General features: G+C 41.5%; 4 protein-coding genes and 1 long non-coding RNA gene across 8 annotated transcripts in view; 3 read left to right on the top strand and 2 right to left on the bottom strand.

Annotated features, from left to right (window-relative positions):
• The first annotated feature begins 29,306 nt into the window (after positions 1-29,306).
• On the top strand, positions 29,307-85,170 carry golga4 (golgin A4). 2 transcript variants are annotated; one of them, XM_034185384.1, is made up of 25 exons: positions 29,307-29,518; positions 35,651-35,728; positions 44,970-45,071; positions 50,649-50,717; positions 50,821-51,147; positions 51,287-51,334; positions 51,423-51,479; positions 51,752-51,850; positions 53,093-53,240; positions 53,335-53,525; positions 56,011-56,094; positions 56,437-56,584; positions 56,670-56,848; positions 59,094-59,192; positions 59,290-59,445; positions 60,383-64,167; positions 64,270-64,391; positions 69,035-69,165; positions 69,509-69,595; positions 74,114-74,134; positions 74,231-74,299; positions 74,660-74,735; positions 79,701-79,798; positions 80,507-80,593; positions 84,571-85,170. In XM_034185384.1, the coding sequence occupies exons 1-25, from the start codon at positions 29,441-29,443 to the stop codon at positions 84,583-84,585; spliced, it is 6,354 nt and encodes a 2,117-aa protein (XP_034041275.1). In that variant the 5' UTR covers positions 29,307-29,440; the 3' UTR covers positions 84,586-85,170. The 2 variants fall into 2 exon arrangements, with proteins under 2 accessions (XP_034041275.1, XP_034041276.1); XM_034185385.1 differs by lacking the exon at positions 44,970-45,071.
• A 3,817-nt stretch (positions 85,171-88,987) lies between these two features.
• On the top strand, positions 88,988-242,029 carry itga9 (integrin, alpha 9). The gene is given in 30 exon segments (XM_034184922.1): positions 88,988-89,345; positions 89,347-89,393; positions 89,611-89,738; positions 94,927-95,033; positions 100,957-101,080; positions 108,438-108,482; positions 108,485-108,504; positions 116,204-116,333; positions 116,415-116,500; positions 116,587-116,649; positions 123,529-123,666; positions 132,878-132,983; positions 137,218-137,312; positions 142,241-142,331; positions 147,424-147,469; positions 147,597-147,748; positions 152,740-152,900; positions 192,040-192,192; positions 197,209-197,285; positions 197,597-197,744; positions 214,887-214,973; positions 219,901-219,980; positions 220,183-220,266; positions 220,732-220,840; positions 222,208-222,315; positions 231,192-231,317; positions 231,439-231,558; positions 231,644-231,739; positions 238,375-238,494; positions 241,757-242,029. Coding segments are annotated over 30 exon segments (3,087 nt in total). The 5' UTR covers positions 88,988-89,204; the 3' UTR covers positions 241,856-242,029.
• Positions 165,083-185,756, bottom strand: LOC117523404. Its single transcript, XR_004564496.1, has 3 exons — positions 185,618-185,756; positions 171,008-171,013; positions 165,083-165,093 (listed from the first exon to the last, which is right to left on the bottom strand). It is a non-coding gene; the product is annotated as an uncharacterized LOC117523404 (long non-coding RNA).
• Positions 242,030-258,461: 16,432 nt separating the features above from the next.
• LOC117523556 (vinculin) lies at positions 258,462-259,958 on the top strand. The gene is made up of 5 exons (XM_034185119.1): positions 258,462-258,927; positions 259,022-259,201; positions 259,287-259,459; positions 259,543-259,660; positions 259,763-259,958. Exons 1-5 carry the CDS (start codon positions 258,796-258,798, stop codon positions 259,946-259,948), a joined length of 789 nt encoding a protein of 262 aa, XP_034041010.1. The 5' UTR covers positions 258,462-258,795; the 3' UTR covers positions 259,949-259,958.
• A 7,788-nt stretch (positions 259,959-267,746) lies between these two features.
• LOC117523160 (zinc finger CCCH domain-containing protein 6) overlaps positions 267,747-288,358 on the bottom strand; it is a 20,697-nt gene continuing 85 nt past the window's right edge. The window contains exons 1-13 of one of the 3 annotated variants that reach the window (XM_034184596.1): positions 288,020-288,358; positions 287,814-287,954; positions 275,549-275,768; positions 275,318-275,437; positions 274,991-275,231; positions 274,679-274,818; positions 273,514-273,642; positions 271,104-271,218; positions 270,715-270,824; positions 270,373-270,605; positions 269,869-270,281; positions 269,579-269,755; positions 267,747-269,477 (exon numbers count right to left, since the gene is read on the bottom strand). The exon at positions 288,020-288,358 is cut by the window's right edge and continues 85 nt beyond it. In XM_034184596.1, the coding sequence (XP_034040487.1) occupies positions 267,952-269,477; positions 269,579-269,755; positions 269,869-270,281; positions 270,373-270,605; positions 270,715-270,824; positions 271,104-271,218; positions 273,514-273,642; positions 274,679-274,818; positions 274,991-275,231; positions 275,318-275,437; positions 275,549-275,768; positions 287,814-287,899 (3,510 nt within the window). In that variant the 5' untranslated portion in view covers positions 287,900-287,954; positions 288,020-288,358 and the 3' untranslated portion in view covers positions 267,747-267,951. Of the gene's footprint in view, positions 269,478-269,578; positions 269,756-269,868; positions 270,282-270,372; positions 270,606-270,714; positions 270,825-271,103; positions 271,219-273,513; positions 273,643-274,678; positions 274,819-274,990; positions 275,232-275,317; positions 275,438-275,548; positions 275,769-287,813 lie in introns of all 3 variants that reach the window. The other 2 variants (XM_034184595.1, XM_034184594.1) reach the window with 2 other exon arrangements.

Below are 288,358 nucleotides of genomic sequence, written 5' to 3'. Positions count from 1 at the left end.
CCCAGATTTCTACACAATAAGTTAAATATGGGGAAATCAATGAATTGTACAATGTTAATAAACCATAACTATTTAATGAATATTTTACTTTATGCAAAACAGCAATGGCTTTCGCTATTTTTCCTTTTATATAATTTATGTGTGACTTCCATGTAAGATCTTCATCAATTATGACTCCTAAAAATTTCATTTCTTTTACCCTTTGTATATCCATTCCATCTATTTGCAATGACACATTATTTTTTTTTTTGCTCTGTCATTAAACAATATGAAATTTGTCTTATTAATATTTAGTGACAGTCTGTTTATATCAAACCAATGCTTAACCTTTTCCAATTCTGTTTTTATCACTTGTGCTACTTCCTGTATATCTGATCCAGAGTAAAACAGCGTTGTATCATCAGCAAATAAAATGCTACCAAGCACATTAGATACATTCACAAAATCATTGATATACAAAATAAACAGTTTGGGTCCAAGTACTGATCCTTGTGGTACTCCATAAGCAATATTACACAATTCTGATTTGATATTATTTATCTGAACAAACTGTTTTCTGTTTTCTAAGTAGCTTTTTACCCACTGATGTGCAGTACCTCTTATTCCATATTGTTGTAACTTGTGAAGCAATCTTGAGTGGTCAATAACATCAAAAGCTTTTTTCAAGTCAATAAAAATACTTACAAAGTAATCCTTATTTTCTATTGTTGTTGATATTTTCTCTATTAATTCCATAATTGCCATAGCTGTCGAATGTTTTGTTCTGAATCCATACTGAACATTATTTAAAATATGATGTTTCTCAGTGAATTTATCCAACCTTGTCACAAAAACTTTTTCCATAATTTTAGAAAACTGTGGAAGCAATGATACTGGCCTGTAATTAGAGAATTTATGTTTGTCTCCATTTTTATATAATGGGACTACCTTGGCAATTTTCATTTCATCTGGAAAAATCCCTGTTGACAGAGACAGATTACAAATATAAGTAAATGGTTCAATAACAGTTTCTATTATACTTTTTACAGTCATCATGTCTAAATCTTCATGGTCAGTTGATCTTTTGCTTACACAGTTTTTTACAATATTTCTTATTTCATCTTTATCCACATTGTCCAGGAAAATACTATTGACCGTATTTACAAGTGTATGTAATGTATCTTCTACTATTGGTTTATTTCCCACCAGACTTGATCCTACATTTGAAAAATAATCATTAAACCCATTTGCCACTTCTTTTATGTCATATATCTCTTTATTTTCTTTGACAAAGTAATTTGGAAAAGTTGCTTTCGCTCCATCACTTTCAATCACACTTTTTATAATTCCCCATGTTGCCCTCATATTATCTTTATTCTTATTTAATTGTTCACTATAATAATCTTTGTTTTGTTTCCTAATTATTGTCAATAGTTTATTTTTATATTTTTTGTATCTGTGTTCTGTTTCCTTTGTTTGCATTTTTAAAAAGCACCTGTATAAATAGTTTTTCTTTGCACAAGCATTTTTTATTCCCTTTGTCAGCCATGGTTTATTTACTCTTTCTTACTAATTTCTATTAATTTACAGTTTTTATTATATGATTTCATCAATATTTCATAAATGAGTTATATGCTACATTAACATCACTGACATAAACTTCTTCCCAATTTGATTTTAAGATCATATTTTAATGCCTCTAAGGCTTTTACTGACTTGTCTCTTTTAAAGTTTATAACAGTTTTTTTTCTTGTACCTATTTTTATATTTAAATATTGAAAAGACTGGTAAATGATCACTAACATCTGTCATCAAGATCCCATTCCTGATAATTTCATCTGTTCTATTTGTAAATATATTGTCGATTACCGTTGCACTTTGCGATGTGATTCTGGTTGGTTTTGTTATCAAGTGGAATAACCCCAAACTATACATTGAATTCACAAAATCACTTATTCTTTGGCAACTGGAGCTCTCTGTGTTAATGTTAAAGTCTCCACATATAAAAAGCGTTTTGTTTTTAATTTGATGGAATAGCTCTATTATTCTATCTGTAAATTTCACAACACAAGTGTCTGGTGCTCTGTATACACAACTGATTAAAATATTTTTAGATGTTTCATGTACAAGTTCCACTGTTACAATTTCAATGATGTCATCCACAGTTGTCATTTCTTCTACAATTGTACATATCAGATCTGCCTTTATGTACAGAGCAACACCACTGCCCCTTTTATCTCTTCTGTTCACAAAATACAGCTCATATCCCTCTATTTGAACATCAGTCATGAGATCATCATTAAGCCAAGATTCAGTGATTGCAACAATATTAAATTTATTTTTAAACTGATTTAAATAATCTTTTATTTGCGACATTTTACAATACAAGCTTCGACTGTTTATATGTAAGAGTGACAGGGATTCTTCTGCAATTTTTTCACTATTCAGCTGTTCTACTGTATAATACTCACAACCAATCGTTTTTAAGTCAAATATACTTTCATCAATATTAGTGTCTATGTCATATATTTTATCATCTGTTTCCATGTTTGATCAGATTTTTTTTTGTTGGTCCAATTACCAACAGACGTCATATTTGATTGTCTATTCAGGTCTGTATTTTGTAAGGTCCTCCATGTTTTTGATTTGTATACCGTTTGTTCCTTCTTTTACTCTAATCCACACCCTACAATTCCAGACCCATGTAGCAACAATGTGCTTCTGTTTTTTTAATAGTCTTGCTTCCCTAGCAATATCTGCATTTTTTTTGTTAGATGCTCATTTATGTAGACACTTGTTCCTTTCAAATTCTTTGCCTGTCTTAATACTTCATTTTTATATTTTCTGCTTGTAAATCGTATAACAATGTTAGACAGTTTATTTTTTCTATCTTTAGTTGGAACAGTATAGCAGTCTGATATTGTGTCTTGATGGATGTCAACACCATTTTGATATAAAAAGTTTGTAACTTGCTGTTCCAATGATTGTTGTTCTTCAGGTGGTGCATTCTCCCCACTGGTTCCACCAGAATCCACCACCCTTGCATATGTCCGATGCCTTGTTTCTAGTCCAGCTATTATAACATCATCTTTTCTAGTGAATTGTTCAAGTTCATCTACACGTTGTTCAAGTTTCTTAATGATCTTGTCCTTCTCTTTAACCAGTTTTTGGAGTTCTTTAATCTCCACCGTCAGCTTGTCTAAATTAGACATGTCTTTTAATATCTGGTTTATTGAGGTCTTTATCTCCTCTATATTTTCCTCAAGTTTCTCCGTTTTCTTGGGTGGTGCCATGTTAACTATCGTGGCTTAGTATGGCCACTGTTAATTGCAAAATCAATTTTCACCCGTAACCTCCACCACCACAGGTCCGGTCACCGCACACCAACCCTCCCCGTTGCTAACCTCGTTCACAGGCGCCCCCAGCCTCGGTCGTAGCCGCTGCTAGCCACAGATGTAGCCGCCATCAGCCAGGAATGTAGCCGTAGGCGGCCTCAGATGTTACCGCCGCCAGCCTCGGTTGCCGCCGCCGCCAGCCCCGGATGTAGCCGCTGTTAGCCTCGGATGTAGCCGACGCCTCGGGCCTGGATGAACCGCCTCCACCGATGCCTCGGGCCTGGATGAACCGCCTCCACCGATGCCTCCGCCGTTTTCATAACATTAACGTTTCATTTGACTTTCGTCCCTCCCAAATCCAACGTATTGAACGAAGGTTGACGAACTCAACGATACCTGAAAGAATCATTAACTACAGCTTTGATGAGCTGAACGAAACATCCTTGTATCGCTAAGGAATCGTTCATTTTTGGAACGGAAAAGCAACATTTTCATACAGAAACAAAAGTGTTAAGAACGTTTATGAACTACTTAAACTATTTACACGCGTTTCAACCATTTGTGGCTGGCCTGCATGTGCGTGTCTTCGGGAGTCGCCTTCATCTGACTCGAACAGTTCCCCATGGCTGATGCCGTGAACTCATCAAAGGTGCTCATCAGGACAAGTACTATCACAGTAAGACAAACAAAACTTGTGAAGACAAACAATCTCTCACCTGCAAGTACTGTGGAAATGAGGACAAGGCTGACTGGGCTTGGTTTTATACCCGCTTTCGGTCACGTCATTGTGAATGTTTCATTTTGATTTTTAAAGTGCAGAGGTCGTCGTTCGCTTTGTTTTTCTTTTGTTAGTTTCAGTTTTGTTTTGTTCCTGTCATTCAATCCTTCATTGATATCTTCACAGACGTTGTCAATGAATTTTGATCTTTCGTCCACCTTTTCTTGATGATTTTTGACTTTTTATCCTTCGTCCAGCTATCGACGTTGCTGTGTGACCGGGGCACAAGGCAGTCATTACAGAATGATAACAGAACACTAAACACATGAGTTTTAACTAAAAAAAAACTACATTCATACACTCTACAGCAGGAAAATGGTGACCAGCAGAACATGGCTGTTAAAACAGTTGGCTTAAAGTACTGATCCCAGAAGAAGCAGTCAAGCTGTAGCTGCATGGAAGAACCTTTGCGCAAATAAGTGTGACGCCTGAGCTTTGAAGAGCAACAAGGCAACTAACAGGCTTACTAGTGTGGTTCCATCCATCACACAAAGCAGTTAGGACTGTGCACGAGGCCCTTCACTGCACGCTTAAGGGACAGAGCATCCGTTTGATCCCCTAAAGTTTGCTTGTTCCCTAAACTGAGAGGCTCAGCCTCAGCATATCAAATTAAGGATTAAACATGAGCTGCTGTCATGAGCTCTGACAGAAGGACACTAAAAGCTTCTGCAAAGGGCCCACGACTGAAATGCTAAATACAGAACAGGAGGGAGGACACTGCAACCTGACTGACACAGAAACTACAGAACAATCCATTATTCTACACTTCAACATCCTTTATAACACTGTATTCCAAAATCAACAATGCAAATAACATATCTGACCACACAGTGAGTCTTCAGATCACACGACAGTCATGTGACAGACCGGCCGGACATGTTGCCTTGGAAGCCAACCCTGTATGGATTCACTACTCAGGTTTTAAAGGTGTCATATTGTTCAACATCTTTTTTACCTGTGGCCAAAATATGGCCATCAGCCATTGCGAAGACTTTGCGCCCGTCTGTCTGTGCTCAGCATAAGTCCATTGCTGTCAGGGTCTTCAAATTCACAGGGAGCATTCTTAGGACACAGACCTTGGACAGGTTCAAAGATGACTAACCTTCACCTATTCTAAGGGGTCAAAAGGTCACATTCTTTTTACACACTCTTTCATTGAGTACATACTCATACGGCATTGTAGCATTGCGTTATATATTTTTCTTTACTGTTTACAGTTTCATGTGTTGGTCATTTTATGTTAAAAGTAAGCAAGTTTGATTCTCGTGCACATAGGCATTCTGATGTGAGATGCAAAACTCATGGCAGAAGTGGCTTGTTTATTTTGTTGTTTTTACTGCTGAGACATATGTCACACCCTTACAGTGTTTATTAAAACCATTATGTCGAAGTCCCATGATTTTGTAAAATTTAAAGGACAGTGTTCATTTTTGCACACTTATATTATAACATTGTTAATATCTAAGTGCTTTGGTATTAGGTATTTGGTATTGGTATTATCATTTTAGATACATTAGACTATTATTCAATACAATTTCAATTTATTTTCATTTATATAGCACCAAATCACAACAAAGTTGCCTCAAGGCACTTCATACAAGTCAGGTCTAACCTTACCAACCCGTAGAGCAAGCACACAGGCGACAGTGGTAAGGAAAAACTCCCTCCGATGATTTGAGGAAGAAACCTTAAGCAGACCAGACTCAAAGGGGTGACCCTCTGCTTGGACCATGCTACCAAGGTGGGGCAATCATTTTTTTTTATAGCGGTATACCAGTAATAATAATTCTACCGGTAAGAAATTTTGTCTCACCGGTAAGAACATAAAACTTGAAAAAAAGAGAGGCAGGGTTGTGCAACCACGCGGCGCACCTTACTGACATCACAGAGCCACACATGTAGCAGAGCGGCATCGCAGAATGGGGCAGAAAAGACAACAAAAGAGACAAAAACAAGCATGGCTGAAGGCGGAGGAGACGTAGAGACAGCAGACGATGAGATTGTTGCTAAACAGGGAGGTACCTCCGTCATTTGGAACTATTTTGGTTTCTACAAAGCAGACGTGGAGCAAGAGACAGTAATATGTAAAGTTTGTAAAGCTGCGGTGAACGCATGTTTCATTTTTTCCATCTCAAACACAATCACAAAGTTGAGTACGAAGAGTGCATCAAGAAGCGAGAGACAGAACTAGCTAAGTCAAAACTTTCTCAGTCGAAAATACAAAATGCATTTGCTCACAGCATTCCTTACAACAAGAAAAGTAAACGATGGCAAGAACTGACTGATGCCGTGACCTATTATTTGGCCAAAGACATGGTGCCTATTTACTCTGTTGAAAAGGAAGGATTTATTCGCCTCCTCTGCAAATTTGAGCCCAGAAACATAATGCCTTCACAAAAATATTTCTCAAAAACCGCCATTCTTTATATCAAGAATGTTGCGAAAAGCTAAAAGCAACGATGACTACAGTGGACTTTTTTGCCTTGACGACAGATTTGTGGAGTAGTCGAGCAACTGAACCATACATCAGCCTCACCGTTCACTACATAACCAGTGACTGGACTTTAAAATCCTCCTGTCTCCAAACAAGTTTTTTCCACAAAGGTGAAAACATCTCAAACGAGTTAAAGGAGTTTCTTAATGAATGGGAGCTGGACAAGAAGAAACAGGTATGCGTAACCACAGACAGTGGATCTAATGTGAAAGCTGCAGCCCTGAACGAGTGGAGGAGACTGGCTTGCTTTGGACACTTGCTGCACAGTGCCATCGGTATGCGTGCTTTTTTCCTCAACTACACCTTTTACTGCTTTTAGCTTTGTTATTATGTGTGGCATGGGCGAGCAATCTTGTTGCAATACAAAACAACAAAAGAGTGTGCGGTCTGGCGTGGTGGTGATACGGTGTGCTCCCAGCAGCGCTAACGGTCCGGAGCCAGAAGCCGTTCGGACCCAAGGACCCCGCCGACAGGTATGGAATAAATATAGTTCATAAAGCCAGCACGCAATATATTATTTTTCTTTTTTTTCCGCCCACATCTGGCTTTAAAACCCCTACAACGTCCATGCAAAATTTAAATTATTACCGGACTGTTAATAGAATCCAGTTTGGTCATCCAATGTCCAGAATCCAGAAGAGCAGCAGCAGGAGGAGTTACGCAAAGCGTGGCCAGCATCTGAATTATTGAGCTGACGCACCTGTCCCCAGCAGCCACTGCGGGAGGTGCAGCCTGGTCCCGCAGTAAGAAGACGCACCGGTCTGCTCAAGACCCCAGTGGAGGCGCACTCTCAGCCTCCAGACAACGTGCGTAAAAGCGCACAAAGTGCCATGCCCAAATCAGACGCTGGTGGCCCAAACACGCCCGTGAACAGCAGCGACTATTAGCCGCAGTGGTGCTCGGAGTAAAGCAGCACTCCAAGCCACTAATAAAGAGCCACACAAAGTTCCAGAGAGGGGAAAAAAAAAAGATGAATGCATGCAGTCACTGCAGCGTGTAAAGCCACTCCAACGCTGCCTCACGGGAGAGACCAGGAAGAAAAAGGACGGAGCCACAAAACAACGCTGAATTTATATCCCTGGCTCCCAACAAACACAATCAGAACCTAGGTGCATGCAGAAGCATAATCAAACCAGGTGCGCACAACCAAGAACTTCTAGACACAGGTAGGGGAGGGCATGTACCCTCCACACTGCCACATCTACCCCCCACCTTTATATCATCGTCTCGACGATGAAAGGTCAAGACCAATGCCTAAAGATAGCAACCTGAAGATTTGAAGTTTGCTCCGGAACCCTAGCAACCCTCTCAGCAGCCTGGCTACTACTCAAAGGCTGAGGAAGCCGATGTATATTTGAATGGTGGCCAGCCGCAGAACGGGTGGTTCGGCGCAAGGCCTGAGCACTGGTTCTCGGCTGGTCAACATCAACAGACGATGGTTCAGATGACTGTACTAGAGCAGGTACTCCAATCCGATTGCGATCTGTCACACACAAGGCGGGGGTTACTAAGGGAACAGGAGAAACTACAGGCCCATGAGATTCTGAAACCAAGAGCAACACTTCACTATCAGAAGAACAAGAGTCCTCAAGTGAGGCTGCCTCTGGTACAGAGGAAGGTGGAGCTTGACTACCCTCCAAAGGTCCCAAGACAGCTTTCAGCATGTCACAATGCACATTCCGGAGCTTATGCAAGTTCTCAACAGGAACCATGGCATAAACTGCACCCTCTCCAGATGGAATACTCACCACCTGATGGACCGCAGAATTCCACAGATCCTGAATTTTATGATGCCCGTGCGCAGTATAATCCCTCACATACACCCGCTGACCTACGACAGTGGTACATACTGCACACAATGATCATGGCGCTCTTTCCTATGATTCGCAGCTGCAAGAAGCTGCTCCAGAGTGCAACCAAAAGCAACCCTAAGTTTCTCTTGGTGCTCAGCCACCCAGCCCTGCACCTCACCTGATCTAGGTTCCTCAATCCTCCCTAAGAGGAAGTCAATAGGAAGCCTTGGCTCTTGGCCAAACATCAAATAATACGGAGACTCTCCTGTACTCTGATGTGGTGTGGTGTTATAACAAAAGAGGACTTGAGGCAAGGCAGAAGCCCAATCCTGCTTCTGCGGCAATGGCAATGTCTGCAGCAAATTATGAAGAGTGTGATTAAAATGCTCACATTGCCCATTGCTGGCTGGATGATAGGGCGTAGTGCGAAATTTTTCCACACCGTACAGCGAGCAAAGTTGCTGAATCAAGGCACTCTCAAAACTACGTCCCTGATCAGAGTGCAGGCGACCTGGAATGCCAAACTTGTAGAACCACTCTGACACCAACATGTGGGCCACAGTGGAAGCCCTTTGATCACATGTTGGAACTGCCACAGTAAATTTACTGAACACATCAGTCATGATCAAAACATTTTCATACCCATTCCGTGAGTGCTTCAGCATTGTGAAATCTATGGCAAGGATCTCATTGGGCCACGAGGAAAGCAGGTGACCCATGTAGCTGTGTGATGCTGAACCAGCATCCTTTGCTACTTGGAACCGCTCGCATTCCTGGACCCAATCTCTTATATCCTTGAACATGCCTGGCCAATAGCACTGTTGACAGACCAACTCTGCAGTCCGTTCCATGCCCTGGTGACCATGTTGCTGATGAAGAACATTTAAGGTCTCATGCCTTAGAGAAGCTGGTAAAAGGAGCTGAAGAAATTCCTCCCCACCATCAGAACGGTAAGCCCACCGGAAAAAGACCCCATCTTGCTCCACAAACCTTTTACACTGGCAAAACAAGAACAAAGCACATTTCAAGAGACACCGCCTCTCTGCAGCAGAAGGTTGAATTCTCTGCCGCAAAAACACTAGAACCTCTTTTAACAGAGGATCGTTCTCCTGTAGAGACCTAAGGTCAGAAGAGGAATGGCCTGGAAGAGCTAAAACCAAAGACTGAGTGGCAGCTTCAACTGGATGTAACAGTGGACCATGCTGCAAGGCTAAAGGGGCTGCAGTACCAGGCAACTGTTGAACCAAGGCTTCAGAGCCTGAATATTGCCAGGATAAGGTGTCAGCATTTCTGTTACTTCAACCCGAATGGTATCTGATTTCAAAATCGAAGGCAGCCAGCTGAGCAGCCCATCGGTGCTCCGTAGCCCCCAGTTTTGCAGTCTGGAGATGACTCAGTGGATTATTGTCAGTGTACACTGTGCACTTGTGACCCAACAAATATTCATGGAACTTCTCCGTCATGGCCCACTTGAGCGCTAAGAATTCTAACTTCATGGATCTGTAGGTTGCCATGTTGCACTCAGTGGGCCACAACCCCCTGCTGGCATAGGCCACCGGTCTTACTCCACTATCAGTCTCTTGGGAAAGAACAGCTCCCAGCCCACTATAACTAGCATCCACTTCCAAAATAAATGGCTTAGAAAAATCTGCAAATGCTAGAATGGGCGCAGACACTAGCTTGGCCTTTAATACCTGGAACGCCTGCTCACACTGCGGAGTCTATACCGCCTCTAAAGCTTTGCCCGAACCCTTTTGGACTTTGTACCTGCCAGTTCAGCCACCAACTGGTGTAGAGGGCCCGCCAACCTGGCAAATCCCTCCATAAACTGGCAGTAGTAACTGGCAAAGAAGGGATCGAGCGCAGCTCTGAGGTATTGGTAGGACGCTCCCACTGAGACACAGGTTTGATCTTTTCAGGGTCCATCGACAACCCTTGGTCCGAGATGACATGGCCCAAGTACCCCACCTTACGCTGGAAAAATGAGCACTCTGAGCCGCGCCTTCAGGCCTTTTGTGTTAAGCCGACCAAGCACCATCTCCAGACGCTGAAGATGTTGTTCAACAGAGGAGGAGTAGACCATGATATCATCAAGGTACAGTAAAAGAGACTAACCTTGCTGGTCACCAAACATCCTCTGCATCAGCCGCTGGAAGGTGCTTGGGGCATTACACAAGCCAAAAGGCATGCGGTTAAACTCAAAAAGGCCAAAAGGGGTACAAAAGGCCGGTTTAGGACGATCTGTCTCAGTCACGGGGACCTGGTTGTAACCACTGGCTAGATCGAGTGTGGAAAACCAGACAGCACCCGACAACGCATCCAGTGTCTCCTCGACCCGAGGCAAAGGGAAAGCGTCTTTCTGCGTTTTACTGTTAAGCAGACGGTAATCTACGCAAAGGCGTAAGCCACCATCTTCCAATACAATTGGTGAAGCATACGGACTGCTGCTTTCCCGAATGACTTGAGACTCCAGCAGCTGATTTATGTGTGCCTTAACTGCCTCATATTCAGAAGGCGGGATACGACGATACCTCTGGCGAATTGGAACATCATCCACCAGGGGTATGTCATGTGATAGAAGAGTCGTACATCCCAAGTCGATTTCATGGTGGGCAAAGACTGACTCATAACATTGCAATAATGACTTCACCTTCTCCTGATCCTGAACTCCTAAGGCAGGTAGTTCCAGAGACGCTATTTTATCAGGCACAGAGGGCAAAACAACCTGAGAATTTGTAGAAGCCAACAGTGTTATGTGCAGACGCGGGTTGAGGAGCGGACCAACGTCTGACCAAACCCAGCGCTAAATAACCAGAAATCGGTTCCAAAAACAAAACAAATTTATTTTCCCTTCTGTGCAATAATTGTGTACAACATAAATGTGCGGTTTGTCTGGCGAGGTGAAGGACGGCGCGCTCTCCAGCGCCCAAAAGGATCAAAGCTCGGCGCTTCTGGACTCAGATTCACCGCCAAACACCCCCCAGGTGGACACGACAAACTGACTCTGTGAAGGATGGAAAAGGTGAGGTAAGTCAACAGAGCTACAGCAAATATACTTCAGAGGCACACACTATCAGCAACATATTCAGGTCTGAATTTAAGCTTTATGTAAATGAGCAGCTTCTCACAACAGGTGGAGGATCATCAGTCCGTACGCCACGGCAGTGAGAAGCAAACTCACAATTCTCATCAATGTTCAAATATACTGCGTAACAAAATGCCAAATTACTATTAACGATCATTCAGACAATAATCACCTCTGATGTGTGCTGACAGCATGTGTCCCTCACCCGTCCTCCTTCACAGGCACGATGTGTCAAACCCTGGCGCGGTCCTCAGCGTCTCACAAACGAACATCACAAGGTCGAGTTCCCGGCAATTCTGCTCAAATCACTCATGGCTTAAATGCAGAACGCCATCTCATTATCTGCTTCAGCTGAAAGTCTTTAAGTTTGCACGTGAGCATCATTCACAGGTGCTGCAAGTCATTAGGCCTGCACGTGAACATCCTCCACAAGTGCAGCCAATAGTGCTGATGAGGGTGAAGGATTCTTCTGCCAGCACCTTCTCCACAGAAAAAAAACAGTTTGCATACCACCTGGAGAGCAAAGAAAAGAAAACAACACAAAAATGTCCAGCCAAACCCCCCAACACACAACAGTACCCACCCATCAACGGGAAGCCTCCCGGCGACCGAACAGACCAGGCCCGAGAACAGCACCTCCCTCCGAGGTCCACGTCAGGAAGCAGACGGCGTAACGCTCCCAAGGTCCACAGCAGACAGCAGGACAGGGCACCGCGGCTGGAAGGCCGGCTGGCATCAACAAAAATCCCAAAAGAGTCCCATAAACAACCCAACATACAAGAAAAAACACAAAACCCACCCAAACCCTCCCCAGGGGACCGTCCCATCCAACCCCGGGAAGAAAAGAAAAACCCCCAAAGGCAATAACCCAACATAGCCCCAACAACACAATACAAACATAAATTCACAAAGAAAAATAACAAACAACCCCCCCAGAACGATGTGCAGAGCCCAACACCCCCCAGAAGACCTTTACCGCCAGTTCCAGGAGTAATAACCAAAACCGGGATCACACAGAGGTCCCCAGGTATACATGGAGGAACAGCACCCCCCAGAGGACCGTACCATCAACCCCAGGAGGCACCCTCCCCACAACCCAGGAACCCCAGACCCGGCCACACTTGGTTAGTCGGCCCCACAATCAATTCCCCCCCAGAGGACCGTCCCATCAACCCTGGAGGTGGATCCTGGAAGGAAACATAAAAACACAAAAATCCAACCCCCGGCAGACTCCATTAAAACACCCCGGGGGCAAATAAAACAACCGGAAAACCCTGTTACCCCCCCAGCACCCCGAAAGCCCCAGATCACTCCCAGAGCCTATCGTTAGCACAATTTTGGCGAACGGCACAAAACTACTAAGCTGGGGAAGGAAACAGGAAAAACTAACCCAGTTCCATCCCCGAAGCGCAGCGGAAAACCGGAAATACGTCCGGTGCCACAACCCGACCATACCACCAGCCCATCAGGAGGGGTGGAACTACCGAAATGGCGAACGGCACAGATCGGCCCACCGCTCCGACTGAGGTATGTTCCCGCTGCACCACATCCCGGTAACACCAATGACGAACGGTCAAAGGCTCACCGGGGCTGGAGTGGAACCGGGCCCCAACCAAACCCAAAAAACGCCCCTGACAACCCCCCCAGGTGCAGAGGTTTTCTGAGGAACGCTCAGCGTAACCAACCTGCACCACCCCACAACCCAAAAGACAAACTGTCTTAGAGCATGTGAGGTTGGGGTTAGGGAAGCAGGGAAATAAACAACAAAACAAAACGACCCAATCCTCAAACAAAAATTACCTAAATTCAAATAATGATTACCTGAGTCCAGCCGAACTCCGAACTGCCAGTCGTTCACTCCACCAGAACTGCCTCTAAGTCCCTAAACAATTCATAACCCCTTACATAAAAACAAAAACAGCCCAAATAACTAAACAACCAAAGATCTGCCCTTTTTTTTTTTTTTTGTGTCCAAAATTATGCCTGTCTAAGAACACCTGGAGATACGTCATCGTTATCTTTCTTGACGCTTATGTGACCCGGAGCAATATGGCTGTTTCAGCTTGTCCGAGCTGCATGGGCTTCAACGTCTCCCGCATAAGGCTCCGAATAACCGATAATTGGTTCGGAAGCCGACTCTCTGGGTGACAGAATTATCTACACCGGTATCGATGGTGCCGCAGCTGGAGCAGCAGGAAGCAGAACGGCTTGCGCTGCAAGCTCCGTAATGCGAGCATCTGTTTGTTTAATTTGATTTGCGAGAGGCCGTAATTGCTCCCACATCTTCTCCAAGTATTCTTGAACTCTTTCAGCAAATGGAACCGCTTCTGCCGCTGGGTCCATTTTAGAATGGCCGGGAACTACTGTTATGTGCAGATGCGGGTTGAGGAGCGGACCAGCGTTTGACCGAACCCAGCGCTAAATAACCAGAAAGCGGTTCCAAAAACAAAACAAATTTATTTTCCCTTCTGTGCAATAATTGTGTACAACATAAATGTGCGGTTTGTCTGGTGAGGTGAAGGACGGCGCGCTCTCCAGCGCCCAAAAGGATCAAAGCTCGGCGCTTCTGGACTCAGATTCACCGCCAAACACCCCCCAGGTGGACACGACAAACTGACTCTGTGAAGGATGGAAAAGGTGAGGTAAGTCAACAGAGCTACAGCAAATATACTTCAGAGGCACACACTATCAGCAACACATTCAGGTCTGAATTTAAGCTTTATGTAAATGAGCAGCTTCTCACAACAGGTGGAGGATCATCAGTCCGTACGCCACGGCAGTGAGAAGCAAACTGCACAATTCTTATCAATGTTCAAATATACTGCGTAACAAAATGGCAAATTACTATTAACGATCGTTCAGACAATAATCACCTCTGATGTGTGCTGACAGCATGTGTCCCTCACCCGTCCTCCTTCACAGGCACGATGTGTCAAACCCTGGCGCGGTCCTCAGCGTCTCACAAACGAACGTCACAAGGTCGAGTTTCCGGCAATTCTGCTCAAATCACTCATGGCTTAAATGCAGAATGCCATCTCATTATCTGCTTCAGCTGAAAGTCTTTAAGTTTGCACGTGAGCATCATTCACAGGTGCTGCAAGTCATTAGGCCTGCACGTGAACATCCTCCACAAGTGCAGCCAATAGTGCTGATGAGGGTGAAGGATTCTTCTGCCAGCACCTTCTCCACAGAAAAAAAACAGTTTGCATACCACCTGGAGAGCAAAGAAAAGAAAACAACACAAAAATGTCCAGTCAATCCCCCCAACACACAACAAACAGGGTTCTATCCTCAGTCACACCAGCTGGCAAGCTCACAATCTGCACCACACCCAGACTACCAAGTGTGGTCCGTGGGTAAAGCAGGATGGCCTTTGTCCCCACATTAACCACAGGGATATATGCAGTCCCTCGAACCACTCTCACTAGGCATGGGGAGACAAGTAAGCCCGTGGCTAACCCAGTCTCTGGTGGCTCTAACAAAACACTCTCTCCATCAAACTCCTCTGAACAAGTGCAAACCACCAACTTCATGGTACCTCCAGGCACCCGCACCACTCGTCTACCCCAGACCTTTACTGTACTAGTCATCAAATCCTCATCTGGACCCGCCTCATGGCATTTCTGTAATGCAATGATGACTGGTTTAAGGGCCTCTGAAACAGCCGGTGTATCAAAAAGAGATGAGCCAAGTGCAGTAAAAAGTGCACCATAATAATGCTTGATGACATTCATCCCCAACACCAGGAACTGAAGAAGCAGCACCAGGGGGGTCCCTAACCACTAAAATGCCACAATGCGGAATAACCTTACCACACAGCTCGACATCAAGTTCTAAATAGCCAATGTAAGGAATTGCCAGCCCATTTGCTGCTCTAAGCTGAAGCCAATTACAGGAACGGAGGCGGTCCTGACCCCATGTTGCAAAATGCTTCATGAACAAACTTTCCGTGATGGTAAAACCATAGAACCAGTGTCCACCAAACACGAGACCAAAAACACCCCCGATTGACACATCTGTATTTGGACATTGCACAATCAGTCCGCTGGCAGTATCCAACTGTGAGCCTAAGGGTTCCCTACCTGAGCTATGGCTCAAAAGCTGAGTGGGCTGTAGTTTCCCGGCGGCCAGTCTGATTGAACAGGCCTAGCGGTTCCTGAACCTGGATTATCATGCCTAGGTTGATGTCGATTAAAGACCCGAGAACGGGTGCAGTTCGTAGCATAGTGTCCTGATTGCCGAGACCTACGACAAATTAATGGAAATGAACCTGAGCTAGTCTCTAAGGGATAAGGGGCCTGCAATGATACAACAGTTTGAGTAAGTTTATTCAACTGTTCTTGCTGCTGCTTTAATATGTCCATAAGCTCTCTTAAACCAGGCTCCGGTGGCTCACCCTGCTTACTTGACTGGACACTGCCTTGCACGCCATACTGAAGGCCAAAAGCCGAGGGAACAGAATAACTACGGCCTCTAGCACCACCTAGTAGGCCCACGCACTCCCACCTCATCGCCTCAACACGAAGCTCCATCAATCTGATGTCTGGCTGCCTACGAACAAGTTGTTTCAGCTCGCGACACAAGGCGCTATCAAGAACGTGTTCAGTAAATTGGTCTCAAAGCAATACCTCGGCATTAGGGATCCCACCTGGTGCCTGCTGTCTAACCTGAGCCATCAAAGACGTGCAGAAGCATAATCAAACCAGGTGCGCACAACCAAGAACTTCCAGACACAGGTAGGGGAGGGCATGTACCCTCCACACTGCCACATCTGTCATTTGTTTTTCTCCAAACAATTACAAAACAAATTAATTACTTTTTTTTACCTTGAAAATTAAGTAAAATATAATAAAATGTATATACATTACTCACAAAAGTTGGAGATATTATGCTTTCATTCTAAATTCCTTTTTTGAACTTTGAATGCACATTAAGTTGATCTGTAAAGATTTTAGTGCATTTTAAAATTTATCTGAAATTTAGAATGAAAGCAGAATATCCCTAACTTTTTGTGAGTAGTGCATTTTTTTTTTTTTACAGTTTCACGTTGTAATGCTGTAAATGCACAGAGTAAAAACATGACTAACACCTGAAAAAGTTCTTTGTAATAGTGAGAGTTTGGATAAAAGCATACAGCAGTTTTTAATTCTACTGTAGTTGATTTAAGTTGTTTCAATTAGTACAACTTAAAAACAACAAACACAAGCCTAATAATGGAGCACAGTCTTGGTTGACAATAGTTGCTACAGCAGATTGTAGGCCTATAGGTTGAAAGAAATATTGAATGTATAAATATTTCTTTCTTTTTTTTTTTTTTTTTTTTTTTTTTTTTGCAGAGGCAAGCATGAAGGATCCCAGGATTGACAAAGCTGTTGGAACTTGTAGAAAGATTGTAGGTGCATTCTCCCATAGCTGGAAAAGACAGCATGCACTCAGAAAGGCGCAAGATGAACTCGGCCTTCCTCAGCACAAGTTAGTTACTGAATCTGTAACGCGATGGGGGTCGAGACAGAAGATGATAGAACGACTACTTGAGCAAGAGAAAGCTATTGCTAAAGTCCTTGCAGCTGAGAGGTCAAGCCGGCATCTTGTGCCTTCATGGCAGGATTTAGATGTTTTAGACTCTGTGAGTAAGGCTCTTGGGCCTCTTATGGACTTTACTGATGCCTTATCATCTGAGAAGTATGTGAGTGTGTCCTGCCTGAAGCCTACTTTGCATCTCTTCAACAGTGAGCTACTGTTGAGGAGGACACAGAACTCACACAGACAATCAAAGGTTCAATAACTGCTTACCTGACCAAAAGGTACAGTGCACCAGAGATCCAAGACTTAATTAACATGGCAACAGTCCTCGACCCACGTTTTCGCCTTCAGTATTTGAGTCAAGAAGAAATCCTGGCCTTCAAATCCAGAGCTGTCACAGAACTGGAATCCATTGCTGCTACACCATCAAATCACATCAGCTCTACTACACCTATAGCTGACCCTGACACTGAATGTTCAGAAAATGTAGGGAATGCACAGAAGCAAAGGAAAAGCCTGGGAAGCTTTTTCAAGAAAAAACTGAAAAGGACTATCTTTCTAACAGAGACAAATTGGCTGAAGAGTTAGACAGCTATTTGCAAGACCAACTGCTGGCGGAGGGTGAGGCCAATCCTCTCACATGGTGGAAAATGCATGAAGTAAATTTTCCTTCAGTCAGTCGATTAGCAAGAAAATACCTGTGTATTCCGGCTACGAGTACACCATCAGAGAGAGTGTTTAGCTCTGGTGGTAATGTAGTAACTTGCCAAAGAACACTACTAAAACTGAGCACAGTTAATATGTTGGTTTTCTTAACCAAAAATCTTTAAACCAGGCCATAATAGCTCTGGTGGTAATGTGGTAACTTGCCAAAGAATGCTACTAAAACCGAGCACAGTTAATATGTTGGTTTTCTTAACCAAAAATCTTTAAACCAAGCCATAACTTTTTGAAACTCATGCAAAGTTCATGTTCAGAAGGTTCAGCATGATTTACATATTGCTTGTTTTGCACCTTTCTAACAGTTGGAAACTGTTAAATTTAAGTTTACAGAAAGTTTAGCATTTTACATGTTGCTCATTTTGCTCTGCTTACTTTGCACTGGTCATGTTTTGCATAAATAAATGCACTTTACATTTAGATACAAGTGTATTTATTTACATGGTTCAACTTTTTTATTTTTTTATTACCAGGCTGTTTTAAATATAATTATCATTATTTTTTATCGTTATCGTGATACATTGTAAAATTTATCATGATAAAGGCTAAGGTCAATATCGCCCAACCCTACTACCAACACAATTGACAATACAAGTGTATATTTGTGGAAGACCTTATAATACACAGTGTTGTGCTGCCTTGGTGTATGCTCTGTTCTGCTCATCCCTCCCCTTCTATTTCTGCAGGTACCGAATCATGGAGCTGATCATCTGCGCCTGTCAGCAATCATCACCACCTGCATGTAAACCCTGGTTCATCCTCTCCAGATTTGCCAGAAACTCTGCTTTTGCCTTGTGCATAACCCGTCTCCTGTCAGGTCACTGGGCGGCCACCTGGTGCCGTCAGGCTGTCCTTGTCCAGCCTGTGTCTCCTGCCTCATGAGTCTCCAGCATAATTCCAAATTCCTTGTATTTACATTCCAATAATGTTGTTACTCTGTTTTTTCCATTCACTCACCTCCCTGCTTTTTTGGGTCCAATTTTGATTTTCCTCAGCTTGGCCATAACACACAGCTTCCATAATCATCACAATTTGTTATAATTCTGGAGTACAGGCTCATTAACTGGTGAAATCCATCCATCCATCCATCCAATCCATCCACTTTCAATACCCACTTGCTCCCATTAAGGATGAAAGGGGAGCTGGAGCCTATCCCAGCAGTCATAGGGTGTGAGGAGGGGTATAACCTGGACAGGATGTCAGTTTATCGCAAGGCCACATATAGACAAACAAACACATTCACACCCGCATGCGCACCTATGGTCAATTAAAATTTTCCAATCCACCTAACCTGCGTATCTGTGGATGTGGGAGGAAGCAGGAGCACCTAGAGGGAACCCACGCAAACACGGGGAGAACATGCAAACTCCACACAAAAAGGCCCCAGGTGGGAAATGAACCCATGACCATTAACTTGTGAAATGACACAGTGATTTGCATAACAGATTAGTTACCACTAGCCACTAAATTAGTAAATACACTGGTCTGCCTGTGTAAAATTCTTTGGCCAAGTTTACTACCATTACTAAATTTAATTCCTGAATCAAAGCTTCACTCTCAATCCACTCATATTAACCCTGACATTTGGCACCTACAACCCCTGGCAAAAATTATGGAATCACCGGCCTTGGAGGATGTTCATTCAGTTGTTTAATTTTGTAGAAAAAAAGCAGATCACAGACATGACACAAAACTAAAGTCATTTCAAATGGCAACTTTCTGGCTTTAAGAAACACTATAAGAAATCAAGAAAAAAAGATTGTGGCAGTTTTTTAGACCAAGCAGAGGAAAAAAATATGGAATCACTCAATTCTGAGGAAAAAATTATGGACTCACCCTGTAAATTTTCATCCCCAAAACTAACACCTGCATCATATCAGATCTGCTCGTTAGTCTGCATCTAAAAAGGAGTGATCACACCTTGGAGAGCTGTTGCACCAAGTGGACTGACATGAATCATGGCTCCAACACGAGAGATGTCAGTTGAAACAAAGGAGAGGATTATCAAACTCTTAAAAGAGGGTAAATCATCACGCAATGTTGCAAAAGATGTTGGTTGTTCACAGTCAGCTGTGTCTAAACTCTGGACCAAATACAAACAACATGGGAAGGTTGTTAAAGGCAAACATACTGGTAGACCAAGGAAGACATCAAAGCATCAAGACAGAAAACTTAAAGCAATATGTCTCAAAAATCGAAAAATGTACAACAAAACAAATGAGGAACGAATGGGAGGAAACTGGAGTCAACGTCTGTGACCGAACTGTAAGAAACCGCCTAAAGGAAATGGGATTTACATACAGAAAAGCTAAACAAAAGGCATCATTAACACCTAAACAGAAAAAAACAAGGTTACAATGGGCTAAGGAAAAGTAATCGTGGACTGTGGATGACTGGATGAAAGTAATATTCAGTGATGAATCTCAAATCCGCATTGTGCAAGGTGATGATGCTGGAACTTTTGTTTGGTGCCTTTCCAATGAGATTTATAAAGATGACTGCCTGAAGAGAACATGTAAATTTCCACAGTCATTGATGATATGAGGCTGCATGTCAGGTAAAGGCACTGGGGAGATGGCTGTCATTACATCATCAATAAATGCACAAGTTTACATTGATATTTTGGACAATTGAAAGGATGTTTGGGGATGATGAAATCATTTTTCAAGATGATAATGCATCTTGCCATAGAGCAAAACATTCCTTGCAAAAAGACACATAGGGTAAATGTCATGGCATAGGGTCAATGTCAATGAGCAGATCTGATTTGATGCAGGTGTTAATTTGGGGGATGAAAATTTACAGGGTGATTCCATAATTTTTTCCTCAGAATTGAGTGATTCCATATTTTTTTCCTCTGCTTGGTCTAAAAAAGTAACCGTTACTGACTGCCACAATCTTTTTTTCTTGATTTCTTAGAGTGTTTCTTAAAGCCAGAAAGTTGCCCTTTGAAATGACTTTAGTTTTGTGTCATGTCTGTGATCTGCTTTTTTTCTACAAAATTATTACAACTGAATGAACATCCTCCGAGGCCGGTGATTCCATAATTTTTGCCAGGGGTTGTATATTAACCCATACTGAAATGTTGTATAGTACAGTATGACCCCCTGTGGCCACTTTCTACTTTAGTTCATGTTTCAATATTTTCCTTTTCTGTTTTCTCAGAGTTTGTGCCTCAACTTGGTCTTTCTTATCATGAATCACTGCTCCAGTGTACAGCTAAGGACATTTTTACTCTATAATTATTATTGTCTCTGATTAAAGAGAATAGCTTTCTTTGTTGATGCCTTAAGCATTACTCATTCTTGGTATCCTCAACATCCTTCTGTGCTCAAAAATAAAAGAAATTTAAAAAAAACCTTCTTTGATTTACTTTGAATCTGTGTTTTATTGGCTCCCTGTGTGGAGTCACACATTGTGACCTTGTGCACAAGATGACATGCCTTCTATTCATTTGAGTTCCAACTCAATTTAAGCAACATCAAAGCAGATAAAATTATGTCAGTGTGATTAAAAAAAAGAAAGAAGCTGAAGCCTTCTTAATATGTGTCGTGCTCGGCCCTGGCTCAGAGTTTAGGTCTTGGTTCTTTATGTTATTTCCTCTGGTTTTCTGGTTTTACTTTTCATTAGTTTTTACTTTGTCATGTAAATCTCAGTTTGGTTCTGTTTATTGCTTAACTTTGTGTTACACTTTCATTCTTTGGTTTTAATTTATTCTGTAGTTGGTTATTGTATTCTTTCACTCTTGGTCCCTTAGTTACTTTAGTCTAAGTTTAGTTCTGGTTATCACATTTATTGTATTATGTTTTGATTTTTATTCATCTTCAGTGTTTCTTATCAGATTATGTTCTGTTTGTTATTTAGTGCATTTTCTGTTTATCAGTTATCTTGTTTATTTATTGCATTATTCTGTAATCACCGGTATTGTTTATTCTCTGTTTTACCAGTAGTTTGTTTTGTCATCATCATTTATTGTATTCACTTTTATGTCTCAGCCAGTATCAGTTTCATCCTAGTTTGGTTTAATATTAGGTCTCTTGTTTTTTCTCCTCTTTAGACTAGTCACAGTATTTCTTAGTGCTGTCCCTTTTGTTTAACTCACACATTACTGTTTGGAATATTATGTGTCGGACGCGGTCGGAGCACTGACCCAGCATGAAAGGACCCAGCATAAAATAAGCAGAGCACGGTTCAAAAGGTAACAGAATTTAATAAACATAACAGTGGGTGAAGTGCTAAACAACTAAAAAGTCCGCGGTCTGGTGAGGTGGAAACACGGCGCGCTCTCAACAGCGCAAACGGTCCGGAGCCACAGCAGTTCGGACCCAGGGACCCCGCCAACACCCCCCAGGTGGCCGCGACAAACCAAGTCTGTGAAGAAAGAAAACATGGAGGTGAGTCCAACTCCACACAGAGAGACACAACTCACAGGTGCACGCAATCAGCAAACACTTCCTGGCTTAAATCTATACATCAGCTTCTCACCCTGCAGGCACGGAACAACTCAGTTCAAATCTCCACTGCAGCAGAAGCTTATTAGACAATTAGCATAACGTGACAGCTCACTAACACAAGGTGTGAGGGACACCAAATCCACTGTCATTACTTCATAAAAGTCACCAAAACCAAATTACCTCAGGAAGTGTGCTGAAGAGCGTGAGACCTCACCCAATCCTCCTTCACAGACTGTGGCGTCAAACCTGGAGCGGTCTCTGCGTCCGTAATGGTGAGATTGTTCTCCTGACATCGATCTCACACGTCTGCTCACAAGGTCGAGTCTCTGGCAATCACACTCTGCATTCAAGGTTTAAATGCAGCAATCTCTGATCGAGACAAAATACACCACAGCTGTGAGTCCTGATGACCTGCACGTGAAAACAAGCCTCAGCCACTCAGTCCTGAATGCATACCACCTGGTGGGAGAAACAGAAAACAAAAACAAAGCCAGCCAAACCCCCAGGCCACAACATGGAACTTAGTTTTTCTGTCACTTACTTCTCTTGCTTTACACTGCTTTGTTTTGCCCTCCCACACTTTCTTGCCTTTCTCCCCTCTTCTTTGTTTCACATAACCACACCTCTTTCCAGAACCTTCCACACACCTGCTTCATATCACCTTGATTAGTCTGCTCCTTATTTAAGCCCTCACAGTCCCACAGCTCACTGCCAGATTGTTGATTCTGCTCACTTTCTCACCTCTCGTTCTTGTCCAGTTTGCTCTCGTGTGTTGTTTGACTTAGCTTATGTACTCCACCTCGCCGTTGCTCTGAATTCAGACTGTTTTTGACTTTGCATCTGTTTTGTCTGTTTAACTCCTCAACGCCATCTGTATGAACTTTGTTCACGACCCTGCCTGCAACATGTCTGATACCTCTGCCTGTAAGTCTGACTACCTGTGTACCGACCCTCATACCTGGTCATCAGATAAAGCCATTTATCCATCTAAACCAACCATGCCTGTGAGTCTGCATTGGTATCCTTCCGTTTCCTGTGTCAAGCCTTCTCGAGCCCTGATAACATGCTGGTGAATTAGACTTGGATTATGCACCGAACCATATACACAGGAGTCTTGAACCTACAGTGGATTTCTTACTTTTGTCTGGATGAGGCAAAGTGCCGCAGGGTAAAGGGGAAAGCTATCATCTTGCTGTTAAACACCCATCATTCATATCCACCCCCACTGTAGGCCAGGATTCCAGCTGAGTCATGAACATTAGAGTGAAATTTGTGGGGGGGATGTAGATCATAGATCCATTTACATTTTATTTGGGTTTGAAAAATATGTGCACTTGTATATGCTATAAATGGATGTGGTGTTATTTTGCACAAGGAAGGAAAATACGTCCAAACTGAGATCTTCCACAAAAACTGAACTTTCTTTAATAACTTTTCTGTCTGTTAAAGGTTTCATTACCCAGTGACATTATGATGTATAGATGAAGCACTTGCGCACGAGCCTACACACTGACTCAGCATTTAATACGAGCAGCAAGATTAGAATGCCTTGTGACTCTGCCACAAAGCAGCACCGTGCGTAAAGGATGCCTGGTTACAGCTTCAGTCTTTTCCTGGAAGGTTGTTGTTGCTGTGAAACTTACTTCTCACATACTTTTATATTAGTGTTCAGTTGGTGCAAACTCATGCAACACAAGTCACGGTGGTGCAAAAAAAGGATTGGATTCTCAATCAGGATGTGCTATAGTGTGCAATCTGTGGAAATAGTGGTGTAGTAGAATATAATAACCAATCAGGAAAGTTTTGAAGATGTGACACATCGGCATCCACAAAAGAGAATACTCGGATGTAATTTGTGCAGATAAGCAGTAATATGCGTCTTTTACTTTAATGTTATAGATGGCTTTTGTGTTGAATGTTCACGGTGCAAGGCTACTCCTGCTCATTCTTCATGTCATGTGGAGTTGTGTCAGGAAGGGCATCTGGTGTAAAACGTGTGCTAAATCAACATGCATATTAATTTCTGCTTGAATGCAGATTTGGCTGCACAGTCACTTTAATGTCAGGTTAAAATTAAAGACTAAAATACAATGCAGATTGTTTTCTGTTTTGGAGTAGAGAGATTTAATCGACTGGAGCAGGCAGTGCAGCTGTGTGTGTGTGTGGTATGGTGTGTTCATAGACTCACTGCTAATTTCACAGACATTAGTACATGGTACCACTGTGAACTCGCCCACAAGTTCCCGTATCATGTCACGCATAATTGGCAGGAACCTGGTGTATAATTGTGAATAACGCACAACTTTAGAGTGCTACTGTGGACAATGGGGCCAGATTACATAATTTTTGGAATCAGGATGGCAGTCCATGCTGACAATTGCCAATGGAAGTAAAGTGTCATATCAAGTGGGGGTGTAAAGTAATAGATATAACTCGATCAACATACAGGCCCCTGAATCAATTTAAATGTACTCTGGACTGATCGTTGATCAATGGCTTGATTTTTAATGTCATGAATTGGTTGAGTGAAGCTTGTTTCACAGTGTCTTACACATCTTTACACTATCACAAAAGTTGCAAGGTTCTCACAAGACTTGTCAGGATAACATTCAACTTTGTGAGTTAAAAACAAAAATCAACATGTCTAATAGTAGCAGACAGTAAGTAAGTTGCTTCAGCTTCTCCCTCGTTTCACTTGGGTCGCCACAGTACGAGGGTAGGCTGAAAAGTTCTAAGGCTGACTATGATGCAGTTGTCGAATTGAACAAATTCAGGGTTATTTTTCTACATAGTCTCCCTGTAACTCCACACACTTCTTCCAGCAGTGCTTGAGTGCTTCGATTCCCTTGGCATAGAAGCTTTCATCTTGAGAGTTAAACTAGTCCTCAACGGCAGCCATCACCTCATCATTGCTCCGATAGTGCTTCCCAGCCAAATTTTTTTTCAAGTTTGGGAGCAGATGAAAGTCCGAGGGTGCCATGTCAGGGGAGTATGGTGAGTGATCTACCAGTTCGAATCCACACTCGTGGATAGTGGCCATGGCCACTGTTGACTTGTGAGCTGGGGCATTGTCTTGATGGAACAGCACCCCTTTCGTCAGCTTTCCTGGTAACTGTCTCGCGTAACTGTCTCAGTAGGTTAGAATAGTACTGTCCATTTATGGTTTGTCCCTTTTCAAGATAGTCCACGAACACAATGCCCTTGGCATCCCAGAAAACTGAAACCATGACCTTCCCCGAAGACGAAACAACCTTGGCCTTCTTTGGAGGTGGTGACCTTGGGTGTTTCCACTGCATTGATTGTTTTTTTTTGTCTTTGGTTCAAAATGGTGAACCCAACACTCATCCTGGGTAAGAAAACATTCCATGTAATTGACTGGATCTTCTTCAAATTGCGCCAAGTTTGCCTTCGACATGACTAGCCTGGTGCGTTTCTGATCAGGCGTCAGAAGATGTTGCACCCACCGAGCTGACACCTTTGACATTCCAAGTTCTTCATGCAGAATGTGTTCAATTCTCTCACGGGATATTCCCACAGCATCTGCTAGCTGATTAATTGTCGATCGTCTGTCGTCCATCACCATTTCATGAACAAGGTCAATGTTTTTCTGGGTTGTGGCTGTTGCAGGCCGCCCAGACCTTGGGTTGTCTTCAAGGCTCTCTCTGCCCCTCTTAAATTCAGCTGCCCACTTCTGCACTGTAGATATGGAGGGAGCTTCATCCCCTAATGTAGCAACCATATCCGCATGAATGTCCTTGGGCTTTAACCCCTTCTTATGCAGGTACTTAATCACACCGCGATGCCAGATTTTGTCCATTTTTGCCATTTCCCTCTACCACGAATTTTCAAACTTGGCTATGAACCACAAACTACCTCACAACCTGGAAGAAAATAACACAGTTAGTCATCAGAAAAGTTGAACTTAATGCATGCCAAGTTTTATTGAAATGGCATTTCTCCTTCTTGGTGAGCCTTAGAACTTTTCAGCCTACCCTCGTAGATCCACCTTGGTTCTGTTGTGCCGATGTCGCAGAGCGAACAGTGCCCCCTAAAAACTGGTCCACCCTGCCTCCACTGCGCATGCGTCATTTCGGACCACAGCAGCACATCTGAGACGGAGTCTCTTCACCCAAAGCGATCAAATGGATTAATGAGATTATTAACCATCAGATGACAAGGTAAAATCTCTTAAATCATTCTAAAGTCAGTTTTAAGCAGAAACAAGGCCATTTTAAGCAGAAATAAGGTGATATTCCGTGATGCTTTGCAATGACAGGCGCCCAATGAACACAACAGCTAGCAGCCCATGTAATTGCGTCGCTCTGATCGCTTCCTCCATCTTTTATGAGAAAATGCTGAATTTATGTGGAAATGATTGTTGTAGAAAAGCTTCAGATATCTGTCACTGAGATAGATGATGACTGGAGTGTTTTATGCAGAAATGAAGTGCTAATCCATGAACCGCGGCTGATGATGCATGTGCAGTGAAGGCAGGGCGAACCAATTTTTAGGGTGGACCATTCAGTCTGCGACACTAGATACCCTTCCTGACACAAAGCCACATTACATGGAGGATGGGCAGGGGTGGTCTTGAACAAGGAACCTTCTGCACTGGAACAAGCTCACTTAACTGCTTGGTCACCACTGCCCGCTACTGGCAGGCAGTTGTGCCTCTTTGAACTTTAAGTTCGGTTGACAATCTGTTAATACTGTCATTCCAGTTCAGAGCAAGAAGGTTATGCTATGCTAACAAAACCTTTCTCTTGTCTTTTGTGTATGGCCACTACAGGTTGCTGTTTACTAACTAAAACATAACTATAAAAAGGTGTAAAAAGGTGCTTGCACAAATGACCAATGGGGTCGGTTTTTTTGGGTGAGGGCAGTCTCCACCAAACACAGGCTTTACAAATGAAAGAAAGCAAAACAAGCAATATTTAACTTTATTCATATCTGCTCCTAAGTTCAATTATGCATATGATGGTAAGACTGTGCCTTGCAACAAAGCAAGACATATCCAGCAGATGACAGATAAGCTGTATGTATGTTCAACCACACATGTGGCAGAGTTTAGCAGGTGGCAGACAAGTCTACAGGACATTAAATAAGCAAAACAAAGTTTCTTTGTGGATTTTTCTACCGCATTAAACTTCACCAAATTAAAATAAGTTTATTGTCTTTATACATCCTTTAAATCTGGAGATATACTAGACAAAAGGATTGTTTTTTTGAGTTGTTGTATTCATAAACTGAAGAAGATGGATTCATTAATTTACTGTATTTATCTACTCTGTTGATTCACTCACTGAATTTTACAGGGTACATGCCTAGACTTTTCCAAAGCCTAGGACTAGACGTGTCTACCACCTGCTGAACATTGCCACCTACTGGACATGTCTGCTCTTGTTGCAGGGAATAGGCTTATCATTGCGTGCACAGTGGAGGTTAGCAGCAGGTGTGACTGAAGTTGCATGTAAATTTGAAATGACCTTGTTTGTCCGTTTTGTTTACTTCCAAAGCCTAGTCAGGCGGCCACCAAGGCAACGGTGGTTTGTCTGCAGTCCAATTCAAAAAGCTCTCTCGTTTTCAAAACTGCACAGAGGAGAAAAGCTGCCGCATCAGAGGTCATCCTCACAAAGGCTTCTGGCCACTTCAGCAGTATCACCCTGCACTAAATATCTTGCACTAATTGACAGCGGCTGATTTATCACACAGGCCAAATTACTACAAAGTCATTGTTGCAACTTCTGGGAGTTTGTCCAAAGCTATCGCTGCAACCTTTCCCTATGCTGACGTAGTTTTAGAAATACTGTCACAGAACAAGGAGAGAAATAACTGCCACTATTATAAGGATTTGAGCAAAGTTTTCTGACACATATAATTTCTATTAAATTGATGGATAGACTATAGACTGCATAGGACAGACAGACACATGTAGCATATTAAATTAATTTAAGTCATCCTTGAATACACTTTGAAGGAGTACACATCATGCAATCTCGACCATAAAACTTTCGAAGCATTTACACGACACCAGACTCACTTTAGACATAGTCATGGCTGTTTAGTACACACATCATTCATATGATGTTATATTAAGGCATCATTACTAAATATGTGAGTCTCTCTAACGGTGTGAATGAGTAGGCACGTGTTGAAGCCCCATCCACTCAAGAAGACTAATGAACTTTTTAGGACATACAATAGAAATGGTCTTTTTAATTTTTAACAGCAGATGTACATTAAATTACACCTGCTGTGTCATCTTCAATCAAAGTGACACAGCTGTATCCATCTACAGCATTTTTATCTTTAATCATTTAACAATTATGACACTTAGAACAAAATAAATTTTCATATTACTAGTTTATGTACATATCTTGGTATCAACACAGGCCAATTCAGTCACTACTTTACAATTCACACACTCAGATGCCAACATCAGCAAGGCACTTTGGAATAAGGCTGTAACATAACAAAATGTGGAAAAAGTGCAGCGCAGTGAATACTTTCCGGTCTCACTACGCTGTTCGTCGAAAAATGCATGGATGTAAAAAAAAAAAAAAAAAATGCAAATATGTCATCTTGAAGGCAGCATATGTTGCTGTGTACTTTTCTGCATTAATGCTGCCATCACAGAAGTGTAAACTTTCTTTGACACAACCCAAGACCATGACAGATCCTGGCTTTTGGACTTGTTACTGATAACAGTCTGGCTGGTCCTTTTATGGAGCAAGCAGCTGAATGAATAAGGAGATGGCCTGCCAATATGTTAACCTGAGTTCAAATCCCACCCATGCTGCCTGTTTGTGTCCTTGGACAAGATGCTTAATTTGCATGGTCTTATCCTCACTCTCACCTACCACCTGCACTGGGTCAAGGGGGCGTCCGAGGACTGAACTGACCTCACAGAGTGCTCTACATAATAAAAGGTCAAGACACAACCACAAAAGAAAAAAAGACGGGGGGGGGGGGGGGGGGTGCTGAAACACGCAGAAATAAATAAATAATTTGATTACGAAATTTCCATCTTGTTGGCATGAGAACTGACAGCCAGCAGGTGGCGCCATACGCAGTTTAATGGCCTGGAGTGTCCCTTTAACGCTGACGCTTCGTTTGGCCTCCACGTTGGCCGCGCATGCGCAGAGAGCACCGGCACTTGTTCCAAGCGAACAAGGAAGTCTCAGCCTCAGGACTGGTATGTCAGACTGAAGGAGAAAATACATCTCTGCCGGACTGTAGGTATCTACGCTGGAGCTCTCCGCTACAGCTGCGCGACAAGATGTTTAAAAAGCTGAAACAGAAGATCAACGAGGAGCAGTCACCGCAGAGGAATGCGCAGTCACCCCAACAGGCCCAGGTTGGTTTGCTGTGCTGCTAAGTGGCTAAGCTAACATTTGTTTACACTGCCTGTGGTGCGCGTCAAAGACGCAAACTGCACCTTGAAATGAATTCGGCTTTAGGAAAGGCTTTTCTCAGCTCTCATGTTCTTAAGTTGCTTTGCTTTTAGGCTTTGTCTTGCATACGTCAGCTAGAATCGAAGACTTGACTGCTGACTGATACTTGATGCTAGTGTGGTGCGTTCAGGAACACCAGGAAATGCAAATGTTTCTGTAATCTGGAAAGCTCATACTATTTACATGTTTCAAATAAAAATCACGTTATTTCAAATGGAAACGTCTAATTTAAGTCAGCCACCAGGACTTTGCTGTGGCCGAAGCGCTAACTTGAAGTCTTGTTGTGTAAGGTCATGTGTTATAGATGTTTATTTTACCATGATATTCTCCACCTGTCACACTCTGTTTGATGTTTTGTCATTTCCCAAAATGAAAAGTGCCGTTCACTAAAGCACATTCTTGCAAAATAGTTGGAAGAGTAGTTACGATTTCGCATCAATCCTTTCACTCCAAATAGTTTGTTTCCTTGAGTATTTGAGCGGGGGGGGCACTGAACAAAAGTGATTGATATTTGTAGTTTCCCTTACTGACAGTTACCTATGGTTCTATCATTTCTCAAAAGTTGATGCAATATGTATCATTGTACCTTGGATACCCATACGTATTAGGCTGTCAATACATTTATGTACTTTATATTGCTTATATAAATTTTATTTAAATGCATGCATGAATTTTCATGTGTGGTGCTTTGTGTGTAACCCAGCTTTTTAATACTTCAGTTATACTTATTCTTGTGCATTCTAATAGTCTTTTCTTTTGTAGATTTCCACCTTTTCCTTTGAATTATCTGAAACTAACTTCACAACTTACGTTTGTTTGATAAGATGAGTAACTCCAAGACCCTTATCATTTTCATGTTCATAACTTCCCTAATTTTAACTGACCTGATTAAAGCTAGGACCTCAAACAGACACAGTTATGCCTCATCTTAAGGTGCCTTGACACTTGCACAAATTTGATCCCCACACTGGCACGCAGTCTGGTATGCCATTGAGTAGACTCATTGTAAACTGGGTGTGAGATGTGCGTGGCTTTCATGCAAGTGCGCAAAGAAAATTTTGAAATGTTCAAAACTTCTGACACGCATTAGTTTTGTGAACTAGACATGAACATTCCGTAACTTGTTTAAAAACACTGTGTGTCACTGTGAGTCAGTGCGTTTCATTGCTGCAGAAAATCTGAACGAGATGTTACATCCGTAATTAACATAATTTTACAGATACATTATCAAACACTTATGAAGGAATGACAATGAAACTGTTTTACCAATCTATTACAATATAAATATTACAAATAATTACCTTTGAGACTATTCCAAATTTGTTTTCCACCGCACAATGCCCACAAGAAAAACTGCAGCAGCAGATAATTTCTCTGTGATTCTGAGAACAATGAGAGACAGTTTTATCAGCCAAATTCTGAGAGCAAATATGCATCATTTGGGAAGAAGCGGGTCAATTTAAAGTTTCCAGTTCACCTAACATGCATGTCTTTGGAAGAGGAAGGAAGCTGGTGCACCTGGAGGGAACCCATGTGAAGATTGTGAGAACATACAAACTCCACATAGAAAGGGTGCACTGCAGAAACTTGTAAAATATGATGGGAGAGGAAGGAGTGAAAACGTAAAAGTGATAAATCATAGCCTTTGTGGTCTGTTATTTAGCAGGTGCGCATCAGGCTATGGGGATGGTTTGCAGCCCCACAGAGGGCTGTGATCTAAAGCTGTTTGGTTCGTCTCACCCAGGGATATGTGTGAAACTTAACAAAATGCTGCTTGCTGCCTTCATTGTAATATGGTGTTAATAATCACCTGCCTTGAATTACAGCCTGCCTCTTTTAGGTCCCTTGTATTAGCACAGGTTGAAAAAATAAATGCCCAGTCTTTTAATCACGGAAATACGGTGGCCGCTGCTTTCCTGGAAATGGAAGACCACAGTGGATACAGCCAGTTCCACATTGGTAATTGGCACAAGTTTAGCGCCAGATGCCCTTCCTGGTGCAACACCAGTTTCACCTGGAGAAACACACACAGCCGCTGGTGTTCTGAAGAGGTCTCCCATCCAGGTACTAATCAGATGCTGCACTGCTTAGTTTCTGAGATCTAACAGGATCAGGCTTACACAGAGCAGACCAGCTGCTATTGCACACTTTCTGTAAATCCTAGAAACTTCATTTCACTTCTCAAATATCACTGTCTTTGTCTGCTATATGATATACAGTGGTCCCTCACTATAACGCGGTTCACCTTTCCCGGCCTCGCAGTTTCGCAGATTTTTTAGTCCAATTTTGCATGTTTTTTTTTTTTTAACAGCGCATTGTGTTCTGCGTCCTCATCAAGCAGGCCGGTCACGGCACCGCAAAGGGAGAGTACGCGCATTGTGTTCCACGTGTCTGTTTATAAGAATCTTCTCGCCCAGAAGAAAAAAGAGCACCAACAACTACCCATAACTCTGTTCTTCACTCGGAAAAAGACACCTGCACCGAGGTGTCACTAAGTGGAAAAAGGCGCGACAGCGTCGCGGCGCCAGGACGAAGAGGCGCGATCAGAGGAACTGTGAAATACTGGTCAGTCACTATTAATAATTTCTTATGTGTCCAACCTCGTAGGTTGATCGTTAAAATTAAATTCGTTAGTTCTAAAAGCCATCATAATTATTTATAGGAAAACTTCTATTTTTATTTTTCAAATAAAATGTTTGGGCCTGAAAACAGGTTGGTCTTATTTTTCTACTAAGGTTTGAACTTTGAGAGTGTTTACCCACGAGAGAAAAGTGAGAAAATGTTAATGCCTGTTTGAGAAAAGTGTGTAGTGAGGGGTTTTACAGCCTTAAAATGTCTAATAATTGTAAAAAAATAACGCTGACTACTTTGCGGATTTCGATAAATGAGGGACCACTGTATTTCACTGAAATTGCTGATCCAAACAACCAATGATTTATAAAGGAAACTCATGGAAATCATCAGGGGTGCCCAAACCTTTACATATAAGTGTGTGTGTGTTAGGGATACACAGATCCACAATTTTTCACTTCAGAGTTGATCCTGATACCTGAATTTGGATATCTGCTGATACCGATGCTATTCCGATACCAGAGCTCTGTTTGCTTTAATATTATTATCATTATTGTTGATTTTTTATGTTAGGCATTTCTTAAAACAAGACCTGACAGTTCAACTACAATTTGCCAGAAAGTGTATCTAAGATGCAACCCTAGATTTGATGTTTTGGTGAAAGAATTAAGTACTTTTATTTTTATAGACTTTTATAGACTTAAAGAGAAAAGACAGTACTCTGGCTCTCTGTCTCTCCTCCTCAGTTTTTAATTTCAGTGGCGTGACATTTGTTTACATTGTCAAAGCAAGTGTTAGGAGTAAAAATTAAGTCCTCTCTCTCATTCTCTCTCGCTCTTTCACTCACTGTTTTCCTGCTGAGCAAACTTGGAACCTTTTGGAAACGCGATGCCTTTCAACTGTAATATAAACCGTAAATTTTTAAATGTGTCATCAGCGACGCTCACGCAGCAAACTCTGGATTAATGCTGAAGGATTTTGATGGAGGTTTTTTCCCCTTTCAGTGGACATAATCTCTGTTTGGCTGTCCTCCTCAGCTGCCCTCTGAGCTGGCTTTTTATAGCATTTCACAGCCTTGGGATGTTGAAACAACTGGCTTTTCAACACACACTTTCAGCAACAATTAAGTTCATTTTATGGAAAATCCGTGCTCAACAAACAGATAATTTGAACCCGAGAGCTGGTTGGAAATTTGCTGCTACTCGTGGCTTATGCCGCGTTCACACCGGGCGTGACCAGACACCACAAATTTGCGGGGGTCACGTGGCGACGGACGCGCCACCATTGCCCGGTGTGTCGCTCTGCTTTCGCTGCAAAAATTTGCCCCAGTGCATCATCAAATAGGAGGAGCTTCCATTCCGATCGCCGGCTCCGGTTGTTAGTCAAGTTAACATGACAAACTTTGATCACACGGAGCGAGTTGTTGTACAAAGCTCCCAATTCGGGGAGTATCATCATTTGCTGCAGAAGCTGCGTCTGGATGATGGCCGCTTTCAGCGGTCCTTCTGCCTCTGCAGGACCCAGTTTGAGGACCTCCTGTCCCGTTCACGCGCACACATGTAAACAATTAAAAAAAAAAAAAAAAAAAAAACTCTGCTGCTTGCTGCGGGGCTGCTGCTCACTCTTCCCCCCAAAACTCTGTCATAATTGTGTTTAGAAACCAGTCACCATTTGTTTTATTATACATCTGTCTAGTTAATAAGTAAAATAATCTCCACGGACGATTTGCGCGTGCGCACGTAAAAAAAAAGAAAAAAAACAAAAACTCCGCTCCCGCTGCTGTGGGCCTACTGCTTGCTCCAAAAACTCTGTCATAATTGTGAAACAAAAGACAAAAGAGACATAAGTCCTGCTCACAGGCTGGCTACCAGAGACAGGACATGTTCACATCTTCAGTCAAACTCCAGACATCTCCATGTCACTACATATTCATTCCCTGATTGGTCATCGTGGCGCGACAAGACGAAAAAGTTCAGATTTTTCAACTCGGGGAGGAGGGCGACGTGACGCGATGCAATATCGTGCCACAAATGCGTCAATCGCTTCACTCGCGTCGCTTCATTTGTGTCCATCACGTCGCGCTGCGTGACTTGGCGCCAAAACGCGTCTTTACATAGGGATTACATGGCAACCTGTCACTGCTGTTGCTCGCGTCGCACCCGGTGTGAACGCGGCATTAGAATACTGCAAAAGAGAGCTCTCTCAAACTGCTCGGCTTCAGAAACCTCCCCTCCTCACTGTCGGTAGCAAACAAAGCAGAGAGCGTGCAGCAGCAGTTGAGAGGTTTCACAGTGGCTCCTCTCCGGTATCGGAAAATGTTGAAGGTTGTATCAGTCTTTTCCGATACTTAAATTGCGTTTGTAGCGGAAGCCGATACAGATATTGGATCGGATTGGTCACATCCTTAATAAATATATATATTTCCATATCTCTAAAATAACTATTCATCTGCCACAGCCAGGTCAAACATGGGTGTCCCCTTAGCCTTGTCCAGCTACTTAGGTTGTCAGCACTCAGTGACCTGAGTGTTGGATTGTGCACAGAGAAATGGGCCACAAGACCAAATGTCAAAGCTGACGCTCCCTCACAATGCAAGTGATATTCCTCAATCAGTAACTTAAGTCCATTCCTGTTACTGCCAGGGTCTTCAAATTCACAGGGAGCATTCTTGGGACACAAACCTTGGGCGAGTTCAAAGATGGCTAACCTTGACCTAAGGGGTCAAGAGGCCACATTTTTTCTGCACACTCTTTCTTTGATTACATGCTCATATGGCTGAGGGTACTTTAGCATTGTGTTCTATTTTTATATCCTTTAAATGTTGGGATTTTTTTTTATAAAAAAAAAAAACGTTTTATGATCGTATTTGACTGCAAGGTTGAAAGTTACTGATTGAATTTATGGTTATGAGTTCCTGGTAAATTAATCAAAACATAATCGATTACTCAAATGCATCAATAGACAAATAAAAAAAAAAATGTTCGCTAAATCAATTATAAAGTAGTTGCAGCCCTGATATATAATGCTGCAACATGCAAATATAATGAAAACATAACATATTTACGTTAACCACTGAACATTAAATATACAAAAAAAAAGTTGTTCTAGTAATGACCTTTAGAACTTGTGAATTTTTTTTGGGTTGAACCATCATGGATTTGCAAGAACATGTTATTCATTATTTCCCTTTTTTTGGAAAGCATACATCAGAATGTACAGCTGCAAAGTAATCCATTTTTGTTATTTGGGAAGGTCTGTTTTTCTCTGTAATATGATGCCTTTAATAAAATTGACAGAATACTCTAAAACTTTAAACATTTTTATAAATATTTTACATTTGGTCTTTTAATGACATACCAATAAAATATTTAAAACCACATTTACAAAACAGTGAGGTGCTTAACACTTTGGTGTCATACTGTTTTGTGTGCGTGTATTTGACAAGTGTCATGTATATTTAACAGCTGGGTTCTGGAGAACGACACAGCAGCCATACACCCCCATTTCACAGTGATGGCACGTCTTCTCAAAGTGACAGGGAGGTAAGAACATTGTCAACTCATGATAGCTGTAAGACACGCTTATGATCTGTAGGTACTTACTAGACTGCAGTCATATCATGTTTTCTCTCCACCTGTGTTGTAATTTTTAGTGTTATGTCTCTCATAATAATCTTATGACTGCTGCCTCTTTTATTGTTGTGCCGTTTCATAAATGTTTGATCAAAAAGCGTTCCAAACTGCTGAATCTTTGACAACCTTTGCTTTACTCATACTCACTGTCAATTTTAAATTTAGAATAATGTTTGGTTTGGTTGGTTCCAAAGTGTGGTTTTTGTTCTGTTGATTATTCTTAAGGTCTCATAGATGATGGGTGGTGAAAATATCCAGCCAAATTGGCAAAAATTGTGTTAACACAAAGCCTTCACTCGGCATTATGATTTCAGCACACTGATGTGTTTCTATTGTGATAATTTCTTTCATTTAGCTGTGTAAGTTATCTGCTGCCGTTTTACAAAGATAAATTGCAGTCTGGGTCTTCATGCTTTTTGATTGTTACCTTGGAGAACATCTTATCTACCAATATATTACAGGGTTTTTTTTATCGTTAAAGCTTTATATGTATTGAATCGTGGTGTGTAACATGTGAATAGCAATACAATAGCTTTGTCTTATTATAGCCATCCAAAACCAGATTCCCAAATGAGAAGCTTGAAGAAGGGCATGTTTTTAATGGAGAGCAGACCACATTTCAGCGTGTGAATGAATTATTCAGGTGTCCTCCTTTCACTGTTTTGTTATTCTCCATTGAACTGTTGCAGTGCCCCACCGTCTCAGTGAGCTCTGTGGAAATAGGCAAGTTTTCAAGGCAAGACTTTCTGTCAGACTTTTTAAGAGAGACATTGGTAATGTATAAATGTCCAAAGCTAGAGAGTTTGGTTAGGCTGTGTCCAGTTGTCAAGAGATATTTTACAGATTTTATTTTGTTTAAAAGAAAGAAAATAAGAAAAAAGAGTAACTTCTCTGTCATCACTAGGGGTTGGGTATCGAAAATGTTTAAGAATCGGTAAGAAATGGTTCGATCGACATCAATAGCAGTTTTCCTTAACGATTCCCTTATTGGTACTTCAGTTGACATTACGCCACAATGACCTTTATTTTTGAGGGTTTTTTTTTATTATCGGGAAATCATTTTTCTACGTTGATTGCAGACCCACTGCAGATCAGGTCTGCTTGAAGCTTAAACCAACGAAGCAGTGCTTCGATTCGCTGCTTCGTTGGTTCTCTGCTTCGCTTTTTTTCCATATGTAGCAGGTCCGCAATTTCTTCATTAACCCCTCTCAAAGCCATTTAAATTGTCAATCGTAAGTCACCAATTGTGCCGATTAAAGTGGAACTCTTGTCTTGTTGCGAGTGTTACGTGCCACAGTCTAGGGCACTGGCAATGCAGCTGACAGACACAAAAAAAAAAAGAAAAGAAGGCGCGAGTGGAAGGTGCTCCAAAAAAGGTATAACACTTTATTATGAATGAAATATAACAAAAGAAAATAAAATACGACAAAAGATTAAAAACAGGCTGCAGCAAAAGAAACCCAGAGGCTCCGAGACATGTGGCACGCTGGACTTTTATACTCCCAGGTGGGCATCAGCTGGCAGGTGCTGCTGATCAGCTGGGCAGATCTGAGACGTGGAGGCAAGGCAAAACCAACATACGTAACACCTCCCCCCATAAAAGCCGAGCCTACACTCTCCAAAGTAAAAGTTACCATAACACCCGGTCTTAAGGCCTCAACCATGCCAAAAGGATATAGATGCCCACCACCTCTCACAACAAAGTGGTGATGGTGGTCTTCAGTCTCGTGATAGAGCATCAGCTACGATGTTATCCTTCCCCTTCTTGTGTACGATGCGCAGGTTGTAGCTCTGAGCCAGGAGGGCCCACCGCATCAGCCGTTGGTTCTGATTGTACATCTGGGCTACAAAAACAAGAGGGTTGTGGTCTGTTGACACAGAAACCGGAACATTAGTAGAACCAACATACACATTAAAATGCTGAGACTGCATTAACTTTCCGAAAATCCGTACAAAAGCGTGGGGTCCCATCAGACTTTGGAGCAAGGAGGCAGGGGGAACTCCAAGGGCAACGACTGGGCTTTGCAAGGCCATTGTCCAAAAGATATTGGACCTCCTTCTTTATGGCCTCACGTTTCATCAGAGGGCAACAATATGCATGCTGTTTGATAGGAGCAGTGGAACCAACATCTATGTCATGCTCAAGTACAGTAGTGTGAGAAGGAATGTTACCAAATAAAGAAGGGTAAGACTGTAACAGAGCCAAGATATCACAAAACTGATCCTCACTGAAATATGACTGATTGACACCTATATTGGACATAAACTCAGAGTTGGACAGCCGACCACATTGCTGGGCCACACTAGGCTCTTCCAAGTCTCCCTCAAATGGCACATCTGAGAGCATAGGAGAAAGACAAGGCACAGCCAATAAGGACGGCGCTGGTTTTTCATCCCGCACAAAAATAGGCTTTAACATGTTTACATGACATAGGCGGGTTTTTCTCCTCCTCTCAGGAGTAAGAACGAGATAATTCCTATCTGATACCCTTCTGTCAATGACATAAGGACTTGCAAAATGAACTGACAGAGCAGGACCAGATGTAGGAAGCAGCACCAACACTTTATCACTGGGCTGGAAATGTTGAACCACAGCCTTTTTATCAAAACGCTCCTTCATGTCGTCTTGGGAAGAAGAAAGAGCTTCTTTAGCTAGTTTAGCGGCCCGCTGTAACCGTTCCTTAGTCCTAAAGACAAATTCTGACACATCCCCCTTTGGTATTTTCCCAGACAAAAATTTTTCCTTGAGCGTTTTCAAGGGGCCACGAAGGTTATGACCGAACACAAGCTCGGCTGGACTAAAACTAGTGGATTCTTGAGTGGCATCCCTAATAGCAAACCACATAAAGGGAAGGCTCTCATCCCAATCTTTGCCAGTCTCAAAACAAAACTTGCTCAACATAGACTTGAGAGTTTGGTGCCATCTTTCTAATGCACCTTGTGACTCTGGATGATAAGCACTGGACACGGAGTGAGTTACACCAAATGATTGTAAGGTCTCCCCAAATGCTCGAGTCAAAAAGTTTGTTCCTTGGTCAGTCTGAACAATCTTTGGGAGACCAAATGTAGTAAAAAATTTAATAAGTGCTTTTATGATAGAGGAAGCAGTGATTCTTCATAGAGGAACAGCTTCAGGAAAACGAGTGGTAACACACATCATAGTCAACAGAAATTGGTTACAAGATCCACAACTACATGCTCAAAAGGCTCACCAACAGCAGGCACAGGGCGAAGTGGTGCCGGCGGTACCACCTGGTTTGGTTTTCCCACAATCTGTCAGGTGCTACAGGATTTACAAAAAACGAGCCACATCAGTTTTCAGACCGGGCCAAAAGAAATGCTGTAGAACACGATTATAAGTTTTAGTCACACCAAGATGACCAGACCACCAATGTTCATGGGCTAGAGATAGCACATGAGGTCGATAACATTTAGGGACCACAATCTGGAACACCACACACCAACCATTGGAATCATCACTGGTCTCTGACCAAGGAACCCACTTGCGCATCAACACTCCCTGGTCCAGGAAATAGTGGTTGTTATCCGTTGGGCTCTCTAAAACAGAAAAACATTTCATTAAAGTACACTCAACAAAAATATAAACGCAACACTTTTGGTTTTGCTCCCATTTTGTATGAGATGAACTCAAAGATCTAAAACTTTTTCCACATACACAATATCACCATTTCCCTCAAATATTGTTCACAAACCAGTCTAAATCTGTGATAGTGAGCACTTCTCCTTTGCTGAGATAATCAATCCCACCTCACAGGTGTGCCATATCAAGATGCTGATTAGACACCATGATTAGTGCACAGGTGTGCCTTAGACTGCCCACAACAAAAGGCCACTCTGAAAGGTGCAGTTTTGTTTTATTGGGGGGGGATACCAGTTGGTATCTGGTGTGACCATTTGCCTCATGCAGTGCAACACATCTCCTTCGCATAGAGTTGATCAGGTTGTCAATTGTGGCCTGTGGAATGTTGGTCCACTCCTCTTCAATGGCTGTGCGAAGTTGCTGGATATTGGCAGGAACTGGTACACGCTGTCGTATACGCCGGTCCAGAGCATCCCAAACATGCTCAATGGGTGACATGTCCGGTGAGTATGCCGGCCATGCAAGAATTGGGACATTTCAGCTTCCAAGAATTGTGTACAGATCCTTGCAACATGGGGCCGTGCATTATCCTGCTGCAACATGAGGTGATGTTCTTGGATGTATGGCACAACAATGGGCCTCAGGATCTCGTCACGGTATCTCTGTGCATTCAAAATGCCATCAATAAAATGCACCTGTGTTCTTCGTCCATAACAGACGCCTGCCCATACCATAACCCCACCGCCACCATGGGCCACTGGATCCACAACATTGACATCAGAAAACCGCTCACCCACACGACGCCACACACACTGTCTGCCATCTGCCCTGAACAGTGTGAACCGGGATTCATCCGTGACGAGAACACCTCTCCAACATGCCAAACGCCAGCGAATGTGAGCATTTGCCCACTCAAGTCGGTTACGACGACGAACTGGAGTCAGGTCGAGACCCCGATGAGGACGATGAGCATGCAGATGAGCTTCCCTGAGATGGTTTCTGACAGTTTGTGCAGAAATTCTTTGGTTATGCAAACCGATTGTTTCAGCAGCTGTCTGAGTGGCTGGTCTCAGACGATCTTGGAGGTGAACATGCTGGATGTGGAGGTCCTGGGCTGGTGTGGTTACACGTGGTCTGCGGTTGTGAGGCTGTTTGGATGTACTGCCAAATTCTCTGAAACGCCTTTGGAGACTGCTTATGGTAGAGAAATGAACATTCAATACACGAGCAACAGTTCTGGTTGACATTCCTGCTGTCAGCATGCCAATTGCATGCTCCCTCAAATCTTGCGACATCTGTGGCATTGTGCTGTGTGATAAAACTGCACCTTTCAGAGTGGCCTTTTATTGCGGGCAGTCTAAGGCACACCTGTGCACTAATCATGGTGTCTAATCAGCATCTTGATATGGCACACCTGTGAGGTGGGATGGATTATCTCAGCAAAGGAGAAGTGCTCACTATCACAGATTTAGACTGGTTTGTGAACAATATTTGAGGGAAGTGGTGATATTGTGTATGTGGAAAAAGTTTTAGATCTTTGAGTTCATCTCATACAAAATGGGAGCAAAACCAAAAGTGTTGCACTTATTTTTGTTGAGTGTAGAATCAACTTTTTGAGCTTCAATAAGAGCTTCCCGTGTTAGTGGAGGAGACATAAGCGAGCCTGTCCAGAACTCCCCGATGTCCACATTACTCTTCGTGTCCTTCTCATCTCGGCCAGAAGATGGCACACCATCCCCATACAAAACAGGGGCGAGCACAGAGTCACCTAAATCAGCATCACCTTCCGGTGTTCTCTTTGCCTGGGCTCGTGTCAAGACACATGCTGGAAACACACCAGGGTGATTTGTGGCCAACTCATCGTTTTCAGATCCTGGAATAGGCTGGCTGACAGCTTCAGGAACCGGGTAGACTTTTCCACCTGCATTGTCATTTCCCATGATAAAATCTACTCCCTCAATGAGAAATTGGTCACGAACAGCCACCGAAAATACGCCACTAACCAACTTAGACTCAAGACGGACATTATGCAGTGGAGCCGGGACGTAAGTTAAACCAATGCCCTTAACAACAATGCTTGAGTGACAGTCAGTATTTGAGCCGAGAGGCAACACCCCAGAAAGGATAAAAGACTGAGACCCACCGTGTCCCGCAAGACCTTAACAGGGCGATTCGCCTCTCCTGGTACCGAAACAAACGCCTCAAAAATAAAAGGCTTAAAACACTCATCAGGAGTAACAATTGGCGTGCAAATAGACCGAATTACAGCCGGAAGCACAGTTTCAGTTAAACCCACACCTTTAGGTTTTGGCACAAATTGTTGCTTCCGTTTTAGGACATCACAATCAGCCACAAGGTGACCAATTTTATGGCAATAAAAACACTGCCTTTGCTTTTCAGGCCTGGCACTGACCGAAAAATTAGTCTGCGGTGGCTTGTCAACTGGTTTAGAAACAGAATCGCGTGTAAAAGTTGCCTTGTGCGTAAGCACAAACTCATTTGCCAAAACCGCAGCCTGCTGGAGTGTAGTTACTTTCTGTTCACTGAGATAAACAATAATTCGCTCAGGCAGAGAGTTCTTAAAGTCTTCAATCAAAGCAACTCACACAATAACACATAAGTGGACACCTTACTGGCGGAACACCACCTGTCAAATAACAAGCTCTTTTCACGGGCAAAATCCACAAAACTTTGGGTGGTAGAAGATTTCCTTAGCCCCCTAAAACGCTGTCGGTACGCCTCTGGGACCAACTCGTATGCGTGAAGAATAGCGCCCTTCAGTTTATCATAATTTAGGCTATCTGACACAGACAATGACGCACACGCCTCTAACGCTTTACCGCTCAGTTTACATTGCAGTAAAATATCCCACACATCCCGCGGCCAGTGTAATGTGATCGCAATGCGCTCAAAAGCCCCAAAATACGACTCCACTTCACTGTCGCAGAAAACTGGAACGAACTGAATGTTTTTAGTGACATCAAACGCATCACGCGGATTGACCGTGGGAGGTTCCATAACCAAACCCCGAACCTGCAGCTCCAGCTGCCGCATTTTAAAAACTGACTCTGCTTCCAACTTTCTCAACTCCACTTCTCTAGTGGTGGCAGCCTCTACCGCAATGTGCTTTAACTCCAGTTCACGTCTGAGCTGAAACTCTCATTCTTTTTCCTCTTTCATTTTTAAGACGCGCCATGCGCACATCCACCCGCACATCACGAGCAGAAGTGTCCGCACCAACTCTCCCAGGAGAAAGGCTAAACTTGTCCTTCACCTCAGACACACCCGCGCCTGAGCTCACCTGCGGCAGCGGTGCGCTCTCTTGACCGAGATGCACCGGGGACGCCACTGCTCCCCCCGCAGTCACTTCAACACCCACGGGTTCATCACCCTCCGACAAAACAAAAACGCCTCTGCTCACCAACACAGGCAGCACAGCTTCCCTCACCTCACTCACACGCAAACCAGAGGAGACGGGAACGTCATATGGCTGGGCGATTTCAAGAAAATCACACTTTCTACAGGAGTTAAACACAGAAATTGACGGTTGTGCCACAAACTCCTCCAAGTTAAACGTAGCCATCACTCATCAAACCGTCTCCAAACAAGCCACAGCTAATCACCACACAGCTGATCCCACTCACAGCTGATTACGCACACAGCCGACTCACAAAACGCTGCGCACAAAGCCACGGAGTCATCCAATCACGCCAATTACGCGCACCCGCGCTCCACTCACACAGGGCCACAAAAGACAAAAACAGCACACTATAACCACTCAGCATCCCACACAATTATAAAAGAATCCCCAAAAAAAAGAGAAAAAAAAAAAACCTAGTCTATCTTCTGGAGCTTGCCGGGCTCGAGGCCACTGTGAAGCCCCCCCAGTGAATACACACCGCCCAGGATTCGCCCCGAAAATAACAAACTAAAACAAAAAACGGGCGCCCGATGGAATGGTGAACAAAAATCCACCAAGCTGGACACCCCCCTAATCTAAACTGGGATTCACAAAAAAAAAAAGCCACAAAAGCACAAAAACGCGCGCACACACACACACACAGACAAAAAAAAATGCCGTACAAACCAGCCCCCGATCCGATCCAACCTGACGGCAATGTCAGACGAGCCCCCAAATCTGTTATGTGCCACAGTCTAGGGCACTGGCAACGCAGCTGACAGACACAAAAAAAAAAAAGAAAAGAAGGCGCGAGTGGAAGGTGCTCCAAAAAAGGTATAACAGTTTATTATGAATGAAATATAACAAAAGAAAATAAAATACGACAAAAGATTAAAAACAGGCTGCAGCAAAAGAAACCCAGACGCTCCGAGACATGTGGCACATTGGACTTTTATACTCCTAGGTGGGCATCAGCTGGCAGGTGCTGCTGATCAGCTGGGCGGATCTGAGACGTGGAGGAAAGGCAAAACCAACATACGTAACAGCGAGCAAGAAACGGGAATTGTCCTTCCATTCCTGTTTTGTGGGTTTAAGTGCACAGCTCCAAACTCTAAAGTTGGATAGCGTTCGCTCAGAATTAATAACTTCAAAGTAAATCGCCAGCTTAAATCAAAATCTCACCTCCTTCTAAGCGTTGTAATACAGACAACAAATTGCAACCAATCAAGCAGTTTTGTTTTTCTCCCAAAATGAGTTCTTTATAAAATACATCCTGACGTGCAGTGTAACCGGCTGCAAGAGCTCAGCTCAGAGGCTGTGGAGTTACATTTGTGCCATTAATATCTGAAAGGAAATGCTTTTGACAAAAACTACAGATTTTGTTTATTTCTATTTCTGTCCAGAGATCAAGGATCCATCATGCACATATTTTATTTATGTGACCAATTTCATATTTATTTACTTTAAGACTCCTTGAAATGTTGTTGACAGAGAAAACCTGTAAAGCCTAGTTTTTTTTACACAGAAAATTCACAGGAGGTGTTGATAAGGGAATCGATAAAGAATCTGATCGATAAGCAGGATTGATAATGACATCGATATCAATAAAATCTTATCGATACCCATCCCTAATCATCACTCACTTTCAATGAGTTTACTAAATTTAAACACTTCGAACCCTAATCTTGAATAGTGACGTACCTGGTCATCACTCTCATGTGCCCTGATGGAAGCATAGTCCCTGTCTTGTTCTTCGGTATCCATGTGACCTCAGTTTAGAAGCTTATGACATGACGTCTCTTTTTTCCAACTCACAAATGAACACTTTGACATCTCTGGAAGTATGAATCCCTGTAAGCCAAAACCCATCCCTTTTTGATAGCACATAACTCATGACTACATACAGAGTTGTCAAACTGTTATTCATAACGTTACTGTTGTTTCACTTTTCCTACTTTTCATCTTTTTTTGTTCTCTCTTCACACATTCTGTCTCACCATCTCCATCTCTGTCGGCCAGCCACTTCTCAACAGCCTGACGAGACGCTCCCTTCAGCACTATTTCACACTCATGGTGTTTGTTTTCTCATTGCTCTCTGTGTTCCTCTCCTTTCCCCACCTTTCATCCTGTTATTGCACTGACGGGGTCAGATGCTGGCCGGGATGATAGCAGAGCCCGCTTTTCTCTCTGAGTATACTATCTTTGCTCTGGACCATTCAAAACGACCCAAATCAGCCCAGGTAGCCAGTGTGGTGAGTTTGGCCTCACTTCCAGCCTCCTCCTTTTTATCTTCCTGCTCCTCCTCCTGCTCCCTTCTTCCTCTCGTCTACTTTGGGAAATCGGTAGAGGACTGACGCCCATGTAGGGACTGCTTGTTCCCTGCTGTTTCCCGTTTTGGTTGACGTTAGCAACAAGAAGGCATCTCATAGCTAGGTGGCCCTGCATCTAATGAAGTGATGGTGAATATTTTTGAATAGATGCTTGTGTCCTTTCTGCTATGTTCTGGTTTGTTTGTGCTACCTTTTAGTTGTTACAGTTTGTTGCCAAATTAAATATCACTCCCTTTTGTCTATAGGTATCCTTTAGCTTCTAGTTGCTTGCCTTAGAGACTCATACCAAATGTCCCTTTGTGTTGCCTTATTGCCTTAGGCATTTTTCCACTTCAAATTAATTTGGAAAATGTTGTCTTCCATTTTACAAGATATTGGCAAACTTTATCACTAATAAAAATGTTGCACTACTTGTAGGTCTTCCGATTAACGAAATGGACATACACATGTAAATGCCATTTTGAAGCTCAAACAAATGACACCTGAAACACTTCACATCTGAAATTCTAATTTGTCATATATAATGTGAACGTTTCATTTGTCCAAAAATTCCTCCTCATACAACAGTGGGTGGACATCAGTCACTTTAGTTGCTAAACATTTATTAGGTGTAACGACTAATTTTTAAAGGCATGTTTGAAATGAGTGGTCCTGTAATGAGTTTTATATCTATGTTACATTTTATCAATATATACTAACTTAAAAACCTCCACCACAGTTAACAAACTGACCTGGAAACTTTACCCAATATAACATCTGGATTTTGTCATTAGCTGGCAACATTGGTCCTTATTATGATCGGTCCTATTATTCTCATAGTTCTGTGGTCCTCCTACCTCATATCCAAATGTCATCAACACAATCTTCTATGCTTGGTAGAAGCTCATCAAATATCATTTATCTTGCTTAGTCTACTGTTCGTACTGAAAGTGTCAGATTGCTCACTTAGAAATCACTCTGGTGTATAAATATAACTTTTTGTTTCCTATCAAAGCATCTTCAACTCATACAATACTACACAATAATTGTGTTAACATTTTGTTTTAGAGGTCAGAAATGTCTGTGTCAGCAGTTTCTGGCACTTCACCAAAGCTGTTCTCCCGGTATCTTGTTTTGTAAGTTCAGTGTGTGTGTGTTAAATAAAAAACACTTGGGATAAATAATTTTCAGTTGTAATTGTTATGCAGCGCTTAGGGCCTGTAGTATGTAATTAAAAAATGGCTAATTTTATTTTTCCCTTCATATTTTAGCATTAACTTATACATTGAGAAGCAAACTTGTTTCAGATAATGTCCAACAATGATGTTCAGAATTATGGTAAATAATAGTATTTTATCTTGTTGCTTTAAAAAGTTGCAAAAGAAGTTACAAAAAAGGTAGCCAAAACTGTCGGCACTGGAATGTTTACAAGGCTTAGGGTGTTACAGTCCTGACATTTTTAAAATGTCACATCTGAATGTATGCTTTTTTTTTTTTCTTCTTTGATTCTCTTCATTCATACTACATCTCACCACTACTCCTGAAAGAAGACAGAAAGCATAGGTTGTACAAGAATAATAATCATGATTGTAAAGTGTGTTACACAATTTTGGCACTTTTTTGTTATAACTTTATAGCATTGAGATAATACACTGTTATTTACCATAATTCTGGACCCCATTATTGGAATTGAATTGCCATAACACAGAATTGGAGGTCTTCAATTCTTTCTTTGTTTAATTTATGTCAACCTCAAGATTTCAAAGTTTTAACTTACAACAAAAATATAAACGCAACACTTTTGGTTTTGCTCCCATTTTGTATGAGATGAACTCAAAGATCTAAAACTTTTTCCACATACACAATATCACCATTTCCCTCAAATAATGTTCACAAACCAGTCTAAATCTGTGATAGTGAGCACTTCTCCTTTGCTGAGATAATCCATCCCACCTCACAGGTGTGCCATATCAAGATGCTGATTAGACACCATGATTAGTGCACAGGTGTGCCTTAGACTGCCCACAATAAAAGGCCACTCTGAAAGGTGCAGTTTTATCACACAGCACAATGCCACAGATGTCGCAAGATTTGAGGGAGCATGCAATTGGCATGCTGACAGCAGGAATGTCAACCAGAGCTGTTGCTCGTGTATTGAATGTTCATTTCTCTACCATAAGCCATCTCCAAAGGTGTTTCAGAGAATTTGGCAGTACATCCAACCAGCCTCACAACCGCAGACCACGTGTAACCACACCAGCCCAGGACCTCCACATCCAGCATGTTCACCTCCAAGATCGTCTGAGACCAGCCACTCGGACAGCTGCTGAAACAATCGGTTTGCATAACCAAAGAATTTCTGCACAAACTGTCAGAAACCGTCTCAGGGAAGCTCATCTGCATGCTCGTCATCCTCATCGGGGTGTCGACCTGACTCCAGTTCGTCGTCGTAACCGACTTGAGTGGGCAAATGCTCACACTCGCTGGTGTTTGGCACGTTGGAGAGGTGTTCTCTTCACGGATGAATCCCGGTTCACACTGTCCAGGGCAGATGGCAGACAGCGTGTGTGGCATCGTGTGGGTGAGCGGTTTTCTGATGTCAATGTTGTGGATCGAGTGGCCCATGGTGGCAGTGGGGTTATGGTATGGGCAGGCGTCTGTTATGGACGAAGAACACAGGTGCATTTTATTGATGGCATTTTGAATACACAGAGATACCGTGACGAGATCCTGAGGCCTATTGTTGTACCATACATCCAAGAACATCACCTCATGTTGCAGCAGGATAATGCACGGCCCCATGTTGCAAGGATCTGTACACAATTCTTGGAAGCTGAAAATGTCCCAGTTCTTGCATGGCCGGCATACTCACCGGACATGTCACCCATTGAGCATGTTTGGGATGCTCTGGACCGGCATATACGACAGCGTGTACCAGTTCCTGCCAATATCCAGCAACTTCGCACACCCATTGAAGAGGAGTGGACCAACATTCCACAGGCCACAATTGACAACCTGATCAACTCTATGCGAAGGAGATGTGTTGCACTGCATGGGTCAAATGGTGGTCACACCAGATACTGACTGGTGTCCCCCCCAATAAAACAAAACTGCACCTTTCAGAGTGGGCTTTTATTGTGGACAGTCTAAGGCACACCTGTGCACTAATCATGGTGTCTAATCAGCATCTTGGTATGGCACACCTGTGAGGTGGGATGGATTATCTCAGCAAAGGAGAAGTGCTCACTATCACAGATTTAGACTGGTTTGTGAACAGTATTTGAGGGAAATGGTGATATTGTGTATGTGGAAAAAGTTTTAGATCTTTGAGTTCATCTCATACAAAATGGGAGCAAAACCAAAAGTGTTGCGTTTATATTTTTGTTGAGTGTATTTAGCAATAAAAACAGGATAAATTGCTTGTAGTTCATCACTATCTACAAGAATGGCCAAATAAATAATTTAGAGTAAAACACAAGACTAGTACGCCACACTGCCATGTTCCAACAATTCTTTGTGTATATCTTAATCAGTGTTAACATGTATTTTGGGACACTGTTTTACCTCTTTCTTGGCCAAAAGCCTACATCCACCAAATTTCATTGAAATGCATTTGTCTTTTTGACATCCTGTTAATAAACAAACACCGTGATTCTATAAACCTATTCAGATGTAAAGATGTCAAAAAGAATTCAAATGTTTCTCTGATATCGGCACACGACATGGATTTTAAAATTGGCTCTTAATTCATGTCTGTTATCAAACATGTGATCCTTGCTTGCATATGGCAAGTCTTTACATGCCTCAACTATAGACTGTGTATATATACTGGACAAAGTCTGCATGATGCCACCCAGAGATTTTCTATAGAGACCCGGAACAGCCAATTTGAAGCCCATGTCTGGGCGTCGCCATGTTGGCAGCAGCAGCATCGCTGATTTTGGCACATTTATGTCACAATGAACTCATTAATGCATAAAGTGGCAGCTCAGTGTGTGTTGAAAGAAGCCTGGACACGCCCCTCCCTTTGAGTCCAAACCAGCTAAGCTAACAGGCTAACCTCAGTTCAGGTGTTTATTAAATCATATTTTTGTGCACTGCGTGGCTGTTCTTCTAACAGTTTTGTTTTGCTGTGGAGATTAAAAGTTATGAGCCACTTGTTTTTCTCAGTAATTATGCATTAAGGGAACCCAATGGATCAGGTTACTGATAGCTGCTATAAACGTGCTCATGCCATTAGCATAAACCATTAAATTTCATTTCGCGCAAATATTGCTGTAAGGACGTCTTAGATGATCTGTTAATGATGTTTCACCACCAAATAAGCCATAGTATTCCAGGTGTTTGCAATAAAATGCCCAAACCAACAGATGCAGCCCTCCACTACAGCTAGCAGCCGCATCGAGTGAACACAGTGTTAATGACAGTGAGAGTTGTGTCTGTGCCCCAATTATATGTAACTTCTTAAAATGCCTTAAACTAAAAAGTTAGAAAAAAAAAAATCCCCCCGTACTGTTGTCATGGAGGGGGAAACTACCTATAGACCAAAACTATTTTTTATACCACACTGTCAACATGTTTATTTCTGCTCTAAAGCTGGAGATTTTAACATGGAGTTAAGTGGGAACCTGCTCACTTTTGGAGCCAACCTCAAACGGCTAGTCAAGGAAATGCACATTTTTCTTCTCCCGGTTGGGCTTCACCTGGACACATCGAAGCTTACTGCTTGGCCTCAATGTATTAGACTTTGAAATGAAACAAAATTAAAACGAGATTCTGTTTGAGCTCTTCAACCAAGTGTGAATGGACCGAAATATGGCATTTTCCCATTGCAAGAAATATATTATGTTTAGTAATGAAAAAACGCAACATTCTCTGGAAAGATAATATTACACTTGCCCTTCCTATATAGGAGGCTTCAACTTTCCCAGTAAGAGTTACTCTTGAAGAGACTGTGGAAATTGCAAAAGTCACTGCTAAACTATTGGATATGATTTGTACAAAAAAACAGAAAATAAATGGGGTTTTTTTTGTACAGTCATACAGAGGAAGGAGTAGCTTGGAAGTGGATAAGGAAGGAAAAAGATTTGCTTGCTCTGACTTTTGCTTCTAACAAGTCAACTAAACCACTAAGCTGCTGAAAGCTTGCTAACTTTAAGTATTACTGTGTGCTCATGTCATACAGCTAGGCACAACACAAGCAAGCATCTTTAACTGATATTCTTTCTCTCTTGTTTGAAATGTCTGTCTGTTCTGACCTCCTATATGTAAAATAGACTGTAGTTTTTGCCCTGTTTTTAATTTACTGTGTGTTAGAGATGCCTTCTTCTATGTATTTAACCCCTCTGTTCTTTCCAAGTTGCATGAGGGTACCCATTGCCCCTGCATTGCTCCCAGCAATACTAATATTGCTCTCTCCAGAGTAATCAGGGAGTGCCACACTGGGTGTGGATGACTAACTGGCCTAAACAAAGATCCATGGAATAATCCTTTCACTCATAATGTATTATTTTCCTACAGAGTGCATCTAAAGGGCCGGGGAGGTCTCCCAGAAGTAGCATCAATGGGGATGGCAGTTGTACTCCTCCAGTAAGTTACCTACATAGCCTTCAGTCAAAGTTTATAATGCCGTTTCTCATTACATGACATATTTAAAGTTTGTTCTTCACGGAATCTGTCAAACTGCCAACAGAGAGAGGAACCCCAGTCATTTGCCCAGAAACTACAACTAAAAGTTCCCTCAGTGGAGTCCTTAATCCGTGGTGGTACCAGCCGGGCAGAAAACCTGTTTCGTTCTCCCTCTAAAGAGAACCTGTTCCGAAGTTCATCACGTGACTCACTGACACATTTGGGAGAAAATGAGCCTTTGGGTTCCTCCACATATGATCCTCCATCTGATATTGAGAGCGAGGCCGAAGACACACCAGGAAATACAGAATCTCTTTCCAAAGATCAGTTGTTGCACCGCTTGCACAAGGTGGAGACTAGCTTGGGGAAATACAGAGGAAAGTACTCAGAGGTAACTTGCATTTAAGAGTTCATACCACATAGCTGCACTGTTAAGAAATTATAGTTACTACAGTGTGTCATCAATTATATTTATTCCTTTCAGTGTTAACCCCTAACCTGTTACTTGCCTCCATTTCACTACTGTGTAGCTGGTTACAGCATACCGGACAGTACAAAGGGATAAAGAAAAAACACAGGTAATTAACTGCCAATTTTTCTATTTTATAGTTCTCACAGTATTCTGTTTATATGTCTTGAACAAAATTGATTTGTTTTCATCCCCAGGTTATCCTTAGTCAGAGTCAAGATAAAGCTCTTCGAAGAATAGGGGAGCTGCGAGAGGTATGGTGATACTGCCAATCAGTGTTGGCAGTATCAACACTGATACTGTGTTGATACTGCCAGTATCAGTGTTGTTGTGCATCAAAACATTTTTGGCATTTGATTTCTTTTTACATAAATTTAAAGCGTGCAAGCGACAGTCCCAGTAACAAGAGAAAATATTTTGCATGGCAATTCCACCTTTTATGTTTGAGCTAGCACTGACATAGTGGTATTATAATTAAAGTTTATGTTAAGATGTGTTGAAGTTGAACTTCCAAAATGATGTCTAGGAGTTACAAATGGACCAGCAGGCTAAGAAACACCTACAGGAGGAGTTTGATGCTACTCTGGAGGAGAAAGACCAAATGATCACTGTTCTCAAGACACAGGTAAGAGCTTAACCATAAGAATGGGAATAGCTCTGATGCATCACATTTTATATATATATATATATATACACACACACAGTGGCTTGCAAACGTATTCAGCCCCTTGGTATTTCACGCATTTCAATTTTGTTTATGGCGTTTCAGATACAAAAAGTAAATCAGGCTTCTCAATAAAAAAAATTCTAAAATTATCTTCCTTAGACTCAAACTGAAAACAAATCTCTACAACTTGATATAAATTAATTAGTTTGTATTTCTTCATAACTGATGTAAATAAAGTCCAAGACATATTCAGTGAAATGTTCATGTATCCATCCCCTGACTTGTCTGAAGAAAACTGACAATAAAACTGATTATTTACAGGTATTATACCAAAGAGGCCCATTACTTATGCAACCCATCATCTTGGCTTTTATATTTTTAATTAATTTATGTCAAGTTGTAGAGATTTACTTTCAGTTTGAGTATAGGGAAGATAATTTTTGAAGTTTTTATATTGAGAAGCCTGATTTACTTGTTGTATTTGAAATGTCATAAATAAATGTGTGAAATACCAAGGGGCTGAATACTTTTGATATATAGATATATATATATAGATATATACACACACACAGTGCATCCGGAAAAAAATCACTTTTTCTACATTTTGTTATGTTACAACTTTATTCTAAAATGGATGAAATTCATTTTTTTCCTAAAAATTCTACACACAATACCCCATAATGACCAGGGATGCTGGTAAAGCGTTAGTTAGTAATGCCTTAGTCTAATCTTTTTTTTTTCTTTTTTTCAGTAACGAGTAATCTAATGCGTTAATACAGAGTCACCAAAAAAAAAAAAAAAAAAAAAATGAACCCATGAAAATTCTAATAATTCTTAAACTTCAGGCTGTCTATTCTCATTCCCCAAAGTTTCAGTTTTCTTGGTCGTTTTGCATAAAAGTCATGTTCTTTCAAAATTATGCTCCAAATGGTATGATTTGTTGGTGATATAGGCCTCCAGGCAATATGTCTTTTCCTTGGTTGACCAAGACATGTTGGGGAAGACTATTGTTCCAATCATCTTCCCCAACATGCCTTGGGAAAGAGGAGGGCACTGTGAGCTCAATGATGTAGACGAGCTTGAGCGAGGCTGATCACAGAACAAGGTCTGGTTGTGAGTGGGTAGATTTTCTCTCTCTCTCTTTCTCTGTCTCTCTCTCTTGCTCTCTGTCTCTGTGTGATTTTGTTTAATTATTTCCAGGTTGCCCTTATGAAGACACGACTTAAGGGTGTGTCTGATGGTGTGCTACCAAATGAAGGTGGGGTCGTTCAGTCAGAAGACACTGTGGACTCTACCTCAGCTCCACAAAGTCCCTCTAAAGAGCAACAACAGTCAGACATCCCTGAGGGTGAGCATTTACTGTACTTTCATCTTTCAGTAGATTCAGTTTTTAAGCCATATCTATCTTCATTTTGAACCAGTGCATTGTGTTTTCTGTACAGAAGAGGGCAGCAGTGATCCATCAAAAGTTATTGCAGCTCTTGAGGACAGAGTGAAGAGGCAGGGAAACATACTGCAGAAGTGCAAAGATGTGCTACATACACACAAGGAACGGAATGCCCAACTGTGTAATGAGAAGGAAACTCTGCAGGAGCAGCTTCAGGAAAGACTGCAAGAGTTAGAGAAGATAAAGGTGACTTGTTTGTTTGTCCTCAGCAATAGTGATGATGGAGTGTGACATCTAATTCAGGGGTTTCCAAACTTTATCCTCATGCCCACCTGCCCTCCATGATTTCCATTTCTCTCTGCTCTTGTCACACCTGTCTGAGCTGTTAATCCTCTGATCATATGTGATCCAATTGGTAATTGTCTGAACATACGTAATCTAAGTTGTCCATGGCTAGAAGAGAGAAATGGGAAATATCCTGGACTAGAGGGTAGGAAGACCACGTTTGGGAACCACTGATGTTTATAGCATAACCAGAATATGGTCATTTTATTCAAACGTATGACCTACTTATGAGTAACTTTTTATAATTTTAGGTGACATGCTTGTACGTAAAACACCCTTATCACTAAGGTGTAGCCTCAATCAATGAGATTGTGTGAACACAAGCATTTGTTTGCTGTCTGCCTGTTGCATGCTATGGAAAAGTACATGCTAGCTGTAAATTAAATTTAGTCGACAGTTAGCCTTAATGAAGAATTGTGATTTTGAGCCTCATTTGGTCCAGTGTAATTTTTATTTAATATTATGAAACAGTAGCAATCAGAGACTTCTGGTGTCTGCCAATCTGGATCCAGATCACTTCCACAATCCAGTGGAGTCTTCCATGCCCTAATATCAATCTGTGCTTCAGATTTGGTGAGAATCCGTGAAGTAGTTTTGACGTAATCCTTCAAAGCCTATAAAATGAAATTTGATCCAGTTATTAAACTGTTATATTAAATATTACAACTTTAATGAAATTTTTCAATGGAAATTCTGGAGAAACCACTTATGAGTAATTGTGACAAAAGATGATGCAGAAGATGGAGTGAGATGGAGACATCTCACTCTTTTTATGGCAGCCAGAAGAAGAATAACTATAATTTGAAGAAGACTGTTTTCAAATGGAACAGGGCAAAGGTACTTTGATGTGTTTAGAGGAACTGATATTCTTCAGTAAAATGTTCACCGTAGTCTTTCATTATCTTGGTGACATGGTTTGGTGCTCTGGTTTTCAGTCTGAAGTTCCAAATTGTCTGGCTAAGCTCTGGGACCAGTGTGTTCCTGTCATGTCAGCTTGACATGGCTGAACATGTCAAGCTGACATGACAAGTTTCCTTGAATTTCTAAACATTGCACTGGCTTGTTTAGCATGCACTTAGCTCCGCTGGTGTTTTATATCATCTAATAACCAATGTTTGTTGATACAGAATGTTCTGATATTGGACAGTTTGTTTGTTGACAGACTTGCTTTTATTTGTTGGTATTTTTGTGTTGAATCACTGTGGGAACGGGATGTTTCCTTAGTTGGGAAAGCAGAGGTTAATGTGCATTTAGCCCTTTTTAAAGTAGTGTGAAAACATCCTGGCACTGTTGTGGTTTGCTCTACCCATCCCCTGCAGCAGGCAGACATCTCATGAAATGGATCGACATCCTCATTTTTTTTTTTTTTTTTTTTTTTTTTAAATCTGCTAGATGGTAGTTTATATTTTAGCATCTCCTGTGTTTGTGTTTTTGTAGAAAAATTGTATTTGTTGAATTTCACCTCTGCTACCACACACTGGCAGTGGGAAACATTCAGCATACAAGCCTTGTTTCACACCTGATCAACCATCTGGAAAACTGAGCCCACCCAGAATTATCTTCACAGTAGCTACTGGTTAACCACTTGTGGTAACAGAGGCATAGATACTCGAGGCCACTGCTGCCAAACTGTTCTGTAATTGTGGTCATCCTGTTTGTTTAGCGGTTGGTTTGGTTACACTCTGGGTGTTAAGGCACCTCCTGGGTGGTGCAGCAGAAATCTCATGTTTGAATTTGTCTCTTATAAAGCATTTGTAATCCACCCAGTGTGATCTCAAGTCATTTCTGGGAGCATGCACTGATGTCGTGTGTCACCGCATCCAACATACCAACTGCACTGGGTGCTGGATGGCTACCACCCAGGCTGATGAGTAGTCCATCACCAGCTCTCAAAAGTAACCATCCATCTGCCACAGTCACGTGATGCATGGATGTCCACTTGACCTTCTCCAGCCAGTGGGGTCGTCAACACTGAGACACCTATGTGCGAGATTACGCACAGAGAAACACACCACATGGCCAGAATGTCATAGCTGATGTTACCTCACAGTATGAGTGGTACTCTCCATAAGTAATTGCTTGCTTGGCACGTTCCATTGCTGCCCAAGGATCCACCAAAGAGATCTAGTACCAAGGGAATCCAGTTGTCACCTGACGTTACTGGTTAGCGTCCAGGTCTCACAGCCGTACAGTAAGACAGGAAGCACTGGGACATTTTAATTATTTTTTTTTCCATCCTCTCTGTTTCACTGTGCCCTCAGGCAATGGAAAATGCAAAAATCTGATTTCGCCCAATGAAAATTTGGTTACTGTGTTCAATATTTAACAGATGTGATTTCTACCCCTTCATTCGTACGTAATTCAGGTAAATGTTTTCTGTTTATAGGAACTGCACACCACAGAAAAGGCAAAGCTGATCACTCAGCTACGTGATGCCAAGGACCACATTGAGCAGCTGGAGCAAGACAAGGTGAGAGATATTTTTTCAGCTTTTGCAACATCTTGATTTAAGGTCTTTGAAATTCCGTTGTATATGAAAACCAGACGCGTTTTCAATCTGCAGCAGAGTATAGAGGTCAGCAACCTTGAAGTCTCATGTTGTTTCTCTTAAACTTTGACCTCAGCTCTATATGGACATCCCTTTGAGGAATGCTGAAATTGTGAACAAGTCAAATGATTATAGGCACAGTCCTCAGCTTAGTGTGTTCATTAGAAAATTTGTATTTGTCATATTAACGTACATTTATTTTTTTTTTATGAACGCTGACTTTGACCCTACAGGTAAGTTTTTATCTTAATCTCTGCTTTTTAGGGAATGGTCATTGCAGAAACAAAGCGGCAAATGCATGAGACACTAGAAATCAAAGAGGAGGAGGTTGCACAACTGCGCTCCATGCTCCAGCAAGCTACTGCACAGAAAGAAGAGTTACAAGATCAGAAAGAAAAAGCAGAGAAATCAGGTAAGCAAAATAAGCTTCTTGAAATCCACTGTAGAAACACATTTTTGTATGCTTTTTTTTTTAAAAAATGTGTTTTTCTTTGTAGCATTTGAAGAACTTGAGCGGGCATTGGGTGTCGCCCAGAGGGCAGAGGAGGCCCGCAAACAGCTGCAGGCTCAGCTGGAGGACCGAGTGAAAGAAGTTGAAAGGGCTGGGGAGGAAGAGAGGAAGAGTTTGCAACAGGAACTGACACGAGTCAAACAGGAGGTTGTTAGCATCATGAAGGTCAGGAAGTGCCTCCTACACCACAACACTCATTGCATTTATTTCCTTTGTAAAGCAAGTCAGTTCATTACATTTTTTCATGCTGGTCTTTGCTTTCAAACACACACAGAATACTGTTTTAGGTGTTTTAACTGTGCATATAAAATCTGAAAAATAATGAAAAGCTGTTGCACCTTTGTCCCTTTCTAATGCTGCATTTACACATAGGCAGGACGCGTTACGAATGTCATTCTTGGTACATTCATGACGTTCTTAACTAGGGATGGGTATTGATAAGATTTTATCTATCGATTCCGCTTATCGATCTGATTCCTTATCGATATCGCTTGTGAATTTTCTGTGTACTAAAAGTAGGCTTTACAGGTTTCTATGTCACTTTGGTCACTGGATCTTTAAACTCTGGACATAATAAACTCTACATGGTGGATCCTTGATCTCTGGACATAAATAGAAATAAAGAAATCTGTAGTTATTGTCAAAAACATTTACTTTCAGACATTATTGGCCTGAATGTCTTTCCGTACGTCTGAGTTGAGCTCTTGCAGCTGTGCTGCATGTCAGAGTGTAATTCATAAAGAATGAAGGACGTCTCATTTTGGGAGGGGAAAAAAATGTTAGTCGATTGTAGTTTGTCTGTATTACAGCTTTTGGAAAGAGGTGTCATTTTATTTAAAGCGGCAATTCGCTTTAAAGTTATTGATTCTGACCGGACTCTGTCTTGGCAGAGAGCCGCGCAGCGGTTGGAGCTGTGCCAATGGAACGGAGGACGATTCTCGTTTCTTGACTGCAACAAGACAAGAGCCCGTTAGTGACTTTAATCCACACAAAGATGACTCACGATTGACATATTTTAATGGCTTTGAGAGGGGTTATGAAGTGGATTTGCTGCTTCTGAAGAGCAGCAAATCAAAGAACCAATGTGCCAGCGGATCAAAGCACTGCTTCATTGGTTCACGCTTCAAAGTTGAGTCGCATTGCAGAAGCGGTTGATTATAGAGCCGCTGTTGGGTCTGCAATTAACATAGAGGAATGATCATTTTCCCGACAAACACCCTCAAAAACATCTGCTCTGAAGGACCAATAAGGGAATCGTTAAGCATAAAGGCTGTTGATATCAGTGGATCGAATCATTTCTTAACGATACCTGAAAAGAACCGGTTCTCGATACCCAACCCTATTCTTAATGGAACTTAGCGCACCACCTTCACATTGTTGAGTTTGCAACTGAGCGTGTTGGTACGTCTTGATCAGTGGTGATCCTTAATGGAGCATGACAGCGTTCATAGTGGTTCCTGAGATGGTTCTTGGAGCCCAAACTGTCACGCGGTGTTATGAATTGACATGGAAACTGTCAAGTTTTGACACGAATTGTAACGTGGTGTCACATTTCACTGCGCGCCACTTCGAATCACTGTTTTCTCTCATGTACGCACAAATTCATTCCGCATTTAGTTTCATTGATGCACTATGCTGGAGAGGCGCAGTGACGCCAAGTCAGCTAAGTCTTGTTCCACACTTCTGCTGAATGTCCTCAGCGTGCTCCTGCAGGTGTTCCACCTGCTGTTGTGCCTGATGACCGGGAGAACGAGTCTGAACCAGAGGAGTGAGAGGAGACCCACGTGCAGCCAGACATCCCTGCACCTTCTCCAATCATGCAATCACAAAGTTCTTCTTCTGCTATGGATTCATCTGGGTGTTGAGGGGTGATGTGAACGGTTCAGCAGCTGGCGGTAGCATGAATATGGGGGGTGAGTGGAGACAATTCGCCAAATTTACAACATTCCTGACAGAATAGCGATGGAACGTAGTGATGTACTGTTACACTCAGCAGCGCAGGACAATATTCTTGACCGTGCATAATGGTTCGTAATAATTCCTGAGCAACACGTGCCATTAATTATAATGCGTGGTAACAGGTCGCGACAGTTCCTGAGGACACCTGACACCTCTGCCCCGAATCATCACATTCATGATCAGTGGCTAAGAATGTATACTTCGTGGCATTCGTGGCTTGTCATCGTTATGTGTAAACGCAGCATTATGTTAGGGTTAATAAGTAAATGTTCAGAATCACAAATGGACTTTAAGCAAAGGGTTGTCTTTAAAACTGTAGTAAATAATTAACTGACAAAGGTAACATTGCCGGATTAAATTATTTCAGAACTATTATGGCAAACGGCGAGAGAAAATGTTTTTTGTATATTGTTATATGATAATGATGCACATGTACTGTTTACCAATACAGAAATCTTCTGAAGAGACTGTGGCTAATATGGAGAGACTTCACAGTGATGCCTTGGCTGCTAAGGAAGATGAGATCAATGAACGAATCAACAAAGCTGTGGTAGGTGTCAGCAGTTTGATTTTTATATTTAAATTTACAAGCAGAAGAAAAAAAATTTGAATCTCATTTTGATTAATAGCTCTGCTTGTGTGTTTAGGAGCAATGCAAAGAGAAGTTTGCCCAGTTAGCCAAGGAGCGAGAACAGCAGGCTTCTCTGGCTCTGGAGGATGCAGAGTTACAGAAGACGGCTCTGAAAACAGAGGCTGACAACAAGATTAAAGAAATACAGTTGGAGCTGGAAGCTGCCAAAACTGTGAGAATTGTTGTTGGTTTTTTTTTTGTTTTTTTTAAAGATTATATTGGTTATAAATATAGTTTCACAGTGACACATTGAACCTGGGGAACAGTAATCATCTACTTTATATACTGTAGCAGCTTAATTTAAATGCTTTAATTGTATCTCACATTGGTAATTCTATATCCAGGCCCTGAGAACCCACAACACTGTGTATTTTCCACGTCTCCATATTAAAGACAAACCTGGTAGTGTTTTCTACCACCCAGCTGTTGATTGGTGGAGGATATGTGATCTAGCTATTCGGCCGCAGGGCAAAATTGTAAATTCTTTGTTATATTGAGTACTTATGAGCAGGATTAACAGCCTCCTCATCTACTGGGGTACTCACAAAGCAGTAAAATTTGTTGGTTTTATTTTACATAGGCAGAATTTTAGAGATAGTCTTTTATGTCAGGATTCAGATAAACATGCTGTTTTGCTGATATTTTTATAGATTACAGATAGTTTATCTAATACAGTAGTGAATAGCGGATACTGGCATCAGTGCTAGATATTAAGTATCCATTTTCTGAGAAAAAGTAATGCTCATCTCTTGTGCAGACGTGAGCTAGTGTTATCACTTAAGAGCAACTGTAGATTACTTGTGTACTTAATATGTTGAAATAAAACATTAATTTATTAAATGCACTGAATAAACAAGTAAAGTTAATTTTATGAATACATAGGCTATGAGTGAGATTTAGATATTATGTTGTTTGATTAACAGCAGTTTGGTATTCACAAATAATACACACATACCTTCTCTTTGTTCCATTAATGCTTTTAATAAATGCATTTGTTGCAAAATTGCTAAAACACAATTACAGAAAACTTTACTGTAATTATTCACATTTTACCATTCATGATAGTGAGTTTTGCAACACAGTCTAAGTGTAAATGTGCTTGATTGCAGAGAATACTGGAGCTAGACAGCTCACTGGAGAAGAGTTCCCATGATGGCTCAACTTTGTCTGGTCAATTGGAGGAATTAAGGGACAAACACAAAGAGCAGATATCGGCATTATTAACAAGGCACCAGAAGCAACTGGAAGAGCAAAGACGCTCCCTAACCCAACAGCACGATACTGTTGTTGAAGAGCTCAACGAAAAACATAGAGTAGATGTGGCGCTTCAGTTCCAATCACACATTGAAGATGTAAACCAGAAAACATTACAGAAAGTGGATGAAAACCAAAAGGAACTGGAAGTTCTCTCTTCTGAACTGTCTGAGGTGATGAAAACAAAGCAGTTATTGGAGCAACAGTTAATGGGACTTCAAGATGCTCATAATTCAGCTCAGCAAGAACAAGAGAAGAAATTTCAAGATCAGGTGGCCAAACACAGTGCAGAGATTGCAAGTATTCGTCGGGAGCACGAGGAGTCTCTTGGAGGCATGGAGAAAACCCTGAAGGAGGAACTGAACACTTTGAAAATTGTTCTAAGAGAAAAAGAAAGAGAACTTGAAGAACACATCCTTATAGAAAAAACACTGACGGACGACTCGCGCTCAACTATACAAGAATTGAATACTAAGATAAAAGATTTAGAAGAACTGCGTCAGTGTTTATCACAATCCAAAATGGAAAATGAAAGTCTGAGAAAGTCTGTTGCGGAGTTAAGCAAGGTCAGCGAGGAGCTCGTCCAGTGTAAGAATGAACTGGCAGATTTGAAGCATCAGCTGGAAATGACCCAAAATGATTGTAAACAAAAAGAGGAGTCTCTACAAGAACGTGAATACCAGCTACAGCAGACCAAGAACCAACTCTCAGAACAAGAGAGGTCACATAATGCAGAACTGAATATGAAGCAGGAAGAGCAGACACGTCTTCAGAAGCAGCTAGATGATGAAAAAGCTGGTAATGAGAAGAAGAAAAACACTATGACACAGTTGGAAGCAAAGTTAAAAGCACAGGAAACAAAGATGGAAAAATTCAAACATAAGACCAAAGAAATACAAGAAAATTTTAAGAAAAAGCTGCAGCAAAATGAGGACTCCATGAAGAAAGAGCTTGCAAAGAAGGAGACAGAACTTCAGCAAAAAGATGAACAATTTCAAGAGAAAATTCTAGAAATGGCCAAAGAAAGTTCCCAAGGCCTCAGCAGTGCAATGTCCCAGCTGCAGGACAACCACAAAGATGAACTGGAAAAACTACGTGCCACTCATAAGCACAAGGTCGAGGAGCTGGAGCGTCATTGGCAGGAGAAGATAGGGCAGCAGGAGGAAGATCTAATGGAGAAACACTCGCACCTACTACAGGAAAAGCTACAAGAACTGGAGGAAGCTTCTCAGCAACTTACTAACAACAGGAAGGAGAATGATCAAGTACTGTCTGAAATAAAAGTACTGAAGGAGGAGCTGTCAATTCGAGAAACCACTGTGCAGAAACTGCAAGAAGAGCTTAATGGTGCAGCGGTGAAGCTAGAAAGCTTGTCTCAGGGTGAAGCAATGCTCAAAGAGCAAATGGAGTCTGTGGAGAAGAACCTCAGCCAGGCTCTGAATGAAAGAAACTCTTTGCAAGATGAGCTGAATAAAGCAGAGGAAGAGAACAAAGAGAAGTTAAAGACTTTGTCAGATAAGTTAGAAAAAACAGAGATGCAGCTCAAAGGCCTAGAAGGTTCTAGATGCAAGGAAAAACAAGACTTGCAGAAGAAGTTTGAGGACACTGCCCTTCAGCATCAAGCAAAGGAAACAGAGCTTCAGAAGCATTTCAATATGATTAGCAACCAAATGGAACTGCTGTGTAAAGAGGTTCAGGCCAAGGTGGAGTGCGGTTCTAACGAACTCTGTCAAAAGGTTGAATGTCGTGTGGGAGAGCTGAAAGATCGGCTAGTATCTAGTCAAAAGAATGTAGGGAATCTTCGAAATGTTATCCTTCGTAAAATAGATAGAATTTGCACTTTAGAAGAGAATCTCCACCATCAGATGGAGGAGAATAAAAATCTATGCAATTCATTGGACCAGATAAATACTCAGGTAAACATTCATATGGAGCATATCAAAGCCTTAACAATTGATAAGGAAACTTTAACAAGGGATGTTGAAAATCTTTCTCAGTCTGTCACTGAAAAAGTTCAGAAAATTGAGGAGCTTAGTGAAGAAATGAGAAACTTATCAAGCATGAAAGCAAATGAGTCGCACATCAATAACTTGGAAAATATCATCAGTGACTTGAAAAATCAGATAGCAGGTAGCGTAAAAGAGAAGGACGAAGCCATAAATCGGTTGAACGAGCTGTGCAAAGAAGAGAAGAGACAAGCTGTTGTTCAAATGGAGGAGGCCATTGAGAGATTAGAGCAGGAGAGAAAGGCCGCTGTCGAGCAGGCAAATGAACTCAGGAACACGCTGTCTGAGTTTGAGAGTAAGGCAGAGTCCAAGTTCACCCAAAAGGACAACACTATTGCGAATTTGCAAACCAGGATTGTAGACATGGAGAGAGAAATCTCTGAAAAGAACGAAGCCCTACAGAGGCTGACAGCAAGTGTGGACAATCATTCCATCAGCAAGTCTGAGATGGACCAGGTGTTGAGCGAGAAAGATCAGAAGGTCTGCGAACTTGCCTCGAAACTTGAGAGCTGCAACAGTCGACTGGTGGAGCTCCAGGACCAGCTAGCCTTAAAGACTTCAGAGTGTCAGCAACTAACAGCTGATCTCAAACAGCAGTATGGCATCTGGGAGAAGGAAAAGAGGGAGTTCATAGAACAGCTGCAACAAACACAGATGCAGTGCACGCAGAATGGTAATTTGGAACAGGAGATGAGGGAAAAACTAGACTCCCTTGAAAAAGACAACCAGAAGTGGAAGCACGAGCTTGAGAGTCAAAGGGAAGAATTTGAAAGGATAAAAGATGACATCAGGAGCAAAGAGGAGAGTCTGAAAGAAACAGAAGAGAAGTTAAGTACAGAGTACACACGGAAAGTATCAGAACTGAAAAAGAAAGCAGAGCAGAAGATTGGTCAGATTAAAAAGCAACTTACATCTCAGATGGAGGAAAAAGAGCAGACAATCAAGGCTCTTGAGACCAGCTTGGAGGAATTGAGGAGAACTGAATCTACCACCAAATGCCATATAGATGAGCTAGAAGAGAAAAGCAAAACCCTTGAGAAGGCTATGGTTAGCCTTAAAGGAGAGCATGAGAAACAGCTTGAACAGCTTCAGACTCATGAAAGGCTCCAGAGGGAGCCGTCGTTAGAAGAGTTGAAATGCGTGTATGAAGAGAAGCTGTCATCATCTGAAAGAGCGGCCGAGCAGCAGAACAGAACATCTGAGCTTGAATCGGTGCTCCAGGAAACTGAGGCAAAGCTAAAAGAAACAGAAGAGCAAAATAAAAACCTTCTTACAGAAATCAGTCACTTGAAAGAAGAAATGCGTGAGAAGAATGCACAGCTTGATCAACAGCCGCCTAATAAACAGGTCCAGAATCCGTTAGAAGCTGACAGTGGGGTGAAAGAGGAATGTAGCAGTGTAGAAGTGACCAAAAGTACTTTGGAATTTGAGAGGGAAAACCATTCACAAAGCAAAGATGTGGATACTGTGGACTCTCTCAAGAACAAGCTAATGCAGATGAAGCATGAAAAAGAAAAATTCCAGAAAGATTTCACCAGGTTACAGAAAGATATCCGATCATTGAGGAAGGAGCACGAACAGGATCTAGAATACATGAAGAAGGAGCTGATTGAGGAGAATGCCAAAAACCTAAAGTGAGTTTCATTTAATATAACGGAGAATTAAGATGTAATTGACATCTGTTAATAAAGTGTTTGTTTTTTTGATTATATCCCCTCTACCATCTGTTCCCGTAGACTGGAATTGGAAGATATGGAAGGGAAGCACAATTCTGCTTTAAAGCAATTGATGAGAGAGTTCAACACACAAATGGCTTTGAAAGAGAAGGAGCTTGATACAGCAGTGAAGGAGACTATTGGTGAGGCTGGAGCACATAATCATGCTTTCACTAAAATAAACTGACTTAAGCTGCAGGGGTTTTTGTAATGCAAGGGTAATGATTGGCTGAATATATTTTCTTGGCAAAATAAGGTTGCAACTGTGTCATTCTGTTTTAAGCTATGCAGTAGTGTTCAGAATACTAGTAGTGCTACGTGACTAAAAAGATTAATCCAGGTTTTGAGTATATTTCTTATTGTTACATGGGAAACAAGGTACCAGTAGATTCTCACAAATCCAACAAGACCAAGCATTCATGATATGCACACTCTTAAGGCTATGAAATTGAGCTATTAGTAAAAAAAAGTAGAAAAGGGGGTGTTCACAATAATAGTAGCATCTGCTGTTGACGCTACAAACTCAAAACTATTATGTTCAAACTGCTTTTTTAGCAATCCTGTGAATCACTAAACTAGTATTTAGTTGTATAACCACAGTTTTTCATGATTTCTTCACATCTGCGAGGCATTCATTTTGTTGGTTTGGAACCAAGATTTTGCTTGTTTAGTAGTGTGCTTGGGGTCATTGTCTTGTTGAAACACCCATTGGAAGGGCATGTCCTCTTCAGCATAAGGCAACATGACCTCTTCAAGTATTTTGACATATCCAAACTGATCCATGATACCTGGTATGCGATATATAGGCCCAACACCATAGTAGGAGAATCATGCCCATATCATGATGCTTGCTCCACCATGCTTCACTGTCTTCACTGTGAACTGTGGCTTGAATTCAGAGTTTGGGGGTCATCTCACAAACTGTCTGCGGCCCTTGGACCCAAAAAGAACAATTTTACTCTCATCAGTCCACAAAATATTCCTCCCTTTCTCTTTAGGCCAGTTGATGTGTTCTTTGGCAAATTGTAACCTCTTCTGCACGTCTTGTATTTAACAGAGGGACTTTGCGGGGGATTCTTGCAAATAAATTAGCTTCACACAGGCGTCTTCTAACTGTCACAGCACTTACAGGTAACTCCAGACTGTCTTTGATCATCCTGGAGCTGATCAATGGGTGAGCCTTTGCCATTCTGGTTAGTCTTCTATCCATTTTGATGGTTGTTTTCCATTTTCTTCCACGCGTCTCCGTTTTTTTATCCATTTTAAAGCATTGGAGATCATTGTAGATGAACAGCCTATACTTTTTTGTACCTGCGTATAAGTTTTCCCCTCTCCAATCAACTTTTTAATCAAACTGCGCTGTTCTTCTGAACAATGTCTTGAACGTCCCATTTTCCTTAGGCTTTCAAAGAGAAAATCATGTTCAACAGGTGCTGGCTTTATCCTTAAATAGGGGACACCTGATTCACACCTGTTTGTTCCACAAAACTGACGAACTCACTGACTGAATGACACACTACTATTATTAAATGTTATTATTAAATAAATATTATTATTAAATACTAGTTTAGTGATTCACAGGATTGCTAAAAAAGCAGTTTGAACATAATAGTTTTGAGTTTGTAGCGTCAACAGCAGATGCTACTATTATTGTGAACACCCCCTTTTCTACTTTTTTTTTACTAATAGCCCAATTTCATAGCCTTAAGAGAGTGCATATCATGAATGCTTGGTCTTGTTGGATTTGTGAGAATCTACTGAATCTACTGGTACCTTGTTTCCCATGTAACAATAAGAAATATACTCAAAACCTGGATTAATCTTTTTACTCACATAGCACTACTATTATTCTGAACACTACTGTATATGACATAACTGAAATGGAACGTCATCCTAAATGATGGACACATACATTTGAAGATTCACAACAAGCAAAGATAAGTAATATACAGTGTGTCATACGCTGTTACCACATCAGTTGAATGGTGCCAGATTTACACCAATTTTAGGTGGTCCCTTGCCTTTCGTGGGGCGGGGTCGGTGGTACAGTACACCTTTTGGCTTTCATACATTTTAATTTCCGTAAGCCAGTTCATGGGGAGACAAGTAATTTAGGCTTTTCTATACCAAAATTTCTAAAATGATCCTCTTTAAACTCAAATTGAAAACAATTCTGTACAAATCATTATAAATTAAATGTAAACAGCCAAAATGTTAGGTTCCATAAGTAATGGCGCCCTTTAGTATAATACAGATAAATCATCACTTTTCAGTTTAATTTCTTCACATAAGTCAGGGATGGCGAGATGAACATTTCCAAGTTCCTGAATAGGTCTTTGACTCCATTTATGTCAATCATTAAGAAATACAAACAGTATTGTACTGTATGGTAACTCTGTCTGGAGTTGGGGATTCTCAAATACTGGTTGACTGTGCAAGGAGATGCATGAGGGAAGTCATCAAGACACAAATGACAACTCTGGAAATATGGGCTTCTGTGGTTGTGATTGGAGGAACTGCAGAGTTCAAGTTTGGTCTGTTGCAGCAGCAGTCACAGCTTCGACATGGAGTGGAACAGAGGACCTTTATACAAGGAAACGGATAAAGTCTAGGCTTGAGTCTCCCACGTGCATTCTGGCAAACTGTAGATAAACTTTGCCAGTGTTCTTAAAAAAAAAAAAAAAAATCTTCCACACGAGTCCAATATGATGTTGCATAACTGTTTTTTATTTATTTATTTTTCACAACTACATAAAGAAATCCATGTGTTAAAGGGTGGCGTGATGGTCACGTAGTTAGTGCTCTTGCTTCCAAAGCAGAAGGTTCCAGTTAAAGACCACCTGTGCCCATTCCAAATGTAATGGGGGGGGGGGGGGGGGTTGTGTCAGGAAGGACCTCAAGCCTAAAACTTGTCAAATCAACATGCAGAACCACATCACATCTGCTGTGATGACGCTCAAATGTGAAAAAGGAGAAGCCAAAGGAACTTACTAAAAGCCTAAGAGTGTGAATATTATTTATAGGCGTTGTAATCGTACAAACTGCTGCTGAGCTATCTGAGGGATGGAGAGTAGTCCCAAACATTTTATTTATGATTTACAAATCCAACAGACTTTTGTAGTTGTTGTTTTGTTTAGTTTAGTATAGTATTTATTTATTTATATTTAAATCAGTGACAAGTTTGATGAGTTTGTATTATAACCCATTATATCTAATATTGGTAGTGGATAACAAGTTGGAGTAGCAATATGTCAACCAACCTGTCTGTGTAGTTGGACAAGACTTTTAGTTCACGAGATGTAATCTGCTTCGGACTGGTACCGTGTCCACCCAGAGCTATAGCAGAGCTGGAGCCGAGTCCAAAAACACTGTAGCAAACTGAGTGAAATGGCTGACAGTATTTTGTACCGGTGCCTGTAATAATATATCCACTCCTTATGGAGCCCAGACTCCAAAAGATTCGTATGACCTATAAATAAATAATCCAAGATTTGTAATGTTTTTTTTTCTATTGTAAGAACGACAATTTGAGCTAATTAAATTTAAATATGATGCACACTTCATATTTCATTATTTTATTTCATGTTATTTGTTATATATTAGTCATAAATGATGTTTAAAAACAAATTGATATTGAATGGATGTAGCATTTGCAGCTGTGATCAAAAATCTACACACAGTATCTTTAATCTGAGCCTCAGAGGTGATCAGACACTACAACACCATGAGACAGTATAAATGTAAACTGTTTTTTCATTAAATGTTTGTCATTGATGTCAGAGGAATTTACTCTGCAGCACATTTTATTTATTTATTTTTTGCATAATCTGCCGACACATAATGTAATTTAGTGCCATTGTCTTCTTAATTGTGCAGTTATTAAATAAACATTTTGGATTTTAGGTTCCTGGTTTGTAAGAAAAATTAAAGTTAACTTTCTGGACGCTGGTGTCCATTCTAGTGGCCTTTAAAGATTTATGCTCAAACACACGGTAGGATGACACCTTCTGCAGACAGATATATTTTATGTGTTGCGTCCAGCCTTGATGACTTCGCATCAGGAAGGTGTTAGCCTGAACTCTACTGAATGCAACACAGTCTGATGAAATTAACAATAGTATCACTGCTTTAGTAGTGTTATCTGAGGAAAAATACATTCTGTGTGCAGGCATTTGTTAATGGGATGCAGTCCTCGTCAGTATTATTTAACCTTTAATCATAATAAGTCCCTTCGGCTGCTCCCTTGTTTGCACTCGGGGTCACCACAGCAAATCCAAGTTGGATCTGCATGTTGAATTGGCACAGGTTTTACGCCGGATGCCCTTCCTGACACAACTCCACATTACATGGAGAAATGTGGCAGGGGTGGGATTTGAACCCGGAGCCTTCTGAACTGAAACCAAGAGCATTTACCACTTGGCCACCACCCCTGCTGGACTACCACAGCAAATTTGAGCTGGATCTGCATGTTGATTTGGCACACGCTTTATGCCAGATGCTCTTCCTAACGCCTAACCCCACCCTTCCCGAATTAGGGTGGGGTTTGAACCAGGAATGGAAACCGTGCGCACTAGCTACTTGTCACCGCCCCTACCATTTAAGCTGGAGTAATAATAATTGACTTTTTAATTCTTATTAATATTTATTTTTACTATTTGTTAACAATGAAACTTTCATTAGAAACTGTATAATCTCATTCTGTGTGAGCTGTGAGTGAATTTAAGTGTTGACTCTGTTGTTTCATGTGCTAATGCTGACTTTTTGTCCCCCTATTTCTTTGATCCAGCAAAGGCCCAGTGTATAGAAGCAGAGCTCATGAGCAGCCATCGTGAGGAAGTCAAACAGCTTCGGAATGTGGTTTCTCAGAAGGAGGATGATTTGCACAGAACTGTTCAGAAATATGAGCAGATTTTGCAGGTATTCTGAAAGGATGACTCATTAACCTGCAACATTTTTGACAATAGTTTTCATGCATTGCAACTGTTTTATTGCAGGTTTTTTGGAGAAAAAGGTTGATGCCACCGTCATTTGGAAGGTGTTACAGTGCTAGTTGGCAACCATGTGCATAACTGACACATGTTGCACATCTTATGATACCCTGATGAACTATTTAAAAATTCACTCATCTTCATCTGCTTACTCCAATTAGGGGTCACGGGGGCTGGTCTCAGTTCTTGTAATTAATTACAGATGGAGTCACACTTGAGATGCGATGCTAAAATGACATATAGGAAAAATATTTGTCTGTTATTGTCCACAGAGTCGAGAAGACGAGATGGGAAACGCAGTGCGGCAAGTTCAGAAAGAAATTGAAGACCTACGAGAAAAGAGCTATGGAACGTCGGAGGTACAAGTGTTTCTAACCTACTATGTTATTAAACATTGTGAGTTTTCTGCATCAGCTGGTTAAATTTTTGTAAAGATTTTTATGTTTATACCCAGTTGGTTTAGAAATGCACAATTGTGGTTATTACATATGTAGCACACTGAAGGCTTAGATTGTATTTATGTAGTGTCAAATAATTTATTGTTTCATAAGAGCTGCATGAAATCCATTAAAAAAAAAAAAAAAGTACTGTGTGTGGGATGGGGTGGGGCGGGACCCTCCTGGGTAAAGGCTGGGTTATAATTGCTACATTTTGATAGACAACCTGATCCAGTTGGATTTTTGTCCATACTACAAGAGGCCCTTCAAGATATCTTATGCGCAAGTTCAAATCCACTTTAACAGCCCTGAAAATTCACGTTTCCTTTCATTTGTGTTTCTGTATAATTGAAGCATTTCATCAAGGAGCTCAAGGACCATTTTCTGACATACATTGCTGTGATCACTCTCTTGCTTCAGTTATGTGGCTGTGCTCCAAAACATTCCATATGCCATGAAGCTCATTGAATCACAGTGGAATATCCTCCTTGGAAAATGGAGATTCTACAGCAGCAGCCAGTCTCGATTCCTGTTCTCAATTATTATTATTACAAGAGGCGATCATGGGCCTTAGCAGTAGTACTCTTATGCTATCTAGGCTTATTGAAAAGTGTACAAATGTACCCCTGGGAGGTGTTAAGGTGTTGAGGTGCCGTGAAACCCCTGCAGGGATTCATGTGCTTTTACACACACGTCCTCAAATACAGATCATTACTCTGCTGTCCTTGCAGCATTTTTCCCTGGTGAGGTAATAACTTTATGGGAACCTGTATGGATTTATGTTCTGAGACATTTTTTCACTTTTGGCCCTGACAAACTATTCTACATATACACGTAAGTGTGTGTTTCGATAAGCTGCAGACAAACACACATTAGAGTTTCACGTCCTGTTTTCTGATGGCTTCCAAGATAAATGTTCAGTTAAGTCACTGCTTAATTCAATTAAATATATTTATATTGCACCAAATCACAACAAAATTGATTCAAGGCGCTTCACATGGGTAAGGTAACCTTACCAACCCCCCATGAGCAAGCACATAGGCAACAGTGCTAAGGAAAAACTCCATCTGGTGTTTTTGAAGAAGAAACCTCAGGCAGACCAGACTCAGAGGGGTGACCAATCTAACAGAAAGTTACAAACAGTTACAAAAAAGTATGTAGTGGTATAAAGTCCAACTCAGAGACAAGCCCACAGAGTCAGGTGTTGATTAGGAAAGGATGTTGCAAATGTCATCAGCAGGGTAATTGGCTATTCTTGACCAGTTTTTCAGTATTCAGCATCAGTCTGGCCGGTCCTGTATCCACGCCTCCAGCAGTGGCACTTCTGGTTGTCGTCGTGATTCTGTGTTTCTCCGGTTATCGCTGTCATCTGCATGGTGCAGCTCATACCCCATCCATTAATTCATTCATTCAGCATGCGATTCTCATATTCCGTCTCAGCAGAAATACCTCAAACAGAGAGGAAAAGAGCAGAGTCAATTAGGCAGAACTAATAGCACCTAAGAGAGGTTAATTATGTGGTTGCTGACAGCTAGCCCTATGCTTCAACTAACAGACCCAGAATTTAGATATAATGAAACTGACACATTATGCACTGTTAATAACATAATTTAAAATAGGAAGAAAAATGGTTAGACACTACGTACGTATGTTAGCCATACAAAAGGGAAAACAGATGAGTCTTTAGTCTGGACTTGAATGGCTCCAGAGAATCCAATGATTTTATCTCAGCTGGCAGATCACTCCACAGTAGAAGCACACAATAAGGAATGGCCTGCTGACTTCTTTTCAACCTGAGGAACGCAGAATCCTGCATCCTGAAAATGCAGAACATGGGCTGGTACGTAAAGGTAAATTAGGTCAGCTAGGTAGGAAGGTGCTAGGCTGTGAACAATTTTGTAAATTGCTAATAAAACCATAAAATCTGAGACAAGCCAGTGAAGAGAGGCCAAAATCAGGTTAATGTGGTCAAACATTCTGCTTCTAGTCAAAGTTCTAGCAGCGGAATTTTGAACCAGTTGGGGACCTCTAATGTTGGACTGCAGTCAGCCAGAGAATAGGGCATTGTAATAGTCCAGTCCAGAAGAGACAAAGGCATGAATCAGAGTTTCTGCATCAGCCATAGACAGGACGGGACAAGTCCTTGCAATATTACGAAGATGAAAGAAAGCAGTCCAAGTGATTTCTCTAATGTATAGGTCAAAGGACAGTGTGGGATCAAAAATCACACCAAGGTACCTCACTTTATCATTTTGATGTATAACGTACAAGTCTAGGTTTAGTGTTATCTGTTCAAATTGATCTCTATATCTTGCAGGACCATCTTTTCAGTCTTGTCCAAATTTAAAAGCAATAAGTTACTCAGCATCCAGCTTTTCACTGAAGCTAAGCAATCCTCTAAAGTCTTAATGTGCATGGGATTACCTGCATGTATCGGCGTGTACAACTATCATCAGCGTAACAGTAAAAGATAATCCCATAGTGTTGCAGTATATGCCCAAGATCTGAAGTGACATCATTGCACAGGACACAGTGAGAGTGACTAGTTGGGTAGGATGTCAGCCAAAGTGATTCTCAAGCCTTTCCAGTAGTATACGATGATCCACCGTATCAAATGCAGTGTTGAGATCTAACAATAGCACAATTGTAGTGGTGTCCGAATCCATTGCAAGCACAAGGTCATTTACCAATTTTGTAAGAGCTGTCTCAGTGGAATATGGCACTCTAAATGCAGACTGCAGTGGCACAAAAAGGTTGCTCTCAGTACGGTAGTCGACAAGCTGGTGTGAAACTGCTTTTTTTTTTTAAGGATTTTAGAGCAAAAGGATAGGTTTGATATCTGTGTTTGTTGTTGTTTGTTTTTGTTTTTTTGTTGTGTTTTTTTTTTTTTTTTGTGTTTTTTTTTTTTGTTTGTTTGTTTTTTCTTTTCAGTAAACCAGGGTCAAAGTATTGGTTTAACCAAGTCTGCAGGTTTAAAACATTTAGGAACAGAACCTGAGGTTAATTACAGGTAAATAATTTCCAACACAATATGCCTGAGTGTAGGCCACGAGTTTAGTTGGCATCGGGTGAGATAGACATGAGGAAGTTACAAGTTTCATCTGAATAGTATCAAATTTGGCAAATCTCAACATCCCATCAGAGATGGCACCCACATCAGTAGCAGGATGCAGTGTTGGGACTGCATGCTGGGATATATTTATAGTCTAAGAAATCCTGAGCAGTAAATGGAGGCTGTCTTTGGATCTATGACTTCTATGTCTTTGAAACCACAGTGACAAACAAGAACTTTGAATTGTGCTTGTTTTTGTAAGTAAATATTAGGCCTGTTTCAGATCCTACAGTTCATGCTTGCAGTCCAGAATAGCATCACATCATGCAACATGGGAGACTTATAGTAAATTTAAAGGTACAGTGGAACACTTATTTGTTTAATATAGGAGTTTAAATTGCATGTACAGTCAGGCCCATAAGTATGGACCTGACTGTATGGTTATGGACCTGACTGTATGGACTGGACTGACGGTATTCATAATTTTGCTCCTGTACACCAACACACTGTAGTTAAAAAATAAAGATGTGCTTGGAGTGTAGACTTTGAACTTTAGTTTAAGAGGTTTTACAAAGATTTGTCTTCACCCCTGTTTGTTTGTGAAGAGCCTGTAACCCACAATTTTTCATATATCATTATGAAGTTTTTACAGAGGATTCATATCCTGATAGGCAAGAACTGATTCAAGGTCAAAGTCAGGAAAAACCTTGGAAAATTGGAAAAGTCCCTAACCGTTAACATTGAACCAATTTTCAAAAATTCATAACTCTGTCAAAAAAGATTGAATTTCTTTCATATTTGAGAGCGTTATGTAGGATGGTATCCTTTACTGACTGACATAGTTTGATCCGGACCTATTAAAAATGATCTGTTTATATTTGTTTTTAAACTGGGTGATGTTTGGACATTGTTTTCGTTTCCCTTTCAAACCATTCCAAAGTTTAACTCCACTGCTTGATATGGTAAATCTTTTCATTATGGCATCATATTCAAGAAGACTTTAGGCTGTAATTGCTGCCAAAGGTGCAACAACAAAGTATTGAGCTAAGGGTGTGAATACTTATGTACACGTGATTTCTTAGTTTGTTGTTTTTTGTTTTGTTTTTTAAATTGCACAAATTAAAAAAAAAAATATGTTGTCATTATGGGGTGTTGTGAATAGAATTTTGAGGGGGGAAAAATGAATTTACTCCATTTTGGAAAAAGGCTGTAACATGACAAAATGTGTGCGAAAAGTGAAGCACTCTGAATACTTTGCAGATGCACTGAAGCTAAAATTCCATAATTTTAATCACTTCAAGACCTTTGGCATTGAGTTACATTTTCTTTTTATACCTCTTCTACGTAAATGTGTATTCTGTTTTAATGTTCCATTTTTTTCTTCCTAGCTGTGTGCAGATGAGTTAAAGGTATGTTTGTTGGTTTATTACATGTCTCATATTTATTAATGATTAGCTGTCATTTTCCACATTGATGATCTTCCTTGACTTCCTCTCTCTGCTTAGGCTCAGCTCGCAGAGAAGACAACTTTGCTCAGTGCGGCTCGGCTGAAGGAGCAGGAGTTTGTTGAGCGAGTGAGTAATGGGTTTTGTGTGCGCTCTGGGCAGGGATGAGTGGGCAGCAGATTTCTTACCCGGTGTTCCCAGGATTCTGTGGCCCCCAGCAAATCAGCTCCTGCTCTCCTGCTGCAGCGACTTAATTACACCGCACATCTGTTTACATTTGGTTGAAGCATACAAGCAATCACAGTAACGCCCCCCCACAGTTTTTCTCATGCACATCATGATGTTCACAAACATCCCCAGTAGCTGACTAGCAAATGCTGTACTGCCCCACACAACAGTTGGGCTAGTATGTAGACAAAATTCATGACAACAAAATAACTTTGTTTAAAAATGGCTAAAGGTGCTCTTACATGTGTTTTTCTGATATAGATTCACTCGCTTGAGGACAAGCTTAAATGTTTCCACCGAACCACTGTTGTAACTCATCTTGGGAACACATTCAAAGGTAATGTTAACACCAGGAATCAGTTAGTTCTGCATTTTGAAGCCATTTGATTTTTAGCTCAGCACAGCAAAGTTGGTGTGCATAATGTGCAAGTAGAAGTAATGGGACATATAGTGTCTGTGCGTTAACTCACATCATTGTTAAAGGGATTGCTTACACGGCATACAGTTGCACACTACTTTTGGATTACGGTTTTTGTGATATTTAAAAGTAAGTGAGGCGACCCACTGCGCTAAAGGCTTTTGAGGTCTGTTCTGACAGGTCATCAATCTGCTTCGTCTGGTTGCACCTGCATTGGTGTAAAACACATTGATTCAGCAATACACTACAGATAATGCAGTGTAGTGGTTAGGCTTGCTTTAGATAGGTGTGTAGTCTCTGCTTCGTGAGATCACCAAGGTCAGTGCAAACAGGTTTTTTTTTTTTTTTTTGGTCTACATTAAAATATTCTGTACAATTTCTGGGTACTGAATGCATATCTGTGTGTACTCTTACTAGTATAGAATGAAAGGAAATGCAAAATTCACACATTTTTAACAACAAAAAAGAGAACAAAAATCTGTTTTAAAACTATTTTAAGATTAACTGCACTGAAGAGTAGATGTGTAACAGTATAACATGGCGAATATGGAATTGTGTTTTTTTTTTTTTTATACTGTTACTTCTCAAATCAACTATAGTTGCATCAATGTTTTATAGAAGTGTGAATATTTGGGAACTGAGAATGTGCAATATTATAAATTATGGTTTAGAATAATTTATATAATTTTTCCTGTTAAACGTTTACTAATTTTTAAATTATTCATAATTAGTATGAATGAATGAATAATATGAATGAATACAAATAATGATTTGAGTTCAGTGGCATGAATATTTTATGAGGTGAAAGCTGGAACAAACCATTCAATGAGGCGAAGCAGAGTTGAATGGTTTGTTCCAGCTTTCACCTCATAAAATATTCATACCATTGAAAGAATGTAAAAACATTCATTATTTGTTTTATATAATGGCTAAAATAGATCCTTGTCATTTTATATTATATTAATTTACAAACAGAAAAGAGACTTGCATTTTGGTACCTCCTCAGTTCAGCGAAAAAAATGTCAGAAATTAATCCAGCTTTGGTAGGTCACTGCTACTTGAGATCAGCAAGCCACACGAACTTTAAATAGGAGTCCAAAAATAATTCTGAAGTGATGAAGTCTGCCATGCCATGTATCAAATCATCGTCCATCAGCAAAACAGTCACTCTGTGGCGCGTGCACAGAGTGCAATGGTACCAAACGTATGTAACCAAATTTGCACTCTAAATGGAACTGAATTGCACTCTAAATGCAATGCAGTGCAACATAAATGGGACGAATAATCCATGTCACGTGACATACAAAGCACCAATCAAATGAGGATCCACTCAGCCATTATATAATGTGTCATTATACATATCAAATAGTAACGGGTGTATCATGATTTGTTGCACCCCTACTGAAGGGCATCATTGCTGTCAGTGCAGACAAAAAAAATGTATGTTTCCCAGTTGTGTTTAAACATTTTGAGCATGTTTTGACTTAAGCTTCCTTCCACAAGGTTTTTCTGAATTTTATCCCATTTTTATTGTAAATTACTGTTGCACTTTTTTGCATTGTGCATTTTTTTTGTACTGTTTACATCAGGCACCCACTCAAGTGCCATATCACATTGTTCCTGCTTAAGAGCTTATGCATAAAAACCTTAGGGTTCGACATATAGTGGAGAGTCTCAGAGGAAACCTAAGTGTGTGTGTGTGTGTGTGTGTGTGTGTGTGTGTGTGTGTGTGTGTGTGTGTGTGTGTGTGTGTGTGTGTGTGTGTGTGTGTGTGTGTGTGTGTGTGTGTGTGTGTGTGAGATGATATGCATAGAGATGTGGGAGATTGACTGAATTCTACACGACTCTTAAATCTTCCTTGCTGGGGTCATAAAGAGAATCTGCTCTGAGGGGCGGCGGGGGGGGTTGAAGGCTGGTGAAAGTCATCTTCCTTTAATGGGTTTTGCAGAGTTGTGGTCTTCACGTTTCCCAACACAAGACCCTGAGGCACTTCAGCTAAATAAAACTTTGAGAAAGCATTTGTACTGCTTGTTTTGTTTTATTCAGATACAAAGTATTTGTTCTTAGTGTTTAATAATTTGGTGTTTCTTTTGTTTTGGGTTTTTTATGACTTGTGCACTCTGTCTCCACAAATTGAAATTGTAAAGAGTTAATTGAGTATTTGCTCTTTTAATGACACAATTGTATGACTAGTGCAGTTGTTTGGTTTTAAAAATCACATCACTTGGATTTAGTCAGGAGACCTCAGTTGACGTTTTGTAAATAATAACTCACTATCTGGACAGCCCAACTTTAGCTAATCATTGTCATGGTAAGACCTAAATCATGAAGACAAAAAAAGAACAAATAAGTAATAGGTGACTGACAAGCAAGGGGATACACATAACCCTTTTTCAATAATTTAAATGTTCTGTTTAGTTAAATCTGTTATTAATAAATGGAAATCTATAAATATGCTGAAAAAACGCTGTCCTCAAGAGGGGAGAATTAATACAGTAAAATCATGAAGGAAAGCCTGATGTGGTCTGTGTAAAACCTGCAGCTGGAAGCATAATGCAAATCATCACACTGTGTTTTAAGAGTCCAAATCACAAATCGATGTAGGATTTGTGATTTGTCGACGAGTAGTTTACTCATGATTCCTGCAAATTCTGACAGATGAGCAATTTCACAAAGAAGAATGGGGGGAAATTTATGTTGTCTACATGTGCAAAGTTTTTAGACACATAATTGTCACAAAGATGCAGATGATAATAACTTCAAGCGAGTGAATGCATACGCAATCAACTTTCTCCTGTTTTCATTTTTGTTCTGCTCAGTGGTAAGACTTGTACAAAAGATCAGGGCACATTTCCTGTTCAAACTACCCTATTTGCCCATCAGAGGGCCCAGGGCCAAACATCAGCCCACCCTCTTTTTTGAAGAAGAAGAAAGTTGGTTACCCGCCCATGGGAAATTAAATAAAATGACATGGAACACATTTAATGAATGAGAAAAGGACAAAAATTGGAAACAATCAAGTGAATTATTTGATTTTTTTTTTTTTTTTTTTTTTATTTGTGAAATTTAACATTTTCTTAAAATTGGCATTCCAATATACATTTCGCATGGAGAGAGCCCTGGGCCATCTGATGGTAGAACGGGGTACTTCTCTGTGTTCTTGGACATGATGTTTCGTCTGTGTTGACTTAGTCCACCCGGCTGTACCAGCCTTGGCTAATGATGTAGCCTGAGATGGACTGGCATCTTGTCCATCTCACCTGCTTCACGCTCTGGTATCCTGTGATAAGAACCAGGCCTCGTGGGCCTGTATAGAATGTGTATGCTAATAATGACAATAATTTACATCACTTTGTAAAGACCTCTCCTCAGTTTGACGTTTAAGTGATAGTTTGTGACATAATAAAATTATTACAGCTCTTAAAAAAAATTAAAACAACTTTAAGAGAGTGTACACTTTTTGTACTTGCTGCAGGAAGTTGTTGCCCCTCGTGAAGCTTTATTTAAAGCAGCTAGATCTTTGGTTTCAGTTAAGGGAACTGTTCAGACTGATGAAGTTTATCTGGGATCGTAGCCTCCACTGGAGCAACACGGGGTCAAGACTAAAGAGGCTGGGAGATTTATTGGTGACCTCTTAACGTCACATCAGTAATCAAAGCCGTGTTTGCACTCACGTGTATATACGAGCTGTTCCTGCCGTTTTGGAGAGTTATTTGGTGTCATCCAAGTGATCATTCCAGACAGGCAGAGACCAGCTGGATGTTCAGTGGTCTGTAGGAAATATGATGTGGATATTTCATTGGTACAGTCAGTAGGTTAAGTGTTACCAGCCCTGTCTGTGTTCTAACACTTCCCCATTCATACTTTTCACACAGTTAATGGTTCTACAGCTTTAGGCAGCACATTAAATGTTCATTCTTAGACTCTTGCAGTATTAAAGTCGCCATGCTAAGATTTGCAGTTTTGTTTTTTCTGGTTGTTAAATTGAACTCACACCTATGTGGAAAATGTTTGTGTTTGGTTTAAGGGGAGAGGGAGGGGAGATTCATTAAGAGGTCTTCACAGTTTACTGAATGCCTGTAAATGTTTTATTTTTAAGTAAAACAAACTTGAAAGTTTTTAACCCTGTATTGTGTTACAGATACGAGTACATATGATTTCTATGATGCAGCAGGGGAATAGTCTCAGTACGAACTGAGGATGTCTAAGATTAAATTGCAAATTGGGTTGGGGGACTTGTATAATGTAAGATTGAATTTGTAAATCTATGAGAAAAATGTGCATATATTTATAAAAACAATCTTGAATATTCTAAGATTACTAAGTGGGAAATTTCCAAGAAAAACCACTTCAAAAGTAGTTTTGTTTTGGTCAAGGAACCACATCTCCTCAAAGTTGGATCAGGCTCATCACACCACAGACAGTGCCCAAAAACGGGAAATGGCACAAGCTAGTGAGGACATACAGCTGTGTGGCGCTGCTGTGTCAAGTAACTTAATCTGTGGTGACATAAATGAGATTTGTACGTTGTAATGATGCACGACAAGCCGTCAGATCTGTGGAGTTCTGTGGTTGGTCCAACCTTTAAAAAAAAAAAAAAAAATTCTCCCCACACACCCCTATGTGACTGTTTGCTGTTTTTATATTTGAATCAGAGGAATTGAGTCTCTAAGTTTGCTGGTCAGGATATTATCTGGCTGTGTATTTTTTATGATTTATTTCTTCAGTTATTTTGTCTACAATGGCCCTAATGCATCATCTTAGATACCAGTGTGTCAAAAACAATGTCATCATTAAAGCCTGGGTCAGTTACTCTATGCAGAAATTGTGAGAGACTTGTTCTCAGAGGTTGTGTTTTGTCCCCCCCCCCCCCCCCCCCCCCAGATCCTGGTTACAGCAGCTTTGACACGCTCTCAGAGCCCACAGAGATGGAATACCTGAGGAAGGTGTTGTTTGAATACATGATGGGACGTGAAACAAAAGTATGCCTTTTTTTCTTTCTTCCATTGTTCTTCACATTAACAGCTAATGCAATATGTCCAGTTATATTTTTTCTTTTTTCCTTATTTATTTATATATTTTTTTAATTCCTTTTTGTTAAGTTGAGCTCACTGACTCCCATCTGCAACACAAAAGCATTGAGGAAGTGTTCTAAAAGTCATGTCGTGTCCAGTCTCGTAGGATAGGATTAATAGAGAGCTGTGTAATTAACAGTGGTCCTAAAGCCAGCAGGTTGCTTCCAGCTCCTCCATAAATGGTCTTTAACATGGCAGACCTCGGCGTGTGGAGGATGTCCCTCGGGCTGCCTGCTAGCACGTTCATGACCAAGAGTTGCAATTTAAAGCCATGCTAGTCTTAGTTATTGCTGGGAGGTTAGGTTTCCTCAACTGCAGCTCTGTTTCTGATTATCTCTGTGTTTACTGGGAAGTGTGTGCATCCTGGCAGATGGGCCTGGACTTGATTATGTAGATAAATTGTCTTTGTGTTTCTTGGGCTTTAATTGTTTTAGAACAATTTGATTTGATTGCGTGATGGTGTGTCAGTAGTTTGGGCTTTACAGTGTATGTAGTGTTTCTGTGAAAGGAGTATTGAAAAACTGACGCAAAAAAAAATCACACATTCATTGTGAACTTGTCTTCTTTCGTAAACACTAATTATTTTCTCTTTTCTCTCGCATTTCTGAACCAAAGACGATGGCAAAGGTGATTACCTCCATGCTTAAGTTTCCTCCAGAACAAGCACAAAAGGTTTTGGATAAAGAAGACTCAAAAACAATTGTAAGCATCTTTTTAACTTCAGAACTTTAATGTTTTTTTGTTTTTTTCCCAGTGCCCCTATAGTCACATGTAGTGAAACTTGTATGATGGCAGTTCTTAATTGTCAATGATTAGGTTTCAAAATTCCCATTGTTCATCCATTGTTTTGTCTATGATAGGTGTAATAATAAAATTTAGTTTTCTAACAAAGAAGCTGTATTGTAGTTAAGATTCTTTTTTTTTTTTTAATCTTTTTCATTTGGTGTTTTGTCATTACCCATAATACTTGGCCATACTTTGCATGATGCACATTTTTTGGAATAGATCTGTATTGGCACTTTTTTCTGAGTGTTTTTTTTTTTTTTTCTCAAGTATTCAGGGAAGGAGGAAAAACAAAACACTGAACAAAAGTTAATCACGTCTAAAATTTGCCGGGCTAACGGCTCTCAAAGCTTTGGTGATCTTGGGATGGTCACATACCTTAAAGATCAGTGATCGTATCTGCGAAGCAACTCAAAGCCCTCTCAAAGAGCTAGTAACTTATGGCCCAGTCACACGGCTCACGACAATTCCTGAACGAAGAGAAAAAGTAACAAAGTCACAATTCGTTGAGAAAAGGTGGACAAAGAACTTCATCACCAAATAGTCTGCGAAGCAAGCGCGCAAAAGGGACGAAGGAGGAAATTAACAAAACCAAAGCTAACGATCTTGACGCTTTAAATGAAACGTGCCTGAAGCCACAGCTGGAGCAGTGCTTGTCTGCATCTCTGAGTTCCAGGACTCGGCGCTGGGACGGAGCTCATAGCGCCTGAGTCCTAGAGAAACTGCAATCAGAAGCTGTGGAGATCTATGCACATGTCGGTGGACCACCTGCTCTGGTTCCTCGTCCAGAACAAAAGAGGGATCATCTCCTTCATCGTCAGAATCCACACTGTCGACACGCTGCGCGCTCCGTCTGGCTCTAATTTAAAAAAAAAAAAAAAAAACCTCTGGTGTGCCGTGGTCACTGCCTTATTACGTTACTAAGCTTTTATTTATATATATATATGTATATATATATATATATATACACACACACACACACAAAAAAAACAGAAAACTAGGGAATAAATATAAGTGTAAAGATGATTGAATATATCAGAGCAGTAAATTGATCAATCCGTGTGAACGCTGCGCATTGGCTCACATGTGCGGTTATTTCCTCCAGCTGCAGCTAATCCATAATGTGAATTCTGCCTTCCAGAACAGAACTTTATATGATCATTTGAATTATCTACCTGTTGCGACATGCACATAAGGGCTGGATTGTCATTCCTACAATCATATTGTTATATTTAATAAAAATAATAAGCGCATGCAGGAGCTGCTGCTCTCGCTACCGTTGCGTTCAAGTTTTGTCGGAAAATACACAACTTTTTTGTTGTTTCAATTCATCAGTTGCTTGTGGCAAAATAATTGTATCCACACAAAAGATTAATTTTTCCCTATATATGCAGGGGTGTTGGCCAAGTGGTTAATGCGCTTGGTTTCAGTGCAGAAGGTTCCGGGTTCAAATCCCACCCCTGCCACATTTCTACATGTAATGTGGAATTGCATCAGGAAGGGCATCCGGCGTAAAACTTATGCCAATTCAACATGCACATCCACCTTGGATTTGCTGTGGTGACCCCGAGTGCAAACAAGGGAGGAGCCGAAGGGACTTATTATAAGGTGCCTGAGCCCATTGAACCTGACTCCCACCCAGATAAAAAAAATCCAAGCAAAGAGGCTGATTTGCCCTGTAATTTCCGACGGTGATGAATGCAGCAGCAGCCTCAGCGCTCACAAACTGGCTTCTGCACTGAACAAAGTCAAACTAAACAAAAACGTTACAAAAACTAAAATGACTAAAAACCTTCAAGAACGACAGCAAAACGAAACACGGACGAATTGAGGTTTTCGTTGCCCTTCGTTCATATTTTTCAACAGTTTAAAAATCCTGACAAAGCACCAGCTGCAGGAACGAAGCTGTGCGGAGGTTAATCGATGCCAACGAAAGTCCAGATTTCTTTTTTCGTCAGGGTTTCCTTGCCCTTCGTTAAGTGCCGTGTGACTGGGCCATTAAGGCCCCCTGATACTTGCACGACTTTGATCTGCGCACTTGCACACACTCTGCTGTGCACGAGAGTAAACTTGTCTCAAACCCGTTGTAAACTGTGTGCAGCTTCATGCAAGTGCGCAAAGAAAATTTTTAAAATTCAAAATCTCCATCAGGCATTAATTACGTGAACATTACACCAGCAATTCAAAAACACGTTGTGCGAGTGATTGCATCAGCGCACCGCATCACAGCGCAGCTCATCTGAACGATTATAATGAGAAATCTATCATAAACATACTTTTACAGCTGCTCACAAGAAGGAATGAACATGCAACTGTTTTACCAAGCCATTACAATATTAACATGACAATTAACTTTTTTAGAGGGTTCCAAATACATTCTCCACCTTGTTCAGCGCATGTGCGCATGAGAGCGACAGAGGAAAAGCAGCAGCTGCAAGAGTCCTTTGTGATTCCGGAAGCGATTAGAGCTGTTTTCAACAGCTAACATGGAGAGAAAATGAATAATTCATTATGAAACAATTATTTTACATACGCAGCGTCCAGTGCACAATGCATGGCAGCCAGAAGAACAAAGCACATCATCCAGCTGGGAACACAGCGGGTGGGATCATCATGATGATGTGCATGCAAGTGCGCGGATCAAAATCGTGCAAGTGTCATGGGGCCTTTATCTTAAAATTTCCTGGCAAGGAATCTTAGCCAAAGAGTGAGCCAGGAGGTGTCTGAGCAAGGAGGTGACAGAAACTCCTATGTTTGTGAGGAGACGGGGTTGACCCCATTGCTAGGTATGACGCAGTCCTCTAAGAACTGTGATTGGTTGTCACGTAAACGGGAGGAGAAATAAAAAACAAATGTCTCCACCCTCCTAGTTATGAATGGACAGTAAAATCAACTGGTCAAGTAAACTGAACTGCATTAAGATGTGTAATCGTGAGGATAACTTTGTCATGATGATGGCACTCAGCAAAATTAAATGAACTTACACAGCTCGAAAATGTTTGACCATGCCGAATATCTATATATTAAAAGCGTGCGTTTGAGTTTATTTAGCACATTCATTGTGAGTACATAATATAATTGTAAATGTGTTAAAAAAAAAAAAAATACATCTACATATGACACAAGAAAGTGAAAACACTTATTACCATTGTGGTCCATTTAAAAATCAAATAACAAAATAGATGTATTAATAAAAGAAAATAATAATACCGATAAGAATAATGGTATGTGTGTATATGATAACAAGAACCTAAACAATTTATAAATACATTAAGACAGTTAATTAACATAAAATAATTGTGTAGATCAATCAATCAATCAATCAACTTTTTTCTTATATAGCGCCAAATCACAACAAACAGTTGCCCCAAGGCGCTCCTTCAAGCGGGTAGCATGTTACTGACTCAATGTCATCCTACATACGAAGAATATCTCTGCTTCCTCCATCTTTTCGGCCCTCTTTTCTCCTTAAGACACTCTTAGGTTTCTTAAAAGTCCTTCTGCCTCTGCTTACGAGTTTGGCACCTTCGGAGCTCTCTTAAGGCCTAAGGTGCTTTGCAGACAGCTTTCATCTTACTCAGGGAAAATTCTAAGAAATGTCTAAGAATTCGATGAATTCTAAGATTTTTCTTAGAATAACGTCACTAGCAGCTATTTTTAACCTTAGGCCTCTTCGTGGATACAGACCCAGAAATATTAGCATTGAAAGTGGGAAAACCACTGAGAGAAACACAAAGTGGAATTTCCCGCTTCTGCGCCATTGTGTAATAATACATTGTAAGATGGGTAAAGATAAAACACTGAATATTAAAATGCTCCCAGTGTGTAAAAGATGTTATAAACCAGTAACTTACTGTTTGCCAGTGCATTAATTCCTTTAATCTCTCCATCCACAGCCTTGGTTGCGATGAGCGACTAAATAGTTCAGCTACTTCTGAATGAAAATACATTGCTGCTGATGAGGAAACTGCTTGGTCATCTCGAGCACCTCTCTGTATTTGTGTGTGTGTGTGTGTGTGTGTGTGAATGAATACAACTTTGGGAATTAGGAGAAAAAACACTATGACATAAACACAAATCTTCCATGGATCCTGTTTTCCTTTGAAATTGTTTGGCAATTTATACATTAAGTTTTAGGTGAATATAAATGGTTTTGTTTGTATTTAGATTTAAATCTCTAAATTGGCTTGTGCAATAAATACTATTATCCCATTGCTGCTGAAGCTCAGTTGATTATTCTGTTTGTATGTTGTACTGTTAAGACTGTAAATGACCTGGTAACTGTGCATTTGCACCATATTTCAGATACTGGCATCTAGGATCTTGTTGATCACGGCTTTTCTATGCTTTATATCTTGTGGGCACAGGTACTCTGAAACTACACACTTGTTAATTGTGCTATCTGAATTAAAACTCCACTGTATTATAGGGCCCTATATGACATGCTATAATGTATGTTTTCAGACTAACAAATTAAATCTTATTTACAGAACTGATTTTGTGTCTCCTTTGTCTTTGTCGTGATATACTGTAATAAATCCCACAGCCTTGAGTTTGACATCTTGTTGAGTTGTAGAAACGGCTGGAATACAGACATCAGTGATTCTTGTGAAAGTGCTGTTAGACGGAACATTATCAAGTATAACCTTTGTTTATTTACACACTCACCGACTTTTTTAGGTATCCTTTTGTCATCAGACTGACCTTGTGCTGTGGTAGACTGTAAATGAGACCGTTTTTGATGTTTTAACGGGACGAACATGATTACTTGAATAATACAGCACCATTTTAGCATTTGGAACAACGTTATATTAAAGCAGGAAGCACTGGATGCAGTTTCTGTCTATCATATAGGTCCTTCCTGCTGATAGAAAAGTGTGTCTGCACTAAAAGAATTTCTCTCTTACAGTCTGTTTTTGACTGTTGGATCTGGCCACTTCCACCACTTGACAGAATAAACCTGGCAACCACTCAGGGAGAAAACTGGTCCATCCCTACCAGACATCTTGTTGGACTTTTTTATTTATTTTTTTAAACAAGCTATGCTGGCTGATGACTGCAGCCAAAAAAAAAAGGATTGTGATCATCCAGGATGCAATCACATTGTGGAATGGCACTTATTTGAATTGAAGTGTAATGAATATTTAAAAAAGGTGAAGTCATAAAAATAATAAACTCTGTGTTGGTTAAAAATACTTGTTGAAGCATTTTCAGCAATGACAATTACTGTCCCTACAGACAACAGTCCTAGTACACAAAGATCCTCCAAAGAGACCTCGTACCAAAGACATCCAGTCATTGGTTTAGGTCAGTAGTTGGTGTGCAAAGACCTGGACCTTTGTTCTCTTGCAGTGGTATGTGCCAAGCCAAATATGTACCCCTGTCCCTTGACCTCATGACCCATAAGTTCTTCGTAGGTGTTTCTCAACCTCAAAGGCCAAGAAGGAGTGTCTCTGATAAGTGCTGAGGACAAATAAACATCTGTTTTGACCTGGCAGCTATGGCAAGTGGAAAATTTTTGCTCTGTGTTGTGTGGTGCTTTCACTCTGGAATTTTGTTGTCTTTTCAATGTAAACAAACACATGGTGAATATTGTCAATGTCAATGCAGTAGGGATTGGCGCTGGTAATCTGCCAGTCTCATGATTGATCCCTAATATATATTGCTGATGATGATTATCAGCACCGATATTCGGCCACGCCTTCATATGTACAGTTGTTTAAAATAGTAGCAGTGCTTTAAAAAAAATAAAGTGCAAAATCCTTAAAATGGCTTTTATTTCTGTACACACAAATGCATTGAGAACACTGCACATTCTATTCAAAATCAAAACGAAAAATGCATCAAATTTATACTTTTACATAAAGTAAAGAAAAAGGACTAATAGGCTGTTCAATAAAATGTTTTCTTTCTGTGACCCTTATTACACCCTTACAGGTGGCCCTTATTTAAGAATGAAGGCAGTAAATGTCCATGTTGGTTGTGTATTTCTGTCTCTGAAAATCTGACTAAAATCAGTCATTCCAGACATTGTTCAGAAGAACAGGTACTTTGATTAAAAAAAAAAAAGTTGAGGGAAAACATTAAGAAGTGCAGAAAATGATAAGCGCTGTTTATTTGTTACAGTACTCACAAGTAACTTTAGACCTTCTTTGATAATCTTGAAGCTGATAATTGGCCGAGTCTGCCATTCTGGTTGTTCTTTGATCCATTTGAATGGCAGTTTTTCCATTTTCTTCCACATCTTTCTGGTTTTGGTTGCAGTTTTAAAGCATTTGAGATCATTTTAGCAGAGCAGCCTGTCATTTTCTGCACTTTTTTATATGAAAAATGCAGACTATTTATTTATTTATTTGAACAGCCTAATGTTCCTTTTTCTTTACTTTCTGTAAAGTAACAAATTTGATACATTTTTCTTCATGGTCTGATATGGAATAGAATGTGCTGTGTTTCCACTGCATTTTTGTGTAATGAATTAATATTTATTACAAGGATTTTGCACTTTAATTGCTTTTTTTAAACACACTTCTATTATGGTGCATCCAGAAAGTATTCACAGCGCTTCACCTTTTCCACATTTTATGTTACAACCTAATTCCAAAATGGAGTAAATTAATTTATTTCCCCTCAAAATTCTACTCACAGGACCCATAATGACAACATGAAAAATGTTTCTTTGAAAGTTTTGCAAATTTATTAAAAAATACATAACTAAGCATTGTGAATACTTTCTGGATGCAATGTATGCAGTTGACACAGAATTCTGAGCATACAAAGTTAAATTAAGACACGGAGCAGGCAGAATTCTTCACATTTGGCTTCTCCCTTGTTTCATGCGAGATCACACAGTAGAACCGAGGTGGATGTGCATGAATTTTCCAATATTTCATTATTCAGTTTTGGTGTGCCTTAGGTTCCTGTTTTTAGCAGGCAGCAGGGGCACCTTTTGTGGTCTTCTGTTGTCACAGCCCATCTGCTTCAGTGTTCAATGTGTTGTGTGTTCAGAGATGCTCTTCTGCATACATTGGTTGTAAAAATGGTTATATGACGTATTGGTGCCTTTCTATCAGTTTGAGCCATTCTGACCTCTGCCATCAACAAGGTATTTTCACCTACAAAACCACCACTTGTTGGACGTTTAGTATTCTTATTTGGTCTGTTCTCTGTAGACCATAGAGATGGTTGTACATGAAAATACTAACAGATCCAACAACCACATTACATCAAATCACTGAAACTGCCTTTCTTACATTCTGATGCTTCGTTTTAACTTCAGAAGGTTCTCTTGACCACATGTCTACGTGCCTGAAGGTATTGAGTTTCTGCCACGTGATTGATTAGATATTGGTTGTAACAGGAGTGTATTTCTAAAATTTCAGTCTAAAGCAAGGGCTGGCAAATTTTCTCTAAAATTTCAAACGTGTCTTAGACTGGCATAGTTCTCAACCTTCGTTTGGCCTCCTCAGTACAAGGCAAGTCTGAGAGTACGTGTCGGTGCCACGTGTCCACCACAAAACCATCTTGTGTCCTGTTCGGGATGGCAACCACCCAAGCAGACAACTGGTGAAAGTAACCATCTACTGTACGTGGTGCAGCCTGGTGAAGCACCGGGGTCCAATTGGCCTTCTCCTGTCGCTGGGGTCCTCAACACTGAGTGCTGGATCAGGCACAGACACGATCCATATCACCAAGATGTGGTGTGGTGCCTGTCGATACAATACACGGTCACATATATTTGGGAGTAATGAGCAGTTAATTTTTTCCTCAAGACATGAAGCTGTAAAATCATGAAGTTACCTAAATTTATGTGAGTATATATACAGTCTGAAATCCTGCAGATGTTACTGTCCAAATTCTGTCTGGTGAGCAGCTGCCTGCCTTTGTGATAATGTGAGCTCCAGAATGAAGGCAGTCAAGTAAAGATTTTTAGTATGAAAATCTTAAACAGGGTAATTGTCATCAGGAAACGACAGATGGCGGCACTGCGCCCTGTTTCCCCCACTTGGTGGACTGGGCCCCCCAAGCCCACGGGTGAAACGTGACGCTTCACTCCTCTGAACCATTCACGTTTCTCCGTAACCGTATTATCAGCGTCAGAAAAGCTAAATTCAAAATTAACATCCTGGATTCATCTTTCAAAATAAAACTCACTGGAGTTCATCAGTTACAAGCAGCATTTCGACCAACAGAGTGCTTTTATTGTTTTTGTAAAATCTCTCATTTCCGGTCTCAGCTCAGCTACCTGTCGTTTACTTGGCGTATCTGGCCGCATTTATCTCCACTACAGCGACCCCGTGAGCGTCAACTTTTCATATTGACGCAGAATGGAGAGAAGCTGACGCACCGTTATTTTACCGGACCGTTAACTTTCTTCCTCAAGCCTTCACTCATGCATCACGACCCGCAACTTTTTTGCCCGACCCTAAAGATTAGTTTGGCGACAGTTTAGCAACAATTTGACCACTGAAGAGCTCACAGATCCCCTCTTTTTAGACCCCATTTGGACTCTTTTACCGCGTCATTACGCACGATGCGCAAAGGGATGGCTCCTCTCCGGAGACAGACAGCTGGAGTACAAAATGTTTTTTATGTGTATCTCTCCATTTCATTGGCTTATTCCTACAATGTAGATTTGGAGCACCCCTTGGTGTTCAGAGGACCTAATTCTAGTTTTTTTTGGGTATTCGGTGGTGGAGCATTATCATGACACCACACGCTGGTGAGTTTTACATCGCAGTGTCTGTTTATGATTGCCAGAAAGTCAATGGATGTGAGTTCTTTAACATCCCCAAAGAGTCAAACTGTAGGCTGTTTTCTCATAAATAAAGTGCATTATTGCCGCAGAGGCACACTTCCTTTGATTGAAATCTTGCTTGCAGCGGCAAGAGATGTTTGGTGGGAGAGACAACCTCCTCATGGCTCCTTTATGTCTGCAGGGTGCTTGTGGGAGCTCCGAGGGCAAACTCTACCTACAGTAGCGCTGTGCGCTCTCCTGGAGCTGTGTACAAATGTCGAATCCACAGCAATCCTGAACGACGCTGCACAGAGATGGACCTGGGAAGAGGTCAGTCCCAGTCGGCAGCATCAGACCTCATGCACCCAGATTTTTTCACTTTCTACAGACCAGAAACACAAACATTGGGTTGATCGTGAAGTATCTTCCCACTCAGCTTCTGCACAGACTCACAGTTTATAATTATGCAGCTTTAATGCTCTTTTCACCAAAGTCCAAAGTGACAGTTGTTCCTGATCATGCTTTATACATGCATGCAAAACTAAAGTTTCTAAGCGCACACATCACTGAATATTTTGATACATGTGATTTTTCTGCTAATATTTTCCAAGCATGTGAGCCTTATTACTGAGTTGTGGAACTCTTGTTCCCCCCCAAAGCTCTGCTCTTGTAGTCAAGAAAGCAGGATGCAGTCATGGCTTTAATATCAACCCTGTGTAGTCAGTGTGTCACCAAAAAAAAAAAAAGAAAATTGTGTGCGAGCCAGAGAAGCTGGACTCAGATGGGCCTCAGGAAACTAGTAACACATTGTCACAGACACACTTAACAGCTATTGTAGTGTACATGCCATCATGCTGATTCACTTGTCTTGTATGGGGGAAAAGATGATAAATTTGGTGTGAGCACATCTTACAGAAACAAACTTTCGTTGGACTATTTTCACTCATCAGAAGAAAAAGGCCAAATTAATCCACTGCCTTATATTTGTGTTGACTTACAGTTCATCCAGAAAGTATTCACAGTGCTGCACTTTTTCCACATTTTGTTATGTTACAGTCTTATTCCAAAAAGGAGTAAATTCATTTTTTCCCTCAAACTTTTACTCACAACACCCCATAATGATGACAAGAAAAAGAGTTGGGTTTTTTGCCACTTTATTAAAAATAATAATAATAATAAAAAAACTAAGAAATCACATATACGTAAGTATTCACACCCTTTGCTCAATATTTTGTTGATGCACCTTTGGCAGAAATTACAGCCTCAAATCTTCTTGAATATGATGCCACAAGCTTGGTGCACCTAACTTTGGGCAGTTTTGCCCAGTCCTCTTTACAGCACCTCTCAAGCTCCATCAGGTTGGATGGGGAGCATCGGTGTACAGTCATTTTCAGATCTCTCCAGAGATGTTCAATCAGATTCAGGTCTGGGCTCTGGCTGGGTCACTCGAGGACATTCACAGAGTTGTCCTGAAGGCACTCCTTTGATATCTTGGCTGTGTGCTTAGGGTCATTGTCCTGCTGAAAGATGAACTGTCGCCCCAGTCAGAGGTCAAGAGCGCTCTGGAGCAGGTTTTCATCCAGGATGTCTCTGTACATTGCTGCATTCATCTTTCCCTCAATCCTGACTAGTCTCCTAGTTCTTGCCGCTGAAAACCGTCTACACAGCATGACGCTGCCACCACCATGCTTCACTGTAGGTATGGTGCCTGTTTCTTCCAAACATGATGCCTGGCATTCACGCCAAAGAGTCCAATCTTTGTCTCATCAGAGCAGAGAATTTTGTTTCTCATAATCTGAGAGTCCTTCAGGCGCCTTTTGGCAAACTCCAGGTGGGCTGCTATGTGCCTTTTACTAAGGAGTAGCTTCTGTCTGGCCACTCTATCATACAACAATTTTATTTCACATTGTCATTATGGGGTATTGTGTGTAGAAGTTTGAAGGGAAAAAATGAATTTCATCCATTTTGGAATAAAGCTGTAACATAAAAAAAAATGTGAAAAAAGTGAAGCGCTGTGAATACTTTCCAAATGCACGCTATTTCCTATTAATTTTGCTTTATTTGATAACATGCACTGGGCCACCTCAAAAATATGACACCAAGGATTGTCTTACAATTTTTCAATAAGTCAACAACACCATAAAATGTAGCTTTGAATAAAAGTGATGTTGAATTAACTTGTCTTCGTTTAGTTCATTTTAAGTACCGTATTTTCTAGAGTATAAGACATGGATTTTGTTTTATTAGTTCGGGAGGTCCTGTAACTTATACTCCAGTGTGACTTATATGAGCTGATATACAAGTCAAGAGTTACAGTATATACCTAAAATGCCCTGTGTACCACGTCTTTCCCCTATTGACTGCCGGGATAGGCTCCAGCTCCCCCGTGACTCTTAATTGGAATAAGCGGGTATAGAAAACAAAAGAATGAATAGCCTAAAAATAATAACTAATTACACTGGGCTTTCCCATGAATCAAAGCAAAACAAATTTTAAACAAAATGCACTCCAGTAATTAAAGAACAAATAATAATAAAAGTATACCACAACAATGCACAAAAATCCCAAATTAAAGAGCAGATAATATAGAAAAAAGGTGCGACTTATATGTTTTTTTCCTCTTCAGAGGCAGATTTCTCAATCTTTGTTTTGTTTATTTGGACTTAGTTATTAAATAAACTGTTAAAACCAGTTTCCTATCAGCGCAAATCATTCAAGTTTATTTGGTGCAACGTTTATGCCAGTTGTCCTTCCTAATGCAACTTTAGATGTTGTGTACAGGACAATTGTGGGATTTGAACTCCGGACCTTCTTGCTATGAGGCAGGAGTCCCACCTCATGTACCTTTGCACCACATCAGCACTAATAAATGCTTGAGACCACTGTCACGTTATCATGACAACATGTGTTGCTTCAATGAGTTTTATATTCTGCCACATTTTTATACTTGTATGATATTTCAGAAGTTTTGTGTGATAATATTGACACAAATCTGATATCACGGGGTGAGATTGTTGTTGACAACATTAATAATCACAGGGTTCCCATGATACACTTCAATAACAGTCACAAAAATGTGCTGATGGATGTGTTTTAGTCTACGTGTCTGCCTGCAAAGTAGAGTTGACATACACTACCAGTCAAAAGTTTGGACACACATGCCCATTCAGTTGAATGGGAAAGTTTGTTTTGTAGTTCAGATGTTGTTAACTAGTAATATTCTGTCTTCACAACAACTTCAGTAATCTTTTGTCACACTAGCATAGAATAAAATTCCAAAAATAATCATCAAGTAAAATGCAATGATACAATATGATTAGGTTTAGATTAGATTGGGAAATTGAGGTTCCAGCAGTATTGTATAGCAGCACACAGGGTAAGAAGCACACAGAGTATAAAAAGGAAAGTAAAAACGAAAAACAGTTTGCAAATCTAAATATAAATGCACAATATAAATACCAGACATACTGATCAATATGATGCAAATTTTTGAAGTTGCAACTGTGCCACTTTTAAAACAGTGTACGAGGTCTGTTAGAAAAGTATTGGACCTTTTTATTTTTTGCAAAAACCTGATGGATTTGAATCACATGTGCTTGCATGAGCAAACTTTGAACCTTCATGTGCATGCGTGAACTTTTTCACGCCTGTCGATTGCATCATTTTCTGGTAAGCAGCCTTTGTGTGAGGACATGTGCAGTGCGCTCGGCAGATTTTCATTTCAAGGAAAAAGACGGAACAACTGGAGCAGCGCTACTGCATCAAATTTTGCCAGAAACTGGGCGACAGCCAGGTGGAAACTATTCGGAAGATTCAGACGGCTTTCGGTGACGATCCTATGGGCATCACACAGATTAAGGAGCGGTACAACCGCTTTAAAGACATCCGTACAGTGGTGGAGAGCGAGCTGCGCTCTGGTCGGCCATCAACATGATGAAATGACCAGATCATTTCCAAAGTGAACGCTGTGGTGATGCAGGACCGTCGTGTGACTATCCGAGAAATTGCGGAAGAGGTGGACATCAGCACTTTTTCGTTACGTTCCACTGTGACAGAAGATTTGGCCATGAAAAGAGTGACTGTGAAATCCATGCTGCTGCTGATGGCGGAGCAAAAGCACCTCCATGTTGAAGTCTCACAGGACATGCTGTGACATGCCCAGCTCTTCCACAATTTCTCGGATAGTCACACGACTGAAAAGTCACCGAAAGCTGTCTGAATCATCTGAATGGTTTCCACCTGGCTGTCGCCCAGTTTCTGGCAAAATTTGATGCGGCGCTGCTCCAGTCGTTCCATCTTTTTCTTGAAATGAAAATCTGCCGAGAGCACTACACACACCACCTCACACAAAGGCTGCTTACCAGAAAATGATGCAATTGGCAGGCGTGAAAAAGTTCACGCATGCGCACGAAGGTTCAAGGTTTGCTCATGCAAGCACACATGATTCAAATCCATCAGGTTTTTGCAAAAAATAAAAGGTCTGATACTTTTCTAACAGACCTCGTACATTTATAAACCGGTTACGAAATCCCTTTACAAAGACAAAATTTATAGTTGTTGCTGCCTTATTTTATTGATTGTACTGCTTATGTAATGTAGTTTTGCAGAAACACTTATTGCCCTCCTTTAACCTTTGATTTATTTGCACTCTTGTTATATGCAGAGTTGGTATCTCAGTGGGAAACGACTTGGGCTCCCGACATGTAGACCGGGGTTTGATTCCTGGTTACGCTGCCTCTCTGTGTCCTTGGATAAGGCATTTTATCTACTTTGTTTCAGTCCACCCAGCTGTAAGTGGGTACCACCCTTGGCTGTGAAAGCAACCTATATCCCGTTTTATCTGCTTTATACTGTAGAATCCGGGGATAAGCACTGGCACCAATGTGCCTCCGTTCTTTTGTTGGACCTACTTTGTAGTTACACCGATTGGTGCATTTACTTATTCTTGGATTCCATAGTGCTTAGCAGATAAGAGTCTGGGACACTCCCTTGACAGAATGCAAGTCTGTCATAGGTTACTTCCCCAGCCAGTGCCAGTCCCCACTTACATCGGGGTTGACTTGGATGATGCAGATGAAGTGTCTTATCCAGGCACATGCACACAGACAGGTTGTGTGATTAGGAATCATCCCATGTCTACACAATGGTACCCCAACTCCTATCCATCTGCTTTACAAAACCTCTGGCACCAATGAGTCTCAGGGTCTATAGGATGGATTTCTTCTTCTACTTAGATAAATATACCTAATTTGCCTCATTCAATCATTTTTTGAATTAAAGGACCTCCAGAATTGAATGAACAGCTTCAGTAAATTAGTTTGAGAAATACACTGGTAAGTGCCGCAAAGCGTACATGAGCAAAAAGCTTCACATATGGTGTGCCAAACCCTCAACAACACATTTGGCAAAGATAAAGATTTAATAGGAGCCAGAAGCTGTCAAATGTGAAGTTAGTAGCTGCGAAACATCCTCTGGCCTGTTGACTCAATGTCTGAAAACAGATCTCTTTGTTTTTCAGGAAACAAGCTGAGAGAGTCATGTGGGAAGACGTGCCAAGGAGACAGAGCTGATGAGTGGATGGGGGTCAGCCTGGCCCGACAGGACAGAGCTGACGGCAAAATACTGGTGAGATCGGGGACAGTATGCTGCGGCAAATTGTTTTACACAAACCATGTACACCCGTAAAGATACATTTGTTTATACCGCCATCATTGCTACAAATGAACTGCACTGTTAGACCACAACGGGGCCCAAAATCAGGAGCCGCCATTAACAACCGCCAGAAATACAACTTTTACACTTCAAGCGATAATCTCCTGCTTTGAATGACATGATGAAGACTGAATGGTTTTTGCAACTATTAAGCTGGAGCCACAACGAAAGCAAGAGAGATTTGGAAGCCGCAGTGTGGTTATATAATTCTGGGAATTTTACCTTCTGTTGGTGCTCAAAATCAGCAGAAGAGTTGGTTAAAAGTAGAAGGTTGTAGGTTCTTATCAAGAAGCAGCAGGCCAGTGTGTTTAGACTGCAGCCACTGCGCCGTGGAGCTGTGTAAGGACAGTAAATGTTGACATTTACTGTGAGTAGCGATGGACTCTGTCTCGTCTGTAACAATACTGAAAAGTGTGTCAGCCTCTAAATCTGACTGCTGGGTTATTTTTATAGTTTGTCTCAACCACAGTTGGTCTGTAACCACTCATGGCAGGTGTCAATCTGCTAAATTACCTGTTTTCTGACTGATCTCCTCCTCTGGGATACACAGTAATCACAAGAATGCATTTTCTAAAGAAGTCCACGTTGGCTTTGTTAAAGCCAGATTACTTTCAAAGGTTTGGTGCTTTTCTTGTTTGGTTGGAATGTGTTGGCACGGTTTGAAGACCAGGAGCCTTTGGCTTTACTCGTCATTCACTCAAACACTTTGAAGACTTCTTGGAGTTGTCAGTCTCAGAGAATCTGAGCACAGAGTGTACTGAGACTCCAGACGGGATTATGATAAAAAAAAAAAAAGAGGTTGTGACTTCCAAAGCCACGTGTTTGTGTGTGTGTGTGTGTGTGTGCGCAAACATGCTTGTGTCTTTTAATCTCTCCTGAACAGATGTACGTTTCCACTGGTGCGTACAGCTAACGTAAAAGTTAGGATCATAATAACGCTGAACCCTGACAACATTTAGCTGACGCTGCTGCTAATAGCCTAACACATTTATTATATAAATTTAGCTTTGGCTTGTTTTTTTTTTTAAACATACCTAAAGAGCTGAAATTTAATATGTAACAAACATTGGCTTCCCAAAACAATTTAGCATGCCACGACCAGATGATCAAGATCTATCCGGAAAGTAATCACACCACTTCACTTTTTCCACATTTTGTTATATTACAGAATTATTCCAAAATGGATGAAATTATTTTTTCCCCCTCAAAATCCTAGACACAGTACCCCATAATGACAATGTAAAAAACAAGTCAATTTTTTTTAATTTTGCAAATATATTTAAAAAAAAAACTAAGAAATCACATGTATATAAGTATTCACATCCTTTGCCATGAAGCTCAAACTTGAGCTCAGGTGCATCATGTTTCCACTGATCATCCTTGAAAGCCACTCCTTAGTAACAGGCACATGGCAGCCCGCCTGGAGTTTGCCAAAAGGCACCTGAAGGACTCACAGATCATGAGAAACAAAATTCTCTGGTCTGAGACAAAGATTGGACTCTTTGTTGTGAATGCCAGGCGTCATGTTTGGAGGAAACCAGGCACCATCCCTACAGTGAAGCATGGAGGTGGCAGCATCATGTTGTGGGGAGGTTTATCAGCAGCAGAAACTGGGAGAATAGTCAGGATTGAGGCAAAGATGAATGCAGCAATGTACAGAGACATCCTGGATGAAAATCTGCTCCAGAGCGCTGTTGATCTCAGACTGGGGCAATGGTTCATAGCAGAACAATGACCCTAAGCACACAACCAAGATATCAAGGAGTGGCTTCAGGACAACTCTGTGAATGTCCTTGAGTGGCCCAGCCAGAGCCCAGACCTGAATCTGATTGAACATCTCTGGAGAGATCTGAAAATGGCTGTACACTGACGCTCCCCATCCAACCTGATGGAGCTTAAGAGGTGCTGCAAAGAGGAATGGGCAAAACTGCCTAAAGATAGGTGCTTGTACCAGACATACAGTTATGCTCAAAAGTTTACCTACCCTGGCAGAAGTTTTGCTTTTTTTGGCCATTTTTCAGAGAATACGAATGACAACACAAAAACGTATGTTTCACTCATGGTTTGTGGTTGGGTGAAGCCATTTATTGTCAAACAACTGTGTTTCCTCTTTTCAAATCAAAATGACAAGAGAACTACCCAAATGACCCTGATCAAAAGTTTACATACCCCTGTTCTTAATACTGTGTATTGCCCCTTTAACACCACTGACAGCTTGGAGTCTTTTGTGGTAGTTTTGGACGAGGCTCTCTGATGGTAAAGCTGCCTGAATATGTTTCGGACTTTATTTACATCAGTTACAAAGAAATACAAACAGTATGGCACTTTATGGTAAATCTGCATGGAGTAGAAAGTTCTCAAAAACTGAGTAACTGTGCAAGAAGGAGAAGAGTGAGGAAAGCCACCAAGACACCCAGACAACACAGAAGAAGTTACAGGCTTATGTGGCTGTGATTGGAGAAATTGTGCACAGTGCAAGCTTTTCATTTTGCATCACTTCTCTTAGCTTCACAGTGGAGTAGAGCAGAGAAGGATTTTCTTTCACCAAAACAGATCAAATCCAGGCTTGCATCTCAGATGTACCTTCTGGCTAAACTTTGAGGTCTTCTTTTTAAGAAAATCCTCCTCTATACCACTTCATCATGAAGATGGATAACTAGTGATACAAACTAATCACCAGGCCTCTTGTTCTTGCTTTGGCCACCAACAGGGTGGCAGCCATTGTGAGATACTAAAAACAACAGTTGTGTCACAATGTCATATGAGCATTGTAATTAATATCACCACAAGACAGAGGCAGATGTGACCAGAAACTTGATATTTGTATTCTGGACAAATGAATGTACCGTCAACCTGGCACAACCACATGGGCATTATTTCCATTTCATTACTGCTCGTGGCATGTCATTAGTGTCGTCATTTTAGATAGTCTTAATGGATTAGTGCATAACCTCTAACAGGAAGAAATGCATGATTTTAGAGTTTACAAATGTTTTTGACCATTCATTCATTCATTTTTTCTCTATACCCGCTTGTTCCAATTTGGGGTCACAGGGGGGCTGAAGCCCATCCCAGCGACCATTAGGAGAGAGGTGGAGTACACCCTGGTACATCACAGGACCACATATGGACAGACAAACACATTCACACACACACCTATGGTCAATTTAGAGTCACCAATTAATCTATGTCTTTGGAAATGAGAGGAAGACGGAGCACCTGGAGGGAACCTACACAAATTCCACACAGAAAGAACCAGGTGGGAAGTGATCCCAGAACCTTCTTGCTATGAAGCAACAGCGCTAACCACGAGGCCACTGTGCCACCCTTTATGACGGTTATTTTTTTAAAAAGTTAGTTGGCATAAAGTTAGAGGAACTAAATTTAGCTAAAGCTAACTGATCCATTAATGGTTTCCGGCGTTATCTGAAAAGCTAATCCAATAATGAAAATGTTAGCTTTGCTAATTAGCTCCTCGCTGATTAGCTGAACTGCATCCACCACTGCACGTTCCTGAGCAGCGGGCGTGAAACAGCTGGTCAACAGATGTGAACAAATGTTTTATTTGTTTGTGACCAATGTTCTGCACACGAACACAACAAGAGCACAAAGTCCATATTTGGTTTTCTTCAGATAAAAGGCTGCTTTGGTGATTTAGCACTTTCTCAGTCAGCTGTGTAGATTCTCTTTTAGTGTTTGTGTTAGCTAATTTAATGAATTAATTTATGTATGTATTGATTGACTTATTGATTGATTTTTGAAGGCACTCTGCTTCTGCTGAATGGGAGAGTCTTTGCACATATTCCTCCTACTGTTATTCAAGCCGTCCTTTGAAGCGCAAATGTTTCCCAACATAGTAGCTCGCTCGCTTACAGGCGGTCGGGTGTCTGACACTCCGTGCGTCACCACAATCTGCTGATCGGTTGTCAGAGAGCTAAACAGTACATGGAAAAATTAGATGTGCTTCGCCTGCATCCAGATCTGTCCCAAAGGATACTGGAGCCTCAGCGGGTACCAAATTACAACCACATTTATACAATTATGTGGCCTGATTTGTGTAAAATTTGAAATCTACTCTCCGTGTTCTTGATTTTTTTTTTATTTTTTTAACCATTTTGTGGAATTGGTTTTGCTTCAAGAAAGTGTCAGAATATAAGTATAATGTCGTCACCTTTCGAAATGTGCTGTTTTATTTCAGAAAAAAGAGTTATTTCATTATTTGTGGATCCTCAACACATTTTTAGCAACCTAGTGTACATGAAGGTCCATAATTATTTGAACAGTAACACAAGTTTTCTAATTTTGCCTCTGTACACCACCACAATGGAATTAAAATTTAAAAGGGGAGGTGATGGTCTAGTGGTAGGTGTTGGGCTTGAGTCCAGAAGATCATGGGTTCAAATCCCCGCCTGACTGGAAAATCACTAAGGGCCCTTGGGCAAGGCCTATAATTCCCTTTATTGCTCCCAGTGTGTTGTGAGCGCCTTGTATGGCAGCAGCCTGACATTGGGGTGAATGTGAGGCATTATTGTAAAGCGCTTTGAGCATCTGATGCAGATGGAAAAGCGCTATATAAATGTGGACCATTTACCATAAAATAAAGCAGTTAATATGTGCTTGTAGTGTAGATATCCAGTTTTAATTTAATGGGTTTCATAAAACATATTTGCATACATTGCTCCTCAGTTTTAATAGGCCGTACGTATTTGGACAAACTAAATATGATTGTTATTTTTAATACAGATCATGGCTTTCATAGAAAGTTTTCTTTTTCGACAAGTCAGGGGATGGATACATGAACATTTCCAAGTCAGTGAATATGTCTTGGATTTCATTTACATCAATCATTTAAGAACTATGTACAAACAGTATGGTATTGTTCACAAATTTGTCTGGAGAAAGCAGTTCTCAGAAACGTAGTCACTGTGCAAGAAGGAGACTAGTGAGGGAATCCACTGAGACACCCATGACAACTCTGAAGGAGTTACAGGGATCAGTGGCTGTGATTGGAAAAAAGCCTACACAGTCCAACAGGATACAGCTTGATTAGGCCTTTACTGGGGAGATGATAGTTGGAAACTCATTAAGGATTAATCACTCGATTCCCAAGTTGCTCTCGAAGTGCAGATGAGTGCATTCCACAGCAGCATTCTGACATCGATGGGTGAAAGTGAGGCACCGTAAAGCGCTCTATCAGTATCTGCTTTGGAAGGGAAAAGTACTAACGAAATGCACTCCGTTTAACACACAGTTCTAGATTTGATCTGTTTTCTTGCAACAAGGTCTTTTCTGCTCAGCTCCAACATGAAGCTGTATTACTGGTGATGCAACATACAAAATGTGCACTGCGCACAGTTTCTCCAACCACGTCCACCGACGTGTAATCAGTGTTGTTGTGGGTGTCTTTGTGGCTTCCCTCTCTGTTCCTTTTGCACGGTCACTGAGTTTTTGAGAACTGCCTCCTCCAGAGTATTTCTTAATGATTAATGCACATGAAGTCCAACACATATTCAGTGGACTAAGAACTTTGTTAAACTGAGTGACGCTGATGTGTCTTTAGTCTTATGACCGTCTTCTTCCTGCTCATTAAATGCTGTTTGATAAACACAGATCTTAAGCTGAGGCTCAGTTATTTTCACACCACAGACCACGGCTGTTACAGTTAGAGTCGGATTGCCCCTCTCACTGACGATCATCCGCCACAGAGACACGGCGACTCCGCTTTGATGAAAAAGCGACGTAAACAGCGTGGTAGATGTGTCTGTTGTATCTGATGTGTTTTTGCTCAGAGTAAAAATGTGTTTGACTTTGGATTCTGTGTCGACTTCTCCTGCAGGCGTGTGCTCATCGTTGGAAAAATGTCTACTACGACTCAGAGCACATCCTTCCTCACGGGTACTGCTCCATCATTCCTTCAGGCCTTCAGGGCAGGACCCGACCCCTCATCCCTTGTTATGAAGGTAGAGTATCGGCCCTGTGGTGACCAAACAGTGACGCTTGGCCTGGATGTTCCTTCTGTGCGTGTTAATGTTTACTAGTGTGTGCACTCTCACCTGTGGGTGGAGGTTCTTGTGATACATGGTCTCTGCTGCTGGTACTGTCAGGTTTGGTTTCTCTCCTTCACTTGGGTTCTGACTGGTATTCTGACATTGGACAGCCTTGTATGTTCATTTTTTTCTCAGTCCAGCAAAACCACTTTGTTGCTTGTGAGCCTGTACTGGTTTGATGGGCACACGTGGTGTACTGACAGTTGTTCCATCTGTGCACAGCTGGAGCGCATGTGAGAGTGTTGTTTTGGGTCCTGTGTGTCTGTCTGTGAGTGAACAAAATGACTCAAAGCATGTTGATCCAATTGGACCAAATTTGGTGGAATAATTGCGGGTCAGCCAAGAGACTAATATGAAATCATACATCACCTTTCTATTGGCCATATGACCTTTGACCTTGAGGGATCAAACTAATGGGCCCTATCTTCCCGCTGGTACAACACAAGTGTTATTGCTAGTGTCTCAGGTTTTGCATCCAGCGCCTATGTTTACTTGTGCTCATGTGAGCATGTTAATCGAAAAGTGAGATGTGGTCATGCACTGAGCTGGCACATTCATCTCATCTGAGACCAGAATACATTCTTGCCACAGAGCAGGTAAATCCTGTTCTAAAGTACTGCGAGGTGGAGTTGTGTTGTTTAACCAATGCAAGAGTTAGAAACCCTCACATGGTGGGTCCAGTAAGCATCCACACTGTGCACACAAGTATGCACAATCGCTCATAGTGCAACAAAATCACAAATATTGTCATCAAAATAAAAGTAATAACTAATAGAAAAAACAAAGAATTAATAACTCTGGTTTCCACAATATTTTAATGTCACTTTTTTCCCCTCCCCACAGCTGGAGCTGTGTTGAGACCGAGTGGATAAATGGGAAGGATTAAGTTTTTGAACGGGTTCCGAACTTTAAATAAATGCGTTTTGAAAGGAAGCTAAAAATACATTGCTAATAATGCAGTACAATGCTTATATGTGTAACAACCTGTGCTACAATGAAAAAAAAAAACACATTACAAATAGTCTTCACACAGCGCAACCATAACACAAAGAAAGCAACTCACACACTTCCTCCATTGGCACCACAGCTGAAAAGTAAACAGTTTTTACCTTACTGGTAACAGTGCTGTAAGTGACCCATCTTGGTGTGGGCTGTCGTTTTCTCTCTCTCTCTTTCCTAAGCCTTCCATGAATTCCATTTATGCATGCTGGTCAGTGAGTAAGCTTCACAAATGGCAGTGGAGGCAAGTGGTCTTGTTCCATCTTGTTCCAATGATATAGCAGAAAGTACACTTCCAGGTTATTATTTATTTATTGCTACTCTTGCTTGTGGTGTGCAAACTTTGTGTATGCAAATATCTTTCCTTGTCAGAAAGTCTGCTACTTGGTTCTGCTTGCTACCACGCTGCTGTAAACCTGGCACACTCTGGTTTATACATTGTGACATGTTGGGGTTGAACAATGCAGTAGCTCAGTGATATGATACATATCGCAATACATCTGTCACGGTTTGATATATATCACAATACCTAATTACATCGCTGCTCACACTAATTATCTAGAACTTAATCAGTGGTAAATGTTTAACTTTAAAGACAATTGATTCTGAAGTATAAACTGTAATCCTTGATGTTATTTGTTTCATATTTGTAAATTTTATAAAATCATTTATGTGTCTTCTGCATAACTTTATTAATTCTTCCGTGCAGTAGTTGACTTTTCATGGTACTATGATGCTCATTTAAAAAAAGATACAGTTTGATACTGGCCCAATGATAGCTTTATCATGATAATCACAATACACAATGTATCATTCCACCCCTAGTGACAGGTGACACTCTGATTGGTTGATTTCATGGACATCTTACAACAAGCCCCTGAATCATGGGAATACTTAGGCCATCTCCTTTGTGCACAGTGCTCTGGTCAGTATGGAGATTTAGCACCATCTGTGTGATAATGTGAAGGTGGACATGCTCCAAAAGCATATGTACCACATGTTTTGTGCCATGTGGACAACACTGTCAAGACGGGGTCCAATGTCATAACTGTCCAACTTGAAGAGCTTGGAGCAAATATAGTGGTAAACATGGTGGAATGTTTGTTTATTAATCAAGAATAAATTGGTTCAGTTTTGGATAGAACTGATCAAATGTCAAGATGAAAAACAAAACAAAAGAAAACAAGATGCACATTTATTGCAAAATGGACAAGGAAAATGTGTGTACATTTGGCTTATTTATGTCCACACTAAATCATTTCCATTTGCACTCCAGGTTGTTAAAAGTTGCACGCAGCTTTTCTTGTTGTGATGCCCAAATTCCACCCTTTAAAATACCTAAAACGTACTTTCTCTTCAAAAAAAAAAAAAAAAAAAAAACCACAACAGCACTCATTAAAGTGTTTGTCTCTGCCAACATCCTAAGCACCTCATCTTGCAATGTTAAAAAGAAAGTTGTTTTTTTTTAAAGAATTAGAAATTTAAAGAATTTCATTCTTTAAATGCCTCAAAAAATCTATTCGGTATCTGAGGTGGAACTCAAATGAAAGGAAAACATGTTTATTTGTGGTGGTGGTGGATATATGTGCCCATTTTCAGACATTAATGCCCAAGTGATTGTCTGTGCTCCCATAATCCTCTGCTGTCTGTTGTCTTTCATGGCACACAGGTGTTGAAGAAAACAGGAGTAGTAAAGCGTATCTTTAAAGCTACAACCCCTGGCAAAAATTATGGAATCACCGGCCTCAGAGGATGTTCATTCAGTTGTTTAATTTTGTAGAAAAAAAGCAGATCACAGACATGACACAAAACTAAAGTCATTTCAAATGGCAACTTTCTGGCTTTAAGAAACACTGTAAGAAATCAAGAAAAAAAGATTGTGGCAGTCAGTAACGGTTACTTTTTTAGACCAAGCAGAGGAAAAAAAATATGGAATCACTCAATTCTGAGGAAAAAATTATGGAATCACCCTGTACATTTTCATCCCCCAAATTAACACCTGCATCAAATCAGATCTGCTCATTGACATTGACCCTATGTGTCTTTTTGCAAGGAATGTTTTTGCAGTTTTTGCTCTATGGCAAGATGCATTATCATCTTGAAAAATGATTTCATCATCCCCAAACATCCATCCAAAATATCAACATAAACTTGTGCATTTATTGATGATGTAATGACAGCCATCTCCCCAGTGCCTTTACCTGACATGCAGCCCCATATCATCAATGACTGTGGAAATTTACATGTTCTCTTCAGGCAGTCATCTTTATAAATCTCATTGGAAAGGCACCAAACAAAAGTTCCAGCATCATCACCTTGCCCAATGCAGATTCGAGATTCATCACTGAATATGACTTTCATCCAGTCATCCACAGTCCACGATTGCTTTTCCTTAGCCCATTGTAACCTTGTTTTTTTCTGTTTAGGTGTTAATGATGCCTTTTGTTTAGCTTTTCTGTATATAAATCCCATTTCCTTTAGGCGGTTTCTTACAGTTCGGTCACAGACGTTGACTCCAGTTTCCTCCCATTCGTTTCTCATTTGTTTTGTTGTACATTTTTCGATTTTTGAGACATATTGCTTTAAGTTTTCTGTCTTGATGCTTTGATGTCTTCCTTGGTCTACCAGTATGTTTGCTTTTAACAACCTTCCCATGTTGTTTGTATTTGGTCCAGAGTTTAGACACAGCTGACTGTGAACAACCAACATCTTTTGCAACATTGCGTGATGATTTACTCTCTTTTAAGAGTTTGATAATCCTCTCCTTTGTTTCAATTGACATCTCTCGTGTTGGAGCCATGATTCATGTCAGTCCACTTGGTGCAACAGCTCTCCAAGGTGTGTTGACTCCTTTTTAGATGCAGACTAACGAGCAGATCTGATATGATGCAGGTGTTAGTTTTGGGGATGAAAATTTACAGGGTGATTCCATAATTTCTTCCTCAGAATTGAGTGATTCCATATTTTTTTCCTCTGTTTGGTCTAAAAAAGTAACCGTTACTGACTGCCACAATCTTTTTTTCTTGATTTCTTATAGTGTTTCTTAAAGCCAGAAAGTTGCCATTTGAAATTACTTTAGTTTTGTGTCATGTCTGTGATCTGCTTTTTTTCTACAAAATTAAACAACTGAATGAACATCCTCCAAGGCCAGTGATTCCATAATTCTTGCCAGGGGTTGTAGTATCACATCTAGTAAAGCTTTCTGTAACACATTAATGCTGAACCTTACTGCAAAATAATGCTTTAGCATGATCGTTATCAGGTTAAATTCCAAATTCTGTATTTTCATAAATCCATATGTTGATGCACTAATTCATTTTCTTAGCGCTTCTTTCTCAGCTCAAAAGAACAGCCGTGATTAATGTTCTACAAACTTAACACTTAAAACACTCAGCCGAGTACATTGATAGGCTATTGTCCAATGGTTGGTCTGTGAGCATTCCCAGCTGTATCTACTATTAGAAAAATGATTTGTCTGGAACTGTGAAAAAAATAAAAAATAAAAGATAAAGCTTTCAAAATTTCCTCCCATTTGTTTACTGAAAAAACACTCTGGGACATCGTAGAGAAGCTTGAATCTTCAACTAGTTTGGGTTGCTTGATGCGAGGACGTTTCGCTTCAAATCGCAGAAGTTTCCTCAGCTAAAATTCTTGCTGTGGTAGTCTGACTTCTGTCTTGACTCTTGTAGAGAAAAAGAGTCGAAACAGAAGTTAGACTACCAGAGCAAGAATTTTAGCTGAGGAAGCTTCTGCGATTTGAAGCGAAATGTCCTCGCATCAAGCAACTCAGTCCAGTCGAAGATTCAAGCTTCTCTACTATGGAAACCACCTGGACTACTGAGAGCCTACACAGAAACACTCTGGAAGATCCTGAGAATTCACAGGATCCCCATCAAGTTGCTGGTCATCATAGCCAGTGTGGAACGGGGCACAATCTCTGAATTTTTGTCAATGAATACTGGTGTTCATCAGGGATGTGTTCTAGCTCCCACAATGTTCTATGTATGCATGGACTCTGTGTTTGGTGGAATTGTGCAAACCAGCAGCTTTGGTCCTTTTGTTGGTGACTTGAGTTTGCAGACGATGCTGTGAGCTTTATGGAATCAATGGATACCCTGATTGCAGTCCTGGATCAAGCCTAAGATCTACACTCAACAAAAATATAAACGCAACACTTTTGGTTTTGCTCCCATTTTGTATGAGATTAACTCAAAGATCTAAAACTTTTTCCACATACACAATATCACCATTTCCCTCAGATATTGTTCACAATCCAGTCTAAATCTGTGATAGTGAGCACTTCTCCTTTGCTGAGATAATCCATCCCACCTCACAGGTGTGCCATATCAAGATGCTGATAGACACCATGATTAGTGCACAGGTGTGCCTTAGACTGCCCACATAAAAGGCCACTCTGAAAGGTGCAGTTTATCACACAGCACAATGCCCACAGATGTCGCAAGATTTGAGGGAGCGTGCAATTGGCATGCTGACAGCAGGAATGTCAACCAGAGCTGTTGCTCGTGTATTGAATGTTCATTTCTCTACCATAAGCCGTCTCCAAAGGCGTTTCAGAGAATTTGGCAGTACATCCAACCAGCCTCACAACCGCAGACCACGTGTAACCCCACCAGCCCAGGACTTCCACATCCAGCATGTTCACCTCCAAGATCGTCTGACACCAGCCACTCGGACAGCTGCTGAAACAATCGGTTTGCATAACCAAAGAATTTCTGCAACAAACTGTCAGAAACCGTCTCAGGGAAGCTCATCTGCATGCTCGTCGTCCTCATCGGGGTCTCGACCTGACTCCAGTTCGTCGTCGTAACCGACTTGAGTGGGCAAATGCTCACATTCGCTGGCGTTTGGCATGTTGGAGAGGTGTTCTCTTCATGGATGAATCCCGGTTCACACTGCCCAGGGCAGATGGCAGACAGCGTGTGTGGCATCGTGTGGGTGAGCGGTTTTCTGATGTCAATGTTGTGGATCGAGTGGCCCATGGTGGCGGTGGGGTTATGGTATGGGCAGGCGTCTGTTATGGACGAAGAACATGTGCATTTTATTGATGGCATTTTGAATGCACAGAGATACCGTGACAAGATCCTGAGGCCCATTGTTGTGCCATACATCCAAGAACATCACCTCATGTTGCAGCAGGATAATGCACGGCCCCATGTTGCAAGGATGTGTACACAGATCTTGGAAGCTGAAAATGTCCCAGTTCTTGCATGGCCGGCATACTCACTGGACATGTCACCCATTGAGCATGTTTGGGATGCTCTGGACCGGCGTATACGACAGCGTGTACCAGTTCCTGCCATATCCAGCAACTTCACACAGCCATTGAAGAGGAGTGGACCAACATTCCACAGGCACAATTGACAACCTGATCAACTCTATGCGAAGGAGATGTGTTGCACTGCATGAGGCAAATGGTGGTCACACCAGATACTGACTGGTGTCCCCCCAATAAACAAAACTGCACCTTTCAGAGTGGCCTTTTATTGTGGACAGTCTAAGGCACACCTGTGCACTAATCATGGTGTCTAATCAGCATCTTGATATGGCACACCTGTGAGGTGGGATGGATTATCTCAGCAAAGGAGAAGTGCTCACTATCACAGATTTAAAATGGTTTGTGAACAATATTTGAGGGAAATGGTGATATTGTGTATGTGGAAAAAGTTTTAGATCTTTGAGTTCATCTCATACAAAATGGGAGCAAAACCAAAAGTGTTGCTTTTATATTTTTGTTGAGTGTAGGTTTTGAATGACGTAGATCTTTGAACTCAGCCATCAGACATGTATCTCCTTAGTTGATGTAATTTTGATGTTTACTTTGATGAAAAAAATGTAACTTGCAAATGTGCTTTTCCTATGTTTTGATGTATTAATAAGAGCTATGTATTTATATTTTACCCCTTATTTGCAGCCTCACGCCCGGATCTCCCATCCTCACACACTCCTTTTTGACGACAGTGTAGGAGGAACCAGGCAGATGTGCACGGGTCCTTGTTTACTGTGCATGCATGGTGCATTGGTCCATGCTCCATATTTTTGTAAACTGAGAGCATCATGCACCCTCGCATATGGCTGAAAGGTCTTCTTGAATGCAATGTTGCACCTCTTTACTAAGCATGTTTTCAGCCCCCAGATTCCCCCTGGATGGGACTGGGACTTTGACTAACTCCATATGGAATGCAGCAAAGCCTCCAGTAAATGCTGGCTCAGGCACACAGTGAAATAATTTGTGGTTTGTTTTTTCTTGCAGACTATAAGCAGAAGTATGGTGAAGAACACGGCTCTTGCCAAGCAGGATAGCAGGAGTCTTTACGGAGGTCAGTACACATGTGTGTTCTTCATTTTGATCTATTTGATGCCATGTGTCTATTAATCTGTCCTTATTTTTGGACACACAGCTGATTTTCTTCTATTTTTTTTTTAAATGTCAAATGTCTTGCTAAAGTCACATTACTTTAATGTATCCTCAGTATTTTATGAACACAGCATCCTGTAATGCCTAATAATGTCAGCAGGTGTTATAAGATGACAGGCGTGACCTCAAGTGACCTCTGTTGTGGTTCCACTCGATAGCATTTGAAGAAAACACGTTGCCTTCCTTCTGTAACATAGATACACATAGTGAGGCATGTAAGGCAGGTTTGCAGTCGACTTGGTGGGTTTGGTTTGGGGTATGACATCACACTAACATCATAAATGTAAGGCTGGTGAAGAGGTGGAATAGTTTTAAAGATAAATATATGTGAGAATTGCATGAGAGGAGGACATGTGCACACAAGGGGCAAAAAAAGTTAAATAAATGCATATTTGACCAGTTTTATTTAATATAAATTAGCAAAATAATAAGTTCCTTATGTTGTGTGTGAGCGGCGTCTTCAGTATGGCTGCTTTTTAGTTCTCAAATTACACTCATGTTCACCCAAGGACATACACACGTACACACGTGTGACACAGCATACTGTGAAGTAATGTTCTGTAAAGTCAGTGTTCTGCTCCTGTTGAGGTTTTAGGGGTCTGATGTTTACCTTTGGTAAATATCATTTAAACTTTGAGCTGCGCCAGTGGCTCAAAAATCTGTTGTGAAAACAGATTATTTGCACAACAGTCAAATATCCTTCTACTTTTAAGAGTGTTAATGACATGATTTGTGAATCTATCTGTGTTTCAGTCATGTCATTTTCATCTTTTTTGAGAATTTGTTTTAATTCCTGAGCTGGCAAAAGTGCAAGGCTTGGGCAGCAAAAATGCTGATAAGTGGTTGAGTGAGTGAGTCTATCCCAGCCTGGTTGTGCGGACAATATCTCAAAAACAATAAATTCAATCATTTTGTAACTTACCATATTAACAGAGCATGTTCTGAGGACAAACTCTACTGCATTTCTTGAAGTTTGATGCATCAGAACATTCGAAAGAGTAAGTTTGGTTTGCCTATCCTATAAATGTGTCTGACACCTGCAAGATGGTTCTTGGAGGAACCCGCCTTCACGGGAGCATCATATGACAAGTTACGGATGTTCATGGGATGCTGGATAAATTGTTGAAAATTCTGAACAGCTGTTGTTGAACTCACATGTAGTTTGCTGCCTCCTGAACAGGAGCCAGGTCGTTAGCTCTCACCAGCTAACAGCTAGCAACCGCGGGGAGATGATGCAAATAAAGCTGAAATATAGGTCTGAACGAGAAACTAAAGCAGAATTAACATGAGATAGAACATGTGCTTGGGATAGTGCCATAGGACTTTTTGTCAGGACTGCGACGACTAACTCAAAACACTGCTTTGGAATATTTTGAAACCTATTTCAAATATTGATTCAGAGTCCATATTGAAAGGAAGCAGCATCTGCTGATTAGGGCTTCAAGGACATCACCATCTGATTCAAAACAAATGCTTTCAAACATTCCATTTGATTTCCCACCTTCAGTGTTGACTACACAAACTACAAAAACTACAGTCAGAACTAAGTCTGTCAGTCAATATATAGCATAATAAAGAAATTCAAGTGAAAAATATCTGTGTATTTGATTCAGTCTCTCAGCTATGAACTGTGGCTGTGTCAGTTCCAATCATAAGTCATATTTATTTATTGTATATGTTATTACCCTTAATATTTAAATATAAGTTATATATATGATGTCTTATCTTTCTTATGTCTTATTATTTATTATTATATATACTTTTTTCTTGAGCCGCTTGGGTGGGTAGGGAGAGTTCCCATGGGATATAAAAGCTTTTCAACCTACCATCCCTGCTTCTCAAGACCAGGCACCTAAGTGGCTCGACTCTACTCTTTTCTACTCTTGTATTTTACTCTTCCTTTTTAGATATACCTTAGTATACTACCATAGTTCCACCTTAGAATTGGAATATAATATATAAGATATACCTTACTTAATTTTCATAAATCTTGGAGACATTCAAACTGGGGTTGCAACCAAGAATTTCTTTCAATTTTTAATTAATTTGATCTGCATATTGAATTGGCACAGGTTTTATGCCGGATGCCCTTCCTGACGCAAATCCTCATTACATGGAGAAATGTGGCAGGGGTGGGATTCGAACTGGGAACCTTCTGCACTAGAACCAAGTGCACGAAGCACTTGGCTACCACCCCTGCTTATCAGTGGTGGCTACAGCTAACCAAAAAGTTAGCTTTGATAACAATTAATCCGCTAACTGAAAAGTAAATTTTTATAAAGCTAAACCAATAAACCACCTAAAAAAAATTGGTAAATTCAGCTAAAAGCTAAACCGATAACTTTTAGTTTTGACGCTAGTACACTGACAGCTAATGATATTTCTGAATAAATTCAAAGGCAATCACAAACAACAGTGAGCCAGCGCTTCTGTCTAAGATCAGCCTTCTCTCAGCAAAAGAGACCTGGTGACCAGAGAGGAGGAAAAAGGGGAGAGAAAATAAAGATCTTTTATGTTCACAGCCAGTAGCCTACACTCTTGCAGCCGTGCCACAGAAATCATGCACAGCAAGGCAGTTTTGTTATACATAAAGGACATAAAAACCTGATCGTCTCACTATAAGTTTTTACTTCAATATTCACTGATTAATGGATTCAAAGTTCACTTGGTTTGTTTTAGTCAAACTTCTTTCACAGTGATGTTTCTGTATTGCTAGTTAGCATGCTAACATATCTATAAATGTCTTGTAAATCACTTAGAGGTGTTATCTGTATACAAAACAGTGTTTTTAGATTAAGAAGTGTTTATTTCTCACAATGTTTACAAAATATATGAGAAAAATGCCAAGCATATTAGATTTACACATAAATAAGCTGTTTCATAGAGTTTTCCGCGATATTGGATTATTTGGTTTGAGTGAGCAGCCAGCTGATGTCACACTGACTTGCCGTGTCTCACCACTTAGCATTTGCATAAAACAGACCTCTTGTCTATTTTGGCCCCATGTAGTTGGCAGCATAGCAACCGTTGTCCCCTGTTGCTGCAAACCCAAAGTACAAAACAAGGGAGCAGCCAAAGGGACTTTATAAATTAATATAATATAAAATGCCAGAAAAAAAATCTGTTATTAGTTTCTAGAAGCCAAAGTGATACAGTTTGCCCAAACCCACCAAAATGTTCAAATTGCATTGTTATAAACTACAAAAAAGAATGAATCTTCACATGATTTCAGTTGTATCCAGTCAGAAATGGTGACTTAAGTGACAAAATAGTCGGCGATACAGTTGAATCATTTTTTTGAGTCTTTATGATTCAGCAAAGTTGGAGCTCAGGCTGAAGACCAGTAGTTAAGAGGCTGATTTGTTTTAATGTGATACAAACAACCTTTGAAAAGCTTCTGCACAGCTGTAGCCTTACATTTTAGAGAACTGAATGGAGCATGTGTACAACATAGTGTCATATGCACATGCTGAGGTGAGCACAAACTGATTATTAGGGTTATATGATTTTTTTTCCATATAAATTGATATAAAAATGCATATAAAAAAAGAGTTTCTGGATAGCACATCATGGTTTTGTTGGCTGATCCACCACTCACACCACACTGTGAGTTTACAAAGGTGGTGAAACAGCTGAGGACAAATAAAGCATAGAGAATTTATGGTACCATTACTGAACTATTTCACATAGGTGCTAATGCTTTGTGCACAATCATTGTTTCCATTTGTGGGACAGGTATCAAACTAATACACTGGCAGAAAGGACTTGTTTCCCTCTGGAAAGGAAGGTGTCATAGCCTGGTTCACAACAACTACAGGGGTATTACACTGCTCTCTGTGCCAGGCAGGTTACTCCAAGAGTCATTCTGAATAGGATTCAGTACTTCTTACTTGCTGCTCGGCAACTGGTACAATCTGCTTTCACATCCAAGAAGTCAGTTCTGGTATTTGTCAGGTACACATGCCTCTTGCTGTGTTCTGTGCTTGCATGGACTCTGTGTTGGTTAGGGTGTGGAGAGGAGTGGCTTAGGTGCTTTTCTTGAAAGGAAAGCTTTACTGACCTTGATAATGCAGATGATGCTGCAATCTTTGTTATGGATACCCTGGTTGCAGCACTCGAGTAAAGACTTGGAGTGCCTGGGTTTGCCATTGTCCTGGATCAAGACTCAGATCCAAGCTTTTAGTGACTTCCTAGACTCAGCCATCAGAAGTGTGTCTTTTTATGTAGTGAAAGTGTTGAATCTGTTGAGAGATTCACCTATCTCTGTAGTGACATTCATATCACAAGGAAGGCTTTTGAGGTAGCGAGATGCCCAGGAAGAACTTATGGAGTCATGAGATTGCTGGACAGAGGTGTTTGACAATGTCAATATCTTTGCAGGAGAATGAAATTCCAAGTCTTCCTGATGCTTCTTGTGTTAATACTGTATGGTTGTGAGACTTGGACCTTTACCTAAGGCGCAGAAGATCCTTGGGTACAATTAAGCCCCGTTTCCACCGAGTGGTCCAGGTCGGTACAGCACGCTATTTTGTGAGTTTCTACATCCAGGTTTAGGAACGGGTACCAAAATAGCCGACCCGTACTGTACTACTTTTTTGGCACCCTTTGTCACACGAACAGTTCAGACTATTTCAAATATTAAAACCATTCAACACGGAGTAAATATAAAGTCTTAATCTTACCAGTTACATCGTTTCAGTGGGCTTCATCATCACAGCCTGATAAAAACCTATCCATATAAAGCCTCCTTATTTTGGGGAAACAACTCCTGGAAATACTTAAGTTCCTTGTCGTAGCTGAAGAAATGTAACGTTTTTAAAGAAGTCCCTCTGTGTTTGTCTGCTCCGGTGCATTTCTCAGCCTGAACCAAAGGACACTGGCACTTTGTTCCACAACAAGAAAATTAGCTTATTTTAAAAGTTGAAAGAGTCACAGTGCCTCATTTGTTCACGTCAGCGTTTACCACAGGCATCAGTCGACTCTTCAGCATTCTGCACATGATGAAAAGAAATCCCATGATCCACCAAGACTAAAATTCAATTCAATTCAATAAAAAAATAAAAAATTAAAATTACACTGTGTGAACTCCGTGTGGAGGGGTGAGGCCATGCAACAGCATACACGCTCTCGATGATGTGCTACATTCCCTAACAACCAAACAAAAGCTACTGCTGGTGGTGGAAATGCAAGACAAATCAGACCTAACTGTTCCAACCCGTACCATACCGTGCCGCACTGACCTGAACCGTTCGGTGGAAATGAGGCTTTAGAAGGACTTTGTTATAAATGAATGGCTACTTAGGCATGGCAGCATCAACATTATGGATGTGTGATGTGCTTCTCTGAGCATCATACACCATGTACAGTAGTGTTCAGAATAATAGTAGTGCTATGTGACTAAAAAGATTAATCCAGGTTTTGAGTATATTTGTTATTGTTACATGGGAAACAAGGTACCAGTAGATTCAGTAGATTCTCACAAATCCAACAAGACCAGGCATTCATGATATGCACACTCTTAAGGCTATGAAATTGGGCTATTAGTAAAAAAAGTAGAAAAGGGGGGTGTTCAAATAATAGTAGTGTGGCATTTAGTCAGTGAGTTGGTCAATTTTGTGGAACAAACAGGTGTGAATCATGTGTCCCCTATGTAAGGATGAAGCCAGCACCTGTTGAACAAGCTTTTCTCTTTGAAAGCCTGAGGAAAATGGGACATTCAAGACATTGTTCAGAAGAACAGCATAGTTTGATTAAAAAGTTGATTGGAGAAGGGAAAACTTATATGCAGGTGCAAAAAATTATAGGCTGTTAATCTACAAGGATCTCCAATGCTTTAAAATGGACAAAAAAACAGACGCGTGGAAGAAAACGGAAAACAACCATCAAAATGGATAGAAGAATAACCAGAATGACAAAGGCTCACCCATTGATCAGCTCCAGGATGATCAAAGACAGTCTGGAGTTCCCTGTAAGTGCTGTGACAGTTAGAAAACGCCTGTGTGAAGCTAATTTATTTGCAAGAATCCCCCTGCAAAATCCCTCTGTTAAATAAAAGACATGTGCAGAAGAGGTTACAGTTTACCAAAGAACACATCAACTGGCCTAATGAGAAATGGAGGAATATTTTGTGGACTGATGAGAGTAAAATAGTTCTTTTTTGGGTCCAAGGGCCGCAGACAGTTTGTGAGACGAACCCCAAACTCTGAATTCAAGCCACAGTTCACAGTGAAGACAGTGAAGCATGGTGGTGCAAACATCATGATATGGGCATGATTCTCCTACTATGGTGTTGGGCCTATATATCGCATACCAGGTATCATGGATCAGTTTGGATATGTCAAAATACTTGAAGAGGTCATGTTGCCTTATGCTGAAGAGGACATGCCCTTGAAATGGGTGTTTCAACAAGACAATGACCCCAAGCACCAAGTAAACGAGCAAAATCTTGGTTCCAAACCAACAAAATTAATGCCTCGCAGATGTGAAGAAATCATGAAAAACTGTGGTTATACAACTAAATACTAGTTTAGTGATTCACAGGATTGCTAAAAAAGCAGTTTGAACATAAATAGTTTTGAGTTTGTAGCGTCAACAGCAGATGCTACTATTATTGTGAACACCCCCTTTTCTACTTTTTTTTACTAATAGCCCAATTTCATAGCCTAAGAGTGTGCATATCATGAATGCTTGGTCTTGTTGGATTTGTGAGAATCTACTGAATCTACTGGTACCTTGTTTCCCATGTAACAATAAGAAATATACTCAAAACCTGGATTTATCTTTTTAGTCACATAGCACTACTATTATTCTGAACACTACTGTATGAGCCTCGGTGACGAGGATCCCATCACCCAATAAAGACTCATGTCTTTACCCGGTGAGCATCACCTTTATCACATCACTGTGATGGAGGTGATTGATATGCACTTTCTGCATGGTTGCCAACCAGGACCTAGGGTGGTGATGCAAGGCACTAATGCATGCTCGTAGACCTGACCTTATCCCATTATGCGAAGGTGGGTCCAGTGAAAAGTTGGGTTCCACAGCACAGTAGCACGAGTAGTTATTTTAAAACACTGTGCTGATGTTAAAGCATTCTAGCAAATCCTTTGTGAAAGAATGTAAGGAATTTAAAAGCATGATGTCCATCTGTTAAACGTTATCCTTGTCTGAACTATGATCCACACACCTGGTGGTTCACAGATGTTTCACACCACGGCAGAGCGCGCGCGGATCAGTCAGATCGTCACTGTGTTTAGTTTTTATCAGTGGTGACTCGCACTCTTTGAGACGGGCTGATTTTCATGGCTCGTAGTTGACGCTCACGGAGACACTTTTGAAACAGGATGTCTTTGTTCTTAAAGCAAAAAACAAGAAGCTGTGTAAAACGCATTTTACAGTTATTGCCGTTTTAAATTCCTCATCACAACAAAGGAGTCAGCTTCAGCTCGCATGATGTCTGGCTGTGTGGTCACCAGCAGATAGCTCCAAACAACCTGCGGTTGTTGGTTAACCAGACGTTTACCCAGCAGGACATTTTCTTTTCTTCAGTTTGCTGTATTCACAGGTAGTATTTTAAACCCCGGTGCTGCTCGTTTCAGGAGCTGGTGGTGATGGGGGCACCAGGGTCATACTACTGGACGGGAACACTCAAAGTGTACAACCTGACTTCTGACACCTTCTACAGTCCAAACAAAGAAGAAGTAGACTCCCACAGATACAGTTACCTTGGTGAGAGATCGCTGTGAGGCTTTTTCTTTACATGTCACCAACATAACGGTACTCTAACTGATGTGCGTCTGTGTCTTTCAGGCTACGCTGTGACTGCCGGACATTTCTCCTCTCCTAATCTAATAGACATTGCTGCAGGGGCGCCGCAGCACAGCGGCACTGGAAAAGTAGGAACCTCTGGGGTTTTTTCTGAAAATTGACAGCTGTTGTGTCGCTGGCTACACTGATTGTTTTTTTCTTTCTTTCTGCATAGGTTTACATTTTTAAACTTGATGGCACGTCCATGGTGAAGAGTTTTCAAGCCTCAGGGAAAATGGTATGGTTCATATGTGAGCAAATATTGTTCCAAAGGTCTTTTATATAACGGCTGAGTGGATCCTTGTCATTTGATTGGTGCTTTGTATGTCACGTGACATGGATTATTTGTCGCATTTGTGTTGCGTTGCATTTAGTGTGTAATTTGGTTCCATTTACCGTGCAAATGTGGTTCCATATGTTTTGTACCATTGGACGCTGCGACCCCCGCCCACTAGTGGGGGCGGCGATTAGCTAAATATGGTGGAGTTTGTTTTGCTGACGGACGACGATTTGAAGGAGCTAATTGACGCTGCTAATTCTGTAACACACAAAAAATAAACAAATGCACTGTGCTCTAAGCCCTCTGGAGGCATGAAGATCTGTTAGGATGAAGTTAGGATAAAGAGCTGGACTAATTTCTGACGTGATTTTTCACTGGACTGAAGTCTTTTTTTGGGGGGTGGATACATGAAGTCAGTGCACAGCATCACAGACTACATCGTCAGAATTATTTTTCAACTATCTAACTGTTTTTCCAAGTTGACTGGGCACAATTTTGGACTTCTATTTAAAGTTCTTGTTGGACTGTTGATGTCAAAGCACCAGTGACAAACACCAAAATGTAAGTCCCTTTTCTGTTGTTTATGACTTAATAAAATATCAAATGACAAGGATCTATTTTAGCCGTTATATAAAACAAATAATGAATGTTTTTACATTCTTTCAATGGAACAAATACGTGGTCTGTTAGAAAAGTATCAGACCTTTTTATTTTTTTCAAAAACCATATGGATTTGAATCACGTGTGATTGCATCAGCCAAGCTGCGCATGCGTGAGTTTTTTCACGCCTGTCGGTTGCGTCATTCGCCTGTGAGCAGGCTTTGTGTGAGCAGTGGTCCACCCCTCTCGTCGGATTTTTATTGCGAATAAATGTCTGAATGATTTGGAGCTTTGCTGCATCAAATTTTTCCAGAAACTGTGAGAGACCTCCAGGTGGACACCATTCGAAAAATTCAGATGGCTTTGAGGGACGATTTTATGGTGATTACACAGAATAAGGAGTGCTCCAGCCGGTTTAAAGACCGCCCACAGCTGCTGAGAGCGCGCCGCGCTCCGAGCGCTGGTCAACAGGCTGAATCAACCAGATCATTTCCAACGTGAAGGCTTTGTTGATCCGGGACGTCGTCTGACTTACACAAAAATGGCAGAAGACGTGGACATCAGTACTTTTTCGGCACATTCCACTGTTACAGGAGTTTTTTTTCATGGAAAGACAAGCGGAGGATTGCACCACTGTGTCGCTCACTGCGCAGCACAAAACCACCTCAGTGTTGGTCTCACAGGACAGCTTTGAGATGGCTTTCAGACGGCTGTCGGAGGGTTTTCAGTCGTGTGACTAACCGAGAAATTGTGGATGAGCTGGACATGCCAGAACATGTCCTGTGAGGCTTCATCACGGCGTTGCTTTGCGCCATGCGGCACTGCCGCGACATGCGGAATTCCTCTGTTCCTCTTTTGATGACAAAAACTCCTGTAACAGTGGAATGTGCTGTTCATTTCCAAACTGGACGCTGTGTTTTATCCGGGACGTCCTCTGACTAGCACAGGAATTGCGGAAGACGTGGACATCAGCACTTTTTCGGCACATTGAGACAGACGTGCGGAGGAATTCCGCGCATCACGGTGGAGCCGCATGGCGCAAAGCAACGCCGTGATGAAGCCTCACAGGACATGTTCTGGCATGTCCAGCTCATGCACAATTTCTCGGTTAGTCACACGACTGAAAACCCACCGACAGCCGTCTGAAAGCCATCTCAAAGCCGTCCTGTGAAACCAACACGGTGATGTTTTTGTGCCGTGCCATGAGCGGCACGGTGGCGCAATCCTCCGTTTTTCTTTCCATGAAAAAACTCCTGTAACAGTGGAATGTGCCGAAAAAGTACTGATGTCCACGTCTCCTGCCATTTTTGTGTAAGTCAGACGACGTCCCGGATCAACAAAGCCTTCACGTTGGAAATGATCTGGTTGATTCAGCCTGTTGACCAGCGCTCGGAGCGCGGCGCGCTCTCAGCAGCTGTGGGCGGTCTTTAAACTGACTGGAGCACTCCTTAATCTGTGTAATCCCCATAAAATCATCCCTCAAAGCCATTTGAATTTTCCGAATGGTGTCCACCTGGAGGTCTCTCACAGTTTCTGGAAAAAATTGATGCAGCAAAGCTCCAAATCGTTCAGACATTTATTCGTAATAAAAATCCGACGAGAGGGGTGGACCACTGCTCACACAAAGCCTGCTCACAGGTGAATGACGCAACCGACAGGCGTGAAAAAACTCACGCATGTGCACAATGGTTCAAGCTTGGCTGATGCAATCACACGTGATTCAAATCCATATGGTTTTTGAAAAAAATGAAAAGGTCGGATACTTTTCTAACAGACCTTGTATTTAATTGGTGAAACTGGAATGTACCATTCAGCTCAACTTCGACTTGTTGAATGGTACATTCCAGCTTTCATCTGATAAAATATTTGTACCACTGAATTCATAAACATTCATTATTTGTATAACATACCACATTTCCTATAAAGACCAAACAGTATTGTGCTATCAGATCAAATAAGTGTATAATTTTCTTCAGGATTAATAAAGTTCTTTCTTATTCTTGTTCTTATTTCCTAGAGTCATCAGTTATATACAGTACCAGTGGCAGTTCTAGCTTCAGGTGGTGGTGTTGGTGGTGTTGGTGGCAGTGGGGTGGGGTGGGGTGTTAAAAAATCTATAGCCTTTTTCCTGCATTCTAAGGGAACCTGAGGAGCTGAATGCTGACTCTCACATCTTTTTTTTTAATGGAGTGGCTACTGCCACAGTACTGTGTCAATAGGACCTCCATTTGTCTACTGACACAGAGCCAGTCATATTCCACATTACATCATAGCATAGACTGTAACCAATCCCAATCCGATTACTCCACTGCCACAGTACTGTATCAATAAGTAGCGTGTGCCACAGTGTGTTAAATCCGAAAATGGAACCTCTTCTCTGTTCTCAACCTATTCGACCTATTCTCAAACTTTAAATGGGTAAGAAGTCAATAACAGACAGAACGGGCAGAATGATTTATGTAACTCATTGGCACAAAAGAAATGGCGGCATCTCATTGGTGCTGTGTCAATAGACAAAAGGTTACGTTCATGACAAAGTACTGTGTCAGTAGCCGTTGCCTTTTTTAATGCACAATTTTCTTTTAAACAGTGGAAATCTTCAAATAGTTCTTGCAGCAGCTTTCATCAATCAGCCTTTGTTTACGCAAGACCTTTCCCATATTTTAGCACACTACTGGTCAGCACCCCTGAGTAATGGCAAAAACGCTTACGCAGCTCTCACACCTGGCTGTGTTTGAAGCCAAGGTTTCCTAAGTGGTGACTTGGCATGGGATGTAAAAGGTTCAGGGAGGCTCGGTAAACTTCTCAGAGTGACTCAGAGGAAGTTGAGAAAGGTAAATTTAACTTGTACAAGTTTTGAACATGTTCAAATTTTTCGGGACTCAGTCAAATTGCTGGTAGCCTAGTCTCGACCTGTGTTCAGGTTGATGTCGATTCACAACTGAGCATCTAATTTTCACATGGGAGCAGTTGCCACAGCTATTCTGATTTGAGTACAAGTTCTGCAGGAGTATACACCAAGTTTGCCCAGAGTTACACCGAGTTGCCTGTTCCATTTTGAGTGTAGGTTGGGCTGAGATGATTAGATGAAAGAGTTGTCCTGACTTGTGTCAGCTTGTGACAAATGGTGTGCATCCTTTGTCAGACTCAGTGTCCAATGCACCCTAGTGTTATTAACAGTTAGGGAAATCTCCCGAGATGTGCCGAGTTGTAACTCAGCTTGTTATGGTGCCAAATGATGCCAAACCTGGCTGGCTGTGAAAGATTCTTTGAGCACACTGGTGTTTTGTGTTTTTTTTTTTTTTGTTTTTTTGTCATCCAGTAGTTATTAAGTTAATCATATGTTGTTATATCAAGCATGGGTCATATTAAATTATTAACATTGAAATTTTTAAATTTGTTCTATTTATTTCTTATCACTGTGGCTGTGTTTGGTGTTTTAAGCATTTGTGTATTTTGTCTTTGTACTTAATTGGAATTTGTTAAGCATTTTGATTGTGATTCCTGAAAGTACTATATAAAGAAAATGTATGGTGATGATGATGATGTCAGTAAAAGACCAAATTAGAAATTTCCAAACGTTAATACATTTTTTGGGGGGCTTTTTATTAAATAAAAACACAAAGCATGCAAAATGCCTATTAAAATAATAAAAAAAAAAAACTATCATTTGTGAGTTTACAGCCTAATGCATGATCCCGCAGTGACAACAAATATACTCAACAAAAATATAAACGCAACACTTTTGGTTTTGCTCCCATTTTGTATGAGATGAACTCAAAGATCTAAAACTTTTTCCACATACACAATATCACCATTTCCCTCAAATATTGTTCACAAACCAGTCGAAATCTGTGATAGTGAGCACTTCTCCTTTGCTGAGATAATCCATCCCACCTCACAGGTGTGCCATATCAAGATGCTGATTAGACACCATGATTAGTGCACAGGTGTGCCTTAGACTGCCCACAATAAAAGGCCACTCTGAAAGGTGCAGTTTTGTTTTATTGGGGGGGGGGGATGCCAGTCAGTATCTGGTGTGACCACCATTTGCCTCATGCAGTGCAACACATCTCCTTCGCATCATCTGTGAAGAGAACACCTCTCCAACGTGCCAAACGCCAGCGAATGTGAGCATTTGCCCACTCAAGTCGGTTACGATGACGAACTGGAGTCAGGTCGACACCCCGATGAGGACGACGAGCATGCAGATGAGCTTCCCTGAGACGGTTTCTGACAGTTTGTGCAGAAATTCTTTGGTTATGCAAACCGATTGTTTCAGCAGCTGTCCGAGTGGCTGGTCTCAGACGATCTTGGAGGTGAACATGCTGGATGTGGAGGTCCTGGGCTGGTGTGGTTACACGTGGTCTGCGGTTGTGAGGCTGGTTGGATGTACTGCCAAATTCTCTGAAACGACTTTGGAGACGGCTTATGGTAGAGACATGAACATTCAATACACGAGCAACAGCTCTGGTTGACATTCCTGCTGTCAGCATGCCAACTGCACACTCCCTAAAATCTTGCGACATCTGTGGCATTGTGCTGTGTGATAAAACTGCGCCTTTCAGAGTGGCCTTTTATTGTGGGCAGTCTAAGGCACACCTGTGCACTAATCATGGTGTCTAATCAGCATCTTGGTATGGTACACCTGTGAGATGGGATGGATTATCTCAGCAAAGGAGAAGTGCTCACTATCACAGATTTAGACTGGTTTGTGAACAATATTTGAGAGAAATGGTGATATTGTGTATGTGGAAAAAGTTTTAGATCTTTGAGTTCATCTCATACAAAATGGGAGCAAAACCAAAAGTGTTGCATTTATATTTTTGTTGATTGTAGAAGAAAGCAATTTCTGAATTAAAAATTGGTCAGTATGATATTCTTATAAAACCACAAAAAAGAATTATTGGTTTAATGTAAAGTCATATAATGTAGGGAACGAAGAGTGTTTAGTATTTTTAGGCTTAGCACTATATAACCTTTTTATCATTTTGTCATCCTCTGTGTGTTGTTTTTTTAGTTGTTGCACATTACTGTATGTGATAATTAAAATAGTTGTCTTGGCACAAACATTTTCTTAAACCTGATATGTTGTATGGTAACTGGTAGGCAGGTAGCAAACACTTGCTTTTAGGCCATGGGCCACCATGGTACCCCCCCCCCCCCCAAAAAAAAAAAACACCCTATAAATTTGGTATCACTGGAAAGCTTAGGATGTCCAGATTACAGTAAAAATACAGGGCTTCACTATGGCATATGAACATTTTTATTGACCTACCCTAGCCAAATGAACATCACGTGTTATTTTTTAAAATATTTTTATTTTCCTTAATAATTTAATATTTTTTATGGCGTGATATTTTTTTGGCACCGCATAAAGTGTCTCAAATTGTCATCTTTTAACCAAATAGGACATATAAGATACCAGATGAAAGCTGCACAGTAAATTTTGCAGAGTAAAATATACTCTGCCAGGATAACATTTGGTCCCAGTCCAAATAGAGTTAAATATGCTCTATCACAGTGTGAAATAAATTCTATCACAGGGTAAAATCAATCAAATCTATCATGCTGTGAATGACTCTTATTGGAGTTGGAAAACGTGATTTGACAAGAAGGTAGAGCTGATTTTACTCTGTAATAGAGTGTATTTAACTCTATTTGGACTGGGACCAAATGTTATCCTGGCAGAGTATATTTTACTCTACAAAATTTACTGTGTGCCTTTATATAAATTCAACTGCATTTTGAATTACGTGAGCAGCTTTTGTGTTGAGATCATACAAACCCCCATGTTGAAGGTTGTAATTTCTCTTGACCTACTTCATGTGTGGATTCTTTTGACAGTTTTGTATTCTGTAATAGTGTGGTTAATGACAGTGTAGTAATCCAATGCTGTGATATGTCATAGTGAGGTCCAGTATTTTTACTGTTATCAGTTATTTGTGTAATCTAGACATCCTAAGCTTTCTAATGATATCAAATTTATAGGGTTGTGTGTGGAGGAGGGGTGGGGGGTGCATGTGAGACTATGCTGGCCCATGGCCTATATTCAGAATTAATTAAAAATTAAGTTTGCTTTAAGACATAAGATGTGTAAATATTGTTGTAGTAGCTAGAAAAGCTTCAGGTTGGGACTGATATGTAATATATTGCTGTCTTGAGGTTATCAGTGGAAAAGGGACCTCTTTGTTGATGTGATCTGACCCAATGCTCTGTGGCTCGGCTTGGTTCCAGATGGGCTCTTACTTTGGCTCCTCATTGTGTGCAGTTGATCTGAACCAGGACGGCCTGTCAGACCTGCTGGTGGGAGCACCAATGCACAGCCAGCTTCGAGATGAGGGCCAGGTGTCTGTGTACATCAGCAAGGGCAATGTAAGTGGGAATATAGTATTATAAAATACAGATTTATTGTGCTTCTGCACCACTATTCCTCTCTAGATTACAGTTATTTTATCATAGCCAAGCACTCAAATGTATTTTGAAACCTTGTTATACTGTTTTAGAGATACAATAAAGCATCGGTAACATTATTTAACTTCTTAAGGTTGATGCTTATGTTTGTATTCTTTATAACATTATGGACATAAGTTTGCATATACCTTGATTAAAAATTTTCAAACTTAATCTTCTACTACTGCACAGATTCTAATTTATCAAACAATATACATGTTAAATCAGAATTTCAGCTTTTTTCCTTACAACTTACTTATAAATAATACTTTCAGATCTATTTATTTCTGGGGTTTTTTCTATTAGATTTTCAGTAGGCACAAATTGATGGAATTACTTGTAAAAGCTTCTGAATGACTAACTGTAATGAGTAGGTGTTAATTCGGAAGTCTTTGGCTGATCTATATATATATATATATATATATATATATATATATATATATGGGTGATTCTTAGACTACGGGCACTTATTATGTCCTTTGATCATATTGTATGAAAAACAGAAAAAAGTGGAAATTTCACACTTTCACACTTATCTTTACAATGAAAGTGTGTTAAGAAATTTGTTCTAGTAGTCTATGATGACTTTGTCACCTTTTTTCAGCATCATTATATGCAAATATTGCCGTTTTGTGCTTGTCCCACACCCAGACTTTTGATCTTCAATGATAAAAATGAATGGTAAAGAAACGTTTTTTCTAATGTTTTAAAATATCTCTGAATAAAATATCAGTAAATAATCAAAACATAATTGGGGTATTCAATGTCATACAACTGTTGTGATTTCTTTAAACAAAATGAAGTTGTCCCACACTATTGCCGTAATTTCCACCACAACACTGTAATGTCCCTTTAAACAGTTTGTATGAAAGACTGTTTGGGTAGTTTCTATGGAGATAAACAGTGACATCAGAGCACATGTATATAGCGCCAAATCACAACAAACAGTTCCCCCAAGGCACTTTATATTGTAAGGCAACGGTGTGGTCGAAATTACATTTACAAGGCCAATAGTGTGCCCGTAGTTAAAGAATCACCCATATATATATATATATATATATATATATATATATATATATATATATATATATATATATATATATATATCCTAAAATAATCTAAAGAATTAAGACAAGGCTTTGGATCTCCACACGTCAGGCTTATTCTTAGCAACATCTTAAACTCAGATAAAACTGAAGTTATTGTACTTGGCCCCACAAATCTTAGAAACATGGTGTCTAACCAGATCCTTACTCTGGATGGCATTACCCTGACCTCTAGTAATACTGTGAGAAATCTTGGAGTCATTTTTGATCAGGATATGTCATTCAATGCGCATATTAAACAAATATGTAGGACTGCTTTTTTGCATTTGCGCAATATCTCTAAAATTAGAAAGGTCTTGTCTCAGAGTGATGCTGAAAAACTAATTCATGCATTTATTTCCTCTAGGCTGGACTATTGTAATTCATTATAATCAGGTTGTCCTAAAAGTTCCCTGAAAAGCCTTCAGTTAATTCAAAATGCTGCAGCTAGAGTACTGACAGGGACTACAACCCCTGGCAAAAGTTATGGAATCACCGGCCTCGGAAGATGTTCATTCAGTTGTTTAATTTTGTAGAAAAAAAGCAGATCACAGACATGACACAAAACTAAAGTCATTTCAAATGGCAACTTTCTGGCTTTAAGAAACACTATAAGAAATCAAGAAAAAAATATTATGGCAGTCAGTAACGGTTAGTTTTTTAGACCAAGCAGAGGAAAAAAATATGGAATCATTCAATTCTGAGGAAAAAATTATCGAATCACCCTGTAAATTTTCATCCCCAAAACTAACACCTGCATCAAATCAGATCTGCTCATTGACATTGACCCTATGCCATGACATTGACCCTATGTGTCTTTTTGCAAGGAATGTTTTCGCAGTTTTTGCTCTATGGCAAGATGCATTATCATCTTGAAAAATGATTTCATCATCCCCAAACATCCTTTCAATTGTCCAAAATATCAATGTAAACTTGTGCATTTATTGATGATGTAATGACAGCCATCTCCCCAGTGCCTTTACCTGACATGCAGCCCCATATCATCAATGACTGTGGAAATTTACATGTTCTCTTCAGGCAGTCATCTTTATAAATCTCATTGGAACGGCACCAAACAAAAGTTCCAGCATCATCACCTTGCCCAGTGCAGATTCGAGATTCATCACTGAATATGACTTTCATCCAGTCATCCACAGTCCACGATTGCTTTTCCTTAGCCCATTGTAACCTTGTTTTTTTTCTGTTTAGGTGTTAATGACGGCTTTCGTTTAGCTTTTCTGTATGTAAATCCCATTTCCTTTAGGCGGTTTCTTACAGTTCGGGCACAGACGTTGACTCCGGTTTCCTCCCATTCATTCCTCATTTGTTTTGTTGTGCATTTTTCGATTTTTTGAGACATATTGCTTTAAGTTTTCTGTCTTGACGCTTTGATGTCTTCCTTGGTCTACCAGTATGTTTGCCTTTAACAACCTTCTCATGTTGTTTGTATTTGGTCCAGAGTTTAGACACAGCTGACTGTGAACAACCAACATCTTTTGCAACATTGCATGATGATTTACTCTCTTTTAAGAGTTTGATAATCCTCTCCTTTGTTTCAATTGACATCTCTCGTGTTGGAGCCATGATTCATGTCAGTCCACTTGGTGCAACAGCTCTCCAAGGTGTGATCACTCCTTTTTAGATGCAGACTAATGAGCAGATTTGATTTGATGCAGGTGTTAGTTTTGGGGATGAAAATTTACAGGGTGATTCCATAATTTTTTCCTCAGAATTGAGTGATTCCATATATTTTTCCTCTGCTTGGTCTAAAAAAGTAACCGTTACTGACTGCCACAATCTTTTTTTTCTTGATTTCTTATAGTGTTTCTTAAATCCAGAAAGTTGCCATTTGAAATTACTTTAGTTTTGTGTCATGTCTGTGATCTGCTTTTTTTCTACAAAATTAAACAACTGAATGAACATCCTCCGAGGCCGGTGATTCCATAATTTTTGTCAGGGGTTGTAGAAGGAGAGAGCATATCTCACCCATATTGGCCTCTCTTCATTGGCTTCCTGTTAATTCTAGAATAGAATTTAAAATTATTCTTCTTACTTATAAGGTTTTGAATAATCAGGTCCCATCTTATCTTAGGGACCTCATAGTACCATATCATCCCAATAGAGCGCTTCGCTCTCAGACTGCAGGCTTACTTGTAGTTCCTAGGGTTTGTAAGAGTAGAATGGGAGGCAGAGCCTTCAGCTTTCAGGCTTCTCTCCTGTGGAACCAGCTCCCAATTCGGATCAGGGAGACAGACACCCTCTCTACTTTTAAGATTAGGCTTAAAACTTTCCTTTTTGCTAAAGCTTATAGTTAGGGCTGGATCAGGTGACCCTGAACCATCCCTTAGTTATGCTGCTATAGACTTAGACTGCTGGGGGGGTTCCCATGATGCACTGAGTGTTTCTTTCTTGCTTATTGTATGGCTTTGCCTTGCAATATGAAGCGCCTTGGGGCAACTGTTTGTTGTGATTTGGCGCTATATAAATAAAATTGATTTGATTTGATCTTGAAAAGCTTCATGGTGCCACAAGCAACTGTACAGTCGGTTATGCAAAAATGTAAGAAGCTTGGAGTCATACAGACTTCATATCATTGAGGATGGAGGCCAAGGTTAATACTCAGAAATCAACAAACCTTTGTTCTAAAGATCCACCAGAATCTCATGGTCACAACTAAGGAATTGAAGAAACTGAAGACATCAGCTAGAAGTGTGCCTTTTTAAGAGCACCCTCACCCGGCCACCATGTAAAAGGCTGTTGACTAAGGAAGAAGCCATTAATTCAGAATGGACTTGGCAACCAAATGTAAAATTTTTCTTACTTTTTCATGTCTGTTTTAAGATAGTGGATTTGTCCAGTTTACAACTAATTGCTTCAATTTCTGGAATCTCCCATATTCTTTAAACAGGTATTCATCTTTGTGTGTGTACAATAAACCAATGACCCACTGAAACTTTGACAGTGAATTCAAAGTGAAAAAGAAACAAACCAGAATTCTATCTTGTAACTATTATTTTAAAGAGCTTGACATGAAAATAGAGTCGACTAAATTAAACTAACTGACTTGAAGGCATCAGAGTCAGAGCTGCGTCAGTCACAGTCAGTCAGAGCTGCAAAAAGTTTGTACCTGAGTTTTCAGAGGTGGTGTTTGTAGTTGCCATCTGCCACGCCGGTGTTTGCCAACCCGGACAGTGGGAATACCACCTCAACCGGCAACTTAGCCCAGCGACTGGACAGCAACAACGTCCGAGGCCCAACGTGGTGAATTCACTGAGGCCGCGCGCTGCGTCACGAGTGCCGCTTCCCCGAGGCCTCGTGCAGCAACCGCGGATCCATCAGCGCGGAAACACCGAGGCCGCGCGGCACCAGCGCAGTGCAGATCCATCCCGGTGACAAACAACGCAGGCTGTTAACATCGGCGATCGACAAGCTGCTCATAAGCCGACCATGGGGCCTAAGAAGGTTCTGACAGCGGAGGAAGGTGACGATATTAAAAAATCTCTGGACTTTTATCAGAGGAGATTTCTGTTGTGAAGCAGCAACAGAAATCAATCATGGATCTGGTGGAGGAGGTGAAGGCATTACGGCTCCAGAATGCCGAGAAAGACCGGCATCTGGTGTAGCTGGAAAATAGAGTGGCTGAATTGGAGCAGTACACCAGAATTAACGACGTCATCATCACAGGTCTTCACATCAAACCACGGTCCTACGCACGGGCGGTAACAGATGAGAGCGGAGGGGAGCCCAGTGAACAGGAGGTCAGCTCTGTGGAAAAACAGGTTGCTGATTTCCTCCTATCTAAAGGTATAGAAATGGATTTAAATAACATTGAAGCGTGCCACCCTCTGCCCCGGAGAAATGACGGTGATAAACGAACCGTCATCATGAGATTCATCAACAGAAAACACAAAACAGCACTGTTAAAACAAGGAAGAAAACTGAAAGGGACAAACGTATTCATCAATGAACATCTCACCAAACGGAATGCCGACATCGCCAGGAAAGCACGCTTCTTGAAGAAACAGGGAAAAATCCAGCACACATGGACTTCAAACTGTAAAATATTCATCAAACTGAACGGATCACCAGAACAAGCAAAAGTCATGGCAATAAGGAACATCGAGGAGCTGGACAAATATGAACAATAGTGTTTCTTAAAGCGAGGATCTGGACAAATATGACCAATAAGGTATGAGGACACAAACACATCACAACACCATGACACAGACCAGAGGAACCTATTCATCTACTACCTATTCATCTACATCTGGAGACAAGAAGGATATAACTCAAAGGATTGCTGATCATGGAAAAGTAGAACTGAGAACATTTAAATACACAGACCACAATGTACTGGACTTGGAGCACGATATAGACCCGGACAATAATTTCTTCTCAAATATCAATGACAGTTGTTGCTATTATACAGATGAACAGTTTAATCGGATCATTAAAACGGATAACAAATTATCAATAATCCATTTCAACAGCAGAAGTCTATATGCAAACTTTAACAACATTAAAGAATATTTAAGTCAGTTTAAAAAAAATATTTAACATAATTGCTATATCAGAAACATGGATCAATGAAGATAAAGGAATGGATTTTGAACTGGATGGATATGAATTTAATTGTGTAAACAGAAAAAAATAAGAGTGGAGGAGGAGTGGCTGTGTATGTGGATAAGAACATGGATTATAAAATAGTAGACAATATGACAACTGTGATTGATAACTTATTAGAATGTATAACTATTGAAATATGTGAAGAAAAAAGCAAAAATGTATTAGTCAGCTGTATATATAGAGCACCAGGATCTTGTATTGAAACATTCACTGACTGTATGGGAAAAATGTTCTCAAAAAATAATCAAAAAACTGTGTTCATTTGTGGTGACTTAAATATTGATCTGCTCAATCCAAATAAGCATAAATAACAGATGAATTTATCAGTATAATGTACAGTATGAGTTTATATCCAAAAATCACCAGGCCAAGCAGAATTACATCCCATAGTGCCACCTTAATTGATAATATATTCAGCAATGATATTGAGAATAACACTGTGAGTGGATTATTAATCAATGACATTAGTGATCATCTACCAGTTTTCATCGGTTATAATAGAAACCATCGGCGGAATCAGCCAGAGGAGAAAATAAATACAGGCGAGTGCGGACAGAGGAAAACATGAACACACTAAAGAAGGATTTACAGGAGCAAAACTGGGAAAAGGTATACAGTGAAAGTGATGTTGATAGTGCATATGAAACTTTTTTACAAATATTTACATCATTATATGATAAAAATTGTCCAATTAAACAAGACTACAGAAAACAAAAAATCCAAGCTCGACCATGGATGACGAAAGGGTTACGAAATGCATGTAATAAGAAAAATACACTGTATAGAATTCATAAAACTAAAGACTAAAGAGGCAGAAAATAGATATAAGAAATACAAAAATAGATTAACTAATATTATACGGGTATGTAGGAAGGAATATTATAGTAACATATTATATAATAACAAAAACAATATTAAAGGAATATGGGATATATTAAATAGCATTATCAAAAATGGTAATAAAAAACAGAGTTACCCTCAGTATTTCATTGATAATAATGTCAAGAAGGAAAATAAGGATGAGGTAGTCAACGGTTTTAATAATTTTTTTGTAAATATTGGACCAAGCTTGGCAGAAAAAATTCCCGATTCCCAACCTGAGGATTGGGATAATAATCTCATAGAAAGAAATCCCTGTTCAATGTTCCTCACAGCAGTGGATGGAAATGAAATTATAGACATTGTGAATAATTGTAAATATAAAACATCTACCGATTTAAATGAAATTGATATGGTGGTGGTAAAACAGGTCATTGAATGGATTGTAGAACCATTAACATATATCTGTAACTTATCATTTCAAACCGGTAAATTTCCCAATCAAATGAAAATAGCTAAGGTTGTGCCGCTGTATAAGACTGGGGATAGACACCACTTCACAAATTATAGACCTGTTTCTTTGCTTCCACAATTTTCCAAATTATTAGAAAAGTTATTCAATAATAGATTAGACAAATTCATAAATAAACATAAATTACTTACTGATAGTCATATGGATTCAGAGCACATAGTTCAACATCACTTGCATTAATAGAATCAGTTGAGGAGATTACAAACGCCATAGACCACAAATTACATTCAGTTGGAATATTTATAGACCTTAAAAAGGCTTTTGATACAATTAATCATGACATATTAATCAATAAACTTGAACAGTATGGGATTAGGGGGTTGGTGTTGCACTGGGTGAGAAGCTACTTAAGTAACAGAAAACAGTTTGTGAAGTTGGGGGAATATACATCATCATGCTTGGACAATGCTTGTGGCGTCCCACAGGGGTCAGTATTGGGTCCAAAACTGTTTCTAATTTATATAAATGATATTGTCAATGTTTCCAAAATATTAAAATTAGTATTATTTGCAGATGACACAAGCATTTTTTGTTCAGGGGGGGATTTGCAGGAGTTACTGAGGAGGATCAGTATAGAAATGGGAAAATTGAAAATATGGTTTGACAGAAATAAATTATCATTAAACTTATGTAAAACAAAATACATGTTATTTGGCTATTGTAATACAGACATACAGGTTCAGTTACAAGTCGAGGGGGTAGATATTGAAAGGGTACATGAAAATAAGTTTCTGGGGGTGATAATAGATGATAAGATAAACTGGAAGACTCATATAAAACATATACAAAGTAAACTGTCAAGAAGCATTTCAGTTCTAAACAAAGCGAAACATATTCTGGACCACAACTCACTCTGCATTCTTTACTGCTCACTGGTTTTACCATATTTACAGTACTGTGCAGAGGTATGGGGTAATACTTATAAAGGTACAACACAATCACTATCAGTAATGCAGAAAAGAGCTATAAGAATTATTCATAATACTGGCTATAGAGATCATACAAATCCACTATTTTTACAATCCAAATTCTTAAAATTCACAGACTTGGTTCATTTTCAAACAGTACAAATTGTGTATAAAGCAATAAACAATTTACTTCCAGCAAATATTAAAACATATTTTTAACAGATCAGGGGATTACAGTCTGAGGGGGAAATTTAATTTAAAGCATCAGTGGGCACGAACAACATTAAAAGGTTTCTGTATTTCTGTCTGTGGGGTGAGGATGTGGAACAGATTGGGAGTGGGGCTCAAGCAATGTCCAAGCATGAACCAGTTCAAACAGCGGTACAAAAATATGGTTTTTTCTGGGTATAGGGAGGAGGAAGGGTAATGAGGGTTAGGGTGTTTTTGTTTTTTGCTTCGGCTTGTAAATATATAGTATTTTGTATGTAAGTAGGTATGTGTAGGTGTATATTTATGTTTGTGTATATATATATGTGTATATATGTATATGTGTATGTATGTTGATGTGTATATGTATGTGTATGTGTATATATATGTATATATATATATATTGATATCGGTTTAGGTGTGTAGGAATTTATGTGTATATGTGGCAAAGGGTATTACTGGTTGTGGGGAAGAAGGGGTAGGGATAAATAAGCTGATGCTTCACCCTACCCCTTTTCGGACATGTTGGGTACACAGTAGGAACTTTTTTGTTGTTGTCTTTACTGATCTATCTTGTAATTGTTGTTGTATCAAATGTTCGAAATAAACAGTTTTCATTCATTCATTCATTCTAACTGACTTAACAAAACACACTGTTTCAGAAAATAGAATATGTGCAGTTTGGAAAAAATTGAGATGAACTGAAATTTGTAGCCAAAGTGAATGGAAACTTACTTCTGCCACTGTGTCTGTGTGACATTCTGCAGTATTTGGGACTGTATATATGTGGTTATTTTTAATCTTGAAACCCAACTAATTACTACATACTGTAAGTCAAAAAGTAAAAGAAAAACAGCTGCTGTAATTTTTAATGCAGCATTACAGACCCTTGTTATTTACTTATGTCAGCTTGTACACTTATACTGTATCTTTATGATATATTCAATTTTTTTTAGGGGGTGATGGAGGAGGAAGGCATTTTGAATGGTAACAATGCTTACAATGCACACTTTGGAGAATGCATTGCCTCAATTGGAGACATAGACGACGATGGTTATCAAGGTCAGTATAAAATAAACAATTATTGTGTCCATTTGGGTTGATGGTACGGCTGGATTTTCTCACAGGTATTACTTTTTGAACGGTGTTATAATGTGTGTTATAATGTGAGCACAAAGAAAATCTACAGCAGTGGGTGTACACATTTTGACCTGTTATTCACCCATTGTCCAAGACTGTGCTATGCCGCGTTTGCAAAGAACGCCTCTTTGGAATGGCTTTGCAGACTTCCCTCATTGCTTTCATAATATTGTGTGTTTATCCATCTATTGGGCAACATATAATTCTACCCGAAATTGTTGCAAATGAGCCGCTACAAGGTCATTTTATGCTGTCCATCAGCCAAAAACACTAGAAGCCAGTCACCTGTTCTACTACTACTACCTCTTCGTTGTACTCTTCACAAATTCTCAAATGAGCCATCATTTGTTCTAAATTGTCACATATTTACTGAGCTTGCATCAACTATCATTTCTCACAATGTTCTTCTTGATTACCAACCATCAACAAGAATCCTCCTCGGGTGTCCGTTTTATCAGATATTAGAATCCAGGTGAAGGATGCAGACAAAGCTTTCTTGCAGGTGTTCAGGAGAAGAGTTGGACAACAGGCAGGCCACACCAGGATTAAAAGTAGACAGGCAAACCAGCAACAAACCAACAAAGACAGAGTGAAAAGCAGGGACTGATATGTTGTGTGTCAATAGGGATAACCAGACAACTGTGTGAATGCTGAGTGACACAAGATGTGCCAACAGACCCAGAAATCCAAGAGTGAAGTGATACATCCACCCACACATATACAGTACATGGTGAACAGGAAATAAAGCTTAACTAGGTAGTTGCTGCATGGGTACTTTCAAGAGGTGGATGGACTGATTGTCTGCCTTTTGTTAACAAAATTTGGTGAAAAGTTTGATTGTGTCTTTTAACATATAGAGTCCTGCTTATGCTACCTATCTGTGTCCTTGGACAAGACTCTTAATCTACGCTGTCTCAGTCCACCCAGCTGTGAATATTTACCGTCCTTGGTCAGGGAAGTAACCTGCATCAGACTGGTGTCCCGTCCAGGGGGAGTTGTAAACTCTCATCTGCTTGACGCTATTGAATCTGGAGATAAGCACTCGCACCAATTGGCCTCAAAGCTTATAGAAGGGCCTATGGAGGACTTACTTCTTCATCTTCTTCTTCTCTGAACATATACCATACAAGGAAATCTCAGAAGATATTTTATAATGTAACTTCGACTGAGGTATGTGCTCTGACAGGGAAGGAGTTATTATTTTGAAAGCAAAATTACAGCTGTGAAAGAATATATTTGACAGGGACTGTTTTGAAAGAAAAACCTCCATATGAATCAGCAAGCACGCAAAGCAAGCTTGCTTTGCTTATTAGTTATGAAAGTGCTATTTTTGGGCCTGTTAACTGTGTAAACATTTAGCCACTGATCAGAGGTCAGAATAGGGCACATGTTTTACCATTTTTAAGTCTGTAACCCTGCCCAAGCTAAACCAAATCGTCTGAGATTGTCCTGCAGCCAGCATTTTTGTCATCTGGCGTGTACAGTAACAGAGTTACACAGTAAGCAACAGCTTCTCACATCAGCCCACAAAGCAAATGTTGGCTGGTTGAGTTGTACAGTAGGTGCAACAAAACCCAGTTATTTTCACTGACATTTTGTTCCTATTACCCTGTGGTGAGGAGGATCTTCAGAAAAGATTGCCCTGTCGTGCACTTGTCTGTGCAAAGTCATCCACATGCAAAGCAAATTATCCACACAGCGGTACAGCTACGTTGTCTGTTTTCCTGGCGCTGGCTTGGCTCTGACATCTCAACTTGGCGTCCGTCATTGCACTTGAGGCTAGAAGCTTCTTTCAACTTTGTATGACATATGGCAGCCTGGCACAGTCGCTGTAAAAAAATCAATAACAACTTGGAATTATAGCTCATCTCGTAAATCGTCATGAGTGTCACAGTAGTGAACTACGCTTGTAAACTGACAATCTGTAATTTATCAGTTAAGGCTAAGAAATGAAATGAAGTTTCTAGTATTTACAGAAAGTGTGCAATGATTAAACAAAATTGGATAGGTGCATAAATATGGGCGACCTTGTCATTTTATTGATTTGAATACATTTAGCACTAATTATTGAAACAAAAAATTGGTTTGGTAAGCTCATTGACCCTTGACCTTCTTACACAGGTGAATCCAATCATGACAAAGGGTATTGAAGGTGGCCATATGCAATTGTTTCTCCTCTTTGCATCTCTTCTAATGAGTGGCAACATGGGACCCTCTAAACAACACTCAAATGACCTGAAAACAAAGATTGTTCATCATCATGATTTAGGGGAAGGATACAAAAAGCTGTCTCAGAGATTTCAGCTGTCAGTTTCCACTGTGAGGAACATAGTGAGGAAATGGAAGACCGCAAGCACAGTACTAGTTAAGGCCCAAAGTGGCAGTCTAAGAAAAATCTCAGATAAACTGAAGTGAAGGATGGTGAGAACAGACATAGTCATCCCACAGACCTGATCCAAAGACATACAACATGATCTTGCTGCAGATAGTGTCTCTGTGCATCGTTCGACTATACAGCGCACTTTGCACAAAGAGATGCTGGATGAGAGAGTAATGCAAAGGAAGCAGGAGGTGTCAGAAAAGTTACCACTGGGATATCTCTGCTTGTGGCGTACACGCTTGTGCTCGTGATATGCTAAAGCACATTTGGACAAGCCAGTTTCATTTTGAAATAAGGTGCTGTGAACTGATGAAACTAAAATTGAGTTATTTGGACATAACAAGGGGCTGTATGCATGGCAGAAAAAGAACACAACATTCCAAGAAAAACACCTGCTACCTACAGTAAAATTTGGAGGTGGTTCCATCATCCTGTGTGGCTGTGTGGCCAGTGCAGATACTGGGAATCTTGTTCAAGTCGAGGGTCACATGGATTCCAGTCAATATCAGCAGATTCTTGAGAACAATGTTCATGAATCATTGACAAAGTTGAAGTTGCACCAGGGCTGGATCTTTCAACAAGACAATGACCCTAAACACTGCTCAAAATATACTATATGATATATTTAACTGAAATTGCTGATCCAAACAACCAATGAATTATAAAGGAAAATCAAGGAAATCATCAGGGATGCCCAAACATTTGCATACAACTGTATTTATGTGTGATGTGGTCAATTCTTTCTGCTTCAAGTCAAAATTCTGGCAGCAGCATTTTTAACCAATTGGAGACCCCTAATACTGACCTGCGATAAACCAGAGAATCGAGAGTGTCGAATCATGAGTCTAAGTTAAGTGTTAGTTGATCAAACTGATGTTGACCAAGGACCATCATTTCAGTCTCCTCTGAATTTAAAAGTAATAAATTGCTGGACATCCAGCTTTTCACTGAAGCAAGGCAATCCTCTACATTCTTGATGTGTATGAGATTACCAGCAGCTATCGGCATGTACAACTGAGTATCATCAGCATAGTACAGCGGGGACATCAAGAAGGCATTTTCGTCCACACAACTGCTGCTCACTGGATATGTTCTCTTTTTTGGACCATTCTCTGTAAACCCTAGAGATGGTTGTGTGTGAAAATCCCAGTAGATCAGCAGTTTGTGAAATACTCAGACCAGCCCGCCTGGCACCAACAAACATGCCACGTTCAAAGTCACTTAAATCCCCTTTCTTCCCCATTCTGATGCTCGGTTTGAACTTCAGTAAGTCGCCTTCACCACATCTAGATGCGGAAATGCATTGAGCTGCTGCCATGTGATTGGCTGATTAGATTTTTGTGTCAACTAGGAATTGAACAGGTGTATCTAATCAAGTGGCCAGTGAATATGTGTGAGTGTGTGTGTGTGTGTGGGGGGGGGGGCAAAGAAATATTTTGCCTATAAAAACAAAGTGATTGCTGATTTCTTTCTAGAAGTAGGATCAGGATACATTGCTTCAGTTGTTTTGCCAGCAATTTATAGCCTTGTTTCCACTCTGTCAGAGGTTGTGTGAGTTTTTATGGACAATAACAACGCTTAGTTTTCTATTAAGAGGCTTATGATAATGGTCTGTTTCCCATGAACTGGCCAGCTGAAAGTAAACACAGGGTTAATGAATGAGTTTGCAACAACATTCACACAGTCATTCATGTATTTGTTCATTTTTGCACAGCATTTTCACTGAAAAACAACCCCCCCCCCCGCCCACCGCTTTTCCCCATTTGTTTTTGCCAGATGTAGCTATAGGAGCACCAAAAGAGGAGGACTATGGAGGAGCTGTTTATATCTACCATGGCGATGCTAGCGGGATCATCAGCAAATACTCCATGGTGAGACTTCTTCATCACAAACACGTCAATATCACGAGGCATTTTGTTTACACTTTTTCATAAAGTGTTATCACAATGTGATCTTTTATTCCCCTCATTTCATAACTGAACAGTTACCCAGTGTCCTCACTAGAGCATGTTGACATTTGACTGAAGGGGCTGCATTAACAGCCTATTTGTTCAGCTCACAGAGGTCTCAGAAGGATATTAAATTTTGAGATTGTCACAAAAAAAAAAAAAAAAAGAAACTAAAAAAGGCCATGGACTTTACGGTGGTTCCCATGTGGACAGTGCAAGTTCTTACAAAACAGAAGGTTACAAGTTCAATACCAACCGTGCCCACCATCTATGTAATGTGTGGAGTTGCGTTAGGAAGGGTGTCCGGTGTAAAACATGTGCCAAATCTACATGTAGATTCATATCCAATCTGCTGTGGTTACCCCGACCAAAAAGGGAGAAGCCAAAAGATTTTACACACACACATACATATATACGAGGTCTCTTAGATAATAAACCGACCCTTTTATTTTTTTTTTTAACTATACGGATTTGAATGACATGCGATTACACCAATCATGCTTGAACCCTCGTGCGCATGCGTGAGTTTTTTCACGCGTGTCGGTGACGTCATTTCCCTGTGGGCAGGCCTTGAGTGAGATGTGGTCCCGCCCTCTCGGCTGAATTCCTTTGTTTCACACGCGGCTCGAGACGGCGCGCGTTGCTTTATCAAAATTTTTTCTGGACCTGTGAGGAATATCCGAGTGGACACTATTCGAGAAATTAAGCTGGTTTTCTGTGAAAAGTTTAACGGCTGATGAGAGATTATGGGGTGTTTCTGTCGGTGTAAGGACTTCCCATGGAGCGGGACGTCCTGCAGCGCTTCCAGGCGCTGTCGTCGGCCTGTTTCGAGCTGAAAACATCCTAATTTAAGGCTTAATTCACCCAGGACATCGTGAGAGAACAGAGGAGATTCAGAAGAGGCCGGCATGAGGAATTTATGCGGACATTCCACTGTTTAAGGACATATTTTTAATGAAAGACGTACGCGCAAATTCGCCGAGTCGTTTCCGTGACGACTCGGCCAATCTGTGTGCGCCGCGACAGGAAAAACACCTCCGTGTTGAAAACCATTTGTAGAATTCAGGCGGCTTTTAATGGCTTTCAACAAGTGAGTAACTGAGAAATTGTTTAACAGCTTGGGCATGTTCCAACTTGCCCGTTAAGATTTCCAACGGAGGTGTTTAAGATCCGCGACCCCCCGCGGTCGGGTCCAGCCCGACATGCGACTCTGCCCGCACGTTCTTTCATTACAAAATGACCGTTAACAATGGAATGTCCGAATAAACTCCTCATGCCGACTTCTTCTGAAAGTTCGCTGTTCTCTGACGACTTACTGCGTCAACAGAGCCTGAAATGTGGAAGTTTTCAACTTGAAACGGTGAGACGCTGCCGCCTCGAAGCGCAGATCGCCGTCAGGCGCCGTGGACCGTCCTTAAAGCGACACTACCAGACCAAAATCTCTCATCAGCCGTTAAAATTTTTACCGAAAACCAGCTGAATTTATTGAATGGTGTCCACTCAGTTGTGCCTTACAGTTTTGAAAAATTTTTTATCAAACAAAGCAACAGTCTCTGAGCCATTCCTAAACAATGAAAAAAATCGACGAGCGGGTGGGCCACTCCTCACTCAAAGACTGCCCACAGGCGAATGACGTAACCGACAGGCGTGAAAAAACTCTCGCATGCCCACGAGGGTTCAAGCATGTCTGATGTAATCACACGTGATTCAAATCCATATGGTTTTTGAAAAAAATAATAAGGTCGGATACTTTTCTAATAGACCTCGTATATATGTATATATATCAGACCTGTCACAAATGGCCTGTTTCTTTAAATGGAAACAATCTGCTTTAGCCACACCCCATTTTCTCCACACGTATTAGTAGTGTGATGAATCAGAGTTGATCCATAGTCCATAACTATGAACATATATGATCATACATACCCTTTTATTGTGGTGAGTTGCAAAATGGTAACATTTTTGGAGTTACTATGTTGACAACCTGGAAGGGATGAAGTCATTTATTCATCTGTTGCCTGAATTCCTGCAGTTTATTGGAGGGGTAAAGAAACTAAAATAAACTAGTATGTATTCACATATAAGAAGACACAAAAAGACTATTCAATAGTCCAAACAGTTGTTTAATTTACAGTTGATTAATCACTGCAGCTTTAATTAGCTCATGAGTGGGAAGCCAGTATTGGTCTAATTGGTACCAATTAAAGGGACTAAACAACACTTGAAATCCAGCCTCAGTGTACCATGGCCTGTGCAAAAGTAATGGTGGCCATCCAAGGATGGCAACTATAGCCAGTTGAGGATTAGACTCCTGTGTCCATATAGCATGTTTTACTGGTGGAAAATCACTAAGAGAGCACCCACAAAAGCTTCAACCCAGTGGTTTCTGCATTTTCAGTGGAGGGGAAAAACAGCCTGTGTCCAGGATTTGTTTCTATGACAACAATAAACAACTAACAACTAGCTTATAATGTACGGTGATTAAAAGTACTCACCCTCAGCAACAGCCAAGCATGTGTCCAATCGACCACAGATGGGTGTTTTGTACCTATTCTGCAGGGCTGTGCAAAATTTAGAAATAAATTGAGAATGGCTCTTGAATTTCAATTCAGTTCTGTAATTCAAGTTAGATTGTGCACTGAGGTAGCAAACAGGATGTAGAATTACAGTTATAAACGCAACACTTTTGGTTTTGCTCCCATTTTGTATGAGATTAACTCAACAATCTAAAACTTTTTCCACATACACAATATCACCATTTCCCTCAAATACTGTGCACAAACCAGTCTAAATCTGTGATATTGAGCACTTCTCCTTTGCTGAGATAATCCATCCCACCTCACAGGTGTGCCATATCAAGATGCTGATTAGACACCATGATTAGTGCACAGGTGTGCCTTAGACTGCCCACAATAAAAGGCCACTCTGAAAGGTGCAGTTTTGTTTTACTGGGGGGGATACCAGTCAGTATCTGGTGTGACCACCATTTGCCTCATGCAGTGCAACACATCTCCTTCGCATCATCCGTGAAGAGAACACCTCTCCAACGTGCCAAACGGCAGCAAATGTGAGCATTTGCCCACTCAAATCGGTTACAACGATGAACTGGAGTCAGGTCGAGACCCCGATGAGGACGACGAGCATGCAGATGAGCTTCCCTGAGACAGTTTCTGACAGTTTGTGCAGAAATTCTTTGGTTATGCAAACCGATTGTTCCAGTAGCTGTCCGAGTGGATGGTCTCAGATGATCTTGGAGGTGAACATGCTGGATGTGGAGGTCCTGGGCTGGTGTAGTTACACGTGGTCTGCGGTTGTGAGGCTGGTTGGATGTACTGCCAAATTCTCTGAAACGCCTTTGGAGACGGCTTATGGTAGAGAAATGAACATTCAATACACGAGCAACAGTTCTGGTTGACATTCCTGCTGTCAGCATGCCAATTGCACGCTCCCTCAAATCTTGCGACATCTGTGGCATTGTGCTGTGTGATAAAACTGCACCTTTCAGAGTGGCCTTTTATTGTGGGCAGTCTAAGGCACACCTGTGCACTAATCATGGTGTCTAATCAGCATCTTGATATGGCACACCTGTGAGGTGGGATGGATTATCTCAACAAAGGAGAAGTGCTCACTATCACAGATTCAGACTGGTTTGTGAACAATATTTGAGAGAAATGGTAATATTGTATATGTGGAAAAAGTTTTAGATCTTTGAGTTCATTTCATACAAAATGGGAGCAAAACCAAAAGTGTTGCGTTTATATTTTTGTTGAGTATATATAGATTCAGAGTTGGGCAGCACGGTGGCTTAGTGGTTAGCACTGTTGCTTCACAGAAAGAAGGCCATGGGATCGATCCTACCTGGGGCCTTTCTGGGTGGAGTTTGCAGTGGGGGACAAGAGCCAAGTTTGACAGAGACTGTGATTGGAGTCTCTACAAGTAGAGTCTTGAATCTGAGAATCTACTGGCAGAAAAAAAACAGTAGTTGTCCGGGGATAGCGTGTAGCATTGTCACTACCAACATTGGCATCAATATTACCGATATTTGGATTGATCCGCCCACCACTTGCAGCCATATATCTCTGTTTCGTCGAGAGCAGTTGAAAAAAGATACTGATTCACAGAAAAACAACAACAACATGCTAATTATGCAAATGTGTTTTTGAGGGCTTGTTTATGTCCATTCATGGAAAAAGATGGGAGTAAAAAGCAGACGTGTGGGTGCACATAATGTATGTGCACTTCCATGGCCTTTGACACTGGTGAAGAACCACGTGCACACACACAGAGTTATAATAACAAAATGAATGTATGTGCATGTTTTTGTCTTTGTGTGTGCACACGGTTTAGTCATGATTTCATACAGGATTTATAAATGAAGTCCCAGCAACCTATTCCAGCAGCTTGTTGATTATGTGTATAATATAACCCTTTAAAACACACTGGTTTCTTAAAAACAAAAAAAAAACAAAAAAAAAAACAAGATATGCACTGTGTTATTTAGTAGTTAAAGTGCAGACTTTGGCATGTCATAAATTATTACATGCATTATTCAGAGAGAAATTTCGTTTTTCATTTTTCTTTGTTTGTAACTTCTTCTGTCAAACTTGGCTCTGGTGCACTGCAGGCCTCCTTTGTTTAACGTCATGTATACACTTCATAGTACCTGAAGGCATCAAATGTGTTAACCACATGGTACATCCTAGGAACATCACCACCTCATCTTATGTGGACTTTTCTTCTTTTTTTTCCATGTGCTTCACTTATCAATATCAAAAGCATGTCAGTCCATAAAGGCTGAGATCAATCACAGAACCAAAAACCTTTTTCTAATTTGGTATTCTGTGTTGCAGAGACTGTCAGGGCGAAGCATAAATCCTGGCCTGCAGATGTTCGGCCAGTCAATCTCCGGCAATGTGGACATGGATGGCAATGGATACGCAGGTAAGGTCACTCTGGACAGAATGAAATAAAAGATGAGAGCGCTAAAGAATTTGTTGCTATGCGCTTTAGCGAAGCAGCACGAGCAGGGTATTGTTTCCACTGCCGTGTGTGTGTTTGTGCGTATCTGTGCACATGATATTGCTGCGGTATTGTATCACTTCCTGTTCCGGAGCACAGCGGTGTTTTTCTGTATCTGTTAGCTGTTTAATCTGCGCAGTTAGATTGATCTAGTTACCTAGATAACAATTTGTTTCACAGTGTAATCTTCACGTGCTTTAACTAAAGCACTCCCTCTGCTGAATCACCTCTAAATTATTTACACATTATTCACTTTGTGTGTTTTTAGGAATCCACTAGCTTAGCGCAGCTACTAGCTCTTAGCTGGTTTAGCATGGCGGCTTCTCCTGTCTCTCCCACACTTTTCTGCTCTGGGTGTGAAATGTTTAGTTATTCCTCGGCCTCCTTTAGCAGTAATGGTACTTGTAATAAGTGTAGCTTATTCGTAGCTTTGGAGGCCAGGCTGTGCAAATTGGAGACTCGGCTCCGCACCGTGGAAAATTCTACAGCTAGCCAGGCCCCTGTAGTCGGTGCGGACCAAGGTAGCTTAGCCACCGTTAGTTTCCCTCTGGCAGATCCCGAGCAGCCGGGAAAGCAGGCCGACTGGGTGACTGTGAGGAGGAAGCGTAGTCCTAAACAGAAGCCCTGTGTACACCGCCAACCCGTTCACATCTCTAACCATTTTTCCCCACTCGGCGACACACCCGCCGAGGATCAAACTCTGGTTATTGGCGACTCTGTTTTGAGAAACGTGAAGTTAGCGAGAGCAGGCGACATTGAAGGAAATTTGAAACTGCTGGCTAAGGCTAAGCGTAAATTTGGTAAGATTGTAATTCACGTCGGCAGTAATGACACCCGGTTACGCCAATTGGAGGTCACTAAAATTAACATTGAATCGGTGTGTAACTTTGCAAAAACAATGTCGGACTCTGTAGTTTTCTCTGGGCCCCTCCCCAATCGGACCGGGAGTGACATGTTTAGCCGCATGTTCTCCTTGAATTGCTGGCTGTCTGAGTGGCGTCCAAAAAATGAGGTGGGCTTCATAGATAATTGGCAAAGCTTCTGGGGAAAACCTGGTCTTGTTAGGAGAGACGGCATCCATCCCACTTTGGATGGAGCAGCTCTCATTTCTAGAAATCTGGCCAATTTTCTTAAATCCTCCAAACCGTGACTATCCAGGGTTGGGACCAGGAAGCAGAGTTGTAGTCTTACACACCTCTCTGCAGCTTCTCTCCCCCTACCATCCCCTCATTACCCCATCCCCGTAGAGACGGTGCCTGCTCCCAGACCACCAATAACCAGTAAAAATCTATTTAAGCATAAAAATTCAAAAAGAAAAAATAATATAGCACCTTCAACTGCACCACAGACTAAAACAGTTAAATGTGGTCTATTAAACATTAGGTCTCTCTCTTCTAAGTCCCTGTTAGTAAATGATATAATAATTGATCAACATATTGATTTATTCTGCCTTACAGAAACCTGGTTACAGCAGGATGAATATGTTAGTTTAAATGAGTCAACACCCCCGAGTCACACTAACTGCCAGAATGCTCGTAGCACGGGCCGAGGCGGAGGATTAGCAGCAATCTTCCATTCCAGCTTATTAATTAATCAAAAACCCAGACAGAGCTTTAATTCATTTGAAAGCTTGTCTCTTAGTCTTGTCCATCCAAATTGGAAGTCCCAAAAAACAGTTTTATTTGTTATTATCTATCGTCCACCTGGTTGTTACTGTGAGTTTCTCTGTGAATTTTCAGACCTTTTGTCTGACTTAGTGCTTAGCTCAGATAAGATAATTATAGTGGGCGATTTTAACATCCACACAGATGCTGAGAATGACAGCCTCAACACTGCATTTAATCTATTATTAGACTCAATTGTCTTTGCTCAAAATGTAAATGAGTCCACCCACCACTTTAATCATATCTTAGATCTTGTTCTGACTTATGGTATGGAAATTGAAGACTTAATAGTATTCCCTGAAAACTCCCTTCTGTCTGATCATTTCTTAATAACATTTACATTTACTCTGATGGACTACCCAGCAGTGGGGAATACGTTTCATTACACTAGAAGTCTTTCAGAAAGCGCTGGAACTAGGTTTAAGGGTATGATTCCTTCTTTATGTTCTCTAATGCCATATACCAACACAGGGCAGAGTAGCTACCTAAACTCTGTAAGTGAGATAGAGTATCTCGTCAATAGTTTTACATCCTCATTGAAGACAACTTTGGATGCTGTAGCTCCTCTGAAAAAGAGAGCTTTAAATCAGAAGTGCCTGACTCCGTGGTATAACTCAAACTCGTAGCTTAAAGCAGATAACCCGTAAGTTGGAGAGGAAATGGCGTTTCGCTAATTTAGAAGATCTTCACTTAGCCTGGAAAAAGAGTCTGTTGCTCTATAAAAAAAGCCCTCCGTAAAGCTAGGACATCTTACTACTCATCACTAATTGAAGAAAATAGGAACAACCCCAGGTTTCTTTTCAGCACTGTAGCCAGGCTGACAAAGAGTCAGAGCTCTATTGAGCCGAGTATTCCTTTAACTAGTAATGACTTCATGACTTTCTTTGCTAATAAAATTTTAACTATTAGAAAAAAAATTACTCATAACCATCCCAAAGACGTATCGTTATCTTTGGCTGCTTTCAGTGATGCCGGTATTTGGTTAGACTCTTTCTCTCAGATTGTTCCGTCTGAGTTATTTTCATTAGTTACTTCATCCAAACCATCAACATGTTTATTAGACCCCATTCCTACCAGGCTGCTCAAGGAAGCCCTACCATTATTTAATGCTTCGATCTTAAATATGATCAATCTATCTTTATTAGTTGGCTATGTACCACAGGCTTTTAAGGCGGCAGTAATTAAACCATTACTTAAAAAGCCATCACTTGACCCAGCTATCTTAGCTAATTATAGACCAATCTCCAACCTTCCTTTTCTCTCAAAAATTCTTGAAAGGGTAGTTGTAAAACAGCTAACTGATCATCTGCAGAGGAATGGTCTATTTGAAGAGTTTCAGTCAGGTTTTAGAATTCATCATAGTACAGAAACAGCATTAGTGAAGGTTACAAATGATCTTCTTATGGCCTCAGACAGTGGACTCATCTCTGTGCTTGTTCTGTTAGACCTCAGTGCTGCTTTTGATACTGTTGACCATAAAATTTTATTACAGAGATTAGAGCATGCCATAGGTATTAAAGGCACTGCGCTGCGGTGGTTTGAATCATATTTATCTAATAGATTACAATTTGATCATGTAAATGGGGAATCTTCTTCACAGACTAAGGTTAATTATGGAGTTCCACAAGGTTCTGTGCTAGGACCAATTTTATTCACTTTATACATGCTTCCCTTAGGCAGTATTATTAGACGGCATTGCTTAAATTTTCATTGTTACGCAGATGATACCCAGCTTTATCTATCCATGAAGCCAGAGGACACACACCAAATAGCTAAACTGCAGGATTGTCTTACAGGCATAAAGACATGGATGACCTCTAATTTCCTGCTTTTAAACTCAGATAAAACTGAAGTTATTGTACTTGCCCCCACAAATCTTAGAAACATGGTGTCTAACCAGATCCTTACTCTGGATGGCATTACCCTGACCTGTAGTAATACTGTGAGAAATCTTGGAGTCATTTTTGATCAGGATATGTCATTCAAAGCGCATATTAAACAAATATGTAGGACTGCTTTTTTGCATTTACGCAATATCTCTAAAATTAGAAAGGTCTTGTCTCAGAGTGATGCTGAAAAACTAATTCATGCATTTATTTCCTCTAGGCTGGACTATTGTAATTCATTATTATCAGGTTGTCCTAAAAGTTCCCTGAAAAGCCTTCAGTTAATTCAGAATGCTGCAGCTAGAGTACTAACGGGGACTAGAAGGAGAGAGCATATCTCACCCATATTGGCATCTCTTCATTGGCTTCCTGTTAATTCTAGAATAGAATTTAAAATTCTTCTTCTTACTTATAAGGTTTTGAATAATCAGGTCCCATCTTATCTTAGGGACCTCATAGTACCATATCACCCCAATAGAGCGCTTCGCTCTCAGACTGCAGGCTTACTTGTAGTTCCTAGGGTTTGTAAGAGTAGAATGGGAGGCAGAGCCTTCAGCTTTCAGGCTCCTCTCCTCTGGAACCAGCTCCCGATTCAGATCAGGGAGACAGACACCCTCTCTACTTTTAAGATTAGGCTTAAAACTTTCCTTTTTGCTAAAGCTTATAGTTAGGGCTGGATCAGGTGACCCTAAACCATCCCTTAGTTATGCTGCTATAGACTTAGACTGCTGGGGGTTCCCATGATGCACTGAGTGTTTCTTTCTCTTTTTGCTCTGTATGCACCACTCTGCATTTAATCATTAGTGATCGATCTCTGTTCCCCTCCACAGCATGTCTTTTTCCTGGTTCTCTCCCTCAGCCCCAACCAGTCCCAGCAGAAGACTGCCCCTCCCTGAGCCTGGTTCTGCTGGAGGTTTCTTCCTGTTAAAAAGGAGTTTTTCCTTCCCACTGTCGCCAAGTGCTTGCTCACAGGGGGTCATTTTGACCGTTGGGGTTTTTACGTAATTATTGTATGGCCTTGCCTTACAATATAAAGCGCCTTGGGGCAACTGTTTGTTGTGATTTGGCGCTATATAATGATTGATGATAACTCAAAACTGACAGGATGGATTTCCTTCAAACTTTGTAGGAATATTACTTGGATAGATATCTTGAGGTTATTACATTTTGGACTAGTTTGGTCAAAGATTATGGAAAACATGATCTAAAAAATCCCACTTTTTTCTGTGTGTGTGCATGTAGCGTGCATAGAGTGCGCACCAGCCCTCTGATGCCTTTCATTTGCACTGTTGTTCTTCAGCAGCAGCTGTGCTAAAGGCTCGTGACACAGTCATCTTGTTTACTACATTCCACAGCTGACATTCAGACTCAGCGTGCATAATAATTTAGGACCTCTGTGTATTGTTTTGCATTATCAGGTGTGAAGAGTGACACACGAGATACATTTTAGGTTTTTTTTTGCAGATATCACTGTTGGAGCATTCATGGCAGACAGCGTTGTGCTGCTGAGGTGAGTGAGTGTGCACGGGTTATTCTGCGTAAGGTTGCCACGTTTGTGTAATTGTACTCCGGAGTCGATCTAACATCCACTCTCTCTCTCCCACATGGCGTTCCCGTGTTGGCTGATGTGGTCAAAGGTCCCGGCCTGTCATTTCTGTGGATGTCTCCATCTTCCTGCCCGTCTCCATCAACATCTCGGTGCCGCAGTGCCACGAGGGCCACAACCTCAACTGCTTCAACATCACCGTCTGCGTGCGCTTCCGCGGGAGACAGCTGCCGGGACAGATAGGTGAGGACAATTCCTGACACGTCAACCGCACAAAGGCTCTCCATCCTCTTTACGTCAGCCTCTAATAGTAACCAGACGGAACTGCAACATGCTAACTTGTTTCTGGCGCAGGCTGCGCTTTTCTCACTCAGTTAAAGTCCAAAAAAGCACTAAAAAAGTAACAAAACTCACACAAGCTTTTGAAAAGATACAAGTTTGTGGATTCTAAACAGACGTCTTATTACATTTGTACAGTTTTTGGAGTCTGGATGTGTCAGCAGGAAGGAAAGCCGAATTTTAAAAGCTGGAAATCGCAGCGGTTAAACTCCTATTTTGTTCGTTTGGGTTGTGACTGGGAAATTCTTGTTCCGTGACTTTTCATGTTTGATCACTTTTGAGTGGTTTTCATTGTTTTTTTGGCACTCGAACCATTGTTTGCCTTTGACTCTCACTGGCCAATGGTAGCGAGCGTTGGCATTTGGGGCGAGGTGCCCGTAGAGTGGCGAGGTCCAGCCCTTTTTTTCCCCGTTTTTGGGTGTGGATACTCTCAGCACCCCAGGGGAGCACGAGTACTGCTTTTATGTAATCAGCACATCCTGGCCAGCAGGAATAAAGCCTCTCTGTTTGGCCGTCTGGCGAACGCTGTGGAAAGTGCAGCAGCACCACATGTCTGGTGACTCCCATAATGAAACCCTGCTTTCGCCTCCTCTGCAGTGAGCTCATGGCGTTCCCGCTGTCGGACGTAGCAAACAGTAAGCTTGAGTTTGACTGGGGCGCGTTTGTCACCCCTCCCACTGTTTTTAGCAGTGTGACACCCTCTTGAAGCAATTACTCCACACTGAGGCTGATTCATTCGGCCGAATGGATCTGAGACGCTCAAAGGACCAAATATGGTTTTTCTGGGAAATTCTGCTAATGTTTGACTTTATGCTTGTGATTTTTGAAATGCAAATAAACTTGAAGTGTCTCTGTAGCTCCAAATCAACAAAGCCAGAGGAGCATTATTATTTCATGTACTTTATTATAGTTTTGCTTCACTTGATGGAAAATTCTGTTCTTTTGTTTGGTAATCCTTTTTTTCCGGCCATGTGAAGCTGTTATATGCTTCAAATGTAATTTTGTGTGTGTTTTAGTTCGAATTTTTTTTTTTTTTTTTTTTACTTCTCAGCTTTCATATGGATGGTTTGTTTGCTGTTTTATCTGAAAAGGATTAAAAAGTGGTTGAAATTTGATTACTGACCTTTGCTTCAGGCCCAGTTAGGTTTCAATCCAGAACCTTCTTGCTGTGAAACCATAGAAACCAGTCCACTTATATTCTTCCTTTGTTTCACATTTACGAGGTCTGTCCATAAAGTAACGGTCCTTTTTATTTTTTTCAAAAACTATATGGCTTTCATTCATATGTTTTTACGTCAGACATGCTTGAACCCTCGTGCGCATGCGTGAGTTTTTCCACGCCTGTCGGTGACGTCATTCGCCTGTGAGCACGCCTTGGGAAGGAGTTGTCCCGCCCCCTCGTCGGATTTTCATTGTCTGGAAATGGCGGAATGAAAAGGACTTTTATTTCCATCAGAATTTTTTCAGAAGCTGTTAGAGACTGGCACCTGGAAACCGTTCGAAAAATTTATCTGGCTTTCGGTGAAAATTTTACGGGCTTCACAGAGAATAAGGTCTGTTACTACAACTTTAAGGACCCCTTTAAGGACGCTCGGCGCACTGCGCTCCGAGCTGCGACGACGAGGCACAAACCACCGGATCATTTTGAAGCTGATGGCTCTGTGGATACGAGACCGTCGTGTGCTCTTTCTCTGGTTATCACAAGAGCTGGACATCAGCCATTTTCCGGCAGATTTCGCTTTTAACAAGAGATTTTGTCATGGAAAGCCGCACGGAGGCTTCGCGCGTAACGACCGATTCGCTTTGGAAGCGAGACAAAGGAACACCTCCGTTTCGGCGTGTTAGAGGACAAGTTGGGACATGTCCAGCTCTCCACAATTTCTCTTATACTCACTCGACTGGTAAGCACTGAAAGCCGAGATAGTCATGTCCAAACTTGTCCTCTGACACGCCGAAACGGAGGTGTTCCTTTGTCTCGCTTCCAAAGCGAATCGGTCGTGACGCGCGAAGCCTCCGCGTGGCTTTCCATGACAAAATCTCTTGTTAAAAGCGAAATCTGCCGGAAAATGGCTGATGTCCAGCTCTTGTGATAACCAGAGAAAGAGCACACGACGGTCTTGTATCCACAGAGCCATCCGTTTAGAAATGATCCGGTGGTTTGTGCCTTGTCGTTGCAGCTCGGAGCGCGGCGCGCCGAGCGTCCTTAAAGGGGTCCTTAAACATGTAGTAATAGTCCTTATTCTCTGTGAAGCCCATAAAATTTTCACCGAAAGCCAGATAAATTTTTCGAATGGTTTCCAGGTGCCAGTCTCTAACAGCTTCTGAAGAAATTCTGATGGAAAAAAGTCCTTTTCATTCCGCCATTTCCAGACAATGAAAATCTGACGAGGGGGCGGGACCACTCCTTCCCAAGGCGTGCTCACAGGTGAATGACGTCACCGACAGGCGTGGAAAAACTCGCGCATGCGCACGAGGGTTCAAGCATGTCTGACGTAAAAAGATATGAATGAAATCCATATACGAGGTCTGTGATATAAAAAGCAGTCCTTTTTATTTTTTTTCAAAAAATAAATGGATTTGATTCATATGTTTTTACGTCAGACAAGCTTGAACCCTCGTGCGCATGCGTGAGTTTTGTCATGCCTGTCGGTGACGTCATTCGCCTGTGGGCAGGCTTTGAGTGAGGTGTGGACTCCCCCTCCCGTCGGAATCTCTTTGTCTGAGATGCTGCAGGGAGACAGCGAACGTTGCTTTATCAAATTTTTTCAGGACCGGTGAGGGATATCCGTGTGGACACTATTCGAGAAATTCAGCTGGTTTTCGGTGTAAAGTTTAACGGCTGATGAGAGATTGTGGAGTTTCTTTCGCTTTAAGCACAGCCCACAAAGCGGATCAGCGCAGCGCGGTCGGAGGTGGCGTCCGTCTGGCTGTTTCGAGCTGAAAACATCCTAATTTAAAGCTCTGTTCACCCAGGACATCGTCAGAGAACAGAGAAGTTTCAGAAGAAGCCGGCATCAGGAGTTTACCCGGACATTCTACTGTTAAAGGAGATTTTGTAATGAAAGAACGTGCGGACGAATTTGCCGAGTCGGTTCCGTGACGATGTGGCAAATCCGTCTGCGCCGCGACATGAAAAACACCTCCGTGTTGAAAACCATTTGTAAAATTCAGGCGGCTTTTGATGGCTTTCAACAAGTGAGTAACTGAGAAATTGTTTAACAGCTTGGGCATGTTCCAACTTGTCCGTTAAGGTTTCCAATGGAGGTGTTATTCCTGTCACGACCCCCCGCGGTCAGGTCCAGCCCGACATGCGACTCTGCCCGCACGTTCTTTCATTACAAAATCTCCTTTAACAGTGGAATGTCTGGATAAACTCCTGATCCCGAATTCTTCTGAAAGTTCTCTGTTATCTCACGACGTCTTGGGTCCACAGAGCCTGAAATTAGGAAGTTTTCAGCTTGAAACAGCGAGATGATGCTGCCTCGGCGCGCAGATCGCGCCGTGGGCCATCCTTACGGCGACAGTAAAACTCCAAAATCTCTCATCAGCCGTTAAAATTTTCACCGAAAACCAGCTGAATTTATCGAATGGTGTCCACTCAGTTGTGCCTTACAGGTTTTGAAAAAAAGTTTATCAAACAAAGCAGCAGTCTCTGAGCCATTCCTAAACAATGAAAAAATCGACGAGAAGGTGGGCCACTCCTCACTCAAAGACTGCCCACAGGCGAATGACGTAACCGACAGGCGTGAAAAAACTCTCGCATGCCCACGAGGGTTCAAGCATGTCTGATGTAATCACACGTGATTCAAATCCATATAGTTTTTGAAAAAAATAATAAGGTCCGTTACTTTTCTCACAGACCTCGTAGTTTTTGAAAAAAATAAAAAGGACCGTTACTTTATGGACAAACCTCGTATCTTTCACATCGGTATCTAATTTGCAGCAGTGCCTCCTACTGGCTAAAATTATATATACGATCAGAATACCTGAACCTTAATCTTTAGTGGCGGGAGGAGTTCACTCATGTCTCTGTCTAAATGTATTTGTATGAATGTTAGCAACATATCTTAAAGCTGCAGTGTGTTGGATTTAGCGCCATCTAGTGGCGAGGTTGCAGATTGCATTATGCAGTCACTGGCCGCATTTTTGCTTCTTTGGTTATGGGAATTCGTGATCCCTTGCCTTCTCTTGTGATACATGATGATGTACCAGGGGGCGAGTGAGAAGTTTTGAGCCTTTTCCATCTTTTGCTTTCTGAGAAACCAGCGTTTCTCAAAATTGCAAAACTTCACGCATTCTCGAAACCCTCCTTCTGATGGCGTGAGGGTCCATTGTTTTAAAAGGGTCACAGTATGCATTCATCTACCATCAACCGAATATAGGTCATTGTGTGTCCTTACAAAATGCATATTAAAGTTTGTATCAAAAACACCCCATTGTCCATAGTTGTATCTGGGGAACATTGTTACTACCACTAAGGGGTTCTGTAAAGTTGGACATTTTAACATAAGGGTCTACGGGAATTGACTCGCTTTTGCAACCTGTCTCAAGTAGCCTTTCAAAGAATTGCAGGTTTTGGCACTTCCAGGTTGCTGCTTGGACTGAGAGTGTGTCTGGGATCTATCACACCTCCTGCTCACTATGCGCTGGAATTGGTCCTGACCTCCTGAGACCTTAAACAGGATACCTGCATATCAATGATAGATTCTTTAAGGAGGAAACGTCTTGGTGTAAGCATCTGCCCTTGAGTGTTTCAGTACAATAGATGGCGTAGTTATTTCCCCCATCTTTTGATAGCCATTATCAACAAACCAATTCCTGCATATTTCAACTTGTTCATGAGATAATCTTTGTGAAAACAACTGTTGTACTGAAGTGTATCTGTGTGTGCTCAGAGTTGCTGTATAACCTGACAGCTGATGTTGATAAGAGACAGAAGAGCCAGCCGTCCCGCATCTATTTCGCTCAGAGCGGCGCTCAGATCAGCCTCCTGAGCCAACAGTTAAACCTGGATATCAACAGGGAGGAGTGCCAGCGCTACACTGCTTACGTTAAGGTAGGTTTTAATCCTCAGCTGTGTCCCCCATGCACTGCCTACGTCCTCAACTGTTCTTCTGCAGCATTCCCATGACCTCGAGCGCTCTCACTCTGATGTGTCAATCTGTGATACGAGTTATTTACTCATGCAGTTGCTTATTCCTGTTTATTTATGAGATTTTCTGAGTGGAGTGTCAAAGTGTGAGGCCATGCTGTTCCACTGAGAGGCCAAGTAGCCACTGGATATTTTGAGGGGAGATATGTTTGACCCGACATAAAGCAGTGGACAGCATAGTGCAAGCATCATTACTAGTTTCCAATGATGGTCGTTTACCTAGCGTCCACATTCTTTTAAACTGTATGTATAGTTGTGCTCATGTATGTGCCCACATTGGTTTTGCATTGAGTGGTGCTGAGGTGCAGTGCTGGTGGATTGTTATCCTGCTGCAACAGAAAGCCATAGACCACTAAAACCCTGCTCCAAAGACAAGCTCATGGCGTGTTTCTATTCAGCGTAACCACAACAAAACTGGACTGAAAAATAATTAAATAAAAATAAATGCTAATGGGGGAAAAAATTACCTTACTGCTTCACTGCTTCACCTCAGGGAGCTTTGGTGGCCACTTTGGTGCATTTCTATTCAAAGTAACCACAACAAAACTGGATTGAAAAATAATGAAATAAAAATAAATGCTAATGGGGGAAAAAAAAAATTACTTTACTGCTTCACTGCTTCACCTCAGGGAGCTTTGGTGGCCACTTTGGTGCATTTCTATTCAGGGTAACCACAACAAAACTGGATTGAAAAATAGTGAAATAAAAATAAATGCTAATGGGGGAAAAAATTTACTTTACTGCTTCACTGCTTCACCTCAGGGAGCTTTGGTGGCCACTTTGGTGCATTTCTATTCAAAGTAACCACAACAAAACTGGATTGAAAAATAATGAAATAAAAATAAATGCTAATGGGGGAAAAAAAATTTACTTTACTGCTTCACTGCTTCACCTCAGGGAGCTTTGGTGGCCACTTTGGTGCATTTCTATTCAGGGTAACCACAACAAAACTGGATTGAAAAATAGTGAAATAAAAATAAATGCTAATGGGGGAAAAAATTACCTTACTGCTTCACTGCTTCACCTCAGGGAGCTTTGGTGGCCACTTTGGTGCATTTCTATTCAAAGTAACCACAACAAAACTGGATTGAAAAATAATGAAATAAAAATAAATGCTAATGGGGGAAAAAAAAAATTACTTTACTGCTTCACTGCTTCACCTCAGGGAGCTTTGGTGGCCACTTTGGTGCATTTCTATTCAGGGTAACCACAACAAAACTGGATTGAAAAATAGTGAAATAAAAATAAATGCTAATGGGGGAAAAAATTTACTTTACTGCTTCACTGCTTCACCTCAGGGAGCTTTGGTGGCCACTTTGGTGCATTTCTATTCAAAGTAACCACAACAAAACTGGATTGAAAAATAATGAAATAAAAATAAATGCTAATGGGGGAAAAAAAATTTACTTTACTGCTTCACTGCTTCACCTCGGGGAGCTCTGGTGGCCACTTTGGTGCATTTCTATTCAGCGTAACCACAACAAAACTGGATTGAAAAATAGTGAAATAAAAATAAATGCTAATGGGGGAAAAAATTTACTTTACTGCTTCACTGCTTCACCTCAGGGAGCTTTGGTGGCCACTTTGGTGCGTTTCTATTCAGCGTAACCACATCAAAACTGGATTGAAAAATAGTGAAATAAAAATAAATGCTAATGGGGGAAAAAAATTTGCCTTAGTGCGTCATTGCTTCACCTCAGGGAGCTTTGGTGGCCACTCTCTGCTTACGCGCTGGGGTACATTGTGTGCAGATGTGCCATCTGAATAGGAAAGCACCAGATTCCACTGTACACCCAAAAACAAACTGACTATTTAAGTGACTAATTACAACTCCTTTGTGTCCCACGCTCTGCTCTGCATTGAGATACGCATCATGTACATAGCAGAGTGGAGGTGGACACACCCCTTCAATTGCACATGTGCCATGGATTGTCAAAATAGGGCCCTTAGTGGTCATCGTTGTGGACAAAGGCTCTACAGTCATGCCAGGGAAACTATTTGTGTCACTCTACTGGATGAGGTTAAAGGTAACATCAGGCGCTTGACGGTTTGTGAAGCTGTGCTGCACTTGGAGTGTGTGTCAGTGGCCTCGTGTGTGTGCGTGTGTTTGGAAAAAAAGACAGGAAACAGGAAACAGACTGTTCTTTGTCATCACATAGTCTCTCTGTTGTGTGCCCGTCAGTGATTTAGTGGTGAAGCCATAGAGAGGGTCGGCATCCTGAGGGCACCGTCCCTGTTTCACCTTCTCTGTAAGGAGGCCCACTTTAGGTCCGTAAAACTGCTGTGGTGCACTCGGGGCGCTTTCTCCGTGGGAGGCTGAGCAGCAGACCATCTGTCGTTACCACGCCTGCCTCTCTTCCTTCCACCGTTTAGACTATAATGAGGAAATATCACAGAGCAGCTGCAGCAATAAGATCCTGCATCCATCACAGTTTAGACATCAAGCGTCAGTCAGTGACGTGTGGGTTGTGTGCGATTTCTGTAAATGTGGGGACAGATTTTGCAACAGCTCAATCCATGAGTAACACCATTTCAGATGTCATTTTGAACTCACATTACAAGAAAAAAGAATAGAATTCATGCAAGTCAGTGCTCACCTTGAAGTAAACGTGACGTTTCAAGTCTTTTTTGGGTCTGTGGGTGGGCAACTATATTCTCGCTCAGTCTGGACTATAGCCATGAAATAAACCTACTTCACTTTAATAATACTTTAAAAGCTTTCCATCCCATCAGGATGTGTGTTACTTTAGAGACACATTGTGTTAATGCTGATTCAGTTGCTGATGCTGATGGGTGAAACTCTGCTTGCACAGTGTTGGTGCCAAGTAAAGCTTGTAGTTTGCTAATATATCACATTTTTCAGCCACAATCACAGTTTCATCATGCACATAACATTACATTTTGTTTTTGGTCATAACTATGTATTTCGTTTGAATGTGGTGTGAAATAAAGTATCAAGGCAACTGAACTGAAAAACATTAATTTGAGTAACAGTAAAGTGCGCAAGTATTTTGATAATTAAGTATTTTTTCAAGCACAAATGGCATGTATATCTTGTAACAGCTGCTCAAAAATGAGGTTTTGCTTTTTTGTCCATCTTTAATTGAATATATAGAATATATTTTGTCTTTGGATCGTTGGTTTGAATTTTATAATGGCATTTTTTTAATTTCTTAATAGGTGGCTCTAATGGGTGGCTCAATGGACTGTGCCCCCACCAAAAATGAATAAACATTAACCAACCTCTGTATCTCACATTTTCTCCTCCAGTGTCCCTCATTTCCACAGCACACGTTATATTATCTGTGAACTAACAGGGGTCGCATTTCACACATGCATTATTTATTTATTTATTTATTTTTTTACAGAGCTTGTTATTCAGCTTACATCGGTATGATGTTGGGTTTAACAGTTGCCGAGCATTCTGATAGAGGAATCAAAACCCTGTGAAAATTAATGACTACAGTCCATTCAGGGAGAGTGAGGGAGAATAGCACCACCTTCAGATGGGAAGACTCCATCCTGAGTCTGTCACTTGGTAGCTGTGCAATTTGTTATTATTGTCTGTAAGTTTTCTTTAAAAAAAAATCCACATTTATAATATGATTGTGTCAGAAGGTTGATTTTTATTGTGGGTTATAAATACAAGTTGTATTATTCAGTCGTTTCCCAGACTGTAAAGACATCTGGGGATAGATAGATAGATCGATGGATGGATGGATGGATGGATGGATGGATGGATGGATGGATGGATGGATGGATGGATGGATGGATGGATGGATGGATGGATGGATGGACCTATAGATGGATGGATGGATGTAGATAGATAGATGGATAGATAGATGGATGGATGGACCTATAGATGGATGGATGGATGGACCTATAGATGGATAGACAGATGTAGATAGATAGATGGATAGATAGATGGATGGATGGATGGACCTATTGATAGATAGATAGATAGATAGATAGATAGATAGATAGATAGATAGATAGATAGATAGATAGATAGATAGATAGATAGATAGATAGATAGATAGATAGATAGATAGATAGATAGATAGATGATGGATGGACTTATAGATGGATAGATAGATGGATGGATGTATGGACCTATAGATGGATGGACCTATAGATAGATAGATAGGTGGATAGATAGATAGATAGGTGGATAGATAGATAGATAGGTGGATAGATGGACCTATTGATTGATGAATGGATAGATAGATGGATGGATGGATGGATGGACCTATAGATAGATAGACAGACATAGATAGATGGATAGAGAGATGGATGGATGGACCTATTGATAGATAGATAGATGGATGATGGATGGACTTATAGATGTATAAATAGATGGATGGATGGATGGACCTATAGATAGATAGATGGATAGATGGATAGATGGATAGATGGATAGATAGATAGATATATAGATGGATGGATGGATGGACCTATAGATGGATACACATAGATAGATATATAGATAGATATATAGATAGATATATAGATAGATGGGTAGATGGACCTATTGATTGATGGATGGATAGATAGATGGATGGATGGATGAACCTATAGATGGATGGATGGACCTATTGATTGATGGAAGGATAGGTAGATGAATGGACCTATAGATAGATGGATGGATAGATTGATGGATGGATCTATAGATAAATAGATAGATAGATGGGTCAATAGTTTAACAAATAGAAATAACAAATGCTGTCATATTGTCAGTCAACAGAGTAAAACGGCGTCTACTGGATAGTTAGCAGATGCTGGATAGATGATGGATTAGGAGCAGGTGTGGTTGTCAGTGAGAGAAAGAGACAGACTGCTTCTGTATAGAAATCTACTAAATCAGAGATGTAAAACTTTACTTTCTGGTTGCTTAAACAGCGGTTACGGGCACACTGCCACCCAACCCTGCTAAAAGGATTTTGTATGAACTGAACGGTAACTGAAGCAGACACTTCTTCCTTCTGTCTGTTTCTCTAAGCGTGTTCAGATTTGACTTTACATGTAGCTTAAAATGAACTTGTTTGAGCCTAGGTCTGGTTGTATATTGTACTATGTGGAGGGGGAAATAACAGATATATATCGAAAGCAGCCGAAATGTAAATATTGTAACATTTACTGTCTGCCCACCACTAAATTCCTGGAGTATACTACTGTATCACCAAGTTCCTGTAAGAAAAAAAAAAATCTAATTGACTAAACATTGACATAATAGATTGATCGATTATGACTATAATACCCTGTATAGGTCATTATTCATTCAATATTTTTGACCACCATAATCCATCTCCACCAAGCTACTGCACAGCCACACAGGACGTGTGATGTCCAGACAACAACTAACCGCAGTCTGGCTTCTCTTTACAGACTAAATAGGACACAGGAAAAGTAAAGGGGAGAAGATTAAAGCTTGTGCTGGGACTCTTTTTGTTTATCACTGAGCATTACGGGTTAGTCTTGAGCTTTGCAGAACAGCTGAGGAGTCACTGTAATCAGAGGTGATCTGGCTCCAGACGTAGAGAGGGAGAGCAGTCGTATCGTTTGTCTTCTTCGTGTGGATGCCCGTCCACTTGCTCCCCACCAGAGGTATGCTAATGGAAACCAGCTGGTTGCTCCCCTGGAGCCTCAGGAGGGATCCGGCAGCGCCTCAAGCACACACAGTGCAAACACGGGAGGGAGGCTGTAGTGACACAGCGGAGTGCCGAGCTGCTGGTGTGTCGACTGGAGCTCCACGCTGGCGCTGACAGTGGAAAACTCCCACGTCAGGTGTGATTGCACAAGTCCTGATGTATGAGGGCCGGTGGAAACTGCCCATGAACTATTCTGGGCTCTTACTCCTACACTGATCATCTATCGAACCCATTTGTTGGCTGTATGAATTAAAAACCTTAAAATGTTAACAAGAAAACATAAGTGCACATGGCTAAAGTTTGATTTCTTCGACGTAATGTAAACAGACAAGGACAGAATCAGTTTTCAGCACCTGACCGACTCAATAAATCGTGTGCTTTTGCGAACATGCATCAGAAATGATCGTAGACTGTACATATGCAATGTATCTATATGTGTGTGTGTGTGTGTGTGTGTGTGTGTGTGTGTGTGTGTGTGTGTGTGTGTGTGTGTGTGTGTGTGTGTGTACTGGACAAACTCACTTCTGTGACGTCACACATATGGTTTGTAAAGAGCAGTTTTCAAGCTCAAAGCTTGACAGTGACTGACTCCAATTTCAATTCAATTTATTTCATTTATATAGCACCAAATCACAGCAACGCTGCCTCAAGGTGCTTCACACATGTAAGGTCTAAACTTACCAACCCCTCGAGCAAGCATACAGTGGTAAAGAAAAACTCACTCTGATGATTTCAGGAAGAAACCTCAAGCAGACCAGACTCAAAGAGGCGACCCGCCACTTGGGCCATGCTAGCGACACACTTAACAATACAAAAATACAGCTCCACTGCCCATAAATAGGTAAAGAGGTGGAGCATGGGCAAGACCTGCATAACCTGGGTGGGACAAATTATGTCTTTGGGTGTTTTATTAACACAAATTATTGCAAACTGGGTGGTGTTTTTCATAACCAGTAGTTTGGGTGCGGGTATTAAAACTTGTTTATATATATATATATATATATATATATATATATATAAGTATTATTAGTAGTGTTATTATTATTGCTGATCCTTGCACACGCTGTTTGATGCACATTTTCTTCTACTCGCACCCATCTTGTGTGTTTTTTTAAAACTGACGTAACATGTGAATTTCTCCACTGTGAGATCAATCAAGTCTTATCTTATCTTAAAACCTATGACCAGCATATAGCCTCAATAACCATGGCAACAGTGAAACCATCATCACCAAGCTATCAGTACCTGCTAATTAGTGCTAACTGTGCTAACAGAATTTAAATAATGGTAAAAGGAAAATAAAAAGTAATAACTGTTATAATGAAACAAACAAACAAAAAAGGGAAATTAAATAGTATATGATCAAATTGATAAAGAAGCTGGATAACTATTGATAAAAATCTTATGGAGGAGGGAAAGGAGATAAATAAGTTCTGAAGTTCTTGTCACTCCTTTTCAAATCTGTAAACAAAGACAAAAGTGTTGGACAATTTTCGTGTCATAGTGACTTGTTTTTAAAGTAATAACTGCGTTCATTTTGATGCAGTTGTGGTAAAAACACAGTCTTCATCCTCATGTCTCATTGGTTTTACCCCACACACAACCTCTTTACCCATTTATGGGTTGGCCAGGAGTTAGGCAGAGTCAGACTTTTCTCAAAATGGCCACATTGATAACCGCCACATTTGAGCTACAAACCAGCTGTTCAGAAAACCTGTGGGTGATGTCACAGAGTGTAAACATGTTTATTTCTACAGTAACATTGGACTTCTTTGGGAAGTAACTCGCTTTTGAAGCCTGCTTGCAGTGGCCATTCAGTGAACAGCAGATTTTGTTACTTCCATGTTGGCTTCATTTTTCAGCACCGGAGGTCAGTTCTTGGAAATTATATGGGTGACGAAAAGTACAGAAGTTAATCTATCAATCCTGACATTTTTAGTGTGATGAATTTCGTCTGAAAATATGAAAGTGTTTCTTGTAGATGGTCTTAAACATATTTTCATTGGCTCAGGCGAGTGCCATACCAGACCTCCAGATGGCCTTTGTTTGGTTATTTTTAGAAAAATAAACTCCACGCAGCACTATACTTCAGTTGTATGTAGTGTTCTGCAGTGAGGAGCTGCTGAATAATGAGGACTCAGATGTCCAGAGGTGATGTGCGTGAGACAGTAATGAGTCATTTAACAAAAATAAAACATCTGCTTTGTGTAGAAATTCTTCACTCACTCTTCTGTGAAGTGTTTCCATGCGATCGGCACATTATTTGATTCTTTGAGGTGCAGGAGAAGTTGTAATAGAAATAGCTTGAAGGTTTAGAGGATTATTCATGTGCTACTCGGGTCCCGTCAGAGGGATTTCATTACACTGCCCTGAAAGACAGAAACTCAGGTAGCTGAATTTTGGTTTGTTTGTTTTTTTTCTCTTTACACACATATGCCAATGCCTTATAGTATTTCTAGAGTGCTGGCTGATAGGGATGATGAGGATCCCAGGGCAGCAGCTGGACTAACACAAGAATAGGAAAACAATAACTCATTGTCAAAATATGGCATACACTTAATACTTACACCATAGGTACTTCATGGGGATCAGATTAGCTGATTTCATTTTCATGTTATAGGGTACATATATTTGGATATTATGTGATCATCATAATTCATAATTTAAAAGGCTCTACAAAATAAATTAATTACTTCTTATGGTGTGATGATTTAGGTTTATCGATTTTATTTTGTTTTTGGTGCACTGCTGTTTGTATGTTTGTGTTTTGAAATTTTAGTTCAGTGATTAATTTATATTTTGTATTAGTTATCATGGGTATATGTATATTTTTATATACATATTTATACTTTTGCTTCTACCTACACCCTTTCGGGCACATGGGCACGTTATTGAATTGTTTTCTTTGTTGGTTTATTTTGTTATTTTTGGTCTGTGTGTGCTGAATAAATAAATAAATTCATTCATTCAATCAATTTCATTCATTCACATTCATTCAGTCATTCATTCATTCAGTAACCAATAATAGTGAACACTTGAAACCATGGTCGTTGGAGTAAGATTTAGTTTGGGGGTGCTGTGGGGGTCCCACTTATCTAACAGGAACAGATCCAAAAAAGGTACAAGATTTAAACGGTAAAAAATTATTATATTTCATTTAAATCCCCTACTCTATGACAGAGCATGGACATCGGGCATATACTTTCTGGGTGCAATGCATTCAGAAAGTATTCACAACGCTGCACTTTTTCCACATTTTGTTATGTTACAGCCTTATTCTAAAATGGATGAAATTCATTGTTTTTCCCAAATTCTACACACAATATCCCATAATGACAATGTGAATACTTTCTGGGTACACTGCATTCTGATGGTGATGAACTGATTTTAGACACACTGTTTCATTTATTGTTATAGACATAATGAGTTGTTATGAAATAATAGCTTTAACAAATGCTAGATTTTTTCAGCACTGTAGATTCCTTCATTTCTTTTCTCTTTACAGAAGATCCTATTCAAAGATTCTCATTCAAATTCATGATTTACATATAAAATTCATACAAAATAAGTACTATTATAAAGATGGTATTTCTTTCATTTTTTATTTTTTATTTATTTATTTTTTTGGTGTTTCTGGCTTAAAAACTAAAGTTACACTTTTTTTTTTTTTAATAGTTTTGTTGTTGTTGTTGTTCTCTGCTGAAACTCCATTGATCGCTATAACAACAACCAACCCCATACCTTGTAACAACTAATTCTGTGATGGGGTTCGTTGTCACATTGTGTCAGAGCGTTTTTGATAGTTAATTACTTCTTGTTACAATGAGTTGTAAAAATAAAAGTGATGCTCATTTCAAGCCACAACTTTAAGCTCCCATTTAATGTTGGAATGACTGTTGAAAGATATTTTGATGATGAGCAATTTATGCAAGAGTCAAAAGTATGATGATTAACCCTTGTGTCCCCTATTCCTTCTAATCACCAAACCACTTTGTGTACTCAAAATAAATTGCCTATCATAAGATTTTTTTTTTAAAGAAATTATATGAATAGTTTAAAATTTGAACTTGCTGTAACTACCAGTAAATTTTCTCACAGGACTAAGCATTTATCTTTTATTAAGCTTAATCTTAAAGCTTTGGCTGAAGCACCTGGACAGTGGGTAAATAGTATATTTGCACATTTACTTCTGACAGATAGGTCTATGTGTTGACACAAATGTGATGACAAATACATTAGCTTGTGTGCTGGCTGGCAAACCCTACATTTTTGCCAAAATTTTGTTATATTCATTGGACAACACTGTTTGCAGATGTTTAAAAAAAAAAACTAACAGGTGTAATGTTAACACTGCATACAATGTGTCTAAACGTACGTTAATCATGGTGTCAAACAAGATTTGGCTTCACCTCTTTTACTGCTCCCTTGGGTTTGATTTATTACTCATTCTAGTAAACATGCCGTTCAAAGTATACCTTTGTAGATGTTCTGCACTCCTTCAAAACCGTTTCTGTGTTCACCTCTTGTGGCATGTTTACATCTTCAACAATTTGTCCAACATCCAAAGTTTTATTCCAGCAATCCCATTACAGCGCCGTGCGTGTGTGCCTTGAAGCCGTGCCAGTGGACAGTTCCATTTGTGGTCATGATGAGGATTGTGTAGCTCTGCAGAGCCATTGCGGTCTCCATGGAGGAGTTAAAATGGGCAGCTGAAGGCCTGACGGCAACAGTTGTCTGTTTAATTTAGCTTTTGAAGTGCGCTGCTAGTGGCGCCCACCTCACTTTTCTCCAGCCTCTATCCCATTCAGTCTGTGTGCCTTATCTCTTGCACTACCCGGGTATTTCAAGGTAAATCATCCTGATTCTGCTCACATGATGCTGCAACGGTGTAAAAGTGAACAAACGTCTGTCGCAGCTTAGAGCAGTTTCATATTTATACAAGAACAACATGTCAGAAAGAGCAATACATCGTACGTGGTCGGTTTTCTTATTATAAGATTTTCAGATGAGGCAGGTTGATTCATTGTTTGTATGATTAGCTCTGTTGTCTTTGCCAGTTAAAATGTAGTCATCCTATGTGTATGTTAGGTTTATTAATATGTCCTTTTAAACAAATTGTTTAATCAAGAAATCAAGAAAACTATCCATCTTTAACTAGCTGCAGCTTTGCATATAGTATAGGTAGTATAGTAGTAGTATATATAGTATAGGTTTGCTTCCATGACTTCTATCCCCTCAGTTTTACAAACAAACTGTATCATTTTTTAATTGTCAAGCTTGAAGAAAGTCATGGAATTGATTCCCAACTGGGGCCATTTTGTGTGGAGTTTGCATGTTCTTCCCATGTTCACGTAGGTTCCCTCCGGGTGCACCGGCTTTCTTCCAAATCGAAAGACAAGCAGGTTAGGTAGGTTGGAATCTTTAAATTGACTGTAGGTGTGCGTGTGGGTGTGAATGTGTTTGTCTGTCCATATGTGGCCCTGTGACAGATTGGCACCCTGTCCAGGGTGTACCCCATTTCATGCCCTGTGACTGCTGGGATAGGCTCCAACTCCCTGGGACCCTGAATTGGACTAAGCAGGTATAGAAACTGACTGAATAGCTTGAGCTTTTCACAGTCTAAGACTTTGGGGCATTTTTCAGGGTATGGACAAAGGGGACATTACTTGAGGCCAGCCATTTTGGATTTTTGGGAGGCCTATACCAAGACCATTATTAGGGAGTAAAAAACATTATGATATACGTATCTGCTGACATACACAATAAAAAATTGCAATTATGTCATTATTAAACCCTTTTGACAAAGAAAAGTAGTAGATGCTTCTTGTTTTACACTTCAGACATGACCTTTATAAAACCAACAACCAATGTACATCATGCTGCGTTCATGCAGACTGGCTGACGTTGTGTGCATGGATTGGAGTCGATGACTGCTCCAGGTATGAACTACATTAAATTCTATTGGCAAACTGATAATTTATACATTGACTATGTGGGGGTGAGAGTGATCTATTAGCATTTTGTTAATTCAGTCCCATGAAGTAACAAAAAAGTAGCATTAACGCTGTCATAAAACCAGCAGAAACCCTTTTGTGCATAATGTGGAGCCTACAACCACTGCGAGCTTGAACTTCGATTGAAATTCTATCATAAAACTGATCATTTATATGTTAAATACACAGGGTGTGGGGAGCAGGGTCCCCTCTGTAAATGGGAAGCCCTACCATTTTGCCAATCTTTTAAGACGTACCAACGAAAGTATTGTGATATCTGATAAAATCAATATTTCATTCAAGGGATCATGTCATCTGCACTAACAAAGCCAATCAAATGTTTTCTGTCGTACAACAGGTGATTGAGTTTGTTTATTTAATGCCAAATCCCCAAAAGTCTCCCCAAGGCCCCACATACAAGCAAGGTTTACACTTTTATATCTGTATGTAATTTATCTTCCACCTGCTGACTGCTTCATCACTGCACCTGCCCGCTGATTCTCACCTTGATATCCATATCCACTAACAAATGAAATTAGCATGATGCTGGCAAATACAAAACAAAATGTCCAATAAAATGGGAAAGTAAAATCAGAGTTAGAGAATACAAACATCGTGGTTGGAAATGATCGCAAAACTTTTCATAGCTACTACAAATTAGTGATGCCAAACTCACAATATTATTCTTATTGTAACAACATTTAAATCTCTGCAACACATGTTTTGAAACATTGTCGGCCGCTGGTGGCCAAAAAGTGGTTGGTGTGCTTGCATCCAAAATAGAAAGTATTACTTCAAAACTACCTGTGCCTATTCATGTGGAGTTCTGTCAGAAAGGGAATAATGCTGTTGTGTCTGATTATTTGTGGATGTTAATCCTGGATTTTACGGTCGCAAATTGAGTAAAATGGATATTTACGACCTTAATCTAGCATTAACATCCTCAAATCATCAGACGTAAGGGGGTATTCCCATTCTAATCCAATTCCGTCGTTTACACGTTTTATTTTTCTGTAAGTAATTTGATCGGCGAAGCTTACCGTAGCAACCGCATTGTTGTCACTCTGCCAGTTTCTCCCGCTCTCTTCTTCTTCTTCTTTGTGTTTAATGGCGATTGGCAACCTCTCGCTCTCAGCTGACAGCGCCATTATTGACATCTGCGTAGCAACACGCACCGTCAGGGCGCAGAGTAATATCATCAAAGTCTACTCTCTCTCTGTAAGAGCAGCGTTGCACTGTGTCACACAACACGGAGCAGCGCACCCTTGTATTGTGGTTTGTCAGCCCTCTACCTCAGGAGATTTTGTTTTAAGTTGTGTTGAGTGATTTTTTTTTTAAACAAAAATGCTGATTGTGATAATAAAGTATTTTGTTGTCACGTACAATGTTTGACGAAATTCTATCCTAGGTTTTTTGGATCCTTTGGATCTATGAAGCTTAAATGTGAAAAGGTATCGGTATCGATATTGGCAATACTGGGCCTGTATTTACTTGGTATCGGATCAATACCAAAATTCCTGGTATCGCCCACCTCTAGTAATTGGATTAGAATGATCATTCGTATTCTTTTAAAACGAATAAAAGTACGCAAATTTCTACATCAAATTCAAGTGGCTTTTATTTTGCTGTACATCCAACTTCTGTACCAAGTTTTGTGGAACTTGATATGTAAATTTCAGTGTAATCCTGAGTGCAAACACAACCAATTTAAGAGTGAAAACATGAGGTCTTTGGTGGAAGAAAAGTTATTTTCAGACTTGCTCTTCGGCCCGAGGCTGCTTTTTGCAGGCAAGCATGAAAGCATGGACAAGTCGGAGTTACGGTAGCTGTACCTTAAATCACCCCCCCCACCGCCCATAAGTCGCAAGAACCTCAGAGTGTGTCTGCTGCCACACTGCCTGCTTTGTTTGCTATTTTACAGTTCGACAGAAACGTGCAGTTCCCCTGACGCTGTTCCCCTGGTTTCATTTACTTCAAGCCAACAGAGCTGATACACTGAAAGATTATCATGTCCATCTGTCTTCTATTACACATGGCAGCAAGTCAAGCACATATTTACAAGGATCATGTGAAAATAATAAATTAAGTGGAAAATATTGCAGATCCTGTCATATAAATATCTTCACATGAATACGTTTGCCAATATTAAGTCTTAATAGTATTTGGTAGATCCTAAAGATAAAGTGTTGAGGCTAATTTTAGCACAGGGTAGCATTTTGGTCAGGATTTCCCTACATGGTTTTGTCAGTGAGAACTCAGATTTTGGAGCCAGTTCCAGCAAGAAATCAGCTCATATTGACTTACGGAGTTGTGCTGATGATTGTTAATGAAACACGCGGCACTCCGGCGTTGTAGGAATCCTCAGTGGAGGTATTTCATCTAAGTCCTCTCTTCACATCAAGACTCGCCAAATGTCGGGTTGATTTGATGATTTGTTGACTTTGGCGGTTGAGCACGCTGGGCAAAATGTTTCCGCAATCTTTTGGCCATGTTATGGCCGCGCAGTGTCACCACAAGGCTACGTAATGGGTGGCCAAGTCTGACCACAATGAAAGAGTTTCTCTTGCCATGTTTCCCACTTCCGCTGAAGAGGAAATGTGTGTGTGTGTGTGTGTGTGTGTTTATGTGCACACTGTGTGTGTGGGTTTGTTTTCATCACATGACGGGGAGCAAGATGTGACGGCACACTCCCCCAAAAGATCACCTCATATTTAGTTTGAAGGGAATATGATGATTTTAGGATTTAGACAACTGTGCACACAAAGCAACGACGTGTGCTCGTGTGTGTTTTGACAGTTTGTGGCACAAAACCTCACTCACATCGTGAAGTCAGTCATAATTAGTTATATCACACTAATTGCACTGTTGCTCTGTTATTACGAAGGTTGACAAAGCAGTAATTTCAGAGTACTACACGTATCCGTGCAGGATGAAGTAGACGTGGGAGTGGAGTAGTGATTGTGCTACTTTTTCGATGACTGGGAACATTTATAGTAAAGTTCCTTCATGAAATTACATTACTCAGGAAATAAATACACCACTTCTGCTTCCTTGGGGTCTAACATGTAATTATTGTCAAAGAACCCCCCCCCCCCCCTACACACACACACGCACACATACATATCCCCATCAAACTGCATGGTTGTTGATGTGAATAAAAATGTGAAAAAGTCCCATTTTATAACTGCTAATCATAAGAAGATGAGATGACTTCCAAAATTTGGAATGGGCTGTATTTTCTGGAGTATAAGTTACTTTTATTTTTATTTTTTAATACTTTGGATGATCCTGCAACCAGTTTTTGTCAGATGCAGTTTGTTACTCCCTTAGATGTTTCTGAATATTTGTCCTATAGACAAAGCACAATGTGATAAAAACAAACAAACAAACAAACATCTGGACTGGCTGTTTTCTTTTTCCAGGATCTACAAGTGAGTAAATGGGCATTTTGTGTGTGTGTGTGTGTGTGTGTGTGTGTGTGTGTGTGTGTGTGTGTGTGTGTGTGTGTGTGTGTGTGTGTGTGTGTGTGTGTGTGTGTGTGTGTGTGTGTGTGTTATTTTACACTTTTCCTCCAGTAACAGACATTGATGGGTATTTCTGGATAGAATGATGGTGAGTGATTTTATTTTATATTTACTAATAATTATAGGACATTTTCTTCATATATTACACTACTTTTGGGAGCCAAATGCTTTGTGTTTGGAATGGATATTGCCGCAGGAACAGGCCCACTGACGGCATGAGGACTGCTGGATGACCGCTGTCTGTGGCATAACCGCCTGCGTGGACTTCTCATCAAATACATATTCTTTCGTTATTACATCATGTTGTTTTATTTCCTGTTTTCTCTTTCTTCAGCTTTGTAAAACTTTGTACAAACCTTGTAAACGTTAGAATGGCCTAAGCAGTGGGTCAACCCTCTGAGTCTGGTCTGCTTGAGGTTTCTTCCTCAAATCATCAGAGGGAGTTTTTCCTTACCACTGTGGCCTGTGTGCTTGCTCTAGGGGTTGGTAAGGTTAGATCTTACTTGTGTGAAGCACCTTGAGGCAGCTTGGTTGTGATTTGGCGCTATATAAATTAAATAAATTGAATTGAAATGGAAATTGGTGAACCCATTTCTAGCACCAAAACAGTTTGTCCACATGAATAAAGGTGTATTTTCAATAAAGATTTGAAGAATTTTCTAAAAGTGCATTTTATTTTTTAGATTCAGAGAATATTTGTACATGTAGTGCTCTTGACAAATATGTGATGTATATTCTGCAAGGTGAGATTGCTATGAACATTTTGCTATACAACACATGGGCTTGGTACTCAAAAAAATACTTTAAAATGGGAATTACTTTAAGTATGGTCAAATCTAAAAAATACCCCGAGAGGTACATTTGACAAATGTGTGCTTGTGTGCTACAGCTTTTTATGGTTTTGACAGCGACTCCAGCTATAACTCTGATGTAAAAGTGTGTGTGTGTGTGTGTGTGTGTGTGTGTGTGTGTGTGTGTGTGTGTGTGTGTGTGTGTGTGTGTGTGTGTGTGTGTGTGTGTGTGTGTGTGTGTGTGTGTGTATGTGTATGTGTATGTGGTGATGAAATGAGCGACAGGAAGCATCTGCAGTCTTCCTGTGTCAGCAGAGTGGAACAGCCTCAAACACACACACACACACACACACCCTGCACACGACATAAAATTGAATTTTGAGCTGGACTTCTGAACCCTATCAAAAAGTCTGGATATTATGCAGCGAGCATACATTTAGTTATTGAACTTTATTTAAGGAATACTCTGAAACTGTTTCTGTAGTTATTTTCATACAAATGCAGATAAAGAACTTTGTTTCTTCAGCAAGAACATTTATCTGACTGATAAGGGAGGTTAAAGGAAACGGTTTGACACACAGCACAAATGAGTTCTGAAATTCTGAAGCTATCAGTTAGACAACTTTAATGAGTAGCATATGTAGTAAACCAAAACAGGGCATGCTATAGTATTCAATATGTAGTAATAGTGGCTTTACAGATTCTAGGGACCAATTCAGAAAATTTTGAACATGATCAAAAAAATTCATGATGTGGTAAACTGTGAGCCACAATATGAAAAATTAGATATACGAGGTCTGTCCATAAAGTAACGGTCCTTTTTATTTTTTTCAAAAACTATATGGCTTTCATTCATATGTTTTTACGTCAGACATGCTTGAACCCTCGTGCGCATGCGTGAGTTTTTCCATGCCTGTCGGTGACGTCATTCGCCTGTGAGCACACCTTGGGAAGGAGTGGTCCCTCCCCCTCGTCGGATTTTCATTGTCTGGAAATGGCGGAATGAAAAGGACTTTTTTCCATCAGACTTTTTTCAGAAGCTGTTAGAGACTGGCACCTGGAATCCATTCGAAAAATTTATCTGGCTTTCGGTGAAAATTTTATGGGCTTCACAGAGGATAAGGACTGTTACTACAGCTTTAAGGACCCCTTTAAGGACGGTCGGCGCGCCGCGCTCCGAGCTGCGATGACGAGGCACAAACCACCGGATCATTTCTAAACGGATGGCTCTGTGGATATGAGACCGTCGTGTGCTCTTTCTCTGGTTATCACAAGAGCTGGACATCAGGCATTTTCCGGCAGATTTCACTTTTAACAAGAGATTTTGTCATGGAAAGCCGCGCGGAGGCTTCGCGCGTCACGACCGATTCGCTGATGAAGTGAGACAAAGGAACACCTCCGTTTCGGAGTGTTAGAGGACAAGTTTTGACATGTCCAGCTCTCCACAATTTCACTGATACTTACTGGACTGGTAAGCATTGAAAGCCGAGATAGTCATGTCCAAACTTGTCCTCTCACACGCCGAAACGGAGGTGTTCCTTTATCTCGCTTCCAAAGCAAATCGGTCGTGACACGCGAAGCCTCCGTGCGGCTTTCCATGACAAAATCTCTTGTTAAAGTGAAATCTGCCGGAAAATGGCTGATGTCCTGCTCTTGTTATAACCAGAGAAAGAACACACGACGGTCAAGCATGTCTGACGTAAAAACATATGAATGAAATCCATATAGTTTTTGAAAAAAATAAAAAGGTACGTTACTTTATGGACAGACCTCGTAATCTGTGCATATAGGGGGTAATTTTCATCTTTTACTTTAATATTACAGACAGTTTTGTTTTTATTTGGTTGCCGCATCTGGAAATAAATTGTTTCTGCTTGAATGTGGATTTGGCTGTGCAGTCACTTTGAAGGCAGACTAAAATCAAAGGCTAAAATGAAAATACATAGTAGATTGTTTTCTACTTTGGAGCAGAAGAATTTCATTGACTGTAACAGACAGCCGAGCGCGGTGCAGTATTCAGTGTGTGTGCATGTGTGTGTTTTTCTGTTGACTTACTGTTTGCTGGCTTTTGTAATTCTCTTCTGCAAATATTACATAGATCCCTAATCCCATTAAAGCATGCTGCACTCTTCAGCAGAAGACAGTTTTTCAGATGTTAACAAATACATTGGAACTTTGTAGTAACATCTTGTTAAAATCAGAGACATTAGTGCAGAGACTGCACACAGTACCATTGTGACTGTTCCTAGTAGGGCCCATGTCATGGGGCTGCATTCATTGTCGCTTCTAATCAGCGCTAACTAGGTATACAGTTGTGCTTAAGACTATGACCGACAACTTTAGACTGCTGTTGTTGACAGTTGGGACCAATTTCCTCATTACTAGAATGGAAACGTTAACTGGGGCTGAAATTTTCACAGTGGCTCCATTTTCTGCAGAGATCAGTCAGATATAAGTCTGAATTGTGATTCTGTTCTTCTTGAAAAATTGCACAAACTGCAATCCAGCTAACACACACACATGTATATATATATGTATATATATATATATGTATATATATATATATATATATATATATATATATATATATATATATATATATATATATATATATATATATCTTACGAGGGTCAGTTGAGAGGTTTTGAGCCTGACCCGGAAAAAGTAGGACATGGTTCTCCACCTTTTCCATTCTGAGAAACCAACATTTGTCAACATCCAGCATCCAGTCAGTCAAAACTTTACACATTCTCAAGAAATGTTGGTTTCTCGGAATGCAAAAAAATTGAGACCCACACCCTACTTTTTCTGGATCAAGCTCAAAACATCTCAATCGCTCCTTATAGACAAACGCACACCTACAGTCAATTTAGAGTCACTAATTCACTTAACCTGCATGTCTTTGTACGTGGAAGGAAGTCAGAGCACTCGAAGGGAAGCCATGCAAACACACGGAGAACACGCAAACCCCATACAGAACGACCCAGGTGGGAAGCCATCCAATGATCTTCTTGCTTTGAGGCAACAGTGCTAACCACTAATCCATCGTACTACCCAAGTTGAAGCAATGGTATAAAAATACTAAATAAATAAAATAACACAGAAGCAAACATGAATGTGACAGTTTGAGGGTTTTTGCGAGGATGAGCGCGGATGTTTATTTACAGTAGGGAGACACACTGCTCCAACCACATGTAAATCCTGTTTGTTGTTGGTGGAATGTAGTGAAATATAACACACCAATAACTTTGGTATGCTTGAGTATTAAACTGTAACTATTCTATCTGCCACTTTCCATCAGGAGCACTTGGCACCTTTGGCTGCTCCTTTTATAAATCCCAGCTGTGGTTTTAACTGTCCCGAGGTCAAATGTTGAATACCTTCTTCATGATGCATGTGAGCCGAAAAAGAGTTTCCTGTAATTTGTATTTATATGAACATTGTTAATTCAACAGTCTGTGGCTAAAATGGTAAATGACACGTATTTCCTCATTTGTACCGTTGGGAGCTTCACTGGGGACTGAAACAGAAGAGGCTTCTATCAGTTCTTCACAGTAACAGTGAATGAAGATTCTTAATTTGTGCTGTGCTGGGCGGGTATTTTTGTTAATTCGTGACAGCACAGATGTTGTATGTTTCCTGTCGGCTCATGATGCTCCTCCTGTTTTAGTCAGGAAGAAATGTGTAATGCATGTTTGCTCTCAGGAGACATTACAACAGCCTTGCACGTCTAGCAGCACTCTGTCTGACTAAAAGTTCGGATTTATTTAATTTATGTCTTAAAGGAGTCAGCAGCCCAACGTTTTGCTCAGTAATGGTGCACAATGTTTTGTCTCGGAGGAAAGTGTGTTGGTTTTTGGACAGTATTCTTACTTTAGCCAGTGAGGGAACATTTTCAACTCTGCTTGTTTGTTTGCTGGATGGATTACTTAAAAGCTACTAAAGTGTTTGTCATGAAACTTGGAGAAGGAGTGGGGCATTAGCCAAAAACATAAGTGCTCTATAGGCCCTCAGGCCCATTTGTGCCTGTGCTTATTCCCAGATTCCAAAGAGTGAAGCGGTTGAGATTCTGACTTCCTGCTGACATGATGCAAGTCTAACACACATTACTTCCTGAGCCAATTCTTGTACCCATTTACAGTTGGATTTGACTGCAGTAAGGCAGATGAAGAGTATTTTCCATGTAGCATGGGGTCTATATATTGGTAGACAAAGTTCTTATCCCTCTGAGCTAAATGTGCTACCAGTTCGGTTTTGGACCATATTTGGGTAAAGGGATGATTCTTGGATTTTTTTTTAAACTGTCTTCTGAAGGAGTGAATTAGATGAAGTGGTAGAAAGTGTGCCAGAGCATAAAAGAGTGGTGATTGGAGCAGACTTCGGTGGGCATGTTCATGAAGGGAACAGAGGTGATGAGGAAGTAATGTATCAAGGAGAGGAATGTGGAAGGGAAGATGGTGATAGTTTTTGCAAAAAGAATGGAAATGGCTGTAGTGAATAAATACTTATTTTAAGAAGAAGCAGCCACACAGAGTGAAGTATAAATGTGGATGAAGATGCATTCTATGTAGGAAATACAACCTAATAGACTGTCAGACTGTGAGGTGGTGGCAGGGGAGAGTGTAGCTAGATAACATCAGATGATAGTTTGTAGGATGAGTTTGGAGGTGACGAAGAGGAAGAGAGTTAGTGCTGAACCAAGGATCAGATGGAGAAAGGTGAAGGAGGAAGACTGTTGTGTGAAATGCAGAAAGAAGGTGAGACAGGTACTGGATGGAGGAGATGTGATTTTAGACAGCTTGAAAATAACTATAAATGTAGTGAGGGAGATGGCTATAAGAAGGTACTGGATGTGACATCTGAACAGAGAAAGGAAGGTACTTGGTGGTGGAATGAAGATGGTCAAGAAAGTAAAAGGAGAAAGCAGTTGGTGAAAAAGAAGTGAAAGTTAAAGAGATAATGAAAGTAGACAGGACTACAAGGATATGTGATGAGATGTACATGAATATGAACACTAATGGAGGAAAAAAGGAGTTGTAGCAATTGGCCAAACAGAGGGACCAAGCTGGAAAAGATGTGAAGAGCTTAGAGTGATAAAGGATGAAGATGAAAATGTGCTGACAGTTTAGGATAGTGTGTTGAGAAGGTGGAGGGAGTATTCTGAGGAGCTGTTGAATGAAGAAAAAGAGTGTGTGTGTGAGAGAGAGAGAGAGAGAGAGAGAGAGAGAGAGAGAGAGAGAGAGAGAGAGAGAGAGAGAGAGAGAGAGAGAGAGAGAGAGAGAGAGAGAGAGAGAGAGAGAGAGAAGGCTGTATGATGTGAAGAAAGCATATCAGGAAGTTCACTAGATTGTAAGGATGAAGTGACAATAGCTATGAAGAAGATGAAAAGTGGAAAGGCAGTTGATCCAGATTACATACCCGTGGAGGCATGGTAATATTTTTGGAAGAGACAGCAGTGGAGTTTTTAAACAGATTTTTTCATAAAATACTGAAAATTGAGAGAATGCCTGAGGACTGGAGAAGAAGTGTACTGGTTATGATTTTTAAAAACAAGGGTGGTGTGTAGAGCTGCAGTAACTACAGAGGCAAAGATGATCAACCACACCATGAATTTTGGGAACGATGGAAGCTAAGTTTTGTAGAGGGGTGAAGCTCTGTGAACAGCAGTATGGTTTCATGCATTAAAAGTGCACTACAGATGCAATGTTTGCACTTAGAGTGCTGATGGTGAATTTTAGAGAAGCCCAGAAGGAGTGTCAAAAGAAAAGATGTGGCATTGTATGAGGAAGCTTGAAGGACTGTGTGATGGTGGTGCAGGATACATACAGTACAAGGACAGTGTGACAGAGGTGAGATGCGCAATAGGAGTGACAGAGGCTTTCACTGGAGTTAGAGCATACACCAAGACAACAGACAAGATACCCAAAGAAAATCAAGCTCTAAGCCTCATAACATGTTCATTGCCAAGAGTGATATCTGTTACCACTGGCATGAGATGCCACGGCAACTGTCACTCCCTCAGTGCATCAACCATTGGAACAACCAGACCAAAAGTAAGTGTACCAACCTACCAATATTTGGCCACTTCCAGGCCTACAGACCACTACAAATACAGAGTTTTCCAACAGCAGTGGAAGGTGGTCCTCCTTGCTCCTTGCTGATGAGGTGCCACCTATGTGAGGCACCTCAGGTGTGTGCATGGGCACCACTGCACAGCTACGATGCTGCACCAGTCTCCACCCTCCAGAAATGAGACATTTAGTGGTCTCCAGTGGTATCTTGCTTTCAAGGGTTGAGGATACAAACGGCCTTCCTGCTTCCATTTCACAACACATGGCATCTTTTGCAGCAAAGCAGCTGCAGAGCTGCAGAAACAGGGGAAGTAGGATATCTTCCTTCCCAGGATTAAGATTTGTGAGGTGTTATATGGTGGTTGTGCCAGTTCCATCACCAGTGCCCAAGAATGGAATTATTGACAGACTGGAGGTACCAACTACAGTTTGGATACAGTTCAAAGTCATGACCAGGACAGGACAGAAGTGACACAATAAGAATGTGGACAGTACTGATACAATATGTGAAATGACAGAAACTATGGTATCTTGTTTTATAATCATTAAATAATTGAGTTTTCTAATGAAAAATGCATTGACATCTCTGAATTTGAATTTTTGCACATTTTCTATGTTTATTGTTTAGTTATTTTTAAATTATGTGTTCAATATTTTGGGGATTTTGGACTAATATCTGGACCAAATAAACCATGTGAAGATATTATCTTTGGCTCCTTGATTCTATGACATTTTATTTGGTAAGACTAATTGATTAATAAATAAAATAACAATAAATTGAAGATTTAGTGTAGGACAGCGGTTTTCAAACTGTGAGGTCTGCCCCCTGGGGGGCGTCTGAGTTCTTCAGGGGGGAGGGGTGCAAAAAAATAACTGTTAACACTGTTAACCAACAAAAGAAGAAGGGGAAAAAAGGAAAAAGAAAACATTATTAGCTAACATGCCAGGAGCAAAATGGATACATTTTTAGTGCGTAAATCCACCAGTGAGAAGACAGAGTTTGGGGCAACCAAAAAATAAGAAAGTGGAGGACGAGCTTTGTTTGCTCCTGTCCACAGTGCATCAGCCACCTGTGCATGTTAAAGGCCCAGACTCATTGCTCGCATTAAACAAGAGGTGAGACTAGATGAGAGACTAAATATATATAAAGATTTAGTTAATATTATTTATGTTAAAATGTGTTAGTTATATCAAAGACATTTAAAAACACACGTTTAAATGTTAAAAAATAATGTTTAAAATATGACAAAAGGTAAAAATTAGGGCTGCAGCTATCGAATATTTTAGTAATCAAGTATTCTATGGATTATTCTGGCGATTAATCGAGTTATCAGATAAAAAGTACTTCTGCATTTTTAAACAATATCAATAGTCCAGGGCTCTCCCTAAGCAATGGCACAATGTCACTGTGCAAACATTTTGACATTTTGCTGATATGTCGATGGGATGCTTTCTGTTCTGTTCTGTTTCTGAACATGCAACCCTCGCAGTCACTGTTTTGTTTTGTTTTTTAGTTACCATGTTTATGACAGCCCAGTCTCAAGTTTTTTTTTGTTTTTTTTTTTGTTTTTTTTTTTGTGTGCTCCCATGACGAAATGAGTCAAATTTTCGTGACAGGGTTTTTTTTTTTTTTTTAACTCACTATTCCTGAACCTACTCCTGCCCCCGACTCTAACCTTAACCATAACCTAATCCTACTCCGTCCCTCCACCCTAACCATAACCACCCGACCCCTCCCTTCACTTTTAATTTCATGCTAATTCACGGAATGAATTAGAATGAATTCGTGCTGCTGTGATGAAAATGAGGCGCTTTTCGTCACAAACCAATAGATTAATGTATATTTCGTGCTGCTGAATCACGACTTGCTCTCAGACCAGGTTGATTTGTGAAGCGTTGTGTGTTGCCCAAAACAAAACAAAAATTGAAATGCAAAACACTCAGTTTGAGCCTGAGCAAACCAGAAGAAAGAGTGGACTTCTGCTGACAGCCCCTCACACTGGGGAGAGAGAGAGAGAGACAGCAGCCGGCTTCGACTGCGGGTACCCTACCGTCTGGTCACTCACCACGTTGAACGGACCGTGTATTTTTTAAAGATAGACAAACACACTGCTTCGCTTTAAATGTGCAGTAAGACTAAAGGCTTAAAAGGCTTTATTTTACTCTGTGCCGCATTAAGTGGTACTTTTAAGGGCTAAATTATTAGCTGTTACACGGCCTGAGCGCATGCATTCCGCTCAGAGTGGCGCTCTCATTGGACCAACATCTCTGCTATTATGGCATTGTGGGATAGCTCGTGCCCACAGATTGAGCTCGCCGGACTACTTTCGTCACCCTGCTCAGCGAGCCGCTCTCTTTGGAGCGACAACGCTCAGAATGTGTCTCTTCCCAGATAGATCTCTTTCAGTGCAGCTTCTTGTTCTGACTTTAACACAAAGTTAACACCCAAGTCTTTCATCGCCAACTGTAAATGGTCATCAGAACATTCCAATCGTATCTTTCTGACCTCTTCCACATCAAACTCCATTGTGTCAATATTTACAATGCTCATAAACTTTAAGTTTCTTAAATATTTATTACAGCCACTCTTAAAACTTCAGGTATTTTCATAATTTTATTACTAGTAAGTTTTAGAATTGATTTAGATGAGATATACTCATTATTTCACAGGAATACGAGGTCTGTTAGAAAAGTATTGGACCTTTTTATTTTTTGCAAAAACCTGACGGATTTGAATCACGTGTGCTTGCATGAGCAAACCTTGAACCTTCGTGCACATGCCTGAACTTTTTCACACCTGTCGATTGCATCAGTTGCTGGCAGGCAGCATTTGTGCGAGGTCGTGTGTAGTGCTCTCGGCGGATTTTCATTGCAAGGAAAATGACGGACTGACTGGAGCCAGCCAGGTGGGAACCATTCGGAAGATTCAGACGGCTTTCAGTGGCTTTTCAGTCGTGTGACTATCCGAGAAATTGTGGAAGAGGTGGGCATCATTTTTCGGAGTCCAGCATGTCCTGTCAGGCTTCAACACGATGGTGCTTTTGCTCCGCCATCAGCTTCGGCACGAATTTCACCACCACTCTTTTCATGGCCAAATCTTCTGTCACAGTGGAATGTGCCGAAAAAGTGCTGATGTCCACCTCTTCCGCAATTTCTCGGATAGTCACACGACAGTCCCGCATCACCACAGCGTTCACTTTGGAAATGATCTGGTCATTTCAGCATGTTGATGGCCGACCGGAGCGTGGCTCACTCTCCACCATTGTGCGGACGTCTTTAAACCGGTTGTACCACTCCTTAATCTGTGTGATGCTCATAGGATCGTCACCGAAAGCCGTCTGAATCTTCCGAATGGTTTCCACCTGGCTGTCGCCCAGTTTCTGGCAAAATTTGATGCAGTGCTGCTCCAGTCGTTCCGCCATTTTCCTTGCATTGAAAATCCGCGGAGCGCACAACACACGTCCCACACAAAGGCTGCTTACCAGCAAATGACGCAATCGACAGGCGTGAAAAAGTTCACGCATGCACACGAAGGTTCAAGGTTGGCTAATGCAAGCACGCTTGATTCAAATCCATCAAGTTTTTGCAAAAAATAAAAAGGTCGGATACTTTTCTAACAGACCTCGTATATCACAGTTATCTGGGAACTACTTTTTATGCAGGAATTCATCAAGCATGTCGGCCGCGAGCGCGTAGTAACACAGAATACCCAGAAACTGTGGAAAGTTGTTCGGCCAAAATGAGAACGTCCACTTTTAGCTTGCCATAAGATAAGCTAGTGGCGCTCGTGAGAGTGTGGAGCGCATGCTCTAGTCTTCTTCTGTTTTTTTCTGGCGACATTGCAGCGCCTCACACAGGCCTGGCATATGTACTGTTATGTGTTGACGCGGGTTGAGGAGCGGACCTGCGTCTGACAGAACCCAGCGCTAAAAATAACCAGAAAGCGGTTCCAAAACAAAACAATTTATTTCTTACCCTCTTTGGTGCATAACAATGTGTACAAACTAAACAGCGTCTTTCTGGTGGAGTGACTGTTGGCACGCTCTCCAGCGCCCATAAGGATCTAAGCCCGGCGCTCCTGGACCCACTACCACCGCCAAACACTCCCCAGGTGGACACGACAAACTGACTCTCTGTGAAGCAAAGAAGAGGTGAGGTAAGTCAGCAGTTACAACAATATCTTTCAAAAGACACAGGCTATCAGCAACACATTCAGGTCTATATCTTCTTTAACTTTATGCAAATGAGCAGCTTCTCACAACAGGTGGAGGATCACTTATCCGCACGCCACAGCAGTGAGAAGCAAGCTGCACAATTCTCATCTCAATTCAAGTATACTGTGTAACAAAACACCAAGCTACTATGAACAATTAGTCAAACACTTAATCACCTTTAATGTGTGCTGACAGCATGTGTCCTCACCCTTCCCTGCTTCACGGGCTCAATGTGTCAAACCCAGGCGCGGTCCTCAGCGTCTCACAAATGAACATCACAAGGTCAAGTTCCCGGCAGTTCTGCTTGAATCACACATGACTTAAATGCAGAACGCCATCCAATTATCTGCTTCAGCTGAAAGTCTTTAAGGTTGCATGTGAGTACCAGTCACAGGTGCTACACATGATGTTGATGAGGGTGAGGACTCTTCAGCCAGCACCTTCTTCCACAGACAAATCAGTTTCCATGCCACCTGAAGAGCAAAGAAAAGAAAAGAACACCAAAATATCCAGCCACACCCCCCAACGCACAACAGTACCCCCCCATCAACGGGAAGCCTCCCGGCGACTGAACAGACCAGGCCCGAGAACAGCACCTCCCTCCGGGGTCCACGTCAGAAAGCAGACAGCACCACGCTCCCAAGGTCCACCACAGACAGCAGGACAGGCACCGCAGCTGGAAGGCCGGCTGGCATCAACAAAAGCCCCAAAACATTCCCCAGTACAATTCAACACACAGGAAAAAAAACATAAAACCCTCCCAAAACCTCCCCAGGGGACCGTCCCATCAAACCCCGGGAAGAAAAGAAAAACTCCCAAACGCAAAAACCCAACACAGCCCCACAAACACAATACAAACATAAATGCATAAAAGAAAAATAACAAACAACCCCCCCCAGAATGACCTGCAGAGCTCAACCCCCCCCCCAGAAGGCCTTCATCACCAGTTCCAGGAAGAACAGCCAGAACCATAATCCCACAAAGGTCCCCAGGTGTCTATGGAGCAAACGGCGCCCCCCAGAGGACCGTACCATCAACCCCAGGAGGTACCCTCCCCACAACCCCGGAACCCCAGACCCGGTCACACTTGGCTAGTTGGCCCCAAGCCAATTCCCCCCCAGAGGACCGTCCCATCAACCCTGGAGGTGGAACCCGGAAGGAAACAGAACAAAATCAAAAATCAACCCCCGGAGGACTACCAAAAACAACCCCGGGGGGATATAAAACGACCGTAAACCCTGTTACCCTCCCCGGCACCCCGAAAGACCCCGGGTCCCTCCCAGAGCCCCTCGGTGGCTCAACTTTGGCGAACGGCTCAAAACATTAAGCCGGAGAAGGGAACAGGAAAAAACTAACCCAGCTCCAACCCCAAGGCGCAGCGGAGAACCGGAAATACGTCCGGTGCCCCAACTCGACCATACCCCAGCCTCTCGGGAGGGGTGGAACTACCGAAATGGCGAACGGCAACAGATCAGCCCACCTCTCCGACTGAGGTAAGTCTCCGCTGCACCACACCCCGGCAACACCAATGACGAATGGTACAAAGGCTCACCGAGGCTGGAGTGGAACCGGGCCCTAACCAAACCAAGAAAAACGCCTCTAACATCCCCCCCCCCCAGGTGCAGAGGTCTTCTGAGAATGCTCAGCGTGACCAACCTGCACCACCCCACAACCCACAAGACAAACGGTCTTGGGCAAGTGAGGTTGGGGTTAGGGATGTAGAGAAATAAAAAACAACAAAATAAAATGACCCAACAACCCAAACAGAAAATACCTAAAAACACATAAAAATTAACAATGACGTGAGCCCAGGCGGACCTCTAACCGCCTAACAGTCACTCCACCAGATACGCCTCTGACTCCCCATACAATTATAACCCCTATTTAAAGAAAACAAAACATTTACCCATGCTAGATCTTTTTTATGTGTGTTATTTTGCCTGTCCCAGAACACTTGGAGATACGTCACCACTATTTCTCCTGACGCTTACATGTCAGGGCAATACAGTAATCTCTGCTCATCCGAGCTGCATGGGCTCGTCAACAGGAGGAGCCAGAGGTCCCGTCGGAGGAGCTTCAGTGGGGCGAAGAAGAGGCGGCCCAAATCTGTGTCGGGGAAAGCCCCGAGACGAAAAAACCCGCTCTGATGGGCGTCCTCTCCCGCGTCCACGCTCCCTCATCTGATCATCCAGACGAACCACCAACGATATCAGCACATCTAAATCGCTTGGCTCGTCACGGACTGCCGGCTCGTCCCCCAATGACTCATTCAACCCATCTACAAACACTCCTCGCAAAGCTGCGGCGCTCCAACCTGACTGAGCAGAAACCAGAGAACATCGCATCACCGCACAAGGCTCCGGACGACAAACAATCGGTTCGGACGCCGAATCTCTGGGTGACAGAGTTATCTGCACTAGTATCGATGGTGCCGCAGCTGGAGCAGCAGGAAGCAGAACGGCTTGCGCTGCAAGCTCCGTAACACGGGCGTCTGTTTGTTTAATTTGGTTTGCGAGATGCTGTAATTGCTCCCATATTTTCTCCAAGTGTTCTTGAACTTTTTCGGCAAAAGGAACCGCCTCTGCCGCTGGGTCCATTATGGAATGGCCGGGAACAACTGTTATGTGTTGACGCGGGTTGAGGAGCGGACCTGCGTCTGACAGAACCCAGCGCTAAAAATAACCAGAAAGCAGTTCCAAAACAAAACAATTTATTTTTTACCCTCTTTGGTACATAACAATGTGTACAAACTAAACAGCGTCTTTCTGGTGGAGTGACTGTTGGCACGCTCTCCAGCGCCCGTAAGGATCTAAGCCCGGCGGTCCTGGACCCACTACCACCGCCAAACACTCCCCAGGTGGACACGACAAACTGACTCTCTGTGAAGCAAAGAAGAGGTGAGGTAAGTCAGCAGTTACAACAATATCTTTCAAAAGACACACGCTATCAGCAACACATTCAGGTCTATATCTTCTTTAACTTTATGCAAATGAGCAGCTTCTCACAACAGGTGGAGGATCACTTATCCGCACGCCACAGCAGTGAGAAGCAAGCTGCACAATTCTCATGTCAATTCAAGTATACTGTGTAACAAAACACCAAGCTACTATCAACAATTAGTCAAACACTTAATCACCTTTAATGTGTGCTGACAGCATGTGTCCTCACCCTTCCCTGCTTCACAGGCTCAATGTGTCAAACCCAGGCGCGGTCCTCAGCGTCTCACAAACGAACATCACAAGGTCGAGTTCCCGGCAGTTCTGCTTGAATCACACATGACTTAAATGCAGAACGCCATCCAATTATCTGCTTCAGCTGAAAGTCTTTAAGGTTGCATGTGAGCACCAGTCACAGGTGCTACACATGATGTTGATGAGGGTGAAGGATTCTTCAGCCAGCACCTTCTTCCACAGACAAATCAGTTTCCATGCCACCTGAAGAGCAAAGAAAAGAAAAGAACACCAAAATATCCAGCCACACCCCCCAACACACAACATGTACTACAATGTTAAACGAAGCTTCGAGGCACAGGATTTGCCTCGAGCATTTTTTGTGATCATTTTGTAATTATTTGAGTTATATGAGTAATCGTTTCAGCCCTAGTAAAAATAGAAGAATAAAAAGTTTTTTTGTTTGAAATGTTTGAAAAGGGTGTAAAATGTTCCTTACAAACATGTAAATTTATTTAAAATGTGTTTAACATGTAAAAGAATAAAAAGAAACACACAAAGATGTTGAAATTGGGTGTCAGTGGGGGGGGGGGGGGGGTGCAGCTATTCATTTGTTCTCTGAGAGTTGGCTCACTCTCCCACACTTTGAAAACCCCTGGTATAGGACAAAGTAGAGAATGGTTGCTTAGGTCTGCTTGCACGCTCCCTTGTGGAGGGGGAGCGATCACGCTTAAAGGTGCAAAGGTTGATGATGGAGAACCCACGTTCAGGGCCACTGCACTGTTTACTGAAAGTAGTATTTTCACCTGATTAGTAAGAGTGTACAACCTTACTCAAACATACGCATTTGTTTTCTAAACTGTGAACCCCAGTGACCCCCGTTTTGGAACACTTTATCATTTCTTTTAGGAAAGAATGTGTCTAAGACAGTTAGGAGTTGTGTAGTTGGGCAGCGTGATTTATCAGGTTGGTTCTTGAATCTGGATAGATATCCGAAAGGATCTGCATCTTATTATTAAAGCCAGACAGACTGAACTATTTTCCAGTGGTTGGAGTAAACATCAACGGAAACCGTTTTCAAAGGCACACTGCATACATTTGGTATGACTGGTAGTCTGGCTCCATTATATGAGTAAGAATGAGTCCTTTTGAATAAGATTAAAGTCTATTGATTGGTTGACTTTCTGCTATAAATGACCCACAAGGCTGTAAAAAGTATTGTGCTTCATTGTTTCAGGACATTTTACTTAAACAAATCCCTTGAACATATTAGAAACACGAAGGCAAGACACAACATTATTAAAACATGACTTGAAATACCAATATTTTGAATTAAACCTTACAAAATTGCTTTGAGATTTGGTATGATACTTTGAGCTCCTGGCAGAAAATCCAGCTCAGGATAGATGAAAGCAAAATAGTTTATATAGTGGTACAAAGAGTGGATGTGGTAATACATGTGTGATCCAGAAGTGCTCTAAAGATGATCAGGTGGTTGCAGTACAATGTATTCAGATGGGCTAGTTAATACCAGAAAATTTTTGTTAGGAAAATCTATATCATATTCACAAACAGAAGGTTAAGCTACATTTTCGAGCTAAAATAATTGGAGGATTCTGCTTCGTAACCTTACATGAGCAGTTCCTAATTCAGATCCTCAGAGACCCATAACCTGCACTTTAGTTCTATTCAGGTGTGCTCAGCAAATCAAGAGCCAACAGACCCCTCAACAAACTAATCAGCTTTTGGCAGAGCACGGAGAGATGGAAAATGTCCAAGTTGGGGTCAGTGAGGACCAGAATTGAGAACCATTTCATCTACACAATTTGTCATTTTACATTTCTCAACATTTGCAAAGCTGTTCCACAAGTCTTTGACTGGATCCGCTGGGGAAAGCAGCAGTTATAGTTTGGCGTGACCTATAGTCCATCTGGCAAAGAGTTATACATAAATACTTCATTCAGTCAACAGCTGAGATACGTCAGTCGCTTAAGTGCACGTCTGTCATATGCTGGAGACATTATGATGCATATTTTCAATTTAAAGTCGTCTCCTTGTGACCTGATCTATACACTGCTTGGCAAAAATGTTTTTTCCTTTAAAATAAATGTCCCAGATATTTACCCCATGGATCAAATTTCAACAATCCCCCAAATAACCCAAAGAGCCGCAGTCTAAAAAAAAGGAGGTGAATATGTTTCCTTCACCATAAAGTTATCTCATGACGAGACTGAATCCATGTGCTTTTTGAGGGAATTTGACACAGAGGTTAGCTCGAGTGAGCTGCCGGAGTCTTCTTGCCAAGCATGAGGTGTTTAAACTGAAGATCAGAGCCTTTTTAGCTTGATGTCATCATCCCGAAACCCACTATGGGGGAGCTGCTTTGTGAGCATGAAGTTACAGCTTGGTGCGCTGCCATCGTGTTGATCAGAGCAACATGTGAGAATCAGATCACTACTAAACTCACTTGTAGCTCAGCAACAGCTTAGTTTACCAAATAAAGTGAAGACAATGTCCTGCAAAAGACATCAAGACGATCGATAAAGCCCAAGCCACTGTAGGCCTTGGGCCAGACACATGAAAGTGGGTGTGGCACTAACACCTACAGCTGCAAAACGTACCAGCCATAATTTACTAGGTATATTGCCCCAGTTAATATTTTTGCTTGATTGTTATCCCAGGGTAGTATCTATAGCAAGGTAGGAGGTCATTCATTTCCTGCCACTTATCTGGGTCAGGCTCACAGTGGCAGTAGACTAAGCAGCTCATCCCCCATTTCCCTATCCTCAGCCAAGTCCTGTAACTCGTCCTGGAGGATCCTGAGGTGCTTCCATGCCAGCTAGGAAATATAATTCCTCCAGCATCTTCTGGGTGTTCCCTGGGCCCTCCTCCCAGTTGGACATGCCTGGAAGACCTCCCCTAGGGGGATGACAGGGGGAATCCTCACCAGATGCCCGAACTACCTCATACACCTCCTTTCAGTGTGAAGAAGCATTGGCTCTACAGTATTCTGATCCCTCCCAGGTAGTTGAGCTTCTCACCCTGTCCAGGAGTGTAAGTCCAGATACCCAACAGAGGAATCTAATTTCCTCGCTTGTATCCACAACCATATTCTTTCTGTCATTACCCAAAGTTTATGACCATAGGTCAAATGTTAAGTTCATGACCACAGGTGAGGATAGGAGCATAAATTGACTGGTGATTTGAGACAGTTAATGGAGTCTTAAAAAGGTATAGTTTGCACCATCTGTTGTACTGAGTTATCACATTACAGGATAACATATATCATACAATGCAATGGCCTTTGACCTTCTTTGACCATTACTTTGTAGACCAAGCATTCTATACGGTCAAACCATTTATTCATCTGATTTGCTCAACCAATAATTTGCATCACTTTTTCCAAAATTAGAGCATCTTTAACGTATGAGCCCTGTATAAACCTTTGACACCATTTTTGCTGTTTTTATCACATATCTCCATAACATTCACTCATGCATAATTTAAACTGCACCTTTTTGTAATCCCTATAATCAAGCAAATAATATGGTATACTTTGCAATATGATTGCAGCATTTTTAAGTTTTGAGTCCTGTCTAATCCTTCAATGACTCCTACCTGCCTACAGTTTCCACCCTGGGATGGCTGTCGTACTTTTTTCAAGTCCTTTTAGATAGATGACCAAAATGTCATATCAAACCTTTTGCCACCCTGGATGATAGTGACCAAGCTATCGGACTCAAGGACGTCTGGTAAGATAACATAAAGACTGATGGACAAAAAGAGTTGGTGTCCAGTTGGGACCTCGGCCTGATTACAAATTGTGCCAAATTATCAGGCCCTGATTGCAAACATTAACATATTATTGTGGACAGATTTTTTTTTTCCAGAAGGAGCAGATGCTGCAGATAAAGATTTGATTCACACTTTCTGTGAGCTATCTGTGAGAAAATTCCTAAAGGGGGAAAAAGTTTGTGTCAACACTGTAAGTCTTGTAACATGAAGAATTTTAGTCCTGTATGTTCAAATTTATGATTTCCAAAGTGTGGTGGGAAGTACTGGAAAAAGTGTTGCTTCCTGCTGGGTTCACTGGCAACTCTTCAGTATGGCTGGAACCATTAAGTATTCTCTCTAAAGCATAATGAGAGGGTTTAGTGTGTTTTCAGCCATCATCCACCAGTTTCTCATGTTTGATGAAGGAATTTTATTTAATTTTTCATCAGCAGTGCTCTCCATTTTACAGCATCACACAAAACATCTGTCATCTCAAACTCAAACTTTCACTTTAATGGGTTTTTAAATGTTCATCTGAACCCTTATCGCAGAAATGTTCTACTCTGAGATCAGAGACCCACCCGGCTGCTTCTGTGGTTAAAACAGGATTAGCACAGTGGGAGCTTTTTGAAAACAGAGTGACCTGTCAAAAGCTGGTTTTTGTGAACTTGACCGGTAGGTATGGAACAGTTGTTGAGCTTCTTTCCACAAAATTATACGTAACAGGCAGTTAACACTCACTGCTGTGCCTCTCAGCTGGAGCTCAGACCTCTTCTGTTCCATAAATATTGGAATTAATAGTAAGCTCAAGAGTGGGCCAAGTGTTGGGACTTGGGTGGGGCAAATGGCAGCATTAACAAAGGGATAATGTGCACACAAGTGTTAGCAATGGCCCCTATAGTTCTTTGACTGTGAGATGGCTGTTCATTGGTCATGTGTTTCCAGCTCAAAGCATTCCAGTATTTGCACTGCGGTAGGGAGCTTGCATGTTTGTACCAATACCGGTACGATACCTGGAATTCAGTACTAGCATTCCAGTATTTGCACTGGGGTTGGGTACCTTCCATGTTTGTACCAATACCAGTATGATACCTTGAATTCAGTACTAGCATTCCAGTATTTGCACTGCGGTTGGGGACCTTGCATGTTTGTACCAATATAATAGCTGGAATTCAGTACTAGCATTCCAGTATTTGCACTGGGGTTGGGTACCTTGCATGTTTGTACCAATACCGGTACGATACCTGGAATTCAGTACTAGCATTCCAGTATTTGCACTGGGGTTGGGTACCTTCCATGTTTGTACCAATACCGGTACGATACCTTGAATTCAGTAGTAGCATTCCAGTATTTGCCCTGCGGTTGGGGACCTTGCATGTTTGTACCAATATAATAGCTGGAATTCAGTACTAGCATTCCAGTATTTGCACTGGGGTTGGGGACCTTGCATGTTTGTACGAATATAATACCTGGAATTCAGTACTAGCATTCCAGTATTTGCACTGGGGTTGGGTACCTTGCATGTTTGTACCAATACCGGTACGATACCTGGAATTCAGTACTAGCATTCCAGTATTTGCACTGGGGTTGGGTACCTTCCATGTTTGTACCAATACCGGTACGATACCTTGAATTCAGTAGTAGCATTCCAGTATTTGCCCTGCTATTGGGGACCTTGCATGTTTGTACCAGTATAATAGCTGGAATTCAGTACTAGCATTCCAGTATTTGCACTGGGGTTGGGTACCTTCCATGTTTGTACCAATTCTGGTACAATACCTGGAATTCAGTACCAGTATTTGCACTGGGGTTAGGTACATTCCATGTTTGTTCCAATACTGGTACAGTACCTGGAATTTAGTACCAGTACCCAATGGTACTTGTTTCAGTACTTGCAATGAAATAATAACTTTATAATAATAAATTTTGTCTTTTATGATACAATAAAATTACGTGATCTAGACACAATAAATAAAGAAAAAATTATAGCAGTTAACTACAGTAAGTATTAGTTGATTTGGAGTTGGTCTATATATCTAGTCCAGTGGTTCTCAAACCCATCCTCAAGGACCACCTAACCTAAGATAGAAAATGTGTAAGTTAGGTAGTACTTGAGGATCAGATTGAGAACCACTGATCTAGTCAGTAATGGCTAGAACATTATTTACCCGAGGAGCCAAAAAAAGAATATTGTGCAACAAATTGTTTGACCAGTTCATTGGATGACAGTGAGCTACTGTGGCAACATCTAAAAACAGTGAAGCTTTTAGCGAAGTTTGGAGTCACAGCTTTGAAAACAAACAACACTTAAATGAGACACCATTTAATCTTAATCTTAATTTTATCCTAACTCAAAATCCTTTGTGAACTTTTTTCTTTGGCCAGCTTTCATTTTTATTACCAATGATAATGTTATGTCGCGGCTGCCAGTACTTTGTAGCATCTCACTGCTAGCGAGTTGACACAGTCAGGCTTGGCTAATTCTTGTCTCAAACATTGTACTGATGTTGACCTGCAAGTCTGATTCCGATGCAGTGACAGTTATTTTGCCATGCTTGGAATTTAACAGCAGTTCTGGAAATACTGCATCCTCAGTGCTGATGGCACTACAGACAGAGTACAAAAACGAATGGGTCTCGCTGTGTTTCTTCCTCTAAACCCGGTACTGAAATTTAGCACAGACTAATTTAGTGTGGATCGCTACTTCGTAGTACTGTCGTAATTTGGTCTCCACCCAACCATAATCTGCCCAGTACTAAATCAAGTCAAGCCAAGTCTGGGAGCATGCACTGGTGCTGCACTTCACTACATCTACTACAGCACAGACGTGTCCTGGATCCTGAATGGCAGCTATGCAGGCAGACAACCAATCCATCCCCACCTTTCAAAAGTAACCTATCTGCGACAGCCAGGTAAAATGTGGGTGTCACCCATGGCCTTCTTCAGCCACTGGTAGTGTAAACACTGACGTACCTGTGTGCTGGATCTCGCACAGAAATACGCGCCACATGGCCAAAATGTTGTAACTGGAGCACCCTCACAATGCAGTGTTTTCCTTAGCTAAATTTCCCTCAGTAACAACTCGTTTGACACAGAGTCATTACAGCGATACCCAAGGATCCTCCGAAAAGACCTGGTATCAAAGACATCCAGTCTTTACAAGAACTTGCATCTATACAGCAAGACACTTAGGAGCAGGACCCAGAGACATGAATGTCACTGCCGAGATAAGTGAATGCCTTTTAGTTCAACGCTTTCACTTCATACAGATACACTTTTGATGGCCAAGTTCAGGAAGTCATTGAATGTCTGGATCTTACTGTAGTCTTAATCCTGGAGAACTGCAAACCCAGATACTTTGATTCCTCACTCAGGTTCTCAACTGCTGCAGTTAGAGTATCCATTGATTCAGCAAAGATCACAGCATCATCCGCAAAGTTAAGGTTAGGAATCCTTTCCTCGCCAAAAAAGGCACCTAAACTGCTATTTTCCACAACCCAACCCTCATTTCAGCATTGAGCAGTGGAGGAGCACAATAATAAATGGTCTGTTTGAAAAGATGTGGCATTCCGTTCTTTTCCCACTGGTTTAACTGGCTTAAAAGTCACTTTTAATGCGTGAGGTTCTGCAGAAACACCACAGTGCCAGGCCTTTCATGTCGCCCGTTTCTCGTGTGGCTCATGAAAATGTGAGATGAGCGGTGGGAGTGCAACGCTCAGACCCCGGGGTCAGTTCCCATGGGGTCAGTCCATTCAAAGGCCAGTGGACAGGAGCCATTTGAAACATTTTGCTTTAATGACTACTGAGACTGAGGGCCAGTCATTTGCTTGGTATACCACCACTTGTCCCTTTCGTGACTACAGCACTGTTAGAGTTAACTGCCGGCTGAACAGACATATTGTTAGAACAACATGACCTCTGTAAGACCGGTGAGGCATGTGCTGCAGTCCATGGATGTGAGCTGGATCTTTTGTGACCTCTGTTGTGTGTAGCATTCAGACCTTATATTGGGAAGGGACCACTTAATGTTTCAACATCAGAGATCGAAACAAAATATTTCTTGCAGCTTAATTTCAGAGTTTTGGGTTATTTTTGCTGTGCTGGCTGTACTGTTTCCCAGAAGAGCCCCAAATCTTGTGTGATCTTGCAGAAGAAAAAGGTTGTTTTTCTGCTATAAGTCTCACAGCTGCTAAATGGTGTTGGTTCTGCACTGTGATGTCGAATATGTTCAAAGCCCATACTGAGGCTACGCTTGCCTGAGTGCAGGGGAAGGACGGGTGGACAATGGAAAATGTTCTGATAATGAACAAAAGACAGAAAGTGCAAAAGAAAGAGTGGCTGACCTGACCACGGGAAACCGCAGGGATGTGCAGGTGTTTACATTGTGGGTTTGGTTCAGTGTTGGCAGAGATCATTTGGGCAAACAGCCACAGATTGCAACTTTGTACTTTCGCTTTGATGTCCAAACCAGACACATCAAGACATCTACAATCAGTAAACTATAAATGAAGAGAACTTAGGTGGTTCTGAGGTAGGGCTTGATGGGGCCAAAGCCTCCCAATGAAAATTTCAGTTGTCATACCCGTACCGTTTTTTGTTTCAGTCTCAGTTTCTCACCATCATCACCATTCTCTCACTTCTCTCACTGATTTGATCCTTTACATCCTTGAAATTATTTATGGATTCCACAGAAAACAACTGATTAAGCTCATTCCTCTCATGTAATGCGAGATGTATTTTTTATGTTGTGTTTGCTTTGGTATGCTAGCACGATGATAAATGGATTGTTTCCTTGTTGAACCCATCTCATCAGGAACTAAACCCAGGTGAAACTGAGACACAGGAAGATGACAGTATGGCATTTAGAATGTATGAAGGAGGATAGCCACTGCTAAAGTAGAGGAGCCTCGATTATGATTGTCTCATTTGTTGTTGGCAGTGGAATTGGAACTGTTCTGTCTGTAGGTTTTCCCAACTTGTTTTAAATTTCATTTGTGTCCTATTAGAAGGGTTTTAAACTTTTGGCTTCTCTCGTTATCACTTTGGGTTGATATGTTGATTTGGCACAAGATTTATGCCAGATACCGTTACTGATACAGCTCCGTATTACATGAAGAATGGGCACAGGTGGGCTTGAACCAGGCACCCTCTGCTTTGGAAAGAAGCACACTAACTGCTAGGGATTAACTTACTATTGAATATTAGCGATGGGTTTAACTTTTAATCATTTACTGTTATTTGTTAGTTCTGTCTATTGTATATTATAATTGTGAATTATCATGTAAACAACCCCCCATACACACGTGCCTAACCCCACCCATTCAAACACCTCTGGAGCCACCTTTGGAAGAGATACAAAGCAGTATGAGATGCCTACGTCCTTCAGCACCATTATCTAATGGAGATATGGGTTTTGATCACATTCAGCTGTTTTTATTCTGTCAGCATTTTTGTGGTTTTTAGACTGAGTAGTAAGCAAAACAAAGTCCCCGGGGCATGGCCGGGAAGGTTGAAAAGAAACCCTGACCTTTTTTCCTCATTTCACAGAGGGCTTTTACTGATGGCCCTGTTTTTAAGTGACTATTTTAATGTGTATCCGAACATTACAATTGTATTGACAGGAAGCTTGAAGTAAGAGGCTCTTTGTAAGAAGCCAAATAGATTCAACCCAGACTGTGTAATGCGCCAGTAGTCAGTCTGTAGCAGTCATTGTGCCAGGCGGAAAAAAATGTTAAATTCCTATAATTACAGAGGCCAATGTGTGACACTGATGACACCAGGGTTAATTGTGTAAATGTTTTATTTCTGGGTTTGAAATGAATTCTTTTCAGTGTCCTTATTGTTTGTGTTTACGACAGAAGGATGTGAAGGACGTGTTTGCGGCCATTACATTCGAGGTGGCCTACAGCCTGGGGAAGCACGTGCTAAGTGGACACCACGATCGAGACCTGCCTGCGCTCTCGCCAGTGCTGCGATGGAGGAAAGGAAACAAAATTGCAGTGAGGAATGAGGTAAATTCCTCGAATAATCTTCTACAAGTAATTTTGTCATACAAAGTTTTTTATTTCCATAAGTCTGATTAAAAAAAGGTCCTGAATATTTATCTTCTGAAGCACCCTCTGAAAAGTTCTGCTTCAAATGAACCAGTACTCAAGTCTCACCTGCACTCGCTATGAATGGCCTGTTCAATTTGTGATGCAGTGAAACTCAGATTTCATGAACTGTCCCCTGCAGGAGAAGATTGTGAAAAAGGTACAAGAGCAAAGAAAGGCATCAAAGAGGCGATGTATACCCTAATGCAAATCTGTAATAATATGATATGCATCATTCGCAACCGACAGGCAGGTATAAAGTTTGCATTAATGTTATCTTGTTTTTTCCTGGGTGGTTCTTATAGCAACTGATCCAATCCCAAGCAAGGACTACTGTATATTAAAAAAAATGTATTTCCTAAAATTATACATTTTGGGTTTCAAATGAAATTTATGTAGCTTTTTACCCCTCGAAATCCTCAAAAAGCTTCTGCTTCTGAGCCCCCCACGAGGGCGTTGCCCCTCGACCCCACCAAGGGCCCTGCGGCCCACTGGACCCCCAACTCAAGGATTTGAACCCCCCCTTTCACATTCCTATATACGGCCCTGAAACCCCATCAGATTCATCGATGATCCAAATAATCATTTGTTGCAGCCCTAATATAAACAGACAAAATAAAGTGATTTTGGAGAGACCAGCCACTGACGTCACTGGCTGTCATGCCCGCCGCTCAAAAACAAAACCTAATGGATTTAAACAGAATGTGATATTTTAACCTCTTAAAATAGGTCAAGGTTAGCCAAGGTTTGTTTCCCAATAATGTTCCCTGTAAATTTGAAGACTCTGGCAGTAATAAGACTGGACTTATGCTGAGCACAGACAGACGGACGGACAGACAGACAGGCGGCCGCAAAGCTTTCACAATACCCGATGGCCATATTTGATGGCCTCAGATAATGAGTTGAAGTTGAAGCAAAACGTCTTCAAGGAACTAGACAAGTCCAGCTGACCTGACTCAACCTGATTGGATACTATTACCTGGATGACTGAAAATCTCCACAGACGTGGAGTGGAGTGGATCTTTAACTTTCAATAACTTTTCATAAAATATTCTTGAAGGCTGTCTGACTGCTAGCAGTGTCTGTCTGAAAATGAGTAAAGTTCTTACCACTGAGTACAACAAATAACCAAATAAATAAATACAATATTCTGGACCTAAAATTAACCAGATAATAATGTTGTAAGAAAAAAAAATGAAGATGAGCCATTCCTGTGTTTACATTCATCCTAACTGATGAGATGAGAAAAAGATGAGTCACTTTCTCCAACAAAATGTTCATGTCTAACTTCATTCGTAGTCATTAGAAACTTTATAGGACGCCACTTTGATTAAGAAGCACAGCAGTTCAGAAGTACTTCAGTTTATTTTCTTTTCATCTTGCAGTTGGGAGTTAGAGAATGACTGTGATATTACACCAGCTGGTCAGTTTCACGACTTAAAGGGGAACTCTAGTATTTTCTCTGACTCTATTTTTATTTGTTTGAGGTTCATGTTTTCACTTGTGACAGAAATGATTTAAACTGGTGAAGTACTGATTTAGAATGCATCCACCATCAGAGGAGCTCTGTCTTACAGAACCAGCCTGTCCTAAGCAGTGGTGGGCACAGCTAACCGAAAAGTTAGTTTTGATAATCATAAAAACTCTAACTGAAAAGTTAACTTTTATAATGGTAAACTGATAAACCACTACAAAAATTGGCAGAAGTTACTGGTAACTGCTTTAGTATTGACTCGGTCGCGGCCACATCGGATTATACTGTCAGCTACTGATAAGCCAGTTTTGAGTTTAAGTGCCGCAGGGATTGACGATCACAATCACGAAATAAATGCACAAAAAAAAAATACAAAATAAAACCTCAAACACTGTCATCATCTTTATCAAAAGCAGTAAATCGCAGTATTAGAAGTCACAGTTTATCTCTATATTATATACGAGGTCTGTCCAAAAAGTATCGGACCTTTTTATTTTTTGCAAAAACTATATGGATTTGAATCACGTGTGATTGCATCAGCCAAGCTTGAACCTTCGTGCGCATGCGTGAGTTTTTTTTACGCCTGTCGGTTGCGTCATTCGCCTGTGAGCAGGCTTTGTGTGAGCAGTGGTCCACCCCTCTCGTCGGATTTTTATTGCAAATAAATGTCTGAATGATTTGGAGCTTTGCTGCATCAATTTTTTTCCAGAAACTGTGAGAGACCTCCAGGTGGACACCGTTCAGAAAATTAATGTGGCTTTCAGGGACGATTTTGTGGCGATTACACAGAATAAGGAGTGTTACTGCCGCTTTAAGGACGACCCACAACTTCTGAGAGAACCAGAACATGTCCTGTGAGGCTTCATCACGGCGTTGCTTTGCGCCATGCGGCTCCACCGCGACTCGCGGAATTCCTCCGCACGTCTGTCTCAATGTGACGAAAAAGTGCTGATGTCCACGTCTTCCGCAATTCCTGTGCTAGTCAGAGGACGTCCCGGATAAAACACAGCGTCCAGTTTGGAAATGAACGGCACATTCCACTGTTACAGGAGTTTTTGTCATGGAAAGAGGAGCGGAGGAATTCCGCGCATCGCGGTGGAGCCGCATGGCGCAAAGCAACGCTGTGATGAAGCCTCACAGGACATGTTCTGGCATGTCCAGGCAGGCTCATCCACAATTTCTCGGTTAGTCACACAACTGAAAACCCACCGATAGCCGTCTGAAAGCCATCTGAAAGCCATCCTGTGAGGCCAACACGAAGGTGGTTTTGTCCCGCGCCATGAACGGCACGATGGCGCATCCGTCTGCTTTTCTTTCCATGAAAAAAACTCCTTTAACAGTGGAATGTGCCGAAAAAGTGCTGATGTCCACGCCTTTTTCCTTTTTTGTGGAAGTCAGACAACGTCCCAGATCAACAAAGCCTTCACGTTGGAAATGATCTGGTTGTTTCAGCGGGGTTTGAGCCTATCGATCGGCGCTGGGAGCGCGGCGCGCTCTCAGCAGTTGTGGGCCATCCTTAAAGCGGCAGTAACACTCCTTAATCTGTGTAATCCCCACAAAATCATCCCTGAAAGCCATATTAATTTTCCGAACGGTGTCCACCTGGAGGTCTCTCACAGTTTCTGGAAAAAAATTGATGCAGCAAAGCTCCAAATCATTCAGACATTTATTCGCAATAAAAATCCGACGAGAGGGGTGGACCACTGCTCACTCAAAGCCTCATCACAGGCGAATGACGCAACCGACAGGCATGAAAAAACACACACATGCGCATGAAGGTTCAAGCTTGGCTGATGCAATCACACGTGATTCAAATCCATATGGTTTTTGCAAAAAATAAAAAGGTCCGATACTTTTTGGACAGACCTCGTATTTATAGCAGAAGAAGAAGAAGAGGATCATATTTAACATGGGTAGCCAATGAAAGCGCAAAGCTTGTTTCCAGAAGGACCCACAGCACGTGTCAATCACTCCTCCCCAGCACTGTTGTTGAGAGTGCCAGTTGGGAGTGTGGCTGCAATCGGGAAGCAAACCCGGATCGCTGGCGTCCCAGTCCAATGTGCAAACCATTATGCCACCACCTCCCTAAACTGTTAACGGAGGTACAGCTCACCCATATTGCGTTCACAAACACAAAACAAATGCATGAAACTAAATTTAGTGGAAGCTAACTGGTCCACTGATGGCTTTCAAAGTTAGCTGAAAAGCTAATCCACTAATGAAAATGTTAGCTCTGCTAATTAGCGGTTAGGGGAACTGTGCCCACCAGTGGTCATAAGCAATCAACTTGTAATGACCCTGTGATCAGCAGCGCCCCCAGATGTCTAGGGGGCTAAGGGAAACAGCTAACTGTGTACTCTTTTTTTTTTTGTAGGGATCTATAGATCCCTATAGATCCCCACTAGACCATCACATCCATGCATGGGAGGTGATGGTCTAGTGGTTAAGGTGTTGGGCTTGAGTCCAGAAGATCATGGGTTCAAATCCCCACCTGACTGGAAAATCACTAAGGGCCCTTGGGCAAGGCCTTTAATCCCCTATTGCTCCCTGTGTGTAGTGAGCGCCTTGTATGGCAGCACCCTGACATCAGGGTGAATGTGAGGCATAATTGTAAAGTGCTTTGAGCGTCTGATGCAGATGGAAAAGCGCTATATAAATGCAGTCCATTTACCATTTATCTCTTCATGCTATCAGACATATTTTTGCCTGTTCTGTGGTGACAAGAAGTGGTTTACTGTGAGCATTTTTGGCTTACCCCATTCAATCACATTATGTAACTGGTTAGCTAAATGATGGTTAGCTCATGATGATGCTTGCCTTCTAAATTAATACTACCCCGATTCAAATCGTATTTGTCCTGAGTGAAAAATAGAACCTCAAAAAAATATGGGAGTTGTCCTTTAATTGAGCTTTCTTATGATAATGAAAGTCGTGTCTGGCCTTTAACCACAGTCATGATGAAGGTAATTGCTCCTCTCATGTTAGAGTGACTCAGTGTTACTGTAGTTCCCACCTTGGTATTGGCTGTTAGCTTTTCTTGAGTTGAATCCAAAAGACTTTTTGATTTATTTTCTTTGCAGCCAACTCTAACCTGCTCTGCATGCATTTCCCGGCTGTCTGCACTCCTCCAAAAACCAAAAGGATTAACATCCTTCAGCACTTCCAGAGTCATTCATCTGTAATTCTTCTACATTACACGCGACGTCTCTGCTCATCTTAAGTTTCTTTCATGTTTTAGCCTCAAAACAAACACTGCTCTCTGACTGATTAAAAGGGGGATCAGACATCGTAAAGAATCTGGCCTTCCTGGATTTAAAAAAAAAAAAACGGGACGGTATGCTGGCAGCTGTTCCAACAACAACACAACACTGCCCCCTAGTCTGAGTAATGAGTCAGCGTGCGCCGACTTTGGACAGCATGAAGCCATTTGAACTGTCTGTGTGCGATTTCTCCTTTCACAGACGTGGTTTGAGAAGAACTGCTTGTCGGACGACTGCGCTGCAGATCTGCGGCTCCATGGGAAAGTCTTGCTTTCTGGGTAAAACCTCTTACTTGACACATCAGTTGAGTTTTAGGTCTTTGTCTCTGCCATTGCTTACAGCTCTGAGGGGGCAGACGTCATACAAATGACGCCATGTGGGTGTGGAGGAGAGGAGCCATGACATATGCTTGGAGGAAGTCCACATGTTATTCCATACTTAGGGAGTTCACTCCCTTTTTGTATGTACTTAGCCTAGTTTACATTTGATAAGCAGTAGTCATCGTTCACAGGTAGAATTTGAAATTAACAAGACGTCGTGCTGATTTGATGAATTTGTTGACATGTAATTTCCTTTCTTTTTCGCTCAGTTTGTACAGTAAGCCACACTTAGCCCTTGGAGGGGTGAAGAACATTTCATTGAATCTGACCATCTCTAATGCCGGAGATGATGCTTACGACACAAACATCTACTTCAACTTCTCCAGAGAAGCATTCTACATCAACTTCTGGCAGAAGGTCTGTATCTCTCGTGGCTGTTTATTTCATTCGGCGCATATGTGTATTTGTGACAGCACTTTTATTATTGCTTCACAGCACAAGAATTACAAACAAACCTTTTAAATGATGCAATGCTTTACATAAACTAGATACCGACACTATAGTGCAAAGTCCGCTGCTGTTGGACACTCTGTCAGTGGGGAAGTTGCATATTTTAAGTCCATAATATGACTTTCTATCCATCTCTCATAGTAACTATGGCCTTATCTGGCACTGTTTATCCATCGTAAACAATCAAACATTGAGCAACCTTGATTGTGACCTTGAAAGTCAGTCAATGTCAAATCCAATGATATAGCTTGAAATTCCATATATAACTTTATACCCAACTCAAATCACAGCTATGTGCCTATCTGGCAATGTTTAGCCACTATAAACAATCAAAGGTTGAGCAACCTTGATTGTGACCTTCAAGGCAAGTGAAGGACAAATGCAATGGTGTATTTTGAAAGCCCATATATGACTTCCTATTCAAGTATGGTAGTAACTGTGGCAGTATCTTCTATCATTTAACCACCATAGCAATCAAGCTTGAAGTGACCTTCAGGGCCATTCAAGGTGAAATGTAATGTTATATTTTTAAGGGCCACTTACTGATTCATGTCCAATAGTAACCGCAGATCTATTGCCTCTGAGTCATGAGCCTGACACAAAATGTTCCTCTGTCTCTTTGCATTGGGCATTTGTTTTATTTTACCTTGCACTGTGACTTTGACCTTTAACCCCTAATTCTGAAACATTAATGGTTTCATCCTTGGGTGGGACTTAACTAATGTGCAAAATTTGGTTAAAATTTCCTAATTAGTTTTTGAGATATTTTGTTAAAGGACACAGACACAAAGTCTCAGGTGTCAAGCAGTCTTAAAAATATCAGCTGAACATTGTTATACATCTCCTGGGATTTACGTTGTTTTAAAAGATTAGTTTCTTTTAAAAGACTAATGAAATGTCAGGAAAGCAGTCTAAACAATGAAGTGTACAAAAGCCAGGCCTGAGAACAGCCGTGCTTGAGCTGTGTAAGTGGCTGAAGGTGAGGAAGAGGAGGATCATCAACAGCTGTCCCGCCTCAGACCGCGACTCTGCTGGCCGACCTGTCACACGCCTGTCCAACTACTGAATGACAGCTCCAACATTTCAATAAGAGCACAGCACACACATCACATCGCGAGAAGTGTGTATGTATGAGAACAAATTGAAACATTTATCTGTTATTCCCATAAATGAATGCACACTGATTAGACTCACAATTTTCCTTCAAAACACATCCAGTTCAACCAAAGAAAAACTGCCCAATTCATAAATTTCCAGGAATCCAGGTAAAAATCTGAGCACAATATGAAACCAGATATAAAAACACAGCCTCTGTGCAGCAGCATCACACTCTGTTTGCTCCATTTTTACACCCGTACATGGAGGTATTGTTTTCAGTCTTGTGTCTGTACATCTGACCAAGGGTGCAGTTTAGAAGTAGAAACTGGAGGGAGACAAAGTGTGAGGCCCACAGGGCCGAAGCCCATAGGCCGGGGGTCTGGGGGCCGCTTTAGGCCCCCAGAAGCCAACGGTTTCTAGATAAGCTCAGATGCATTCTGCGCATCCAGAACAGTAATTTTAATGTTTTCAGAAGACCATAAAGTGGACACCATTTGACTTTTACAATTTGAAACTGTGGATATAAGTACTTTATTCTAAGAATAGCCAGCATTGATTTTATTAACATCTGATGTGCAGGGGTGGTGGCCAAGTGGTTAATGCACTTGGTTCCAGTGCAGAAGGTTTCGAGTTCAAATCCCACCTCTGCCACATTTCTCCATGTAATGTGGCGTTGCGTCAGGAAGGGCATCCGGCGTAAAATTTGTGCCAATTCAACATGCAGATCCACCTTGGATTTGCTGTGGCGATCCCGAGTGCAAACAAGGGAGCAGCCGAAGGGACTTACCTTACCTGGTGTAAATAAGGTATCACCACATGTGTAGAACTCAAAAAGAATGATAGGTTGAGTTTTCATTAAAAAAAACAACTGCAATGTGGTTAAATGTATTCATAAATATGAAAGAACAGGCTCATACTGTATTTTTTTTTCTCAAGATTTGTTTTTGCATAAGTTTTAAAAAACAACAGATCATAAGTTTAGGATAAATTACTTATCATGATTTAATTTTCGAAGTGGCACTAATGACAACACTCATACTGAACATAATTTCGCTGCATAGACTGATTTTGGAGATCAAGCAATAATTGCAGATGGGCTTTCTGAGGTCCCAGATAGATTTTCTGATTTCCTTTTCTAACTTTCACAATTTAGTAAATTAGCATATGGTCCATTGATACTTATGTGTAGACACTAGTCCCGAGAGGCAACTATTTTGGTTCAAATCTGGGCAAATGCAGTCCCAGAAAATTCCGAATGTGACAAACAAGAAACAGTGTTGTAAACAAGTCAATGCTGCTAAAAATACAACTTGCAGAAACAAAGATACTATTCTGACATGGTTTGCACATAAGACTGACATGGTTTGCACAAGGACTGGCATAGCATGTTTCAAGTACACACATATATGTCAGAAGGTGGGGGGGACATACCATATTCTGTCCCCCCTGGTTGAAAAGGTGGGGGGGGCATGTCCCCCCATCCCCCACAAATTGCGCCCATGCATCTGTCTGTGTGGTAACAAAATTTCTCCAAGGCAGATGTTTGCACAGTAAGGATCTAGCAGACTTTGGCCCGATCCCACTGTTCTTCAACCTTCTCCTCACAGTTCATGACCTGCAGCAACAAAATGATTTCAGCATGCTGTCACTGTGAAAGAAATCTCTACCCACCGTCGTCTCACGTCAAACCTGTCAGATTTTCCTCTGATCATTCTGGTTGTGGATGAATTTCACAGAAGATCGTTAGGAGCATCTAGCTGTACTTTTACCTCCTCACAAAGAGGCCAGAAGGTCCACTAACAGCTAAGAGAGATGCCACATCACAGAGACAGAAGGTTGCCCAGGTTCAGTCATTTTTTAAATACTGTGGGGGGACGGCAATCCGCCCGCAGAGGCTTTTCTTTTCATATCAGCTCTGATTTTATCCTCCTTACAGGGTTGATAGCGCTGATGGATAAAACGTGCCAAAATGTAACATGATTTAAACCCCCAACTTCATCTCCAATGAAGATGAAATTGAATTTAATTCAAAAACTTTCTTCTGGGCACATATTAGAAAAACACGGTTTCATTTTCACCATATTTAATAAACTCAGCTGACTTAACGTGTCGGGTTCCCAGCAGCCGCAGCGCCTCATTTTTCTCATATAAGCCAAGGTGGCCTCTTCCTCGACGGGAACAGGAAGAGAACAGTACGAAGAAATGACAGAGAGGTTTCCTGACCGATGAATGTGGTTTGCAGAACCTTTCTAATTTTCTGCTGGGGAAGGCCATGGTGATGTGTGACCCATTTTTTGTAAAGTGAAGGTCTAAGTCTAACCCTCCCCAGAGGCTTTTTCCTCTCCAGCAAGCAGAGCGTGAACTTATACTCTCCTTGTTTTGAAGAGTGGGGCCTGTTGTTCTTGTAACAGCAGCTGTCAGAATGCAGTAGAGGTGAAGCGTTTTCAGTAGCTATGCCTTCGATCTCGTGGGGTGCGAGGATTGTGGCACCAGCTTCTGTATTTTCCATTTTCTTGCAAAAAGTCTGTGATATTCTGTTGTCATTTGTATAAGTAGATGGCACTGTTGCAGACATTATTTTGTCAAGTTGTATGCATGTTTTTGGGTTAAAAAAAAAAAAATCATAGGATTGTTTTTATCCCACACTTCAGCATCTTGTGAAGTGATGGATGGGGAATGTTGTATGAATGTTGTGTAGCAGATAACATATTTCAGGGAAATCTTTCAAATGGTGATACAACCAGCAAATTAAAAAAAAAAAAAAAACTTGTTTGACATTACTCTTGAAATGCCCACAGGTCACTCAAATTTTCAAACAAGCAGCCATTTTCCAAGATGGTTGCCACTGCTAGGTATGGAATTCTTCTTTTGGTGATAAAACTGCCCAATATTGCTGATCCTTGCATCAAATCATACCTTTTTTTAAATATGTAGAATCCAAATTGGAACTCCATACACCATTCCTCCACTTCAGCATGGCGAGTGATATGTAGACCTGGGTTTGATTCACGGTCAGCCTAGCTGTTTGTGTCCTTGGACAAAACACTTAATCTGTGTCATCACAGTCCAACCAAATGTAAATGGGTACCAGCCTTGGCTGGAGAAGTGACCTGTGATGGACTGGTGTCCCATTCATGGAGAGTTGTAGACTCCCATCTACTTCATTCCTTGATGTACAGAGCCTAGTCCTACAGGCCTCAAAAACCTACTGTTGGACATCCGGACTGGTCCACGTGGTGCAATTCTGTGCAGTTCAATATGTCAGAATGCCTGCCATTTTTCATCATTTTCCCCATCTTAAAAATTTGAGTGGCACATGGGCCTTTTTGAAAATGTTTGCCCTATGACAGACTGGTGTCCTGTCCAGGGTGTACCCCTCCTCACACCCTATGACTGCTGGGATATTCTCCAGCTCCCCGTGACCCTTAATTGGAGGAAGTGAGTATAGAAAATGGATGGATGAATTGTGTAAGGAGTTTATATTTTTATTTTAACAAATTTGGTGATGGTTCAACCATTTGAAAAATTATTTCAATGACCTGCTGCAGTCCTCTGAGCTTTTATAGTCCTACATCCCCACTGGCAACAGCTGGTCAAGGCCTGTACCAGAAAATATAATAGAAAATCAATCTGGAAACAGTTTACATTCTGAACAACTCATTATCTCTGCCAGGATCATGTATCTGTATATTTGTACGCTGGGTTTTCTGTGTGCTGAAAATTTTCATTGTTTCTTGTCATTTGATTTAAAAATTGAGCTCCATCTGTTACTTTATTGTAATTAAAGCTCCTCACCTGATTGCAGGAGGGAATTCAAACAATCAGCTACTTTCGATATGCAGCTCAGACAACTCACTGTTGAGAGTTCAGGGGGCACTTCCAGTGACCTTGACCTTTAACCTTATTACCATGAAAAATCAGTATGTTTTTTCTTTGAATTAGGCTACATAACAAACATACCAAATTTTCCAGCAGTTTGTTACATATTGTTGTGAAAGTGTAGGAACACGGACCCACAACAGGGGGCGCAATGAACGGACAATGGAGGAAGGTGAATAACAAGGTTTACTATTGTGAAACGAGCACAATAAATACAACAATCACAATTTGGGGTCGAATCCGCTGGTGTCGTGTGGGCAGGCTCGAAGGTAGGAGACGTCCGTCTCAGTCGAACCGAAACCACCCAGATCTCCTCTGCCACCGAACCCTGGAAATACTGGAACCGCCAAGTCCTGAATTCCCAGGTGGCCACTGCCTCCGCTCGTCGGATCCGGTACTGCTGGCGGGAGAGAGCAACAACACAGGCGTGGATGCGACAGCACCCAGCAACGGAGAGGGGAGAAGCCGCCTCCACCTCCAGTTACAGTATGACAGGCAGGTGAGTACTTATCTAAGCAATTCAGCTGTCCTGAAAAGGTTTAACAAATCTGTTAGCTATTTAGTCAGAATATAAATGCAGAGAACGTTACCTTCGTCTAAAGGCGATATCTCGGCACTGAGGTGGAGACGCCGTCCTCCTGATATACCTCTGTGCTGAGTGGAACAGCTGTGTCCGGTGATGGGTGACAGCTGTCACCCAGGCTGCTCCCATAAGGCGGCAGCGCCCTCTGGTGCCTGGAGCCCGCACTCCAGGCAGGGCGCCCTCTGATGGTGGTGGGCCAGCAGTACCTCCTCTTCAGCGGCCCACACAACAGGACCCCCCCCTCAACGGGCGCCTCCTGGCGCACGGCCGGGCTTGTCCGGATGGCGACGGTAGAAGTCGGCCAGGAGGGCCGGGTCCAGGATGAAGCCCTTCTTCACCCAGGAGCGTTCCTCGGGACCGTACCCCTCCCAGTCCACCAGGTATTGAAAACCCCGGCCCATCCGACGGACATCAAGGAGCCGGCGTACAGTCCAAGCCGGTTCCCCGTCGATGATCCGGGCAGGAGGCGGCGCCGGACCCGGGGTGCAGAGGGGTGAGGTGTGAAGGGGCTTGATCCGGGAAACATGAAAAACTGGATGGATCCGCAGTGAGGCCGGAAGCTGGAGCCTCACTGCGGCGGGGTTGATGACCTTGAGGATCTTGTAAGGTCCGATGTACCGTTCCTGAAGTTTCGGCGAGTCTACCTGCAGAGGAATGTCCTTGGTAGACAACCAGACCTCCTGCCCAGGACGATACTTGGGGGCCGGGGCCCGCCGCCGGTCTGCATGTGTCTTCGCCCTCATCCGGGCCTTCAACAAGGCAGAGCGGGCGGCACGCCACACCCGACGGCACTTCCGTAGGTGGGCCTGGACCGAGGGCACACCGACCTCTCCCTCAACCACCGGAAACAAGGGGGGCTGATACCCCAAGCACACCTCAAACGGGGAGAGGCCGGTGGCAGATGACACTTGGCTGTTATGGGCGTACTCGATCCAGGCCAGGTGGGTACTCCAGGCCGTCGGGTGCGCGGCTGTCACACAGCGAAGTGTCTGCTCCAGTTCCTGATTCGCCCGCTCTGCCTGCCCGTTGGTCTGGGGGTGGTACCCAGACGAGAGGCTGACCGTGGCCCCCAGTTCCCGGCAGAAGCTCCTCCAGACGTGCGAGGTGAACTGGGGACCGCGATCGGAGACGATGTCTGATGGTATGCCATGCAGACGGACGACGTGGTGGACCAGGAGGTCCGCTGTCTCCTGGGCCGTTGGGAGCTTCGGGAGGGCCACGAAGTGGGCCGCCTTGGAGAAACGGTCCACTATCGTGAAGACGACGGTGTGTCCCTGGGATGGCGGGAGACCCGTGACAAAGTCCAGGCCGATGTGGGACCAGGGGCGATGAGGCACGGGCAGTGGCTGTAGCTGCCCTGAGGTCTTTCTATGGTCGGCCTTGCCCCTGGCGCAGGTGGTACAGGCCTGGACGTAGTCCCGGACGTCGGCCTCCAGGGATGCCCACCAGAAGCGTTGCCGGACGACTGTCACGGTCCTTCGCACCCCAGGGTGACAGGAGAGTTTAGAACCGTGACAGAAGTCCAGGACTGCAGCCCTAGCCTCTGGTGGGACGTATAGTCTGTCCTTTGGTCCGTTTCCGGGGTCCGGGTCACGGGTCAGGGCCTCCCGGACGGTCTTCTCTACGTCCCAGGTTAGGGCGGCCACGATAGCGGACTCCGGGATGATGGGATCCGGGGGATCCGACGGTTCCGTTTTGACTTCGTCTTCGTGCACCCGGGCCAATGCATCCGATCTTTGATTCTTGGTCCCGGGACGGTAGGTGATCCAGAAGTCAAAACGGCCAAAGAACAGTGACCAGCGGGCTTGCCTGGGGTTCAGCCGCTTGGCGGTCCTGATGTACTCCAGGTTCCGATGGTCAGTGAAAACCGTGAATGGCACGGCTGTTCCCTCCAACAGATGTCTCCACTCTCGAGGGCCTCTTTCACAGCAAGGAGTTCCCGATTGCCGACGTCATAGTTCCGTTCAGCGGGGGTCAACCTGCGTGAAAAATAGGCACACGGGTGAAGGACCTTATCGGTCTTCCCGCTCTGGGAGAGCACCGCTCCTATCCCTGAGTCCGAGGCATCCACTTCAACCACTAACTGTGCGCTAGGATCGGGCTCACCAGAACTGGTGCAGACAGAGAGCGCCGTTTCAACTCCTTGAACACGGCTTCGCACCGATCCGACCAGGTGAAGGGGACTTTTGGGGAGGTCAGGGCTGTCAGGGGGCTAACTACCTGACTGTAGCCCTTATAAACCTCCTGTAGAAATTAGCAAAGCCGAGGAACTGTTGCAGCCTCCTACGGCTTGTTGGTTTGGGCCAGTCTCTCACCGCCGCAACCTTGCCGGATCAGGGGCGACGGAGTTGGAGGAGATGATGAACCCCAGGAAGGACAAAGAAGTGCGGTGGAATTCACACTTCTTGCCCTTCACAAACCAGGCGGTTCTCCAACAACCGCTGCAGGACCTGACGGACATGCCGGACATGTGGTCTCAGGATCCGGGGAAAAGATGAGTATATCGTCTAGATATACGAAGACGAACCGGTGCAGGAAGTCCCGCAAGACATCGTTTACCGAACGCTTGGAAAGTCGCGGGTAGCATTAGTGGACCGAACGGCATGACCAGGTCTCAAAATGACCTAAGGGGGGTGTTGAATGCCGGTCTTCCATTCGTCTCCCTTCCGGACCCGACCAAATGATACGCATTCCTAAGATCCAGCTTGGTGAAAATTTTGGCTCCATGCAAGGGGGTGAACACCGAATCCAACAAGGGCAACGGTTATCGGTTGCGAACCGTGATTTCGTTCAACCCCCTGTAATCAATGCATGGACGAAGGCCCGCCGTCTTTTTACCCACAAAAAAGAAACCAGCACCCATCGGAGAGGTGGAATCCGGATCAACCCGGAGCTAATGAGTCCCGGATGTAGGTCTCCCTTGATTCACGCTCCGGCCGTGAGAGGTTGTACAGCCTACTGGACGGGTACTCACAGCCTGGAACCAAATCAATGGCACAATCATAAGGACGGTGGGGAGGAAGCGTGAGATGGTGAGAGCCAGATCCTTGCTGAACACGTCAGCGAGGTCATGGTACTCCGCCTGGCACCGCCTGTCAGATTGGGCGGGACTCGGACCTCCCTCCTTAGTTGGGAGCCGGGAGGAACCGAGGAACCTAGACACTCCCGATGGCAGTTTTCGCTCCACTGAACCACTACCTACCCGGACGCCAATCGATCCGGGGATTGTGCTTCAGCATCCAGGGAAACCCAAACCACACGGGATGTGGCCTGAGTCACAAAGAACTCGATCACCTCCCGTGGTTACCTGACACCACCAAGTTACTGGAGGTGTCTTATGCGGTGATTGGTGGGAGTAGGGAGCCATCTAGCGCCCGAACCTGCACAGGCGAGGTAAGAGCCACCAGAGGGAGGCCCTATCTCCCTGGCCATCTACTGTCAAGCAGATTCCCCTCAGAGCCCGTGTCCACCAGTGCTGGGGCCGTCAGGTTGAATCCTCAAACAGGATCGTGACTGGGAGTCGTGTAGCAATGTGGGTGTGTCCCACTGTGAATGTTTTGGCCCACCCCTGGCCCAGTCCTAGGGGCGGGCGTTTGCGTTTGGCCGCTCGGGGCAGTCTCTCACATGGTGCTTTATGGAACCACAAACAAGACACGCTCCGTGGGTCCATCTCCTCTGTGCATCTGGTGCCCTAAATGTTGCCCTACTCGTGTCCCTAGCTTCGTCAGTAGGGGGAGCTGTGACCCCACGGAGCGCAGGGGCTGTGGAGCGTGGGGAAGGCGGAGCTCGATCGGCACCGGAAGGGAGAGGGACGACGCGTGCCTGGCCACGCCCTTCGCCTCGTTCCCGACGGCGTTCTTCTAACCGGTTGTCGAGTCGTATGACCAGATCGATGAGCCCGTCTAAGTCCCGCGGTTCGTCCTTCGCCACCAGGTGCTCTTTTAGGACCAATGACAGTCCGTTTACAAAGGCGGCGCGGAGGGCAGTGCTATTCCAGCCGGATCTCGCCGCCGCGATGCGGAAGGCGACTGCATAGGCAGCTGCGCTCCGACGCCCCTGTCTCATTGACAGTAGCGCGGTTGAAGCGGACTCTCCTCTGTTGGGATGGTCGAACACCGTTCTGAGCTCCCGTACAAACCCAACGTATGTATGAAGGAGCCGTGAGTTCTGCTCCCAGAGCGCGGTAGCCCAAGCGCGTGCCTCCCCGCGAAGCAGGTTTATTACATAAGCTACTTTGCTAGCATCAGTCGCGTACATCACGGGACGCTGTGCGAAGACGAGCGAACACTGCATCAGAAAATCCGCGCACGTCTCCACACAGCCTCCGTACGGTTCTGGAGGGCTTATGTATGCTTCTGGGGACGGAGGAAGGGACCGTTGAACGACCAGTGGAACGTCACTTTCACGCGCAGGGTCCTCGGGAGGGAGAGCCGCAGCGGCGCCCGAAGGGCGCGCCTCCACTTGTGCGGCGAGAGCCTCCACCCTGCGGTTTAGGAGAACGTGCTGCTCGGTCATTAAATCGATCCGAGAGGTGAAAGCGGTGAGGATCCGCTGCAACTCACCGATTACCCCTCCCGAAGCCGCCGACGCGCCTTGGTCTTCCATTGGCCGTTCAACAGCCGGTTGACGCCCCTCGGGGTCCATGAGCACAATGAATACAACAATCACAATTTGGGGTCGAATCCGCTGGTGTCGTGTGGGCAGGCTCGAAGGTAGGAGACGTCCGTCTCAGTCGAACCGAAACCACCCAGATCTCCTCTGCCACCGAACCCTGGAAATACTGGAACTGCCAAGTCCCGAATTCCCAGGTGGCCACTGCCTCCGCTCGTCGGATCCGGTACTGCTGGCAGGAGAGAGCAACAACACAGGCGTGGATGCGACAGCACCCAGCAACGGAGAGGGGAGAAGCCGCCTCCACCTCCAGTTACAGTATGACAGGCAGGTGAGTACTTATCTAAGCAATTCAGCTGTCCTGAAAAGGTTTAACAAGTCTGTTAGCTATTTAGTCAGAATATAAATGCAGAGAACGTTACCTTCGTCTAAAGGCGATATCTCGGCACTGAGGTGGAGACGCCGTCCTCCTGATATACCTCTGTGCTGAGTGGAACAGCTGTGTCCGGTGATGGGTGACAGCTGTCACCCAGGCTGCTCCCATAAGGCGGCAGCGCCCTCTGGTGCCTGGAGCCCGCACTCCAGGCAGGGCGCCCTCTGATGGTGGTGGGCCAGCAGTACCTCCTCTTCAGCGGCCCACACAACACATATAGTAGAAATGATCACTCTCAAAAGCAATTAGTAGTCAAAGCAAAACATGCGAACATACACTTCTAGTGACCTTGACCTTTGCCCTTATTATCCCCAAAACAATACGTTTCTTCTTGGAATTTGACTCCGTAATGTTTATACAATTTTTTTTTCTCAAAAAATTGGTTATGCACAGTTCACATTATCACACTCAAAAGCAATTAGTAGTGAAACAAAGACACATGCACTCTTCTACTAACCTTGACATGTGATCTTATGACCCAAAAATACAGAGGCATCTGTTAGCTGTTTAATCTGCGCAGTTAGATTGATCTAGTTATCTAGATTACGATTTGTTTCCCAGTGTAATCTTTACGTGCCTTAACTAAAGCACTCCTTCTGCTGAATCACCTCTAAATTATTTACACATTATTCACTTTGCGTGTTTTTAGGAATCCGCTAGCTTAGCGTAGCTACTAGCTCTTAGCCGATTTAGCATGGCGGCTTCTCCTGTCTCTCCCGCACTTTTCTGCTCTGGGTGTGAAATGTTTAGTTATTCCTCGGCCTCCTTTAGCAGTAACGGTAGTTGTAATAAGTGTAGCTTATTCGTAGCTTTGGAGGCCAGGCTGGGCGAATTGGAGACTCGGCTCCGCACCGTGGAAAATTCTACAGCTAGCCAGGCCCCTGTAGTCGGTGTGGACCAAGGTAGCTTAGCCGCCGTTAGTTACCCCCTGGCAGATCCCGAGCAGCCGGGAAAGCAGGCTGACTGGGTGACTGTGAGGAGGAAGCGTAGTTCTAAACAGAAGCCCTGTGTACACCGCCAACCCGTTCACATCTCTAACCGTTTTTCCCCACTCGACGACACACCCGCCGAGGATCAAACTCTGGTTATTGGCGACTCTGTTTTGGGAAATGTGAAGTTAGCGACACCAGCAACCATAGTCAGTTGTCTTCCGGGGGCCAGAGCAGGCGACATTGAAGGAAATTTGAAACTGCTGGCTAAGGCTAAGCGTAAATTTGGTAAGATTGTAATTCACGTCGGCAGTAATGACACCCGGTTACGCCAATCGGAGGTCACTAAAATTAACATTAAATCGGTGTGTAACTTTGCAAAAACAATGTCGGACTCTGTAGTTTTCTCTGGGCCCCTCCCCAATCGGACCGGGAGTGACATGTTTAGCCGCATGTTCTCCTTGAATTGCTGGCTGTCTGAGTGGTGTCCAAAAAATGAGGTGGGCTTCATAGATAATTGGCAAAGCTTCTGGGGAAAACCTGGTCTTGTTAGGAGAGACGGCATCCATCCCACTTTGGATGGAGCAGCTCTCATTTCTAGAAATCTGGCCAATTTTCTTAAATCCTCCAAACCGTGACTATCCACGGTTGGGACCAGGAAGCAGAGTTGTAGTCTTACACACCTCTCTGCAGCTTCTCTCCCCCTGCCATCCCCTCATTACCCCATCCCCGTAGAGACGGTGCCTGCTCCCAGACTACCAATAACCAGCAAAAATCTATTTAAGCATAAAAATTCAAAAATAAAAAATAATATAGCACCTTCAACTGCACCACAGACTAAAACAGTTAAATGTGGTCTATTAAACATTAGGTCTCTCTCTTCTAAGTCCCTGTTGGTAAATGATATAATAATTGATCAACATATTGATTTATTTTGCCTTACAGAAACCTGGTTACAGCAGGATGAATATGTTAGTTTAAATGAGTCAACACCCCCGAGTCACACTAACTGTCAGAATGCTCGTAGCACGGGCCGGGGCGGAGGATTAGCAGCAATCTTCCATTCCAGCTTATTAATTAATCAAAAACCCAGACAGAGCTTTAATTCATTTGAAAGCTTGACTCTTAGTCTTGTCCATCCAAATTGGAAGTCCCAAAAACCAGTTTTATTTGTTATTATCTATCGTCCACCTGGTCGTTACTGTGAGTTTCTCTGTGAATTTTCAGACCTTTTGTCTGACTTAGTGCTTAGCTCAGATAAGATAATTATAGTGGGCGATTTTAACATCCACACAGATGCTGAGAATGACAGCCTCAACACTGCATTTAATCTATTATTAGACTCTATTGGCTTTGCTCAAAAAGTAAATGAGTCCACCCACCACTTTAATCATATCTTAGATCTTGTTCTGACTTATGGTATGGAAATAGAAGACTTAACAGTATTCCCTGAAAACTCCCTTCTGTCTGATCATTTCTTAATAACATTTACATTTACTCTGATGGACTACCCAGCAGTGGGGAATAAGTTTTCATTACACTAGAAGTCTTTCAGAAAGCGCTGTAACTAGGTTTAAGGATATGATTCCTTCTTTATGTTCTCTAATGCCATATACCAACACAGTGCAGAGTAGCTACCTAAACTCTGTAAGTGAGATAGAGTATCTCGTCAATAGTTTTACATCCTCATTGAAGACAACTTTGGATGCTGTAGCTCCTCTAAAAAAGAGAGCTTTAAATCAGAAGTGCCTGACTCCGTGGTATAACTCACAAACTCGTAGCTTAAAGCAGATAACCCGTAAGTTGGAGAGGAAATGGCGTCTCACTAACTTAGAAGATCTTCACTTAGCCTGGAAAAAGAGTCTGTTGCTCTATAAAAAAGCCCTCCGTAAAGCTAGGACATCTTTCTACTCATCACTAATTGAAGAAAATAAGAACAACCCCAGGTTTCTTTTCAGCACTGTAGCCAGGCTGACAAAGAGTCAGAGCTCTATTGAGCTGAGTATTCCATTAACTTAACTAGTAATGACTTCATGACTTTCTTTGCTAATAAAATTTTAACTAATTAGAGAAAAATTACTCATAACCATCCCAAAGACGTATCGTTATCTTGGCTGCTTTCAGTGATGCCGGTATTTGGTTAGACTCTTTCTCTCCGATTGTTCTGTCTGAGTTATTTTCATTAGTTACTTCATCCAAACCCTCAACATGTTTATTAGACCCCATTCCTACCAGGCTGCTCAAGGAAGCCCTACCATTATTTAATGCTTCGATCTTAAATATGATCAATCTATCTTTGTTAGTTGGCTATGTACCACAGGCTTTTAAGGTGGCAGTAATTAAACCATTACTTAAAAAGCCATCACTTGACCCAGCTATCTTAGCTAATTATAGGCCAATCTCCAACCTTCCTTTTCTCTCAAAAATTCTTGAAAGGGTAGTTGTAAAACAGCTAACTGATCATCTGCAGAGGAATGGTCTATTTGAAGAGTTTCAGTCAGGTTTTAGAATTCATCATAGTACAGAAACAGCATTAGTGAAGGTTACAAATGATCTTCTTATGGCCTCGGACAGTGGACTCATCTCTGTGCTTGTTCTGTTAGACCTCAGTGCTGCTTTTGATACTGTTGACCATAAAATTTTATTACAGAGATTAGAGCATGCCATAGGTTTAAAGGCACTGCGCTGCGGTGGTTTGAATCATATTGTCTAATAGATTACAATTTGTTCATGTAAATGGGGAATCTTCTTCACAGACTAAAGTTAATTATGGAGTTCCACAAGGTTCTGTGCTAGGACCAATTTTATTCACTTTATACATGCTTCCCTTAGGCAGTATTATTAGACGGTATTGCTTAAATTTCATTGTTACGCAGATGATACCAGCTTTATCTATCCATGAAGCCAGAGGACACACACCAATTAGCTAAACTGCAGGATTGTCTTACAGACATAAAGACATGGATGACCTCTAATTTCCTGCTTTTAAACTCAGATAAAACTGAAGTTATTGTACTTGGCCCACAAATCTTAGAAACATGGTGTCTAACCAGATCCTTACTGTGGATGGCATTACCCTGACCTCTAGTAATACTGTGAGAAATCTTGGAGTCATTTTTGATCAGGATATGTCATTCAAAGCGCATATTAAACAATATGTAGGACTGCTTTTTTGCATTTACGCAATATCTCTAAAATCAGAAAGGTCTGTCTCAGAGTGATGCTGAAAAACTAATTCATGCATTTATTTCCTCTAGGCTGGACTATTGTAATTCATTATTATCAGGTTGTCCTAAAAGTTCCCTAAAAAGCCTTCAGTTAATTCAAAATGCTGCAGCTAGAGTACTGACAGGGACTAGAAGGAGAGAGCATATCTCACCCATATTGGCCTCTCTTCATTGGCTTCCTGTTAATTCTAGAATAGAATTTAAAATTCTTCTTCTTACTTATAAGGTTTTGAATAATCAGGTCCCATCTTATCTTAGGGACCTCGTAGTACCATATCACCCCAATAGAGCGCTTCGCTCTCAGACTGCAGGCTTACTTGTAGTTCCTAGGGTTGTAAGAGTAGAATGGGAGGCAGAGCCTTCAGCTTTCAGGCTCCTCTCCTGTGGAACCAGCTCCCAATTCAGATCAGGGAGACAGACACCCTCTCTACTTTTAAGATTAGGCTTAAAACTTTCCTTTTTGCTAAAGCTTATAGTTAGGGCTGGATCAGGTTGACCCTGAACCATCCCTTAGTTATGCTGCCATAGACGTAGACTGCTGGGGGGTTCCCATGATGCACTGTTTCTTTCCTTTTTTGCTCTGTATGCACCACTCTGCATTTAATCATTAGTGATCGATCTCTGCTCCCCTCCACAGCATGTCTTTTTCCTGGTTCTCTCCCTCAGCCCCAACCAGTCCCAGCAGAAGACTGCCCCTCCCTGAGCCTGGTTCTGCTGGAGGTTTCTTCCTGTTAAAAGGGAGTTTTTCCTTCCCACTGTAGCCAAGTGCTTGCTCACAGGGGGTCGTTTTGACCGTTGGGGTTTTACATAATTATTGTATGGCCTTGCCTTACAATATAAAGCGCCTTGGGGCAACTGTTTGTTGTGATTTGGCGCTATATAAAAAAATTGATTGATTGATTGATTGATTGATTGATTCTAACAAAGTTGAAACGAATCCTGAAAGTCTGACTGCTGATTTTCAGGCAAATGTGCAGAAAGCTGATGCACGAATGAACACATAGCAAATGCACTGATAGTACCGCTTGGCTTGAGTAACGTCAAACGTACAGATCCTAACTTACACAGACAGACTTTCTCGGTATGCTAACAATGTGATTATTGTATATTGTATAATTCAGAATAAACCGTTGCAGTGATGTTTAATGGCTCGGACATGTGTGAAAAGTCCCCGGCATGTTTTTTTATCCCGACGGAGAAACACCAGAGAAAGTGAGTGTGAAAATGAAGCGCTGAACAAACTGACTTCGGTCACTGTCGCCCCTCATCGAGGCATAACATGCTATATGTCAGGACACTCTGCTCTCTCTCAAAAGCTGCCAGGTGGGTGATGGGTTAACAGGCTCACTTCCCCAATCCCGCCTGTCCCTCAGGGACAAGCGGGTGTTTGTTCAGGAATACAGGAAATATAGGAAATTCCATCACTGTGTGTTGTGCTGGGGCCCCGGCATCCCCCCCACAGGGATCACAGCAGTGTCCACGCAAAGGGCAGCGGTGCTTATTTAGGCTGACTTAATGAAGACGGAGGGCACAGCCCCACCCTGAGCTGAAGCGCAGAATCTGCTGAATAAGTGGCTCACGAGTGTGGAGGATCCTGCGGATGGATTTAAATATGTCAGCAGACTCATCCTGCACAGTTCATTCCGTGATGACATCTTCTAGGCGTGATGCTAAAATTGGACAGCAGCCCGCATGTGCACACCATCTGTGTGACTACCTTAAACCCCTGCAGGATGATCCAGAAGCTCACTTTTATCATTGATATAAAGCCATAAATTATCCCCTTCACACTCCCAGCGCACGAGCTGTGCAGACAGCCTCTACATGAACTCTCGCTAAAAGAATTTTTACTCCTCGATGGGTCAAGGCCCAAATGTTTACACAGTGCAGCCGGTGAAGCTCCACATTGTTTAGACAAGCTTCCAAACACGCAGCCTGGAGGTTGTCCAATTACCCACCCGCTAAGATGTGCATGTGTGCCATCACTGCCATTAGCGTTCTTCTTTAAACCTAATTTCCATTGCAGTTATATACATGAGAATCCTTTAAATATATATGCAGAATCCAGTGAGTAACAATAAACTTTAATGTGTGGATGTTGGAGGTTAATTGGTACAGTGGTGTGGTTTCTCTTTTTCCATGTGTGTGAGTGGGATTTTTTTTTTTTTTTTTTGCTGTTGTTGTTGTCAGCTTGTCAGAAATAACTGTTCCCTGTCACATTCTGCAGTCGTCTGCCGTCTCCAGTCTATCTGTTTGTGTCAGTCTGTTCATCTATCTTTATTTCTGCAGGAAGAAAAGGGCATTTCCTGTGCACTTGTTGATTTGGACTTCCTCAAATGCAGCGTGGGATTTCCTTTCATGAGAGCTCAGACTAAGGTAGACTCCCTCTGTAACCCTTTCCTGTGTACAACTAAGTGCAGAAGGTCCAAGACATTTCTTGAATGTGTGAAGTTTTGACTCACTGCTTGGGTGCAATGTTGAGAAATGATAAATAGACTGCATTTATATAGCACTTTTCCATCTGCATCAGATGCTCAAACACTTTACAATAATGCCGCACATTCACCCCGATATCAGGGTGCTGCCATACAAGGCACTCACTAAACACCGGAAGCAACTAGGGGATTAAAGACCTTGCTCAAGGGCCCTTAGTGATTTTCCGGTCAGATTTGAACCAAGGATCCTCTGGTCTCAAGCCCAATGCTTAACCACTAGACCGTCACCTCTCCCTGAGAAATGTTGGTTTCTCAGAATGCAAAAATGGAGAGCCCATTGTATACCCTTGTATTTTTAATGCTCAAATGATCAATAATGCAACTGGAAGTACGGCTGACTGTAAATCTCGGCAAAATAAGTCACTCCTTGTACTGTAGTTGCTATATTGTTTTTTATCCATTCTTATATTTGACTCATCTCCAGTCTGTGAGCTCACCTCCGCATGAGACGGACACACAACAGGCTGGTGACACGTGTGACTTTTTGATTGTGAAAATTAGAGGGCACTGCGGAAATGGTAATGCAGTTATTGTGTGACAGATGCTCGAACAAAACCTGTAAGCATTTCAGTTGTTTTATTTTAAATCAATATTTAGTGATGGAGTGTTGGTTATCAATGGCCAAAATGAATTGGCAAATTATGGCCAAATTACGAGCTCTCAGCCATTCAGAGCCCAGCTGTTGGTCACATGGCATCCTAATTGCTTCACAATTGACAAAACCTATTTAAATCAAGACCCTCTTTTTAGTGGGTGGAGTTAATAACTCTTCTTCTGCTACATACTTTCTTTTTATTGACACTTGGCAACCTGTTGCGCATTACAGCCACAAACTAGACAGAAGTATGTACTGCTACATTCTCTTCCATCTTCCCACTCATTTAACTAACATTACTGAGACCTAGCGGTCTGAAGTAAAATATAATCATTACATCCCCGTTTGAAGTGCAAACATTTACAATGCTGCACTAAGTGGAATTGAGTAGAGCCATATCAAAACTCAGTTGTCTTTTAATTAAGAAGGAGATCAGGGTACAAGTAGTTTTTTATTTATTTATTTATTTTTTGTTAATACATTATAGAGCTTTTCAATTGTAAACCATATTGTATGTTTTACATTGTTCCTGTGGTATGCTCTATGCATTCCTAGAAAATAGACTCAGATTGGGATCGAGGGCAAAATGAAAAGTTGATCAGGACATCCCTGTAGAGTCATGTTCTCACCTCAAGTTAATCATACCAGGGTCCACTATAACTAGATTGTGTTCCACCTTTTCACGTGGACCATGGGTCAAATGTGTGTAGGCACCTCTTCCAACAAATCGCACTACACAGTAAATATACTCTGTCGGGACAACATTTGGTCCCAGTCTAAATAGAGTACAATACACTCTATTATAGAGTGAAATTAGCTGTACCGTCTTGTCAAATCAAGTGTTTCTACTCCAGTAACAGTTGATTTTACACTGTGATAGAGTTGATTTAGCACTGTGATAGAGTATATTTAACTCTATTTGGACTGGGACCAAATTTGATCCCAGCAGAGTAAATTTTACTCTGCAAAATTTACTATGTACCTGAATAAACTGTGTCATGGTCGGATTTGGACCATGACAGGGTGCAGGCAACCTGGCAGTTCTCTATAATATATATATATATATATATATATATATATATATATATATATATATATATATATGAGGTCTGTTAGAAAAGTATCCAACCTTTTTATTTTTTGCAAAAACCTGATGGATTTGAATCACGTGTGCTTGCATGAGCCAACCTTGAACCTTCGTGCGCATGCGTGAATTTTTTCATGCCTGTCGATTGCGTCATTTGCTGGTAAGCAGCCTTTGTGTGAGGATGGGTGTAGCTCCTGTTGGATTTTTTTTTTCTAATATTTATTTCATTCATTTAAAAGAAAAAAACAGAAAAGCAGAAATAACAAAACATTACAAACCGCTGAATGAAAAGGAGCAGATTGGAAGAACAAGTCTTATATTTTCTGCCCCTTTTTTACAATACAATCTTGCAATATCAAGCATCATTAATCAACATAATTTTAACAGATTACATTTCTATGACTTTGTCACATGCCACCGACTTATTTCATAATCTTAACCATTATGTAGAAGATTACATCCCTAACAGATTACATTTTAAACTTCAAACATTCTAAACATTATTAACAGATTACATTTTTGGCTTTGTCACAGCCCACTGACTTATCACTTTTAAAGCTCTTTTCTGCAAAATAAATAAAGGTTGTGTATAAGTTGTACATGTTGATCCCCAGATTTCTACACAATAAGTTAAATATGGGACAATCAATGAATTATACAATGTTAATAAACCATAACTATTTAATGAATATTTTACTTTATGCAAAACAGCAATGGCTTTCGCTATTTTTCCTTTTATGTAATTTATATGTGACTTCCATGTAAAATCTTCATCAATCATGACTCCTAAAAATTTTGTTTCTTTTACCCTTTGAATGTCCATTCCATCTATTTTTAATGACACATCATTTTTTTTTTTACTCTGTCATTAAACAATATGAAATTTGTTTTATTAAGATTTAGTGACAATTTGTTTATATCAAACCAATATTTAACTTTTTTCAACTCTGTATTTATCACTTGTGCTGCTTTCTGTATATCTGATCCAGAGTAAAATAATGTTGTATCATCAGCAAATAAAATGCTACCAAGTACATTAGATATAATCATAAAATCATTGATATACAAAAAAAACAGTTTGGGTCCAAGTACCGACCTTTGTGGTACTCCACAAATAATGTTACACAATTCTGATTTAGTATTATTTATCTGAACAAACTGTTTTCTATTTTCTAAGTAGCTTTTTACTCACTGATGTGCAATCCCTCTTATTCCATATTGTTGTAACTTGTGAAGCAATCTTGAATGGTCGATAACATCAAAAGCTTTTTTCAAGTCAATAAAAACACTTACAAAATAATCCTTATTATCTATTGCTGTTGATATTTTCTCTGTTAATTCCGTAATTGCCATAGCTGTCGAATGTTTTGTTCTGAATCCATACTGAGCATTATTTAAAATATGATGTTTCTCAATGAATTTATCCAACCTTGTCATAAAAACATTTTCCATAATTTTAGAAAACTGTGGAAGCAATGACACTGGCCTGTAATTTGAAACGTTATGTTTGTCTCCATTTTTATATAATGGGACTACCTCTTCCACAATTTCTCGGATAGTCACACGACTGAAAAGCCACCGAAAGTCGTTTGAATCTTCCGAATGGGGGAAGAGGTGGGCATCATTTTTCGGAGTCCAGCATGTCCTGTGAGACTTCAACAAGGAGTTGCTTTCGCTCCGCCGTCAGCAGCTTTGCGCCGAAGCCATCGGCACGAATTTCGCCGCCACTCTTTTCATGGCCAAATCTTCTGTCACAGTGGAATGTGCCGAAAAAGTGCTGATGTCCACCTCTTCCGCAATTTCTCGGATAGTCACACGACGGTCCCGCATCACCACAGCATTCACTTTGGAAATGATGTGGTCATTTCAGCATGTTGATGGCCGACCGGAGCATGGCGCGCTCTCCACCATTGTGTGGACGTCTTTAAACCGGTTGTACCGCTCCTTAATCTGTGTGATGCCCATAGGATCGTCACCGAAAGCCATCTGAATCTTCCGAATGGTTTCCACCTGGCTGTCGCCCAGTTTCTGGCAAAATTTGATGCAGTAGCGCTGCTCCAGTCGTTCCGCCATTTTCCTTGCAATGAAACACCCATCCTCACACAAAGGCTGCTTACCAGCAAATGACGCAATCGACAGGCGTGAAAAAAATTCATGCATGCGCACAAAGGTTCAAGGATTGGCTCTTGCAAGCGCACGTGATTCAAATCCATCAGGTTTTTGCAAAAAATAAAAAGGTTGGATACTTTTCTAACAGACTTCGTATATATATATATATACACATATATAAAACGGCTGAGTGGATCCTTGTCATTTGATTGGTGGGTTGTATGTCACGTGACATGGATTATTCATACCAGTGGTGTTTCATTTACTGTGCAATAGTTCTTTTTAGCATGCAATTTTGGAACTGTATGAAATGTGCTATTGCATGCCCTAACCACCATGCACGCTCACACTACAGGGGACAGCATTTAGCTAAACATGGCGGAGGTTGTTTTTGCTTGCAGACAATGATATGAAGGAGCTAATTGATGCTACTAATTCTTCTAACACACACACTCACACAAAATGAAAACTGTCACCCTGAGAGTGACCGGTATCTTGCCAAAAGGTGAACAAAAGAGACTACCACGAGGAATGATGCAAAGTCAGTGGAAGTACATGGAGTGCACAGTGCACAGCATCACAGACTACATCGTCACAATTATTTTTGAACTATCTAACTGTTTTTCCAAGTTGACTAAGAACAAAGATCATGTTGGATTGTTGACATCAAAACACCAGTGGAACACCAAATTTTCTGTTGTTTATAAATTAATGAAATATCAAATGACAAGGATCTATTTTAGTTGTTATATAAAACAAATAATGAATGTTTTTACATTCTTTCAATGGAACGAATATTTAATCCGGTGAAAGCTGGAACGTTCCATTCAACTCGGCATCTCATTGAATGGTATGTTCCATCTTTCACCTCATGAAATTTGCACAATTGAACTCATAAACATTCATTATTTGTATAATATACATACATGTATATGCTGTCTGTCTGTCCAGATCATCAAAAAGCTTTTGTTAAATAGAATTAATGATACAATACTTTAACCTATTTTTTCTCTTCAGTATCATTTTGCAGTGATTTTTGACACCAGTAACTTGTCTGGAGAAAATGACACACTGCAGTTCCTTGTTCAAGCCAAAAGGTATTTCAACCCCAACATTTTAGTGTAAGCTGTAACAATTTGTCGAATTAAGCAATTCTGTCAACGGACCTTAATTCAAATTCAAATTGACTTTCATGATTGTTTCCAAAAGCATATGTGCCTTTTCTTTGATTGCTTGCAGGATTGAATCCTATATGCACAACCATGACTGAATTACCTTGTTGTTCCTTGTTTATTATAGTGCCAATCCTGAACACAAACTCGCAGACAACAGTTTGGACCTGTCCATCCCTCTAGTTCACGAGACTGACACAACGATTACTGGGTAAGATGGAAAGCAAGGCGTAGATCACAGTGTTCCTGCTACTTATAAAGATCTAGAACTGGATTTGTCCAAGAGCTTATGTGCCTCAGAGACCAGATGTTAGATCTGTGGTGGACAGGGGGACACATTGTCAGTATGGAGCAGATCAAACAGAAATGCCTTATCTCTGAACATGTTATCAGAGGCCTTCAGAGAGAAGGGAGAGAGATGTAAAACAGCCCAAGTCCATCAGAACACTGACATCTGATAAGGCTTTAATGTGAAGGGAGGCTGTGGAGCAAATCTGGACAGATCTGACTCATGTCACAACTACTCGGGAAAGCTCTTCTGACTGACTAATAACAAGAGTTAAGACAAAGCATTTATCAACCTGTTTAATGCATAGCCTTGTAAAAAGGTTGCTGAAATCTTAACCCACTGTGTGGATCTGATAACTCTCATGATTACTGTGGTTACTGTCCTCAGTGTGGTGACTCCCACCTCTTTTGTGTATGGAAACTCCATTGACGCCTCACGTTTTGTCAAGCTGGAAGACATGGAGTGCAACTTTCAGCCTCTCAACCTCACTTTCCAGGTATGAGTAGAAACCGCAGCCTTGTTGCAACCATCGTTTTTTCCATGTGAAACACATATGTACACCAGTCAAAACACAGGTTGGGTGTGGGTGCATGCAGTGGTGCCACAAATCACTGCATGCACCAGTCTACAGAACCACCTTCCTGCATGGCAACCACCCAGGGAGACAAATGCTCTATCCCATCTCTAGAAAGTGAACATCTGTCAACTTTCTCCAGTTACTCAGATCTACAATACTGAAGCGCTGACGAAAAACACACTAAAGGTCATAGCCAACATAACTTCAAAATGCAAGGGCAGTGATATAAAAGCACCAAAATGATGAAAATGTTCCCTTGGAGCATAATATTTCTCATTTTTTCTCATATTCTCCCAGACCACCTGCCCCTCTTTTTGCATTACCACACACTGTGGCTTCACAGATTCACACTCTGCAAATCAGAAGAAGATAATATGAAAAATAAATTTTTTTTTAAAACAAATCCAAAACTACAGGGATTCTTACATTTAGTTTGACTTCTATTTCATTGCACACACAGTGTGAGCCCAAGATATTTCATGTTTTGTGAGGTCAATTTCATTTCATTTGTTAAAATACATCCATTCTTGCTATTAATGCCCCCGAACCCCAAAAACAGTTGAGGTTGGGTGCAATTTAGGGGCCAGTAATGAGATTAAAAAAATAGTAATGTAAGTTTCAAACATGTGTGGTCAACAGGTAATTATAATCATGATGTGATACAAATGCAGTATCCTCAAAAGACTCTTTGAGGAGCAAAGATGGGCAGAGGATCTCCAATTTGTTAAGAAACGTGAAAATTATTGAAATGTTCCTCAAACAATGTTCCTCAAGGAAAGATTGAAAGGGCGTTGCATATTTCTCCCTCTACATTGCATAATATCATTAAATAATTCAAGGGTACTGGAGGAATTTTGGTGGGTAAAGAACAAGGTCACAAGCCCTGACCTTAACACCCATGATCACCAATCTAGAATTGGGTCCTATATATCAGCTATTGATTGTCATCAATAGGTGATATAACCATGAGGTCAAGAATTTACTTTGGGAAACCTTTGTCAATACAGAATCACATTCACAAATCTCACTTAAAACTTTACTCTGCAAAAAAGAAGCCTCATGTTAACCTTGCTATTTGCACTAATTTCTGTAGGTTCGGAGGCATCTGGGTTCACTGGGTTTTTGTTTTTAATTTTCCTTATGATCCAAACTTTTTCTGATTTGAGATTGCACTAATTTGATTCCTCTGCCTTGCCCTATGCTTATTGAAGGCACTAAAATTGTATGATATTCTCTCTGCATTTATTCTTTCTGTATTTTTGTCCATATGTGTGATGCTGTTCCAGGCAATAAACAATGGGCCCAGCAGGCTCCCTGGCTCCACTATCGACATCAGAATACCCAACCGCCTGGCTGGCAGCGGAGCTGATATGTTCCACGTTATTGACACACAGGTGCACACCAACAGCACTCTTATCCACATAGTTTATCCTTATTTATTAGTTTGTTCAGCTGCAGGCAGACATATTTCCCTAATTTATTTAGCCTACACCTGCTTGTCTTTATGCTGGTATTCACCTTTTTTGTACAGAAAGTGAAAACGGTGGGCTTTTTTGCCCTTTGAGGTTTGCTTAATGTGAGGCACCACTGGGTCAGCATAAACCTAACCAAAAGTGTTGATGTAGCTATGGAGCCTTGCGACCATTTGGTTTCACAACAGTTCACATTTAGATAAATATTTGGTTTAAATATTGCCTTAAACCTTTCATATAGCTCGTTCGTGGGGTAGCTCAACTTGTTAATCGTATTTACTGTGAACAGGCACACAGAGGGAACTGTATCCCACCCTCTTGGAGCCCATCTGGAATCACTTTCAGGGGATCAGACAGCTTGCATGGAAGAGGAATTGGGACACCTGCAGAGCTGGCTACTGCGCTGTACCATCCCCAGCCTGGAACCATATATAATACAGTGTATCCACAAAGTATTCACAGTGCTGCACTTTTCCACATTTTGTTATGTTACAGTCTTATTCCAAAATGGATGAAATTCATTTTTTTCCTTAAAGTTCTACACACAATACCCCATAATGACAATGTGAAAAAAGTTTTGTTTTTTGTTTTTTTAGATTTTTGCAAATTTATTAAAAAAAAAAACTAAAAGTCACATGTACGTAAGTATTCACAGCCTTTGTCATGAAGCTTAAAATTGAACTCAGGTACATCCTATTTCCACTGATCATCTTTGAGATGTTTCTGCAGCTTAACTGGAGTCCACCAGTAAATTCAGTTGATTGGACATGATTTGGAAAGACACACACCTGTCTACATATAAGGTCTCACAGTTGGCAGTGCACAAACCAAGCATGAAGTCAATGGAATTGCTTGTACACCTCCAAGACAGGATTGTCTTGAGACACAAAACTGGGGAAGGGTACAGAAACACTTCTGCTGCTTTGAAGGTCCCAATGAGCACAGTGGCCGCCATCAGCCATAAATGGAAGAATTTCAGATCCACCAGGACTCTTCCTAGAGCTGGCCACCCGTCTAAACTGACTGATTGGCGAAGAAGGTCCTTAGTCAGGGAGGTGACCAAGAACCTGATGCTCACTCTGTCAGAGCTCCAGCATTCCTCTGTGGAGAGAGGAGAACCTTCCAGAAGGGCAACCATCTCTGCAGCAATCTACCAATCAGGCGTGTATGGTAGAGTGGCCAAACGGAAGCCACTCCTTAGTAAAAGGCACATGACAGCCCGCTTGCAGTTTGCCAAAAGGCACCTGAAGGACTCTCAGACCATGAGAAACAAAGTTCTCTGGTCTGATGAGACAAAGATTGATGTCTGGCATGAATGCCAGGTGACATGTTTCGAGGAAACCAGGCACCATCCATACAGTGAAGCATGGTGGTGGCAGCATCATGCTGTGGGGATGTTTTTCAGCAGCAGGAACTGGGAGAACTCGTCAGGATTGAGGGAAAGATGAATCCAGCAATGTACAGAGACATCCTGGATGAAAACCTGCACCATAGCACTCTTGACCTCAGACTGGGGCAACAGTTCGTCTTTCAGCAGGACAATGACCCTAAGCACACAACCAAGATATGAAAGGAGTGGCTGTAGGACAACTCTGTGAATGTCATTGAGTGGCCCAGACAGAGCCCAGAGCTGAATCCTATTGAACATCTCTGGAGAGATCTGAACCTGATGGAGCTTCACAGGTGCTGCAAAGACAAATGGGCAAAATAGTCCGAAGATAGGTGCGCCAAGCTTATGGCATCATATTCAAGGCTGTAATAGTTGACAAAGGTGCATCAACAAAGTATTGAACAAAGGGTAGTTTTTATTTTTAATAAATTTGCAAAAAAAAAAAAAAAAACTTTTTCATGTTGTCATTATGGGGTGTTGTGAGTAGAAGTTTGAGGTAAAAAAAAATATTTTGGAATAAGGCTGTAATACAATATAATGTGGAAAAAGTGAAGTGCTGTGAATACTTTCTGGCTGCACCGTAAATGCTGTTAACACTGCGTCTAGCCTGTGGCACATTAGACAGTTGCACACTTGTATTTTAACAGCATATATTCTTACATTTTATACAGACCTTTATTTGTTCATACATGATATATGACTTTTGGTCCATATGTTTTAGTTTTTATGCATGAAATCCTTCAGTCTTTCTTATTTACTGTAAAAATTCTCTTCTCATGGGAGATTTTAGTAGGTTGAAGTAGTTAAACTAGTGTGTGAAAGTTCAGCACAACAAAAGCAGAGGACGTGAAAAAGCATAAAAGCTCTGTGTTAGCAGACACGCTGGGTGGCAGCGGAACAAACGGTGAGGACAGCAACAGGATATTCCCACCTCCACAGCTTCAGGTCGGACTGAGGGAGGGGGAGCGTGCCCTGGGGGCTGGGATATAAACCCTCCATCTCTAAATCACTCCATATGGGAAATGTGTCTGGGAGGAGCACCAGCTTTTGCCGGAGGAATACTTCCACTCACTGCAGGATACACATAAATAGTACTAGTGTTCATCCAGTATGGGTGTTAAAATGTTTGCCTGTGATGCTGTCTTCCCTGACAAGGTGGGAGAAGGCCACAAATGTAGGACTGCCCAAGGACAAATCTCAGAGTCAGTCTTTTCAGAGTTAAGTTTAACTATTAGTTGTTGTTTTTTTTTTTTTACACTCTTAGTGTTAAGCCTTGCAAAGTGTAAGAATTGTTTCTTACAAGTGGTCACAATAGTGTTGATTCATATCCCTTTTTATTTATGAATTATTACATTTTATGTAGCTCTCTAAAGGTCTCATTTTTACCTGAGGCCATCTAATATGGCCATCGGGTATTGCAAAGGCTTTGTGTCCGTCCGTCCATCTGTGCTCAGCATGAGTCCAGTCCTATTACTGCCACAGTCTTCAAATTCACAGGGAACATTCTTGAGACACAGACCTTGAATAAGTTCAAAGATGGCTAACCTTGACCTATTTTAAGAGGTTAAAAAGTCACATTCTGTACCTAATTTTATGGTATGATCTCACGGACGTTAGCATGGTGACGTCACTTCATGGTGTTGCTAGCTGCTAACTTCACTTAGTTTTTGGGTACAAATGACACCTATCTCATATATTATGCAAAAGCTAGTGAGAAATAAACACTTTTAAAACTGAAAACACTGTTTTTGGAACCTAATAACACCTCTCAACTGATTTACAAGACAGTTCGCAGATGTTAGGGTGCACGCTAACTTTCGCTAACTTTCTGTGGAGTTAACCCTCTGGAGTCCGAGGGCATTTTTTGAACAGTTCACTCGCCCGGCATAAATGTTTAATTATTGCTATAAACAGCTCTCCCTGCATCCCACAATCATGTTTTATGTCTCTTTTTTCAGGACAACCTGTACTTTAAAAATATATATGCTATAGTTGTGTTTTATAAGTGTAATAAAGGTTTACAATCAGAAATAAGAAAGGAAAAAGTAAAGTGGACAATAATTTTCCACACACATTTATTCAAAACACATAGCAAACTATAAAAAACTGTTTTGACACTTTATAAAGGTAATTTGGGCTCTTGTGTGAAAGACTGTACAACAAAAAGGTTCAAACAATAAACACAAATGTATATTTTGAACAATATATACAAAATGGTCTACGCATTTTGTTTGTCTTCATCTCAAAGCAATTTCTGTCTGCTATTACACAAAAGTCACATCACAAACTTCTACTATGAAGTTGACTGTGTGTTTGTTCTCTCCTGCTCTGAAAGCAACATTCACACTTCAGGCTCATTCAGTTTGAGGAGTGGCCCCTCCCCCTTTGCTCCATTGATATGGTAAACAGTGCTTTACGCCGGAGTGAGAGAGCTTGCCACAGGCTTATCCAGTAACATTCACAGGAAAACTCGTCGAGCAATCCTGATACTCACATGCTGTTTAAGCACATGAGATTGTATGAGAGGCTCTCCATCTGCTTCATCTGCTCACTTTCACTTTCGCTGTGCATAATGAGTGAGTGTGTTCTTTGGACCATGTTTAAAAAGTTCCTCAACTTCAAAGCACGTCCTGCTGCTGCACTCAGCCCATTCAGATGGAACCAGACAGCAGAAAGATCGCAGACAGACATCAACGTCTGTAGCAACAGGCTGATAACAGCGATCCCTCGTGATCACTGATAAAATAATTGTACGCCTCCAAAAACTTGAAGTCCTTCATGGTCGTTGTCTCCAAGATTTAATTTCTCACAATATCGCTTTCGCTCTTCAGGATCAAGAGCTGACACGTCATCTGAAGTCATCTTCCCGTGCATTTTCTCATTGCATCTGCTTGGAGTCTGGAGTTTTCTGCCTACCATCTGTGTGCGCATGTGCAGCAAAGTAAATAACAACACCGATCCCTTTTATGGATCCTCTTGTTCCACAGCGGTCCGCTTTACGCAGCAAGTTGAAACACTCATCTGCTCATAACATCTTAGTCTGTGCAATGAAATTATCCTATGATTCACAGAAAAATAAAATAATGTGAAAAAACTCAGTTTTGCCTCCATGTCAAGTGGAGAAGCCGCAGACAGCATGTGTGCGTGCTCGTCAATATAAGTGTTCCACCTGCCAATCAAAAGGATTCTGCCAACGAGAATGAACCATTCTCACACATACTGTATAAAAAATGTGCATCACCGACTCGAACCACTCGGTGGAAACGGGGCTGTCAGTAGCCTGTAAAAATCCATAAATGAATGGAACTATTAAAATAATGGTCCCGGCGCTGATATCACTTCCTCCTTCTTCTCCAGTGTCGGGCCCAGCCAGGACGTTCCTGGTTTTTAGTGGCGCGCAGTTCAAAATCTGAATATTTATCTCTTCCATAGCTGCACACCAGGAAAGGAAACATTTTAAACTTTACTGTTTAATTTTAGTCTTAAATACTAAAAAAAACATTACATATCGTGTCACCTACACTTTAAATTTGTCTCATTAATACCTACAAATGCACAGAGGACAAATATTCCTTGATTTGCACCACGTCTGCTCTTGTCCAAAGCTCATTTAGTTGCAAGGCCTCCTGCAGATGTTGTTAAAATGCAAATATTGTTATTGGTTGATTGATTAATAGAGGGGCTTTATTGAACATGTACAAATTGTATGTAGAACAATTGGATCTTAGAAATTAATTAAACAACTGCAAATGATAAAGAACACAATGCTCATACACCTGAGGGTATTTTAGCATTATAATTATTAAATCTTTCCGGTAGTTGTGTGGGAAAAGAGATAACAAGTGTTTGAAGGTTGTGGGTTCAAACCCAAAATGATTCTCTTCTATGTATTGTTTCCATAGTCAGTGAACAAACATTTGTAGTTTTAAATTGTAAATGTGCTAATATTGTTGTGTGGGCCACCAGAAGAGGAGGTACTGCTGGCCCACCACCAGAGGGCGCCCTGCTTGAAGTGCGGGCTTCAGGCACGAGAGGGCGCTGCCGCCACGGACACAGCCGGGAGTGACAGCTGTCACTCATTAATTCCTGACAGCTGTCACTCATTCTTCATCATCTCACTCCATAAAACCCAGACGTCATCTCCACCTCATCGCCGAGATATCGTACTTCTATGGAGGTAATATTCTCTGCCAGCATTCAGTGATTACCAGTGCTATTGTGTTGCAGCTGTCAACCAGAGGACCGGCGTGAGTCACGACTGTGTCGTCCCTCGTCTCGTCAGATAAGTGGTTAAACAGACGCTGCACGAGTGTGTGTTAGAGGTGGAGGTGGCATTCCCACCGTTGTTGTTACTGGGTGTACACACACCCACACTTGACTGTCTTTGTTCTTCGCCAGCAGTACCAGATCCGACAGTCGGGGACGGTGATCACCTGGGAATTCGGGACTTGGCGGCTCCAGTATTCACCAGGTTCGGTGGCGGCGGAAATCGTGTGGTTCCGGCTCTTCTCAGGACAGACGTCTTCTATCCTCGAGCCTGCCCACACGTCACCTTTGTGGATTGACTGTTATTAGATTTTGAGATTGTCTGTGTATTCGTTGTGCACCTTCACATTAAATTGTTACTTTTTGGCTCATCTATTGACCGTTCATTTGCGCCCCCTGTTGTGGGTCCGTGTCACTACACTTTCACAACAAATATGTTCTCTGTAGTGTTGAAAATTGCATTGTTGGGAGCATAAAAATGGATCTGGTAATTTAACGCTAGACTGCATAGAGCTATATAAACATTGAAAAAGTGTTAAAAGCAACTCTGCCAAAGGTTTATTTAACACTGGCATTCTTCCTGTGTACATATTAAGACTTTGACATCCTATGTAGAGTAACTGCTGCCTCTGTCTCCTTTGCAGTGTTGTCTTTTGTTACTGATTACTCCTTACTAGTGTTACAGCCACTGCGATGTTTAAAGGGGATAGAGAATCAAAATCATCTTTTTCATGTTTTTGGTGTTAGTTCAGAGTCTCCCCGCTGTGTGGAAAACACTCGAAGTGCCAGCAAGTTTCAGAACCTCTTTTTCAAGTAATTCTCCTTTTTTGAATTGCCGCCAGAAAACAGGCCAATCCGTTTTTGAGAGAAAAGTTACGTCACTTTTTCACCAATAGCCCCCCCCCCCCACACACACACACCCTTTCACACACGCCCCTTCGAAATTAATTATTCATAAGGTTGTGCCCACCCGTGTTCCTACCACTGGAAGAGGAGCAATGTCGAGCTATAGGTGTGTCTTCCCAGGCTGTCATAGCAGACTACAATCTTTACATATTCTTCCCACGGAAAGTAATGTACGCGATCAATGGCTTTTATTCATTTTTAACCGCATCCCCAGGACATACAACTGCCGACTATTTCTTTGCTCTGCGCATTTCACGGAGGACTGTTTCACAAACTGCACAATTTCGAGCTGGCTTCAGTCTGCATTTAATACTCAGTAGAGGGTCAGTTCCGACTTTGCGACAAAATCAACCCCAGCAATCAGTACAGCCTGTAAGTGTCACATTTTCTTTTGTTTTAAATTTGTTTTTAAATTTATTTCGGATCTTTTTTTTTTTAATCATTATTATATTGTGACTGGACTTTATGTCACAGTCAGCCTCTGGCTGACATCATGTTGGTGGGCGAGGAACAAGATTTATCACTCAACAGCAATGTTGAAACGTGATCTGTTAAATAAGTTAGTGAAGATTACTGTCGTCTCGTTTTCGCTACAACGCGCTCAACTTTTGTTCAGAATCAGCTTCTTATCACTGGTAACGACGCGGATTTCCTCTCACTCAAACCCGCAGCTTCACAGCGCTTTAAACCGTCGTCCACAGAGTTCAATAGCGACACAAGTGCAGCAAAACGAGACGAGTCATTGGATAAATGCTGGGCTTTGTCCCGCCCATCGGAGGCTCTGCGTGTCTGGGGGTCTATGGGGCAGTGGGCTGGCCTCGGCTGGCCCGGACGCCCAGCTTCTGCATGATGATTGGCTGATCTGTCTGAGGCTGAATCCATTTTTGATTGACAGTGACATGAGCGAATCAGCGATCATTTTCATTCTGTTCTGAGTTGAACCGGAGACTTCCCTAATCCTCTTAGCGGCATTTTCAGTGAGAGCAAGGGCAGCCAATCAAACAACGGCAACCGATCAGCGCCAAAACCTACGTGCATTTCATAATGAGGTTGCCAAATAAGCTCCGAAACGACACCATTAAAAGCAAACGAGGCATTCTAAACCCAGCATAGTAACATAGCTGTTTCATAGAGCCTTTTAGGAAGGTTCTGAGCCATTACAGACTCAATTTTTTTGGGGCTACATATCACATCAAAGAACAAGGATTAATGCCCCATCCAACCTCTCTCTATCACCTTTAACTTATTGTCTAACCAACCAGCAGATATAATTTTGCTAAAACCTTGTTCCAACTGAGTTCAGCTTTTTGTCCATTGTCCTTTTGTGTTTCTCTAAAATGACATGGATCCCGGGGTTGAGGGAGAGTTCTTCATGCCAAATATTTGTTATTCATGCCAGTTGCAACCTATAAAATTGCAAAATGCTTTCATATCTTGTTCTCCAAAATAAACAAACAGTGCACACCATCACTCACACAGGGTCAGTTTAGAGTCACCAATATACATCTAAGTGGGCATGCAAACTCCACACAGAAAGGACCAGGTGGGAAGAGATCCCAGGACATTCTTACTGTGAGGCGACTGCTAACCACTACACCACTGTACTACCATTCTTATTATTATTATTGATATTATTATTATTGTTGTGAATAATATGAATAGTTTCCATTTACTTTCACCCATGTCAGTAACACTTGTAAATCAGTGACATACAGTAGTGTTCAGAATAATAGTAGTACTATGTGACTAAAACGACTAATCCAGGTTTTGAGTATATTTCTTATTGTTACATGGGAAACAAGGTATCAGTAGATTCAGTAGATTCTCACAAATCCAACAAGACCAAGCATTCATGATATGCACACTCTTAAGGCTATGAAATACTGTAAGTCTTCTCTAGAAAGCCAACAGAGCACTTCAGGTTTTAGTGCAACTAAAAAAAATGAAGTCAAATTCTGAGCCAGACTAGAAATGATAGCTTCCCAATGTACACTTTATTTCTTGCCTTCTAGCAACAAGCTTGTCACATAACTCACTGCAAAGGAAGTTCTTTTTCATCTAAATGAGGTTCACTGAAAATCCTTGGTGATGGATTAGATAACATGCCACGATTGTCTAGATTGCAGACTTGCTAGTCTTGCTCATTTTTGTGCTGTCAAATCCAAACTCTGGAACATTTTTTCCTCACGTATATTAGACACATGTCCTGCTGTGTTCCACTTCTGTGCTGCTTCAGGTATCAGACGGTCGAGGAAACTGCACCCCTCACAGGAACCTGGCACCGTGCACCATCCCCCAGGACAGAGAGAGCATCTTCCACTCCATCTTTGCCTTTTTTTCCAAATCAGGCCGCAGAGTTTTGGTACGTGCGCTGTTTTCATTTTACACATTTGACATCTATAGTGACTGCTGTCTTTTTCTGACTCTGACTCTCTTTCCCTCATCCTGTCTTTCTTTCTTTCTTACTGTGTTGCCTGTAACAGGACTGCGACCGACCAGGTCGAGCATGCATGACAATCTCCTGCAGTCTTGGCCCGCAGTTGAAAGAGGAGGCTTTGAGTATTGATATCAAACTTTTACTCAACACTGAAATTTTAAAAAGGGTAAGAAACAGCTCACAACATTGGTTCCAAATATGAACCCAAGTTAACAACGATCCATCCTATCTCAAAAACTGTTGGCCAACAGGACAGCTCCTCTGTAATCCAGTTTGTGACACGAGGCAGCGTGCAAGTAAATGAACGAGCAGTTGAGGTGCCAAAAGGCCTTCCAGAGGATATTTCTGTGAGTACAGCATCTGCATGTTATTTATGATCCAAGTGCTCTGATCATCTACTTTAAGGACATTGTGTAGGGGCATAGACCAAAGAAGAACCATTTAGATTTGGGTGTGGATCCAAATAAAGAGTGTAATCCTGCCTTTGATCTTTACTGCTGGTCTTTGATATTAGTTCCTTTAATTCTGATTACAGGGTCAAAGGAATCAGCAGTCAGCATCCAAGTATAGAGATCAGAATCAAATGTAGGAAAAACAATCAAGGATGAGTGATCAGGATGGAACATGTTAGCTTTGGACAGAAATACTGAATGTGTGGTCAGGATCAAAGTTGAGTTGTCAGTGACAGAGTTCAGCCATCAGGATCAAATGTCCACAATCAGAAGTTTGGTTTGTGTCTTAATATAAATTTGTCCCCATTAATTTACATGAAGGTTTTTGGTCAACCTGAACTCTATGAAGTGCCCTATGAGCTGAAAGTCTTTGGCCATCTTTGAAGATACAGTATACATAGTTTTAGATCATGTCTGGAAGCACACACTGGTGCTGTCTCCAGATCCACCACACTAGGCCATGAATGGCAACCAACTGAGCAGGCAATCAGTCTTTCTCCACCTCCTAACATAGCCATCTGTCTGTCACAGCCAGGTAGTCTTCTCCAGCCACTGAGGTACTCAACAGTGAGAAACTTGTGTCCTGGATCATGGACAGAGAAACACACCACATGGTCAAAATATTGTAACTGATGTTCCCTCACAGTGCAAGTAATACTCCTAATCTATGATCCCCTAAGTAACAATGTCATTCCAGTGACACCTAAGAATCCTGCAAAGAAACATGGTACCAAAGGCATCCAGTTGTCACTTTAGGTCACTGGTTAGCCTCCAAGTCTTACAACCATACAGTAAGACAGCAGTCCCAGAAGCCTAAATACTTGGACCTTCATTCTTCTGCATTCTTCATTCTTCTGCAAAGATATCAGCATTGACAAACGAGTCTAGGAAGTCATCAGAAGCCTGGATCTTAGTCTTGATCTAGTATATATTGTAGTACTACTGTGGCTTTCTCAAAGATAATTTGACCAGGCAGATGCCTTATGTGGCTTGAACACAGGCACAATGTGGATTAACTGTTAAAAATATAAAAAAATACTGTGTGTCAGTGAAGAGGTATTTTTTAATCTTCAGATGTAGATTTCTTCATGCTGCAGTCAGACACAGTCCACTGCTCTACCGTGAAGCTTTTAACAGGATCTGAACTGCAGGGAGCCGCTGCCTGTTTAGGGGCGTCCTCAGCTGTGCTCAAGGACACCCCCCTTCACCCCCCAACTGCTGGTTGCTGAGTGATTAAATGGAGCACCAGATCAGTTTTGATGATTAAATTGAGCAGCCAGCATCCCTGCAGTGGGATCTCATGTGATTATAGAGCTGAGGCCTGCTGTACTGTCTGCTGACCCTGAGGTCCAGACGTGCTTGGAAAATTCAGACTGGCTAGGAATATGTCCATCCCGAGGCAGTCTGTCAGCACTTAAGGAGTGAGGTCATTCCAACAAGTATCTCCCCTCCTGGGTTTTAGTAAACACAGTTACCTTTTCCCTCAGGAACTCGGCCGGTTCGAGTATACACCGTAAAGCATAATTTGCCAGTCCCCGGCTGCCTTGCTCACAGCAGGCCTACTGGTCATCAGTTGAATGACAAGCTCTGTTTTTATGACCCTCGATGTGTAAGCAATGTGTAGGATTCTGACTTAGATGTTCAAGTTCCAAGTTCAACACACGCAGAGCTAAACTGAACCCTAACTGATTGCACAAGTTGAGCAATAAGACAAAGAGCAATGACCAGTAGAACTTTCATCTCTTGTCCACGCAGGATCCTTGGCATGTGTAACAACAGTGAAATTCCAGGGCTCGGATTCGGGAGTGTTAATGTGGGAAAGTGTTCCGGGGGGGGGGATTAATCTTTACTTGTCCACTTGGTTTTGTCTTGGTTCACAGTTGGCGTCTCATGCCACATTTGTGTTTTAAATCCCACGTGGTGCTGCCCAGAGAATCTGTCAAATTCTTTACATTCTCACGCAGGCCCCCTGGTGTTTGTAGTAAAATATTATGCAGGATTATTTGAGGTAATTGTGTGCCATTGAGGGGAATCAACACTATTTGTCTCAGTTAAAGATCACATGTAAATACGTACCCATCTGTTCTCCATTTAAGGCCATCGTCTGCTGACGCTGAGACGCGCTGCAGTATTTCAGTGGAGTAAAACTGCTCTTAATACAGTTCACGTTTGTTTAAGCGATAAGAGTAACTGAGCTGGAAATGAGTCATACAGCGACACAACTTCAAAAGCCATTTTCCCAAATGAATCCGAAATGATTGTTTTACTGTGACCCAAAATGTCAATGCTGTGAAATAATCCAAATAACTGTGTGATTTACATAACTACATTGAACAGTGTATTTGTAATCGGATACTTTGTCCCTCTGCTGGTTGAACTGCACAGTTTGTATCAGGCTTGTCAGTGACAGATTACCCGACAGGTCAGTGTTCACTTATATCATGAGAAACAGTATAAATAGCTGTTATTTATTGTGGAATTTCTCCTTTTTTTGAGTTGCCAGTCCTCCCAGTGTAAACAAGGTCCTCCCAGATTTAGCCTCTTTTCGGTGCTTGAGGAGACCGTTTGGGAGACACGGGACTCTGAGTTCAAAAAGGGAGTGGGTGATATACTGTTTGCAACTGCTCTGATCTAACAGATAGTTGTTGGTGTTAAAGGAGAACTCTGGAATTTTTCAACCTGACCTCTATTTTTAGATGTCACACTTTCTGTCAGGGGAAACACAGTGATCATCGATCTAGTATTGAATTAAAAGACGAATCCCTGTTTAGGCTGCTAGCAAAACGTAAAGTCCCTTCGGCTTCTCCTTTGTTTCAGTGGGGGTCATCATAGCAGATCTGAGGTATTTCTGCATGTTAATTTGGCACAAGTTTTACTCTGGATGCCTGTCCTTCCTCACACAACTTTACATTGCATAGAGAATGGGCAGGAGTGGCCTTGAACCAGGAACCTTCCGTGTTAGAAACAAGAACACTTTTACATGTAACTTAGCCAGCACCCCTGCCTCGCAACAACTTGTTTAGACTGCCAGAAAAAAATCCAATTTATATGGGTTTCTGATTTGAGTCTGCTTCTATGTTGCAAGTCTGAACAGTGAAAAGTTGCATGAAATTTGTTTTTTCCATATCTATTTCGAGTCTCATTTAAAGGTGGTTTGAAATGCAATTCAAATTGCATTTTTGCAAGTTTGTTTAGGGCTGAATGCTCAAATTGTTATGTCTGTAAGTTTTCATGCCGTATAAAATTTTTCCCACTGTGAGCTTTACGTGGTGATAGCTGTCGTGAGAGCTTTAGTAACACCCCCCCCCCCCCCCAAACTGCTCACAGTCATACAAAGAAAAGAAAAGAAAAAAAAGTGCGCTGACACACACACACACAAAAGCCCAAACTAATGTAAAACTGCATAAAAAATGCCACAGAAGACATAGGGTGTGGAAAAAAGTCATACCAAAGACAAATGATGTAGACTGTGCTCGTGTACTCGCCAAACATGCACTTTACACACAGTAGTTGTACACGTGTATTCACTGGGCAGTATTTTAGAGTTGCACCTCAATCTTTCTACATCATTAATGCCTTTTTCCCACACTGTGTCTTCTGTGACCATGTTTAGGACCTGAGTAAGGGTACAGTCGTTTTTTTATGTTTGTGTGCTCATGCAGCCATCACCTGACAGCAACACAAATGTATAAACACTTATAAACTCACATAGGACTGAGATCATTTTTTGTAATCCAGATAAGTCAGAGCACCCTGTGGTTTTAAATGCAGTGTGTGAACTGCAGAGTAACACCGACAGCAGTTACATGATTGCATTACTATAGCAACCGATGTGGTGAAGAGGCAAATGTGGGTTGTCACACCAGTGACCATATCTTTAAAATCTTTGCTATATTTAATATGAATAGTCAATCAGTGAGATCAGATTTGAATCAGATATGAAACAATTCCAGTTTGAATTGGCAGTCTGAACAAAACATAACACTGTCAATGGCCAAACAGCTTCACGGTATAAGCCTGTGGGGCAATCGAAAACAGTGAAAATGTCATTAAAAATGTCTGCTAGCATGAAGAGGATCCCTGTGTAAGTACATGCCTGCATCTGTACTTCAGTAAATGCAAAGAAACTTTTAAAATGATCTGAGCCTACATCTCCATTTGGCAAATGGCGAAGGCGGCTAATAGAGGGTATTCACGTAAAACCATACCCGGTGCACGTCACCATACTGGCAGAATCAAGCCCAATGTTTTATGTGTGATAAGGATGCGTGCCTGTGTCATTAATCGTAATCAGTGACAATGGTCAACTACTGTTACGTTTTATGGATGTTCGAACAGGTCCGATAAAAAGAGGGATATGAAATATCTTAAGTGTGTTCTGAACACATAGGGTGTTTATTTTTATTTATCTGGGGGGGGGGGGCAGTACATATTGGAGTGCAAATCGGTCCTCATTGTTCTGTCTGAACCAGGTGCTGTTACTCTCTCGTTTCCATCCTAAAGCCAGCTAACAGGAAGAAAATGAATGTTTGGATGCTGTGAAGCAGACCTGTTGGCTACCCTGCATTATTAACAAATTATTTTCAATGTGAAACTTTCAGTGTTTCTTTGCTGACGTGACTGAACATGACCCAAACTGGAGTATCATAAATATTTGCCCAACCGATCAGGTCCCACTGGGCCCGGGTCAGGTTTCCACGCCTTAGTACACATATGCATTGCCGTGATCATTTTTGTCATTAATGAAGAAAAGAAAAACATAAAAACCTTAACTGAGCCTGGGAAGGGTCAGGTGTGGAAAAAATACAAATCAGACACACGGCGGAACAAGAAGCACGTAGTGACAAGTTCAGACTTCATCTGAACACCATTTTCATTGTTAAAGTCTGAAAAATGAACAGAACATGACGAAAGTTTGTGCCGCAAACGCAAATCTCTACTTTTATCTTCATCCTTCACTCAGCTGAGCTCCAGTGGAAGCAGACGAGGCTGTTTCATAAATAAATAATCTGAACTGTTTATGTGCTGAGGATCACTGATGTCATTTATAGCTGATCACTTGAAATCATCACAACTGTCTTTCATTGTGGCGCAGTGAGGGAGCACAATCTGTCTCTGCCGGTTTGTTCCTGCCGGTCCGTCCCTGCCAGTGTTCTGATGGACACCTGTTTAGTATGAAATGTTGGGACACTGGCGATCATCCACTGCTGATTTGCTGATATTAAACTGCAGAAATCACAGCACACGTTTCTGTCATTTTGGGGGCGCTCCAGTGAAATGGCCGGCAGGTCTGTATGATGTGAGGAGAAATTATCTTTTTTTTCTTCCCTCCCTCTTCCTTTCTCTCTGGTAGTCAGCTCTCCTCTGCCTGCAGAAAACAGAGCTCTACTATTCATGGCTGTCTGTCTGCTACAAAACATGTAACAGACAGGCACTAAAATCTTTGATTTCAGACTTTACAAATGTTTTTAATTGTTAAGCTTTATGCCCGCAAAAAAATGTTAGTGGTCTAAAAGTTATCGGAACTAAATTTATCGGAAGCTAATTGGCCCGCTGATGGTTTTCAAAGTTATCTGGAAAGCTAATCCGCTAATGAAAACATTAGCTTCGATAATTAGCAGTTAGCGGATTAACAGAACTGTGCCCACCACTGGTTGCATGTGATCTGTTGGAAGACCCCAGTGCTGCTAGATGACTCTCTGTATCAGTGTAGGCACCTTTCAATACAACATCTAAACTTTGAAGTCTGTTTCCTGTCCAATTCTTTTTAAGATCACTCACCACATAAAACAACCTAACATGACCAAGGTGTCCACTCCCAATTGACAAGGGTCCTTTTTCCCAATTGACAATTTTCCCTCAGAGCGCTTTCTCTCTGCAGATGTTCATGCATCTCCATGTAACGCAGGGGTTCTTTGGGTGACTTACCACTGGATATATTCAAAGAAATTCATGATACAAATATGTTAGAATTACTGCAAACTTGTTCAAACTATCATTTAAGTTAACAGAGTCCTTGCAGGTGTATCACCTCGATGGAAGAACCTCCGGATCAAAGTTGAAAAAGGCTGTCAGTGAATACCCTCTATAAGTCCATAAGCGTCAATAAGAGGCACATTCTTCTGCTTCCACTGTACAGCTGTTTAGCCTGTGACTACATTGTTTATCTGGCAAAATACAAAATAATGCTGATACCGATGTATTTCCAAAAAGCTTATATTGGCCAATATTATCAGCCAACCGATATATTGATCATGTCTCGTGAATACAGTGATCAGGAACTTGATTGTTGACAATATTTTAATGAAACTGCAGCAGTTAAAAAAGTGAACTTATGTTTAAATGTGCACATAATAACAATGGTTCCCAGCATGTGAGATACAAAGCAATTATCTATTTTTAAGTAAAGTTTCATTAAAACCATTTGTTCACTTTCCAGTATGTGAAGAACTAGTGCATTTCTGTATACTCTCACAGGTCCCTGTATGCATATTCGACTGTGACTGACTGATTGTGTTGTTGTGTTTCAGCTGGTGTTTGAGGCGCTCCACAGTCAGGAGCCGCGAGGTTACATCGTGGGCTGGATCATCGCCATCAGTCTGCTGGTGGGAATCCTCATCTTTTTGCTGTTAGCTGTTCTACTGTGGAAGGTAAATCAACACACTAGCACATGTTGTTAGCACTGCAGTCGTGTCAACACGTTCTGCGTTCGTTTTCCATCTCACAGCCTCATTCCTGCACTGATGGTACGAGTGGTTCAAAGGCAGGCTTGCAAAGTAGATTTCAACACATTATCCAGTTTTAAAGCAACAGCTGGAGGTTAAAAAGGGATGGAGGGCTGCTGCTGGTCTTCAATAGCCTCACAAAGGAAAAAAAATTGCAGACTGTATGATAATTCACACCATATCATTCACATAACAGCAGAAACTGAACGAGAAGTGTCGCTTACACTCCCGTTCAGAGGCCCTGTGAGTACAAAACTCCTTTTCTTTTTCACTCCTGCATTTCCCACTGGGAATACCACAACTAAAGCTTGGAATGTTGGTCCTGGGACCCCCCCCCCCCCCCCCCCCCCCCACACACACACACACTTCTCCCTGCCAAAATAAACAGTACTTACAAGAGCTGCACATGTCCTGTATTGTTTTTTTCAGGAAATGCCTGAAGACTTTCAGAGTTTTTTGTCAATAAACTGCATTGAGAGAGGCCTCATCCCAGTCTGGGAGCTTTGTCACAGTTTTAGTTGGCACACAAAGATTCTGCTCCTCTCTCCAGCTTTCATCTTCACGACTCTTAAAACTCAGCGAAATTTTCTGGAGAACATGACACATTTCATTTTAGTATTATATGTGCCACACAGGATATGTTGACATCCACATCACTTTGTACAAGAACAGTTTTCACCAAACATGTCGCAACAATCAACTGAGAAACATTTTGCAAGAGGTCGTGGAGTCATGAGGTTGCACGCCCTCTCCTGAGAATCCTCGGGTACCAGTGAAACAACTCAGATGAAGTGTATTAATGTGACATCCCATCACCATTTTTGGCCCAAATTTGCATCCCAAATACATAAATGACAAAATCTGTCTATTTATTAAGATAGCAAGCAAATTTGTATTTCCTACTATTATACGACCACTTACATGATCATTGCAGAGTACTGCTGAATACATCTAAGTACTGCGCATGCACACAATGCTACTCCTGCGTTATTCCTTCAAGCTCCATTAAGCTAACATGCATGTGTTTACATCTCAAAACTGTCTTCCGCTGAAGAGTGCGTCATGTTTTCTATGGGGTTTATGTTGTAGAGGAGAATCGGAAGCATATAACTGTTCAGAGAACGGTAGATTCTGATTACTGCATATTGTACCTGGATGTCCATCATCAAAAAATATTAAAAATGTTACCCTCGTTCAGCACAAATTACATCTGACTATTCACTGTGGTGGATAACGATGTATCCCAACCTCACAAATTGTTTAAACATGTTCAAAAATTCACTTACACCCGATGTCAGGCTACATTATTTTTTTGTGTGCCAAACATAGACAGTTAGGCAACACAATTCAGCAATGGGAGATCATGCTTACTTGCTTCCTGAGGGAATGTCAGTTACGAAATTTGGTCACATGGCGTGCTTCCCTGTGAATAATCAATCAGTTTTGGGGAATCAGTTTTGGGGACCCCAGTAACGGGAACAGGCCAAAAGGGTACCTACGTATCACCTGGCTGTGACAGGTGGTGGGTTTGGACCAGGTCTCAGCCTGGGTGGTTGCTAATCAGGACCCAAGGCAGTTCTGTACTGTGGCAGAGACATGTGGTACTCACACGTGCTCCCAAACCTGACCTGATGTCCTTCCTCCAACACAACCTGTAGAAAACACTCATCATCTTCATCATGTGACGCTGTTCAAGTGCAGTTACGTTAGTCTTTGTCTACCTGTGAGGCAGAGTCACGTGTTTACTCATTAAGACGGTTAAATTGTCTCTGTCAGTTACATTTGAAGCCAGATGCAAATTCAGAATAATTTTTATTTAATGTTTTTGTCATGCTGCCTCCCTTTAAAGTCCATGTCATTTGTACTTAAAACAGCATCTTTAATGTTAATCTGGTGCATCAAAGGTTAACCATCATTTAGCCACTTTATCCTCATTATATGCCTTTTCATTGTTTAACTGTTAACGGGGTCACATGCCTTGACTTTTGCTAAAGCCTTTATTTGTTCATTTTGATATTTGAGGAACTAATCGCATTTCCTCCAACTGACAGCACTTCTTTCTCAGAAAACTTAAACTGTTTCTAACAGAGGTCTGCTGCGTTACACAAAGCTTTAATCAGATTATTTTCTCACTTTTGCAATAACTGTGTGCAGCAACAATATCACGACTGAGGAAGTGAAACAGAAGTGTGAACATTTCCTCAAAAATTCAAGCCACTGAACTTGGTGAATGTAGAACGTGAGTTACGTCTCAGGTGGTTTGAAAACTGTCATCCCATGTATAAGTAATGCAAAAACAATTTAGCAAAAGCAGGATAACATTAGGCCCTCTCATTACATACATAATATATCAGTGGGAGTCTCTAGGCAACGGGTGTGGGCATTTTTTTGTTTTCATTTATTTATCTACTGTGCCCCCAACATCTACCTGAAAGTACCTCACTTAGAACGATTTATTATTTAAATTTATAGATATAAATAAGTACATTAAGCACACGTAGACCCACCATCAACTCTGTCCTTTTACATAATTTGTATAATCCAGAGTTTGAGTCAGAGCTCCATGCGGAGCTCCGCTCGGAGAAGAAAGTGAGTTTTTGTAATTTGAAAGCAGTCATGTGACTTTTTTCAGTCACTGCAACTGCTTTTTAAAAATCTGTTTATATTTTTCATGACTGATTTTTTTTTTTTCCCCAGTTGTAGAAAGTCCAGTAAAAGGTATTAATTATTTAATGTTGTCATTTTTCCTCCTGTTGAGCTGCATGTGTGAAAAATCATCTCATGCTGCCTGTCTGCAGGGTTTAATCTGTTAAGAGGTTAACAGATTAAATGGGCAGGTGACCATGTCACCGACAGTATATCAAAATCTGCACCTGGTGGTGATAAACGTAGGATGCTAAATGGCAAACATTTATTTATTTATCCTATTTATTGGTGGAGTTGTGGTGGTGCTATGTAAATGAGGCTACAGCCCTATCAAGCCACACCATAGGCCCCCTCCCAATGCCTGTAAGAAACACAAACATAAATAAGGTCAACATTTATATATTGTAGAATGGGCCCTGTGATAGACTGGCATTCTGTCCAGGGTATACCTTGCCTCACGCCCTATGACCCCCCCCTGCAGTCCACTCTGACTGCATGTCCAACTAACTAACCTCTTAACTGTGTCATTACTCTTTGACAGATGGGTTTCTTCCGTCGGCACTACAGAGAGATCATCGAGGCCGAAAAGAACAGAAAGGACAGTGATGAAAGCTGGGACTGGATGGAAAAGAACCACTGAGAGTGACCACGGGGTCCCAGTGGAGCCAGTGAGATTAGAAATTGGGTCAGACAGGATCCAATAGCACGGGGTCTCTCAACCCAGCCGCCCCACTGGCACCAGGCCCTTCAGTCTTCCATATGTGGAAGAGAAGAATATTCTCCATATTTTTTTGGAGATCTGATATTTTCTGTGGGTTGGGATGGGGTTGGGGCAGGTTGCAGAGTGGGGGAGGGGCGGGGGGGGTGTCAAGGAAACAGACTTCTGAGGTGACATTTTTACTTGCCAAAGGACACTCCCTGTGGAATTCAGCTAACGCCCAGCCAGCGGAGTGGAACTCATATTTGTATGGGGAGGTGGAAATGGCACCATTACTAGTGGACAACAAAACCCTCAGGTCTGTGCTAAATAGCAAATTTATTTTTATACATACATTTTAAGCCATATTGTATAAAAGTGGGTTTTAATAGCCATTATAAACATGCTGTATCTGCAGTATGTTTTTTCTAAAAGCACTGATGTTTGATAAGAATGAATGCCTTGGCTCCACACTTTTACCTTTATGCCAAAGATATGTTTTGTATAATATGTGATCAGAGCCATTTGTGTATTTAGTTCTTCTGAGGGGGTGAAAGATTGTATCTCTTCTGTGTTATTTCCTGAATATCTGTTCAACACATCTGGCCCTCCCTCTGAGGTAACACGATGGAGCATAGTATTCGTTCTGCATCCACACACAAGGATTATGACCCTCTCTTGTCACGTGGTCCAGCAGTGATGGTTTAGTCCCACTGATGGCTGAGGATGAGCACAGCATGAGGTCATTCGGACCAGCCTCTGCACGGCGTCATCAACACCTCTCTGTTAACGCTCCTTTTGCAATGTTTCCTTTATTTGATGTGAGTAAAATTTAAGTGCCTGTCACACCACGACGGATCAAGGAAACTTTTGAGAAACTGATATGGATTTTGGAGATCCATTTGTGTTAAACTCACTTTACACAGGGGCGGGGTCTTCCCAGTGGTCCCTGTGTGGTCAAAAAATTGTGTTGAAGGCGCTCAGCTGCTGCCAGGACCTCACATGGTCCACTTGGTATTCGCCATGATTGCAATGGTTGCTGTAAAGTATGAAGCTGCACCTGATTTCTGAAGGAGAGTCGCCAAGCCCGGAAGACACACAAATAGCACACAGGCCACACAAGAACACCTCACAGACCACCCCATGACTGCCTGACGGGTGTGCAAAGATTGCCCACTGAGGCATGACCAGAGTGACATGAGTTTAGACGTGAACTCAGGAAAAAAAGAGCAATATCATTTCAATATCATAGCCAACGGGCGCAATGATTGGGACTGTGTGCCGTGATTTTTATGAATAAAGTTTATTTTATAAAACACTTATAAAGTTCAAAATGAGTTCCTTGTAGCTGATGTCCGCCGAGTTTGTTGGAAAGTTTTGGGCATGTTCAAATCTGAGAGATCAGATGACGAGATTTGTCTTCTACTTTTCCTGCGGCTGATGGGTCATTCTGTGCTTCTGAAAGCTCTGGTGTCAATTCAGCAGAAGTGGGCATACGAGGGCTGTCAAAGTATAGGTCCTTTTTATTTTTTTTCAAAAACTATATGGATTTCATTGATGTTTTTACGTCAGACATGCTTGAACCCTCGTGCGCATGCGTGAGTTTTTCCACGCCTGTCGGTGACGTCATTCGCCTGTGAGCACTCCTTGTGGGAGGAGTCGTCCAGCCCCTCGTCGGAATTCATTTGTCTGAGAAGTTTCTGAGAGACTGGCGCTTTGTTTGATCAAAATTTTTTCTAAACCTGTGAGGCACATCGAAGTGGACACAGTTCGAAAAATTAAGCTGGTTTTCGGTGAAAATTTTAACGGCTGATGAGAGATTTTGAGGTGATACTGTCGCTTTAAGGACTTCCCACGCAGTGGGACATCGCGCAGCCATAGAAAGTCCAGTGAAAGGTGATAATTATTCAGTGATATAATTTTTCTGCAGATTTAGCTGATGCTGCCCGTGAATGATAGCGAAACACATGCACGCACCCACCCAAGATAAATCCAAACTGATGAGCATTAAAAATTAACCATTTAATATTTAGCTTATTTTATCTGCTCCCCCCCACTTTCTGAGTGCGCACACATAGTAAGGAAATATGACATCAAACCGTTCAAAATGCAGCATATATGTCAAAAAAAAGTGGCAGATCTCTGGAAATGTGATGTCATCTGTTGCACACAAACTCCACGTGAGACAACAACACCACACCAGGGCCGCTAAAGCAATTACACAGAAATATGTTTTTGTGTCACCTCTGTGGATCTGGTGCATTTTAACAGACTCACAACTGCCACTGTCCTGTGTAAAGGGGGCCTTAGTTTTTGTCCGGCAAAATTCCTTTTCCCATACACTAATTGCCTTCCTTGTCAACTGATGTTTACTGAGTCCATCAAAAAGGTTTGTGCATGTTCAAAACTTTGAGCGGACATCAGCAGGAGAGCTTTCCTGGTAGCTGCAGTTTTGTCCTGTACTTGTTTTTGACTATTAGAATACTCATGTGTTCATATCCTGTGGCTATCCAATGCTTCAGATTGGGCTTCTGATTGGCCAAAGCTCTGACTTGAGTTGTGAACTCAGCACAAGGGGAGGGAGAACAGTTCCCGGTGCAGCAACACAGCTCAGAGTTAAGTGCATTTTTATCTGGATATCATAGCAGCAGATTCTCTTGCCGAGAAGGCGCTGCAGAGGAAGAAGGTTGTTTGATGTCTTTGCTGCTGCAACTGCACAGAACACCCGCACCTTGAGAAGATGCTGTCAGTGCACGAATGTAGTGAGGAAGTATGACATCATGATCCCTGAGCAAGCTGAATTCTAACCACTTTTGCTTTCAGATCTCTGTGAATCCCACTCAAATCCAGCTTCCCCCAGAGCACATTAATGTCTTGAAATCAGGAAGACTGTTCTGCTGAATGCAACTCTTTATGTTTCCAGTGGAAATGAGACTTCATCCATCAGAGCCCCAAATCCACCAGAGACTGACGGATTACACGATTTTGCCACTGGACAAATTATTTCAAGCCATTACTAATCAGTTTAGTCCATCCGTCATAGTGTGACAACAACTTTAGGGGATTCTGTAAATCAACATTCACAGTACTGTGCAAAACTCATAGGTGTATATAATAATTTTTTTTTTTACTTCTCCTTTTTTGTTTGTGTTCAACACAGTTGATCTGGTTATTGATCCACATGCTGATTTGGCATACATGCCAAATCAGATGAGCTTCTTGACGCATCTCCAGATGTGCATGGAGAATGGGACACAGGTGTGCTTGAACTGGAGTGCTTGAGGCAAGCAAGCTAAATGCACAATACTAAAGACCCAACAAAATAAATATCTTGCCTGCCTTAGTATTTTATTTTTGAATCAGACTTCTTTTGAAAGAACAATCCCAAAATTTTGCAAGAACATCATATTGATTATTCCTTTGTTGTCTTTGTGGAATCATGCATTAATTGGACTATAAACCTACAAAATAATCAGGGTTTATACAGTTGAAAAGCTGTTATTTTTCATAACAGGCAAAAATTTCTGTAACATTTGTTTTTTTTTTTTTGTTTGTTTTTTCCAGAATTTCACTGCTTTTGCATAGCACTGTACATTTCAGGCTTGGCGATGTTCTATAAGAATTCCATTTGTTGTGGTTTGGCTTTTAATCCAGTTGTGTTTAATTGATGGAAGCACATTTAGCAACACATTCTGATTTTAATCATCAAACTTAACAACTGCTGTAATTAGAAAATACTTTAAAAGTGCTAATTATCTGGAGCTGCTTTTGCAAGAAAATTTTTGCTCAGTTATGTTGCTGACAATGACCAGTCTGTCCAACTTCCATTCCATGAGCAATGATTCACTACAGGTAATGATCTGATGATGATGTATTTCCAAAGTTTTCCAGACACCACCTAAGAAGAACATGTTTAATTTTACAACAGTGTCATTAGTCATTGACATACGAGATTAGTCTCTGTGGCTAGATAAAAGTCACGATGGGAGTCTACTCACAGCCATTTTCAGGGGGGGGGGCGATGGCATGAGCCCTAAAAATAGGTGGGAACACTAAGTCACAATATAGGAACGAGTTCTTTGGTGCTCAGGAGAAAAGTTCATTTTAAGTCAACATGCAGGAATGTCAGTTCTCTGAAGATCCCCGACCCCTCACTGAGCTCCAGCAGAGTGTACCTGTTCCTGCTGAGCTTAATCGTGAAAGAAACTTTGCAGTGTCCTGGGAAGGAAATTCAATATCAAACCTCAGAAATAGGAAAGCATCATCACAGTATTATACAATTGAAGAGTTTCATCACAAAATGACATGGAGGAAACAAAATATAGGCTCCAAGACCTTGTGTTCCCTGTAAATGTTTAGAAAGCATTTTGCAAAGCACATTATGCAGTTCCTGACTAAATTGATTGCATTTGCATGACTGTTTAGTCATCTCAAAGTAGACAACAGCCGATTTAAATGTGCATTGTCAAAGATCACAAACTATATTTGAATGTGTTTACCATGAAGATGAAGGTTCTCAGTCAGCCAGGTGTGTGTGTGTGTGTGTGTATATATATATATATATATATATATATATATATATATATATATATATATATATATATATATATATATATGTCAAAGGTTTGGACACACTTTCTCATTCACTTATTTTTTAACTGAACACGTTACTTGGATGAGTGGCAAAGTGTCTTCGAAGACTAACAAGAAGTCCAGTTGCTGAAGACTAAACTTTCTAGGTTTACCTTCAATATAAAACTTAAGTGTTCAGACACTTCATGATTCACTGTGGTTGATTGGCTGTCTGTTATGCTGTACAAATAATTTGTTAACCATATACTTTTTTCACCAATTATTCCACTGGCGTGATGACATATATATATATACATGGTACACTTTCACATCTTCCTTCTGCACATGTTAAGTCCATGTTAAACTCATATGCAGAAATACCAACACTTGATGTTTTTGGTCAAATTTTACTGTGATGGTCCTATTTTGTTTTGTTTTTTTTGTTTTTGTTTTGCCACCTTTAACCACACCGTCACTGAGGATTTTGTTCTGACGATACTACTGTCACTGAATATAATTTCCATTATAGTGTGCTGTCTGTTTGATGTGTAAAATCATGTTGGAGCTGTATATTTATCTGTTGATAAATTTTAGTGTGACATTTCAGGTTGTTGGAGATTTTAATTATTTATTTTTATTTATTTATTTTTGCCCAAGTAACTACATTGTGGATGCTGGTTTACTTATTGGTAAGGTATGCAGTGCTCTCTGCTGGCTGCTTTGCACTTGAGTCTACAGAGACAGGAAAAACAGAACTCCATATCCAAAAATATTCTGCAGAACTCAGAACATAGATTGTGTCGGACTTAACTCAAAGTCAGGTCTGAGGTACCATAAAAATTGGGGACTGCACACACAAAGTGCTGGAATTCCTACAGCCTTCACCCTATTTGCATGCAATTGCCCTCAAAATAATGTTTATATATATATATATATATATATATATATCAAATTCATTGTATTCTTACAGGATGGGATCAGCAGCTAAAACATCACAAATATTCTCAACAGCCAAATACTGATTTTAATTCATACAGCCCTAACTATGTATTTTCTGCTTACAGTACCGTATCCCTGCATGGAATACTAGATGGGCAATCATTCATTAGAGTACATACCTTCATGAAGGCCCAAACCATCCTATTTGGCTATGTTTTATTTTTAAAAACGTTCTATCAATATTTTCTAGCTTCACCAAATTCCTCCTGATCTGCCACAGAGTTTAATACACCTGTTCTAGACCAGGCTAGTCACTAAATTTTATAAACCATGTTTGAGCATGATTAATCACGATAACAGACAACTGTGAAAAAACAAGGTCTTTTTCCGGCGTAACTACAAACTGAGGCTTTACTAGCTCTATACAGGTGAAGTTCTGTGTGGCTGGTCAGCTGACACCAGTTGCAATCAAACACTGAAGCACCAGCTTTTCTGCAGAGAACAATTAATTATTAATAGACGCATTCAGGTCCTGCACTTAGTGCAGAACGAGTACTTATGAAGGCAGATCCTCACTTTAACTGCCTAAAGATGTCCTCACTATTGGATTATGGGCTGATAAAGACTTTAGCGGTGGAGCAGGTGGTCGCACCTATCGCGGCTCATTTATGCCACTTGGTGCTACTGTGTGATGACACAGAGGACCCACAACAGTTCAGCTGGCTGGAGGATGCGGCACAGGCGGTGGCTGAAGCTACTCAGAACATGGCTGCAGTGGCCTCGAGGTACGGTCTTTGTGCATTGGTAGGTGGGTACAGTATATACTGCTCCTATCCTTTGAGAAGATATATTCATACATTTATCCTGTGCACTGTTACCACATGCGTGAGTGATGCACAAGTCTTTAAAAAAATTTTACAAAACAATTTATTTGAGATAATGTGTTAATTTTGTGGAAAGAGCAAGCGCATATTGCACATTTTACCTTTGGAGGGTTTGGAAACTTGAGTACTTTGAAGACCATATCTTAATTTTTCACGAGGAGGAAAAAATATACATCATTTGTATCAGTCTATAAGTCACATTTATTTTTGAAATGTGGTGGTATTGCTTCATGCAACAAGGAGCAAAATGAATTTGACTCGCATATTAGCTATTTACAATGCATACATATACTTATATATATATAAAATGCATGTTAGTGAGCAGACGCGAACAAGCTAATTAATGTTACTGTATGAGGCAAAAAGAACTCAAGAGTAACCTGCTTCTTGTTGCCACTGAACAGACAATGACACAAAAGTAGAGCTAAATGCATGCATGTTTGCCTCACTAAACGTAAATGTTGTTGTCCATTCGGCTGCTCCTGTTTTGTTTGGGGTCGCCACAGAGGATATAGCCAGATCCTCATTGGTAATTGGCACAAGTTTTACACTGGATGCCCTTCCTGACACAACTCCAGTGTTACCTGGAGAACACACACAGCCGCTGGTGTTCCAAAGAGATCTCCCATCCAAGTACTAACCAGATGCCGCACTGTTTAGCTTCTGAGATCTGACGGGATCAGGCTGACACAGAGAAGACCAGCTGCCCTCACTAAACATAAAGAAAGTTCTTAATTCTACATTAAAAAAAAAAAAAAAATATATATATATATATATATATATATATATAGTTAGCCTTACCTTAGCCTAGCCATTCTTACTGCAGGTTTTGGCTGTCTCACAAGTGGAATGCCAGGTAGTATAAAAGTTATTCCCTATGTTTATACAACAGCACAATTTTTCAGGTTGAGTGCATGATTTATTAATTTCACTCATGCTCAGCATGTGCTCCTCATTCTAATTTTCTTCTCCGTTTTCTTCTTTTATAGCAGCTGTCATCCAGCTTAATGGTGTATTACTGCCACCTTGTGCTCCAAAGCGTGGAACAGACAGGAGGTCATTCAGATCAGAATACCGGAACAGCTTGTCACACATGTAGATGGCGCTATCTTGTGACCATAGATGACAATGCAGCATTTTTAACATATACGAGGTCTGTTAGAAAAGTATCCGACCTTATTATTTTTTTCAAAAACCATATGGATTTGAATCACGTGTGATTACATCAGACATGCTTGAACCCTCGTGGGCATGCAAGAGTTTTTTCACGCCTGTCGGTTACGTCATTCACCTGTGGGCAGTCTTTGAGTGAGGAGTGGCCTACCCTCTCGTCGATTTTTTCATTGTTTAGGAATGGCTCAGAGACTGCTACTTTGTTTGATACAAATTTTTTCAAAAACTGTAAGGCACAACTGAGTGGACACCATTCGATAAATTCAGCTGGTTTTCGGTAAAACTTTTAATGGCTGATGAGAGATTTTAGTCTGTAAGTGTCGCTTTAAGGACGGCCCACGGCGCCTGATGGCGATCTGCGCTCCGAGGCAGTGTTGTCTCACTGTTTCAAGCTGAAAACTTCCACATTTCAGGCTCTGTTCACCCAGGTCATCGTCAGAGAACAGAGAAGTTTCAGAAGTCGGCATGAGGAATTTATGCGGACATTCCACTGTTAAAGGAGATTTTGTAATGAAAGAACGTGCGGGCAGATTCGCATGTCGGGCCGGACCTGACCGCGGGGGGTCGCGACAGCAAAAACACCTCCGTTGGAAACCTTAACGGACAAGTTGGAACATGTCCAGCTGTTAAACAATTTCTCCGATACTCACTTGTTGAAAGCCATCAAAAGCCGCCTGAATTTTACAAATGGTTTTCAACACGGAAGTGTTTTTCCTGTTGCGGCGCAGACGGATTTGCGGCGTTGTCACGGAACCAACTCGGCAAATTTGCCCGCACGTTCTTTCATTACAAAATCTCCTTTAACAGTGGAATGTCCGCATAAACTCCTCATGCCGACTTCTTCTGATACTTCTCTGTTCTCTGACGACGTCCTGGGTGAACAGAGCCTTAAATTAGGAAGTTTTCAGGTCGAAACAGCCAGACGGACGCCACCTCTGACCGCGCCGCGCCGATCCGCTTTGTGAGCTGTCCTTAAAGCGAAAGAAACTCCACAACCTCTCATCAGCCATTAAACTTTTCACCGAAAACCAGCAGAATTTCTCGAATAGTGTCCACTCGGATATCCCTCACAGGCCCTGAAAAATTTTGATAAAGCAACGCGCGCCGTCTCCAGCAGCGTCTCAGACAAAGGATTTCAGCCGAGAGGGCTGGACCAGTGCTCACTCAAAGCCTGCCCACAGGCGAATGACGTCACCGACATGCATGAAAAAACTCACGCATGCGCACGAGGGTTCAAGCATGTCTGGTGTAATCGCATGTGATTCGGATCCATATAGTTTTTTTTTTTATAAAACTGTCGGTTTCTTTTCTAGTAGACCTCGTAGGTTACTTTGAAATATAAGTGGCCGGTGTCACAGACTAAATGGTCCACCCCTAAAAATCGGTCCATTCTGCCTCCACTGTGCATACGTCATTTTGGAGCTCAGCAGCTCCTCTGAGATGGAGTCTCTTCACCCAAAGCGATCAAATGAATTAATGGGATTATTAATCATCAGATGTCAAGGTAAACCTCGTAAATCATTCAAAAGTCAGTTTTAAGCAGAAACAAGGCTGTTTGAAGCAGAAATGAGGCTATACTCGGTGATGCTTTGAAATGACTGACGCACAGTTAGCGCATCAGCTAGCAGCCCATGTAGCTTTGGCGCTCTGATCGATTCCTCCATCTTTTATGATGAAATAATGCTGAATTTATGTGGAAATGATTGTTGTACAAAAGCTTCAGATATCTGGCCCTGAGATAGATGATGACTGGAGCTCCCCAAGAAGCTGAAAGGTTTTAGCCATGCTAATGCTCCCCTGAAGCATTTACTCAAAAAAAGTCTGAAGAACCTAAATGACATGGTGAGATGCTGAAGAGCTTCGCTCGTTCATGTCCACAGCATATTGCATATTAAATGGTGTGGTAGGGGTAATATGAAGAGCAATGAGTATAAATATACCATTGAAGAAGTATCCATAATATTAATGTTGTGATGTTGTGATTTTTTTAAAAACTTGTTCAACAATTTAACACATCCAATTATGACATAAAATGCCACAGATGGGACCACAACTACACATGTACATTGGCTTACAGTCTTACACCTGGAACAATGCAACGCACAGTGCAACACAACAGACAGTTCATGCCCACCTCTCCATTTGTAATGCTGACTTTCATGTTGAACTAGAGGCTATTTGCATTTAAGAGCAGGAGAGGAAATTTAGAGAATTAAGCCAATGCTTCCAGGATCAGAGCTAAGGAATTGATGAATGAAATGGAGGCATCAGATAGAAATGTGACATTATCCACCTTAAAAAGAGCACTCTATCAACATGGGTTGAAGGACTATTAACCAAAGATGATGTAGGAGCTCTCAGCTGATCAATTCCTGATGTTCCACTTAAGAAATCAATGGTTTGGTCACTGCTGCCTCACAGTCAGTAAATGTGCTTCAGATTGAGACCCTTTTTTAAACGGTGGAGTTACAAAGAGGGGCTGGATGAGCAACAAACCAGTTTAGAGTTTCAATGCATCATAGGCAGCACCCAAGGTCAAGAGCACACGTGGCATGGCATACATGAAAATGGCATCAAAAAGTGTTCAACCCTGTGATCTACAGAAAATCAGTTCCAATTATATCTTCCACAACCGAATAAAATGAATGGTAAGTGGAACCAAACTGCACAAAAAAAATCATGTAAATCATACAATGAATGTTTTTCCCCCTATAAAATGGAATGAATAATCAATGCCATGTAACATACAATCCACCAATGAAATGACAAGGATCTACTTAGGTCGTATACTGTACATAAAACACCTTAATGCTGTATGCATGTTTGTGCAATATTAATATCTGGACTCTTTTCTTCTAGGCACGTAAATGAGGCGGAAGATGAGCTGTTGCAGACGGAGATGTCGTCCCTGTTGGAGTCAGTCACTGTGTCTGGAAAACACGTGCTGCTGGCTGCTCAGAAACTCAACATCCAGCCCGGTTTGGCTGAGCACAAAGAGGAGCTCATCACCGCCACCCAAAATGTTTTGCTGGGAGTGGTCAAAGTACAGTATGATTTTTCATATTTATGGGAAAAAAACTGGCTACAAGTGTTTTACATCTCCAGAGCAGAATGGCTGCTCCAAACGGAGAACGATTTAAAGCCCAGCTCCAAATGGTTTCATCTTCCACATCTGAGTCAGAATTCTGATTTAAAAAAAATGTTTTTCCTTAAATGGAATACCACGAAAACTTTATACCTGATTTATCTCAACTATCCCAGATAACAACAAATGTTTGGCCTAAATCTGCAGTTCTCTTTTTGGGCCTTAAGCACTGACTCACTGCATTTAGCCACAGGTCCACCTTAGATGGTCCACATCAGCACATATACGAGCCCGGCTCATTACACTTGGACCATGTCTGGCCACAGAACACTTGCCAGTTCTGTAACTGAGTCATAAGGGCCAAAAGTGATCCAGATGAGGCCCAGATGTATGTGTTCTGTGGGATCTATCATCATCTTTGAGCCAATGTCATACTGTTCCAGAAATAACTTCTTAAATCATCCTTTATTTTATACAGGAACTGACTTTTTTTCCTCATGACTGCTGAAACCTCGTGTATATTATCATACTAGTTAAAAGCTTCAGTAATGTGAATAATTCATGATCGAGGACTACAGTTTTCATTTCTAAATGAGGGAAAGGACAAGAATCTATGTTTTACTGTTCTGTACGGTTATTGTTCCAAGTTAGACATCCCCAAGGCCACAAATTCTGACTGCACATATAAAAATTCTCCTTCTGGAAGCAATATTTATTCCTGAAACAGCTCAGTATTCCCTTCTGTAATATATATATATATATATAACAGATGTTTATATCTGGACTCTTGATGCAGAGTCCGAGCAGAGACAAACATCCCCTGTGCTGAACAGTGGTGTCTTTCTATTTTAACAGGCAGGCATGTAAACAAATTGTTGTTATAGACCTGTAAATAGGGTTGTGTTATTTTACATAACTTTGCCATCTTTGGGGAATATTTGTCCATAAACTTTATGTAATTCTATTTGTAAGACATGATTCTTATTAGCTTCCTGAAAGGATCATGGCCGTGCGTAACTGGCTGAATTACCCAGAAAAGTATTTATTATTTTTAAAATTGTATATATCATTGTAGGTATTACATTTTTGTTCTTACCTGCACCAAAGTTATTTTTTTAATAAGTGTTTGCTTATTATCATGAAAACTCCAAAAAGTATAGATTTATTTATTTATTTATTTTTTTTTTTACTTCTCACATTGGGTTGCCACAGCTGATCTCCATGCTGATTTGGCACAACTTTTATGCCAGATGTCCTTCCTGAGACAACTCCACATTACATGCAGAACAGGGCGGGGCCTTGAACCAGGAAGCTTTTTCTCTTTAAACAAGTGCACCATTTGCTTGGCCACCATACTGCCCGATAACTCAAAAAGGCAATGAATGAATTTTAATGAAATATGGTGGGCAGATAGATAATGTTAAGACGTGATTCAGTTTTGTAGGTGATCCAAATATATATTCTGAAACTGAGAGCCAGAAGACTGTTTGGCACATAGCAACATTTAACTCAAAAAGTTGGATGTTGATGAAATTTAGTCAGCAGATGGATAATGTCCTATAAAATGAGGGATTTTATTTTGATTTTGATCCAGAAACACTTTATTCAAAATGTGGCATTGGTGGGGATATGCACTCTCTGAATGCCTTAAAATTATTAAAATGTATTATTTGAAATTTATACCTATTGGACATATGTAGATCTGCCAAAACACTGTAATCACTGGCAGACTGTTTAACAAGCATGGGGTAAAAAATATAAAAAGGCACTTATTGCACAACAAGAACCCACCAGCATGCAAAACTCCATGGTGTATCACATATGATGAAATACTCTCCATCCTTTATTAATATTGGATCATTTTGAGGTTCCCTTTATTACTTTAGTATGAGTCACCATATGGCAACAGTGATTTCCTGCACCCTTTAATTCTCCAATAAATTAAAGGGATGCCACACAAAACAACCACAAAACAAACTGTGACAATGACAATGACTTCAACAGTGAAACATGCTGATGAAGACAGTAATAACAAGGACAACAAGAGAGAAAAGAGAGCTCACCCACAGGTCATATCATCACAATTTATTGCATGACTGGGCTCCATTGGGCACTCAGTTGTTTCATTGCCATGTGAAAGGGGGCACTGGGAACGTGGTGGTGGTGGTGGGGGGTTGAAACTCTTCTGACTGCCAGTAACTGCAATAATCAACATCATCGGTATGAATGATCAGTACATACATGAATAATAATAGAAGGTGCAATCTACTTTATAGTTTTAGAGAATAAAACTGTTTCTGAGTGGTTTCTTTTCAAATGACCAAAAAAAAAAAAAAAAAAACCTGTTCAATAATGATGACAAAAGTGTCTCATTTTTAAGACTGGCTCACTTTCTTGATGTATCCACTCATCATACATCCACTCATGTATGTCTCATTGCTAGGGACATCCTAGTGTAAGTTCAGTTCATCACTCTATCATGCTAAATTGACTACATTTATATAGCACTTTTCCATCTGCATCAGATGCTCAAAGTGCTTTACAATGATGCCTCGCATTCACCCATTCATACAGACACACTCACACACTGATGTCAGGGTGCTGCCATGCAAAGCACTCACTACACACACCGGGAGCAACTTGGGGATTAAGGGCCCTTACTGATTTTCCGGGCAGGCTGGGGTTTGAACCGGGGATCCTCTGGTCTCAAGCCCAACGTTAACAACTAGACTATCACCTTCCCTATTTTCATCATATTCCATAAAAGGCTGCTGCCGTTTGATACAAAAGTGAACAAACCAGGGCTTCAGTGATTTGGGTGAGTGAGCGCACTGATGAATCTGACAGCGAATGGTTCCTCTGATTTAGTGTATCATTGAAATCAGAATGTAAATAAACAGGAAAGCAGCCAAAATTGTCTTTGTCAGAGAACAGTCTGATTTTGTTGTTGTTGTTGTTCATTGTTTTATTTTGCAATTATTCTTTTGAAAAATGTCTGTTTGTGAACAATACATCACTGCTGTCAAGATTGTGTAGTATGGTGACCTTATCTATCTGTGTCCCCAGGTCCTGTTAGCAGAAGACAATGCTACTGTCAGGAAAATATTACTCGCTGCAGACCAAGTCTTGCAGTGCCTCTCAGACTTGGGATCTTCTGCAGATATCAAGACTCTCCTTAAATCATTCCAGGCATTTTCTAAAGCCCTCCTCCTCTTCAACAGCCTGACAGTGGACAGAGCCAATTCATTACAGGATCCCAGGCAAACAAAACAACTTCTGGATTCGCTGGAGACCCTGCGGAGGTGTATCTCTATGCTGCACACGGCAATGTGCACAACCATCAAACATCCTGCGAGTGAGGAGGCACAAGCAGCCAAGAGATACATTTTGGACAAGGTGCAGAGCACTGTGAGCGACATTACTGCTACCCTCAAGAGTCAATGCTACAGAGCTTCACCAGGTCCTTGCGGGTATTACATTGGACGGCGGAACCATCTCTTGCAGGCACTCGCAAGTTCCTCTACTTTCTCAATCAGAGACAGTGGCTTTGACAGCACAGTGAGAGATGTTGTGTTCTACTGTATGGCCGTGGCAAACTCTTCTCGCAGGGAGTTTCAACAAAGAGTGGTGCATCACTGTCGGCACATCCTAGAGTTCTGGTCAGACATAAAAAAGACACTAAAAATCTCAGAGGATCCAGATAATTCCAAGCAGCACCTAGAGAACATCTGTATTTTGTTAGCACAGGAGATACAAATACTTGACAAACCCTTGATGATCTCTGTTCTTTATCAAGTACTGGACACATTTCTTGCAGCCTCATCTACATTTGAACAACTTTTCAGCGTAACAACAAAAGTCCTGGATGCAGATTCCTCCACACAGACTGACCTCAACTTTGTTCAACCACTACTTGAGGATTTCATATCTGATATTGATAGAATAATCCAAGTTGCTCATTTTATTTCAGCCTTGGCTGTTGATGCAAAAATCCTGGAAAATGTGGAGAACTCTCGGGTGTGTCTCACAAGACTCAGCGCTCGAGTTGCACCTCTTTCACTGGAGCTGGGAGATCATCCGATGCCAGCTATTCAGAGGCTTCATGAGGTTTGTCAGAAATGGCAGGAGGAGAATAATCAGGTACTGGATGTTTTCAGTGATGCAGTAGATGTCAGGGAGTTCACCAGTGTGGCTATTAATGAGATGGTCAATGAACGCTATGGATGTGACGCTGCATACAGAGAACAGAGCGTAGAGCTGTTTAACCAACATGGGGCGAGGTTTATTTGTCACATGACTCTGGCGTCTCACTCAGTGAAGAGGCATGTGGACAGGAGTGATAACCCCATCTACAGGAATGGCCTCCTGGTCCTACTGAAGAAGGTTCAGTCATCTCAGGTCAAAGTAATTGGGTCCGTCAGAGACATGCTTTCAGGTTCTAGTCTAAATGTGGAAGCATATTCTTCATTTTCCAACAGTGTTTCCAATGCCATTCAGCATTTTAAAGTACTTCGGGAAGGACTGGATGGCCAACAGCATCCTGATCTCCTTAGCCCGTTACGAGAAGAAACACGTCAGCCAGCGAGCCCACCATCTCTTCCACTGCTTCAACACGCTGATGACCTAAACCTGGATCATGTGGATACAGGCATGAATTCTCCTCTTCTTGAGGTCATGGAGAGAGATTCCCAAATTGAACATGAAGAAGCACATTCAGAAGGGGAAACTAGAGAAGCAGAACTGACTCATAAATATGTCAGTGATAATTTAATGCTACCAGCTGTCTCAGATGAACCCAAACTGAGCCAAAAGCCTTTAGAATTTGACCTTTTACCCCTCTTATACAGTGTTTTAACTGTGACTAAAGGGAAGGATGTGACCGTCCTCAACCGTACTTGCACTCGTGTTCTTGAAGTGTCAAACTGCTACTGTCAAGCTGCAAAAGAAGCTACAGTCATCGTTGATGCTGTTGATTGTCAGACGCTGGATGACTTTCGGGCAGAGTTGGTGTCGTTGACTCCACTGCTTGTCCACACAGCTCAAGAGACAGCAATGAGCTCAGGGATGAGCTCCGAGAGCATCTACAAGCACAGCGCAATGTTTTCTGATCTTATTACCAATATCCGGAAAGTCCTCATGCCAGCGGCTGGAAACTGGTATCATGCTGTTTATTCTTTCCTGCAAGGAAATCCACTGTTAATGGTGGCTGATCCTACACAGCAGCTTTATGAAGTAATGACTTCATGTGCAGATGTGGTTCAGCTTTTGACGTTGTCTGATGTAGTTTCACAAAGTGACAGCCAAGAAGGAGTCGCTGCATTGCACAGCAAGCTGAACAAAGCCCAGAATAATACGAGGTATCTATTGGAGTTTGTCACCTCACCAGAGGGGCAGGTTGATCAGCTGGAGGGGGCGTGTATTCTGTGGAGTCTGTCCATTCAGATTTTGTTAAATTCTGTAGATAAGATTTTATGCACATCATCAGCGGTAAGCCAAGTGAGCCCACAAAAACAGCTATCAGCCCTGTCTGAAAACTCCCTGCGAATGCAAGAGGCGGCGAGGTTAACAAGTCTAATCTGCAAAAGTGCTTACAAGGCGAAGCAATTAATAGAATACCAAGATGAACTAAAAACACTGACGGACTCCTACCTTCAGGCTGCAGAAGACAACAGTGTTGCACTGTCTCTATGGCAACTTGCAAAATCGGAATTGCTTCGGAGAAAACTTTTAATTAAAATGAGAGTTCTGTCAGGTCATTTAAGCAAGGCAAATAAGGATTACGAGGCTGTGCTTAAAAACGTCATCAGTGTTGCCGTTTTTGCTGCTGAAAATGTCAGAAAGGACCATACAGAGGATGTAGAGCAAAAATTCGAAAATGCATCAGAAGCACTTTTTGAAAATGTAAAATCTGCTACCAAACTTGTTGAGAACTGTTTGAACTACATGCAAGACCCACGTGCCCGTTCCAGTCTGAGGTCTATCAATGACCACCTGGCATTTCAGATCTCAGACATAATCAGCAGGGCTAAGCTAGTGGTAGAGACTCGCTACATTTGTGACACCCTCAGTCTGGATGTGCAGATACACAGTTGGTCAGCAAAGGCTCACTATGTGATGGAAGAGATCCGTAAGCAAGACGGAATTCACCAACAAACTAAGGAGCGTATCAGAGCTGGCTTACAGGAAGAACCAAGAAGACATGAAGGATGATTTACACCCAGTCAAATTAAATGCTAGAAACTGTGAAGATTCCTTCTGACAAGGCAGTGACAATGTGGCAGAAAAACAAAATGGCACATGTAGATGATGTAGGCATGAACATGCTGTCTATGGACAAGCTCGGATCCGGTCTGGAAAAAGATGTAGGTATCTCAGAGCTGAGAGGATTCTGCAGTTCTGTGAATCCTTATGTTATTTTTTGCTCTTACAATAAATTACATTCTTGCTTTTCTACAGGATGGTGTCAGATCTAGAATATACAAAGACACAACTTCACTCACTTATACCTCGCTTTTCCTAAAACAAGAAAGTGACAGCTGGGATCCCAAGGATAACAAAATTGTCCAGGAGACCAGGAGCATGGCTGACAAGATTTACTACATGACTCAGTATTTGAAGAAGAAAGGTCCATTACTGGTAATGGCCACCAAATACAGACTGGCCGTATCAACAGTGCCTTGGATGATCTTGAAGTTTAACAACAATCACTTGTCTTTTCCAGAATAAAGAATCATTCGTTAACACAGCCAAAGAGGTGCTCTCACACTGCCAGTCTGTAACTCAGTTTATCCGAGTTATTGCCGACCACTGTCTGGACAAGCCGTGTGCGGCTGAACTGTCTCGTATAGTTGAGCAGATTCTCATGATCACCAACCAGCTCAACATCATCTCCAGGTCAGATGTGTTTTGAAGTTGTGCTTCAAAGCTCTGCCAGTATAAATATTTAAAACTAGAATGTAATTGTTTTGGTTATGTAGTGTCAAAGCTGTAACACCTGGATGCAAATCATCTGATGAGATCCTCGTGAAAAATGCCCAAAATCTACTCCAGACGGTCCTACATGGGGTTCATGCTGCAGAGACAGCATGCATTACAGTAAATCTAACACCACACATGGAATACATCCCCAGTGTTTTCGGGTCAGCTGTCGACTGTCTCCTGGCCCGAGTCTTTAAATGTGCGCATTTCTCATTCCAGGGTTTGAAGCAGCCGGAGCCGGACTCAGATGGTGCTGAGGCAACATCTTTATGTTTCCAGTGGAAGAGGAACCTTCAGATCCACAGAGCCCAGCAGACATCTAACCAAGAAACAGATGAACTGGGCTTGAGGAAGACCTCATCTCACCCTGTAGCGCCCAGTCTCGCCCCACCATTCAATATGTAAAACAACTACAAATAACCGTTGAAAATCTTTCAAAAAAAATCTTTCAAATGCTGTCATAAAAGTGAATTAGGTGTAACCAAAAGCAGGTGACTTATTTTTGTTTCGTGAATATTATAACATTTTGCATTCGAGGTGCAGTCAAGAGCCATAAGAATTTGGATGTTTTTTTGTTGTTGCTGTGTTGAGTGTTCTTTTCTTTTTAGTTCTGTGCATCACCACAATGGATTGGAAATGCAATGATCACATGTGCTTGTAGTGTAGTATAGTGTAGACTTCATCCTTAAATTCAATGGGCTTGAACAAGACTATCAAATTCACCCATTTGGAATTACAGCCATTTTTATACATAGTCCCTTCATTTTGGAAGTCATAAGTAATTGGAAACCTCACATAAATATTGGGATTAAATAATCACTTTTATCGCTATTTTTCTTTAGACAAGTCAGGGAAAGGACATGAACATTTCCAAGTCACTGAACATGTCTCGGACTTCACTAACATGAATCATTAAGAAATACAAGCAGTATAGTATTCTGTGGTACATCTGTCTGGAGTAGGCAATTCTCAAAACTCCATGCAAGAAGTATACTATTGAGGGAATCCACCAAGACACCTACACAACTCGCTGATATACTTCTGTGGCTGTGATTGGAGAAATTGCAGATAGTGTAATTTTTGGCGAGAAGGATTATCATACAAGTCTTAGGGGATCTTCTGCCTGTTTTCGTTCTTCTTTTCAGGACATTAGGAAGTCATGAGGGGAATGTCACTCTGATTTATTATTATGAACTGGTCGCAATGGATAGTCCCCAACCCCAATAAAAGTTCTGAATTTGTCAGCAATCAAGCCTTTAATGTTGCTGTTTTCACCATTTTATTGAGCTTTACTTTCATCATGTGTTAAAGCAATGACAGCCTTCTGGGATTTGCATGTGAAAATACACTGCCACATCAATTTACATTCAGTATCAGGCCAGTTTCGTGACTCTATCAGGCATTCAAACATACAAAAATAAATAAGTCTAGATTTTTTCATTAAATTTTTAGAGAACGTGTGGATCACCTGTAAAATCAAATCGAACTGTTTCAATATGTGTCCATTCATTCTTGTGCTGGAGATGCCCTTTCTATAATTAAACTCAATCTGAAATATTCTATTTTCAGTTTTAAAATGTTCAAGTCCTTTGTTTTGTAACTCCTAGCTCCAGCTCTTTTTTGTTTTAATGCTTTTTTCATTCTCCAACCACATAGTCAAAAGCTGTTTTGCTGTTTTTGTCAAAAGTTATTTCTGACAGATGTGAAGCAGAGCACCATGATCATTTAATTCACTGTTGAAGGGTCATCATGCTCAAGAATTGCTCTTTAGTGCTTTAATCCATGAGTTCCTCAGATGGACACTGAATGATTTCTACCAAAATCCCATTGCATGAAGACTTTACCAAAATGCAAATATACAAAATACAAATCCCTATTGAATACGCTCTATCGACATACACTAAAACGTAGAAAGCATCCACCATAAAGCCGAAGGCTGAAGGCCCCTGTTGTGCAGCTACCTCAGACAAACAGAGCTCTGGTCACCTTCACCGCCACCACTAAAGCAAACATACAACCAGTTTCTATTAAAACCATCTGCTAACCCTACCAGGGAAGATTCTAGAAACAAACCCCAAAACCTTAAAATGTTATTGAAACACAAATCATAACAGTGAACTCTGTCATGTGCAGAACTCCTTCAAATTTGACTCTCATCACTCATCTTCAACCGCTTTTCCGGGTTCAGGTTGCGGGGGCAACAGCTCCAGCAGGGGACCCCAGACTTCTCATTTCCGTGCCACGTTGACCACCTCTGACTGGGGGATCCTGAGGCGTTCCCAGGCCAGTGTGGAGATATAATCTCTCCACTTAGTTCTGGGTCTGCCCCGGGGTCTTCTCCCAGATGGATGTGCCTGGAACACCTCCCTAGGGAGCCGTCCAGGAGGCATCCTTACCAGATGCCCGAACCACATCAGCTGGCTCCTTTCAACGCAAAGGAGCAGTGACTCTACTCTGAGCTCCCCACGGATGACCGAACTTCTCACCCTATCTCTAAGAGAGACACCAGCAACCCTCCTGAAGAAGCCTATTTCGGCCGCTTCCACCTGCGATCTAGTTCTTTTGGTCATGACCCAACCTCATGACCATAGGTGAGAGTAGGAATGAGGACTGACCAGTAGATCGAGAGCTTCACCTTTTGGGTCAGCTCCCTTTTCGTCACAACAGTACGGTCGAGCGAATGCAATACCGCCCCTGCTGGGCCAATTCTCCGGCCAATGTCATGCTCCATCGTCGCCTCACTCATGAACAAGACCCCGAGGGACTTGAACTCCTTCACCTGGGGCAAGGTCGTATTCCCTACCCGGAGTAGGCAATCCATCGGTTTCCTGTTGAGAACCATGGCCTGAGATTTAGAGGTGCTGATCCTCATCCCAGCTGCTTCACACTCGGCTGCGAACCGATTCAGTGAGTGTTGGAGGTCACCGGCCGATGAAGCCAACCAAGACCACCTCATCTGCAAGGCAGTGATGAGATCCGGAGCCACACCAAACTGAAACTCTCCTCCCTCTGACTACGCCTCGATATCCTGTCCATGATATCACAAACAGGATTTGTGACAAGGCGTAGCCCTGGTGGAGGCCAACCTCCACCGGAAAAGAGTCCGACTTACTGCCGAGCACCCGAACACAGCTCTCGCTTTGCAAGTACAGAGATTGGATGGCCCTGAAAAGGGACTCCCTCACTCCATACTCCCGCAGCACCTCCCACAGTGTCTCCCAGGGTACCAGATCATACGGCTTCTCCAAGTTCACAAAACACATGTAGACTGGGTGGGCATACTCCCAGGCACCCTCCAGGATCCTGTGAGAGTAAAGAGCTGGTCGGTTGTTCGACCAGGACGGAACCTTGCATTGTTCCTCTTCAATCAGAGGTTTGACTATCGGCCGAACCCTCCTTTCCAGCACCTGGAGTAGACTTTACCAGGGAGGCTGAGTAGTGTGATGCCCTTGTACTGGCACACACTCTCTGGTCCCCCTTTTTAAATAGGGGACCACCACCGCAGTTTGCCACTCCTTAGGCACTGTCCCAGACCTCAACGCACTGTGAAGAGGTGTCTCATCCAAGACAATCCCTCCACACCCAGAGCCTTCAGCATTTCTGGACGGATCTCATCAACTCCCGGGGCTTTGCCACTGCGAAGTGTTTGACTACCTCAGTGACTTCCACCAGGGAAATTGATGACAATCCTCCTCAGCTTCCAGCTCTGCCCCTACTATAGGGCGCTCCGGTCTGATGCAGGAGTCCTCAAAGTGTTCCTTCCAGTGCCGGATTACATCCTCAGTTGAGGTCAATAGAGTCCCATCCTTACGGTAGACAGCTTGGATGCTCCCATTTTTCCCTCCTGAGGTGCCTCACAATCTGCCAGAAGCACCTGGTGCCGACCGAAAGTCCTTCTCCATGGTTGCTCCAAACTCCTCCCCACACCCCGCTGCTTTGCCTCCCCCACAACAGAGGCTGCCGCCCTTCGGGCCTGTTGGTACCTTGCAACTGCCTCTGGAGTCCTCCGAGATAACATATCCTGGAAGGACTCCTTTTTCAGTCAGACAGCTTCGCTGACCACCGGTGTCCACCACGATGTTCAATGGTTGCCGCCCCTTGAGGCACCTAAGACCTTCAGGCCACAGCTCCCCACTGCAGCTTCAGTTTGAACATTGCCCATTCTGGTTCAATGCCCCCAACCTCCACAGGGATGCTAGAGAAGCTCTGCCAGAGGTGTGAGTTGAAGATCTGTCGGACAGTGGACTCCTCCAAATGTTCCCAGTTCACCCGCACTATCCGTTTGGGCTTACCAGGTCTGTCTAAAGTCCTCCCCCATCCTCTAATCCAACTCACCACCAGATAGTGATCAGTTGACAGCTCTGCCCCTCTCTTCACCCGAGTGTCCAGAACATGCGGCCTCAAATCAGATGATACAATCACAAAATCGATCATCGATCTTTGGCCTAGGGTGCTCTGATACCATGTACACTTATGAGCATCCTTATGTTCGAACATGGTGTTCGTTATGGAATTTTACAATTTGGTATTTTTCATTTCCCAAACAAACCCCTATTTTGACACAAAACATGAAATCGAGGCTTGATTCTGCCATGTTCGTCTGACTAACTGTAGCTGAAATTTAATGTCTTCAGGCAAAAGTTGCACGTCGCAAAGTTTCTACAATCACAGCCACAGAAGCCTGTAAGCAATTAATCTTTCTTGTTGGCTTCCCTCACTGGTCTCCTTGCACAAGTGATGGAGGCCAGCAGGAGTCGCTGTGCATATGGTAGTCAGTAGGCTTCATTCCCCAACAGCCAATGGCTACTCTGACCACTTAGGTCACAGCCCAAGTTTTTAGCCAACTGGTCAGAGCATCCGGCTCCCATGACAGAAATCGTGAGTTTATGCGCCAAGGGGAGCAAGTGGGAGGAGTCAAAAACACAACACAATGCAAAGCAAGCTGCTACACAGTCACTACAACCACAGGCTCAAAGCAAGAAAAAGAACACAATTTGATAAAAGGTTTGAATGAAAAACATTCCAAAAAATTATAGGTCTTAGTCAGTTATATTCAAACTTAAAAATACATAAATTAAAAAATGCCAACTTTTAATAAACACATTGTTGTATTTCTAAAAGTTCTAAATCAAAACTTAACTTTCAATTTCGATTTTTTTTTCTTCGTATGAACAATTTCACATTGAATCTCATACTACACTATAGTCAGATTTACCACACGGTGCACTACTTTTGGTATAAATGATTCAAAGACACCGTATTCACTGACTTGGAAATGTTTGTGTATTCTGACTTGTCAAAATAAAACTGGCTGCAAAATTGTTTCATCCTTATATTAAGAATTATGTTAGTTTGTCCCATTATGTAGTATCTCTGAAAATGGAGGAACTGTGTATAAAAATGGCTGTAATTGTGTTAGTGTGATATTTTTGTTAAAACCTTTGAATTAAGGGTCCACACTAGATGCACATCTTGGCCGTTTCATCTCATCTCCATTGTGGTAAAGCACAGACAAAAAAAAAAAAAAGACAAAAGACAAAACTTGTCACTGTCTAAATAATTATAAACCTGACTAGAAGAACAAATGTTATGGTGGACAATTTATACAAAGTAATACATGAAGAGACAATGACTTATAAAGGCTTGATTTTGAAATACAGCTGTTGAGGTTTCAACTCTTTATTTTAGGTATTTATAATAAAATAAATGAAACGTGATGGCATGTGTACGAGGGCTGTCCGTAAAGTATAGGTCCTTTTTATTTTTTTCAAAAACTATATGGATTTCATTCATATGTTTTTACGTCAGACATGCTTGAACCCTCGTGCGCATGCGTGAGTTTTTCCACGCCTGTCGGTGACGTCATTCGCCTGTGAGCACTCCTTGTGGGAGGAGTCGTCCAGCCCCTCGTCGGAATTCCTTTGTCTGAGAAGTTGCTGAGAGACTGGCGCTTTGTTTCATCAAAATTTTTTCTAAACCTGTGAGACACATCGAAGTGGACATGGTTCGAAAAATTAAGCTGGTTTTCAGTGAAAATTTTAACAGCTGATGAGAGATTTTGAGGTGATTCTGTCGCTTTAAGGACTTTTCACGGTGCGAGACGTCGCGCTGCGCTCTCAGGCGGCGTCATCAGCCTGTTTCAAGCTTAAAACCTCCACATTTCAGGCTCTATTGATCCAGGACGTCGTGAGAGAAGAGACGTTTCAGAAGAAGTCCGGATATTCCACTGTTAAAGGAGATTTTTTTAATGAAAGACGTGCGGACGGGTCCGCGCGTCGGGACGCAGCCGACGCGGCGCAGCGGCACAGGAAAAACACCTCCGTGTTGATAACCATTTGTTAAAATCCAGTTGGCTTTTGATGGCTTTCAGTGGAGCGAGTATATGAGAAATTGTTTATCAGCTGGAGATGTTCCAACTTGTCCTTAAGGCTTCCAACAGAGGTGTTTTTCCTGTGACGGAGCGTCGCGGCGGCTGCGAGCCGACGCTGCAATCCGCCCGCACGTCTTTCATTAAAAAATTCTCCTTTAACAGTGGAATATCCGGATAAAATGCTGAAACCGACTTCTTCTGAAACTTCTGTTCTCTCACGACGTCCTGGATCAAGAGCCTGAAATGTGGAGGTTTTAAGCTTGAAACAGGCTGATGACGCTGCCTGAGAGCGCTGCGCGACGTCTCGCACCGTGAAAAGTCCTTAAAGCGACAGAATCACCTCAAAATCTCTCATCAGCTGTTAAAATTTTCACTGAAAACCAGCTTAATTTTTCGAACCATGTCCACTTCGATGTGTCTCACAGGTTTAGAAAAAAATTTTGTTCAAACAAAGCGCCAGTCTCTCAGCAACTTCTCAGACAAAGGAATTCCGACGAGGGGCTGGACGACTCCTCCCACAAGGAGTGCTCACAGGCGAATGACGTCACCGACAGGTGTGGAAAAACTCACGCATGCGCACGAGGGTTCAAGCATGTCTGACGTAAAAACATATGAATGAAATCCATATAGTTTTTGAAAAAATAAAAAGGACCTATACTTTACGGACAGACCTCGTATACTGTTAAAATTTCATACAGTATTTAACAACCATAATGACAAAATAAGCACTAAAAACCATTATTCAAAACATTAAAAATCACACTGTATGCCTGATACAAAATTTTGTGAATATGAATTACAAACTCAATAATAAAAGTACATAGCTTAATGTGTATTAAACAAATATAACTTACACTGACACAGAAATGTCACAATAACCCGCCAAGAAATTCTCCACCTTAGAAGGTTGACAACAGTCATAGATTTTGTAGCACACAATGCCCGATATTAGCTCACCCAGTCAATCTCAACAGCGAAAACCAGAGAGGACATTTATATAGAACATCAACAGCAGCAACATGACTGAGATCATGTGTTTCTCTGTGTAAGAAAAATAAAAAAAATAATAATTTACTTGCATGTTTCTGATTATCCAATCTGAAAACAAGTTACAACCATTTTAAATGTTACAAACAAGGAGTGTTTCAGAAAACCATGTGAGTGAGAAATCAAGTCCAATAGTAATGTAAAACAAAAGCATTTAACACAATGAAAAACTACAATCATGTATAAATCTTAATGCTTGCTTCAAAATGACAATGTACCATATCAGGACCTTTTTCATATTGTACAAAAGTTTACACAGAGATAAATTATGGTGAAATTCAGTAAAACAGTGCAGTAAAACAGAAACATACCCAATGTTACACCTACTGGACATGTAATGAATAAACTGTGGTATTTGTTTTTCTGGCTGCCTTACAAGATTTTAAACGGTTTATCCAATTTAATCAGGTCAAAGGTTGATGAATTACAAACTCGTATAAGGGTACTTGTACTTAAAAAAAAAGTTTGAGAAAACCTTTTGCTGCAGAAAATACGCTTATCACAAAAGTGAAGACAAATACACAGACCTTAGGAAATAAAAGTGTTATTCAAATAAATATTTCAATGCAGTTCTTTAATCCACTGCTTAACTTGACCTTGTGAATGTGAAATAAGCGAATGAGTCTTTAATGAATGTGATTATCCCCACTTTAGTAAACAACATACTGGTGAGTCAGTGCAGAAAAATGTACAGAATAACATGAATACTTTCATTGATTGTTTAAAACATACATGTATTTAAATACTGCTAAAGACTTAATATACTTACTTTCAAAAACACATTTTAGTTTTACTATAGTGTTTAAGGGAACTATATACACATTAAACCAGCATCATGACAATATGGATGAACAAATAGCGAAAAGCACTATTAAGGTTTGCATGGTAGCAGGAGTCTTCAGTTTTATATACAGAAATAAATAGATGTATTAAAAATAGAAAAAAAAATATGAACAACAAGGCATCATCAGCACACTAAATATATACAAGTTTACTGACAGAAAGGGGAGGCAGTGGGATCAAAAGTCTTGAACACATCCTTAAGTGTCCTGTCATCTGTCTCCTCCACCAGATCCTCCTGCTTTTGTTCCTCCTCCATCATTTCCTCCTCCTCCTCCTCCTGCTCTTGCTGCTGCTGCTGCTCCTCCTCCTCCTCCTCCTGCAGGCCTGCAGGGCTCTGACCTGCTAGTTTAGCCTGCCTGGGGTCAGTGTACTGGGGCCGGATCAGCCCGGCTAGTGCTTGAATAGGGAGATTATGTACTGCAGGGGGTTTGACTACACTGGTGGCAGGTACTGGGGGGGAACTGGGAAAGGTCTGCTGCTGGGGAGAGCCATCTGAAGCACTGTCTGTACTTTTCAACTCTTCAAGACAGCCTTTTTGCTGAGTTGGTGAGAGTGAAGATGGCGGACTACTGTCCTTCTTAGCAGAGTGTTTCAGAATGCCCATCTTTCTGGGAGGCTCTGTCTGGTCTTTCTGTCCTTGCTCAGTTTGATTTCGTGGATCGTACAGGCTGATGCCCCCTAGAATTGTTGTGGGACTCTCCAGTCCTCCTCCTGAAGAGGCTAGACGTGGGGCATATGGAGGAAGCTGCTCAGGATCAGCCTTGGCTTGAGCAGTATGGAGAGAGGAGCTAGTAGTGGCCTTCTGTAGTCGGGGGTCAACAACTCCTCCCCCAGAAGCAGACTCTTTCTGACCTTGCAGCTTGGAGTCCAAGCTTATTGTACGCTTGAGTCTGGGGTCCAGATTCTTTTGATGCCGAGGATCTACAGGTCGCTCTGTGGAGGTTCTAGATTCTGGAGACCCAGAGGGCATTCGACCCATACGTTCCTTTAAACGGGCAGCTGCCAGTCTCGGGTCAGAGGGTTGAGGGCTAGTAACTGTGAAATGATCCGACAGTCTTGTACGGTTCATCTGAGCATCTGCAATTAAGGGTGGAAGGGGCAAGTTGATGGAGTGTTCCTGTTTGGGAACCAGGGAAGGGATGAGGTCCTCGGGAGCCCATACCACTGTATGAGCAAATGCTGGTCGTTGAAGCAAAATGTCTACCCGGATGTGGCTAAACTGCTTTAACTGGCAACGAGGGTCCCGCAGCACCACACCAGGGCTGGCATCTAGAGGGATTAGTGCAGCTCTGTCTCTGATCTCCCTCTCTCCTTCATCGTCCTCCTCTCCCGTAGCAGGCTTCTGAGGAACTGGTTGACTCTGCTGGCGATAAATGCTTGGATCCATTGGTCTCATCTTTCTGGGGTCTCTTGAGAGTCGTGGATCTGCGCTGACATCGGACTCCTTTTTCATGTCTAGGGGTCGCTGACGTGGATCTGTCTTCATACGTGGGTCACTGAGAGGGGCCCTCTCTTTCATGAGCCGAGGGTCAGTTGGAGCTCCAGCCACATGCGCTGGCTGGGGGGGTTTGGTCTGAGACTGCTGCATCTCGGTGTCCTTCTTTAGAGATTTAAGAATAGAAGAAACACAGCTCCCATCCTCCTCGTCACTTGAGTACCAGTTTATTGTTACATCTGAAAGAAAAAGATACTCATTTAAATGCTTCTTGGGTCCATTTGTACCCTGACACCCTAATAACACGTAAATTGTGAAACACACTTCTTTAAAGACCCACCTCTGGTTGTGCTGTTATCATCCTGGTCACCTCCCTGTGGATGTGTCTGTTGTTGCTGCTGCTGCTGGGTCAGGTGTAAGAAGAGAGCTTTCTGAACTGCTGGTGTTAAAGACTGCACCTGTGACTCTATACCTATCTGCTGCTGGAGGCTCTGTATGAAGGCCGTAGCAGGGTCTACTGCATTGGAAAACACAATAAGACTATTTTAGTAACTGTCAAAAAAGTAATTAATACATAAAAAATAAGTTTTTTTGTAAATGATTTTTTAATGACGTTACTTCAATACTTACTTCCTTGTTGACCCATGGCCTGGTTTCTGAGGAAGTTGCTAAATACCTCTACAGGGTTTTGACTCAATGAAGGAAAAGGGAAGAGACTCTGCAGCATCTGTAGATCTGACGCAGCAGAGAATGAAGGCGTCTGCATGTTCATCTGAGGGGTGGCATTAGGTCGGTTTCCAGGGAAGGGTGGGGGCTGACCAGAGATTGGTGGTTGTACCGGAAATCCATGTGGTGGATGTTGTCCCGGGGGACTCTGTGGCATAGCTGGTCCTGTGGGTTGAGCCATGGAACCAGGTGACCCTGGAGGAGGAATAGTAGGAGCAGTGGAGCCTGAAGGCGTTATGCCGCCACTGTCTGCATCCTCTGAGCCTTCAGCAAACTGGCTGGTACCTTCACCTTCAGTCTGAGAGTAGCTGGACCCACTGAAAAATACAGTAAATGTGGACAATGTGAAACTAAACTTTAAGCACTGCAGTTTATTTTGATTTGATTTTGATAAAACATTGCAACTACCTCAGAGCAATTTTTTGTGCCAAGTCTACAGTAGGATGAACCTTGATTTCAAAAAGGGATGGGATCTTCTTCATTGCTTGGCCAGAAGCTCCATCTGAAGGGCTGCTCTGACCAGGGGTGGGCAGCAAACCCACACCAGGGGGAGGCTTTGGAAGTGGGGCAATGCCTTGCTTCCTCAAGTCCTCCAGCTCCAGCTCATCCTCACGAGCATTCTCCTCTTCAGTATTAATTATCTGATCAATAAACAAGTCCAAACCCAGACACTGAACAATGTTTTGAATCTTGCAGCTGAAAGATTCTTGTCATCAAAAACCAAAACTGCAGTTTTATCTTTTTTCTTACTTTATCAAGCAACTCCTTGGTCACATCCGTCAAAGCCTCGTGAGAGAATTTGCAGTTATCCCCCTGATAGCATTTGGCTCCCGTGTGAAAGAATTTGCACGGATATTCATGTACGGTTACAGGATAAGGAACAAAATTTAAGTGAAAGATGGGAATTAAACTGACATTACATAACTGTTTGAGCAGATGACAGTATCTCCAAATCCTAATTTAGCCTCATGGCACCGCTATGAAGGTTTTGTAAAAAAATAAATAAATGAATAAAAATAATAATGGCATGAAAATCACAAACTGCACTTGAACAATTCCAAAGGAATCTCTCTTTAAACTAATGAAATTGAATTCTATGAGACACACACAGTAAACAATTTGTCATTAGCAAAGGATATTGTGCATGTAAATGCAGTTATCTCCTTTACTACAGTATCCTTGAAGGTAGAATTTACAAAGTTCTTTCTTCTTATCTGGTGTGACAAGTTCATGTTCAAACTTGCACTGTTCCCCCTGTAGAAAGATGCAATTAAAATCATTTTTCAACAAAGAAATGTCTTCTGTTGTCTTTTATTTTAGCACAAATTTTCTATCAGACCTGCCAACCTGTACGCATTTGTTGTACCAGGCACAAATTTTGACATCAGAGTACACTGGTATGATTTGTTACTGAAAAGTACACACACACACACACACAAAGTTAATTACTGATTAGTTGTGCTGCACCCAAGTCTACAGCAATGATTATTATATGGTATGTGATTTTGCCAACTTCTGAGGCCCATTTGCCACTTTCTGAGCTGTACCACATGCTGAGTTGACCGCTGGTGGAGCCGAGTACATCTTGCATGCAGCGTAGCGCTAGCCAATCGAGCGACGCCTTCTATCGATAACGACCAATCAGATAATGGGATACAACGCCTACTTTGGCCCGCTTTGAGTTTGTGTGTCGTCATGACAACGCCGTGTACACAATGCAGTAAAAACTAAGGGCACAGAAAAAAAAAATGCTGCTGGCTTCATTAGCTCCTCGGTCTTCTCTCACAAATGTGTTTAAATACAGTCCATAAAAGTCCTGCTCACAGACTGACTGCCAGAGAAGGGACATGTCAACGTTCAGTAAAAAGTCCAGACATCTCCAGTCCACCCACGGACGATTCGTTTGTGCGCGCACATTTTTAACAATTAAAAGAAAAAAAAAAAAAAGGCTGTCTGCGCTCCTTGCTCTCCGCAAACTCTCTCATCACTGTGTTAAAGAAAGGACATAAGTCCTGCTCACAGACTGACTGCCAGAGACAGGGCATGTCCACATCAACTACAACTCCAGACATCTCCACATTTACTCACAGATGGTTCGTTCATGCGAGTGCGCACGCGCTTATCAAAGTAGGAAAGATAAACTATAACAGAACTCAGAGGGCAGACCTGCAGCTCAGCAAAAGAACAAATATAAACTAGAAGATAAATCAGAGTGTACAGTCTGTCTGAAGCGCGCACCTGACGCAGACATTCCTGCGTCGTCATAACACCACAGGAAGCTCGAGGCAGCCCCGGTGTGAAAGGGGCTTTAGAGATTGTGTTCATGAAGTATTTTGGACCTGTTGGTGCAGTATGACAGTAATATTAAAGAGCTGAAACTTGAGATTGATTTTGATTGATCGATTTGATTGATTTAGTAGGTTTGACAAACTCCCAATTTTCTTGTTTACTGTATAATAAAACAGTTATAGACTTTTGATTTCGGTGTACCCGTGATTATGCAGACCTGGTCAGGATGGGGTTCACCGAGCATCCTGACCAGGTCTGCATAATCCCAGGTACACTTCATCAAAAGTCTATAATTGTATAGAATTTAATAGCTTGCCAAAAAGCAAAAGAAGAAGAGTACGACCAATCACTGCTCTGTATTCTATCTCCCAGCTAGTGTGCCAGCAAGCTGTGTCCACAGTTCTGCTAGCAGTGGCTGCTAGCTGTTGTGGACCAATCATGTCTGTCCTTTCTGAGCATGTTATTACAAATATCTAAGATAATATGACTTGCTGTGCAATTAACTGTACTCATCTCAGAACTCTGTCTCCAGTATTTCCACAAATGTTCAGGTTATTTAACTTGTATGTTAGCAGGCATAGGTAGCTTGGTAATGTTATCTCCAGCTACTTCACAGTGTAGCAATAAGCTGGTCATAATTTTTATTTTCCACATTCAAACCACCAGTCATGAAAACCACCGTCCATTACTCAAAGAAATATCAGTTAATAAAACACTCAGACCATGGTTAGCCTGTTGGATTTAGCTTGTTTGGTAACTGAGGGGTGTGTTATGACTTCTAAAGTGAGGCCTCAGAATGCAACATTTGTTAGTCAACCAAGTAAAATTTAGTAAGACCAACGGAAACTCACTGGAAGTAGGATAATGAGTGTAAAAATAGTGAATCATAATGTTTTGTTTTTCAAATGAATAAAAATGGCTGTTTAATTTTTTATTTTATTGCTACTGGTTGTCAATTTATTTATTTAATTTATTTATTCATGGAACACCCCCCCGAAGGCCATGCTTATAGTCATAATTTCATTTACTAAACCTTTTTTGTCAGGGTTTGGCCAGACAGTTCAGTGGTTCCATTTTAAGTTCAGGTCTAGTTACACAGATTTCTGGCAATAAAATATACAGTGTGTGTGTGTGTGTGTGTAGTAGATTTCTTTCTGTTTTTGGCTATGCTCCCCCCAGCACACATATAAAATGATACTCCCAGGCTTCCCTCAAGGCTGGCAGGTCTGTCAAACAAAGATCAAGTCATTACATTTGTACCTTGATGCATCGACCCTCGAGAAAGTACTTGCAGATGTATCTGCCATTGTGCTCGACCGTGTGCTGATTGATAAATTCTTTGCTCATGATCAACCGCTTCTTCTGGAACCCAGAGGAATTTTTTCCTTCCTGTCAAAACAAAGGTAAATGACATTAGATTTTTAGTTTGTCAATTTGTCATGATACTGTAGAATCTATGGCTGAGCACTACAACTAAACAGTTATGTTAAAGTGACCTTTTTTTCTTATTTTAGTAACTCAATATAAATGGCAATAAATACACTATATATTTTTTTTTTGTTTTGTTTTGTAGTATCAATATTCATTACACGTATTGCAGTGAGTTTTAAGATGTAAAGTATTTGAGGTCACTGTCCCAATGTGAACACCTTTAAGCCCCGGTCACAACCCACCGTGGGTTTTTTTTTCGCCGTACGTTTTCTGCGGATGCCACGGCCACTACGTTTTTGTGAAAACGTACGGCGGCAGTAGCAAGAGGAGGGAGGGAGTACATTCAACGCACGTCTCTAGGAGTGTAACGATAAAGAGAGTTGACAATAAAGCAGTGTGTGTGTGTGTGTGTGTGTTTGTGTGTTCGCTTTTCTTTTTTATGAGCGGGACCGGAGCGGCAGGTGTTTTTCGGTGTCGGCGATGCATGAGCATGTCCAGCCTGCAGCGGTCAGTTGTACGAGTGTTTACTTGCCTCAAAAAGTTACAGCTAGTTAACAGACTGAAGCTGTGGAGTGTGTGTTGCTGACGTTTGGAAATAAAGTCCAAGTTCAAGTGAGAAGCTGCGTTGTGCATGCAAGTCAGTCAGCCTCCATAGTATGTGGTGAGTGCCGTAATCCGTACTGCCTATGTACGGATTTGGTTAATTCAATAGTAATTGAATGAAAATGTGCTGCTTTGAATCTGTACTGAGGCAGTACTCACAACATGCGTCATCTGTACTGCTGGTGAATCCGCAGCCTGACCGCAGCGAAAAGTTCTGCATGCACTAAAACCTCTACGGCGTGTCTGCGTGCTCCTAAATTTGTACTGAGGCAGTACTTACGACGTACGGATCTCCAAATTTAGCCCACGTTTTTGCAAGTGGACTGCACGCGCGTGCAAGTACGGCGGGTTGTGACCACGGCTTTAGTCGATTTTTGAGGTGCATCCTTACTAGTGGCATGTCCTCCATGCACTGGTCTCCCCGACCTCGTCCACGTCCTCCCCATGGTTTGCCCTTTAGCTTCTTGTTCTTCATGAGCATTCCACGTCCTCTGCCTGGGCCAGTCCCTCTGCCTCTTCCTCTCAACCCAACTAAAGATGACATTTTGGAAGAAGGAGGCATTGATCTCAAACAAAATTAGAACATTTCCTTTGCTTTGGTTTCATCTCTTATGATCACATAAACACATAAATGCTTGTCTCAAATATAGGCCAATGAATATTAAACATGAAATAAATGCGGGAGTATAAAATACATTCATACACTGTTGTTTCTGCAGTGGCCTCATACTCTCTCTCTTCATTTGTTCTTTCATATAGCGTCCTCTTCCTTGGCCCATGGCTGAATCTTTTGACTGAGGGTACTCAGACATATCATCCGTGTAGTCGTCATCCTCTTCTTCGTCGTAATCATACTTGTCATCACTGTAGTCACTGTACTTGTCAAAATCGCTACTCTTGTGTTGAGGTGACCTCTGAGAATTTCCCTTTGAATCCCGCCCATGCTAGAAAGCCAGGAAACATAAAGATCACACAAAGATGCTTCATTTACTATGTCTGGCCCCCAATTTGCCAGCAGTGAAGAACTCACCTGTGAGGATGGGCCATCATCACGGCTGGATCCCTGGTTCTTCCAGTTTTTGGGCCTTTCCGGTCGGTCGTAATCTGAGTCATAGCTATCAGAGCTGGAGCTGCTGGAGGGGGAATGGTGCTGACAAGATGCATAGAAGGCATAGTGAAAAAAGGTTTCATAAAACTTTAAATTTAACATGTGTGATGTTGGTGCAGTAGCACCCAGTGAGCGTTGTCATAAAATACTTACTTTCTGTCTGTCACGTTTCCTCCTTTTGGATCTTTTCTTCTCTCTGCTCTTCTTGTATCTTTTCCTGGAGTGCCTGTGAGCCTTTTCTTCTTTTTCTTTAACTTTTTCTTTCTCCTTTTCCTTCTCTTTCTCCTCATTCACCTCTGTGGCCTCTTTGTTGTCTTCTTCGATTCCAATGCCTTCATCATCTATTTCGCCATCTTCTAATTCCCCATCCTCTCTAAAGGAGAAAGAGTGACAAGAACTCAGAGGTGCTGCAGGTGTGAACATCTTGACATTATCAATCAATTTAGAGTCACTTGTTATGATAACTTAATAATAATAAAAAACATCAGATCAGATTATACTCACAGATAACATTTTTTGTCTTATTTCTAGCTAAGCACTGTGTATCAAGTCAGTGTCCAAACACTTTTAAGTCTTCCCAATGATTTAAAAAGAAAACAAAACATCCAGTCAATAAAGCACGGCCAAGTTTGAAAATACATATGTTTAATAAACGAAAACCAAATTCAAGTTATTCCTAGGCTGAGGAAAAACCCCTGAGAACCTCATGCCAAACAAAGACGGTTTTTGGAATCAAAACATCAATTTACTTTTTGTAATGTGGCAGTGGAGTTACACAGCTACATTACCAGCCTGACATTCTTTATGAGCACTGTAATGTGGCAACTCACAAGACTGTTGCATTGTGACTTTTGTTCAAAATGATGGAATGCCAAAAAATAAGTCCACCTTTTGATTTATACATAAAAGCTAATAACAACAAGACTGATGAACACTGACTCCCACTGTGCTCTGACCTTTTCTGTTCCCTGTTTACATTCTCAGTTTGGCTGTGCATGCATGTTTAGTGCATAAGATTTTCGTGTGTGCACATTTAGTGTAGGCGAGTCCCACCCTGTGAAACCTTTTCCCCTTTCCATGTTTATAAAGAGACGCCATTAAGCTCCTAAATGTTTATATAGAAAATGGTTGTTTGTTAATATATACCATTAAAATGCCATTCAAACCACCTTAAAAAGAGCTTAAATTTCAGCTAGTTCCTCTCTCTTCAACTTCACCATGAACCTGTGGTAATACAACAGACAAATGTCGCTCTACACAACCACACTGTGGATCACTCAGTTTCTGAGATCTGCTTCTTCTGGACAGATTTGCCATGCAGTTCCTTATGGTTTGTATTTCTTAATAACTGATGTAAATGTATGTAAATGTATTCATTGATTTTAAAATGTTCAAATATCCACGCCAAGTTGTCAAAGAAAACTGGGTGTGAACATTATGATTTACTGTAAATTCATTTAAGTGTGCCAAGAATTGTTGAGCGCATGTTTTATCTATAAAAGTTTTTAATTCAGCATATCAAAATGTTTTTTATAGTCAGCTGTACAATAAACTTCTGATATTTTACTAAACATTCTGATTATGGAAAATTGGCCTATTCACATTTGTTTCTGAACATGTTTTAAATTATGTACTAAAAATTCAGGGGAGGCAATAATCCAGGAATACGTGTACATCATTAACAGGTATAGTGTTGATACAGAATTTATGAAAAACTGTAAGTTAACTAAAAACTGAAGAGTACAGGCAGGATTTTATAACATTTGGTGAGTCATGCTATGCTGGCAGTGCTATTTATTAAAAAAATTTAAACTGGAATTGCCACTTATTATAAGAGATTGCAATTTAAAAACAACAACAAAAATTTGAAGCATTCCCTATACATGTACATTCTTAAACTATTTGAAGAAGTCCATTAATTGGAAGGAATTTTATATTATTAGACATCATTTAAATTAAGGGACTTACTATTCAAACTCGTTGGCATTTCATTCCAGGCATTAATTTCATAGCATTTAACTGAAGCTCAGGGGCAAAAATGAGACAAAAACCATAATGAAACCCTGGCTTCCTCTTACACTCAACAAAAATATAAACACAACACTTTTGGTTTTGCTCCCATTTTGTATGAGATGAACTCAAAGATCTAAAACTTTTTCCACATACACAATATCACCATTTCCCTCAAATATTGTTCACAAACCAGTCTAAATCTGTGATAGTGAGCACTTCTCCTTTGCTGAGATAATCCATCCCACCTCACAGGTGTGCCATATCAAGATGCTGATTAGACACCATGATTAGTGCACAGGTGTGCCTTAGACTGCCCACAATAAATGGAGGTCACACCAGATACCGACTGGTATCCCCCCCAATAAAACAAAACTGCACCTTTCAGAGTGTTTTGTTGAGTGTATATTGAAGCAGATCAACTTCAACCTCTGCATCCAAAGCTAAGGTGATATGTAACCCACACAACTTCAACTGCAAGTAAAACAGCAGTCATCAAGATTCAACATGACACATGCTGTTGCAAATGGACTATGTGTTCTTTACAGTCATAAACTGGTAAGAATGTACACTTGAATACTTATCAGTAATTAGTGACCCAATTGTGGTTTTATGGAAAATCTAGGCTAATAACAAATACATACAATATTTATCAAGATTTACAGTCAGGTCGACAAGTATGTGGACATCCATCCTTCCATTTTCTTCCACTTCATCCTAGGTCGGGTCGCGGGGACAGCAGCTCAAGTAAAGCCGCCCAGACCTCCAGATCCACACACACCTCCCCCAGCTCCTCCTGGGGAACCCCGAGGCATTCCCAAGGCAGCTGCGAGACGCAGTCCCTCCAGCATGTCCTGGGTCTTCCCCGGGGCTTCCTCCCGATGGGACATGTCCGGAACACTTCTCCAGCGAGGCGTCCAGGGGGCATCCGAAAAAGATGCCCGAGCCATCTCAGCTGGCTCCTTTTGACATGGAGGAGCAGCGGCTCGACTCCGAGCTCCTCCCGAGCAACCAAGCTCCTCACCCTATCTCTAAGGGAGCACCCAGCCACACTGCGGAGAAAACTCATCTCGGCCGCTTGTACTCGTGATCTCATTCTTTCGGTCATGAGCCAAATCTCATGACCATAGGTGAGGGTCGGAACGTAGATCAATCGGTAAATCGAGAGCTTTGCCCCCCTACTCAGCTATCTCTGCACCACGACGGTCCGATACAGTGACCGCATCACTGCAGATGCTGCACCAATCCATATGTCGAGCTCACGCTCCATCCGTCCCTCTCTCGTGAACAACACCCCGAGATACTTCAACTCCTCCACTTGAGGCAAGGACACTCCACGGACCTGAAGAGGGCAAAGCACCTTTTTCCGGTCGAGAACCATGGCCTCAGATTTGAAGGTGCTGATTTTCATCCCGGATGCTTCACACTCGGCTGCAAACCACTCCAGTGTACGCTGAAGGTCCTGATTTGACGAAGCGAACAGAACCACATCGTCCGAAAACAGCAGAGACGAGATTCTGTGGTTCCCAAACCGGACCCCCTCTACACCCTGACTGTGCCTAGAAATTCTGTCCATAAAGGTAATGAACAGAACCGGTGACAAAGGACAGCCCTGGCGGAGGCCGATGTGCACTGAAAACAGGTTTGACTTACTACTGGCAATGCGAACCAAGCTCCTGCTGTGGTTGTACAGGGGCCGGATAGCCCTTAACAAAGGACCCCGGACCCCGTACTCCCAGAGCACACCCCAGAGGGGGCCTCGAGGGACACTCGAACGCGTTCTCCAGACCCACAAAACACATGTGGACTGGTTGGGTGAACTCCCATGAACCCTTGAGCACCCGATAGAGGGTGAAGAGCTGGTCCAATGTGCCACGACCAGAACGAAAACCACACTGCTCCTCCTGAATCCGAGGTTTGACTATCGGTTGAATTCTCCTCTCCAGTACTCTGGAACAGACCTTACCGAGGGGGGGGGGGGGGGGGGGCTGAGACCTGCCTAAGTATGTGGACAGTGATATAATTTTGCTTATATTAGCCACTGTAACAGAGCTGAAATAAAACAGTATGTATTTGTAGTGTATATTGTTAGCTTTAATTGAAGGGCTTTTACAAAATCACCACATTTACCATTTCAAAATTACAGCTATTTGTATATGTAGCTCCTCCATTTTTGCAGCCAATAAATAATTGGACAAAAGAAATATTTTTTTAATGCAAACCATCACTTTTACAGCCAGTTTTCTTTAAACAAATCAGAGGATGAATACATGAACATTTCCTAGACAAAAAAAAAAAAAAAAACACTTGGACATATTCTTTACATCAACCATAAATAAATACAAATGGATGATACTCTATGGCAAGTATGACTGGAGCAGGCAGTTAACAAAAACTGAAGAAAAACTTCAAGTAGACTACTGAGGGTGAATGTGATTGGAGAAACTGAGAATACTTGTAACTGAGAATATTTGTAAAAAGAAAACTTGCTGTAATAATATAATACTATAATAATATAAATACTTATATTTATTTTGTCCAATTACTTATGGGCTTTTAAAATGGGGACACAATGTATACAATAAAGGTCATTCTTAAATGCTTAATGAAATATTTTTGTAAAACCTCTTAAATTAAAGCTAACAGTCTACACTACAAGCTACTAAGTGTTTTATTTCAATCAGTTGTGATGGTGTACAGAGGCTGAATGACATGACAAGTGTGACACTTATCAAGGGTGGTAATAAATTATGCAAATTATGCAAAGTTTCTATAATGAGTTGGAATGGTGATGTCCCAGAATGTTTTAGAACCTTAGACTTCAACAGTTTTTAGTATAAGATCTTACATGAAATTAGGTTCCCTAACACTAAGGTCACACAGGTGAGGTTGTACTGAAAAAAAGAGGGTAAAACCAAAAGTACAACCTCAATTCTAAATGAAGTTGGGACATTGTGTAAAATGAAATAAACCAGAATACAATGATATGCAAATCCTCTTCAACCTCTATTCAATTGAATACCCACAAAGACAAGATATTTAATGTTCAAACTGATATTATTTGTGCAAATATTTGCTCATTTTGAAATGGATGCCTGCAACACATTTCAAAAAAGCTGGGACAGTGGTATGTTTACCACTGTGTTACATCACCTTTCCTTCTAATAACACTCAATAAGCATTTGGGAACCGAGGACACTAATTGTTGAAGCTTTGCAGGTGGAATTCTTTCCCATTCTTGCATGATGTACGACTTCAGTTGTTCAACAGTCCGGGGTCTCCGTTGTAATAATGCGCCACACATTTTCAATGGGCGACAGGTCTGGACTGCAGGCAGGCCAGTCTAGTACCCGCACTCTTTTACTACGAAGCCACGCTGTTGTAACACATGTAGAATGTGGCTTGGCATTGTCTTGCTGAAATAAGCAGGGACGTCCCTGAAAAAGATGTAACCTTGGACGGCAGCATGTGTTGCTCCAAAACCTGGATGTACCTTTCAGCATTGAGGGTGCCATCACAGATGTGTAAACTGCACATGCCATGGGCACTAACACACCCCCATACCATCATAGATGCTGGCTTTTGAACTTTGCGCTGGTAACAATCTGGATGGTCTTTTTCCTCTTTTGTCCGGAGGACACGTCCATGATTTCCAAAAACAATTTGAAACATGGACTCATCACACCACAGCACACTTTTCCACTTTGCTTCTGTCCATTTCAAATGAGCTCAGGCCCAAAGAAGGCGGTGGTGTTTCTGGATGTTGTTGATGTATGGTTTTTGCTTTGCATGGTAGCGTTTTAACTTGCACTTGTAGATGTAGTGACAAACTGTGTTAACTGACAATGGTTTTCTGAAGTGCTCCTGAGCTCACCACGCGGTGAGATCCTTTACACGATGTTGGTTTTTAATGCAGTGCCGCCTGAGGGATCAAAGGTCACAGGCATTCAGTGTTGGTTTTCGGCCTTGCCGCTTACGTGTAGAAAGTTCTCCAGATTCTCTGAATCTTCTGATTATATTATGAACTGTAGGTGATGGATTACCTAATTTCCTTGCAATTGAACACTGAGAAACACTGTTCTTAAACTGTTAGACTATTTTTTCACTCAGATGTTCACAAAGTGGTGATCCTTGCCCCATCTTTGCTTGTGAATGGCTGAGTCTTTTGGGGATGCTCCTTTTATACCCAATCATGACACTCACCTGTTTCCAATTAACCTGTTCACCTCTGGAATGTTCCAAACAGGTTTTCTTTAAGCATTCATCAACTTTCCCAGTCAGTTGTTGCCACTGTCTCAGCTTTTTTGAAATGTGTTGCAGGCATCCATTTCAAAATGAGCAAATATTTGCACAAAAACAATAAAGTTTATCAGTTTGAACATTAAATATCTTGTCCGTGTGGTGTATTCAATTGAATATAGGTTGAAGAGGATTTGCAAATCATTGTATTCTGTTTTTATTTACATTTCACACAACGTCCCAATTTCATTGGAATTAGGTTTTGTAGTCAAAATCGCCCAAATATACTCCAGACTCAAGAGGGTTAAACTAACATGAACCACAATAACAGCATCTGAAAACCCCAAAATCCTGAACTCCCATGGTGCATTGCAGCACAATGTACATTGTTCATTGCTGTTAGCCAATATTACCAATTTCTCCAAAAATATTAGTCCTATCAACTTTCAATTTTTGCAGCGTTCATCCTTGATCCAAAATACATAAGCATACCAAATGGCAAGTGTCAGCTCTCCCCGGTTTCTCTGTGATGGAAGCCATACATGCACACAGAGGCCACTTGGCTATTATAACATAGATGACCGTGTAAGCCCATCTCAACATGCTGTACATATTAAATGTTTTACAGTAACAGCCACAATATCAATGCATCACTTAAAAATAAATACATCACACTTGCTCAAAAAATTAGGCATTATATGTGTATCTATTTTGTGAAAGGGGTCATACTTGTGTCTCTGTGCGTGTCAATTTAAATAGAGAAGAGCCGATTCTGTCCAAATCTCTCACAACTCAGTGCAGTCACCTCACCATCTGTGTTGTAGATTTTGAGCCTGTGTACCACAGAATAAGAAAATGTTTCAACATACATTTCCATGACAGAAGTCACAGAACTGTAAAACAAGATATTTCAGGCCTAAAGATTACGGTTTGGTAACAGCAGAGACTTCCTACATGCAGTCATATAATTGTTGGAGTTGGATGATGTTTAATATAAAACAGTGCTAATCAAGATAATTACTATATTGCCTTATCGTACATGGAAATGGCCTCAATAATTATTCTGACCTCAGTACTGGCTGCTGTTTTCTGACAAGAATGTCACCAACATGACGCCATAATAAATATCAGTGTTTTCACTACTACGGACGCAGCGCCTGAGACACATTGTTCACAACAATTAAACCTAATAAATAGAAAAAATACATGAAGATGTGTTTCGTTGTGACCTTTAGGGCTGCAGCTATAGAATATTTTGAAATCGAGTATTCTAGCAATTTTTTAATCGATTAATCACGTAATCAGATAAAAACTATTTGTATGTTTTTAAACAACATCAATAGTCCAGGGGCCTGTACTACGAAGCGGGGTTACTGGCTTATCAGGGTAACTTCGGGAGAAAGTTGATGACGTGTGGAGTAACTTCCCGGTTAACCCGTACTACGAAAGGTGGATAGGTTTTGATCGAGGTATGCTGCCATGGAAATTTATGCTGTGTGCCAAACCTGCTCCGAGCAGGTTATGTTCTTGGTTAGCTTGAGGTTTTCGCTTAACCACTCCCTTTATAAGTACCGTCCACCCACCCTCAATCACTCCGAAGACAATGCCGGCCTACCTGGATGATCCGTTTGATATTGGGGCACAAATTGTGAGGAGCTCTCTTCGCAGGGCGAGGGTTTTTAAAGACCGCCAGAATCCGCTGACATACCCGGACAATATTCTCGATGAAAGATATAGATTCTCAGCCGAGGGAATTCGTTATCTTTGTCAGCTGATCGGGCCAGAAGTCTGTAACATCATCCATCGTACACTGTAAAAAAAGACTGTTGTTTTTACAGGAAAACACTGGCAGCTGTGGTTACCAGGGAATTCCTGTAAAAAATACAGCAGTTAAATGTACAAAAAAAGAGAGCTCTTGTTTGTAGATTTAACAGTTCTTTTAATGTGAGTCAGCCGTGGTTCATTCACTGTAAATCCATATGCATATTATGTCTGTAATGTTATCTACTGTGCTGCTGTATGTTTTACAGGAATTCCCTGGTAACCACAGCTGCCAGTGTTTTCCTGTAAAAACAAGTCATTTTTTACAGTGTAGCAATGCCCCGACAATCAAGCAGATAATGTGCCTTGTGCCTATTTTGCCAGTGGACAATTTATGTATTCCATCGGTGATGCTGAACATCTGAGCAAGAATACTGTATGTCGTATGATTCGCAAGGTAGTACTTGCTCTATCTAAACTGTTGGATGCCTTTGTCGTTTTCCCTGGCCATTTATCCGCAATGCAAATCAAAGAAGGGTTTATGCAATCACAGGTAATTACTAATATCAAAATAGGTCTAATGCATGTCCATTAATTAGGCGAAGTGGGGCTTATCAAACTATGAATATAAATCTACTATTCTGAAGGATGTTTTTATACTTCATCTTCACCTGCTGCCAGGTGCGTTTGGCACTGCTATTGCATCTGAAATATTGACAGGATTAGGAATAGCAATCATACAGTCAAGGTAGCCTATTTAGGAAACATTAAATTAACCTAACATTTATTAGTAGGCCTATGCCCACTTCTGAATCATGTTGCATCTGGGCGTAATTAATAAGGTCATTTTTTTACACATATTAGACATTCCACAGGTTAATCATCTGTAACAGATTTGGGGAACAATTGAATTGTATGTACGCATTTACCCGATCAGCAATACGTTGCCAACAAGCCTGTCTTGCTTTATTGGCAGACGATGTGTTCGATTTCCCCCTTAACATTAATTTAAATTCCTCGTAGCTCTGCAAAATAATCGTGCGTTCTCCTTCGGTAAAGTAAGGTGACCGCGCCATCATTGAAAATTGGTGACGTGTGCTGCAACCCGCCCCTTTTATGTGAACGCGCACAAACTCCAATTAGGTTAACACAGGTTCAACAAATCAACATCTTATTCAGCGTCGTAGTACCGATTAACACCACTTGAGAAAACCAGGTTTTGTCAACCTCGGTTTAAGAGGCTGACCCTGGGTTACATCTGAGTAAGTTAACCACGCTTCATAGTACAGGCCCCAGGGCTCTCCCTAAGCAATGACACAATGTCACTGCACCATCAGAGTTTGTCAAATTTAGTGTATCTCTTTCTGTTTTTCTGGGTAATTATTTATTTTTTCACATCTATACAAGTTTTGGATCTTTCCCGGTGTCAGGAGCTCTACATTCCCCTGACATTGAGGCCGTAAGCGCAGACAGTCTGTGTAATCCTTAGTCAGTCAGGCTGCCCATGAACGTGAGCGCAGCCTATTAAAAACTGCGCTCTGGAGTGCAGCTTTTCCACAAAAGCCACATTGATAAATATGTTCGGCACCCTGTCAATGAAAACACTGATCAAATCCAAATAAAGGCGTTTTTTTTTAATCAACTTGATTGACTGAAAGTGCACGTACAGCAGAGAGCAGCCAGCGGACCAAACCGTGTTTTTTTTTTTTTTTTTTAAATAGACAAACACACTGCTTTGCTTTAAATGCACAGTAAGTCTGTTTCAGATGATCAGCGTGAACACTCTCTCTCTTACGAGGCTTTATTTTACTCTGTCGCGTTGGAAAGCTGTAGCTTTTGGTGCTACATTGATTAGTTCTTACACGGCTTATGCCCATGCTCTAGTCTTCTGTTTTTTCTGGGGACATTACAGCGCCACACATAGGCCTGGCATATGTAGTACAACATTAAACGGAGCTTCGAGGAACAGAATTTGCCTCGAACATTTTTTGTAATCGAATTATTCGAGTTAATTGACTAATCGTTTCAGTCCTGTTGACCTTGTCCATGGAGCTAAGTTTTGATGTCTCATCAGCTGTCTTCATTTAACCACGGCCAGGGCTAAGCAGCTCCAGCACACACACACACACACACACACACACATATATATAGTGACAGTGAATCTGGTGAAGATAACATGTTACTTGACACTAACAGGTATTTCGTTAGTGGGGTTTTACTGGAAACAGAACTGTTGGCTGACTATGACGTTCCCACTTCAGCAGTGCATGAGCTTTACAAGTACCTAGATGCTTATTTTGATAATCTCTGTCTTGCATGTTTGACAATTCTTGGTTATATTTTATGATTTTTTTTTTTTCTTATTGCTAGTATGGCCAAAGCAGATGGTCGCCCTACTGACACTGGTCTGCTTGAGGTTTCTTCGTACAACCAAAAATCACCTGAAAGAGTTTTTCCTTATCACTGTTGCCAATGTGCTTGTTCAGGGGGTCGGTAAGGTTAAAACTTACCCTTGCGAAGCACCTTAGGCAATTTATAAATAAAATTAATTGAATTTTTCTTGATAACTATATAATTTCAACTACAAAGTCCAAATAAATTTGGTTTCAAAGCACACGCCACAGCCGTGCCACTGTGGGAGGGTTTAAAATGAATGAGAGAGAAGAGCCCACTGACATGAACAACCTCCTATATTAAATATTTGGAGCACCTTTTGTTTATTTAAGTGCATATTTTTAGGTGTGCAAGTCCATCTTGTCTTTTTTTTTTTTAAATATTTAATTTTTTTAACCACATTTTTATTCTAATATCTGCATAGTTTTAAGAATTAAAATTCATTACTCTGTGAAATAGTGCACTTGCATTATCAATTGCTTAAAGCATCATAAAATAATATTTAGAAAAATTATTCCTGGAATATAGCAAAAAAAAGTTAGTGCGACAAGACTATGTTGCTCTTCTTTCAACTTTTCCCTTTGTGCTCAAGGTCAGCAACCACAGCAAATATGATATGGGTCGGCATGTTGATTTCATACGTTTCATGCCAGATACCCTTCCTTACACAACTCCATGGAGAATGAGCACAGGCGGGCTTGAACAAAAAACCTTCTATTTTGAAAACAAGTGCACCCCGCGACAGGCCTCTCTAAACTCCCATTATTATCACTTTACTGAGGCATTGCTAGGCCGGTAGCGTAGATTTACGTCGACGCTACCTGGCTATACCCGCTCGCTGTGCGTAAACAAGACGTCATAGCGCGCGTGCAGCCCAAGAACTGTCCGCAGACGATAACATGAAAAGGCGAAAAGTGTGTGTTGGTCCCAATATGGATATTCCGGATGATTTTACCATGGATAGTACGACAATGAACAGCAGCCAAAGCAGCCAGCTTGATAAATGACGCACTGGCAAATTTGGAGAGCAGCACGCGCCAGCCAACACGTCAAAAGTTAAAGTGAGCCAACTTTTTATGTACGCGTTTGCTGGGTGTCTTGTGTTTTGAAATGACATTAAATATTGTTAATGTGATTCCGCGTGTTGTGTATCTCAGTAAGTGATAATAATGCAAATAATATGCTGTTGTCATGCGGTATGCAAATGACAGATATTCGCCCTTGTCTAACTCGGGCGAATATCTTGTCATTTTTGGCGACTGAGCATGGACGACGGGCCTCTGAAAATGCATACCGCCCTCCAAAAGCATGTTATTGTATTAATATTTAACTGTGAAAGCTATTGGAGGAGGTTGCACAATATGACCCCTTTAATTTTTTCTTTTAAACAAACAGGTACACTGTTAATGTACTAAAACAAGAACAAACAAGCCAATGCCAGCTACACTGACTTTCCTTCCAAACAAACACTCCACCAGGTGCGCTTAGAGCCACCCTAAATATTACTAATACTAAAATCTGTGGTCCTCTTTAGGAGACTGACAGCTCTGTTACAATTATGGTCCAATCACAAAGACACCAGCATGGCCCAAAACCCTCAACACACACTGACAAACCTGTCATCAGACAGTACTGCTTCATGCCCAGTAGGGGGAGCACAGCGTGGGCGTGTCATATTACATCACAGTCATTTGCATAGTCTCCTGCAGATAGCAACGATGAAGCCATGAATTCATCACCACAAACAGCAGCAGCAACACAAACGACGAGCTCCGCCGTACTGCACACAAACGATCAGGAATCAGTCTTATCGGCACAGTGATGCGTTATTAAATTGCACCAAGTAGGCATGCAAAGATATTTTTTGAAGGGGGAGGAAACTGCGAAAATGTCTTTATCCTGCAATTCATGACGTTTAAAAAAAAAAAAAAAAAAAAAAAACATTCACACAAACATGTAGACCCACAAAGGCACAGATGAGCGTATTAAGAATTGCATAAGATTGTTACTCGACCTTTCATCGCCTGCAAGCTCAGAGTCTGTCATGTTTTTGTCAAGAACGGGGGCTGGGGGACTGGAAACAAGGCTCACAGAAGCCATTGGAAAACCGTTCTGCCTCCCTGCTCCGGTAGCACACGGAGTTCACCTAACGAGGAGACGGTGGGCTGTGAGAGAGATGCTGCAAGATTTCAGACTGGAGGAAAAAACAAAAAAACTCACGGTGTTACATGTCTCGACACAGAGACAGTAAACAGACACTCTCCTCTGTCATATCAATGGCGTTTTAACTGCGAGGTGATAGCCCGCTTTGCTAATGTCCCGTCGCTTGACAGCTGCCACGGTGAAACAGAGGAGACGGAGGCAGAAACACACAGAAATGTAACCACTTTCGTTGGTTTCAGCATCTTCATAAGTCTTTCGCAACAGGGACATCATCATCTCAAAATGGCTTCTGCGGAACATTCTTCGATTATGCGCTCCCCTACGCATATATAGATCCGCCAGGATCTATCTAACTTGGACGCAGCAAGTTCTCGCCGGCTATTGGTCGAAGAGAAT

Source organism: Thalassophryne amazonica, chromosome 13, assembly GCF_902500255.1.
Source record: "Thalassophryne amazonica chromosome 13, fThaAma1.1, whole genome shotgun sequence".
In the NCBI taxonomy this organism is placed as follows: domain Eukaryota; kingdom Metazoa; phylum Chordata; class Actinopteri; order Batrachoidiformes; family Batrachoididae; genus Thalassophryne; species Thalassophryne amazonica.
The sequence above is the reverse complement of the archived record's forward strand: the minus strand, read 5'-3'. Positions and strand labels throughout refer to the sequence as shown.

What these genes read in the sequence shown, in the direction of transcription:
- golga4 (XM_034185384.1), top strand. Translation starts at nt 29,441, where the DNA reads ATGTTTAAAAAGCTGAAACAGAAGATCAACGAGGAGCAGTCACCGCAG. An exon ending in AGCAGCTGGAGCAAGACAAG is followed by an intron (nt 56,095 to 56,436) that starts GTGAGAGATATT and finishes TCTGCTTTTTAG; the next exon opens with GGAATGGTCATTGCAGAAAC. An exon ending in AACGAATCAACAAAGCTGTG is followed by an intron (nt 59,193 to 59,289) that starts GTAGGTGTCAGC and finishes TTGTGTGTTTAG; the next exon opens with GAGCAATGCAAAGAGAAGTT.
- LOC117523556 (XM_034185119.1), top strand. Translation starts at nt 258,796, where the DNA reads ATGCTAGAAACTGTGAAGATTCCTTCTGACAAGGCAGTGACAATGTGG. An exon ending in CAGCTCAACATCATCTCCAG is followed by an intron (nt 259,460 to 259,542) that starts GTCAGATGTGTT and finishes TTGGTTATGTAG; the next exon opens with TGTCAAAGCTGTAACACCTG. An exon ending in CAGAGACAGCATGCATTACA is followed by an intron (nt 259,661 to 259,762) that starts GTAAATCTAACA and finishes TTCTCATTCCAG; the next exon opens with GGTTTGAAGCAGCCGGAGCC.